Source organism: Schistocerca piceifrons, chromosome 4 (genome assembly GCF_021461385.2).
Source record: "Schistocerca piceifrons isolate TAMUIC-IGC-003096 chromosome 4, iqSchPice1.1, whole genome shotgun sequence".
Taxonomy (NCBI): Eukaryota; Metazoa; Arthropoda; class Insecta; order Orthoptera; family Acrididae; genus Schistocerca; species Schistocerca piceifrons.
This window is the reverse complement of record NC_060141.1, coordinates 240,578,151-240,866,508: the sequence shown is the minus strand read 5'-3', so window position 1 is coordinate 240,866,508 and position 288,358 is coordinate 240,578,151. Positions and strand designations below refer to the sequence as shown.

Below are 288,358 nucleotides of genomic sequence, written 5' to 3'. Positions count from 1 at the left end.
TTGTTAGGTTATTCAGATCTGAAATGTTCTGATGTGTGGTAAGTAGTGTTGTATCGTCAGCATAACACACAACGGGGTAAGCTATATTTTTAGGTAAATCATTAATAGCGATAATGAACAAGAAGGGTCCAAGGATAGACCCTTGTAGTACACCTGTGCTGATTTCCATGATGAAAGAATTTAAATTTCTGACTGAAACGAATTGTTTTCGGTTACTTAAATAAGAATTTATCACAGATAAAGTGCTCCCTCTCACCCCGTAAAACTCTAGTTTCTCCAGTAGTATGTCAACAGGAATGCAGTCGAAAGCTTTGCTTAGGTCACATAATACCAGTGATACCATGTTATTATTTTCAAAAGCTGTTAAGGTTTGGTCAATGATTTCCAAGATGGCCCCTGTTGTGTTCTTCCCCTTTCGAAAGCCAAACTGATTGTTGCATAGGATATTGTGATTTTCAAAGAAGTTGCTTATTTGTGTGTGTATCAGCACCTCAAATACCTTTGAGAATATTGGAACAATGGAGACTGGTCTGTAGCTTTGGGGGATATGTTTGTCTCCTTTTTTAAAAACTGGGACAACTTTTGATACCTTGAGTGCATCTGTAAAAACTCCAAATTCTACACATTTATTAAAAATATAAGCTAATGGTTTGGCGATTGAGTGTATTGTCTTTTTAATAATGTTATTTGATAACCAATAACAGTCCATACTTTTAGAACCTGAAAATTTGGATACAGCTTTTATAACATCAGCAGGTGTGACAGCCCTCCATTGAAATGACAGGTTAACAGGCAGTGGTGTTCCAACAAGGTTCATTGCAGATGAATTTGTTGCTTTGATACTGTTACTTATTTCTTTAACTGAGTTTAAAAAGTACTCATTTAATTCTTCAGGATCAAGCAGAGCTGTTTCTGTGTGTTTCGGTGTATTCTCTTGTTTTATTATTTGCCAGGCTGCCTTGCATTTATTGGGAGCTCTTTCTATATAGTTCTCCACTGCTTGCTTTTTTGCCAGAAGAAGTTTAGCTTTATAGTATTTTTTGCATTTCAGATATGACCTATGAATGTTCACACTCTGTTCTGCCCCTTGGTCAGAGGCTTGTTTATGCATCTGGTACAGCATATGCAAGTTTCCTCTAATTTCTACTAGCTCTTGTGTGAACCAGTTCAGACTTTTCTTTTTCATTTTATTTGGATATCTAATTTTTTTTTACTGGTGAGCAAGAATACCATAAATTTGTGTACTTTTTAAAGAAGTTACCAAAGCTAATTTCAGCTTCCCTTTTTCCAGATTGACAATTATATATAAAGACCCAATCAGCACTTCCTAATCTATCAACAAACATATTTATGTACTCTTCCTTCCGTCTTCGTACCACTACTACTTTAGATTCTTCAGTTTTAACTGGCTGCCTCTTACAGAGTGTAAGGAGTAGTGGCTCATGATCTGCAAGTCCACTTCCTGCAAGTCTAACTGTAAAATCCTCCCTATGGAAATTCACAATAATATTGTCTATACAGGCATTCGTACGTGTGGCACAGTTATTTGTACAATAGAGGTCTAATGATCTTAGCATATTCAAAAATGTCCTAGCAACTGGTCTCTGTGTGTTTACCATTTCTATGTTGAAATCACCACATATAGCAATTCTCGTTTTACTCTTCAATATTTTTTTAATTATTAATTCACATTTTTCAATAAACAAATTTACATCACCATCTGGCGACCTATATAGACTAACTACCACTATATTTTGATTCATTAGTTTTACACAACTAAACTCACCATCTGGCTCTGAGGAGTATGTAGATACATCAATTCTGGAAAACATTATTCCTTCTTTGACAAAAATTCCCACCCCACCATTCTTTCTCTGTTTTCTACATATCATGTCTCCCACAACATACCCTTGGGGAATGAACATATTTACTTGTTCTTGTGTTAACCAGTGCTCAGTTACACATATAACATCTACATGCTCAGTGTTACATAAATGTTCTAATTCTAAAATTTTATTTCTAATGCAACATATGTTAACTTGTAGAAAAGTAAATAGTTTGTCTCTGTCTGTATTCCTCTGAGAGCAATTTGACTTTATATTTGAAGTTGTAGGTTCCATTAATGTCTTTAATCTTGATGCACTGTGATCATATGTGTTATGATAGTCACATACCTGTTCATCCACTTGATGACTCACTTTGTTAACTGCTTTCGTCTGTGAAACCCCTGCTGATCCCACCAAAAATCCTGGTCCCTTGGTTGTGGTTTCTTTTTTCGGGTTGACTGCCATACTCCACGTGTTGGTATTCTCATCCCTTGAGCTTGATTTGCTGTTCTTCTTTTTGCAAGTAGGTCTCTCTTCTTATATGGTGCCTTCTTTCCTGCCACCTCATTTGCTGCTTCTTCAAACTTTTGCACTGTCCTCTTGGGTAAGTTTATTGCTTGAGTAATTGCCCTCTCCACACAAACAGAGTTCACTTTTAAGGATTCTGTTGTTATTTGTGCTGGAGTTGTGTCAGTAACAATTCTCACTGATTCTTTATCTGAGACTTCAGTATCCTTCCATTTAAGTTCTATTGCTGTTTTGTACACTTTCCTGTTTGTTTCCACTGATTCATAAATCCTTGCGGCAATTAGTTCTTTACCAGTTGTGTTAAGGTGTTGTCCATGTGCTGTATAAAGCTCCTTGTTACTAGGAGTATCAATAAAACAAGAGTTATGGAAGCCTTTCACTATTTTTTTTAGTTTTCTGTTTGCAGATTGAATTTCTTGGTTTACACAAGACCATTCAGGTAGGTCATGTCTATGTGGTACACCAACTACAATCACCTTTGTATTTGTATTTTGTAGTGCTGACAAGGCTTTATGTAGTGAACGAATTGCCAACTTGGTTTCATTCTTTGCTACATCATTAGCCCCTGCCCAGATAACTGCAAAATCTTCACTTGTCAACTTATGGAGGTCATTGCACTTTTTTAGTATTACACTAGTGGGGGCACCTGGTATCACCTTCCTTTCAACATCATATTTATTTGAAGCTAAGTTTAAAATGTTTCTTGCAGTCTCTGCCATGGCTATCTGAGGCACGAATATTTTGGGTCTCCTATTCACTGACTGACTCTCAGGAGCAAAGGTTTGCATTTTCATTGCTGCACCCATAGATTGATTTCCTTTTTGAACTGCGTTCTGTGTTGTAGTATGCACACTGTGTTGTGATTCGTGATTTATGTTGGGTGCATCAAATCTGTACTTTTTGCACATTTCTATCTTGCCTGATTCTCACTTCTGTAGTTCATTTGTTAGCAAACATATAATTGTTTTCGAATACTTAAGATCCTTTCTTACTATTCTGAGTTCATTCTGTAACTTTTCGCACACACACGTTTTTAACGGGTCTGTTTTGATTTCGTCCATACCGTCACCGTCAGTATGAAAACAATCACTGCATTTCCAGCTTTTCACTCTATTTGTTGAATTTACACACGAGTAATAGAATTTCCTGTTACACTTTACACGACACATGCCTTTTCTTGCTGTTTTGTTACAGGAACATAGTTTATTCCACACTTCCTCACTTATTTTGTAAATAGTATTCAAATTTTCCAAACTGGTCGTGGCCATTGTGCATTAGTTAGTTTCAAAGCACAATATGTCCCTATCCTTTCAACAGATCACCGTATTTTTAGTTACTCACCGAGAACAATTACTAATCCACATATACACACCATAATATGTTTAACTTAAGCTCATTAAATGATCAAAGTAACTTATTTTGTTCACACATTTATCAGCACACACTATACAGCCTTTCCAAAATTTTCATGTGTCATACCTAATGCAGCTATTGTCAGAAAGATTCTCCAGTTGTGAATAAATTTAGTGCAGTTGCAAGATCATCATCAATGTCTGTTTCTTCATACATTATTAAAAATAAGTCTTACCATCAGAATGGACAGTGGCATTACTACATCCACCACATACAAAAGGGAAGACAACAGATCCTAACAATTATAGAGGAATCTCCTCTTGTCAGTGATGTATAAGTTTTTGAAGAGAGCTGAAGGAATACTCGATCCACAGCTAGGAGAATATCAAAGATTATTTAGGAAGGGAAGTTCTTGTGCAGAACAAATACTAAAGGTAAAGAACAAATAGATGTGAGGAAAATCAGGAATTTGAAATACATGACAACTTTTGTAGATTTTAAAAAGGCCTAAGACTCAATTGATAGAAAATGCACCAATCTATATTTGAAAGGAATTTGGACTTTGTAATAAAACAACAGAAATAATTAGATACACTTTAACAACCATAACAGTGAAAGTAAACATTTTTGGAGCAACTGTCAAAACCTTTTGAAATAAAGTTAAAAGTAAAACAAGAAGATGGTTTGTCACTTCTACTTTTCAATTGTGCAACAGGGAGAATAGTAAGAGAAAGGAAGAAATCCATCAGTATTAAGGGTGGGCAACTAAGAACAAAACTCAAATTCAAATCACAATAGATTGTCTGGTTTATGAAGACAATATGGAGTTGAACAATGTAAAATGAACACCCTAACACACGTGTGATGACACCATGCGCCCAATGCTGTTTCTTGCCAAAAACTTGTAGATTTTGTAAAGGCCTAAGACTTAATTGATAGAAATGCACCAATCTATATTTGAAAGGAATTTGGACTTTGTAATAAAACAACAGAAATAATTAGACACACTTTAACAAACATAACAGATGGCTTCATCCTGCAACTGAAACTTTTTCTGACTTGGCAAAATGAATTGTTTTACTGGCAGCTGTAGAAGATGCAGCAGGGTACAGCAACGACAACTGTATAGTAATTCTGTCGGTGCCTTCCTGCCATGTGGCGAGATGCGCTAGGAGGAAAGAAAAATCTTTAAGGCCTGCTCCCATGTCTGGGAGGAATGGAGTTTTTCCATGTGACTTTTGAATGTTCAAACATAGTGTTTAGCTTCTCTGTTAGGCTGAGGGTGAAAAGGTGCAGTAGTTACAAGGTTTATACCATTGTTTATACAAAACTGTCAGAAATTGGTTGATGGGAATTATCATCTGTCATCCAAGACAAGGACCTCATTACAACCTTCCTTCAAGACAAAAATAGTAGACAAAGTCAATACCATAGTAGCAGTAGTGTTAGATATCATTAAGACTACAAAAGGAAATTTACTACATGCATCTACCACCAACAACCATCACATGTTCCAGAACGAACTCTTAAAATCAATATGGAGGCATTGCCACAATTTGGATGGATGTGACCACACAAGAAAGTATTGTGTAGGAGGGAATTGATGTTCTATACATACACTGCAACAAGAGCTCATCTGCTGAATCTAGGCATCCACACTCTATCAAATACAATGATGTCGGTCAAGTTGCTTCGTGTGAACTGTGCCACAGTGAGATTGGTTCTATAATGACAAAACTTCCCGCAGGAGAGAATAAGGAACAACAATCTGTGCATCATCATTCTCTGTATGCAACAGTAGAACACCTGACCATGCGAATAGCACTTGATGTTGCAAAAGGTAGCAACGTGCCACAGGGTAGAGAATTTCTTTCAAATTACCCACCCACCCATGGCAGACAAATTGTAAAACTATCTGAAGACCTGGGTCAGATACAGTTACTACAGCAATATGCCAAAAGTCAAGACACAAATATTGAAGAAGTTCAAAATCCTGAGTATCAATTTGACAGCAAAATTCTTCAGATGAATCAAATCCTGTGTTGATACTGACTGGTAACTGTGACAACAATTCATATCAATAGTTAGACAATAACAGAGCCCAATGTTGCAATTTTTGCACTGTCCAAGGTGGAACAGAATTGGAAGGATTGAATAAAGCTGTTCAAAGCTGATGATCTGTAATCAAACAGAACGCCTGACCATACAAACTTGGTAACACCATAGATAATGGTGAGAGTCTCTTTTTCAAGTTGACTGTAATTGCACTGTGCTTTGAGGAAAAAGCAATTGGTCGATCAGATGAATCAATTCTATGGGAGAGCACAGCTCCATTCCTGTAAGAAGATGTGTTCACCACTAACACAACAGGCTTAGCTGGATCAAAGTGAACCCTACAACGATGACTCAACAATGCATCCTTTAACTGCTGAAATGCGTCCTGAAATTCTTGGGATGACGCAAAGGGAACACCTTTCCAGTGCATATGGTTCAGCGGAGCAGCAGTGTTTGCAATAAACTAAATGTAATATGTAAGCATCCCCATGATATTGTGGAGCTCCTTAATATTATGGCAGATCTTTAGCCACAGACAAGTATGAATTAGCAGGATGAATACTCTGTGCCCTTTTAACATGTTCTAAATATTCAAGTTCTTAGTGGAAGAAGGAGCACTTTTCTTTGTTACACTTTAAGCCAGCCACTGAAAGAAGTTAAAGCAATCTTCTTAAATTTGTCAAACATTCAGCAGGCATTTGACATGTGACAACAACATTGTCCACGTAGTTTGTACACAAAGGGACTTCAGTTAATTGTTCCGGGAAGTATTGAAAAATAGCAGGAGCTGAAGCAGTTCCAAATGGTAGTCTTTGAAACTGGATTACGCACTAGGTGAGCGTTGATCATAAAATATTGCTTGGACTGCTCTTCTGGTGGCAAGCCTTGCACAAAACAATCTTGGAAAAGAATCTGCCCTGTCCCAATCTGTCCATTCATTTCTCCAGTCTTGGGCAAGAAAAGGAATCCATGACAGTTTGTGGGTTTACTGTGGCTTTGAAATCAGCACACAGATGTAAACAACCTGATGACTTTTTTAACATGACCAGGTGTGATGCTCACTGACTTGTAGACATGGGTTGTATCACCCCATTTGCCTGTTCATCATTGCAGTTCCTGAACAACCCACTTATATATTGCATGGGGATAGACCTTGCATGAAAATGTTGTCTTTAACAGTAATGTGCACTTCAAAATCCTTAGCCATTCCTAAACTCGGTTCTAATATTTCACAGTACTTATTACACAAGTCAGAAACACTGATGTGAGACACTGATTAGTAACACAATACTTGTATGCACAGACTGAACAAATGAAACAACCTAAACCAAAATTATTTGCATTGTTTCTAGAACACAGTAAGTGGAATGAAACACGTCTTGTAATGTCGTGAAAAGTTTCTGACAAACTGCACACACCAAGTACTGATATTTCATGTCTGTTATATGCAGACAAAACTGGAGTAGGTTCCTGTAGCCATGGACTATTGATCATTTCATATGTGTCATTACTGATTAGGAAAACAGATGCATCCATGTCTAATTGAAACTTTATTGTCTTTTGAGCCACCCATAACTGGACAAAAAGTTTGTTCTCCTGTCTTCAGACTACAGCAGAAGTCTTTTGCAAAGCAGAAAGGCCTGCCTGAGCCCATGCTGGCCTACTTTGTTGGAATTTGATAATATGTACTTGCTGAGAACCACACCGTAGCCTCAAATTAGACGATGGTGTGGATGTGTTGTTGTCGTGCACTTCAGTCCAAAGACTGGTTTGATGCAGCTCACTATGCTACTCTGCCCTGTGCTACATCCCCTAGTAACTATGACAACCTACATCCTTCTGAATCTGTGTACTGTATTCATCTTTTGGTCTCTCTCTATGATTCTCCGCCCCCCCCCCCCCCCACCCCCCCCCCCTCCACGCACACACACACTTTCCTCCAGTACTAAATTGGTGCCTCTCAGTGTCTCAGAATGTGTCCTACCAACCAACCAATCCTTTCTTTTAGTCACGCTATCCCACAAGTTTCTTTGCTCCCCAATTCTGTTTAGTACCTCCTCATTAGTTACACGAGCTACCCACTTCATCTTCAGCATTCTTCTGCAGCACCACATTTCATAACTATCTATTCTCTTCTTGGTTCTAACATTTCACAGTACTTATTACACAAGTCAGAAACACTGATGTGAGACACTGATTAGTAACACAATACTTGTATGCACAGACTGAACAAATGGTGCCTGGTGCCTCTCAGTGTCTCAGAATGTGTCCTACCAACCAACCAATCCTTTCTTTTAGTCAGGTTATCCCACAAGTTTCTTTGCTCCCCAATTCTGTTTAGTACCTCCTCATTAGTTACACGAGCTACCCACCTCATCTTCAGCATTCTTCTGTAGCACCACATTTCATAACTATCTATTCTCTTCTTGTCTAAACTGCTTATCATTCATGATTCTCTTCTATATATGGCTTCACTTCAGACAAATAATTTTAGAAAAACTTCCTGACACTTAAATCTATAACTGATGTTACGATATTTCTCATCTTCAGAAACGCTTTTCTTGCCACTGTTAGTCTACATTTTATATCTTCTGTACTTCAGCCACCATCATATATTTTTCTGCCTAAATATCAGAACTCATCTACTACTTTAAGTGCCTTGTTTCGTAATATAATTCCCTCAGCATCACCTGATTTAATGTCCGCCCCCAGTAGCTGAATGGTCAGTGCGACAGAATGTCAATCCTAAGAGCCCGGGTTTGATTCCTGGCTGGGTCGGAGATTTTCTCCGCTCAGGGACTGGGTGTTGTGTTGTCCTAATATCATCATTTCATCGCCATTGACGTGCAAGTCGCTGAAGTGGCGTCAAATTGAAAGACTTGCACCCGGCGAACGGTCTACCCAACGGGAGGCCCTAGTCACACGACATTTACCTGATTTAATTTGACTGCATTCCATTATCCTCATTTTGTATTTGTTGATGTTTGTAAGATTTCCTCCTTTCTATACACTGTCCATTCCATTTAGCTGCTCTTCCAAGTGCTTTATTGTCTCTGACAGAATTACGATGTCATTGGCAAACCTCCAAGTTTTTATTTCTTCTCCCTGGACTTTAATTCCCACTCAAAAATTTTCTTTTGTTTCATTTCTGCTTGCTCAGTGTACAGATAGAATAACATAGAGGATAGGCTACAACCTTGTCTCACTTCCTCCTCCACCACTGCCTCTCATCATGCCCTTGGTTCTTATAACTTCCATGTGGTTTCTGTACAAGTTGTCAATAACCTTTCACTCCCTATGTTTTACCTCTGCTACCCTCAGAATTTCAAAGAGAAAATCCAGTCAGCATTGTCAAATGCTTTCTCTAAGCATACAAATGCTATAAAAGTTGGTTTGTCTTTCCTTAATCTGTCTTCTAAGAGAAGTCAAAGGGTCAGTATTGCCTCATGTGTTTCTAAATTTCTCCGGAATCCAAACTGATCTTCCCTGAGGTTAGCTTCTATCAGTTTTTTCATTCTTCTGTAAGGATTTCATGTTAGTATTTTGCAGCCAAGACATCTTAAACTGATTATTCGATAATATTCATACTTGCTTTCTTTGGAATTGGAATTATTATATTCTTCATGAAGTGGGAGGGTATTTCACTGTCTCAAACATCTTGCTCATGAAATGGAATGGTTTTGTCATGTCTGGCTCTCCCAAGGCTATCAGTAGTTCCAACCGAATATTGTCTATTAACGGGGCATTGTTTCTACTTCAGGTTTTCAGTGCTCTGTCAAATTCTTCTTGCAGTGTCATATCTCCCATCTCATCTTCATCTATGTCTTCTTCCATTTCTATAACATTGCCCTGAAGTACATCTCTCTTGTATAGTCTCTCTATATACTCCTTCTACCTTTCAGCATTCCCTTCTTTGCTTAAAATTAGTTTTCCATATGAGCTCTTGATATTTATGCAGCTGGTTTTCTTTTCTCCAAATGACTCTTTAATTTTCCCCTAGTGATGTGTGCTTCTAAATCCATACGTTTGTCCTCTAGTCATTCCTGCTTATGCATTTTGCACTTCCTATCGATCTCATTTTTTAGAACTTTGTATTTGCTTTTGCCTGCTTCATTTGGTAAATTTTTATATTTTCTACTTTCATTACTGTTTTTAATACACTCCTGGAAATTGAAATAAGAACACCGTGAATTCATTGTCCCAGGAAGGGGAAACTTTATTGACACATTCCTGGGGTCAGATACATCACATGATCACACTGACAGAACCACAGGCACATAGACACAGGCAACAGAGCATGCACAATGTCAGCACTAGTACAGTGTGTATCCACCTTTCGCAGCAATGCAGGCTGCTATTCTCCCATGGAGACGATCGTAGAGATGCTGGATGTAGTCCTGTGGAACGGCTTGCCATGCCATTTCCACCTGGCGCCTCAGTTGGACCAGCATTTGTGCTGGACGTGCAGACCGCGTGAGACGACGCTTCATCCAGTCCCAAACATGCTCAATGGGGGACAGATCCGGAGATCTTGCTGGCCAGGGTAGTTGACTTACACCTTCTAGAGCACGTTGGGTGGCACGGGATACATGCGGACATGCATTGTCCTGTTGGAACAGCAAGTTCCCTTGCCGGTCTAGGAATGGTAGAACGATGGGTTCGATGACGGTTTGGATGTACCGTGCACTATTCAGTGTCCCCTCGACGATCACCAGTGGTGTACGGCCAGTGTAGGAGATCGCTCCCCACACCATGATGCCGGGTGTTGGCCCTGTGTGCCTCGGTCGTATGCAGTCCTGATTGTGGCGCTCACCTGCATGGCGCCAAACACGCATACGACCATCATTGGCACCAAGGCAGAAGTGACTCTCATCGCTGAAGAGGACACGTCTCCATTCGTCCCTCCATTCACGCCTGTCGCGACACCACTGGAGGCGGGCTGCACGATGTTGGGGCGTGAGCGGAAGACGGCCTAACGGTGTGCGGGACTGTAGCCCAGCTTCATGGAGACGGTTGCGAATGGTCCTCGCCGATACCCCAGGAGCAACAGTGTCCCTAATTTGCTGGGAAGTGGCGGTGCAGTCCCCTACGGCACTGCGTAGGATCCTACGGTCTTGGCGTGCATCCGTGCGTCGCTGCGGTCCGGTCCCAGGTCGACGGGCACGTGCACCTTCCGCCGACCACTGGCGACAACATCGATGTACTGTGGAGACCTCACGCCCCACGTGTTGAGCAATTCGGCGGTACGTCCACCCGGCCTCCCGCATGCCCACTATACGCCCTCGCTCAAAGTCCGTCAACTGCACATATGGTTCACGTCCACGCTGTCGCGGCATGCTACCAGTGTTAAAGACTGCGATGGAGCTCCGTATGCCACGGCAAACTGGCTGACACTGACGGCGGCGGTGCACAAATGTTGCGCAGCTAGCGCCATTTGACGGCCAACACCGCGGTTCCTGGTGTGTCCGCTGTGCCGTGCGTGTGATCATTGCTTGTACAGCCCTCTCGCAGTGTCCGGAGCAAGTATGGTGGGTCTGACACATCGGTGTCAATGTGTTCTTTTTTCCATTTCCAGGAGTGTATTTATCACTGACCTACCAAGTCAACTATCTGAAGCAGAGGCAGTACTGTTTGCTGACGATACAAGTTTGTTTGTTAAACCAAATAGTGAAGCTGACTTACAGGAAAAAGTCACATTAGCAACAAACGAAGCAGACAGATGGTTTAATGAAAACAGACTCATTGTGAATGCCAAAAAACAACGTGGATCAACTTCAGACATATTACAAATAAAATAAAAACTAACCTTACAGTAGAACTGGGTAAGTGTAAGATTGAACAAGCATCATACACTAAATTCTTTGGAGTATGGTTTGATGAACACTTAAGATGGGGAAAGCATGTAATATCATTGAACAAAAAATTAAGTCAAACATGTTATATACTTAGAATGCTTAAAAGCTCATGCAATATTAAAAAAGTGTTATGTGTTTATTTCTCATTCATGCACAGTTTATTAAGATACGGTGTACAGTTTTGGGGGAACAACAGTCTAACAAAACATTCATTTAGACTACAAAAGAAGGCAGTCAGAATAACAAAAGGTATAGGATATAGAGACTCTTGTAGGCATGCTTTCAAAGAATTAAAAATCATGACACTACCATCCTTATGCATATATGAAAGCATATGTTTCTTAAAAGAACACGAGGAATGTTCTACATTAAACAGAGAATTTCACAACTACAAAACAAGGAATAGTAATGATTTCCACAGAGAAATTCCTAAAACAGCTATGTATCACAAAAGTGTACTATACCAACCCAAAATCCTCTACAGTGCTCTCCCCAAAGAACTAAAAATAATACCAAAACTGCACATATTTAAAAGAGAATTAAAAAACATGTTATTGAGCAATAGTTTTTACAGTACTGAAGATTTTATGAAACATTAAGAATAAAAGCGCAGTTAATATTTCCCTGACATAATAAATATGTGTAATTGCTCACATTTAAATACTTGCTGTTTCTATGAAAGTGTGAAACAGTGTTAATGCAAGAATGGAAATAATCTTTGTTGTGAGAATCACTAGCTTTTTTTTGTATGTTGTTATCCTACTTGTATATTTTTATGTTAATGTTCTTATAGTTTTATTAAAATTGTAATGTCTAAGTGACAAGTAAATTCAATTATAAATTTTCATGTACATGTATTTTAAATTGTAATGTTTATTGACAAGTCCTATGTCATTTTGATGATGTACCACAAGGACACTAATAAATTGAATTGAATTGAATCAGTTAAATTCAGTATCTCTTTCTTACCCAAGGATTTCTACTAGGCCTAATCTCTTCACCTATTTGATCCTTGCTGCCTTCACTATTTCATCCCTCAAAGCTAGCCATTCTTCTTCTTCTGTATTGCTTTCCCCTGTTCTTGTCAATTGTTCCCTCATACTGCCTTTGAAACCCTCAACAGCCTCTTGTTCTTTCAGTTTATCCAGGTCTAGGCTCCTTAATTTCCCACCTTTATGCAATTTTTTCAGTGTTAATCTATGGTTCATAACCAGTAAATTGTGGTCTGAGTTCACATCTTCCCCTGGAAATGTAGTATGGTTTCAAACCTGGTTCTGAAATTTCCGTCTTACCTTCACGTAACCAATCTGAAACCTTTTCTTGTCTCCAGGTCTCTTCCATGTATTCAGCCTGTTTTCATGATTCACAAGCTAAGTGTTAGCAATGATTAAATTATGTTGTGTGCAAAATTCTACCAGGCAGCTTCCTGTTTCATTCCTTTCCCCCAGTCCATATTCACCTACTATTTTTCCTTTTTTTCCTTGTCCTACTATTGAATTCCAGTCCCCCATGACTATTAAATTTTCCTCTCCCTTAACCATCTGAATAATTCCTTTTATCTCATCATACATTTCTTCAATCTCTTTATCATCTGCAGAGTTAGTTGGCATATAAACTTGTACTGCTGAGGTGGTGTGGGTTTCATGTCTGTCTTGGCTACAGTGAAGCATTCACTATGCTGTTCATAGTAGCTTACTCGCATTCCTGTTTTCATATTCATTATTAAACCCACTCCTGCATTACTCCTATTTGGTTTTGTATTGATAACCATGTATTGACCTGATAAGAATTCTTGTTCCTCCTGCCACTGAACTTCGCCAATTCTGTCTATATCTAACTTAAACCTGTCCGTTTCCATTTTTACATTTTCTAACCTGCCTCTCCAATTCAGGGATCTGACATTCCACACTCAAATCTGTAGAATGTTAGTTTTGTTTCTCCTGACAACAACATCCTCCTGAGTAGGCCTTGCCTGAAGATCTGAATGGTGGACCATTTTACCTCCAGAATATTTTACCCAAGAGGATGCCATCATCATTTAACCATGCAGTAGAGCTACATGCCCTAAGGAAAAGTTGCAGCTGTAGTTTTCCCTTGCTTTCAGCCATACTGTAAATATATGGTCTGTATATGACTTTGTCTGCTACACTGGAAACCCTTTGAATTATGGTAAGCTTGCCTGTTATGCCTAGAAAGACAAGGACAGCTAGTCTATTATGCCTAGAAAAAAATGATGGTAAGATTTCTTCACATTATTCTGAAGTATGTCAGGTGCACTACAAGACTAAAAGGATTTACCTTCACTTGTACAGTTAGTCTGAGCCCTGCTTTTATTCACTTTTACATCCGTTATAGATTGAGTGCCTTGCATTCTCTGAACAACAGAAACAGACTGACACTCAAAACCAACTTCAGTTGTGTCCACAATGCTTTGAGACTGTACTATATTTATTTATTTATTTATTTAACCTGATCAGATTAGGGCCATCAGGCCTTCTCTTACATTGGACCAGTGTTCCACACATGCAGCATTTCACACATCAGAGTTACATCATGACAATAGTTTAAATAAGAAAATTAGATTACTCTAGTGACAATATGAATAAAGAGTAATGACTAAGACCTAATAAAGTAAATGCTGGCAGTATTTTTACAAGAGGTGCTATACATACAAATTATGATAAAAGCAATAATAATGACAGTAAAAAAAATCAAATAATAATGATAAACATGAGAAAAATTGGCAATAGTAATGAAGATTTGTGCAGATGTACATTAATATCTTGGTGTGTAAAGTATATGTTTACTAGTATAGTGAGTTTTGGGGAAGGGAGATTTAAGGAGGGGGAAAGAGGGAAGTAATGAGGTGAAGTGCATTCATGTACAGAGGAAGGCATTACTGTTGCTTAAGTAGATACATCATTAACTGTTTTTTGAAGCTGGACATGTTTTTAAGTTCTCTAACATAACGAGGGACGTTATTCCAGAGTCGGGTTCCTGCTACTGTAAAGGACTTGGAGAAGGTGACTGAGCGATGCAGTGGAACAGAGAGGATTTTATTATGATGGGAACATGTGTTTCTGTCATGTTGTCCTGACATAAGCGTTAAGGACGAGGAGAGGTATGAGGGCCAGTGTACATTTATAAGGCAGTAGATGAGACAGAGTGTATGGAAATCTCTGCATTGGTCTGCATGCAGCGAGGACAATTTTGCATATGCTGGTGAAATGTGATCAAAAAGTCAAACATCACAGATATATCAGTCACAGGCATTCATAACCACTTCCAAACGTCACGAATTTTCCTGAGAGAGGCCTTGTTGGATAATATCGCTGTAGTCAGTGATTGGGAGTATAAGCGTTTGTACTAATTTCTTTTTCAGATCGAAAGGGAAGAGTTTTTTATATTTTTGTAGGACATGAAGGGATGCTGATGCTTTTTTGTACACTGCAGTTATGTGCTCTGTCCAATTTAGATTTTCATCTATTATTAATTCCAAACTCTTTGCTGAGGGAGTGAAGTTAATATTTGTTCCATTTCGGATAAGAGATGGTACGGATTCCCAATGTTTTGAGCTAATGAGCTTAGAGTGACCAACAAGTACCGCTTGGGTTTTGGATGGGTATAGTTTTAGTCCTATGTCCTGTGCCCATTTTGATAGTGCATCAAGGTCAGTATTGAAACTTTCAATAGCTTTCTTAAAATTGCTTGGTTTCGCACTTAGATACAACTGAAGGTCATCAGCATACATATGATATTTGCAATAGGTCAGAACCAATGACACATCATTGACATACAGAGAGAAGGGTATAGGACCTAATACTGAGCTTTGGGGAACGCCTGACACTACCTGCCGCCATTGTGATTTTATATACCCGGACAGGACGCACTGCTGACAAGACATCATATATGAGCGAAACCATATTGGTGAGAAATTGAGACCGCTAAGTTTGGCTAGTAAGATGTCAAAGTCGACAGTATCAAATGCTTTGCTGAAATCTAGGAAGCAAATGATAGTCACTTCTTGTCTGTCCATGGCAAGTTTCAGGTCATCTGTCACCTTTATCAGTGCGGATGTTGTGCTTCGATGTCTACGGAAACCTGATTGATATTCGTGTAGTAGGTTGTTAGTAGTTAGGTAGTTGGTGAGCTGGCAATGGGACTGACTATGTTTCATTTCTACTTGTATACTGTATGATTTTCAGGTGTAGGGTGTAGCTTGTATGCTCAATGTGCAGTGTCTCTGAGATTCATGAGCTGTTTTAGTTCATCAGTCAGCCAAGGTGCAGGTTTCCTTTTTACTTTTCTGGCCTTTATTGGAGCATATTTGTCATATAGTTGAGTAATTTTGTTAGTAAAGTCCTGGTGTTTGTCATTTATGTCAATGAGGGGAGTAGAGGTCATCCCCCAAACTATTTCTTGTGCCTCAGTTTCGAGTTCAGGCAAATTTATGCGTTTGAAGTCTTGGTATGTAGACAGTTTTTGTTTCTTTCTAGGACATTCTAGTGAATATGTCATGAAAATGATGTCATGGGCAGACATGCCAGGTGCAGATATATGTGAGGTATGGATTATTCTGTTTGGAGATTTCGTTGCGAATATATCTATGAATGTGTGACTGGTAGTCATGTGATGAGTAGGTGCCAGCTGAAGTAGCGTCATATTTGAGGAAGAAAGCATCCTCTTAAATTTCCCAGTGGAAGGACTATTGTGCAGAAAATTGATGTTAGTGTCACCTGCTATAATTACATGCTCATATGACGATTCGAGACTAGAGAGGGCAGTTTCGAAGCAGGCAAACCCACCTACTTTTGGAGGTTTGTAAAGGACACATATTAAGCACTTTCTGTTAAGAGATTTGATCTCTATGAACATCTACATTGTTGTCAGATGTGTGTGTGGTGTCACAGCCAGACACCACACTTGCTAGGTGGTAGCTTAAATCGGCCGCGGTCCATTTAGTACATGTCGGACCCGCGTGTCGCCACTGTGTGATCGCAGACCGAGTGCCACCACAAGGCAGGTCTCGAGATACGATAGAGCACTCGACCCCAGTTGTACGGACGACATTGCTAGCGACTATACGGACGAAGCCTTTGCTCTCATTTGCCGAGAGACAGTTAGAATAGCCTTCAGTTGAGTCAATGGCTACGACCTAGCAAGGCGCCATTAGCCTTACATAGCTTGATAGTTATTGTATGAAATGTCTCATCCAGAATGCTGTATTCACATGAACTATATAAAGTTAAGTATTCGAGGAGCTGCATACTTTTCTTATTAGCATTCAATACTATTCCTGTTGCGGACATCACGCCAGTCGGCGTGTGTGTACGCGTGCCTTTCTTTCGGCTACCCGTCACTGTGGACTGGCTGCCTTAGCAGTCCACATCAGTATGTAGTACAGTAGGTGACAAATCAGAGCGTATGTATGCCCCGACTCCACCCCCTCGTCTGTTGCATCTGTTGTGCCTGAGAAAGATATAGCCATCTAGGTTTACGGAAGTTGTAGGAATACTTGGTTTGAGCCAAGTCTCTGACAAAAGTATTACATGTATATCAGTAGTCTTAAATATATATTTGAACTTGTTGAAGTGAGCTGGCAGAGATTGGACATTTGCATGTGCAATATGCAGCTTGGTGCGTTCAGGTGTTGATTGCCCGAGGAGACTGCCGACAGATGTTTGCGGGTCGTGGTTAGCGGTGACAAGAGGGTCTGGCATGAGGAATGCGGAAGGTGTGTGAAGGAGGGGGAGTGAGGGAGTGTCCTCCCAGTTCTGTGCAGTGAAAGCGGCTGAGAGGGGGAGGGCATGGGTCCCCGGGGAGGCAACGGGATCTGCGGCCAAGGTCAACGAGGTCTGCAACAGTTCTGGAAGTAGCCATGGGCTGGCAGGGGAAGGAATTTCGCTATACACAATGGGAGTAATGTGCACGTAATGGTAGAGTGTGATGTTAATTGCACTTATGAGGATAACAACTAAAGTATGATGGTGGGTTGCTAATTAAAGATTGAAGTGAGACTACCTTATGTAATAATTAACAAAATTACATGAGAAAAACAATTAGAGATGAAAACAGTTATGTGGAGAAACGAAAAGCTGATGATACAAATAATAACAAAATTACATGAGAAAACAATTAGAGATAAAAAACTGTTTTCAGATCTGGATATGACAGTTTTAGAAAAGCAGGGATAATACACGTGTGTGGCACATTTCGCATGATTACATCAAATAACTTAACTGTAACTTAGTCCCCAAGAACACTTGATTCTGCAATTTCCTGTTAGTCCTTTAGGTTCAGCAAGCCACTGTTTTAATGACTGTTGTGGCTGCTTCTTTAGACAGAAAAACTTAAATCTTACTGCAGCTATGTAGATCTGTGTTTCAAAATGCTCATCGGCTTACAAATGAGGTCCTCATAAGGAAGTTCTTCAGGATAAGAGTCTGGCCACCACTTAAGACAGAGTCTGTACATGTGAGTTTGAATTGTGAACAGGAAATAAGCAGTGTCCACCATATCTTTAATGTTGTAAGCTGTGAAGTGAGCTACCAGTTGCACATGATATTCCAGCCAGTCCTCATCTTTACTGTTAATGTGGCAAAACTTGGGAGCAGCAGTTGGTTGTGGTGCTGCTTGTTGAGACAACAACATGGTCTTATGTTGAAAAATAAGCAGCAGTTGTTCAATTTGCTTTGCCTGAAACTGAATAACTTGGTTTAGAGACATTTCTTGGGCAGGGGGCTCAGACTGAGTTAAACACTTTGTTGAATACAAAGATAAAGTTGCAATTGAATTCCACTGTAACAAGCATTTCCCAACAAGCCACAATGTAAGCATGGGAAGACTATTCACTGAATAAATATTCATCCTTCAGCATTGCCATTATGTGGTGGGCAAAAGACTGAAAAGGGCCACCTTCATCAGCATTGTGGCATATTGTAGCAAGTCAAGTTCAGGAGGAGGTCGAGTGTATACAGCACACACACATATTATTAGTAATAAAGTAATTAAAACTTGAAAATGCTAAATACTTAACTTTGAAAACCAGTGACACTCACACAGATGACATGCAATTGTTGCTGTTGCTGACTCTTATAACATTTAGCACTTCCTTACAGAATGATGGTTTCACATCAGAGTACAATAGCCTTTAACCAATAATAAGTTCAGAAAAACTGTTACATTGGCACACAGCCATATGTGCACTACGACAGTGCTGTCATCATAAGCAATGATTGCAGTGGATTGCTGATTACATGGAGAGTGGGGTGAGTGGCTCCACTCTTGGATATGAGTAACTTTTCAGTTGCAGCAGCATAAGGAAACACATGGGGGTGTTTCTATGCCAATGTTTCCGATTTGTTGCTGCATTTGGCAGCGACTGTCTTGACTTGTGGTGCCTTCTTGAGGTACCAACTTTTGCATGCTACCTTATTCTGTGGATGTCACCACACTTCCAGTTTCCTTTTTCCAAAGAATTTTCCACATATTGCTCATTTTCACATTATCATACTCCTCCCCATTGCCTACATCCATACCATGTTCATAGTATCTCTCATAGAGATGCCTTACACTGAAAATCAGATCCACTGTCAACCTTCCTGGCTAAAAACATATTGTACCTCTCTGTCCTCCTCCTGCTATCTCCTGTACTCTCTTTTCCAGAATCTTCTCAAATACCTTGGCACCATGAGACGTCAAAGTGACACCCCTGTAATTTTGACATACAACCCTTCTTTAAAAAAATTGGTACCATGACTTTCTTTTTCCAGTCTTCAGGCATACTTCTTTCTTTCCATACTATTTCCATGATGTGATAAAGCCATTACACTCCTGCAGTTCCAGCTAATATCACCATCTCCACACTTACTTCATCCAGTCCAGGCACTTTTCCTCCCTTCCAAGGTCTTCATCATTTCCCCTAGTTCTGTCCAGGTAAGGTCTATCTCAACATCCTCTACATTTCCTTGCTCCTCATTTTTCTCTTTCATATTTTCGCTGGAGTTAACTAATTCTTAAAAATATTCCGCCCACTTCTTCTTGATTTCCAGTGCATTTTCAACTTCCTTTCCTTCTTCATTGATCATCCTGACATTTTCCATCATGTCTTTTTTGTTAGTTGTATCCATTCCATAGAGTGCCTTCCCACTCCCCTAACTGTCCTCTTCCATCATTTTTGCCCACTCTTCCTTCCATTTCCTCTTCTCTCCTGGTACTACTCACTTAGCCACCTTCTCATTGTAATTCTTTCTTGCTTTCTCTGTCCTCTCCTGAAACCATATACAGAATGCTTTGTTTTTCTTTACATCTTACTGTATCATTACGCCATGGTGTTTCTTTCCACCTTCTTGCATCATTGGTTCTTTTGCAGACTTTTCTGCTGCTTCCACCACTCTTGTTTTGAACCTTCCCCATTCCTCCTCTACTGACTGCTATTCATCACTTGGTATGTTGCTCTTTATTAGTTCCTGAAATTCTTCTTTGCATTTCTCCCCTTTCAACTCCCACACTCTTATCCTCCTCTTCCACCTTTCTTTCCCCTTTTCTTCTTTAATCCCTCTGACTGTCACCACTAAAAGATGGCGGTCACTATATAGGTCTTCTGAAGGTATTATCTTGACATCTGCAACTGTTCACTTTGCTTTCTGGCCCACGTTATGTAGTCTACCATAGATTTACTCATCAAATCAAAGCTGTGCCATATTACCTTTATGATGTTCCTTCTTCTTAAACCAAGTGCTGCACACTGCTTGTTCATTCCCTTTACAAAAGTCTTAACAGTTTTCATCCTTTCTCATTTCGCCTTCCCCACATTTCCATTCCTGCTACTTCCTCATACCCAAACTTTCCTTGCTCATACATGTATTTAGGGAACCCATTTTCATGACCCTCTGTCCAGTTATTTGTCTCTGCATTTCCTCTTCAGAATCCTCCTTGTCTTTAGTGGAATATCCAAAATGGTGGTGCATATGTGGGGTGATTGTAATTATAGTTTCATATATTAAAAAAAGATGCTGTGACTTACCAAACGGGAAAGCACTGGTAGATAGACACAATAAAAAACACACAAACACATACACAAATATCAAGCTTTCGCAACCCACGGTTGCTTCATCAGGAAAGAGGGAAGGAGAGGGAAAGACAAAAGAATGTGGGTTTTAAGGGAGAGGGTAAGGAGTCATTCCAATCCCGGGAGTGGAAAGACTTACCTTATGGGGAAAAAGGGACAGGTATACACTCGCACACATAGACATATCCATCTGCACTGTCTCTTGTGTCTGTATATGTGCAGATGGATATGTGTGTGTGTGCGAGTGTGTACCTGTCCCATTTTTCCCCTAAGGTAAGTCTTTCCACTCCTGGGATTGGAATGAATCCTTACCCTCTCCCTTAAAAGCCACATCCTTTCGTCTTTCCCTCTCCTTCCCTCTTTACTGATGAAGCAACCGTGGGTTGTGAAAGCTTGATATTTGGTGTGTGTTTTTTTATTGTGTCTGTCTACCAGTGCTTTCCTGTTTGGTAAGTCACAGCATCTTTTTTAAATGTATTTTTCCCATGTGGAATGTTTCTTTCTATTATATTCATATCAATAAAGTGTCTTTCCGCCATCCACCTAACCTTCGTAACCTGTTAGTTCATCCCTATGAAATCCCCAAACCACCTTCCCTACCCTCTGGCTCCTATCCTTGTAACCGCCCCCGGTGTATAACCTGTCCCATGCACCCTCCCACCACCACCTACTCCAGTCCTGTAACCCAGAAGGTGTCCACAATCAAAGGCAGAGCCACGTGTGAAAGCACCCACGTGATTTACCAACTGACCTGCCTACACTGTGATGCATTCTATGTGGGAATGACCAGCAACAAACTGTCCATTCACATGAATGGACACAGGCAGACAGTGTTTGTTGGTAATGAGGATCACCCTGTGGCTAAACATGCCTTGGTGCACGGCCAGCACATCTTGGCACAGTGTTACACCATCTGGGTTATCTGGATACTTCCCACCAACACCAACCTATCCGAACTCCGGAGATGGGAACTTGCTCTTCAATATATCCTCTCTTCTCATCACCCACCAGGCCTCAATCTCCGCTAATTTCAAGTTGCCGCCACTCATACCTCACCTGTCATTCAACAACATCTTTGCCTCTGCACTTTCGCCTCGACTGACATCTCTGCTCAAACTATTTGTCTTTAAATATGTCTGCTTGTGTCTGTATATGTGTGGATGGATATGTGTGTGTGTGCGAGTGTATACCCGTCCTTTTTTCCCCCTAAGGTAAGTCTTTCCGCTCCCAGGATTGGAATGACTCCTTACCCTCTCCCTTAAAACCCACATCCTTTCGTCTTTCCCTCTCCTTCCCTCTTTCCTGATGAAGCAACAATTTGTTGCGAAAGCTTGAATTTTGTGTGTATGTTTGTGTTTGTTTGTGTGTCTATCGACCTGCCAGTGCTCTAATTATAGTTTCAGTTTGAAATGCTGAAAAAAAAAAAGAACCAATGCTCAGAATGATATCAAATTTGAATAGAAAATTATTGATGAAGGGGGAAATGTTATGGAAACAATAACATTTACGAAAATTTTACCACTGTATGGTGCTGTAAGTGACAGAATATGCAAAATAAAAGATTTCGAGTTCCTGCTGCTCCTCAATTTGGATCTGAGATGCTTGGCATTACTACTGCAACACAGGATTGTACACTACTGATAAAGCTCTTTTACAAGAATGGTGACTGTTCATCAGTAGTTCTGCAGAACTTCCAGACACTCAAGGGTATGAAAAAAGGTTTTGGTCCACTGTTTGCCAAGAGTCTGGGGAAAATGGTTATGAAGTTCAAAAAGACTAGTTCTTTTGAAGTGCCATATGGCATAGGGAGGAAAACAGTCTATCCAGCATCAGTAGATGATTGCAGGAGGGGTCAAGTGGTGCTGTGCAAAAATGTAGTGCACTGGGAACAGCCTGAACTTTAGATATGACTATGACCACAGCGCATAAAAATCTATGAAACATTCTGCACTTCTATCCATACAAAATTTCCCTTGTTAGGGAATTTCTTCATGCTGATGTCCCTGTAAGACCAATGTTTGCTGTAGAACGTCTTGCTCATGTGGAAATGGACAATGAATGGCCATGGAACACTCTGTGGATGGATGAATCCCATTTTCATCTCCAAGGAAAGAACTATACACAAAACCTCAGAATATGGGCAATGGAAAATCCACTTGCACATCAACAGTTACTGCTTCATTCTGCAGAGGTAACTGTGTGGTACAGGTTGACGAAATTGTTTATCGTAGTGCCAATTTTTTTTTTTTTTTAAGAAGATGAGTCTTGCAGGTCCTGTTACCTGTACAGTCATTGGTAAACACTTTGAGTCTCTTTGTGTACCTACATCATTCCAATAATGCCCTATAAGTTCCTTTAAGTCTAAATAATTTCTCTTATTTCCACTATTTTTCAGTTCATTATGACCTACCTGACCTATTCCTTTAAGAGCTGTGTACTGAAGTACATTGGCAATAATTTCTGTGTGTCCTCTGCTTTCTTGAACTTCTAGAGCATATCTTTTATCTAGCAGGGCAGCAACTGATGCATTTTCTCCAAACTTACTTTTTAAATTTTTGAAAGACTTTCCAGCAACTACTGAGTTTTTGTGTGTGCCGCTCTTCTCATGCTGCTTCTAGGCAGACTTAAGCTCTGTTACACATTTAGAATTAGTGAATCCCTCAATTATAAAGTTAAGCAATTCACTGTTTGTATGATGACTTTGGAGACAGAAAATTGAAAGACAAAAAAATGCAGTATCATTTATGGTACTATATTTCAGCCATGGATGAATTTTGTACCAAACTGGCTGGAAATTTCTCTCTCTGTATCCAAACAAGGAAAGAGGAGAATGCCTAAATAGAGGGTTTTTGTCTTATCAGTAGGTTTCATAGCTATATCACAAACTGAATCAGTTGGATTAGTGCTGCTGGTGCTAGTGTTAGAAATAGAAAATAATGCTTTACCTTAATTTTCTTTGAGTTTTTCATTTTACAATTATTTTAATTCTTTTCTACTTCCATTTCATCATCATCAAACACCATGTTTCACTTTCTGGATCATGAGAACTAACCTCTGCAGTTACAGATGGAGATGACCTAATTACCTCATTTAGTTTAGTAAATTTTTGTTGCTGACTGAAGAAGTTTGCACAAATGGTCTCAGGTTTATTTAATCCATGGGAGAGTGTCACGGAGATACTGAAGGAATGAATTGGAAGACTCTTGAAGATAGATGCAAACTATCCTGATAAAATGTATTAACAAAGTTTCAAGAACCGTCTTTAAATGATTACTCTATGAATATGCTACAACCCCCTCGATATTGGTCGCATAGGAATCATGAGGATAAGATTAGAAAAATTACAACAAGCACAGAGGTATTCAAACAATCATTTTTCCCACACTCCATACATGAATGGAACGGGAAGAAATCCTAATAGCTGGTACAGCGGGACATATGCTCTGCCATGCACCTCACGGTTGTTTGCAGATCATGGATGTAGATGTAGATGCAGATGTAGATATGCTAGGCCATTTTGCCATGTTGCTACTTTCACTTCCAGCAACACATACAATTCACTAAACAAAAATGAGACACAGACCATGATGATAGAACATCAGTGCCTTTAAAACTAAGTTAGCTGAGGAGAAACTAAAGGATCAGAAAACAAAAGGGAAAAATTTTTATAGGACAGTGGTGAAGCATTTCAACTGCTGCTGTCCTCTCAAAGAAATAACCAGGATACGAACCAACTCTCATCTTGAAAGTAATACTCTTGAAAGTAATACTAGGCTGAAACTTACACCTAGGCTGATTAAGATGAGGCAGAATATATATGATCTTGACTGTTTATATAAAGAAACAAAGCTACATATATTTAAGGAAAAGTACAATCAACCCAAAAAAAAAAAACTTTTAAGACAGACCTTTTACACTTGAGGAAACAGATAAACAATGATGCAATAGAGTGTTCAGCCAACATTGGTAAGGCATCCTGTAGACTAATCAATAAACATTGTAAAGCCAGCAGCAAGGGACAGAGTGAACCAGTTAGCATTTGACATGAGGGCCGTCTGATGAAAGATCCAAATGAAATATGTAATTTATTCCATAAGCATTTTATTTCTCTTTTTGATCGACCAGTCCCTATTATAGACCTACAGGCTGGCACACCAAGTGATTCATGGATGGTATAGAGCTCGAATTTATGGAGGTGAATCAGCAGGAAATATTTAACACAATACAGAAGCTAAAGAACAAGTGCTCATCTGGAGTGTGGTGCTAAAGAAATGAGCCAATGAAATAACTAAATCCCTTACCTATCTTATCAAATGCATTATTAATGAAAACATATACCCAAATGCCTTAAAAATAAGTGTAATTCAGCCAATCCATAAGAAGGAGTAAAGAAGGAGTTTCAAATTATTGACCGATATCACTAATCCCTACCTTCAGTAAAATATTTGAAACAGTTGTCCTATCACAAGTCACAACATTTTTCTCAAGACACAGAATGCTTACCGAGTCGCAGCCTGGGTTTAGGAAAGACCTAAGCACGGCCACTGCTGTTACCAGTTTCTTCCATGAAGTATATAGCAATATAGAACAGGGTATGCACACAGCCAGAATATTCCTTGACCTGAGCAAATCTTTTGACTCAGTAAACCATGAGCTTCTCTTAAAAAAACTGCGGGTGTACAATATTAGTGATGCATTAATGAAATTATTATCCACCTCTCTGGTGAATTGAAAACAGTGTACCAAACTTACACATCAGATTGACAATAATATCTTAATTTTTAAATCCACAAGTGAGACAGTGACACAGGGGGTCCCTCAGTGCTCAATTCTTGGGCCTTTCCTCTTTTTAGCATATATTAATCACTTTGTACACCCCATTAACTCGCACATTGTAAATTATGATGATGACACCTCAGTTTTATTTCATGGTAAAGATTGTGGGGAACTGAAATTTTCAGCAATTAATGGGATACTAGAATTAAGTTCATAATTTCATGCACAAGGATTAAAGGTCAATGTAAATACATCCCAGATTCTAATATTTACAACTGGCAGCACACACCACTCATGCATAAATGAGGTATATGGCATAGTGGCAGAGGAAACAAATGAGTGTAAATTTCTAGAGGCCCATCTAGACTCAAACCTCTGGCTGATTAACCACATTAATGCTGTATACAAAAAAGTCAGCAATGGGCTGTATCTTCTTAGCCAACTGTCAAAAATGGTGCCCACCCACATGCTTAAAACTGTGTGATATGGGACAATCTATCACCATCTTAGCTATTGTATAGAAATATGGGGTTGTGCTGCAGACATTCATGTTAACAGATTACTATTGCTACAAAATAAGAGGGTTAAGGATTATACACAGACTAGGCTATAAAGACTCTTGCCGTGATGTTTTCAGACCGCACTAGTACTTCACCATATACGCTTTGTATCTTTATAAATTAATTACTTTTTTGTCTCAAACTACCGACGAAGAACAAGATTAAAAATGACGGACTAGAGCCCATATACTAATGGACTGATATGGTATAATAAACTGCCAGAGTCCATGAAAAACAGTAATAAAAAGCAATTCAAATCAAAACTAAAAGAATTCTTAACTGAAAAGTGTCTCTATTAACTCAACAAATTTTAACTGGTTAAGTTTAAGAGCTGTAAAACAATGTATAAAAATAATTGGTTCTATTTATGTGTGTAAGATATAATTTATTTTGACAAGCATCAATTTACTGTTTAATTATTACCTATAAGGCTAAGATCTAAATGTATTTTATGTTTGTAACAGTACTTGATGTTTGAAAAAGCCATCATATTGATGACTCCACGCAAAAAAATCTAAGTAAATAAATAAATAAAAATATGCTTTTATTGTTTGCTGTTAATGGAACTTATAAAATACATGTGCAAACACAAAACAGAAACCAAGGAAGAACCACTCTTTCAGTAGATCAATCGACTAGTTCATTTGCTTGTTTTTCAACATGCACAGATCATAGGATAGACTGTCCACCTGCTTAGCTGGATGGTAATGTGTTTGCCTCCCATGCAAGCAGGCCCGGGTTTGACCCCCGGCCAGGTTGGAGATTTTCTCTGCTTGTGGGCAGTGTTGTGTTTGTCCTCATCATCATTTCATCCCCATCACCAGCTTGCAAGTCACACAATGTAGCTTCGACTGAAATAAGACTTAAACTTGGCAGCCAAACTTCCCCAGATGGAGCCTCCCGGCCACCAGTGCCATACACTCATTTCATTTCCATTGGCTAGATTAATGTTAATTTCATCATTATAAAATCCACTTCAGATATATTTATTTTATTTTATGGCTTCAATATGGGCCAATGCAAAATTGCTTATCAAATTAACAGAGTGGTTTGTCATATGTCTCTAACTGTATGCAAGTTATTTTAATTTTATAAAATGAAGTTTGATTTTAGACTTTGATTCTAAAATTTGTCTGCCTTATTTGGGTGGGCCAAGCAAAATTTGGGTGGGCCCAGGCCCACCCCTGATGCTACCACTGTAACTACTGCCACTCCACATCTCCTTCCTTCCTCATTGTCAGTCCAGTACAGACAATGTCCAGTCCTCAATTCCTTACTTCCTGTAGCCTTGCACCTGGTTTCTGACAATCCTAGAATATCTAGTCTCCTCCTATATGTCAAGCACACCGCTTCCTACACCTCCTCTATCAGTGTGTGTGTCTGTTCAATGTACCAAACCATATTATCCATTTAATACTAATTGACCCCTGACTTTGAGCTCATATTCTGGTTACATCACATGTCGCATATCATTGTGTTGTATCTTGCTAGAATCATAGAAATGTCTGCTTTTATTCTATTTATGAATACTACATTTTAGTTGAAAATGGGGTAATATTTGCAATAATATTTAAGAAAAAGTGTGCTTCTTTGAGCATTTCCTTGTGAGGGTCATCTTTGAGGAGGCATAGAAGCCGGACCATAATTAGGAGGAAAGTTCCCTTTGCACTGCTTAAAGATACAACCAGGTTCTGTATGTAGACGAACTTCCATTATTTTCTGAGTAGTTGTTTTATCACTGTAATGTCAAATGCCACATGCTGTGATTGAGCTTACATTGTAGCTTATGCGGTGCTGCTTCCATTGTATGTTATTACTACTGAATACTCCCTATATTTGTCAGTTAAGAGTTTGTAAAGTAATTGTGCTAGTAGTTACAATCTATGTGAGGCTGTGGTGAAGCGTAGTTGTCATAAAAGCATGCTGTTACTCTAGTAATGTGCCAAAAGTGCCCATTCACCAGCAATTAATTGCAACTTTTTACTTGCTTCTAGTACAGCTTTGCCACAGTTAACTGTTGCAAGTAGAGGGCAATAAAATGAGAAATTGCAAATGAACAAGCAACATACAAGCAGCTGTCATAAATGAACAATGAAATTTAGTGTACATTTTAACAGGAAATGAAAAATTGATTAGCTTGAATAAATTATGCAGGAAAGAATGATGAATGAAATAAAACCTACGTTCATCACCTTCACTGGTGGGTGATGTCCTGTTGCCACTATTGCAGTTGCCTACCTGGAACAGCAATGGTTCTGTTGCTGTGTCAAGATGATGGGCTCTTTGCGTGTACGTGTTTTCAGGTGTGTACACATGACTCACTGAATTGTTCAAGACACTCTGAAGAACACTTCCCAGTGTGAAGTGACACAACTGTGAAGTATCATTGATCTGAAGGGCAAGAATGCACTTACCTGCTACTCACCAAGGTGTGTGGGCACAATCAGTGGTTATAACACTCTGGCTCGCTGATTGCTGCAGTGTGCGGGGTTTGCGGTTCTGCAATTTTGACAGGTTACAGTACACTGGACTACTAAAATCCACAGTGTGTGGGCTTGGTCTGTAATCTGTACTGCAAGTCCCATGGCAGATCTTGCTCTTTTAGTCATTTTGATCATAATACAGTAGATGAACATAATTTGTTTATGTGGATTATTGGAAATAATAAACAAAAATGAAAGTGCCTGCAGAAGCTGCTGTGACCATTTGGTTCTTGGTATGCCATTTAAAGAAGGAAATATGAAGCAGATGTGGAAAACACATATGCTCAGTGCATCCTTCCCTGCACCAAAGAAATACAAATGGAGTTTTTGTCGCCTTGCGCAAGGAGTTAAGAAAATATGAGGCTAAGTTTTTTAACTATACCAAAATGTCAACATCTTCCTTTTATGAACTACTTTCAAAAATTAGAGAAACAGTAAATGGAATGACAACGCACTTGTGCTCATGTATAGACCCTGAAGAAAAGCTACTGGTAACGATCAGATAAGCATCTTAATATTCAATTTAAATATTTTAATGCCATCAGGTTTCATATAATTAAATACACAGATCAGTAATACAAGGAGCATACAACAAATAATGCAACACTTTTTTTTTCTCAGCCAATTTCAATTGCAAAAATGTAGAATTTGTTGTGGGACATTGTGGAATATTCCTGTTTCAGCCTCTGTAGTTTCATGAAATTCCACTAGGTGATGGCAGTATACATAACCTTCAAAATGGCATCTGTATTGGAGGTGCATTCCAAGCAGTGAGCTGTCAGTGAGTTTCTGTTGATGGAAAACCAGAGTGTTGCAGATATTTGTAGACACTTGCAGAATGTCTGTGGAGAGATCTGCTAGTAAACAAAAGCACGTGAGTTGTTGGTCAGTGCATCTGTCATAATCACAACAAGGTTGTACAGAATTGTCTGATCTCCCCTGTGCTGGTCAGCAACAAACAGCTGTGGCTCTTGCAGTGTGGGAATGTGCAGACACTCTCATTCGAGGTGATCAATGGATCACAATCAAACATCTCACAGCTTAATTAAGCCTGTCTGTTGGTAGTGCTGACACACTCATTCACCAGTTGGGGTACTCAAAGGTGCACACCTGTTGGGTTCCTCACTGCCTAGCATGAGACCATAAAGAGCAATGAAGAATCATTTCTGTGGAACTGCTTGCACATTACAAGGCTGATCGTGACAACATTTTGTCGAACTTCATTGCAGGTAGTGAAACATTGGTTCACCAAACTGAACCAGAAAAAAAACAACCACCCCAGAGTGGCACCACACTATCTCTCTTCTGAAGAAAAAGTTCAAAGCTGTGCCCTCAGCCTGTAAAGTCATGGTTATCTTCTGGGACTCTGAAAGGGTTAATCTGTTTGATCCCCTCCAACATGGTGCAATGATCAACTTTAAGTGTATTCTGCTACATTCAGAAAATTGAAGAAACGGCTTCAGTATGTTTCTTGCCACAAAAATGCAAACGAACTTCTCCTCCTCCTTGACAAAGTGAGGCCTCACACAAGTCTGCCCACCTGCGAGGAGCTCACAAAACTTCATTGGACTGTTCTTCCTCATCCACACTACAGCCTGGATCTCACTCCATCCGTTTGGGCCAATGAAGGATGCACTCTGCAGGAAGCAGTACATGGGTGATAAGGGGGTTATCGATGCAGCAAGATTTTTGCTCTGATGTTGACCAGTAGAGTGGGCATACAGGCCCTCTCAGTACAGTGGCGTAAGCCATTGCAGTGATTGGAAATTATGCTGAAAAATAGGGTTTTGTAGCCAAAATAGTGGGGAGTAATGCAGTGTATTGGAAGTCTGAGTAAAACCAACCCACTTTCAGAAGAAAAATGTTGCATTACTTATTGAATGTCCCCCATACACACTGTGTCATTGTAACTCAATACTAATTGTTTATGTTATTCTGTGTGTTAGCAGTTTGGGATCATTTGATATCTGAGAGGAAGTTTCTGGAGACGTCACATCAGCTACATTTACATATATGTTTGTGTAGCTAGCTGATGGCTGGATGGTACTAATTACAGTGGTGTTCCATGGATAGATCTGGGGTGGTCGGTTCAGTTGACAATGACTTTCATAGTATTAATTTTGGTTATTGTCTTCAGATGTTCAGGCAGTTGTCTGTGATCATTCAGCATTGATAACAATGAAGTGGGAACATTTAGGATTGCCACTTACAGGTTAATGGTGCAGTGGGCCAGTATCATTGCCACACATACAATAATACCTGACAAAGGTCATGTCTGTACGGTTATGCATTTATCTGTGGTGAAGGAATACACCTTCAATTAATAATATATTTTAATAATGAAAATCTGTGCTCTCATGATCGAATCGCCACAGTAACAGGTGTTGGACAATAGATCTGCTCAAATGCTGTTCCCAGAGGGTGTACACTCCTCAGTGATAGAGCACATTGTCCAGTCAAAAAACGCTAAGAAAATTATGGACATGTGAGTGGACAAAACTGGTAACTGTCTTCCCAAACCACAGGCCGCAGTGTGCTTTCAATCGGAATGAAACGAGACTGATGAATGGACAATGCTGACTAAATTATCCCATATGTGTTGTGGGGAGCTCACATTAAGCTGGAGCCACATGGCTTGCAGCAAACAGAATCAGGCGCCTGGGGAAGCATCTACAGCATTCCACTGCTCAGCTCTCAGTGATCTCTGCTTTGTCTCCTGCATACCCATGTACCTCAAGCTGTTGCCGAAATTTGGCCTGATGGTACATCTACGGGCACACTGATGAATGCTGGGCTCCCTAGCTTGTGTTGGCTGGAGCTACAGCTTTGGCATTCATGCATTTCTCAGTGTGGCTGCCACACAGATCTGCCCTTGGAGAAAGGAGCTCAGGAGCTGTGAGAAGGCACTGTGAGAAGGCACCAGTGATCAGCTTGTTGCTAGCATATTTGGAGCTTGTGCACTTTGTTCTGACATCAGCATGAGTGCGATGGTGGCAGGCTGGTCTGTGGTGATTAGGTGGCAGCCAATGGCAATTGACACTAGTTTGAGTCATAGGCTGTTGGAGGTATTGTGGTGGAGGCTGTCCAGTTATTTGTTACTCTGCTGTTCACAAACAAAGTCCTCAATGTTCACAGCAGGAATGGCACAAGTGTGGGACAAGCAGTTGATGGTGGTATTGTCTATGCCAGAAATATTCTGAATGTCTGTGGAAAACTGTAACATGTACTTCAACTGCGGGGACTGGCATGACAAACATGTGGTGTATTTGCATAAAGTGTCAGCGATGGGCTTGTGGTTAGTGTAAATAATGAAGGAATGGGCTTCTGCTGATGGGCAGAAGTATTTTACTGGCCCATATACTGCAAGCAACTCATGATCATAGCCACTCCAAGGACAATATGACGTTGATAGCTCCCATGAGAAGAAGTCGAGTGGCTACTAACTACCAGCAATTTGCTGCTGAAGCACTGCAGATATAGTGGTCTGGCTAGCATTCACAACCATGGCCAGGTCAGCACCATATACTGGGTAAGTTAGCAGTATCACTTCTGCAAGGTTTCATTTGGTTTCAGGAAAGCCTTTATCCAGAAAGTCCAGCCAGCATCCAGTGCATGGGTGTCCTTCCCTTCATGGTGGGACTGCGTAGAGCTACTGTCAGTGGTTCCTGCACATTGACAGCATTGGAGAGATGGCACCAATGAAAGTTCAGCATACTGAATTATAGTGGCATAATTCTTTATGCATCTGTGGGGGCAGCATTTTTAAGAACACCTGTATCTTGCCAGGTAGTGGTGTGGATCTGCTCAGAATTATTAAGTGCCCCAGAAACTCTATTTCCATGGCACTGAACATGCACTTCAAGTGGTGAATAACAATGTCAGCCTCAGACAGGCACTGAAAGATGGTTGTTAGATGTTGGCGTTGGAGCTTAGACAACTTTGAGGAGACCAAGATGTCATCATGATATGCGAATATGGTAATCCAAATAAGATGCCACCCAGGAAGTGCTGTCAGGTCTGAGCAGCTTTCCAAAGGCTGAACATCATATACACTATGTGATCAAAAGTATCCGGACACCCCCAAAACATACATTTTTCATGTTAGGCGCATTGTGCTACCACCTACTGCCAGGTACTCCATATCAGCGACCTATCAGTAGTCATCAGACATCATGAGAGAGCAGAATGGGGCACTCCACAGAACTCAATGGACTTTGAATGTGGTCAATAACTGGGTGTCACTTGCATCATACACCTGTACACAAGATTTCCACACTCCTAAACATCCCTAGGTCCACTGTTTCCAATGTGATAGGGAAGTGGAAACGTGAAGGGACATGTACAGCACAAAAGCATACAGGATGACCTCATGTGTTGACTGACAGAGACCGCCAACACTTGAAGAGGGTTGTAATGTGTGATAGGCAGACATCTATCCAGACCATCACAAAGGAATTCCAAACTGCATCAGGATCCACTGCAAGTACTACGACAGTTAGACGGAAGGTGGGAAAACTTGGATTTCATGGTCGAGCAGCTGCTCATAAGCCTCATGTCATGCTGGTAAATGCTAAACGACACCTCGCTTGGTGTAAGGAGCATAACCACTGGACAATTGAGCAATGGAAAACCATTGTGTGGAGTGACGAATCATGGTACACAATGTGGCAATCCAATGGCAGTGTGTGTGTATGGCGAATGCCCAGTGAACGTCACCTGCCAACGTGTGTAGTGCCAACGGTAAAATTCGGAGGTGGTGGTGTTATGGTGTGGTCGTGTTTTTCATGTAGGCAGCTTGCACCCCTTGTTGTTCTGTGTGACACTATCACAGCACAGGACTACACTGATTTTTTAAGCACCTTCTTGCTTTCCACTGTTGAAGAGCAATTTGGGGATGGCGATTGCGTCTTTCAATACAATCGAGCACCTGTTCATAATGCAGACTGGTTACATGACAGTAACATTCCTGTATTGCACTGACCTACATAGAGTTCTGACCTGAATCCTATAGAACAATTTTGGGATGTTTTGGAATGCTGACTTCATGCCAGCTCTCACTGACCAACATCAATACCTCTCCTCAGTACAGCACTCCATGAAGAATGGGCTACCAATCCCCAAGTATCCTTCCACCACCTGATTGAATGTATGCCTGTGAGAGTGGAAGCTGTTTTCAAAGCTAAGGGTGGGTCAACACCATACTGAATTCCAGCATTACCGATGGAGGGCGCCACGAACTTGTAAGTCATTTTCAATCAGGTGTCCGGATACTTTTGATCACATTATGTATGTGCTCTCGAAGAGTCCAGATGGTGTGCTGATTGCCATTTTTTGAATGTCCTCAGGTGCCATTAGAATTTGCATCATCCACTTTTTGCAGCTGGTTTTGCTGAAAATTGCTGAGGCCTGTCTAAACGCCTGAATGTGCAGTACTGGATATCGATCCAGAACTGCTCGTGAATTCAAAGCATGTTAGTCACCCACATTGCCGCCACAAATTGTCTCTTTTGAGGAGTAAGTGCAAGGCAAAAGACAATGGCTGCTTGATGGTCAGACAGTGATTTGTTACAGCATGGCCGTGAACTCAGCCTTTGCTGCAGTGAGCCCACCGGCTGTAAGTCGACATGTATGGCATAAGGCGGGGGGACCAAGTGTAGTTTTGGTGTGGTGGACCATCCAATGTTTCACGTCCCTTGGAGCACCAGGCAGGCAAGTAAGCTCTGGGAATTTGTCATGATGTTGGCGTAGGGTATGGGGCACTTGACTGGTTTTACATTGATGAAAGTGATCTGCCACCATTGTCCCACTATATTCAAACTTGTGGTTGCATCTATCAGCTGATGAGGGTTTCTTTGCCTCATATTTAGCCCACTGATCCTTTATGGGTCCCCAGTGAAGTGGGAATGTGTAGGATCACCACTTACAAGTTAGTGGTGTATTAGGTTGGTCTCATTGCCACTGCCAGGCATTGTGTTCAGGGCATAGGCCATGGTGACAATAACTGACAAAGAACATGTCTCCACAAGTATGCATTTATCTGTAGTAAAGGAATACACAACCAATTGACAATATTTTCTAATAGTGGATGTCTGTGCTCTCACAATCATGACTGCAATAGCAGGCATTGGACAATAGATTTACTCAAACGCTATTCCCAGAGGGTGTACACTCCTCAGTGATACAGCACATTGCCCAATCCCATAACAGTGAGAAAGAAATGGACACTTGAGTGGTCAGAACTGATAACCCTCTCCCTGACCCATAGGGTGCTGTACAGTTCACAGTCATGATGAAACGAGATTGACAAATGGACAGTGCTGAGTAAATTATCTCATACAAGTTGTGAGGACCTCACATTAAGCTCAACCCACATGACCCATGGCAAGCAGAATCAGACTCCTGCAGAAGTGACTACACCATTCTGTTCCTCAACTCTGACTGGTTTCTGCTTGGTCTCCTGCTTGTCTGTGCACATTGCACTGTTGCTAAGATTTATTCCGACAGTGAATCTGTTGGCATGCCGGCAAATGCCAGGTACTGCTAGCTCGTGCTGGCTGGAACTACAGTCCTGGCATTTCTGCATTTCTTGGTGTGGCTGCCACAATGGAAACGGATGGTCAGGGTTATCATCATTTCTTGCCAGACTTTCTGTCAATACTCCAACTAGCTATACTCCTTTGTTCTCAGTTTCTGTGTACTAGCCTTTGTCTTCTCCAGCCTTAAGGGCCTTAACGTGGAAGTCTCATATGGTTCTTCAGTAGCCTCAACTCTTTGTCCTGGTGTCCTATTTCAGTAGAACCGAAACTGTTATCCATATTATTTCTTACAACATTTACAAGAAACATAACCTCACTGAAGTAAACGTAAGTGGATTTCCTTGTAGCACTTGATCTTCTTTATAAACTGCTGACTTTCTTATACTACTTCCTGAAATTATCTCTCACATTTTCCCATTTCTTTTGCAGTGATTTTTCTGAAAAGAAATGTGTTTTATTTTTTATGTACTTGACTTCTGGATGTTCTTTCGCTGATATTCACTACACATATTGCTTGGAAAGAACTGCAGTCAGTGAAATTATGCAACAAGTTTGTGAAGTGATATGTATCAATATGAAAGCAAATGTCTAACCAAAGTGACAGAAGAATATTGATTGGATATAGCTGACAATTTTGAATCCAAAGCGGATTTTTCTCATATTACAGGGACTATAAATGAGAAATATATCTGTGGAATAAAACCAGGCAACATTATAAACATTTTTTTTCAGTAGTTTTAATGGCACTCTGTGATAGAAAATATAAATTCATGTACATTGATATAACCACATTTGGGGGTTGTTAGTCCCCCATTATGCACCTCCTCAGGTGGTGGACTGGGGAAGCCTCCCGGATATGGATGGCACTGGGGAAATGAAATACCTGAGGTGAAGCAAAACTAGCAGCATAGGCAGTGTTTGTACTCCAGAGGAGCAGTCAGCCAAAGATGTCTGTTCTCCACATTAGGAACAGTCTCAAAAATTGGATTTCGAATCAGTTCTGAACCAAGAATGGTGATTACACTTCAGACCATTGAGTCACAATCTGCCACAGGAAGGTAAAATATTCCAGAGTTAAATTAGCCCAATCTACAGATCTCTAGGTGGGAAGCTGTTTTGAGTCATGACCTGTGACACTAAGGTAAAATATTCCATAGTCAAATTAGTCCCATCTTCAGATCTCTGGGTGGGAGCTGCTCTAGTGTCACAAAATGCTAAGTCTTCAATATGAGAGAAGCAACATTTTCAAATGTACCCATACTATTATTCAGTTTCAGTTTCAGTTTATTGAGCACCCATTTTATCATGTACAATGATATGGGATTTGTCATATGTTACATACAGAAAAAATATGAATAACAACATATTATGTAAAAACTATCAGTGAATAATCTGAATTAAATATATGGGCAAAACAATTATAGCTTACATGATATAACTTTGTAACAATATAGGACACAAATAAGTTACATATATTCTGTGTATAATGGACAGCAACAAGAAACAATGATTATAACACTCTATATTGACAGATTAATTAATTTTTGTGTGTACATAAAAGAGTCTACCCCACGACACAAGTTTGTATATGAGTAACTTATAAGATAGGTGAAGGCACGATATCTTTCTGAAGAATTCATATATTCACTAACACTGTAAAAACTATTACTGATTAACATTCTTTTGAGTTCACTTTTAAAACTGCTCAGCTGCTGAATCCTTTTTATTTTTAAGGGAAGAGCACTATAGAGAATTTTTGGGTGGTATATTGCACTCTTGTTGTATTAGGCTTTCTTATGCACTTCTCTGTGAAATTCATTACTCTGTCTTGTTGTATAGTCATGGAACTCACTGTTTAAAGAAGAAAACTGGGGGTGAGACTTCAGAAAGCATATACTTTCATAGATGTAAATGGATGGAAGAGTCATGATTTTATATTCCTTGAAAATTTCCCTACATGGATCTCTAGGTGCAGCTCCTTTTATGATTCTTATCGCTCGTTTTTGAATAATAAAGGAGCGTTTTGCCTGACTTGAATTGCCCCAAAATATGACACCATATCGCAAAAGACTATGCATAAATGCATAATATGTACACAATACTGTTTGATCACCGCAGCAATTTTTGAGCAACATTTACTTAACTTTTTATTGAGCACATCTATATGCTTGTCCCATTTTAGATGCTCATCTAACCAAATTCCTAAGAATTTTGTATTTGGCGTTTGCAGTATATTCTGTTGGCCTAGCTTCACAGTTATATTGGGCTTCATATTATTTGAAACATGTCTGTAATTCATCCATAATGTTTCCCCCTCATTCACAAATAAACTGTTGTCCCTGAACCATTTACTTGCTTCAACTGCTGTTGTTTCAATTTTGCTGTTAAGGTCAGTCTCATTCTGAGCTTTAATAAAGAGACTTGTATCATCAGCAAAAAGTACACAATCAGCTTGTGTTAAATAGTTTGGCAAGTCATTTATGAAGATCAAGAACAACAGGGGTCCCAACACCGAACCTTGGGGCACCCCATAACTAACTTCCTTACAACCAGAAAAATATGACTTTCCATCATGAACTATTTCTACTTTCTGGGATCTGCCAGATAAATATGACTTAAACCATGCATGAGTCCATAGCAACTAAGTTTTTCGAGCAGTAGTTTATGATCAATAACGTCAAAGGCCTTTGATAAATCTAAAAAGACCCCACAATTTACTTCATTATTATCAATGGAATTTAGGACAAGTTTTAGAAAGTTGTTTATAGCTGTTTCAGTTGATCTATTCTTTCGAAAGCCATTTTGTTCATCGACCAATATTCCACTTTTTTTAAGGAAAGTAGAGAGTCTTCCATACATTACTCTTTCTATAATTTTTGAAAAACAAGATAACATTGATAAAGGCCTGTAGTTTTTTACATCATAATGATCCCCATTTTTGTATAATGGTTTTATAATTGATTGTTTCAGCTTTCTAGGGAAAGTGCCAGTACTGAAAGATGCATTAATTATATCTACAAGAAGAGCAGAAATATATCTGCTGTGTTTAATGATTTTGTCTGGAATGCCATCGGTGCCACAGGATAATTTATTTTTTAGTTTTCTGATGGCATTCTCTACCTCATGTACTGTTACAGGATACAAAAACATAGTTTCGGAATTCAATGTGATGTTATGACTGATGTCTGTACTACTTTGGGTTTGTATGAGGTTTTGAACTACACTTGTAAAATGACAGTTGAATATATTGGCAATTTGTAATGGATCATTTATAGTTTTGTCCTCAGTTTTAATAACAATGTTGTTTCTTACTTTGCTTCTTCCTAAGTTACTATTGATCACTTTCCAAACTGATTTAATTTTTTTGTTGCCATTATTTCTACTGATATATGAATCATTATTTAATTTTTTTGCTGCAGTGATTACTTTCTTGTATAATTTCCTATAACACATAACACGTTGTTTCAAAGCAGGATTTTGCCTTGCTGATTTACTTAACATTCTGAGTTGCTCTCCAGATTTTCTTATGCCCTGTGTTATCCATGTGTTAATTTTGCCTTTTACTTTCATTTTCTTAAGGGGAAAAGCAATTTCAAAGTTATGTTTGTAATCAGCTAGAAATGACTCAAACTTCATGTCTATACTATCATGTTTATCTAGATCCCAACTTGTATTTTTTAACAAGGAATTAAAAATCCTAATGTTGTCCTCATTAATACATCTTCTGTGGATGTGTTTCTCACTTAGCCTAGAGTTTTTACAGACTACATTATTTATACTAAGTTTTAGTGCTTTATGATCAGAGAATCCAGTGTCAATCACTTCTACAACATTGTCTAGTTTATGTAAGTCAAGAAATATTTGGTCTATTATTGTTTCAGAGTTCTTTCCATGTCTAGTGTATTCAAAGATAGTTGGTGCTAAATTATGCGAACAAAAGACATTGGTCAATTTTGTAACATTTAAACAGTTGATTTTGAAGTTGACATTGAAATCTCCAAGTACAATAATGCTTTCTGTAGAATGTCTTAACTCACTAAAAAGACTTTCAACACTGTCCAGAAATTCCATAAAATTACCTGATGGGGAACGGTATACACACACAATAATTATTTTAAGGTCTGTTAGTTTGCAAATGCAATATTCAAATACTTTTTCAATGTTTTTATCTTACTAAACTTGATTTCTTTTGTGGTGGTGTTCGTAGCGACAAACACTTGGCTGTAGAAATGGCTTACGAAGTCACCGCCACACTTTTAATAGCGGGCCGACCAGTCCGCTGGAACAGTGAACAGAAAGATGAAAGCCCAAACACTCATATTAAATAAAAGTCGGTACTTATCTTTAATCATGAAGATACAGAAACACAGTAGTGAACTCGGTGTCTACAGAAATCTGTCTAGTTCGAGTCGGAGCGGCTAGGTCAGCGTCGGCTGACGACAAACAACAACTCTGCTGCGATGAACACACAACTGACTAGCAAGTACACAATTCGGTGGCGAGTATACAACTGAGCGGCGAATACAGAACTGTCCTAGCGCTCGCGACTCCAGCGCTTAAGAAGCCAGAAGCCAGCGGTGGCACGCGCAGACTTGCAGCGCTTTGCTGTCTCGCTGGTGCTGCTTATGCGGACGGCGTCCGGACTTTGATGCTGCCAACCTTTTGGCAGCGGGCTCGGGTGGCATTACTGGCTAGGACATAACAATTTCTTTATATTCAATTCCTTGTCTGACATAAATGCATGTTCCTCCCCCTTTAATAGTTTCTCTACTGAAGCTACTAACCATTTCATATCCTGTTATTCTGGCAGCAAAAGCTTGATTTTCTTTTAACCAATGTTCACATACACATAAAACTGAAACATCCTTTAGTTCATCAAGCAATAGTACTTCTAATTCTGGAATCTTACTAATTATACCCTGTACATTTTGATACAAAACTACTAATTTTTTATGCTTGGCATCTGCTGCAGTGCTCACCGCATTGGCTGATTGGTGCCTGCCTCCAATAAAAAATCTTTGAGATGGCCTGGTGGTGACACTCTTCTTTTGCTTAAGGGGCGGGTGGTTTTTATTGCTTCTGTTCGGGTAGTTGGTACTGTTGTTGAACCTGTTAGTGATGTAAGTTGATCTGCTTCTACTGAAGATGGTGATTGTAGTACTGGAGAAGATGCTGTAGACTGGGCTACTGGAGGCAGAAGAATAGTGGGCTCACTTTCCTTAGTAGGTACTGTTGTTGAAGCTGCCAGCAGTGTAGGCTGATCTGCTTCTGTTGAAGATGTTGATTGTTGTCCTACACACGATGCTGTAGACTGGGTTACTGGAGGTGGAAGAATAATGTGCTCACTTTTCTTGCATCTGCCTAGTGAACAAAGGAAGTCTCGGATTTTTTGTCCTAATACAATCTTTCCCCTGTTGTTTAAATGCAGGCCATGTTGGGTATAATGTTCTCTCTCCAGTGAATCTATACTAATGAAATGTGAGTTCTGAAATGCTTTGCATATCTTCTTGAACTGTCTGTTAGCCTTAATAATTTCTTTATTTACAATAGAAGTAGTCATAAGATCGTGTCTATGGGGAATACCAACGACAATTACAGGTGTTCTAGCAAAGCTCAAAAGGCAACAGAATGACAGAAATAGAAGATTAATTAGAAAAAAATAGCTAGAAGAGTAATTAGAAAAAAAAATAGCTGGAGCTATAGTGAAATACATCATAAAGGTGAAAAATTCTTTTAATTGAATTCAGGAAATCTTTTCTGTTTCTGTGGTGAACCAAATGGAAACCTAAATGGAGCCAGATTTTAGTTAATAAAACCATAGTTAGTTAGTTAGTTAGTTAGTTAGTTCCATGTTCCATGGATCATTTTGTATGATGGATCATAATCTTATGGGATGAATCATTTTACATTCACATTGCAAATTAATTTGTACATGTGTTATCTTGAATACCTACACCATGGTGTTGACCACCATGTGACTGCAGGTCACATGTCACTCAGCCTATGGCCAGCCATTCTTAGTACAGGCACGGTGCTGGCAAATAGGGTAGTGCAGACTTGGCCCAGCACATGCCCCACCATTGTACTCACATTAAATAGCTACATGACGGTACCATGCCAATCATAGCATCTCACACTGTTGTAGACTCATACTCCTATGGTGCCCAGGGCTTTAGAAGTGCGTGGAGCTCTCCAATTCAGTAGTCTCATCTTGGATTTTGCTACTGCTGGTACTGTGACACTACACCGTTCAGATACTATCCTCAGGATATCAACCCCGCTCTGGAACTGGACTACCCTAGGGATTCTGCTTCATGGCACTCTGACCTCAGTGTCAGCCAAGGACTTTGCTGATAACTGCCCCAGTGGCTGCTCTAGATCATTCCATGCTCTATAGTATTATTCTCTTTTGGCTTTACCCTTGTTGCAGAGTAAACCTGTTGTCTACTCACAACTAGTGTTCCAAAAATGAGGGTGTTTAGCTTTAAGTTTTGGGGGAGCTTCTCTTTGCTCTTGTGCTTGTCTTACTTTTTACTTATACTTTTTTGCCATGGCAGCTGCCCAGCAAGAGAAACCTGCATCATTACGTGAACTTCTTAAGTTTCAGGCAATGCAGTTAGATCAACTGATGGACAAGATGTCATTACTGTTGGAGGACTGACAGCTTCTGCAACAAGCCCTCTTCAGTGTCACCCACACTGATGAGAACAACAGCAGACACCATTCAGTTCCACCATTCCATAAGTTTGATGCTGCCATAGAGGAATGGGACAAACTGCAACTGTTTCAACATTTCTTGGCCTTCAACATTTCGAAAGATGTTCAATGCACATATTTCTTTTCTTGGGTTAGCATGGATATCTTGCACATTTGCATTAAGTGTTTCCCCCTCACTCAGCCCGAATATGTTCCTTTCCTGGAAGTCACTACCACTCTCAATAAATATTTCACCTCCCAGGTGTTGGTTGCTGCTGCTCGATATAAGTTCTTTTGAATGAAGCGCCGACGCACACAGCCCTATCAGCTCAGGTTCATGGTTTTACATGATACGACCCACATCTGCAAATTGGTATGTCCTTGTGGTATGTCTTACGTGGGTGCCATGGTGTGGAACACTAATGTTCAAAATGTTACTGATTCCCAATTTTGGGCTGAGGTCCTCAAACTATCAGACCCTTTGCTTGAGGATGCCATTCATATAACCAAGGCACCCGGATTGTTTGACACATCAGAGCTGGAAATGTTGCCTTCTGTGCTGCCTGCTGGCAATATCCACCATTCTTCCCCACGTTGTATGTCTGCTTCTTCTGGACACCATAAACAATCTACGACAGTCTGCAGTGGTCTCACAATGGTGGCAAATTGCAATCCTGCCCTCAGTGTTACATCTCTCATGATAAGGATGCTTGTCATTTCCGCCGAGCCAAACATTTGGTTTTGCAAAAAGGTTGGGCACATCCAAGACATTTGCTGAAATAAACTGTGAAGCCTGTCTGTTCACATGGCAATCCACAGTTCTGAGGCAATGGATGTCCATCAGGTCAATGTCGATGATGCCACAATCCTGAACCACATGGCTGGGGGTGAACAAGGATGTTTAAACAGTTGCTCCCTGGCAACAAATTTGCGATGATGTTTTTGTGACGGTGTTCGTAGCGACAAACAATTCGCTGTAGAAACGGCTTACGAAGCCACCGCCACACTTTTAATAGCGGGCCGACCGGTCCGCTGGAACAGTGAACAGAAAGATGAAAACCCAAACACTCATATTAAATAAAAGTCGGTACTTATCTTTATTACGAAGATACAGAAACACGGTAGTGAACTCCGTGTCTACAGAAATCTGTCTAGTTCGAGTCGGAGCGGCTAGGTCAGCGTCGGCTGATTACAAACAACAACTCTGCTGCGATGAACAAACAACTGACTAGCAAGTACACAATTCGGTGGCGAGTATACAACTGAGCGGCGAATCCAGAACTGTCCTAGTGCTCGCGACTCCAGTGCTTAAGAAGCCAGAAGCCAGCGGTGGCGCGCGCAGACTTGCGGCGATTTCCTGTATCGCTGGCGCTGCTTATGCGGACGGCGTCCGGACTTTGATGCTGCCAACCTTTTGGCAGCGGGCTCAGTTGGCATTACTGCCTAGGATATAACAGATGTCATGGGGCCATTTTTGGATTCATGGTGCCTTATTGTAGTGGACACTTTTTCTAAATTTCCTTTTGCGGTTCCTTTGAATTCCATGATGCTGGCCAGCAAGATTCAAGCTTTAGTGACTATATTTTGCCAAGAGGGATTACTAATTACCATTATATCTGGTAATGGCCCACAGTTGACTTCAACAGAATTTGTATCATTCTGTAAAGCCAAAAGTCTGCTCAGCTACTTTCTCCCCACAATCCAATGAGGAAGTGGAAAGATTCATGTGTACATTCAGGGTGCAAATGTTTAAATTAAGGCAGTCCCATTTGAAGGAAAATGCTCTGCTCCTATTCTTATTGATCTGCTGTATTATGCTGCAGGGGAATAAGTCACCGGTTGAACTTCTGCATGGCAGTTGTCATGGGAATATGCTACATCACCTCCATCCTCCACCTTCCCCAGATGCCACCTCATCCTCCTTGAAATTTCAAGCCACTCATAAAGTATACTTCAGGGTTTTCAGCAGTGGTCATTCGTGGGAACCTGAGACTGTTGTCCAATCTGTGGGCAGAGCAACCTATGTTATTCAGGACAGGTCATGACACAATCATCTGAGACAGCAGAATCAGCTGTGCCCACAGACTATTTCTGATCCTGCTGTGGACCTTCCTGTTCCAGAACATGCTCCAGCAGATGATGTCTCCCCTAGCAGTTATCCATCGCAGGTTGCAAGCCAGCTGCCTGGCTCTTCCAGCAGGATTCCTCTGTTGCAACCACCATCACCGCAGCCGTTGGAGCCTGTGTCACCTCAGCCATGGGCTCCACTCCCTCCACCACAGCAGCCCAGCTATCACAGGCCCTGGTGTTACACCCGCCACCATCACAACATCCTTTGGTCCTACCACTGCCATCCCAAATGCCACTGCTTTCCTCTTCAGTGTCATCTACTGTAATGCCTACGGATCTGGACACACCTTTTCCATCACAGGAGTGCTCACACCCAGGGGGAGGAGGAGCATTCTGCCTCTGGTTTTTCTTCTAAATTTTCTGGGTTTCCAAGCAGTGGATGCTGGGATGTGGGTCGGCTATCTCTGGACCCAGCTCGTGGTCCGACCTCATCACCCTGCCTCCGTCCAAGATCTCGCCATCATCCCCATGGTCCTGCACAGTACATCACCATGGTGAGGCATTTTGGTGAAGTGTATGTGTGTGTGTGTGTGGGGGGGGGGGGGGGGGGGAAGGGGGAAGAGTGTGGTATCAGCAATACCTACACCATGGTGACAGCCACCTTGTGACTGCAGGTCACATGTCACACAGCCCATGGCCAGCCATTATTAGCACAGTCACATTGCAGGTGAGATGGACAGCAGAGCACAGCCCATGCACATTGCTGTCTTCATGGTAATTCAGCAATGCTCAGACACTGTACCCAGGTCAAATAGCTACAGGACGGTACTGCGCCAGTCACGCTATGCCACGCCACAGTAGCCTCATTGACGGTGGGCGTATTCCTATGCTGTCCAGAGCTTTATAAGGACGTACAGTCCCTCACTCGAGCAGTATCATCTTGAACTTCACTACCACTGATACTATGAGGCTACATGATTCGAATTCCCATCATCAGGATTTCAACTCCACTCTGGAACTGGAGTACCCTAAGGATTCTGCTTCACAGCACTTCGAACTCAGTGTCGTCCAGGGCTCTACTGATAGCCATCCCTATTGGCTTTACCCTTCTTGTGGAATAAACTTGTCTACTCATGCCTGCTGTTATTTGTTGTTCCCCCTTCATGAGCCTAAGAGTATGTGTGGTTACATTCTTAAAATTTCTAACCCTTTTTTGCGATATTAGAAGGAACTTCAAGAAGATCAGCACATATGATCTACAAAATATCGCAAGGTTATAAAATCCAAATACTCTAAGCGTGGTGCATCTACTTCTGTTCACTTGGATGAGGTGATAGAATCTTTCTGAGTTCCTGAAAGAAACCTGTGAAAAAGGGAGAGCTGGTTTTTATAAATTAATAATGAGTGATTTTAACGCCAAAGTTAGAATGTATGAAAAAGGTGATTCATTTAATAGCAGATATGGAACAGATGAAAAAATTGCAAAGGTGAGAGATTGGTTCAATTTGCTGAATGTAAGGCAACACCTATTATGAAAACATTCTTCAAGAAGCAGCCTAGTCACAAGTGAAAAATGAAATAGACTTATTTTTTGCTAACAGGTCTCAAAATGTTAAAGATACCTCTGCGCTGAACAGTTTCAATGGAGTGATGATGATCTTTAGTTTGTGGGGCGCTGAACTGCACCCGTACAAGTTCCCAATTTTTTCACAGTCCAGTTTTTTACACAGTCCAATCTAGCCATTGTCATGAATGATGATGATGATGATGATGATGATGATGATGACAACACTAATACCCAGTCCCCGGACAGAGAAAATCCCCAACCTGGCCGGGAATCAAACCCGGGTCCCTGTGACCCAGAGGCGGCAACACTAGCCACTAGGCCATGAGCTGCGAACTTCAATACAGTGATAATTGGTTAAAAGTAAGATTTTAATTGAATGCAAAAGATGATTAATGGAAAAAGAAAAATTCTAAATTTCTAAAATCTTGAGGAATAGAAAGAGGAATTTCAGGAATGAATTAAGAGAAAATTAAAAAGAATGTGAAGCAGAAGAAGTACCAACATTTACCAATCACAACAGCTGAAGAAGTGGGTGCACAAGGTGCAAATCTCAAAACCTAAGAAAGAAGCTTACAAATAAAATGATAAGTTTGTTGGACAAGAGAAGAAAAAATGAAAGTAGAAACAGACAAAGATAAGACAGAATATACAGAACTGTGCAAGGCTCTAAGAAAGAGCATGAAAGAAGACATGAAGAACTTTGAAGAAGATACACTAAAAGACAGTATCAAAAATAAATCTAGTTTAATGACGACCAAGTGGAAGCTTATGATTGGAAAGGATCAGCTAATAGCTTTAGACACAGATCAAGGCTGAATTATGGATAGGAAAGAGATAAAATGAACTGCTCCTTGCATAATGAAAACTTATGTTAACCTGGCCTGACACATTCCACATCATTACAAAATATCATAGTCGTGATCTATGAAACAAGTAACAATGTAATGTAATATATCGCACTGTCAGTACAGTCATACTGCACATCATTTTTAGTAAAATTTTGACTGCCAGATTGAGCAACACACTTGACATAGCTCAGCTCATTGAGCAAACTGGATCTGACACAGGATTTGTTACAACTGATCGTATCCTCACTCTATGCCAAACCTTTAGTAGAACAAACGAGTACCATCTACCTCTTTGCCTTCCATTCTTAGATTCTGAAAAGGTATTTTATTTGATCAGTCAACCATCTGTGTTTGAGGCTCTAACAGAACAAGGACTAGAACAGGAATATGTTACATTTTCAGATTTATTTGTTTTTCATTTATTTATTTAACCAGATCGGATTAGGGTTATCAGGCCCTCTCTTACATTGGAACAGGGCTTCACACACACAGTACCTTTTTTACATCATAGTGATCTAAGAAATAATAATTTTAATATGAGAAATAGTATTAAAATGATTTTAGTATCTAAAGTGGCAATGTGAGTAAATAATACTGACTATGAACTACTAAAGTTAATACCGGCAGTACTTGTACTGGCACTGCTACCAGTAATAATGGTAACAGTAACAACAATAATGATAGTGGCAGATATAAAAAGAATTTCTAGGTGTAAAAGATAGATTTTTTCTGATATGGCAAGTTCTGGTGAAAGAAAATGTAAGGAGACTACACTAGCTAAGAACACTGGGAGATGAGTACAATCTAGATGGAAGGCAGGATGTACAAGGATAATAAGTGTGTACAGGCACAATGGTAATCATTATTCTTATCTTAGTAGATATGTCATTAATTGTCTTTTGAAGCTGGAAATGTTATTCAGTTCTCTAATATAATGTGGGAGATTATTCCAGAGTTGGGTTCCTGCTATTGAAAGTGACTCAGAGAAAATGGCTGAACAATGGAGTGGGAAGTAAGGATTCTGTTCTGGTGGGAATGGGTGTTTCCACCATGTTGTTCTGACAAGAGTGTTAAGGTCGAGAAGAGAAATGGGGGACAATGTACATTCATAAAACAATAGAGAAGACAGAGGGTATGAAAATCTTTGTGCTTGTCTGTACACAGCCAGAATAGCTGTGAATATGAGGGTGAAATGTGATGATCTTCAAATATCAGAGATATAAGGAACACAGACATTCATAACCAGTGCCAGACACTGTGAGCTTTATTGAGAAAGGCCTTGCAGGATAACATTGCTGTAAATAGTAATTGGAAGTATAAGTGCTTGTACAAGTTTCTTTTTCAGGCCAAGAGAAAAGAGCCTTTAATATTTTTGTAGGGCATGGAGAGAAGCTGATGTATTCTTGCACATTGCAGTTAAATGCTCAGTCCAGTTTAAACTTTCATCTATTGTTACTCCTCTACTCTTTGCTCAAGGAGAAAAGTTGATATTTACTCCATTCAGGCCTAAAGAAACTAGGGATTCCCGATCATTTGGACCAATGAGCCTAGAATGACCAGCCAGTACCACTTGAATAGTGGATGGGTTGAGCTTTTAATGCTATGCCTTGCACCCATTTTGATAGAGCACACAGGGCAGTACTGAGATTCTTGATAGTTGTTGTCAGGTTTATTGGTTTTGCACTTAGATACAACTGGGGGTCTTCAACGTAGATGTGGTATCTGCAGTAGTATAAAACTGATGATACATCATTGACACACAATGAAAAGAGTATAGGACCTTATACAGAACCCTGGGATTCCTTGATACTACCTGCCTCCACTGTGACTTCATTGTGCCGAGCATACCACATTGCTGGTGAGATGTCAGGTCTGAGTGAAACCATTGCACTGCATCTGGCAAGAAATTTAGGCTGCTATGTTTGGCAAGTAAAATGTTGAAGTAGATGGTGTCAGAGGCCTTGCTGAAGTCTAAGAAGCACATTATAATTGCCTCTTTTGCATCCATGGCAAGCTTCATGTCATCTGTCACTTTTGTTAAGACAGAAGTTGTGCTGTGGTGTTTATGGAAACCGGATTGGCATTTGTCTAGTAGGTTGTTTGTAGTTCAGTAGTTTGTTAGCTGGTCATGGACTATATAGTCTAAGCCCCTGGACAGTGCAGGAAGAATGCAAATAGGTTAGTAAACAGAGGGTACTGTGCAACATCCTATTTAGGTAGTGGCTTAACTAGTTCCTGTTTTCAAGCTTCAGGCAAAACACTTTTGGATAAAGAGAACTGGAGATATCTGTTACAGTGGGTAGTAGTGAGTCAATACTAAGCTTCAGCATTTGGACTGTGATGCCAGAATGTCCAGTAGATACTGATCTGATATGCATGATAGCTTTTTTTATGATATTCCAACTCCTAATGTAACCAAATACTTTCAAGAAAATGTCAGTTCAGTTGTACATAAGCTACCCAATCATACTTTAATCATTGGCAGAAGCTTTAATCATCCAACAATTAATTGGGAAAATTACAGTTATGTTAGTGGTGGGTGTGATAAAATATCCTGTGAAACAGTACGAAGTGCCTGAACTCCACTCATGATGGAAAAATATTGGATGTAATTACACTGAACAGACCTGACCTCTTTGAGGATGTACACATTGAAACTGGTATCAGTGACCAAAGTGGTTGTGGCAACAATGATTACCGAAGTACAGAGGACAACAAAACCGAGCAGAAAGTTATGTGTGTTCAATAAAATAGATAAAAAATAAGTAGTGTCATATCTCAATGAGGAACTTGAAACCTTCAGCATAGGGCAGGAGCATGTAGAGGAACTATGGCTCAAGTTTAAAAGATAGATATGTATCCAGTAGAACAGTCCATAATGGGAAGGAACCTCCATGGCATAAAGTCACTGTAAAGAAACTTCTAAAGAAACAGAGATTGAAAATAGTTGTAAAACAAAGTGTAGGGCTATGGGTAGAGAGATGCTGAGTGAAATGCATTTGGCTGCCAAGAGAGCGATGTGTGATTCCTTCAATGAATATTATAGCAGAATATAGTCAAATGATCATTCACAGAACCCACAGAAATTCTGGTCTTATGTAAAGGTTGTTAGTGGCACCAAAGTTAGTATCCAGTCCATAGCGAATGAGAGAGAAACTGAAATTGAGGGTAGCAAAGCAAAACCTGAAATGCTTAACTCTTATTCTCTAATGGTGCTTTATGGAGGAAAATCCAGGAGAACTGTCCCAATTTAACCCTCGTATCTTCGAAAAGATGAAAGAAATATATATTAATGTCAGTACTGTTGAGAAACAGCTGAAATCATTAAAGTTTAACAAAGCTTCAGGGCCTGATGGAATCCCTGTTAGGTTCTATACTGAATTTATGGCTGAGTTAGGCCGTCCTCTAACCATAATCTGTCATAGATCCCTTGAACAAAAAACCCTACTCAGTTCTTGGGACCGAGCAAGGTGGTGCAGTGGTTAGCACACTGACTCGTATTTGGGAGGATGATGGTTCAATCCCACATCCGGCCATCCTGATTTAGGTTTTCCGTGATTTCTCTAAGTCACTCCAGGCAAATGCCGGGATGGTTCCTTTGTAAGGGCACGGCTGACTTCCTTCCCTAATCCGATGAGACCGATGACCTCACTGTTTGGTCTCTTCCCCGAAACAACCCAACCCTCAGTTCTTGGAAAAAGCAAAGATCACATCCATCTACAAGAAGGATAGTAAAAGTGATCCACAAAATTACCATCCAGTATCCTTGACATCAATTTGTTGTAGAATCTTAGAACATACTGTGACCTCAAACATAAGGAGTATCTTGAACAGAATGACCTCCTCAATGTCAACCAGCATGGATTCCAAAAACTTTGATCATGTGAAACCCAACTTACACTGTTTTCACAAGACATTATGAAAGCCTTGGATCAAGGCAATCAGGTAGATGCAGTATTTCTTGATTTCCAAAAAAGCATTTGTCTCAGTAGCACATCTACACTTATTGTCAAAAGTTTGAGCATATGGAGTATCAACTGAAATTTGTGACTGGATTGAGGACTTTTTGGTAAGGAGGATATAGCATGTTATCTCAGAAGGGGAGTCACTGTCAGGTGTAGAAGTAACTTTGGAGGTACCACAGGGAAGTGTGTTGGGATGACTTTGCAGACAATATGAATAGTAACATCAGGCTTTTTGGAGATGATGCAGTTATCTACAGTGAAGTACTATCTGAAAGAAGCTGTATAAATATTCAGTCAGGTCTTGATAATATTTCAAAGTGGTACAAAGATTGGAAACTTCCTTTAAATGTACAGAAATGTAAAACTGTATGCTTCACAAAATGAAAAAAACATAATATCCTATGACTATAATATCAATGAGTCACTGCTGGAATCAGCCAACTCATACAAATACCTGGGTGCAACACTCTGTAGGGACAAGGTGGAGAGTGGGTGTAGGGCAGCTATGTGCAGTCTGGAGATTAGACGGAGGGAAGGGGAGAGGTGGGGAAGGGTGAGGGTAATGGGAAAGGAGAGAAGTAAAAATACTTGGTGTGATGGTGGAATGAGGGCTGTGTAGTGCTGGAATGGGAGCAGGGAAGGGGTTGGATGGGTGATGACAATGACAAACTGTCCTGAGAAAGTCTATTAACAAAATTTCAAGGACCGACTTTAAATGGTGACTGTAGGAATGTACTACAATGTCTTACATGTCGTTCACATAGGGATCATGAGAATAAGATTAGAACAAATTTCTGCATACAAACAATCATTCTTCTCATGCTCCATAGGTGAATTGAACAGGAAGAAACCCTAATGACCGCTACAATGGGATGTACCATCTGCAATGCACCTCACGATGGTTTGCATAGCATAGATCTAGATGTAAATGTAGATGTAATGTGCTCTAGATAGAATTTTTCATGGCTACAGTTGTTTACCCCCATGAAGTAATCAATGAGTCTGTTTCATTTGTGGTTCAGTTGTGGTTGTAGGTAATGTGAAGTACCAGTTCAGTTCTTCAGATGGAGTAATTGGATCAGCTGTAACTTTACTTTGCCTGTAGCAATAACATGCAGGTTTTTCCATAGAGCAGCTAGTCTATTTCTGTTGTCAGTAAATGTATGGACACACCTGAGTTTTGTATTTGTCCCACGTTGATTGATTCTGTTCTGCTTCTGCTTTTAAGCAATATGATTTTCAGGCCTGGGGTGCAGTTTTTATGCTCATTATGCAGTGTGTCTGAAATTCATGATCTGTTTTAGTTTTTCATTTACCCAAGGTGCAGGTTTTCTTTTTACTTTCCTGGCCTTTATGGGGGCATTTTTGTCATAAGCTTGGTAAGTTTGTTAGTAAATATATGAGGTTTTTTGTTTATGACTGAGAATTGAATAGAAGATTTTCCCCAAACTATTTCTTGTGCCTCAGTTGCAGGTTCAGATGAATGAATGTGTTTGAAGTCTCGGCAAGTAGTCAGTTGTATTTCTTTCTGGAACATTCTAGCAAGTATGTCACGAAAATTATGTCATGGGTAGACATGCCAGGAGCAGATATTTGAGAGATATGAATTACTGTGTTTGGGAATTTTGTTGCAAATATATCTATGAGAGTGTGACTACTGTTTGTATGATGGGTAGGAGCAAGCTGAAGGAGTGACAAGTTTGAAAAACAAAGTATCTGGTTAAATTTCACACTGGAAGGACTATTGTACAGAAAATTTATGTTAGTGCCACCAGCTATGATCAAATGCATGCATGTCAATTTGGGACTTGAAAGAGCAGTTTTGAAACAGGCAAACTTGCTTATTTTAGGAAATTTGTGGAATACACATATTGGGCACTTTCTGTTAAAGAACTTGGTGAATGTATGTTCAACTTGTTTACTTCACTATTGTTAGATGTGTGTAGCACAGTAGGTGATAAATCAGATTGTGTTTATGCCCATATTCCACCCCCTCCCCTTCCACCTCCAGTCTGTTGCACCTGTTGTGTCTCAGAAAGATTTAGATTTAGCCATCTACATTTACTGAACATGTGAGAATACTTTGTTTGAACCAGGTCTCCAACAAAAGTATTACATAGATGTCTATGTCCTGAAATATGTGACAGAAATCTGCAATATGAACTGGCAGAGATTAGACATTTGCAAGTGTAATGTGGAACTTGGTACGTTCAGGTGCAGAGCTAGTGAGAACGCCACTGCTGGAATATTGGTGCCTCTGTGACAGGGCTAGCAAAGAAACAATGGATGGTGAAGCACACTGAGGTAGAAGAGTGCAGTTTTCCAGAAGTGAAAGCAGGAGATATCTCCAGGATGAGAGAGGTTTTGTGGCGAAGGCCGGGTGGCTTTGCATTGGTCATTAAACAACTGACTGGTGACAGGAAAAGAAATTTGCTAAACAGAGCTAGAATAATCTGTGCACAGCAGTATTGAAAGCAAGATAAACATAATAAAAACAGAGTGTACTATTAACAGTGCTAATGGTGTTTAGCAGCAATAATATGATAAAAAATTGCTAGATAAAAATGGAGTAAGACTAAGTTGATACAGTGACTGACACAAAAAAACTTGAATTAATAGTGAAGGAAATCAAAATGGTTAACACATTAGTTATGTTATGGTTAACTATAATCTACAATAACAATACACACAAACTGGCAGCAGCAAGCTCCTAAAGACAGGTTTTCAAGTTCATTTGCTTTGCAAACCGAACTTTTTCAGTTTCTGATCTTCAGCATTATCCTGCCGTCATCTGTCGATATGTTTTGTAGCCCAAATTTTGAAACTGTGTTGTTCAAAATGCTTAATTTTTCAGAGGTGAGATCCTCTCATATTGTCAAACCTGACTTAATGATTTTCTTCTTTGCTTTGAAGATTTCAGATCATTTTCTGTATGACACAAATTTCACTATTATTGATCTAGATTTTGTAGATCCTGGCATCCTACATTCATCTCTGAGACTTCTGTCAATATCATTCAGTGTCTCATGGGTAAGATTAATCACTTGTTCATCTGTGTTTGCTCTACTATTCTCTGGAATCCCAAGCAGTCTGAGATTATTGTGTCTCTGTTACAGTTTGTCAGACTTATTGACCAATCTCCATTCAAGCAGTCATGCCCTATCCTCAGTTTCTTTTAATGACTTGTTCAGAGTGTGGATCTTGTTCCCATTTGCCTCCACAGTTTGCTGTATTTTGTTTTTAACTGCTGTAGTGACAGTATCAGTGTTGGTCTGGGCAACATGCCCAAGTGTGTCCTGTGCTTGCAGAATGGCACTAACCTCAGCCTTGATAAGTGCAGTGAAGTCAGCAACGCTGGGTGAAGCAGCCACACTTCCTGGTGTTGACTCGACCCCAGCATTCTTGGTGGCTTGTCTGCTGGTGGTGCTGTATATGGTTCAGTGGTTTTCCATTTTGAGAGCATATTCATGTAATATATACTCAAAATGACACTATGCACTTGCCACATGACTCTTGAATATATGTTGTTGTTGTGGTCTTCAGTCCTGAGACTGGTTTGATGCAGCTCTCCATGCTACTCTATCCTGTGCAAGCTTCTTCATCTCCCAGTACCTACTGCAACCTACATCCTTCTGAATCTGTTTAGTGTATTCATCTCTTGGTCTCCCTCTATGATTTTTACCCTCCACATTGCCCTCCAATGCTAAATTTGTGATCCCTTGATGCCTCAAAACATGTCCTACCAACCGATCCCTTCTTCTAGTCAAGTTGTGCCACAAACTTCTCTTCTCCCCAATCCTATTCAATACCTCCTCATTAGTTACATGATCTACCCACCTTATCTTCAGCATTCTTCTGTAGCACCACATTTCGAAAGCTTCTATTCTCTTCTTGTCCAAACTGGTTATCGTCCATGTTTCACTTCCATACATGGCTACACTCCATACAAATACTTTCAGAAACGCCTTCCTGACACTTAAATCTACACTCGATGTTAACAAATTTCTCTTCTTCAGAAACGATTTCCTTGCCATTGCCAGTCTACATTTTATATCCTCTCTACTTCGACCATCATCAGTTATTTTACTTCCTAAATAGCAAAACTCCTATACTACTTTAAGTGTCTCATTTCCTAATCTAATACCCTCAGCATCTCCCGACTTAATTTGGCTACATTCCATTATCCTCGTTTTGCTTTTGTTGATGTTCATCTTATATCCTCCTTTCAAGACACTGTCCATTCCGTTCAACTGCTCTTCCAAGTCCTTTGCTGTCTCTGACAGAATTACAATGTCATCGGCGAACCTCAAAGTTTTTACTTCTTCTCTGTGAATTTTAATACCTACTCCAAATTTTTCTTTTGTTTCCTTTACTGCTTGCTCAATATACAGATTGAATAACATCGGGGAGAGACTACAACCCTGTCTCACTCCTTTCCAAACCACTGCTTCCCTTTCATGCCCCTCGACTCTTATAACTGCCATCTGGTTTCTGTACAAACTGTAAATAGCCTTTCGCTCCCTGTATTTTACCCCTGTCAACTTCAGAATTTGAAAGAGAGTATTCCAGTTAATGTTGTCAAAAGCTTTCTCTAAGTCTACAAATGCTAGAAACGTAGGTTTGCCTTTTCTTAGTCTTTCTTCTAAGATAAGTCGTAAGGTTAGTATTGCCTCATGTGTTCCAACATTTCTATGGAATCCAAACTGATCTTCCCCGAGGTCCGCTTCTACCAGTTTTTCCATTCGTCTGTAAAGAATTCGCGTTAGTATTTTGCAGCTGTGACTTATTAAACTGATAGTTCGGTAATTTTCACATCTGTCAACACCTGCTTTCTTTGGGATTGGAATTATTATATTCTTCTTGAAGTCTAAGGGTATTTCGCCTGTCTCATACATCTTGCTCACCAGATGGTAGAGTTTTGTCATGACTGGCTCTCCCAAGGCCATCAGTAGTTCTAATGGAATGTTGTCTACTCCCGGGGCCTTGTTTCGACTCAGGTCTTTCAGCGCTCTGTCAAATTCTTCACGCAGTATCTTATCTCCCATTTCATCTTCATCTACATCCTCTTCCAGTTCCATAATATTGTCTTCAAGTACATCGCCCTTGTATAAACCCTCTATATACTCCTTCCACCTTTCTGCCTTCCCTTCTTTGCTTAGAACTGGATTGCCATCCGAGCTCTTGATATTCATACAAGTGGTTCTCTTCTCTCCAATGGTCTCTTTAATTTTCCTGTAGGCAATATCTATCTTACCCCTAGTGAGACAAGCCTCTACATCCTTACATTTGTCCTCTAGCCATCCCTGCTTAGCCATTTTGCACTTCCTGTCGATCTCATTTTTGAGACGTTTGTATTCCTTTTTGCCTGCTTCATTTACTGCATTTTTGTATTTTCTCCTTTCATCAATTAAAATCAATATTTCTTCTGTTACCCATGGATTTCTATTAGCCCTCGTCTTTTTACCTACTTGATCCTCTGCTGCCTTCAGTACTTCATCCCTCAGAGCTACCCATTCTTCTTCTACTGTATTTCTTTCCCCCATTCCTGTCAATTGTTCCCTTATGCTCTCCCTGAAACTCTGTACAGCCTCTGGTTCTTTAAGTTTATCCAGGTCCCATCTCCTTAAATTCCCACCTTTTTGCAGTTTCTTCAGTTTCAATCTACAGTTCATAACCAATAGATTGTGGTCAGAATCCACATCTGCCCCTGGAAATGTCTTACAATTTAAAACCTGGTTCCTAAATCTCTGTCTTACCATTATATAATTTATCTGATACCTTTTAGTATCTCCAGGATTCTTCCAGGTATACAACCTTCTTTTATGATTCTTGAACCAAGTGTTAGCTATGATTAAGTTATGCTCTGTGCAAAATTCTACAAGGCGGCTTCCTCTTTCATTTCTTTCCCCCCAATCCATATTCACCTACTATGTTTCCTTCTCTCCCTTTTCCTACTGACGAATTCCAGTCACCAATGACTATTAAATTTTCGTCTCCCTTCACTACCTGAATAATTTCTTTTATCTCGTCATACATTTCATCAATTTCTTCATCATCTGCAGAGCTAGTTGGCATTTAAACTTGTACTACTGTAGTAGGCATGGGCTTTGTGTCTATCTTGGACACAATAATGCGTTCACTATGCTGTTTGTAGTAGCTAACCCGCACTCCTATTTTTTTATTCATTATTAAACCTACTCCTGCATTACCCCTATTTGATTTTGTATTTATAACCCTGTAATCACCTGACCAAAAGTCTTGTTCCTCCTGCCACCGGACTTCACTAATTCCCACTATATCTAACTTTAACCTATCCATTTCCATTTTTAAATTTTCTAACCTACCTGCCTGATTAAGGGATCTGACATTTCACGCTCTGATCCGTAGAACGCCGGTTTTCTTTCTCCTGATAACGACGTCCTCTTGAGTAATCCCCGCCCGGAGATCCGAATGGGGGACTATTTTACCTCCAGAATATTTTACCCAAGAGGACGCCATCATCATTTAATCATACAGTAAAGCTGCATGTCCTCGGGAAAAATTACGGCTGTAGTTTCCCCTTGCTTTCAGCCGTTCGCAGTACCAGCACAGCAAGGCCGTTTTGGTTAATGTTACAAGGCCAGATCAGTCAATCATCCAGACTGTTGCCCCTGCAACTACTGAAAAGGCTGCTGGCCCTCTTCAGGAACCACATGTTTGTCTGGCCTCTCAACAGATACCCCTCCGTTGTGGTTGCACCTACGGTACGGCCATCTGTATCGCTGAGGCACGCAAGCCTCCCCACCAACGGCAAGGTCCATGGTTCATGAGGGGGAAGCTTGAATATATAGAACAGCCTAATTGCTTAATAAAACCTTCAAATTTATGGTAAACTCATGAGCCAAACTAGCATTTGTCACTCACTCACTACCATCACACAACACAGAACATACAGGGTGAACATTAATAAAACTGACAAACTGCAGGGACGGATTTCTGACTGGAAATGGAGGGAAAAAGGCCCTATTAACACATGTCTGGAAATGTGTCATTGCCACTTTAGATGGCACTGATGAACGAAAGTTCCTCAGACCATACGCCGTGTGTTCCTTGTGTGTTGCAGGCTGTGTGATTGTGCAGCATACTGTAAGCAGCAGAAGGGTCTGGTATTCATATTGGGAACAGGCAGAGATGATGTTTGTGTATGGCCAAGCAGATGGAAATGGTCAAGAGGTAGCATGATTATATCAAAACAGGTATCCTCACAGACACCAACCACATCATACAACATTTCAAGCCCTTTTTGGGTGTTTGTGTGATCATGGGTCCTTTCAGACAGAAGAATATGCAGGGAGATGGTAGACAGTGTGTACACCAGATTTGAAGGACTGAATTATATAGGATATTGAGACAAAACCTAGTATAAGCTCCAGGCAAGTGGCCCACTATCATGGTGTAAGCCAAAGCATGATTATGTGTATGCTGCATGATGATGCTACTACACCTATCACCTGCAGTGGTGCACGGATCATTAGCAGCAGATTTCCTTCTACAGGACGTATTTTGTCAATGGTTTTGCACCAGACCACTGTAATTATGGGATTTCTGTCACCAGTCCTCTTTTACAACGAAACAACCTTTACCAGAACTGGGATCATCAGTTTCCATAATCATAGTCTGTGGGCTACAAACAATCCTCAGGGAATGGTTGAGGCATCTCATCAGCATCGGTTCAGCGTCAGTGTGTGGGCAGGGATTCATGGTGACCATGTATTTGGACCAGTTATTATTCCACAACACCTCAACAGAGGAACATACCTGGACTTCCTGCAGAATACTCTGCCTGGGATGCTTGAGAATGTACCTTTGGAAAAATGGCAGGTTATGTGGTTTCTGCATGACAGAGCACCACTCCACTTCTGCATTACAGTTTGCCAACACCTCAACAACATCTTCCTTGGATGCTCCATAGGACATGGAGGCCCTATAGCATGGCCTACTACATCACCAGACTTAAACCCCCTGGATTTTTACCTCTGGGCATCTGAAAAGCACTGCATATGCTGAAGCAGTTCCTGATGTGCAGACCCTTCAACAATGTGTTCACTAAGCGTAGCACCCCATGGAGGCCACTTTAAGACTGTGTTCTGGGACAGTTTGTTGTCATTGCACACACACTGTCCATTTCTGGACACATGTTCATAGGACCTTTTTTCCTCTATTTCCAGGTGGGATTCCATCGCTACAGTTTGTCGGTTTCATTAATGTATACTCTGCATACAGAACCTCCACAGCATTTGTGAAAATTGTTACAGAAACCAATGAATTTCTCATTGACAGGAGTGTAAAGCAAGAGACTATATCTCGAAAACTGTTTTAGCTGTCTTAGAAATAGCAATGTCTAAATTTTATTGGAGAATGGAGGGAATCCAGACATATGGATAAGAGATTAAATAATCTAAGGTTTGCTGATGATATTGTTCTGTTTGCAAATAATATAGAAGAACTTCAAATACTGGTTAGTGAACTTGTGTTAGTCCACTCTGAATTTGGTTTAAAAATGAACCATGATAAAACCAAGATCATGATGAATGAATACACACTGGAGGGAAATATATCTGTTGTAAGTTTCTATCTGTGAATGGTTACATAATATGTCTATATAGATTAACTTGTAAATATGAAAAGAGACCTAAAGCCAGAAATATTTTGACATATTAAATTATTCTGGCAAGCTTTTGGTGGAAACTCTTCAGTTTCGAATTGCAAGATGTCAGCTGCACTGAAGAAAACAGTTTTTCACCATTATATACTGCCAGTAATAACTTATAGGTGTAAGATATGGACATTAAATGAATTCATTGTTAGAAAACTAATAGTAACCCAAAGAGGAACGCAAAGATCAGTGCTGAGTTGCACAAAGAAAGATGAAAGATGGAAAGAAAGCATCTGATATCGTATGGACAACAAAGGTCAGTGACATAATGGAAATGGCAGTGAGCTGGTCATGTCACTAGAAGAAATGGTGGTGGCAGGTGGTCAAACCAAGTGCTAGATTGGAGCCTAGTTTACCAAAAAAGATAAAGGAGAGGATAACTGGGCAGATGGGACAGAGACTTAAGAAAGATAGGTGATGATAGCCACAGCTGTTGAAATTTATGGTAAACTGACTTGAATAAAACCAAAAACAGCTGTTAATTGATGATTTATTCACATGACTGGCTTTGCTGCATTAAAGCAGTATCATCAGGTGATACTACATATAGTTAAAAAATTAAGGATAGCGAATAGAAGTAAACCTAAATGAAAAGTAATTAAAGTAGTGCACATAGATTGACACACAGGGATTCCCCCAGTGTTCACCATCACAGAATCCAACCCCATGAAGAGGAGAAGTAGTCAACAAATAGCATTAGGGTGAATGGTGCGGAGGATGAGGGACTACGGCAATAAGAACCATAGTTAATGTAATAAATATGATTAAATTGTAATACAAGAAGCATAAAATAAGATACTAGCAGCAGAGTGTTTGTTTCAGAAACATAACCCATTAACCAGCCCCATTATTACAAAGATAAAAACCCCAGAACAAAAAAGTTACACAAGATTAAAAATCAGGAAATGAGAAGTTAGTTAAGCTATTGGGCCTACATGTGCAAACTGAATGCAGATAAGGACCAAAAGGTATTTAAAAAAACTTACTCGTGTTCCCACCCAGATCTTTGTCCATCCTTGTCATCCTGTAGGTGGTGTCTCTCATCCTCAGGTCTGAGTGGTCTGCCATTACTTTTTAACCTTCCACGGCCTGTCCTTCCTTCCTCCCTGACAAAGGAAACATAAGTTCTGAAAACTGCATAGTGTGTCCCTTTCACTGTTATGTGTTTCTATTAGCAGCATTATACATTTTGCCTCCTGAAGGTAAAATAATGGTCAGCAATTCTGTCTGATTTATCAGTTTTCTTGATTGAATTTTCCTTTGATAGGATTGAGTGACACATCTCATGGTTAAAACAAATTTTTGTAACTACACACAGATCACAATAACGCAGCATGGGAGCAGGTAACACATTAGTCTTTTAGATTATAGAGAGAGAGAGAGAGAAGAATTAAGGAACAGTACAAATACTGTAATTTGTTCTGAAGTGATACTGTGACTATCTTTTAGTTATATGGGGCTCCCAAAGGCAAGAGATATGCAGGTCACATGAGAACAGCCCCTGCTGTAGTACAGAAGCTTCCCACGAAAACACACACTATTGTATGTGCAGGTACCATTAAAAGTCCATTACAATTTTGTAAGTTGTTGAGGATTTATGATGTGGGGATATTTGACTGCTAAGCCACTCACATGAAAACAAATGAGATCTAAGTCAGCTTATGATATTGAGTTGCGCAAACAAGTTGTGATGTCTCTAATGCCTATCATGTGAAGGAGTCTGGGGAAGTTTCTGTGATGAACGTGTAACCTTATGATAGATGTTAAATATTGTCTGCTGCATATCCAGCCTATGATGAAAGCTCCTGTAATGAAAGGGTAACCTTATGATGGATGTTAAGTACTGTCTGCAGCATGTACAGCCTGCGAACCATGAACATTTATGGGAAGCAGGTTGTTCATTATACTACTGGCAATCTCTCTGCTATTGTGTTTCTGACCACTTCTCTTTACCAGGTGTTATGTTCTCTCACTTTTTAAGTTGAAGGATGTGGCAAGATGCATTGAAAACGGGGATACTTGACTTCCCATATTGCATCTGTTGTTTTTGAGAAGGTCAAAATACTTATTTTATTTAAGGTTTCACTGCAATGGAATTCAGAGAAAGTATGCCAGTGTTCCATACTGCTGAAGACTTTATATTGATTCCCACATCTAAAGAAATTTGTGACTAAAAAATATTTTGAATCTTATGATGATGTTAGCAGATCTCCCATAATTACGCTTCAGGAATGGAATATACTCATTGAGGAAACACTGGACAAAGCACATCGGCCTAAAATAGGACTATATCAAAAAATAAATCCTTCTTTGACTAAAAAAGCATAGTATTTCTCTGACAGGATAAGACATTTTTGCCTTATCCTTGCAAATCTGTTCATGTTCTATTTCTGAGGTAGTCTGGCTATCCTCTGCCTAGTCTAGGTAACATATTTAAGCGATTAACACTGCAAGATCGCAGGTTAATGTAAGTGTAACCACCAGAATGTTGAATGCAGGCCAAGAATGCAAATGTGCATTCATTGTGTTATACAGGAGCCAGATGTCACTTTGTGGGATGGATTTCCAAGCCTGTTGCACTTAGTCAGACAGTACAAGGACTGTTAATGCCACTTGTGGATGATGCTGGAGTTGTCATCTAATGATGTCCTGCGTGTGCTCAATTGGAGACAGATCTGATGATGGAGCAGGCCAAGACAATATGTCAATACTCTATAGAGCTTGTTGGGCTACAACAGCGATATGTGAGTGAGTGTTATCCCACAGGAAAATATCTGCTGAAATGCTGTTCATGAATAGCAGCCCAACAGGCCGAATCACTAGACTGATGTACAAATTTGCAGTTAGGATGTGTGGGATAACCACGAGAGTCTTCCTGCAGTCATATAAAACTGCACCCCAGGACATAACTCCAGCTGTAGGTCCAGTGTTCTAGCCATCACTGGCGCTGAGGAAGAACCAGCTTTCATCAGAAAACACAACAGACATCCACCCCAGTCTCCAATGAGCTGTCAATTGACATCACTGAAGTCACAAATGGCATCAATGGGATCAATGGCATGCACACTACTGGTCATCTGGTTCGGAACGACCTTGAAGTAACCAGTTTGTAACAGTTCATTGTGTCACTATGATGTCAACTGCTGCTCATATTGCTACTGCAGATGTAGTACAATATGTGAGAGCTACACACCGAACACAATGGTCTTTCCTCTTGGTAGTGCCAAGTTGCTGTTCAGAGCCTAGTCTTTGCAACCGTACACTCTCGTGACCACCACTGCTAGCAATCTTGTCCAATGACTACATTTCTGCCAAGTCTTCCTGTAATATCACAGAGGCAAAATCCAGCTTCTTGTAGCCTTATTACTTGACCTCATTCAAAATCAGTGAGGTTTTGATAGTGGCGTCTTTGTCACCTTAAAGGCGTTCTTGATTAACATCAACTCACCATATCCAATGTCAAAGGTAACTAATACTCATGACCATTACAGCATGTATTTAAAGCAAACTTGATTTGCATTCTTGTAGTGGCACTACTAGTGTGAAATGTGAATAGACATTATCTTTCAGATGTAGAAACACACCTGTCCACTTCTATTAATGTCACACAACACCTTAGTGTTGGGATTTTTTTTCTGTCAGTGTATTTGTGTTGTACTCTCTTATTAGAATTGTGAGCCAATCTAAAATGAAGAGAAAGATTGAAGTGCTGAGAATAAATCTGTATTATTAGACCATAGTGTATGAACTGTTAGATGTTTTATTTGGGTTTGTTTATGTGCCCAGTCTACACTGTTGGCCAGCTCTGCAACAGAAATACTTTGACAGTGGAACAATCACATATAGTTGATGATGAATGGCTGGCTATCACTTGCTTTCAGGAGTTTTTTTCTAGGGAAGAAATGGGAACTGGTTGGGAAAGTAAGGCATTTTTGGTGGGCGGCGGGGGTGGGGGAAGGGTGAGAATGTCCTAGACACTAGTTTGATAAGATCACAACAGTTGTGATGATGAGAGGAGGCAAATGTAGGACAAAAGTAACAACAGAGAGTAGAAGTACAAAGGGAATGCAGTGGTAAGTGTAGGGTAGTTTAAAAGCACACAAGTTTTGATATATCCCTTTATGAACTAAATTTTTTAAAACACATTAACAAAATACATAAACATGTTCATTATCTTCCCATTTGTGGTATGGGAATAAATGCCTGGCTTATGACCTCCTCTACTGTGCTGGCATGCAGGAAATCTGCCCTTGTAATTCACTATAACTACCTGATAGGACTCCACTTGTATTTCACCAATAACACATCAAATTTCCTCCTTTAACTTGTGGATGCTACAGGGTTTATCAACATATGTCAGTGGTTGAAGATAACTCCAAAGAAATAAATCACAAGGTGTTGAGCCACATGGCCATGGTTGTCACTGTTGGTCACCCTTACATGAGATGAGGTAGCCTGAAAACCATTTGTCGAGCAACTCAGTCATTTCACAGGAAGTGTGAGAGATGGCACCATCCAGCCAGTACCACCATTTTTGAACATCCATTCTGTTGGAATAAGTCCACAAAAAGATCTGTCACTTCACAAAATTGGTATCAATTAATAAAGCATGTCTTGCTTCATATTCATTAAAAAAGAGCTGATGGTGCCACCCACCGAAAAGCCACACCCAACCATTAACTGCTGTGGGTGCATTTCCTACTCTTGAACCATGCAAGGAATTTCTGACGTGTGGATATGGCAATTCTGTTTATTCATAAATTTATGTAAGTGGAAGTTAACCTCATCACTAAAGATGATGTTCCTCACAAAACTCCTGTCTTCTTGTTGTGTTCTCATAAACCAGTCAATAAAATGTTGCCTTTTCTCTTGATTGGCTTCTTTCAGATGGTGCATTAATTGAATTGTAAGGGTGATAATAGATAGAATTCAATGTACTGAAGAATACCCTATGCCCAATTCTTAGGAATGTCAACGAACTGCCTTCACTGGCCTAGCAGCCACACTGTTGCAAGTCACCCACATCAACCAGAATAAGAGCACCAAAATTAATATTTGCTGTTGAGTCCATGTCATTGAAACTGACAACAAGTCTGTGAAATGTGGGTTCATTTAGTGCTAGACTGCATGAAAGAGTCACACAGCTGCAGCACAACTTTCTACATTTTGATAAAATGTATTAGCACATGCTGTGTGAAAGTAAACTGCTTTTTAGTTTGACACACAGTAAGAAATGTGAAAAATTGAGACTGAAGCATCGACTGGAATGTTTATGGAAACTGAAATGATAGAAGACAATGTGATCATGTGATAAATAAAAATGTACTATGCAATTAAAAGTTGACAAGATTCTTGTGCCATGTTTCATTGGGAGATAATTGAAATGACACGATGAGAAGTAAAAATGTATTAAAAGAGGAAGAAAAATGAAAAATGGAAAGAATAATACAATTTGGAAATAGCAAGCAAGATGAAAAGTTAGGGGAAAATTTTAAATATTAGGGAAGACTCCTTTGATCCTTACACTTCTAAAAAGTCAAAAGCACTCCCCTTGTCTCTCAGCACCACCCAGGCCTTGAATTATTCATTAGATAACTCTGCCAGTGCTATGATTCTACCAAATTAAGCCCTGAAAGCAAATCATCTATTCTTGATATCCTCCCCACACCAGCCGTGGACACCTTCTGCTGCCCTACTTACTCTTGCAGTGTCTTCACTTGACTGTATTACATACCCAAACCATTACTGCTACCCTTGTAATTTTTCCTACTGCAAAATCTGCCCCATGCAATTGCTACTACATACTGAGCCCAATCACTGCTAAGTCCTACAACATTACAGGCAGAGCAACTTGTGAAATCATTTATGATGTTTACCAACTGACAAGTGATCACTGCATGGCCTTTTATACAGGAATGTCACCATTAAACTAGCTGTGCACATAAATGGACACAGGATTATCCACTTTCGTGGTACCCATGCTGGACACACTCTACAGCTTGATTCGTGGGATCTGAGTCTGCTAAATCACATAGGTCATGTCATTATCACATAGGCCATGTCATCATCACATTTGGATCCACTTATCCAGTTCTGGTTTCCCAAAACACTGTAGATGGGAGCTTTCTTTCCAGCAGACCCTCTCATCTACCACCCTCCTGGACTTAACGTTCATTAATAACTCCATTCCTTCCCCCTTCAACCCTTCCCCCCCCCCCCCCCTCCCCTCCTTTCCCAGTTTGGTAGAATTTTGTATATTAAACTTTCTTTATTTTCCAGTCTCGGTTACAATAAGGATCATAACTGTTCCTGATTTCTTACAAATTCATCATGATATGATGTTTTTAAAAAGAAAGGGAAAGGTGGTAATAATGAAGCACTGCAAAAGTAGATTGCAAACTCAAACTTGTGTATTGCCTACAGGTTCACACAATTGACTACATTACACATTCATCAAACTATGACTGAACAAGCCAGGAGACACACTCATAGTGTAAACTATCCTGATTGGTGGAACTGAAGCCAACAGTTAACTGCATAACACTATAAAGCCTGTAAGTCTTAAATAATAAAAAGAAGATTCACAACACAAAACTGAATGTGAGCTATACCCTCCTCAAAGTAAAAATCAGTAGAAACTACTTAACTACTGATACAACTGCCAGACATTGACTAGAAGCAAGTTAGATGACATTGCCTACATGTACAATCCACAAGAAGCCAAATACTGGGGAAAGAGGCATGTCATTCTCAATGGAGAGAAGTCTTCTGAAGTAAGAGTGATTTCAGGTGTGTAGGACCATTGATATTCACAATATATATAAATGACCTTGTGGATAACATCGGAAGTTCACTGAGGCTTTTTGTGGATAATGTTGTAGTGTTTCGAGAGGTTGTAACAATTGAAAATTGTACTGAAATGCAGGAGGATCTGCAATGAATTGACACATGGTGCAGGGAATGGCAATTGAATCTCGATGTAGACAAGTGTAATGTGCTGCGAATATATAGAAAGAAAGATCCATTATCATTTAGCTACAATATAGCAAGTCAGCAACTGGAAGCAGTTAATTCCATAAATTATCTGGGAGTAGGCATATACAATTAATCATTGGTAAAGCAGATACCAGACTGAGATTCATTGGAAAAATCCTAAGGAAATGCAGTCTGAAAACAAAGGAAGTAGGTTACAGTACACTTGTTTGCCCATTGCTTGAGTACTGCTCACCGGTGTGGGATCCATGCCAGATAGGGTTGACAGAAGAGATAGAGAAGATCCAATGGAGAGCAGCGTGCTTCGTTACAGGATCATTTAGTAATCATGAAAGTGTTACAGAGATGATAGATAAACTCCAGTGGAAGACTCTGCAAGAGAGAGTCTCAGTAGCTTGGTATGGGCTTTTGTTGAAATTTCGAGAACATACCTTCACCGAGGAGTCAAGCAGTATATTGCTGCCTCCTATGTATATCTCGTGAAGAGACCATGAGGATAAAATCAGATAGATTAGAGCCCACACAGAATCATACCAACAATCTTTCTTTCCATGAACAATACGAGACTGGAATAGAAGGGAGAACCAATAGAGGTACTCAAGGTACCCACCGCCACACACCGTCAGGTGGCTTGCGGAGTATGGATGTAGATGTAGATGTAGATGACAGATGTAAGGATTTCATTATTTACTCAATATCTGTTAATGTGCAAATATAATTTTATCTTCATTTTCCCCTCATTGTCTCTGTTCCACTCTCTCTCTCTATCTACAACTTTTTGAATTTTTCCATTTTCTCCTTTATCCTTTTTTCCAAGTGGGGTGCACTCAGTCCATGATGCCAATCGTGTAGTTACTTGAATGAGAAGTAGCAGCTAGAAAGCCAATAGCAGTTAGAAAAGCAACATGCTGATCCTGTGCTCCTCGGTAATGAATCCAAATGATGCCATTAGCACAGGGTGAAACAATTGTTGCTAAGTCCTGGTTAGCCCATCTGGGTCAAAACTTGGAGCTCTTCTTCTTCTTCTTCTTCTTCTTCTTCTTCTTTCTATTTCCAGACTGAATTATTGGTTTCACTTTTTAATTCTCTTCTTCTCTTAATCCATCTTTACTTCTCACTCTGCCCCATCTGTCATTGCTGAACTGAAACTGTTGTGGTGCTTAACAATATATTCTCTGTGACCTCCTACTCTGTCACTCTTTACGTCATCTTTGCAGCTCCAGGTCCTCACAACCTAGTGTGTAAGAGATCTAACCGCACCCCTCTCCCTCGACCCCACCCTCCCCTTTTCCAAACTTCCACAGGCAATCCCTCTGTCTTCTCTGGACAAGGGACATCTAGTTAAAAAACTAGAATTACTACTTTCTGCATTAAGTACCTCTGTCAGCAATACAATACATAATGTTTTGGTGGTTAGTGTTGGCCAGTCATTCTATTCCTGTATTTTTAAAAATTTCCTCAAACTATATTTTCTATTTGATGCCATAGATTATAGATGGTCAGATCATCCCTAAAGTTTAGTTTTCTTTGTATTTAAGTGAGGTGCTGGATTCATACCTGTTTTTTTTTTGAGATGATTTTGGTGTGGGGGCAGGGTAATGACACAGTTGTACTTGAAAAAATTATATAGGAGAAATGAAATGATAAGAGAATTCATTAAACTGCACCTTTGTCTTTATATGTCATTTTGGTTGCACATAGTCAGAACCTTACAATACATTACACACAAACTTCTCAAACACAGGGCACCTTTATGTTCAGCTAATTTGGGAGAATAACAAAGAAACCACAAATACAGTTATTATTTTGTTAAAAAATGAACTTGGTTGCTACTATTTGAATTCCACAAAATATCTAAAGGAGATCTCGTATTCAGCCAAAAAAATGCTGCACACTTTCACTTTATACAGAACAGTAAATATTGTAATCCTATACACTGAGTTCACTTAATTAAACAGTGCATGCCTCCACAGCTGGCCTAAAGAGGCCACCTCACATAGGCAGAGAAGCACAAAGTAGCTGTATACAAGCCAGCTCACTGGGCCCCTTGGCCACTCTGATGCTTATGGGACTTACAGATTACTTTGCTGTCAGACTGTGTTTCTATGTCGTGTGTTTATACTTTTAATTACATTGTTCAGTGTTTCAGTATATTACTGCGTGTGGAAGCAGATTAAAAATTGGTTGGTGGGAATTCTGATACTGTGTTTGTGCACCATTACAATACTTTTGGCAATGAGTGCAGTATTCTACTCAGCATATTTCATTTCGAAACTCACGATCACCAGTATGTCAGTAGAAGAAATTCTTCAGTCTCTTGTAGGTTGCTAGTGGGCTCTCACCAATCAGCAGCAGGCTCTTTCCATTGCACTAAACAATCCAATGTCATAGTTGATGCACCAGAGCTCCCCGCTGTTGATGTGACCCCCGCTGTTTCTTTCATCTCATGATACTGCAGTAGATTGGGATTCTTATGAAAAACACCTTCAGCAACATTTCCAAGCTTTTGGTGTCTCTGAGCCAGAAATGTGTAAGGCTCTCTTTCTGTCATGGATTTCTCTTCCTGTTTATCACTTTTTGTGTCAGCTTATCCCTCTTTAGGAACCTGCCAGTCTCTCTTTTGATGAAATGTGTCAGTTGTTCTCTAACTATCACTGTAAATGTACCCATGTTATAGTTGTCTCCATTGAGTTCTACCATTGTCAAAAAGACCACAACAGTCATACAGAGTGTGTGTAGCAGAACTTCATGGGCTTAGCCATTATTGTTAGCGCTCACAGGGACTCATATTCTGATTCAATGGTTTGTGAGGCTATAATACAGTTGATGCCTGTTAGAGAAATTCATGAATGTGCCTTACAATATGAAAATTCCTCTCTCACAGAAGTTTTGAACATTGCTCAATCTTTTGAAGTATCCAGGGAAGCACAAAATCAGATAGAAGCTTTGTATTAAGTAGGTGCCATTACTTCTCCCCCTCAGCTGCCATTGGTTAGCTCATGGGGGGAAGATGAGACAACACAACCATGCAACCATAGCCTCCGTGTCACACAGGACAGCATCATGCTACACAGCAACAGCAGTCAGTATCACAACAGTGACCGCATCTGCCTCTCCCATCATGCCCTTGTTGGTTTATTCATTATGAGCAGGCTGTGTACCCAATGCGTTGCGTGATGTGCAACCGTAGTAAAGAAAGGAGACGTATTGTGTCTGTATACAACTCTCAATCTCATTCATCAGACATGAACATGGTCATGAACAGTGTTTCCCAAGTGATTGAAGCTCCAACCAAAAGTTATGTTGAAATACACATTATGAACAAAGTGTTAAAAATTCAAGTGGACACTTGTGCGGCAGTGATAGCTTTGTTAAAGTCTCAACCTATGTGGATATCAGATCACTGGCATTGTCCCATCTCTTGTTATTTGGTAAGTTACAACCAACAAAAACTTCCTATATTGGGACAGTTTTCAACTCATATAGTGTGTAAAGCAGTGATTCAAATTATACCAATACCAGTGCCTTCCATTCAGCGTCGCTAGCACCCCTGCTCTTTTCCAATGATTTTTGGAGCAACTCATGGCTTCCACACCAGACCACATTAATTACCTGGATGATACTGTTGTCTCTGATTCCTCAACAGATGAACACTTGCAGAACCTTTGTGCCTTGTGAATGGTACTGCAGGCTGCTGGTTTGAAGTGTAACTTGGACAAATCACAATTCTTTCAACTATCTATCATCTATTTTGATTTTGAAGTCTTGCATGCTGGTGTCAAGCCTTTATGCCAGCAGGGTGATGCCATTATGCTTTGCTGCATCCTACTAATATCAAAGAGTTACGGGCCTTTCTAGGAAAGGTTGTGTGCTACCATAAATTTCTTCCTGATGCAGCCACAGTGACTGCAACTTTGTACTCTTTTATGCAAAGGTGTTCCTTTTCCCTTGTCACTGTCTGCAAACATACTTTTACTCTATGGAAGTAAAAATTGCACTTGGCTGGCAACTTCCTTGATTTCCTTCCAACTGAACCAACATCTTGTTTTGGCCACAGATGCCTTCCAGGATGGCCCTGGGGCCATTCTTGCACACAAGTACATGGACAATTCCACACACTTGTCTGCATATGCTTCTAAAACTCTTAATCAGATGCAACAGTGCTACTCACAGATAGCAAAAGAAGCCCTTACTATGGTGTATACATTCAAAAAAGTTCTTGTTTTCCTTTATGGTTCTAAATTTAATTTTATTACAAATCATAAACATTTGGTTTCTCTTTTTCACTCTTTGGCATCTTTACTGGACAAATTAGGTCCACCTCCTGCAATGCTGAGCTCGATTTTTGTCATGCTATGAGATTCATTTCTGACTCAAGCACAACACACTGTTGCAGATGCTCTTTTGCAACTGCCAATTGGCCCCAATCTGGCATTTGATCAGGATGAAATGTTGTGTTTTCATTTAGCTGTTGAAGCGCAAAACACTGTGGATGGATTTCCCATTACCAATTCTTGGACTTCAGCAGCTGTCATGGATGATCCTATTTTGTATCAGGTTGTTCACTTTGTCCAATGCAGCTGGTCAGATGAATTACTGGGCATCAGATCCCTTATGTAATTATTGTGCTCTTTGCCATGACCTCACTGCTCTTGGTGATGTATTACTGTTGGCCACTGAAGAGTCAACCCCAAGGGTTGTGTTCACATCAATATTGTGACGAGACATCAAGTGCCTTCTCCACCAGGACCATTGGAATGTTTCTCATACAATAGTGGCCAGCCACCTATGGTGTGTTTTGGCTGGGTATTGACAATGAGATCACACACATTGTGTCAGCCAGCCCACAGTGTGGCACCCATCAAGCAGCACCATGGGCCTCCCTTTCCACATGGCCCACCCTTAGTGCCTCTGGGAGCATATTTGTGCTGATTTTCTGGGTCCCTTCCTTAGCTCCTTTTGGGTTGTGGTAGCTAACGCTTTCCCAAAATTTCCTTATGTGATTTGTTGCCAATCTACATTCACAGGAGCTTTGGTCAAGGCCCTTGCAAAAATCTTTTCCTTGGAAAGATTACTGTATACACTTAGGATGGACAATAGTCCACAATTTTTCTAGTATGATTTTGAAAATTTTTGTACAAAGAGTGGCATCTGGCATGTTACAGTCCCTCCGTTTCATCCACAGTCAAATGGTGAAGTGGAGCAGCTGATCTGTACTTTAAAAACATGGATAAAAAAATACATCACATAGTCTTCTCCCTAGGAAGCCCTCGATAGGTTCTTGAGCTCAGGTAGGTTCCCTCCCATTGGTGACCAAAGCCTGGCAAAGCAGCTTCACAGCCGCCAGCCCTGTACAGTGCATCACCTGCTCTGGCTGACACCTGGCCACCCACCAGCACATGTCTCGCAGTGGTTCCATCTGGCTCTGCTGTTTGGGCCCATGGGCTAGGCCAGCACCCTAAGTGGATACCTGTTGCTATCCATCACTTTTGAGGCCACAATCACTGTTTTATGCACACCTCCAATGGCCTGGTGCCACAACAGTACAACCGGCTCCACCCTTGCATGACCAACCTTGTACCAGAGACTCTGCTGCCCCTGGTGTTGCCTCTGCCATCTGCACCAGCCCCTGCAGTGCAGTCTGTGGCCCTTTTGACTCCTGCACTCTCTTCATTCTGGATGCTGCCGCCTCCAGGTGGGGTGGTTAGTGCCAGGCCACCTCCATCTCTAGCCCCTGTTACTGCCACCACTGCCACTGCCACCACCATCCCCTTTGTTGTCTCTGCTGACCCTGTCGTCGAGTGACTGACCGCAATGTACACTCATGCTCATAAATTAAGGATAATGCTGATACATGGTGAAACAACGCTCTGGTGGGCAGTTTGTGGGTTTAAATCAACTTGGGGTATGACCATGCGGTGCATTTGACCTGCGGTCGTCGCACGGTGGTGCTGGCAGTGGTCCACATATGCAGAGGTGTGTTGGTGCATGTCAGAGTATGGTGCAGCAAGTAAGTGTGCAGACGTTTTCAGACATGCTAATGGTGACTGTTCATTGAACACGACTAAAAGAACACATATTGATGACGTTATGGAGGGTAGAATACTAGGACGACTGGAGGCTGGTCAAACACAGCAGGTCGTAGCACGGGCCCTCCGTGTTACACAAAGTGTGATCTCAAGATTATGGTAACAATTCCAGCAGACAGGAAACATGTCCAGGCTCTACAGTACGGTACGTCCACAGTGTAGAACACCACAAGAAGACCAATATCTCACCATCAGTGCCAGCAGACGGCCACAGATTACTGCAGGTACCCTTGCTTGGGACCTTACTGCAGCCACTGGAACAGTTGTATCCAGACACACAATCCACAGACAACTGAACAGACATGGTTTATTAGCCCGGAGACCAGCAAGATGCATTCCACTGACCCCTGGTCACAGGAGAACCCATAAAATCTGGTGCCAAGAACACAGTACATGATCATTGGAACAGTGGTCCCAGGTTATGTTCACAGATGAGTCCAGGTATAGTGATTCTCACCGGGTTTTCATCTGCCATGAACCAGGAACCTGATACCAACTCCTTAATGTCCTTGAAAGGGACCTGTATGGAGGTTGTGGTTTGATGGTGTGGGGTAGGATTATGATTGGTGCATGTACACCCCTGAATGTCTTTGTCAGAGGAACTGTAACAGGCCACGTGTATCTGGATGCCATTTTGCACCAGTATGTCTGCTTTTTTCAGGGGTGCAGTAGGTCCCACCTTCCTCCTGATGGATGATAATGCACGACCCCACCAAGCTGTCATTGTGGAGGAGTACCTTGAAACAGAAGATATCAGGCAAATGGAGTGGCCTGCCTGTTCTCCAGACCTAAACCTGATCAAGCACATCTGGAATGCTCTTGGTCAACATATCACTGCACATCTTCAAACCCTTATAACATTTCAGGAGCTCTGACAGGCACTGGTGCAAGAATGGGAGGCTATACCCCAGCAGCTGCTCAACCACCTGATCCAGAGTATGCCAACCCATTGTGCGGCCTGTGTATGTGTGCATGGTGATCAAATCCCATATTGATGTCAGTGTACATGCTCAGGAAACAGTGGCGTTTTGTAGCACATGTGTTTCGGGATGGTTATCTCAACTTATCACCAATACCGTGGTGTTCCCTATGTGCCTATGCTATTAGCACCAGCTTTGTGTAGTGCCAGGTTGTGTGGCACCACATTCTGCAGTTATCCTTAATTTATGAGAATGAGTGTTCATGGACATGACACCCCAATCAATGATGCTTGGTTACGATCTCTCATGAGGGAGTGGGTGCCATACCTATACACGCTTGCACCATTTCAGATTGTATTTTCTGGTAAAGGCATACCTGATCCAGCAGTTGTCCCCTTCTGATGATTACACAGACATCTCTGCAGTGAACAATTTTCCCCAATGGGGAAGGAGTGTAGTAAGCCTACACAGCGAGTGCACACAATTTATGGCTTATCATTTCCCATAAGGCCAAATGTCATGGTGAACCACCAGCTAAATATAAGATACAAACAATAAACTCCACCTTTGACAAAAAGAAAAAAAAAAAACAAAAAACAAAAAAAAAAAAAAAAAAAAAAAAAACCACGCACACTGGTCAATGCTGCCAGTATGCAAAAAAAGGTAAAGTTAAAATGTAACTTGTATTTTGCAAGTGGCTAAGTGGTTAAGTGTCTTACTATCAAGCTAAAGCTCTGGAGTTCAATTCCCAGTTGATTCAAGTATTTTTTGTTATTTTTCTTTCACATTTGGTAATGTGAAAAATACCAAATGCATCATGGTGCAGAGTTCACACTAAACTGTAGGTCCCCCTACAACTAGCATAGTAAGTTACTTCAAAGTTGATGAGAAGGCAAGGGTGGAACAGCTCCAATAGGACCACACCTAGTAAAGCAATGTGGTGTTCAAACCAACCTTGAATTCAAAGAAAGCTTTACCTCACTTTCCCACATCCTTCACATTTATATTGCATAATACTGAGAGTAAAACAATATTTTGATTGAAAGGCCAATTATTTTATTTTAATGAAATTAGTTACTGACAAATTAATGTCAGTTTGTAGTCCTTACACTTTTCTCCATGTTAGTTGATTATACACACATTCATTATACATACAACACAATACATAAATTGTTTGTCTTATATTTGTGCTTTTAACTTCAATTTATCAACTGTGTAATTACTGCAACCAGAAATATACAGAAGTTTAGCATTATTTACTTGTGCAGTTGCCTTTATTATTTTGAAAAACAAAAGTTTTGTTCAGAAAAGTAATATATAGTCCCTTTTAATAACAACACTATTTTCAGTCAGAAAATGGAAAGCATTGACTTGTTCAGCAATAAACTACATGTAACCTAAGTATTGTTTAATTTTTATATCACTGTGTCTCAATAAAAATACATCCCCAACATATTAAAGAGCAGCTTTACAATTTAGTACTGCTTAAATCTTGCTAATATCATCTAATATTTAAATATTATCAGAGTATACAAAACATGTCTAGCAGTTGTTTGAAAAATCCAAAGTTCTACCTTTGCAACAATAAGTAATCAAAAATCAGCAAAATTATAATTTTGAACATTTGTGACATGTTAAAACTGTGTCCCTGAGTGGGATTTGAACCTAGATCCACAACCTTCATGGGCTGTAAGTGACTGATTGTGCTATTTGAGCACTCCTTTTGGATTGGCTAAAAGTTTCAACTTGCCACTAGTTCCTGTCCTCCATAATTTTCATTCTCAAAGTGGAATGTTGCACTTTCAGATTGCATACCATTACTTTTGGATGTAGGGCGAGGGGGCTGGGAGATACACCATGTGTGCTGTGGTGTACTAACAGCAGAGTACAGATAACTATATAAAATTATGCCAAATTGTACTCTCTTTCAGGATCAACAACTGGCCATAAAATATATGCACAGAACATAGAAGAGATAGTTTAATCATGGTCCAAATTCTGCAAAGTGCTTGCACCAATATGCAGGTAGCCTCTAAGTAGTACATGGGGTTAAATAACCATAATTTCTAATAAAAGTGTGTTTTATGACAGAACATGTAGCAGAAGTGTCATATTGCAGTGCTCTGAAAAACCGTTTTCTCAAAAGCTACAGGTTGAAATCCTGACTATCCTGCATGTTACAAGTAAAACTTGCCAGAAAATGCTCTTTCACTAGACTTTATGATGATGAATCTGTGGTCTATGGTCTATTGCTCATGCCCCCCCCCCCTCCCCCAACTCCCCCTGTATTATATCTACTATCAAGTACACAGATGATCTTACTCCTGCAGAGAAAAAATACATACTGCTGCTTAATTTTGTTCACTGTGTTCCAGATATTTCATTTTTAGCTAGTGAGTCACTACATTAGTACCATAATAATACATTCATTTTACAATGTATATTCATGCCAAATGGGAGAAAAATGAAGGATTTTCTTTGGGTAGGGTAGCATGCATCTGGTATTGTGATTTATTTATGTATCAGAGACTGCCATCCTGTCAGCAGACCACTATACAACTGCAGTAAGAATACTATGCAAGCATTAATAGTTGTAGTAGAACTGTTTTTAAATATCAAATCTTCGGTATATATAATGCAGTTGGTATTCATAAACTTACTCCATTTGTGTTAAACATATCACATATATATGTGTAATGCATCACATAAAGTAGAAAAATGTTCTTTATTTTATTTACTTTCAAACATTAATGGCTCTGAACAGTGCAGTCCATTATGGATATAACAAAACCGAGGTTAATGTATCCACAGTGGATCATACAGTGCACGAGCTGAAAACATGTCACTAGACATAACATGTTTTGTACCTGTTCTTCATATTTAATGGACCATTCATAAAGAGGAAATTCATTTATTAATGATTATAAGTTAACATATCATTGTAAGAAACAGCTTTTATTTCATAAAAAACAGCAATTATGACTACCAATGCAATATTCAAGCAATCAATATGTAGTTTTATTGTAACATCATATAAAACTGTTTTGCTAAAATGCTTCAGTTGGGAAGCATGTAAATAAATGAATCAATTACAATTTATCCATCAATTAACTGGTTCTAATACTCTTTTAATGGCTGATGTATTTCAGCTAGCAAAAACAAATAGCAGATTCATAGGACAGTCTAAACACATGCCACATATAGGAATTCTCTAACATCACTTTTGCTAATTACTACAAATAAACACTGGCATAAAAATATGAAATAAATGGTAGTACAAAATGGCACTTTAATGTGTGCTATTTCAAGGGAAATTTCTGCATTATGAACTATCTATCAATAATCCAAAGGCAGCACATTTTAAAATTTAAATCAATTACCTACAGCTTGGGAACAATGCACAGATTGCAGTATTTTTAATTACTACAGTAATATTCCAAACATACATAAAACAAGTAAGTTCATGAATTATATGTAGGATGAATTGTGGAATCTATGTTTCATGGTATTTTCTTTTTTCATAAGTTTTCCTCAGTTTTGTTACAAACACACATTCCAGCAATACTGCACACACAGCTGCATGTGCAGGTGTGTAGACTTGCTTGCTCATTACTTCTCATATCTTACTGGCGGTTGCGTCGGCCTCCTGTGGAGAAACACATTTTAGTGAAACAGTTTCAGCTAATTTATTCGTCATGTGAAATTTGTCAACTGGTGTGTTAAATAAAAATAATAACAAAGACAAATACTTCATGCAAAATAACTCTTTTAATTTGCCTATGGTACCATATATTTTGACACTCCACCAACAAATATTGAATTGAATTGAATTTTGAATTGAATTTTATTTGATCCTGTAAGATTACATCATGTACAGTAAATGTACGTGTAATATAGGACATGTCAAAGTATTAAAATTCTTTATCAATTATTTTTCTACACCTTTAGCTTACATTTTTACATCACTGATAATGAGTAACAATATATACAAATTTAATGGCATAAGTATTCTGCAACACTGTAAAACTCTTTTTCAATGAGATAGTCTTTAATTTTCTTTGTAAATTCATTGTGAAGTACACTATCTTGCAAGGTTTTGGGCAGACTTCTTAGTAGTCTGATACCAGAGTACTGGGGTCCTTTTTCTAGCATTGCCAGTCGGTGGGGTATGCTCCGTACTTCATTCTTCTTTCTTGTATTGTGGGTGTGTACACTAGCATTTGTAATCCAGTCCTCACTACCTTTTGTGATGTACATTATTGTTTTGTATATATATAATGATGAAAAAGTTAAGATACCTAAATTCTTGAAACAGTTTCTGCATGTTTCAGAGGTCTTTCTTCTTAAAATGGTCCTAATTGCTTTTTTTTGTAATGTGAACACTCGTTTTGTCTCTTGTTTGTTTGAGTTTCCCCACACCGTCACTCCATACTGTAAGTATGGTTCGAAAAGTCCATGATACACTGTACACAGAAGGTTCTTGTCTGAATACTGTGATAGCTGCATCATTAAGAATATGACAGAGCTCAGTTTCTTACAGACATTATTAATATGTTTTTTCCATTTCAGTTCATTATCCACAAGAATACCTAAGAATCTAGCAGATTCTACTTCTTCCAGCCTTGTTCCGTCAACCTCTAAATCCATGTCTACAGCCTTTTCCTTGTTTTTAAACACTGCATACATAGTCTTTTTTAGATTTATAACCAGTTCATTTTCCAACAGCCATTGAGCTGTGACATTTGCAGATATGTATGCTCTTCTCTCAAGCTGTTCCATATTTTGGTCACTATTTAGTATTGTCATGTCATCAGCATACAATATTTTCTTTTCTTCCTCCTCAACACCTATATCATTAACAAATACATTAAATAACAATGGCCCCATTACCGAACCCTGCGGCACTCCATATTTGATGGATTGGGTTTCTGATTGGTATGAGTTTCCTAATGATACATACTGCTTGCGGTTGCACAAGTATGATTTTATCCATTCACCTGGTTGCCCCCGAATGCCATAGTTGCTTAATTTTTGTATCAGCATTTCATGGTCAATGGTGTCAAATGCCTTTGAAAGATCCAGAAACATTGCAGAGACAACCTTTTTCTCATCTAAGGACTGTAAAATGTATTCTGTTAGACTGACAATTGCTGATTCTGTAGATTTACCCTTTCTGAAACCATGTTGTGAGGTCATGAGAATGTTATGTTTGTCCAAATAGTTAACTAATCTGGTATACATAAGCATTTCTAGGATTTTTGAGAAACCTGATATCAGTGAAACTGGTCTGTAGTTGTTGGGATCATCCTTACACCCTTTCTTGTACACTGGCACTACCTTCGTTATCTTCAGTTTTTCTGGAAAAATTGCATCTCTGAAAGAACAGTTTGCTATGTTCAGCAGTGGTGTTATTATCTCCTCACATACCAGCTTTATTACATGATTTGATATTTCATCATCACCAGCTGATTTCTTGGACTTCAGTTTCTGTATAGTTTTCCGCAATTCATCTTCCGTGACTGGTCTTAAGAACATAGTACTGCATGATCTTCTTGGTACCTTAATACCCTTCTGTTTTTGACTATTTCTTTCCAATTTTAGGTTTTCTACTACACTGATATAGTTATTATTCAGTATGTTTGCTATTTCCATACCATCTGTGACCACTGTGTTGTCTACTTTAATTGACCTAATACCTTCTTCTTTGTTTGACCCATCTTTTTCCTTTCTTTCAGCATTGATTGCCTTCCAAGCTGCCTTTGCCTTGTTTTTTGAGTTTGCTATAGTGGTGTCAATTGCTCTTGCTTTCGCTTCTCTTATTGTTTTTCTATACTTCTTTTTTAACACTTTATAGTTTTCAGCTTCGCCCATCCGTCTCACATCCTGAAGCTTCCTTCGCTGTTCTAGTATTTCACTCGTAATCCACTGTGTTTGATCTTGATGCCTTTCTTGTCTCTTTACTTTGGGAAATGCTACGTTAAAATGGTACTTAATTGTTGAAATAAATGCATCATATTTTTCATTTACACTCTGGGCCTGTAGGATTTCATTCCAGGTTTCCTTACTTAACATTGTTCTAAAGATGTTGATATTTTGTTCACTGATGATCCTAATTTCTTTGGTTGGTTGTTTTGGTTCTGATACTGTGTCATTACTTCTGCAAAAGCTGATTAGTTGTCCATGATGATCAGATATTTCTGTCTGAACTACATGTGACTCATAGTTACACATATTAGTAATTATGTTGTCAATAATTGTCTCACTTTGTGAAGTCACTCTTGTTGGTGCAGTTATTGTCACTTTCATGTTATGCTGTATTAACAATTCTTCAAAATCCTGTCTTATTTTTGTGTCTTTTCCCATGTCAATGTTGAAGTCTCCACATATAATAAGATTTCTCTTCATATTCATTCTCAATAAGCTAGCAACTTTTTTTAGAAAGATGCTAATATTGCCACATGGTGACCTGTACACACAAAACACTCTAAAATCTTCTGCCACTATACCAGTAACTTCAAAGTCTTTTTCTCTAGCTATGGGAAATGTAGCAGCTTCACTGTTTACATTCTTTGAAAGAGTACCTGTTTTAATATATATACAAACGCCACCACCCTTATATTTAGATCTGCAGAAGTAACTAGCTAGTTTGTAGTCCTTTACTGCCACATTATGTATTTTACTTTCAGTTAGTCCATGTTCACTTATGCATAATATGTCTGGTCTTACTTCACTCAGGAGTACTTCTGCTTCTAATTTTTTGTTACCAAAGTATTGAATATTTTGATGAAGTACTTTTATGTAATTTTTATTTTGTTGGTTTACATGTTGTGAGCTGTATTCTGGGGCAAATTCTTTAGTATCGTCTTTTTTTGTATGGTGCTTATATTTTTCTTTTCCAGCTGGAGTGTATGATTTTTCATCCCCTTCAGGCCATATTAGTTTCCCTTGCATCTAATGATTTTGCAGACATCTGCAAACATTCTGCTGAACGTTACAGACCCCAGTCTATTTAAATGCAAGCCATCCTTCGCTAGTGAGTTTTTACATAGGAATTTGTTTGGGTCTATAAAAATTGCCCCAAGACGATCACATTGTTCTTTAAGAGCACAGTTTATTTTGGCGATATATTTTTCACTCACCGACCTTCTGTTTATGATTCCGCTAAGTATCAGACGAGATCCTGCATACATATTTCTTGCAGTACGGATCATGTTTCTTGTTTCGCTTGCCATTTCTTCCTCACTGTTGCTCCTTAACGAATTCGTCCCAACATGTATAAACACCCCATTATAGTTATGTCTGGTTTCAGAATCTGGTTCTGTAGTATCTTGTCTTGCATTTACCATATTTTTAAAATGTTTACCGAGTTGATGCGTTCTAATGCCAGGTCGTACATCGATCTTGCAATTGGGGACAGCGATATTCTTCAGCAGCGAATCGCCAATTATTAAAAAGTCATTTTCCTTTTGTTGCGTATCTGTCGCCTTGTTTTTCCTTTTGCTGTATGTCACCACCTTCCATTTATATTTATCTTCCGGTTTTTGGCTTACTGAGTTTACCGAGACATCAACGGGAACACTTGAAATGTTGTTTTTAAAGTACGATCGGTCATTCGTATTTTCGCGATCTTCTTGATTTTCCGTTTGATGGCTTTTACACACACAGGACTTCTTTTCTTGTATTAATGTATCGTTTTCTTTCTTGATGGTTGAAAGTTCGGTTTTTAATGCCTCAATGTCACTTCGTAGTAACTTTATAATTTCGTTTTTTGTATCAACTGCACTTACAAGATCGGCCGTTTCGTCACGTAAACAACCGTGACATGTCCACGGAAAATCATCGCTGACGAACTTTAGATTTACTTTCGCGCACTTTTCGTGCAACCAGAAGTTGCATTTGATACACAGAATACCCTTCATCACACGCTTTTTACATTCTCTACATGAAGAACTGTTCATTTTTTGCCTTTTTAACGAGAGAGAAGCATCACTACACTTTCCTATCGGCGCCATCTTAAACTATAGTCTATTGGAAGTGCTTTTTCTCCCAATATTTTATAGTGGAAATGATGTCTTTAACATTAGTAGATATTGTTCATATCTTTATTCTGTAAAGTGTGAGCATTTATCCTTGTCTCTTGCATATTTACATGTTAACAGAATGACTACTCATCCCTGTTTTAATAGTAGTCCACAAGTATGTTACCTGACTCCTCATATTTATGATAGCTTCCACTGGTGTTTCCTTATTCCTCATATTTATGATAGCTTCCACTGGTGTTTCTAACTACAATTTCAGCTGCTATTACAGGAGTTCTCCTTTTGCAGCTAATTCTGAATGATTGCCTATATCTTTCACTTAGCCACTTATTCCATTAAATGCGTTCCAGTCAGCCTGCCCCTCTGCAAGATCTTGCAGGTACCTAATACTGATTCACCTCTCTCCACAAAAAAATCTTATTCTCCAATTTACAGACAAAATTCATTACAAACTGTACCAAAGCTGAAATCATATTTCATTATTATATGTAACAGAGTGTATGTGTTTTTGATGTGAAAAATAACACCATATACATTTTGGTGTTACACATGCATGTAAAATTTAATGTTTTAATCAAAGCCAATGAAAATACTGTATAATCATACAATATTAATAGTGGATATATTATATACTAGCCTTTTAAACAATGGCTTTGCCTGCTGATGGAAACAGGACATATAGTCCATAACTCTCCTCCTCCTTCTCTCTATCCCTGACCTTCCCCCCCCCCCCCCCCCCCCCTCTGTCTGTGGATCGACTTCTCCCCTCACTCCATTCCATATTCTTTGTTCATATCCTCTTCTCCCTCTCTCTGACCATCTCCTTCCCCCACTCACCTCTATCTGTCCATCTCCTTTTCCCATCTCTCTGTATTCATCTCCTTCTCTCCCACTTCTCTCTAACTATCTCATCCTTCCCCTTGCTCTGTCCATCTCCTCCTCTCCCTCTTCCTTCTCCCCTTCTATGTCCTCATCCTCCTCACTGTCTGTTCACTTCCTCCTCCCCCCTCTCTCTATCCATCTCCTACTCCCACATCTACCTGTCCATCTCACCCTCCTCTCTTTCTCTCTCCTCCTCATCCTCATAACAAACTTGTAATGCAGGGCAGCCTAGATGTCATGGGGTTACCAGACCTTTTCACATCCACCCACATCTCTGTGGGAGGTAGATGGTTCTTATCAGGACAGTACTTCTTCCCACACAGTAATTACAGGATGTTCCTCTCAAAAGAGGCTCCACAAACATGTTTATCAATTTCACTGGAACTGCACCGTGTAATTTGTGATGTCTGATGTGGCAACACTGCACTCTTGGAACATCATTCGATGCAACAGTGTGTTTCCATGCATAGCTATAGCTGGAGCTCAGTGTTTAATGTTTAGTGGCAATTGCAATTGCTATTGTGTCGAAGAGCACATCTTTCTCATAAAACAATATTGAATTACTGGTTCCATTAAGACATGTCAGCAATGTTTGTTGAAGGGTTTGGTGATCAGCATATACTGTGTAAATGCTGCATGCAGAAGTTATTGAACAACATGGAGAGCACTAGAATGGTGCTGGGTCTTCACGGGTGGGGGACAGCTGCCATTATCAGAAGGAAAAGTGACTGACGTGAAATGATTACTGGTGTCTCCTGCATAGTCTGATTAGTGTTTATCTTAGGAATGTGGAATGTGATGGAGCACATGTCACAGAGCTGTGAAGAAAGCTAGCATGTATCCATACAGGTTTACAGTTGTTCACAAACTGAATGTCAATGACAAAGATAGAGACACATTACATTTTGCCATTGATTTCAGCAATTTATTGCTCATAGGCCAAGAATATTGCAGTACACATGGTTGAGTGATGAGATGTGGTTTCACTTCTCTGGCTATGTAAACTCTCAAATACACATTTGTAGTATAATGAAAATCCACATGCACTAGTCCACCAATCTCTGCATTCACAAAAGACTGACATGTTCTGTTCAGTATCACCGTGTGGCATCATTGTACCTGTTCTTTTTCTTTTTTTTTTTTTTAGTCTACAAATGCAGTTTACATCAGAATGTTTTGGGAATTTATGAACCAGTTGGATAATGAAGAACTTACCCTTGGCTGGTAACAACAGGATGGTGCCACATGCCACACGTCTCAAGTGGCTGAGATTGAATCATTTTTCCCCAGCAGAGTGTTTTTGAAAGGACTGTAGCTCCCCAAGGTCACCTTAATTAAAACCACCTGACTTTTTCCTCTGGAAAGGTATACAGGAACAACCCACACAACTTGGAAGATTACAAGAGATCCTCATCTGTGAAATCCAGGCAGTAGCTCAAAGGTCCTGGCAGTGACATTCGAGAAACTACAGCATTGTGTTCAACAGTGTTTACAAGTTGACAGTGGTCACTTCCAGAACTTTTTGTGATTCATTTCTATTTCCCCATGAACACAGTACAACATGTTAATTTCATTTCATTTCCTGTTTTTTTATGCAAAATCTTTAAGTGTAATTTAACCAAATTTTTGTTTGTGGGGCTTCTTTTGAGTGTGACACCCTGTAGTATGTGTACCACATTTGACTGAAATTGATCCAGTGGTTTATGAGGAGACATGGAACACACACAGCATTTAGTACTGACAGGTTTGTCAATATAAATAAATGTGCAGTTAACTGTACCTTCCAGCATGCATTACAGTGTTCCAGTTTATGAATCACAGGCTGTAAATACACAATTGTAGCCAATTATATTGTAACAGATAACGTTTCCTACAGCTGACTGATACTCTGGGTAACATGTTAGTATGAACAACTTTTCTGGGAGAACCTTCAACTAGCTAAACCTTCAGCAGATGCAGTTATGGAGGCATTACAGCCAAACTAGTTGAAATTTTACACAGAGTGCAATTTTGGCCTGTAGATAATCCAACCATCTATTAGAATTTTAGAGATTTGATAAGACTGTGTCAGGATAAACTGACATGTATTTATATAATTTATTATTTTTCAAATTAAAACATTATTCTAATGAATAATTGCCATATTAATGAGTAATGGTTCTTAATATGTGTCTAACTGCTATATAATTCCATCTTTCCACATTTCACAAAAGTGAGAAGAAGAGGAGCTGTGAAAGGGGGGGGGGGGGGGGGGGGGGGGAGCACTGGCGGCATAAGATCAAGTTATGGGTTTGAGCTCCAGTGGGACACATACTTTTAATCTACCAGATAGTTTTTATGTCATTCTGCTATTGGCATAATATTTTTATGCTTAGTATATAGTTTCTGCTTTGTCCACAGTATCTCACTCGGAATCAACAGATGTCACTATCATTCACTTCCACATGCGAATATAGTGTTCCTATGTCATATCATTAGAGCTATTCACTTACCATATTTTACTAGTGAATAGATCTGAATGTCTTCACTGAATTCATTCATTACTTACTCATGCTTCAGACAAAGGTTTTGGAATTATGGCTCTGATTCACAAACGAACATCTGAACTGAAAGTTATTGCCCTACTTAGAAGCATTCACAAGTTACTACTTGAACAACAACAATTGTTTGAAACTTTCAGGCAGATTGAAACAACCACACAGTTTTAATTTATCAAGAAGTTTCACCACAGTGCACACACTGCTGCAGAGTGAAATATTCACTCTGAAAATAATATGTTAGGCTGTGGTTAAGCCATTTCTCTGCAATATCCTTTAGTCTGGGAGTTCACGCTCCGTGAGATAACTATCGTGAAGTTTGTAAAGTAGGGGAGAGGTACTGCCAGGAGAAAAGCTCTGAAGATGGGTCATAGTCATGCCTAAATAGCTCAGCTAGTAAGAACACTGCCCACATAAGGTGGGTTGCAGGTTTGAGTCCCAGTCTGGCACACAGTTTCAATCTGGATGAAAATTTCATAAAATTGAATGCTCCACTACAGAATGAAAGATTCATTCTGGAAACAGTTATTTACTTTCAGATGAGCATTACTCTGAGATAAAACAACTTTGTTTTTAAAAACATCACAATTGTTTTCTTACATCGTGCACTGGCATCAAGAAAAGCAAAGCGTTCCAGGGTATGCTATTAAGATAAAAGGAAATATTTCAATTTTTATTCAAGCTATGTGCACATGCATTCCATGCAAAACATATATAAGTACTAAGTCTAAAATAACTAGATTATCTTTATTTTAATATTTTGAAGGGCATTAAATTGGGAAACAAATTCCTTCAGTCTTCAAAAATTCTCTCTCTCTCTCTCTCTCTCTCTCTCTCTCTCTCTCTCTCTCTCTCTCTCTCACACACACACACACACACACACAAAATGTGTGTGTGTGTGTGTGTGTGTGAGAGAGAGAGAGAGACAGAGAGAGAGAGAGAGTGAGAGAGAGAGAGAGAGAGAGAGAGAGAGAGAGAGAGAGAGAGAGAGCTGGCTGGAGTGCACTAGTAATTATAAAATACTATCATGCTATTTATCCCTATTTCCTATTTGTGTTTGTATAGGTACCTATTAATTCAACTATCACAATCACTGTTATTGGAGTTATTCGCAGTTATAGCAAACTGCCTTTTTTCCAATAATTTGACTCCAAGACTTCTAAAATCTGTATTTTCTTGTTGCATGTATTGTTGAGTAAAGATGTAGTGATTACTTGCACAGACTGTTGTTAAGATTAACTGTATTAATCTATGTTGATATTACTGCTATTTACATACAATATTCCTGTTGTATGAGTATGGCTTCATTAATGCAACAGTGCTGTAGGTTATCTTAAATAAAACTTTTAAAAATAGAAGCTTAATCTTCTCATAACATCCGATTTACCTCCGAAAATACTATCAATGAATGAAGACAAATGTAATCCCATTTGACAAGCTTTTGCAGAGATCAGACAACAGTCTGATAGTTTAAAATGTATGGCTATTCACTGGTATCAAAAGGATGTAAACGTAAATGTTTGCACAGTAATGGATTGATTGCTCTGCAAGATACATTGCAAACTTGTATATTATGATACCATCAGTTGAAATAATATTTCTCAGTGTTAATTTAGTAAGCCTCTAAGTTAACAGACCAAATGCTCACTGTATACAAGCTACACATTGTATAAAGAGCTGCAACTATGTTACTTATTTTTTCTTGCGCTGATATTCACGAATTAATGTGGCAAGAACATTGTATGCTGTCTTGTCTTTTAGAAATATTTAATTACTTCTCTTATCTGACACAGACACCTTAGATTAGATACAGATTATTTTCCTTATCTGTATGTTAGATCTGCAAGATACTTTGTGTGATTTACCTTTTCCAGCCTTAGCACCTTTGCTTTTACACTTCTTAGTTATTTGTCGGCTCTGTTCACATGAGGGGTCACTGTTGGCCTTAAGAGTGTCACTCCGTGACATTTGGTTTTGGGGGGAACACTCGCTCCATGTGCCTTTCTCATAACGGCAGGCTGCAGCAAGAATGGGCAACCATTAATATTGCCTTTTACTACAATTCTGTTATTGCACTCAACTACACAACATAACAAAACAACAAAACAGTAAATCAAAACCACAGCAGTTTTTAAGGCTGCTAAATTAAGAAGACACTGATTTACACCCATTTCACCAATAGTGAATCACTATATTTATACAACATCTTATTAATGTAATACCGCAGTCACATTTCAAACCCTATTATGAGCTTTCCCGTATTGAAATATGCAATGATACAACTGAACAAATAAACATGTGCTGTGTCTCATACTTCAATATATTTAAACATATAAGTTCAAAAATAGTGTTCCAGTCATGTATGTTTTGGTATGGAGGAGTATAGAATTTCATATGGCCCAACACGTGTGCAAACAGTGACAAATAAAGTGACAAGCCAACCTATAGGAATGGTGGGACATGATTAAATCTTTCCCATTCTCCTCCCGAGTTTTTTGCCAAGGATATTTTTCCAGCTGCTATTTATATTGTATGGGGAACAAGGTTAACTGATATTTGAAAAACTCAGAGAAGAGATGAAACATCATTGCAAAATGGAGTTCACATTACCTGATCATTATTAAAATAATCACCTAATTCTTCTTTCAAATTCAGAGTAATCTTCAGTATTACACCAAGAAATGTCTTCATTTATTCTGATGAAACATTTTTTTCCATGAATGCCACAATGAATTTTTTGTTAGTGGAGCCACCGTTTGTATTTTTCTGTTGCCAACACATTTGTTATGGTTACAATTTCAAAAATAAAGCAATCCATAAAATAGAGCTGGGAAGATTCAAGTTCAGTTGTTGTTTAGCCACCTGCAGGAATCATGAACCCCTGTTGTTGGAGTGACAATGGAAACTTTATACGACCAACATCAGGAAAAACCTGTCATTAAAATCTGGTAGACTACACATTATTGTGTCTTTCTTCTTCATTTCTAATTTCACATTACCAGGGATTTATGACTGCTTTGACAAAAAGATAGTTCTTGCTCACTCTCACATGTAAACTCTTCTTCATCCTCAGTACCTTCTGAAACCAACTTTGTAATATCATTGCCAATTATACCCCTTATGCCTGCCATCTCCATACAAGCAAAAACTGTACAAAAAGGACTGAATTACTTGCATGTGTCTAAGCACTTGACCTAAGCACTTGGCCTAAGGGGGCTTAGGGTGAGAACAACCTGTGACTATGTCCTGATGATGCTGCTGTATATGGGAAAGTGTCATCATTGGAAAACTGTCGGAGCATACAGGGTGACTTTGATAGAATTTCTATTTTGTGTGATGAATGGCAGCTTGTTCTAAATGTTGAAACATACAAGTTACTGCAGATGAGCAGGAAAAATAATCTTGTAATGTTCAAATACAGCATTTGTGGTGCACAGCTGGACACAGTCATGCTGATAAAATATCTAGGTGTAAATTTGCAAAGCAATATGAAATGGGACAAGCAATAAGATTTGTAGTAGGCAAATGGTCAACTTTAGCATAAATGTAGTCCAAAAGAGTGTTAGATGTCATTCAGCATTGGAACCAAATAAGAAAGTCTGTACTTTGGATGAGGTCTGATGATGGAGTGAAAAGTGTTGAAAGCCCATAATAAATCTGAGTTTTGTGAACTGAATATCACCTTCATAAAATCTAGTACTGGATCTTAAGGCTTAATAATGTAACTTGTACTTTTGTGCAATATTTCAATCTCAGATCATTTCAGCTGCCAAATTATAATTTTTAGCTAGGTTGTCTTCTGAGTAATTGTGTTCAGTGAGCAAATGCATGTACAGGGTTTTTTCACAATTCATGTTACACACATCTAGAGGCTGTAGAGGGGACTTAGTAGATCAAGTTTTACACAGGAACCCATGTCTGGAAGCGTCATCCAATGATACTATGGAGTGTCAGAGTTATAGAACCGCACCTGTAAATATATGAATATACAAGGTGAGTCCGTAATGAAGTTACAAACTTTTTAGAATGATGAAGGAGGATAACTGTATCGATTTGAGATAAGGATATTGGTACTGTTAACAAATGAGTTGAAAGTTATAAGTGAAAACCATTCTCATACCTCTGACAAAGGAACACTGTTGTTGCTGAGATTGTAGGATAGGCAGCTTTCAGAGTTGGTAGTATGGATCAAAACATGGAAAAAATGTCCAGTAAATGTGGGCTCTAAAATTCATAACTGAGGAGCTAGGAGCACATGTTCATCTTTGCTACTGTGAAACACATCTTCTTTACTGAACAAGTGCTCATAGTTCTTAAGGTGTGAATTTTAGAGCCCATGTTTACCAAACATTTTTTCTTGTTTTGATGCTTACTAACACCTCTGAAAGGTTTCTACCCTACAATCTTAGCAACAACAGTACCAGTATGTGCATTCCACTGTCGGAGGTACCAGAACAGTTTTCTTTTATAGTTTTCAATCCGTTTGTTTCTTGTACAGGGACCCTTGCTCAAATTGATATATTTATTTTTCTCCATCATCCTAGAAAGTTTATAACATTGTCACTGACTCAACTTGTTTATACATACATTTACAGGTACCCGGCACCTATAACTTTGTTGCTCTGTAGCATCACTGGGTGACGTTTCCAGACATGGGTTCCTGTGTAAAACATTATCTACCAAGTCCCTTCTACAATCTCTAGAAGTGTGTAATGTAAATTATGAAACACCCTGTATATAGTTTGCACTTTTGGCTTTTGTGATACTGCTCACTGGGATAGCTTTCAGCACCATTTTAATGACACCAAAGGCAATTCCTGTTATTATTATTCATATTTTGTGCTTATCATAGTTTTACCCGTGTATGTTTCCACTGCTTATGGTGCTAATTTGACTACTTGCTTAGTCTGCTTGTTGTTTTTTAGTTGCTTTCTGACTGCACTTGTTAGTAGATTTATCCTTTTAGCAAATGGATGGAAAGTGTGCTTGTTGTGTGCTGATACATGGTGAGTTGGTTGCTGTCTAGAAACAGTAGGAGCTGCATTTGCCACAGCTGACAGACTTCAGGCTGCTGCCATGCACTTCTGTGGCTGCTGGAATTCTCTGGAAAACACGATGACACTGTCTTTTCTGATGTGCAGCATCTTATCAGTTTATCCTCACTGATAGGTGAGTGGTGGACAGAGTTGGATTCATATACCTTTGGAAAGAACACAAAAATGGGAACTGGCCATGTGGATATCCCCCCCACATCTTAACAACAGGTTTCAAGAGCTGCCCAGTGTTGATTGCACATCAAAGCCAGCGTGGTGTGCATTGCCTGTTGATCCAATAACCAGTTTTCCTGTCACATGTTAGCAAGCACAGAGGGTTCATATGCTGGTCATTGGAAGCCCCAACATTATGTGGGTAATGGAATCTACCAGCAAAATAGCAAGCAGCTCATGAAAAAGGGCCAGTAAGCACTGGATGTGCTTGTCAGGAGGTCACATCTGAGATGTGAAAGAGACTCTGCTGTCAGCTATTGACTGCACTAGGAGCAACTAGCATTTCATGGCTCACTGTTTGCAGCAACATACCCAGAACAAATCAGGGTCCTCTGGTATGACATGAACTGGAAGCTTTAAATCAGAGGCTCTGATGATTTTGCAGTGATCACAGGAACAAAGTTCTTGAGCTTCACTAATAATCTGAGAATTGTAGGGCCCTCATCAATAGATCAGGTATGAGTGCTAATCAGGTAGAATAGCATATGTTACATCCACATGTAATTTCCCCCACCCCCACATTAAATGAAACCCACTCCCCCCTTCCCCATGGAGTTAATGATGCGTTATGTGCAATATTGGGAAAAATATGAGCCATGTTACGCTCAGAGAATAACTTTTTTCTCTGTTGATCAGTATGAGAAGATGTTAATTTGTTAACAGCAAATTGCAGGTGCACCCACAGAACATCATCACAGAATTCATCTCACTTGTTAAAGGTAAACAGTGCCAACACAATATTGGGAATAGAAAACTACTTGAAACTGGAAGTGAACAGCAGTATAATCCTAAATTAAGACTGGGATACATATCACATGGATAGATTATGCACCACAGTATCTAACTCTACAGTATCTAATGAAGTTCTTACAGATTTCAAATGTTAAATAAGCTGAGTGAATGAACGTAAGCATCACTGACAGATCACACATGGTAACTGGATGAAACTCCCTACAGATTAAATCTGTATGCCAGACCAAGACTCAGACTCAGGATCTTTGCATTTTGCAGGCAAGTGCTCTACCAACTGAACTACCCAAATATGTGTGAAAACTTCACAGAAGTTCTCCTGTAAAACTTACAGGACTAGCACACCTGGAAGAAAGGTTATTGGGGAAACATGGCTTAGCTGCAGCCTGGGGGATGTTTGCAGACTGAATTTTCCACTCTGCAGTGGACTGTGCACTGATATGAAACTCCCTGGCAGATTAAAACTGTATTTTGGACTGAGATTCAAATTTGGGATTCCTGTTCAAGTCTCAGACTGGCACACACTTTTAATCTCCCAGGAAGTTTCATATCAGTGTACATTCTGCTTCAGAGGAAAAAATTCCTTATGATAGTTGGATGTTTTTATAGACCACCAGGTATTAGAAACTGTAGTGTCAGAGCATTTCAGAGTAAATCTGGAGAACACTATTGCTTTTCTGTTCATGCTATTATAATAGAAGAGACTTCAATTTGCCAGCTACAGAATGGAAGAGTAATGTGGATAAAAGTGATGCCAGAGATGGGCTTGTGAGAGATTGTTCTAAATATTTTCTTTTTCTTCTTCTGAAAGAATAACCCAACTCATGAGAGCATGCTAGTAATTAACACACCTAAAATTTTAAATAAATTAACATGGATGTGAAATCACTAATTACATGTGTTACAGGGAACATTAATAAAGGTAGGAAAATATTTGTACTTAGCAAAAGTGGCAACAAACAAATGCAAAGTAAATGAGCAGTCAACATTAGGTATTCAGCTCCAGGAATGTAGATGTGAAGCACTAACAGATAAAATTCAGGAGCATTGTACAATACACCTTTGGTCAGTAGATCTGAGAAAGACTGTAATGGATTGGAAAGACCTGCAGTGGCTCAGTAACCTAGTTAGAAAGTTGCTATGAAAGCAAAGAGTGCTTCACCACACATTTCTATGCAGTGAAGACCTTGTTGACAAACGAAATCTGAACAAGTTCAAAAAGGGTGTAAGGAGACCAGTTCAAGACATTTTCAATGAATTTGAAACTGCAATTTAGCTAGTCAATCTGACTAAAAATCCTGACAGTTTAGTCTGTATCAAATCATTAAGCACACTGAAACATCTACTCAGATGTTCAGTGACCATATTGGCATTGAAATGGGAGAGGAAGAGGGATGGATGAAATAGTATATTTGGTTTAAGATCATAATATGGTTCCTCCTTTTAGTCACTTAACAGACACCTAAATAGCATATATTGGGATAGATGATCATGGAATAGAAAATCAACTAAAATTGTACAACTGTGGAAAGGCACCTTGACTGGACAAGATACCTGTGAGATTCTATGCAGATAACGCAAAAGAACTTGTCCGCTTGCACAAGCAGTTTATAAAAGGTTGCTAGAATCACAAAGGGTACCAAGGAACTAGAAAAAAGCACAGTAAGACCCTGTCACCAAAGGGTCATCTGGTGGAAGTGCATAATTATAGACCAGTCCCATTGACATCAGTTTATTGTTGAATTATGCAATATGTTTATATTCACACAGTATTACCTTTGTGGAGAGTGCAAAATCTGGTGTATAAAAACCAACAAGGATTCTGCAAACAGAGATCTTGTGAAACTCTGCTCATCCTGTCCATCCAAGAGATTAAAAATGCCATAGACTCTGGTGCTCTTGTTGATGGCATGTTGTTTGACATACAAAAAGCATTTGATACAGTTTTGTGTTGTCATTTAGAGAACAAAATATGAGCTTACCACATAGCTGACATTATCTGTGACTGGATTGAGGACTTCCTAGCAGATATAACTCAACAGGTCATTGTTAATCGGATGAAAGTATCAGGTGTAAAAGTAACAAGGGAATGTTATAGTTCTCCTACTGCTTACCTAAATGATCTAGTGGATAAAATAACAAGCTTTGTGAGATTGTCCTCAGAAAATGCCATTGTCTATAGGAAGCTAGAAAAACCTGCAGCAGATCGATGACTGGTGCAAGGTTCACAGTTCACTGAACATAAATAAATGTATTGTATTGCATGTAAACAAATGAAGAGCTACATTACTGTTTGATTACAGCACTGGCAGATGTCAGACTGAGATTCATTGAAAAAATCTCAAGTATGTGTAATTCATCACAAAAGAAGTATGTTACAAAACACTCATTCAGGCAATTCCTGAGTATTGTTCATCAGTCTGGGACCTTTAAAGGGTTGGATTAACAGAAAAGATGGAGAAGATCCAACAAAGAGTGGTGTGTCTCACATGGAATCATTAGGTAAATGCAAGAAATTTAGGGATATGCTCACCAAACTCCAGTGGCAAATGCCACAAAAGAGTATTGTTCATAATGGAGAGGTTTGCTCTGAGAGAATGTGTTAGCTGGGAAACATATCACTTCCTCCCACTTATGTCCCATGAAATGACTATGATGAGAAAATCAAATTTTTTAGAGCTCATGCAGAGAATTACCAGAAGTTGTTCTTCCCATGCAGCACTCATGAGCAGAACAGGGAAGAGAGGAAATGACAGTGGTACTGCACTTATCCTCTGCCACATACCATAAAGTGGCTAGCAGGGTACAGATATAGGTGTAGGTGTAAGGATGGGCAAACTATAGTCCATGGACCAGAGACAGCCCCAGTAAGATATATTCCAGCCTGTGGCAATTTTATTTATTTATTACCTCTATGATCATGATCATAGCCACAGTTTTTGTAATTTGAACATATGGTTCAAAATTTAATGTTATTTGCTCTTGAAGCTTTTCATTACTAAAAAAGTTGCAAATTGACCTCTTCTGATATTTTTGTCTTTTATTTAATCTGTAATCAGGAAAGTTTATTAATCACTCACTTAGAATATAATGTTATTAGAGTGTGACATATGCTGCTGCATGTCAATCACTTCTGGTGTTTTAAGAACTAATCCTCCAACAACCATTGTCTATAATCAAGGAAAGCATGAACTGCAATGCATGATTTCAGCATATTTGCTTACTTAATGATATATGGTTCCAGGGGCACAGACTTTGGCTTTGGCACAGGAATCAGAGAGTTTAGAGATGTTGGCTTTGGCCCATGATGTAATGCTGTTGTGGCATGTGACATAATATGCATGCAGACATCTAGAACAGAACATTGACAACACTTATTTTATTTATGTATTCTTTTTTGGAATGGAGGTAGTAGTGCCAGAATAATCTGTAATATAGCCATAGGTCTTGGTTAGATTGGAAGGTGACAGTTTGTTTGAGATTTGGCAAAACCAATGAATGCGAGTATGAAATCTTTATTGTGTGACATACTGCTCTTCAGTGTAGTCCAAAGTCTATACTAGTTTGAAAGGTGACAATCAGTGAAGCCATTGAATGTGATGTCATGAGAATAACTATAATACTCCTGTAATGGTGCATATTTTATCCTCGCTGGATATCAAAGAGCAGTTTATGCCTCCCATTTTAATTCTTTATAAATTACCTTCAAAGTAAATCATTAAACAAAACTAGAAAAGGCACAATAACTCATCAGCAGACAATATTTAGCCATTCTGTATAATTCCTCAATGGTACCTCCTTATGACAATACAGACAGATGTTATAATGTGGGTGCATTCACAATAAGACACACAGAAAGCAGTGAGGTTGCTAAGCTGCTGGCATTTATTGATGATATCCCTAGTACAAATACAAATACTCTCTTAAAGATACTGTAGACCAAAGGATGATGGGCAAAATGTCTTGTCTTGTATGATGGTCAAGCAGTCTGTTACCAATGAGGTCAAATGACTCTGCCATGTGCAGCACTCTTACCTTTCTCCTTAAATCCGTGAAAAAGAGCAAAACAGCTGAAAATTTACTGATGTTGACACAGAGACAAATGGAAATAAAATGAAATTGCTCTCAGATTACTTTTGTGCATCTTCATTTTGACATGTGGAATGTGTTCTCTTAGTGACAGTATTTATAACAGCTCTCACATCAGTTTATCTATTTTATTTGGGACATATGTAAATGGAATCAATATTCACCAACTCGCAAGCAGCATGGTATATAATTTAGTTATCTAATCTTACTAAGACTCAGTTTTTATTTCAAATGCTTATACATCAACCTTATATTACACATGAGCAATGATGTTCTTGTTCCAGGCATGCAGTGCTTGGTGGTCCACTTAAGAGGGAGTCAAGAACATATAAAATTCAAGGAATAACTGCTAGAACATAGACACTATTTTCTGTTACTGTTGATATATTTATTTGGCAAATAAGAAACCTAGAGGATGAACTTCAATGTTGTGAATGCAGTGATGAAATTGCTTGGTTTAAAGTCATAAGCTTGGCCATGACAGTTAAAAAATGCAGCATTCAAGAGAAGCCCGTGCTAGGTATCATTTAATGGAAAGGAAGATTCAGCAGCAGTACTCATTCAGACCACATAACAAGCTTAAATCCAGCACAGCACTATTTCAAAAGAAAATTTCATGCACACTTATACAGCTTTGGGCATGTCTAATTTCATTACTTTTTGGGCTCTTTAGGTACACTGTAAAACATAAATTAGTCTGTATTAAAATTACTTTTGTATTAGGATATACTCAGTAAAAATAATGAAGCAATGCAATGTATAAAAATTACATTTTGTAATGGTATTTGTTGCTTTTCCCAAAGACAAAGCACAAAACAACAGAGATGGATAAACTGTAGTAACACGGTGACAAACTGTGCTCCTTAACACAACCCACCTTTTTTGCACTTTTTCTGAATTGTCTTTGTCTGCTCACATGCTGCTTGGTCACCTTTCTTCAGTGTTAGAGTACGAGTTCTCATGTTAGTTTTTGGGTCACATTCTGACCATGCTCCCTTCAGGTAGCGACAGGGATCTGAAAGAATTAGGAGATGTCATTAGTTCTAATTCAGGCAATAAAATTTAAATAAAGATTATTAAATTTTCAAATTTATGACAAATTAACAGCTTCTACATTTATTGCAAGAAGCAAACGTATAATTTATTTTGCTCAGTCACCTTTCATTACAATATTAAATCATGTTGTCATGAAATGTGATTTGTTTACTTTTGCAGTACACTGATTTACATGATGAAAATACAGGGTGTCCCACGGGGAATGGTCAGTATTCAGGGATATGACCGGAAGTATAATCTGAAGCAAAAAAGTCTAGTAAACATCAGCGCTAAAATGTATAAATTATTAGTTATGAGCACTTGTTCAGTAGAATGACGTATTTTACAGCAGCGAAATCATCAAGTGCTCACTGCTCTTGAGGTATACACTTTAGAGCCCATATTAACTGAAAATTTTTTTCCTTGTTTTGATTCATGCTATCCTCTCAAAATATGGAGAGCTAGGAGCATGAGATTTGTTGCTCACAGCTCTTAAGGTATGCATTGTTGAGCCCATGTTTACTAGACTTTTTTATTTTGAATAATCGTTCCTGTATATCCATGATTATTGACCACTGCTCCCGGGACACGCTGCATGCATGATGTTTCTATCAGTTTTCTGGGGATTTATGCCTCCTGAAGGCAAGTAGTGGTCAGACTGTCTCTCACTTTGTGACTTTAACATGTTTCTGAATGTAATTTTTATATTTGCATGAATAGCAAAAAGATAACTTGGAAAACTGTTTGAGTAAACTCTTCAGTTTCAAGCCACATAATTTAAAATAAAATTCTTGAGCTTTCAAGTGTCTCCACCAATATCTTCGGGAGTAAACATGGCTAATTTCTGGCCTAGGCACTGCATTGTGCTTACTTAGGTGATGCAACACTAGAACCTTCCAGAAAAGAGCCAAATTGAAGCATGTGTGGGAAAGTGAGTTGTGCAGTTTTCAGCGGGCCATCCCCTGTGAGACTGAAACATGTTGTGTGGGAGAAGGGGAAACACTGTATTTGAAACTTCTGCTCCTGCCTCCCTGTAAGTGTCAGCTATCTTTGTTTTCATTTGGCGTCCAAAGTCTGTCACCATGCCCTAATATGTTTCTGAGTCAAGGTCTCCATCTATTCAAATTGTTTGCCAGTGTCCTAGATTGTGTAGAGCTAGGCTGACTTCTCCAGCTCCCTTTGTTTTATGTCACAAATGTTCTATGCAAAACACTTAGTGACAATGGGAATTATTTGGCCTATATATGATTTGTGATCAAAAAGTAATGGGAATTTTTGTTTTTCTTAAAGTATTTTTATTGATACATACATCAACATCAACTTTGTCCCCTTCAAAATAATGTCCTTCAGATGTAATACACTTATCATCATCATCATCATCATTGTCTTATTCCTTTCAAGGATGAGGCTGTTGCCTGTTCTGAACTCACAAACAAAATCATTCCCACCTTTTTATAGGTCTTCCAACATATCTTTTCCCATTCAGCTTGTAGTTCAGGATCTTCTGAGTAATTCTGTGACCTGTCATTCTCATGACCTGTTGTTTCACAATATTTTTGAATTTTTTCATTCATGCTGAAAACATTTAATTTTGTTCAAATATATTCATTTCTGATCATATCTCTTCACATGCAGCTCTTCATCTTTCTTAGAAACCTCATCTCTGCTGTTTGATTTGTTGTTGTTGTTGTTGTTGTGGTAACCCAGATTTTGCTTCCACAGGACAACAATGGAACCACCACTGCTTTATAGAATTTCATGATGGTTTCTTTTCGTACTTTATGGTCCAATGTCCTGCTAATGGTACATGGTACCACAGACAAGTTGGAATTTGTGTATTTTATTTTCAATATCAGGGTTCAAATCAAAACTTATAGCACAGCCTAAATAGGAGATTTGAGACACTTGTCCTAAAACTGAATTATCCAATCAATTTTTGGTCTGACTGGAAATTTTTCTCAGAATATCATTAGTTTTGTTTCGTTACTAAAAATTTTAAAGTTGTACTTCTTGCAATTTGTTTAGCTGGTATACTGATCTTGGGAGATCATCTTCATTCTTTTGAATAATAACAATGGCCTCAGCAAACAATAGTACATTCAGGTATTCCTCATTCATTACCTTAATTCCATTGTTTACTTTACATTTCCATTTGTGAAGAATGAAGTCAGTGTAGATATTAACAAGGGTAGGTGGTAGTCCACATCCTTGTCTGACTCTTTGGTCTATAATTATTTCTTCAAATTGATTCCTAACTGTGTTTATTAAAGTGTGTGTAGCTTTGTAAAGCCTTTTCATTACCTCTATTAGATGATAGGGATATCTGCATTCAGACATAACCTTCCATAGGCTATCACAGCTCACACGGTCAAAGGCCTTCTCAAGGGCAACAAAGGCCATATGGGTTTATATATTACATTCTCTGTGATGTTTTTAATTACAAACACATTGTCTGTGCATAAATGACCTGATCTAAATCCATTTTGTTCTTCAGAAATAATAGCTTCATAATATTCTTCTGTCATTATTGATGATCTTTGAATATAGTTTGTAGCCAGTGTTTAGAAGACTCATGCCATGACAGTTTTTACAGTCATTAGGTTTCCCGTTTTTGAAAAGAGAGATTACTTCTGCTGTATACTAAGGATGTGGATTTTGCATTTCAACCAACATTCATTTATTAATTGTAATACACATGTGCCATCACATTTTCCAATCTTGAAAGCACTACTGGAACTAATTTTCCATTATGGTTTTCAACTCTTTCAGCAATTTTGTATATGTCTCACCAATGGTGGCAAAATGACGTCTGTCCATGGTTCTCTTCAGCCTCAGGAATAGCAATAAGTTGCAGGGGCCATGTCTGGTGAATAAGGTGGCTAGGGCAAAATAACTGTTGGTTTTTTTGCCAAAAAAAATCAGGAACAAGAATTGAGATTTGAGTGAGAACATCATAGTGATACAATTTCCATGACTGATGGTGCCAAAATTTTGGTCATTTTTGTTGGATTGCTTCATGCAAATGGTGTATATCTTCCAGGTTGTTTTCCTTATTGACCATACAACCATAATGCAGGAACTCATGAGGTACTATCCTATTTAATAAAAAGACAGTGAGAAGAACCTTTATATGTGATCAAAATTGTTGAGATTTTTTTTCATTCTTGGCCTTTCAGGCAGTTTCCACAGGGATGATTCAGCCTTGGTTTCAATGTCATGCCCGTGTACCTATGTTTCACCACATGTTATAACTTTCTTTAGAAGTTCTGGATAATTGTCAACTTCATTCAGCAATTCCTGAGTGGTATCTATGCAATGCTTTTTGTACTAATTCAAGTATTTCGGAACAAATTTTGCTGCTATGCATTTCATGCCCAAAACATCCGAAAAAATTGCTTGGCTTGAGCCAAAGAATGTGCCAACAGCATCATCAAGCTCTCTAATGGTGATTGAGCAATTTTCCAGAACAATTTTCTTTACTTCTTCCACATTGTCATCAGTAATAGGGAGTCCACGGCAGTCATCATCTTCAATGTCTTCTCAAGTTTTTAGATTAGATTAGATTTACTTTCATTCCAATTGATCCATAGTGAGGAGGTCCTCCAGGATGTGGAACATGTCAGAAAAACAACAATACATGAGAAATATTTACAACTAAAACAAATAAGCTAATGTACTATTCCACAGGTCCCAAGTGGAATGATCGTCATTTTTTAATGAACACTATATGAAAGTCATTTTACAAATACTAATGCACTGAATTTAAAATAAAAAAGGTTTTTATTTATTTATAAGGTAATAAAAATGTAATACAACTACTATTATGCTTATTTACAATGAACTCATTACTGCACTGAAATGGTGCAGAAGTTAGATTGTACTTACTTACTTACACACACACACACACACACACACACACACACACACACACACACACACATTTACAATGAACACATTACTGCACTGAAATTGCACAGAAGTTATATTGTACTTACATATATATATATATATATATATATATATATATATATATATATATATATATATATATATATATATATATATATATACACACACACACAAATCAGTTGGTTTTACTGAGAAATTCATCAATGGAGTAGAAGGAGTTGGCCACCAATAAATCCTTTAGGCTTCTCTTAAACTGAATTTCATTGGTTGTTAAGCTTTTTATGGCTGCTGGCAAGTTATTGAAAATGTGTGTTCCTGAATAATGCACACCTTTTTGTACAAGACTAAGTGACTTTAAATCCTTGTGAAGATTATTCTTATTTCTAGTATTGATTCCATGAATTGAGCTGTTGGTTTGAAAAAGTGATATATTTTTAATGACAAATTTCATTAAGGAATAAATATATTGGGAAGTAGTAGTTAGTATCCCTAGTTCCCTAAACAGGCTTCTGCAGGATGTTCTTGAGTTCACACCACATATAACTCTTACTGCACGTTTTTGTGCCCGGAAAACTTTAGCTTGGCTTGATGAATTACCCCAAAAAATAATCCCATATGACATTATGGAATGAAAGTAAGCATAGTATGCCAGCTTTTTCATTTTTATATCCCCTATGTCTGACAAAATTCGCATTGCAAACAGAGATTTGTTAAGACGCTTCAGCAGTTCTGTGGTGTGCTCCTCCCAGTTGAATTTATTGTCAAGCTGTAATCCCAAGAATTTAACACTGTCCACTTCTTCTATCTTTTTGTCATCGTATGTTAGACATATACTCGTGGGACACCCCTTACAAGTTCTGAACTGCATGTAGTGTGTTTTTTCAAAGTTTAGTAACAAAGAATTGGCTAGGAACCAGTGATTAATGTCCACAAATATTTCATCTTTCTAAGACTACACTTGATTTGCTATTTATTGCAATGTTTGTATCATCAGCAAACAAAACGAACTTGGCATCTGGTAATGTTACTGATGAAAGGTCATTGATATACACAAGAAAAAGTAAGGGCCCCAAAATGGAACCTTGTGGGACCCCACATGTAATTAGTTCCCAGTTGGATGATGCCTGACAGCTTGATACATGTCTCTTTCCTAATAACACCCTTTGTTTCCTGCCAGAGATATAAGATTTGAACCATTTTGAGGCATTTCCTGTTACACTATAATACTCTAATTTACTTAAAAGCATATTGTGATTTACACAGTCAAATTCCTTTGACAGATCACAAAATATACCAGTTGCCTGCAATTTTTTGTCTAATGAATTAAGCACATTTTCACTGTAAGTGTAGACAGCCTTCTCAATATCAGAACCTTTTAGAAACCCAAACTGTGACTTTGACAGTATGTTATTTGAAATAAGATGGCTATAAAGCTGACTGTACATTACTTTTTCGAAAATTTTTCAGAATGCTGGCAACAGTGAAATTGGACGGAAATATGATGCTAATTATTTATCTCCCTTCTTAAACAGTGGCTTAACTTCAGCATATTTCAGCCATTCTGGAAATATTACACTGATAAATGACTGGTCACACAGATAGCTTAATATGTTACTTAGCTCAGAATCACATTCTTTAATTAACTTTGTTGATATTTCATCATACCCACTAGATGTTTTTGATTTTAAAGATTTTATGATGGACATTATTTCTGTAGGGGTAGTGAGGGTCAAATTCATATTATGGAAGTTGCTTGAAATTTCTGGTCTGAGGTATTCCATAGCAGCATCTACTGAACCTGACAACCCAATCTTTTTGGTAACAGTTATAAAATGTTTATTAAAAAGTTCTGCAACACTATACACATCTGTCACCAATGTATCATTTACTCTTAATGCTATTTGTTCCTCTTCATGTCTGGTTCTACCCGTCTCCTCCTTTACTATATCCCATATGTCTTTATTTTGTTATGTGATATGACTATCTTTTCCTTGTAATATATTTGCTTTGACATCCATATTACAGTCTTTAATATTTTGCAGTATTTCTTGTAATGTGCTATAGCATCAACATCGGAACTATTTCGGATTGATAGATACAGTTTTCTTTTTTTTTTACAAGATACCCCTATTCCTCGAGTAATCCATGGCTTTTTTGTAGGCTTCGCTCTAACCTTGGTAAGTTTTGGGGGAAAACAGTGTTCGAATAAGGTAAGGACTTTATTAGCAAAAGTGTTATATTTTTCATTCATGCCATGAGCACTGTAAACGTCAGTCCAGTGAATGTCTCTGAGGAGTGTCCTAAAATAATCAATTTTTGGCTTATTGATTACCCTCTTGAGCTCAGATTTAACAGATTTTATATCCTGTTCAGTATTAACATTTAACAGAAGGAACTGCATGTCATGGTCTGAGAGGCCATTGACTATTGGTTTTGTAATATAATTTTGTTCATTGGGCTTTTCTATAAAGATATTATCAATGGCTGTTTGTGAGCAAGTGGCTACCCTAGTGGGGAACTTTACAGTGGGAATTAAGTTGAATGATAGTGTTACTAACTCAAATATCAACATCTACATCTACATCCATACTCCGCAAGCCACCTGACGGTGTGTGGCAGAGGGTACCCTGAGTACCTCTGTCGGTTCTCCCTTCTATTCCAGTCTCGTATTGTTCGTGGAAAGAAGGATTGTCTGTATGCTTCTGTGTGGGCTCTAATCTCTCTGATTTTATCCTCATGGTCTCTTCGCGAGATATACATAGGAGGGGGCAATATACTGCTGGATCTTCGGTGAAGGTATGTTCTCGAAACTTTAACAAAAGCCCGTACCGAGCTACTGAGCATCTCTCCTGCAGAGTCTTCCACTGGAGTTTATCTATCATCTCCGTAACGCTTTCGTGATTACTAAATGATCCTGTAATGAAGCGCGCTGCTCTCCGTTGGATCTTCTCTATCTCTTCTATCAATCCTATCTGGTACGGATCCAACACCGCTGAGCAGTATTCAAGCAGTGGGCGAACAAGCGTACTGTAACCTACTTCCTTTGTTTTTGGATTGCATTTCCTTAGGATTCTTCCAATGAATCTCAGTCGGGCATCTGATTTACCGACGATCAACTTTATATGATCATTCAATTTTAAATCACTCCTAATGCATACTCCCATATAATTTATGGAATTAACTGCTTCCAGTTGCTGACCTGCTATTTTGTAGCTAAATGATAAGGGATCTATCTTTCTATGTATTCGCAGCACATTACACTTGTCTACATTGAGATTCAATTGCCATTCCCTGCACCATGCGTCAATTCGCTGCAGATCCTCCTGCATTTCAGTACAATTTTCCATTGTTACAACCTCTCGATACACCACAGCATCATCTGCAAAAAGCCTCAGTGAACTTCTGATGTCATCCACCAGGTCATTTATGTATATTGTGAACAGCAATGGTCCCATGACACTCCCCTGTGGCACACCTGAAATCACTCTTACTTCGGAAGACTTCTCTCCATTGAGAATGACATGCTGCGTTCTGTTATCTAGGAACTCCTCAATCCAATGACACAATTGGTCTGATAGTCCACATGCTCTTACTTTGTTCATTAAACGACTGTGGGGAACTGTATCGAACTCCTTGCGGAAGTCAAGAAACACGGCATCTACCTGTGAACCCGTGTCTATGGCCCTCTGAGTCTCGTGGACGAATAGCGCGAGCTGGGTTTCACACGACCGTCTTTTTTGAAACCCCTGCTGATTCCTACAGAGTAGATTTCTAGTCTCCAGGAAAGTCATTATACTCGAATATAATACATGTTCCAAAATTCTACAACTGATCGACGTTAGAGATACAGGTCTACAGTTCTGCACATCTGTTCGACGTCCCTTCTTGAAAATGGGGATGACCTGTGCCCTTTTCCAATCCTTTGAAACGCTATGCTCTTCTACAGACCTACGGTACACCGCTGCAAGAAGGGGGGCAAGTTCCTTCGCATACTCTGTGTAGAATCGAACTGGTATCCCATCAGGTCCAGCGGCCTTTCCTCTTCTGAGCGATTTTAATTGTTTCTCTATCCCTCTGTCACCTATTTCGATATCTACCATTTTGACATCTGTATGACAATCTAGAGAAGGAACTACAGTGCAGTCTTCCTCTGTGAAACAGCTTTGGAAAATGACATTTAGTATTTCGGCCTTTAGTCTGTCATCCTCTGTTTCAGTACCATTTTGGTCACAGAGTGTCTGGACATTTTGTTTTGATCCACCTACCGCTTTGACATAAGACCAGAATTTCTTAGGATTTTCTGCCAAGTCAGTACATAGAACTTTACTTTCGAATTCATTGAATGCCTCTCGCATAGCCCTCCTCACACTACATTTCGCTTCGCATAATTTTTGTTTGTCTGCAAGGCTTTGGCTATGTTTATGTTTGCTGTGAAGTTCCCTTTGCTTCCGCAGCAGTTTTCTAACTCGGTGGTTGTACCAATGTTGCTCTTTTCCATCTCTTACGATCTTGCTTGGCACATACTCATCTAACGCATATTGTACGATGGTTTTGAACTTTGTCCACTGATCCTCAACACTATATGTACTTGAGACAAAACTTTTGTGTTGAGCCATCAGGTACTCTGTAAACTGCTTTTTATCACTTTTGCTAAACAGAAAAATCTTCCTACCTTTTTAATATTTCTATTTACAGCTGAAATCATCAATGCTGTAACCGCTTTATGATCGCTGATTCCCTGTTCTGTGTTAACTGTTTCAAATAGTTCGGGTCTGTTTGTCACCAGAAGGTCTAATATGTTATCGCCACAAGTCGGTTCTCTGTTTAACTGCTCAAGGTAGTTTTCAGATAAAGCACTTAAAAAAATTTCAGTGGATTCTTTGTCCCTGCCACCCGTTATGAACGTCTGAGTCTCCCAGTCTATGTCCGGCAAATTAAAATCTCCACCCAGAACTATAACATGGTGGGGAAATCTACTCAAAATATTTTCCAAATTATCCTTCAGGTGCTCAGCCACAACAGCTGCTGAGCCAGGGGGCCTATAAAGACATCCAATTACCATGTCTGAGCCTGCTTTAACCGTGACGTTCACCCAGATCATTTCACATTTTGAATATTTCAGCTGTTTTGAATATTTAGCTTATAATTGACAGCTGAAAAGGTTGTTGTGTTTTCAAGAATTGGAGAATTTTTACTTTTGGGAAAATTGAGCAAAGAATTTTTATATTAAATTTTGATTGAAAAATGGAGTAAAGTGCAGCTCCACATTTGAAATGTTGACTGTGGCTTTTGGCAATTCTACCATAAGTAAGACAGAAGTTTACAAGTAGTATAAATGTTTCACAGAGGGCTGGGGAAATAGCAGGAAAGTTAAAGGGGGGAGTCTTTAAGAAAATCTACATTGAAATCACCAGCAACCACTATTTCTTTGTTTTTGGTTGTTAAATGGGCCAGTACAGCTTCAAGGTGGTTTACAAACAGATTAAAGTTACCTGCAGGTGCTCAATATACACTTAATATTATGAAGGATTTTTTGTGAAATTCTAATTCTGTTGCACATGCTTCCATATGCTGTTCTAGGCAAAATTTATGAACGTCTATGTTCTTAAATTTATGACAGTTCCTAATGAATGTGGCAACTCCTCCTTTCTCCATTTCTGATCTACAAAAGTGAGATGCTAACCTAAACCCTGTAACACTTAAAAGTTCTATACCAGTGGTCACATGATGTTCAGAGAGGCAGATTATGTCAGGTGGGTTTGAAGACTCTAATTCATCTATGCAGATAGTTAATTCAGTTATTTTATTTTTCAGTCCTCGAATATTTTGATGCAATGAAGATAGCTGACATTTCACATTGACTGGGTTAAAATTTGGTAGAGTTATAATATCTGCTGACTGTTGAAAATTCTTAACCGATAGCTGTTTATGCTGATGTAATAAGCTAGAATTATGTTTTTTGAGTTCTTTCTCAAACTTAAGGTTTGTCTCAGTTCTAACCTCTCTTAAAATTTGCTTTCTTTCTGTCCTCCCTACCCTAAAAAAGGATCTTTTCTGAACCCTACAACCACTGGTATTTTACCACTCACGACAGTGCCTCCCCCCTTTAACTTTCCTGCTATTTCCCCAGCCCTCTGTGAAACATTTATACTACTTGTAAACTCCTGTCTTACTTATGGTAGAATTGCCAAAAGCCACAGTCAACATTTCAAATGCGGAGCTGCACTTTACTCCATTTTTCAATCAAAATTTAATATAAAAATTCTTTGCTCAATTTTCCCAAAAGTAAAAATTCTCCAGTTCAGCTGTCAATTATAAGCTAAATATTCAAAACAGCTGAAATGCAAAAATATATCAGGAACATGATTACCATCAAGATAAAAAAGCTTTGAAAATTCATATGTATAAGGCCAGCAAAATTAAAAAATTTCCCATGTTTTTTGATCACATCTTGTAGATATTGCCAAATTCACATGGGACACTGTACATGTAGGGATATAAAGTGGAATGATCAGATAGGCTCAATCACAGTTAAAGGAGCTGGCACACTTTAGATCACTGGCAGGATACTGGGAAAATGCAGTTGGTCTTTGCAGTCTGTTTACAAATCACTTGTGTACCCCATCTCAGAATAATGCTCAGGTATGTGGGACCCATATGAAATAAGCCTAACAGGGAGACTGAAAGTGTACAAAGAAGGAGAATATGAATGGTAACAAATTTGTTTGACTCATGGGAAAGTAAAAGAACTTGAATTTACAAATTCCACACAAAGCCTACTTACAGAATTACAAGAACCAATATCTAGAGATATTCTTCATCCCTCCTATGTATCACTCCTGTAGGGACAGTGAAAATTATATGAGACTAATTACTTTATGCACAGAGGCATTTAAGCCATCATTCTTTTCATGTTCCTTATGTGATTAGAACAGGAAGAAACCACAATATTTGATACCATGCTAAGTATCCTCTGCTGTGCACTTCACAATAGTTTGCAGAGTTTGTTTGTAGATGTAGGTGTACAGATTCTGGATCTTGGAGGCAATCTAGAATATTGGTTTTAGTCCTCATCTCTGGAGCATGTTTGATATTTTGTTGGTCGTAGCCCCACTGCATGAAGAAATCACTGCCTTGTTCTCTTACACTGTGATGCAAGCATCTTTCATTTGCACCTGAAAAAGTTTGTAATATCTTCTTTTACCTGGAAATGAGCCTCAAATGCTGAAATTCTGACTGGAGATTGTCATAATAATGTGTCATCGTAGGTCTCTGCACTGAGATGCTAAAGACAGTTTCTTTGTGCATGACATAATGAAACCTACTGGCATTGTGGTGGCAGCCTGAGTGGTTTTGTCTGGTATATATTAAATGACAAACTGACCATCTGCCTTCTGGTCTGCTAACACACCCAGGAGAGGCAGCTTTCCATCCATGTCTATCTCACTATCTTTGGTCATGTGATCTACGAACTGCTGCAGAGTACTTACACTGTTCATCTAATAAAATGACATGGGACTTTGTACATGTCTTCATAATTGCACTGCATGATAAAAGAGGCAACCAATATGAGATTGTATCTAACAGTTTTAACTGAGATCAGTGATACATATTTAGTCAGGCAGGGTAACAGGCTTCGGACACTGAATGAAAATGGTGAGGGACGCTTGGGGCTTATAGGGATGCAGCAGCAGCAGTTTCAAATGTGGTACTGGTCCCTTGTGCCATGAAATACCATTTGATCATGTGACAGAAGTTGCTCAACTTGCCCTCCCATTCATGCATCACTTGGACAACATCCAGAAAGTTCTAGGTGCTGCTATCTATCCTATATAATCAGAACACAGTGCCTACCCCAGTAGTCAGTACTTTTACTCCTGAAAGCAATGTCAACAACAGCCATCAAAAGCTCAGTGATTTTATCTGAAATGATGTGACTCGAATACTGAGAAATGTATTGCCACTGCAAAAGACTGAGGATATAGAAAATTGTTAAAATCACAAACAGACAAATAGGGTTGTCGTTACTTATATTCAGGAATCAAAACTCCTAGGACAATCAATAGGATCACAAATAAATATGACACAGCAATCCTAGCTATCAGAACGATTTATTCTTTCACAACATAGCAAAGGTCTTCTCCTTCACCTTTGCCTCTCCCAAAGAAAAACTCTGTTTTTCTGGAAGCTAATATTACTGTGATATGTTGTTCTATATTCCCTTCACCAGTAGCTGCAGCAGTGACAGAAAAATGAAGAGACTCACACAGCATACATTAGTGTGAGACCTACATCAAACTAGTCTTTGGATTGAAGACAACAAGTCTTCTGTAGATCCCATAAAGATAAACCTACAGGCATGTTGAATGAGTCAAGATATAGGTTAACACAAGGGAAGCAACTCTTAGAGACTTAATCTGTATGTTGTATTAACAGTGAAATATCTTTGGATTATTTAATGCTATTTAAGTGTGTGTCAGCCAAATTTACCCTTTAATTAGAAATAAAGGTGTTATTTTTTAAGATTCTGTGGCTTCTTCACCTATGTTTGATAATTATTCTTCATCTTCTATTGGTAGATAAATATTTACTTAATTGCTTTGGTATTTTTAAGACAAATAGTTACATTCTGTTATAATATACAACTACCTGTCATGCATATCTGTGTTGCCACTTGCTATGGAGCTAACAGTAATTTTCAATCCAGGTAATAAGACATTTGTAGTAGATGCTAATGGGGTATTTTTTAAATTTTCCTTTGAGTTAGTAGAGAGACCCAATTTCTTACATTACGTTAAATGGAAGTTGATTGTATACTGTTTCATCAGAGTACATAACTTGACTACCAAGCAAGCCTTTTGTGTCTTTATTATTTTTTAGTGTGTGAAAGTCTTTAACAAGCTGTCTTACTTCATAAGCTAATGAACTGAGAATAAGGGTTAATATTCCTTCTACAGCAACAATTAAAAAATAAATTTATGAGCTGCAAAATAGAGAGTAAACAGTAGACAGAGTTTTAGACAGAGGACATTATGAAGTCATTTTCATACTGCTATAAACCTTTCACATGCATGAAGATTATATCAAACAGAAATAAATTATACAGTGCCTGACAAAAAAAGTGAAGCACCCCAAAGGGAAGGAGGAAATAAAATGAAATCCTTTGCCATATTTTCGATGCATCACTTAAGCAACAAATAGTTCCTGAAAGACTGAAGTGTGCAGTTGTCAAACTTCTGCTTAAGAAGGGAGATAAGGCAGATACTGCAAACTATTGGCCAGTCTCACTACTGACAAGTTTTTCCAAGGTTTTATAGAAGCTAATGCAGGCTAGTATTGCTTAGCATCTCAGTGAGAATAATATTATCAGCAAAAATCAGGTTGGATTTCAGAAGGGATTATCAACAGAACATGCAATATTTGCAGCTGCTGCCATGTTTTAGGTGTCCAACAACAAAAAGATGATAATGGTTGGAATATTTTGTGTCCTATCAAAAGCATTTGACTGTGCCAGTCACCAAACACTTTCACACAAAGCAACATATCTAGGTATACGTGATGCAGCAGGGCTCAGAGGTCTGTTCTGGGCCCTTTACTTTTTATTAATAATCTACCTCTTTGTACAGAATATTGTAAATTTACCGTTTTTGATGATGACTCTATGTGACTTATTGACAATTTAATACACAAACTTGAGGTATCAGCTAATAAGGATTGTACGGATATTTTAAACTTGTTTAGTTACATTAAAAAGATTATATTCAGTTTCACACAACCTCTAAAGATGAAAGAAAAACTGGGTGACCAGCAGATAACTAGGGTGGATGGTTCAAAATACCTGGCCTTACATACTGTTAGCAAACTAAATTGGTCAAACCACATCCTCAGTCTGCGTAAAGACTGAATTCTGCAACTTATGCCTTATGCATTGTTTGCTCCTATAAAAATATGGAAACCATTAGATCAGCTTATTATGATTATTTTCATGCCATTATGGCATATGAAATCATATTTTGGAGAAATCTTCAATTGTCTAGAAAAGCAGTATACGCACAGAAAAGGTCATAAGAATCATGAGTGGAGTCCATCCTAGAGTCAAGTGCAGAAATATTTTTAAGGAACTTGAATTCTTACATTGACTGCACAATATATATATTCTCCCTGATTTTTTTCATAAGGAAAAAAAAACCTTTTCAAACCTAATAGTGTGTATCATAGTCATGAAACTAGAAGGAAAGGCGATATCCATTATGAGCACCTGACTATGGTACAGAAGGCGGTCTACATTGGTGGCTGTGTGATTTATAATGGCCTCCTTTCACAAATTAAGCATCTAGTAGATGATGTGCTCTTGTTTTAAAAAACTTAAGGCGGTTCCTATTGTGACAGCATTTTCCACTACAGAAGAGTTCCTAAACACAGTGAATAGTACCCATGTACTCTTGGATACATTCCTAGAATTTTTATTTGGGTTTCCTGTCCCTTTATTATTGTAAATGTACTTATTTTTCTATAACAGATTTTCTGTAATATTTATTTTTCCTGTAACATTTATTTAACTGCAAAATTTATTTTTCTTTAATAGAACCAAGCTGTAGTATTTTGATGCAAAACTGATTAGCACTATTTATATACTACCACAACAAATTTGTAAAACTGACACTGATATATTTACAAGATGGATCACTGGAACATGAAATAAGTACACAAATAAACAAAATAACAAAATTCTGGACTGAGAATTTTTTTATCACTCAGAAATTTTGTAGTTTTTAGGTCTTCTGTGCAGGTATACATCAATTAAATATGTGAATTTACAGTATGCTAACAAAGTTTTTGTAATGTAAATCCCATCATTAAGTAGAGCTTTAAGGGGTCTGTAATGAGTCAAGTCCTCAATTAAGGGTAAAAGTTTACTGTAGGTACTGGATAAAGAATTTTTTTTCAATTTACAAAATAATGGGCTGTATCTATAATAAAACAGATACATACAGTTGCTATTATTTTAGATGATTTTCACTGATGCAAAGATGTTATGGAAGTGTGGAGCTGCAAAATTACATCACGAGTATGTCATCCAAGGTTACTATATAGACAGTTTCAAACGGTATCTAATTTACAAAGTTCACCATCTCTCTGTCCCTGTAGTATTGCTAATTCATTTATTATTGTTTCTATAGACAGTTTAAAATGGTATACAATTTATAAAATTCATATAATCTTGATGTATAGAAATTAGATTGGTGGAATACATATGAAAGTAACGAATAAGTGGTAGTTCAATTGGGATACAGTGATTTATGTTTTACCTAATCACATAAAACCACTGGCTCCATACAAGCAGTAGAATAGGTAATAAAATAAATTGAAGATCACAAAAGGTGTTCTGAGACTCAAGTTTTTGGAAGGCTGACAGAACCAGAGGACAGTAATGTTACTATCTTTAGTTCTATCTGTGAATAAGAACATCCCTCTGTTTGAAACAAATCATGTAATGCATACCATTAGTGGTGACATTTATCTAACAAGTCAGGAACAGAGCAAATGCCATGGTAGTTTGAGACACACTGACAGCATACTTTACGAAACTGACCTACTTAGTAAAAAATAGTAACTCATTTAGAAACAGTCACCAGTACACTGCTCCAACATTGTTTTTATTTGGTTGGTGACTGTATGGAGACCAATAAATGTCAAATTTATGTGCCAATATAAAATTTCCTGATGCGTTAGCTGATGATAGTCTTCTTGGATGTGCAGCCAGATCATACAATCATCTTGACACAATATTTCAGTGGACCATCTGGTTAGACGATTTATGATTTGGCTGCAAACATGACAAGAATTTGATGTCAAATTTCACTTAAATTTTGCTTATTGGGATAGTTAACTTCACATTAATTCTTATGTTGTTTTTATATGGTTGCAGAAATTATGGGGGTTAAATTTTATAATACGTATCTTTAATTTTGCTTATAATGCTATAATCATAAATCCAATAGTAGTCAACCTATAATTAAATCTTACAGTGATATGGTTAGCCTCATGTGCCCATTTCAGATCACATCTAAGTAAAACCAATTGCTATCAAGAGATATATACTTTATCAAAATTTGCATTAATGTGTAGCACATAAAATGAACATAATTTTTTGGATGAACAAATAACAAAGGAATAAAAGTTAATTTGGGACTTGGGAATAATTTCTGTAGCCTTTTTCTTTTGGTTCTTTTTTCTGTGGACATAAATAATATTACTTAAAGTGGAAACAATCTTGAGAACACCGACATAATGACTAAGTACTGTAATATGCAAGTAATAATATAATATAAAAATGACTTCTTGTAACTAGAGGAAAGGTTATGCAATTTTAAAGTATTGCTTAATCCTAAACAATGCCAGTATAGCAACTGGACCATTATTTTTAAATAACTGCCCAATCCTATTGTAACTTTGGTGGTATATTAATTGTGCTAATGTTTTACACAATACTCTAGCATAGTAACTTCTCTATTGTTTTCAGTGTAGATATGAACAATAATGTTTATGGTTTTTGTTGACTGAGTTTAGAAATACTTAAAATTATTGCATTACCATAACTCTATACATTTGTAACACATACCCCTATTCTTTGCACCCCTCTCGCTGCGGATGAGTACCTCGTGGTCATCTTCCTCCCATATTTCTCCCTCAGCCACAGCTACACTTACCAGGAGGAGGGCAGCAACGAGGATGGACACCCACTTCATCTTAAAATTGTGCTGTTGACATGAAAATGATTTCCTTACAGTCTCAGTTCAAAGAAACAAATGGTAATAATTATATAGATAGTTTAATAAATTGTGTCATGTTAAGGGTACTATGGCAATGTGGTACCAACCACTAAAATGCCTAGTACCATACATAATGAAAACACACATAAAAAACTGAACTTTAAATTTATTGCTTTGGTTTATAGCCTTTAAAAATGAAAATTGCATGAGTTTTATATCTCTCAATAAAATCATTATTTCTTGCTTAAGGTTTGTGTATGTACCATTCTGGATCCTTCACCATTTCCTATCAATGTTCTAAGAATTCTCAGGAAATACTTAACATATTACCAGCATTAGCAATGCCAAGAAGTGCTCCAAATTCCAAATAAAAATTCTATGATAGCACTCATCATTATTGCATCAGCATCACAATGGAAATTTCTCAGTTGGTGACCACTCATTCCATATCACTGATGATAAGCTACACTCCTGGAAATGGAAAAAAGAACACATTGACACCGGTGTGTCAGACCCACCATACTTGCTCCGGACACTGCGAGAGGGCTGTACAAGCAATGATCACACGCACGGCACAGCGGACACACCAGGAACCGTGGTGTTGGCCGTCGAATGGCGCTAGCTGCGCAGCATTTGTGCACCGCCGCCGTCAGTGTCAGCCAGTTTGCCGTGGCATACGGAGCTCCATCGCAGTCTTTAACACTGGTAGCATGCCGCGACAGCGTGGACGTGAACCGTATGTGCAGTTGACGGACTTTGAGCGAGGGCGTATAGTGGGCATGCGGGAGGCCGGGTGGACGTACCGCCGAATTGCTCAACACGTGGGGCGTGAGGTCTCCACAGTACATCGATGTTGTCGCCAGTGGTCGGCGGAAGGTGCACGTGCCCGTCGACCTGGGACCGGACCGCAGCGACGCACGGATGCACGCCAAGAACGTAGGATCCTACGCAGTGCCGTAGGGGACCGCACCGCCACTTCCCAGCAAATTAGGGACACTGTTGCTCCTGGGGTATCGGCGAGGACCATTCGCAACCGTCTCCATGAAGCTGGGCTACGGTCCCGCACACCGTTAGGCCGTCTTCCGCTCACGCCCCAACATCGTGCAGCCCGCCTCCAGTGGTGTCGCAACAGGCGTGAATGGTTGGACGAATGGAGACGTGTCGTCTTCAGCGATGAGAGTCGCTTCTGCCTTGGTGCCAATGATGGTCGTATGCGTGTTTGGCGCCGTGCAGGTGAGCGTCACAATCAGGACTGCATACGACCGAGGCACACAGGGCCAACACCCGGCATCATGGTGTGGGGAGCGATCTCCTACACTGGCCGTACACCACTGGTGATCGTCGAGGGGACACTGAATAGTGCACAGTACATCCAAACCGTCATCGAACCCATCGTTCTACCATTCCTAGACCGGCAAGGGAACTTGCTGTTCCAACAGGACAATGCACGTCCGCATGTATCCCGTGCCACCCAACGTGCTCTAGAAGGTGTAAGTCAACTACCCTGGCCAGCAAGATCTCCGGATCTGTCCCCCATTGAGCATGTTTGGGACTGGATGAAGCGTCGTCTCACGCGGTCTGCACGTCCAGCACGAACGCTGGTCCAACTGAGGCGCCAGGTGGAAATGGCATGGCAAGCCGTTCCACAGGACTACATCCAGCATCTCTACGATCGTCTCCATGGGAGAATAGCAGCCTGCATTGCTGCAAAAGGTGGATATACACTGTACTAGTGCCGACATTGTGCATGCTCTGTTGCCTGTGTCTATGTGCCTGTGGTTCTGTCAGTGTGATCATGTGATGTATCTGACCCCAGGAATGTGTCAATAAAGTTTCCCCTTCCTGGGACAATGAATTCACGGTGTTCTTATTTCAATTTCCAGGAGTGTATATGAGAAAATATAACAGGCAAAACTCATGTAGTGTGTTACATGACACATTGGACTAAGATACAATTCAATTCTGTTACATTTATATGTGTATTGTTGTATTTTTATCTTTTCAATCTACATAAGTTATTATTAATTACATTTGATGCTAGTATTTTACGTCAATGAATTATTTTTTATAAAACAATGTAAACTGCCATAAGAAATTACTACAATTGGAGACAAGTGAAATTTATAATGCTGTTCTGTTTAAAATTGGCATTTTGTGATATTAATTGTTAAAAATGCTAATGACATAATTTTTGGAATAGAAATCAGCTGTACTTGATAAAACTGACAATAAAAACTATATTTATGTTCTATGCTTTGCAAAATGACAGACTTAAATAATTACATATATGTCTTTCATAAATGTAGGTTAATTAAATATTATGTCCGAATATATAAAACTCTTGTTATAGTTGCTGCAGCCACACCCACACAGAACTAGTAGCAGTGACATTATGAGCATAGCTGTTATTATACCAAGGTGAATTATGTACTGAGTTTTCAGGAGATAGTTAGTGAGTTTAATATTTTGAAAGGGAATACAAGTTTTGTTAAACCACAGATGATAACTGGAGAGAGGCTTTGGAAAAATTCCATCTCCATGAAAATACGCTTACGCATAAAGAAGGTGCTCTGGAACTAAATTCTATCACTAACCGAAGTGTGGTGTCCCAATTGAAAGAACAGTTAGACAGTGATATGAGGAAAGGCCGTTTAGCTCTTGAGACAAGTTTACTGCCGTGCAATTTCTATGCCGACAAGAACTAGCAATTAGAGGGCACAAAGATGTAAACTCAATTTTTTTTCAATTGTTGGAACTCCTAAACAATGACATACATGAGTTTAAAGATTGGTTAGGGCGTTTGGGGTATAAGTGGATGTCCCACGATATTCAAAACGAGGTCATTGATCTACTCGGAAAGTCTGTGTTGAGAAAGGTATTGGCTTCAATCAAGAAGACTGAACATTTCTCTATTATGGTTGACAAAACAAGTGATTCTTTGATTCACGAATGAGTGTCATTTTGTACTCGTATTATCAATGATTCCTTAATCATCAACGAAGACTTTATTGTCTTGAATGGGACTCCCAACACTGAATACAATTTGAAAGTCTTCATCACTACTCTATCTTGGTAAGTTCAGATTGTCTGAATAACAAACACATTTTCTTCAGAGCCCTGCCCAGTATCTTTCCATTGTACAGAGTTGCATTGTAATGGAACCCACTTCCTTCAGGATGGTCCTTTCTGTGACACATCAGTTGCCACAAGGTGAAGGGCAGCGTGTCTGTTAAACTCCTTTCTCTTAATGTAATTATCAATTTTTGGTGCTTAGGACGAACAAAATAAAAACACAATGCAGAGTTTCAAATAATAGTATATTTCAAAGTGATAATGTATTTAGCTTGTATTATATTCTGAAGAATGAAAAAAATCTTGTTTACACTTCGTTCATTTGTTATTTAGTAATGCAGACACAATCAGTGAGGCCACTGAGACTGAGGAAAAAAGCTAATACGACTGCATGGATGAATGCACATTATTTACGTTATGTGCTACATACAGTATGTGATCAAAAGTATCCGGACACCTGGCTGAAAGTGACTTACAAGCTCGTGGCGCCCTCCATCGGAGGTTCGAGTCCTCCCTCGGGCATGGGTGTGTGTGTGTGTGTGTGTCGTCTTTAGCGTGAGTTAGTATAAGTTAGATTAAGTAGTGCGTAAGCTAAGGGACCGATGACCTCAGTAGTTTGGTCCCATAAGACCTTACCACAAATTTCCAAATTTCCCTCCATCGGTAATGCTGGGATTCCCACTCTCGCAGGCATACGTTCAGTCAGGTGCTGGAAGGTTTCTTGGGGAATGACAGCCCATTCTTCACGGAGTGCTGCACTGAGGAGGGGTATCGATGTCGGTCGGTGAGGCCTGGCACGAAGTCGGCGTTCCAAAACATCCCAAAGGTGTCCTATAGGATTCAGGTCAGGTCTCTGTGCAGGCCAGTCCATTACAGGGATATTACTGTCGTGTAACCACCCCGCCACAGGCCCTGTGGTATGAACAGGTGCTCGATCTAGTTGAAAGATGCGATCGCCTTCCCCGAATTGCTCTTCAACAGTGGGAAGCAAGAAGTTCCTTAAAACATGAATGTAGGCCTGTGCTGTGACAGTGCCATGCAAAACAACAAGGTGTGCAAGCCCCCTCCATGAAAAACACGATCCCACAATAACACAACCGCCTCCGAATTTTAACGTTGGCACTACACATGTTGGCAGATGACGTTCACCAGGCATTCGCCATACCCACACCCTGCCATCAGTTCGCCACATTGCGTACCGTGATTCATAACTCCACAAAACGTTTTTCCACAGTTCAATCGTCCAATGTTTACCCTCCTTACACCAAGCAAGTCGTCGTTTGGCATTTACCGGCGTAATGTGTGGCTTATGAGCAGCCGCTCGACCACGAAATCCAAGTTTTCCCACCTCCCGCCTAAGTGTCATAGTACTTGCAGTGGCTCCTGATGCAGTTTGGAATTCCCGTATGATTCCTATTATACATTACGACCCTCTTAAACTGTCGGCGGTATCTGTCAGTCAAATAATAACTGACGAGGTCGGCCTCTACGCTTTTGTGCTGTACGATTCCCTTCACGTTTCCACTTCACTTTCTCATCGGAAACAGTGGACCTAGGGAAGTTTAGGAGTGTGGTAATCTCGCATACAGACGTATGACACGAGTGACACCCAATCATCTGCCCACGTTCGAAGTCCGTGAGTTCCGCGGAGTTCTCCTGCTCTCTCGCGATGTCTAATGACTACTGAAATCTACCTGGCAGTAGGTGGTAGCGCAATGCACCTAATATAAAAAACGTATGTTTTTGGTGGTGTCCGGATATTTTTGATCACATAGTGTATAAACTACACAACCCAGTATGCAATGCATGACGGAGGGTATTTTGTACCAACTGCAATGTAACATTACCCTCTGACGACACATCTTTCAGTTTAGTTCTGCGATTTAGATATTCGCGCTTTTGGTTGTTCCTTACAGATTTCTTTTTACACAGTCAGAGAATTCACTTGAGACATTAATTCCGCTGTCAGCGTTAACCTTCGGATGTCACCGGAACACGAAGACAAGGGTAAGGTGAGAGGAAATTTACTCGTTTTGAAGGAACAGAGGTCACATATGGGCGTTTGACTGACTCCATGAAGTGTCCTCCGAAACGGCTATATCAGTTATGGACTGGAAAGGATTGGGAACGTCAAAACCAGAAGTGGAAAGAGTTGCGAAAAATAACGAAGTACGTAGACAGTACAGCAACCGGCGCTGGACAGTAGACACCGGTCTGTCGTAAAATGTTTCAAGCCTAATTTTCAAAGTTTTCGTTGCTTCAAAACTAATGCATAAACTTTTTCTTTTATTTCCAAGGATTGGTTGGACGTGCATTCATAGTTAATATTACAGACTTGCTTAGCAGCACTTACACTTAGTTTCTCCCCACTGCAGCAAAATTGCGCGCGCAACTTGAGTTGTGTGATTTATCATACTATGTGTTTGTTCACGTACAAGGAATGTCAAATTAAGACTTTGGGATTTTTTGATTGGTATCACAAAAATGACGGAGCAAATTACCGAAATTCCTGTATCAACAGAGCCAGAGCAATAACGTTAGCCAAGTTAACATGCTTACACGTGCTCTGACGGGTATAATTGAATCGCAGAAAAAACTGACCACGACAGTGTGAACACTGTCGGTAACGATCGGCAAAATATCTGCCAACCAAGATGCAAAATTGGAAGCAAAGTCAGACACAGTCGACAAAATGTCCATCAGATATTTTAACCGAACACGAGGACACACTTTCAGTTTATCCCAAAACCAGGTAAAAATATTGAAAAAAATTTAAAAAAGAACCAATTGAAACCATTAGCAACTATCTCGAAAAATGGTTAAGAAAAACAAGAAATTTGTTGAATTGTGTGATAGCAAATTCGACGATTATAAGAATAAACAACAAAGCCAAAAGTTGTTGTAATGTTGCGAAACACAAGCGAAGGAACGTGAAAGACAATCCCGATAACGTATATGAGTCGCACACGGGATTCGACGAAGTTGTGACCGAAAAGTTAAATGAAAACTGTCTCGAATAAACAGGGAGATTCGCGAAAATTAGAGTATAGGTGAAAGCAATCAGGACGTGACACGAAAAACTTACAAGCGCGCTCAAGTCTCGCACAGTCTAGAGAATATACGAAAGGCAGTGAGGTAATATAAAACCCAAACATCATAAGAGACGCGCCTTTAGTGCGAAACTTGGAATCAGAATTAAAGCAGTTGGGTACTGAGATCAGCTTCGGATGTGCGATATTGCGAACAGGGGCAAAAACTTAATAGTGGCCCCCCTCCCCGCCCCCCTTCGAGCGTTTGAGACAGGACGTCAAATATTAAAAAAAAAAAAAAGATTTTTCAAAAGTACGTTCATTTTGTAGTGCACAGCTTTCAGAGGAGTTTGATGTATAAAACATACGTGTTCGGGGAAGGTAAGACATGTTACTTGTTCTTAAGTGTGCAAAAGTCCAGTGCCACGCTCCTTCACACAGCATTATTCTATCGCACGCCATTACATTTCGCTCTGTGGAAATCAAACGTGTATATTTTGTAATGGACGTCAATTAAAATGTCTTCTGTCTCTCCTGCACCCCAGCCGGCCGGTTTGACATCCTACCCCCTTGAAAAAAAAAACAACTCACAATTAATAGTGGGTGGGAGTCTTTGTAACCAGGAGAATAAGAACTCTTCAGAAAACTTTCATTTTTTAATGCCTCTTTCTCTTTTGTGTGACGTAACATTAAACATAGGAAACATAAAACCGGTAAAGATAAGAGACAAGCACGACAGTACGTATTTCTTCAGTCCTTAGCTCTTAGCATTTTTTTCTCTCTAATCTTGTTATAGCTTTGCACGGGGTGCTTTCCTTTCTGCGAAAGAATCTATTACCTCATCAACGTTCGTCAGCGTTTTGCTACGTGAAAAATCAAAATGTTGTTGTCTGATACTGAAAATGGCTCTGAGCACTATGAGACTTAACTGCTAAGGTCTTCAGTCCCCTAGAACTTAGAACTACTTAAACCTAACTAACCTAAGGACATCACACACATCCATGCCCGAGGCAGGATTCAAACCTGCGACCGCAGCGGTCGCGCTGTTCCAGACTGTAGCACCTAGAACCGCTCGGCCATTCCGGCCGGCTGTCTGATACTGAAAAAGCTATTAATACGAATAGTACCCAAGACTAGCGTGGTTTCTCAATTTGATTACGTCTATTTTGTCACTGTCTGCTAGACAGAACGAAATTGGCCTTTCTAATTTTGGAACAATTGTAACACACGCCAAACAAGCGAGAGTGTTTTGGCACAAATGGTCATCTTTTCCACGTCATTTACATAAATAACGCGACAGAACATAAATCACGAAGTACCAATAGCAAATGCCTATTAGGCCAGTTAAAGCACAAAGTTTTATATTAGGAAATAGTTTCACATTTCATTGACACCCTCCAGTTTCTCAAGCTTGAGATCGAAAAGTAGTAGTACGAAATTTTTATATAAATTTGGGACCGTCATATTGTTTCATATAATTCGTGTGATGTCCCCGTTTCTTCTCCTTCCTCGTTCTAACAAACAATCTTGTCATCACTAATTCTGTAACTGTTACTGCCATTCTCAAAACTTATTCTCCAGTTAACTTCACTAACGCTGCCAGAATCATCAGTGTAGTTATCCCGCGTTTTTCTCCGGTTAGGCGTTGTTACGTGTTCGTACAACGCGTTTTCTGCGCTGTTCCGAGAATAGAACTAAGGCGACTGCTAACCGGGGACTGTACAACTGGCCCTTCCTTAGTGATGTAGCGATCTGGCAAAACTTTTCTGTCAAACTTTCATTTTCTTGGAGACACCAAGAAGATTAATATGTAATCTTCCTCACACGTTACTGCTGTTAGTCATTTATTTCTGCTCTGGTAGTCTGAATCTATGAATTTCGTTAATAATTATAACAACGCTGATCATTCGCACACTCAGTCAACCACATAAATATACAGCGATTGAAATTCACCCGCTCGGGCTTATTCGTCTTAGCTCGTATAGTCCTTTTGCCTGCGGGAAAACTTTTGTATTTCTAGGTGCGACAGGGATTCTCCTGGCAGAGACATTACATACCCTATGCACTTATTCAAAAATCAACTTACGATTCGTTCAGAAATCAGCTTAGAATGTTCAAAAATGTTTAAAAACCAACAGGGATTAATTTCAAAAAATGTTCAGATGTGTGTGAATTCTGCTTAGGTCATCGGTCTCTAGACTTACACACTACTTAAACTAACTTATGCTAAGAACAACACACACACACACATGCCCGAGGGAAGACTCGAACCTCCAGCGGGAGGGACCGCGGATGGATTTCAAAATCAAATGAATAATCGATAGACCAACGTGCACTGGATGCTAGGCGCTTTGTGAAACAAGCTTTTTTCGTCAAGAATATGAATCTGGCGCCCACTGAAATTGCCGCCCGGGGCAGATACCCGGGCTTGCCCCCCCTCCGCTTTTCCCCTCCAAGATCCGGCCCTGACTGAGATGCATGGCACGACCAACACGGTAAATATGTCATACTCGCAAATGCGTACCGGTATGATGTTATGACGACTGAACTAAGTTTTTCCTTGTACATAAAAGAGAAAAAAATATTGTACAAACATTCAGTAGTTTTTTATCTACCTAACGCCACTTTTTGTGAAGTCTTTCCACGGCGAGGTGCGACTTGAATAGAGTAGTGGCATGTAAAAGATAAAATAAGGGGAAATTTACACTACATTAGAGATTTTCTTCGCTTTTCCATTCACGATATTAGGCGAGGGGGAAAAGACCGTCTATATGCTTCCGTACCTATGTACAACAAATGTAAAATTGCAAACGTCATATTGATATGAGGTACTTTATATGTTGAACAATATCGAGATACGCTATTATAAACTTTTGTAATGTAGGGATAATTTCTGTGATTTTATGGCCACGTGTTTTATGAGACAAGTGCTACATGAATTTGCAGTTTAGTTTAAATTAGCTGCCTGTCAGTAGGCCTATGCACATATTGGTGCTATGTTCATAGGCAGATAAAATTTATACATGACAGTTACCGACAATTTATGCATGTTCTCAAACGCTTTCTGCATGAGACAGTTTCCTATACAGGATCGTTGCAATGTAGTTAATCACAAAAGATTCGACAGTATGAATCATTGCAACGGAAAACTAAAAAAAAAGTTGCTGGCCGGCAGTCTTTTATTGCTCCAAAATTCGAGAAACGATATTCTATGTTTTATTTATTTATTTTTGTACGTCGTGTATGGTTTTTACTTTTCTGATGAGACGATGAAAAAAGCTATTTTACTTGACTATAGAAAGCATAATGGTAAATAAAGAAAAATTGAAAATAATAATCCAGCTGGTGCAAATGGTTCAAAGCACTATGGGACTTAACAGCTATGGTCATCAGTCCCCTAGAACTTATAACTACTTAAACCTAACGACATCACACAACACCCAGTCATCACGAGGCAGAGAAAATCCCTGACCCCGCCAGGAATCGAACCCGGGAACCCGGGCGCGGGAAGCGAGAACGCTACCGCACGACCACGAGCTGCGGACAGGTGCAAATCGCTTGCGTTATTTTTCTGAGTGTCATTGTAACGTAATCAATTAAAACAGAGATTTGACTATATAAATAAGCACAATAAAAAACGTAAAAAATATTGCTGGCCATCACTTCTTATCCCGTTAAAGTAAATAAAGTGGAATCTAAGTTAAAATACTGTGGCGAAATAGCACAATAACATTGCTCTTCACCTCTACACATCTTTAAGCCAACTTCTGCTCGTGGTATCAGATTGTTAAGATGTCTGTAAAATGCTTATACAAAGGTTTAACTGTACGTCTGAAGGTGATCTATTTGTAACAGTGAACTAATAACACTCAAAATACGCTAAGCACTTTTTTGTGGTGCCATCAGTCACCTGACTGGTCTGATGCGGCCCACCATGAATTTCTCTTCTGTGCCAATCTCTTGATTTCAGAGTAGCACTTGCAACCTACGTTCTCAGTTATTTGCTGGATGTATACCAGTCTCTGCCTTCCTCTACAGTTTTTTCCCTCTGCAGCTCCTTCTAGTAGACCACGAAGTCATTTCCAGATGTCAGAACAAATGTCCTATCATCCTGTCCCTTCTTCTTGTCAGTGTTTTCCACTTATTCCTTTCCTCTCCGATTCTGCGCAGAACCTACTGATTCCTTACCTTATCAGTCCACCTAATTGTCAACATTCGTCTGTAGCACCACATCTCAAATGTTTCGATTCTCCACTGTTCCGATTTTCCCACAGTCCATGTTGCACTACCATACAATGTTGTGCTCCAAACATACATTCTCAGAAATTTCTTCCTCAAATTAAGGCATATGTTTGATACTAGTAGACTTCTCTTGGCCAGGAAAGCCCTTTTTGCCAGTACTAGTCTGCTTTTGATGCTGTCCTTGGTCCGTCCGTCATTGGTTATTTTGCTGCCTAGGTAGCAGCTGTTGTTGTGGTCTTCAGTCCTGAGACTGGTTTGATGCAGCTCTCCATGCTACTCTATCCTGTGCAAGTTCCTTCACCTCCCAGTACCTACTGCAACCTAAATCCTTCTGAATCTGCTTAGTGTATTCATCTCTTGGTCTCCCTCTACGATTTTTACCCTCCACGCTGCCCTCCAATGCTAAATTTGTGATCCCTTGAGGCCTCAGGACATGTCCTACCAACCGATCCCTTCTTCTAGTCAAGTAGTGCCACAAACTTCTCTTTTCCCCAATCCTATTCAATACCTCTTCATTAGTTACGTGATTTACCCACCTAATCTTCAACATTCTTCTGTAGCACCACATTTCGAAAGCTTCTATTCTCTTCTTGTCCAAATTATTTATTGTCCATGTTTCACTTCCATACACGGCTACATTCTATACAAATACTTTCAGAAACGACTTCCTGACACATAAATCTATACTCGATGTTAACAAATTTCTCTTCTTCAGAAACGATTTCCTTGCCATTGCCAGTCTACATTTCATATCCTCTCTACTTCGACTATCATCAGTTATTTTACTCCCTAAATAGCAAAACTCCTTTACTACTTTAAGTGTCTCATTTCCTAATCTAATTCCCTCAGCATCACCCGATTTAATTTGACTACATTCCATTATCCTCGTTTTGCTTTTGTTGATGTTCATCTTATATCCTCCTTTCAAGGCACTGTCCATTCCGTTCAACTGTTCTTCCAAGTCCTTTGCTGTCTCTGACAGAATTACAATGTCATCGGCGAACCTCAAAGTTTTTGTTTCTTCTCCATGAATTTTAATACCTACTCCGAATTTTTCTTTTGTTTCCTTTACTGCTTGCTCAATATACGGATTGAATAACATCGGGGAGAGACTACAACCCTGTCTCACTCTTTTCCCAACCACTGCTTCCCTTTCATGCCCCTCGACTCGTATAACTGCCATCTGCTTTCTGTACAAATTGTAAATAGCCTTTCGCTCCCTGTATTTTACCCCTGCCACCTTCAGAATTTGAAAGACAGTATTCCAGTTAACATTGTCAAAAGCCTTCTCTAAGTCTACAAATGCTAGAAACGTAGGTTTGCCTTTTCTTAATCTTTCTTCTAAGATAAGTCGTAAGGTTAGTATTGCCTCACGTGTTCCAACATTTCTACGGAATCCAAACTGATCTTCCCCGAGGTCCGCTTCTACTTTCCATTCGTCTGTAAAGAATTCGCGTTAGTGTTTTGCAACTGTGACTTATTAAACTGATAGTTCGGTAATTTTCACATCTGTCAACACCTGCTTTCTTTGGGATTGGAATTATTATATTCTTCTTGAAGTCTGAGGGTATTTCGCCTGTCTCATACATCTTGCTCACCAGATGGTAGAGTTTTGTCATGACTGGCTCTCCCAAGGCCACCAGTAGTTCTATTGGAATGTTGTCTACTCCCGGGGCCTTGTTTCGACTCAGGTCTTTCAGTGCTCTGTCAAACTCTTCACGCAGTATCGTATCTCCCATTTCATCTTCATCTACATCCTCTTCCATTTCCATAATATTGTCCTCAAGTACATCGCCCTTGTATAAACCCTCTATATACTCCTTCCACCTTTCTGCCTTCCCTTCTTTGCTTAGAACTGAGTTGCCATCTGAGCTCTTGATATTCATACAAGTGGTTCTCTTCTTTCCAAAGGTCTCTTTAATTTTCCTGTAGGCAGTATCTGTCTTACCCCTAGTGAGACAAGCCTCTACATCCTTACATTTGTCCTCTAGCCATCCCTGCTTAGCCATTTTGCACTTCCTGTCGATCTCATTTTTGAGACGTTTGTATTCCTTTTTGCCTGCTTCATTCACTGCATTTTTATATTTTCTCCTTTCATCAATTAAATTCACTATTTCTTCTGTTACCCAAGGATTTCTATTAGCCCTCGTCTTTTTACCTACTTGATCGTCTGCTGCCTTCACTACTTCATCCCTCAGAGCTACCCACTCTTCTTCTACTGTATTTCTTTCCCCCATTCCTGTCAATTGTTCCCTTACGCTCTCCCTGAAACTCTCTACAACCTCTGGTTCTTTCAGTTTATCCAGGTCCCATCTCATTAAATTCCCACCTTTTTGCAGTTTCTTCAGTTTCAATCTGCAGTTCATAACCAATAGATTGTGGTCAGAATCCACATCTGCCCCTGGAAGTGTCTTACAATTTAAAACCTGGTTCCTAAATCTCTGTCTGACCATTATATAATCTATCTGATACCTTTTAGTATCTCCAGGATTCTTCCAGGTATACAATCTTCTTCTACAGTTAGTGCGCAATAATGTCTTAGAAGACGGTATAATTATTTTTCAAACATTATAGTAGGACTGATACACGAATATCAGGAAAAATGAATAATTCATTCGAGTCAGCAGACAGCGGCTCGATGTATTCATTCAGCTGCTCTAAGCATCCCAAACACGTCACGTCGAAGCGCCTGCTGCCACCCGCCATGTTAGGGTGGCGCGCGAGATGAGTATTGATCAGGTCGGCAGGCGGACCGCGTCTTGGCTTCGATGTTACCGTGCGAGCTGGCTCGCTGCTGCGGGAGAATACGGCAGGTGCGTCGTGGGACCGCCACTGCAGGTGTGGTGAGATGCGTGGAAAATGTCCAGAACTACTGTCGTGGCTGAAGAACTAATTCAAGTACGTGTTGCAGTGGGGAATCTATTTACATACGATGTTAATCACGATATATATTCTGAAACATGTTCTCTTATCTCATAATTGCACATAGCTGAAAATGACAGTTTTAAAATAAATATACCAATGATTACATAATAAGCAAAATCTACTCTTTCTCTTTACAGGGCATACAACTATCTTCCTGCATGTTGTTGTTGTTGGCGTTGTCATTAGTCCGAAGACTGGTTTGATGCAGCTCTCCATGCTACTCTCTATCCTGTGGAAGACTCTTCATCCCTGAATAGCTACTGAAACCTGCATCCTTCTCGACTTGTTTACTGTATTTATCTCTTGGCCTCCCTCTACGATTCCCTCCCCCTCCCCCCACTCTTCCCTCTTGTGCTAAATTGGTGATCCCTTGATGTCTCAGAGTGTGTTCGTCCAACCGATCCCTTGTTCTAGTCGGGTTGTGCCACAAATTTCTTTTCTCCCAAATTCTGTTCAGTACCTCCTCACTAGGTACGTGATCTACCCATTTAATTTTCAGCATTCTTTGCAGAACCACATGTCCAAAGCTTCTATTCTCTTCTTGTTCAAACTGTTTGTCGTCCATGTTTCTTCCATACATGGCTACACTCCAGACAAATACTTTCAGAAAAAACAGTTAAATCTATACTTGGTGTTATCAAATTTCTTTTCTTCAGAAACGTATTTCTTGCCGTTGCCGGTCGACATTCTACATCTTCTCTACTGTCTCTAAGTCTGCAAATGCTGTAGACGTAGGTTTTCCTTTCCTTAATCTAACTTCTAAGATAAATCATAGGGTCAGTATTGCCTCGCATGTTCCTACAATTCTCCGGAATCCAGACTGATCTTCCGCGAGGTTGGCTTATACCAGTTTTTCATTCTACTACAAGGAATTCCTACCCATTATTATTGTAACTGATCTCAGCTAAATTTATTAACGATTTTGAGTTAGCGCATGTGTGTAACTGATATCGTTTGTAATATTTTCTCCGTGTCGGAGAAGCCATGCGAACGTTGTATGTATTCTTCGTTATTCAGTCTCACTGCAGCCCACGTGAGATCGTCGTATTTGTGTTTATTTGTTCCTGCACAGCGTTTACGATCATGGGTCTGGCCACCCTCTATGATAAAAAAAAATTGCGTAAAGTTTTCATCGAAAGAATCTGAGGGATATCTTGCGGCACACGACTAAGAAGAAAAAAGACGAAGAAACACATATAAAGGGCAATGAAAAAAAAGTGTTACCTGTAGTACACAATAGCTTCCTAACATCTGTTGAATATTTACAGCACATTCGAACAGGATTAAACAAATACTGTTCAGAAAATTCGAAATGGGCGGAAGTTTCCATTTCCCACTATTAACGAAGATTACGTGCAGGAAAAGAGAATGGAGCATGGACCGGGAGAATAGCTGTATTGGTAATGTTCCTAGTAACTACACAACACACACATACACACATATTCACATTGCGCCAATGTCTAGGTAACATTACACCCAAGTGTGTACTGATCAAGGGCAGGATTGGGCAGAGACCAATCCTCCCCCCCCCCCCCCCCTCCCTTAAGGAAAAAAAAAAAAAAAACTTCGTAAACCGAATCGCCTCTTATCCCATCAGTCAAAAGTATTCGGGCACCTATTAGTGGACATGGAATGTGTTCACTCGTCACCACCTATGTGACTGCTTGAACTCTGCTGGGGATGTTTTCAGTGAGTCGTCTTTGTCGTACCGGTACCCCCTCTCCTACTTCACTGTTCGGACTACGCAATATGGCAGGTTACGTTTTCCAGACGTTATTCACCAAATCCAAAGCCTTCCAACCGAGTGCCATAGGCTGTAGCGTTATTTATCACTTGTTTCCAGCCATTCACTGTTCAGCGACGTCACTGTTTACACCATCTCGAGCACTGCTTAACACTCACTACAGAAATGTGTGGAGCTGCTCGACATTGTACCCCATTCTTTTTAACTCCCTACAAACAGTCATTGTGCTAGCTGCACTTTGGAATTCAGGAGTATTTCCGCTGATTTCATGTGACTTTTTGCAACCACCCTCCGCAATGTTCGACGCTCCCTGTCTTTCATCATTGTGACATTGAATTGATTCTGGCCATTGTCGAAGGGAGGTAGTAGTTGTTCTAGGGTAGAACAGCCGGCAGAGAAAGAGACTTACTGAACAATAACAGTATAAACATCAGGATTTTAGATTTGTGTGTGAATTTCGAGTGAAGTGATGCCATGAACATGCTGAGTTTTGTATCTACGAAACAGCATTTGCAGGAAGTGCTACTCTTCTGCTTTCATCTTACGAAATCTGCGGAAAGTCATCTTTTCCTAGCGGTAGAGTGTACTCTGTCGGAAACGACGAGCAGAGATTATAAACAATTTTTGATGTTGCTGAGCAACAGTGAATAATTTTCTTAATTTATGGCCAGTTTCGAGCTTGATGTCCTGCAGTATATGATAATGGCATAAACTCAATCACTAGTGGCATAAAAGGCCGAAACCTGGGTCGTAATTAAATAGATAACATTAACGGTGGGTTCAATTATTTTTTTAAAAAAAAGAGCAGAGACTGGTTTCGACGATTCAATGACAGCGGTTTTAAGTGCATGGCGCCCTGGTCGGTGTGGTGTGCTGTGAGCTGATCCAACTGATCACGGGGCGAATGCTGAATGCAACGAAGCACTGTTACTCGTTTTGAATCGTGCGCTTAGATACAAACGCTCGAAATATGCTCACTGACATCAAAAATTCGTTCTGACTCATGACAATGTCAAACCACATGTTACAAAGTCGAGTGATGGTAACCTTGAATTGACTTCGATGGGATGTCTTTTCCCGTCCCCCCGCCTCTTCCATATTCACCAGTTACAGCCCCTTCCAACTGAAATTTCTTTCCGTACATGCAGCATGGCCTTTCTGAACAACACATCTTCAACCGATATCAAGAACAGTTTCGGTCACCTCAAAATAACCTGAATATTTTTATTGCGGAATATATTTGTTACATACTCGCTAAGTAGGAAGAGGACACTACTTTCAGTAAATTATAACCTATTTTAGTTAATGTAATTATGCATGTGAGACAAAAAATGTTTTTTTCTTACGTAAACAGTCAACGTCATTTTTTGTATCTTGTGTACAAATAACAGGGACTAGTGCAGCAGGGGATACAACCCGTCGGCTTTGAACAATGACGTCACAAGTCGCCAGAGAGCATGTATTACAGAGATGAAAGAGCTGAGGAGAATGTTGAGAAACAAAGGAATGCGAGAGAGATAAACATTGATCTTGTCAAAAGCATAAGTGTTTTTTGACTTTAAAAAAAAAAAATCTCACGAGATAGAATAAACTGATCCTACTTTATTAAGGAATATCTTGTCAAAAGCCGAGAAGCGATTGTTCTTAATGTTCTAGCTCCCTTCAGTACGTAATAAGTGTTTTTTGACTTAAAAAAGAATCTCACGAGATAGAATAAACTGATCCTACTTTATTAAGCAGCTCCCTTCAGTACCTAATAAGTGTTTTTTGGCTTTTTAAAAAAAAATCTCACGAGATAGAATAAACTGATTCTACTTTATAAAGCAATATCTTGTCAAAAACCGAGAAGCGATTCTTCTTAGTGTTGTAGCTCCCTTCAGTAGCTAATAAGTGTTTTTTTGGCTTTAAAAAAAAAATCTCACGAGATAGAATAACCTGATCCTACTTTATTAAGCAATAGTGTTTTTTTGGCTTTTTTAAAAAAAATCTCACGAGATAGAATACACTGATCCTACTTTATTAAGCAATATCTTGTCAAAAGCCGAGAAGCGATTCTTCGTAGTGTTGTAGCTGCCTTCAGTAGCTGATAAGTGTTTTTTGGCTTTTAAAAAAAATGTCACGAGATAGAATAAACTGATCCTACTTTATTAAGCAATAGTGTTTTTTTGGCTTTTTTAAAAAAAAATCTCACGAGATAGAATAAACTGATCCTACTTTATTAAGCAATCAGTAAAAAAAACGAAATTGAAACATAACAGCAAAAGCTTATTAGAACACAGAACTGCTTTATTATCTATGCCTCGAAGTGAAGACATTACGATCTATGACTAAGGAATGACGTCATTGTTCAAAGCCGACGGGTTGTATCCCCTGCTGCACTAGACCCAAATAACATCCGTGTATGCCGCACATCATTTTATCTGTGTTTGCGACATTCAGTTGTCACCTGAAGATGGCTTAAGAAAACGAAAGCCCCATCGTGACTAAATAAATGTAATTTAGCATAACATCAGGAAGTGTTCCTCTAATTAATATTATTGTCATTTTCTGCGGAAAATTCAGTTGATGTTATACCATTCCACTAAAATAAACTTACGTTTTCTGTCCAACAAACAGAATTAATTCAAGTATCCAGTACATGCGGTTTACCTAGTTTTTGGTTTAGCTGTCGTTGTTCCTTTGCTTTTTCACTTCACGGTCACATCACGAACAGTCGACTCGGGCAGTTTTAGAAAGGTTGAAATATCCCTGATGCATTTCTTACACAGGGGACATCCAATGAGCAGTCCACGTTGAAAGTCATTGAGCTCTCCTGATCGACCCATTCTGCTGTTATGCTTCTCTATTGACAACAAGGGTCTGTTGATGAAATATCGATATACTAGGGTCGTCCACAACGTAAGTTCCGTTTCTATTTCTGTCCGCGGCAGCGCTACGATCGCAGTTCCGAGCAGGTACGGCAGTTACTCTGTGTTAGTGATGCGCTCAACTGCGATTTTCCGATATCAGTGATTTCTGTGAATGCTACTTTTCAGTATCTGTTATTCTTAACTGTGATTTGTCGCAGTTAAGGAATCTAGGTCGTGTATCCCTCCGCCACTGCTATTTCTGCGATTTCTGCTACTTCCGCGATTTCTGCTACTTCTGCGACTTCTGTGATTTCTGCTACTTCTGCGATTTCTGCGACTTCTGCGATTTCTGCTACTTCTGCGATTTCTGTGACTCCTGCGATTTCTGCGACTTACCACCGTATGAAGAAGTTACATCTGTCCACACAGAAAATTGCATCTCAACAAACCTGTCATTGGTAAGTATGTTTTACGTTTGATCTCCCGTTGGCTTTAATTTTGTATTGAAGAAACAACTGTGAAAATATTAATAGTGTAATTAATATGTAAGCAGCCATACAGTAGCGTAATAGTTCGTGTTTATAAAATGAATTCTACCATATTGTTATGTTCACAGGTACGCGAACTACATTTTAGTCGCTCAGTAAAGTGATAACTCAAAATATCATTGTCAACAGATTTGGAGAAATTGCCACTGCACCTTTAGACCGTTTTCGTCAGACGAGAGGTTAGTTTCTAAGTGTTTCGATGGACTTAATTACTTCAGTGAGATCGTTCTTGCAAATGTGAAATATACCCCATTGAGTGGCTTTCATTAGAGCAAATTTTAGCAATCTACTCTGTCAATTATATTACTTGTAATTAGTGACAGCAAAAATTGTTTAATAACCCTTGTGATTTTGCAGACACAGTTCTGACTCTGATTACTGGTTGCTGTACGTATCTATTCACTTCAAGGCTGTTGAGAGAGACTCGTGAAGATTCAAGACAGCTCTTAGAAGATTTTGCAGTTTAAAAGTAACATAATTGTGAAATAAGTGTGCAGATGAGTGATTAAACTGTGTTTTATTGAAGTTGTTGTGCGATTTTAAAGGAATAATAAATGTTAAATACAGTGAGTGAATAATGAAAATCTCATTTTCCACATGTTTAAGCCGTCCTATACCCGTAATTTTCCGCCACTTATTTACTGGTAAACACTAGTTGGAGAGTGACATGCCGCACCCCCCCCCCCCCCTCCCCGTCTCCACAATCTTGGTGTGACACTGACCTGTAACATATCCCAAAGTCTACAATATGCATTTTGAGGCTGTTGATATGATAGTGGGAAGTACAGATCTTCCATTTAAATCAGGAATAGCTTAAGTGCATTACTTGAAAGTAACACAGGAAAAGCTTACTTATGTAGGTGGTAGTAGTGTCGGCAAAAAGTTCTTGTGTGTGAAGTTGCCATGTAGAACACCAGGTGTAAAACTTTTATCCCGAGTCGAACTGTGTCGGAACAAAAGTGAGGCATTCATATGACCCAATAATACTGTTTTCATTTCACTACACTTATACAGATGTCTGAGTTCCTCTGTGTTAACACTGCAAAGTCCTGTAGGCATGTGGAGTATTAAGCAAAGCTGTCATATTGGAAGCAGAATCAAACATTTGTTACGTTACTTGATATTTTCGGGAGAAAAAGGCAATGTTGCTTCTTATTAATATAATACTTTCAGAGTCACAGCTGTGTTTGACCAACCATAACTGATGCTGAATGTGCATGTCGTCATATAATGTGAAGGGCTTATTTCAATAGTGGTACAAGTCCATTACCTCCACTTTTCTGTCTATAATGCTTCTGAAATTAATGATCCAAACAAACATAAATAAAGGTTCATCTCTAGCAAGAAGCCATATGCTTGAATATTTCTGGAATCTCAACTGCAGATTTTTCAGCGCTCATTTAACTTTACGACTCTGTATCTCGAAATGAACAAAAATGGACTTGTACCACTAATGAAATAAGTCCTTCATATGCACACACAGCACACTGATCTCGTGAGGCACAAGGCTCTCATAACGAAGTACGTACGTCGGTCAACAGATGGCACTAGGCAAAGAATGTTAACTGCGCTTTTTAGTTGCTACTTGCGACTCTTAGTTGCGATTTGTCACAGAAATCGCAGTTTCTCGGTAGCGAATAGCGTAGTATGAACTTTGCTCAAAAGATGGCACTGCTAACTGCGCTTTTTAGTTGCTACTCGCGACTCATAGTTGCGACTTGTCACGGAAATCGCAGTTGGACTCGACTGCGAATCGCAGAGCCGAGCGTAGTACAAACTTTGGCCAACAGATGCCACTGTTAACCGCGCTTTTTAGTTGCTACTTGCGACTCTTAGTTGCGACTTGTCACTGAAATCGCAGAAAGCAGTGCTAAATTCGACCAATAGATGGCTCACGTATTTGAATGTGAAATACTACTTGCGACTGCTAACTGTGACTGAAATCGCAGTTAGATTCTGTAAAGTTGTTATTGTGATATTTGCGACTTCTCAGTCACTGTGATTTCTAACAGATACGCGATTTCCTGCCCACCACTACTCTGTGTCAAGGAAAAGACACGTACGCCATTTTCAGATTGCTGCTGCTGACGTGTGCTTTGTAATGATTCTTTATAATGTCAGCCGTAATTGAAAATGCCGCCGCGTGTAAAATCAGATCTGTGATTCGTTTTCTAAATGCAAGGAAAGTTAAACAAAAGGAAATTCAACGGCAAATCTGCGAGATTTACGGACAAAATGCTATGAGTGATTGAATGGTTAGAAGATGGGTCAGACTGTTCAATGAAGGACGTGATCAAGTGCACAATGAAGAACGAAATGGACGCCCGTCTGTGGTTACTGATGAACTGGTTCACGCAATTGAAGAGAAGATTAAGCACAACCATAAGTTTACACATACGTTAGTGCCCTTGCCTTGGAAGTTTCTCACGATCACTAATTCGTGAAATTGTTACTGAAATTTCGAAAACTTTGCTCACGTTGGTTGAATACACAGGCGGTAAACTTCTGTGAAGAAGGCATACAAGAACTTGTGCTACGCTATGACGAGTGCCTACAAAATTGGGGAAGCTATGTAGAAAAGTAGTTTAATAGTTGTAGATTTTTGTACAATAAATATTTTTCCTGTATCTGTACACGTTTGTTTTGTATAACCAAACGGAACTTACTTTGTGGGCATATCTCATATATCGGCAATATCTCTTACCTCGATATATCAATATTGAAATGGCAATATCGAGTGCCGAATTTTTATATAATATTTTTTCTTAATTTTGGTAAATATATGAAATTGCTTTTTTTAAATTGTAGAACGTAATTTTACTTTCGCTGTGTAAGGAGTCTAACTACTTTTTGAGCTCCCATCACGTCCAGTCTTTCTCTCTGACTGTGTGAAGCAAGCATAGGTAGCAGAAAGACGTTAGATTACACTGGACGGTGGCGGTGTGAATGAAATGTCAGGATGGAGAAATAGCCTTCCATCGGACAATTTTTAAAGCAGCTAGTGTGTTATTTCTTTACATCGGCATTCTTCAAAAACAGATGCTGAAAATGGTGAACAAAAATCTAAATGACAAGATTGGTCTTTATAGTGGACGGAAACATGTGAGGGGATATGCTGACGTACTCAGCACAACAAAAACTGCAACATTTAGCTTCACCACCCAATTTTGACATTACGCCTGCTATGTCGCTGGAGTTTGCAGAAATGAAAAAAAAAAACAACCAAAAAGACAGTGAGGTCGGGATGAAGTGTTCCAGATAAACCGATATGTGACAAAACCAAGCGGCGGACCCATTGGACACCTTTTATTGTGCCCCTTACATGCAGTGTTCGCAAAATGGTTATCGCCAAGCGTTAACATGCATAGTTTTCCCTTCAATTCTTGCTCGAAAGCGATAAGGAGTCAGCTAGCTTGTTGATATATGGGATATCTAATAATAAATCAATGATTAAATATACAGAACTAAAACCGGCAATATACATTTACAATGTGCACTGCGCAGCCAGTATTTTTATAAACCGTACGTCGATAGTTTTTTCGTCGATATGTCGATACTTTTATATATATATATATATCGATGACCGACCAAGTTATTTTTTAAATATCAGTATATCAGATTCCCAATATTTTTAAAAATATCTACAGTCCTACTGATAAAGCAATACTCCCGCCTCCTTTTATACTGCGGAAATGCTTCTCCTGAACTGCGATGGTCAGCTTCATAGTACGTAGGGGTGTCCAGAAACTTTCGTTCAGATAGCATAACACACACAACTTGCTGAGTTCTGTTTGATAGGAAGTCATCGATCCTGGATCCGATGCTGCGCAGAAGTTAAAATAAAGAGAGGAGAAAAAAGCAGTGTCCATTACCTTCCGATGTGAAGTTTAGAACCGACCGTCGGAAAGGGGGTCTGGGGTGCCGCAGAGAGCAGTGTGGCGGGTGGCGGTTTTTTTTCTTTGTGCCGCCTGTGGAGGGTTGGCTGTGACGTGCGCCTGATGGATGACCCCGACCCCTCGCCCCTCCAGAGCCCGTGTATCATCAAGCCCATCTGCTACACGGCCGCCGAAATACTGCAGGCAGCGACCATTACTCCCCTGTCCCATCCCTCTCCGCCCCTCCCTCACAGCTCACTAGTCTTTTGCTGCTCAGGTGCTTTTGCCTTTACTATTTATAATATCGATGGGACAGTAGTGAAGCGTAAAACAGGGGCTGCTCTAGTTAGATTAGATTAGATTAATACTAGTTCCAAGGATCATGAATATGATATTTCGTAATGATGTGGAACGAGTCAAATTTTCCAATACCTGACATAATTAAGTTAATTTAACAACATAATTAAGTTAACATAACAACTTTTTTATTTTTATGTTTTTTTTAAAATTTTTTGTAATTTTTTTTGTTTTTTTTTTCTTAATTTATATCTAAAAATTCCTCTGTGGAGTAGAAGGAGTTGTCATTCAGAAATTCTTTTAATTTCTTCTTAAATACTTGTTGGTTATCTGTCAGACTTTTGATACTATTTGGTAAGTGACCAAAGACTTTAGTGGCAGTATAATTCACCCCTTTCTGTGCCAAAGTTAGATTTAATCTTGAATAGTGAATATCATCCTTTCTCCTAGTATTGTAGTTATGCACACTGCTATTACTTTTGAATTGGGTTTGGTTGTTAATAGCAAATTTCATAAGAGAGTATATATACTGAGAAGCTACTGTGAATATCCCTAGATCCTTAAATAATTGTCTGCAGGATGATCTTGGGTGGACTCCAGCTATTATTCTGATTACACGCTTTTGTGCAATAAATACTTTATTCCTCAGTGATGAATTACCCCAAAATATGATGCCATATGCAAGCAATGAGTGAAAATAGGCGTAGTAAGCTAATTTACTAAGATGTTTATCACCAAAATTTGCAATGACCCTTATTGCGTTAGTAGCTGAACTCAAACGTTTCAGCAGATCATCAATGTGTTTCTTCCAATTTAATCTCTCATCAATGGACACACCTAAAAATTTTGAATATTCTACCTTAGCTATATGCTTCTGATTAAGGTCTATATTTATTACTGGCGTCATACCATTTACTGTACAGAAGTGTATGTACTGTGTCTTATCAAAATTCGGTGAGAGTTAGTGGTGGGCAGGAAATCGCGTATCTGTTAGAAATCACAGTGACTGAGAAGTCGCAAATATCACAATAACAACTTTACAGAATCTAACTGCGATTTCAGTCACAGTTAGCAGTCGCAAGTAGTATTTCACATTCAAATACGTGAGCCATCTATTGGTCGAATTTAGCACTGCTTTCTGCGATTTCAGTGACAAGTCGCAACTAAGAGTCGCAAGTAGCAACTAAAAAGCGCGGTTAACAGTGGCATCTGTTGGCCAAAGTTTGTACTACGCTCGTTTCTGCGATTCGCAGTCGAGTCCAACTGCGATTTCCGTGACAAGTCGCAACTATGAGTCGCGAGTAGCAACTAAAAAGCGCAGTTAGCAGTGCCATCTTTTGAGCAAAGTTCATACTACGCTATTCGCTACCGAGAAACTGCGATTTCTGTGACAAATCGCAACTAAGAGTCGCAAGTAGCAACTAAAAAGCGCAGTTAACATTCTTTGCCTAGTGCCATCTGTTGACCGACGTACGTACTTCGTTATGAGAGCCTTGTGCCTCACGAGATCAGTGTGCTGTGTGTGCATATGAAGGACTTATTTCATTAGTGGTACAAGTCCATTTTTGTTCATTTCGAGATACAGAGTCGTAAAGTTAAATGAGCGCTGAAAAATCTGCAGTTGAGATTCCAGAAATATTCAAGCATATGGCTTCTTGCTAGAGATGAACCTTTATTTATGTTTGTTTGGATCATTAATTTCAGAAGCATTATAGACAGAAAAGTGGAGGTAATGGACTTGTACCACTATTGAAATAAGCCCTTCACATTACATGACGACATGCACATTCAGCATCAGTTATGGTTGGTCAAACACAGCTGTGACTCTGAAAGTATTATATTAATAAGAAGCAACATTGCCTTTTTCTCCCGAAAATATCAAGTAACGTAACAAATGTTTGATTCTGCTTCCAATATGACAGCTTTGCTTAATACTCCACATGCCTACAGGACTTTGCAGTGTTAACACAGAGGAACTCAGACATCTGTATAAGTGTAGTGAAATGAAAACAGTATTATTGGGTCATATGAATGCCTCACTTTTGTTCCGACACAGTTCGACTCGGGATAAAAGTTTTACACCTGGTGTTCTACATGGCAACTTCACACACAAGAACTTTTTGCCGACACTACTACCACCTACATAAGTAAGCTTTTCCTGTGTTACTTTCAAGTAATGCACTTAAGCTATTCCTGATTTAAATGGAAGATCTGTACTTCCCACTTTCATATCAACAGCCTCAAAATGCATATTGTAGACTTTGGGATATGTTACAGGTCAGTGTCACACCAAGATTGTGGAGACGGGGAGAGGGGGGGGGGGGCGGCATGTCACTCTCCAACTAGTGTTTACCAGTAAATAAGTGGCGGAAAATTACGGGTATAGGACGGCTTAAACATGTGGAAAATGAGATTTTCATTATTCACTCACTGTATTTAACATTTATTATTCCTTTAAAATCGCACAACAACTTCAATAAAACACAGTTTAATCACTCATCTGCACACTTATTTCACAATTATGTTACTTTTAAACTGCAAAATCTTCTAAGAGCTGTCTTGAATCTTCACGAGTCTCTCTCAACAGCCTTGAAGTGAATAGATACGTACAGCAACCAGTAATCAGAGTCAGAACTGTGTCTGCAAAATCACAAGGGTTATTAAACAATTTTTGCTGTCACTAATTACAAGTAATATAATTGACAGAGTAGATTGCTAAAATTTGCTCTAATGAAAGCCACTCAATGGGGTATATTTCACATTTGCAAGAACGATCTCACTGAAGTAATTAAGTCCATCGAAACACTTAGAAACTAACCTCTCGTCTGACGAAAACGGTCTAAAGGCGCAGTGGCAATTTCTCCAAATCTGTTGACAATGATATTTTGAGTTATCACTTTACTGAGCGACTAAAATGTAGTTCGCGTACCTGTGAACATAACAATATGGTAGAATTCATTTTATAAACACGAACTATTACGCTACTGTATGGCTGCTTACATATTAATTACACTATTAATATTTTCACAGTTGTTTCTTCAATACAAAATTAAAGCCAACGGGAGATCAAACGTAAAACATACTTACCAATGACAGGTTTGTTGAGATGCAATTTTCTGTGTGGACAGATGTAACTTCTTCATACGGTGGTAAGTCGCAGAAATCGCAGGAGTCACAGAAATCGCAGAAGTAGCAGAAATCGCAGAAGTCGCAGAAATCGCAGAAGTAGCAGAAATCACAGAAGTCGCAGAAGTAGCAGAAATCGCGGAAGTAGCAGAAATCGCAGAAATAGCAGTGGCGGAGGGATACACGACCTAGATTCCTTAACTGCGACAAATCACAGTTAAGAATAACAGATACTGAAAAGTAGCATTCACAGAAATCACTGATATCGGAAAATCGCAGTTTAGCGCATCACTAGTGAGAGTCCGTTTACAAGGAACCACTTAGTAATTTTCTGAAGGCACGAAACTAAATTTAGTTGAATTAGTGCTTTCCCTCGAGATTACGACAGACCTCTATGGAATTGCCCCAATTCTCTTCCCTGACCTCGAGATGACTGGGTGTTTCTGTTGTCCTCATCATTTCATTATTATTCACGCACGTGGCAAGACTGGACTGAGAAAAGGTTGGGAATTTGTACTGGCGCTGATAACCGCGCAGTTGGGCGCCCCAGAATCCAATCATCATCATCATCTCTTCCCTGAAGAGTGTTTTTAATTAAACCTGTAGAAAAAAATACGGGGTTGACTTTGGCGATCAAAACACGAAAAAAATATCCAACAGACGTACTCTTTCGAGTGTGATTTGAAACTTTTGTATTGACAGTTTTTCCTGAAGATAAAGTCATTATCTCGATACATATTGCATTGCTGAAATAATTTAATCTAGATGACAAGTAATTGTGGGTGGTAGGGCTCTTTGTGGCGCCTGTTTGAGGATTTTAACTGACAATCACAGTTGGGTGCCAGCCGATGTGGCTGTAAATTGTTTCATACCAGTATGGAAGCACGTTATTGTCAAAAATTGACACTTCAGCCGGGTTCAAACACGCAGTAGTAGCAGTGTCGCCACAGCTAGTGGCAAACTGCAGTTGCAGTACAGATGCATGTGTGAACTGACAGTTTCCAGTGGCGCAACTTAAATAGACTCAACTTTTGCCACGCCACAAAAAGTTCAGATTGGTTGTATTTTGTTACGTCCTTTTTTTCCACCACTGCTCCCTGGTGGCTGTATTTCGAAACACGAGCATCCTGTCGCATTTATCGTCGAGTAATAGATGCTGTACGCCATTCGATTGCTACATGTTTTCATTTTATTACTGAAAAACGTCCAATCAGTGGACGGTAGTTAAACTTCTGCAGCTTCTAGAACAATAAGAACAACTTACTATTAATTTTCTGTAGCAATGTGTGTGTGTGTGTGTGTGTGTGTGTGTGTGTGTGTCATATTTGCAGTCGAAGGTTTACGCCTATCCCACAGTCCTGAAAGATTTTTAGATGAATGTATAAATAAAGAAACTTGATTTGCAACAAAAAATACAAGTCACTTGATTTCAGTTGAGCCGTGTTGAAGGCTATGCAACTACGTATAAATTGTGGCGTCCCGTGTGAACTGTGGAGCACGGTGCCACTACAGAAAACCATAAGCTGTGGCGATACATTAATTGCGTGTGTGAATCCGCTTTTACAGGCACTCGTACTGGCAGTTCGGAGAGTGCTGTGTTTTAGAAAGGAATAGCACTTTGCGCAACCTGCTATAATTATGGATGTACAAGGGAAGCAGCAGAATAACTGTGAAGCATTTTTGTTGCAACTGGGGGGCATTCTTCAGTGCAGAAGAGAGTTTACAACGGGGATTCCTCGCAGAATTACGTTGAACACAGAAGCTGTGTTATCGAGAGGCCAGTTAGGCCCCAGTGGCTTCAGATGCAAGGCCGCCCTCTAGGTTGTGAGGCGGACGACTTGTTTTCTTTTTATTTCTCCCTACCTCTTTGGTTGCCGTCTGAGGAGGGCGGAGCTGAGCCCCATTCTTCTTCCCGGAGGCTCGGGCCAGAGGGTGCGGACAAAGGCGACGCAAAAACTGGCAGCAGATAGTGCCGGAAGCACAAAGCAGGCTGGGCTTAACGAACGGCACGAGACGGTGGGGCAGGCGCTTTTCATAGCCAGGGCCTACCCCCAGCGGCGCTGCCTGAAGCTAGTGCGTGCCGACTACTGATCACTTTGTTTAGGCTTATCTCGTCAGAGGCCACCGGATATGATTTCAATATTGTTGGATGTGAGGTCCGCCAGTTATGCAAAACACCGTTTTTCTCAGTACCCAAACATGTTTCGGCACCATTGTGCCATCGTCAGTAGGTTTTCATTTTTATTTATTCTGCAATGTGAACCTCTTTTGTTAAATGATTATAAAATTATGTGCATTTTTAGTTCAAACAACAGATCGTTCCTTTTTGTAAATACCTTTACATTTGGTGTGCATGAATTTTCTGAATCACTTGTGTGTTAATTACTACAGGTAGCTTGTCATCTGCAACCAAACGATGTTGATAAGTGTTTTTTTTATGGGAGTTAACCTATCTTCTAGAATGTAATTCAGTTTTTCGCGATGTTTTCGCGCCTATATTCGCTTTTACTTACGTTTTCGTGCGGCAAGTACTTCCATTCCCCGCATAATGCTGAGGTGTTGTGATACACACGTAACTACAGGGCTATTACAAATGATTGAAGCGATTTCATAAATTCACTGTAGCTCCATTCACTGACATATGGTCACGACACACTACAGATACGTAGAAAAACTCATAAAGTTTTGTTCGGCTGAAGCCGCACTTCAGGTTTCTGCCGCCAGAGCGCTCGAGAGCGCAGTGAGACAAAATGGCGACAGGAGCCGAGAAAGCGTATGTCATGCTTGAAATGCACTCACATCAGTCAGTCATAACAGTGCAACGACACTTCAGGACGAAGTTCAACAAAGATCCACCAACTGCTAACTCCATTCGGCGATGGCATGCGCAGTTTAAAGCTTCTGGATGCCTCTGTAAGGGGGAATCAACGGGTCGGCCTGCAGTGAGCGAAGAAACGGTTGAACGCGTGCGGGCAAGTTTCACGCGTAGCCGCGGAAGTCGACGAATAAAGCAAGCAGGGAGCTAAACGTACCACAGCCGACGGTTTGGAAAATCTTACGGAAAAGGCTAAAGCAAAAGCATTTCTTAAACAGGAGATTGGAAAACCGATGGATCGGTCGTGGTGGAGATCATGATCAACAATTCATGTTTCCTGACTTAACCCCATGCGATTTCTTTCTGTGGGGTTATGTGAAAGATTCAGTGTTTAAACCTCTTCTACCAAGAAACGTGCCAGAACTGCGAGCTCGCATCAACGATGCTTTCGAACTCATTGATGGGGACATGCTGCGCCGAGTGTGGGAGGAACTTGATTATCGGCTTGATGTTTGCCGAATCACTAAAGGGGCACAACTTTTTGAGTTTTTGTATGTGTGTGCAAAGCATTGTGAAAATATCTCAAATAATAAAGTTATTGTATAGCTGTGAAATCGCTTCAATCATTTGTAATAACCCTGTATAACAAGTATTTTTCACAAATAATGTAGTAAAACACTTTTCACTTCACTAACATGTTGTCAATTAGTTCCGTCACGTGCAGACGGACCACAAACTATCCCCCCCCCCCCCTCCTCCCCAAAAAACGATCCACTACAGTAGCTATAAGCATATTACACGCCATCCTTCAGACCGTAAATACCACAGAACCATATCCCCATTGTGGTATTTTTCATCTTCAGAACGCCGCAAACTCGCTCTTTCTTAGACTAAACTTAAAGTCTCACAGTCCGTATTCACGTGTCAGAGCGTCGGTTGGCTTGACCAAAGAAAACGAACCGATTTTTATTTCACCAGTTATCGCCCTAAGTCTGTGCGTTCGGACGATGAGATCCGCTACGGTGTGACCGCTTTAGTGCCGTACTGATCTGAAAAGATCGGCTGTCTTCGGCCCATGTCAAGAAGGCGGTGGAATCCACCGACATCGGTGCCACCGTGACCGCTGCCTTATCCGACTTCACGCACTTCCTTATTTGGGTACGAAACCACGAACCTGCGCGTGAGACAGCAATCAGTTTTATGTTCAAAACAGATAAAGCCTAAGTTCGAAATGTCGTAATTTATTCGAAATTACTAATCGGATTCCGAAGAGTGGAACACTGTTAAAGTTATCTCTTTTAGAACTACCGTACCAGCAGCAGAAATTACTATATAATTTGAGAAACATAAGTTGACACCGATATCTTTTTGATTAGTATGGCGATGAAACGAGATTATACGACATTTAGTGAGAATTTTCTAATAATTAATCTGGGTGAAAGTAGAATTACGATGCATCGTAAGGTTACGAAAGTAACAAGGTGGTCAGGTTAGCTGTGGTACAATGGGAAGTATTCTCTGCCATGCATTTCAAAGTGGTTGCAGATTATGGATTTTTAAGTACTATGTAAGACGATACGTTAAAGTATATGCTATCTTACTGATCTGATGGAATTAAATTTTCCTAACGCCATATGAGTCTCAACGAGAGTGGTCTGTGCGGGTGTGATAGTCACAATGCCGCGGCGATGAAGTGGTTAGCACATATGTCTAGTAACAGCTAGGGCCTTCAAGTCGTGGCCTTGGCACAAATTTTAATTCATTACTTCAGCTTCTATCCTTGTCGAAAAAAATGCTATCTTATTGTTTTAATAAAACAACCTGTAATGTCCAAAATGGCTCAAATTACTCTGAGCACTATGGGACTTAACTTATGAGGTCATCAGTCCCCTAGAACTTAGAACTACTGAAACCTAACTAACCTAAGGACATCACACACATCCGGGGTTGCGACACTTGTGAGGAGCGACAGCTGTGAGGAGCGACATTTGTGAGGAGACCCGACCGAACAGGTAGCGGGCGGTCTACAGGGACACCAAACAGGTAGCACACCGCAGTTCGGTACTGCATCGTCACATCACTGGCGTCACACAGAAGTGCAAAACGATAGCTGCAAATCATCAGGCAAGAAGCAAGGGATCTACACAAGATCCGACCGATGCTGCAGGAATATTTCTGCAAGAACATCATTTGCTAATGAATGATAGGGGCAAATTTTTACTTGCAGATGACGACAGAGGACCAAATGATAGGATATTGGTGTTCGCCAGCGAAAGGGGAAAATCCTGTTTAACAGACTGCAATTTGTTCTTTGTCGATGGAATGTTCAAAAGCCCCAGCAAGCAGTTTGGACAGTTATTTATTGTTCATGCCGATATTTCTAGTTCTGAGGAGGAAACAAACACAGTTCCAACCGTGTACGCCTTGCTACCGAATAAAAAGAGAGAAGCGTACGATCGCTTTTTCACAGCTCTTGAGAGCAACGTACCTGGATGGAATCCTACAGCTATCATGATCATGATGGATTTTGAAGCTGCAATTATCCAATCAGTAACACATTTGTTTCCTGATGCAAAGATTAATGGCTGCAACTGCCATTTCAATCAGTGGTTGTGGAGGCAAGTGCAGAATTGCGGCCTTGTTGCTGCCTACAAGGAAAACGAAGAAATTCGTTTTCACATAAGATGGTGTTCCGCTTTGGCTCACATTCCCCTGGACATGTTAGATGATGGGTGGCTATGCATTCAGGACAGTACGCCAGATAATGAAGAACTGCAGGATTTTTACGACTATTTTGTTGAACAATGACTGGATAGTGAAGACATGCCAAGAGGTATATGGAACTGCGCAGGAAGGCGTCACCGCACCAACAATGTTTCATAAGGATGGAATCGGAGGATAAATACATCAATTTCGAAGGTTCATCCACATTTTTACTCCTTAGTAAAAATTCTCAGAGAAGACAGAATATCATGGGCACCGAGTAGTTTTAAATCTAGGTGGGAAAAGAAGAAAGAAGTCCGCAATTAAGACAGATGAGATAGTTTCTAAGACTCTTACAAGACTCCAAGTTGACGGCAATATAAAATCATTTCTTACCTGCGTGGCTAATGCACAGAAATTACGATGAAAAGGAAATGGCTGAAGCTACAACAACACTTGAAAATATTGAAAAGGGGTTCAGTTCACGCCGATAGCCCTATTGTAAGAATTGTAAATAAATAATCATCCTGTAAATAAATATAATGCGGGACGAAGAGAGACTACCTCCTCGTGGTGTTCCCTGGAAACGACACAAAGTCAGCTAAATGTCTCTTGCAAATTGCAAAAGATTCACTAGTGAAGTCTGAAAAGTCATAGCTTTTCTAACAATCACAATCAGCATTTTCGTGTAGAGAATTTGAGAAACAATGCCTGTTTGAGTGGACGATGAATACACCTTGTTTCAATACATAAATTGCATTCCTTAACGCTAATTGTTTGCAGGACTCACATTAGACCTCAGTACACTTCCCTGCGTGGTACGGAAAAATTGAGGTTTATTTCGAAATAATTAAAGAAAAAGTTTCTACCGAGAACCAAATTCTTTAGTTGGCTCCTCTTAATATATGGAAAAAAAGGTTTCCACTCCTATGATATCAAATTTTGGGTGAGGGGTTGAAAGATAGAAAACATTTTCGGTATCTATAGTTTCTGTAAAATATATCGTTAATTATGAGGTTGAGCGAAAATTATGCCCTATGTAGGATTAATCAGAACAAAAATTCCAATGAAAAAGGTGTTACGCATAACTGTGCTGCAACTAATGGTTGACATGATATCGTGGAGGCAAAATCAGCTCCGATTTCTAATTTGACTATGGCTACTCTTCCTTGCCCAAAAAAAATTCTGAAATAATGTAACCTGGCTGCACTGGAGGAGTGTGAATGTCCCTCGGCAGCTGCCCGGGCCGGCACAAGACGAGCGCTCAGAGACACTAAGCGGCAGCAGGTAGTGGCGCAGCATTTGCTACACACCCTGTGGCGGTCCCTTAGCATCCCGGATTTCTCACAAGTGTCGCCACATTCCAGCTTCTCACAAGTGTCAACAACTCCACACATCCATGCCTGAGGCAGGATTCGAACCTGCGGCCGTAGCGGTGACTCGGTTCCAGACTGAAGCTCCTACAACCGCTCGGCCACCCCGGCCGGCTATAATGTCCAGCTTCATGCTGTAATTACGTGGTTATACAAAGTTCTGCAAGTCCCATCTCTCATGATAAGCCTGAAATGACTCGTAAATGAGTTAGTGAAAATGAAGTAGTAAAATGGAGTGAGTGGTCGCAGCTACCTGCATTTATGTTTCACGGAACATACGACAATGGCGCCGGACCATTCACCAGTCATTAGTACTGCAGAGTACCCCGGCAAGAGAAGAGCGGTGTGTTGTTGTTGGTAGCGGAGGTAGAGCGACAGCGGCTATACCTGCGCGCTGCCCATTATACCTGAACGGCTGTCGCCGGCTGTACCACGGGCCAGTACCAGAACCGGTTGCGCTCGCTCGCTTTGTCCGAGCCAGGACGCCACTGTGCAGGCGGAAGGAAACGCAGGGCAAGCCGGACGAGGGCTCGCCTGCTAGAATTAATGACACGGCGCTCGACGGCCCGCCGGCAGCCCCACCGCGTCTACAAATGGTCGCGGCCGCGAGTAAATCTCCGAGCTGTCTGATAAACAGAAACACATTACGAGACCGCAACAGCCCTGGTCGGAATTCTGTTCACAAAAAGTGTAGGAGATCTGAGGCACAGAATTACGGACGAAAGTCTGTTACGGCATCCTAGAGCAATTTCTGGACTGGAACGTTATGATGTCCTTGGAGGGAAAGAAACAGCGTGGATCCAGGAAAAACGACAAGTGTGAAACACAGCTTGACTTTATTCATACACAATATCTTGCAAACCATAGATCAATAGGTGGATTCGGTCTTCTTCGATTCCGGAAAAAGTAGGTATTTGACTTTGTACCACATTCTTGACTAATAACTAAAATACGACTCAACGGGGTATTTTTAGACGTATACGATTGTCTCTATGAAATTTTGCTAATATAATGAATAATCCCGCACATCACACTGGATGACGGATGTTCGACACAGACGAAAGTAACATCGGGTATGCTTCAAGGAAGCGTTACTTATGGGGCCTCTCATCTTCTCAAAACACAAACGGTTTATCTGATTGGGTCACTATCACTATGTGATCATTCGCTGACGGTGATGTAACCTGCAGAAAAAATATCGTCGGTGTACGGTCGTAAGGAAATACAGAAAAACTGGGTAATATTTTCCAATCGGTGTGGGGAAAGGCAGCTCTCTGTAAATATAGCTACACGGAAAATGACACCAAGAAAAGAAAAAGAGCCCGACAGTATCCGATTTCATCATCAAGAGTTAACATCAGGAACAATTCCCATAGTACAAATATTTCGAGGTAATACTAACAGCCGGCCGCGGTGGCCGAGCGGTTCTAGGCGCTACAGTCCGGAACCGCGCGACCGCTACGGTTGCAGGTTAGAATCCTGCCTCGGGCATGGATGTGTGTGATGTCCTTAGGTTAGTTAGGTTTAAGTAATTCTAAGTTCTAGGGGACTGATGACCTCAGAAGTTAAGTCCCATAGTGCTCAGAGCTATTTGAACCATCCTTTCAGAGTCGACTTACAGCAGAAGAAGAGAAACACATTCATTATGTAACTACCTTCTGGCACTGCATACATTTTTTATACGTACGTCTCTACACCACTACATACAAAGACATACTGTAAAATTACTAGCTTCCTTACTCACCATCATTCATCATAACAAAATTACTGATAAGCTAGCGAAGCAGCGGGTAGTGGCTAGTGTGTCATATGGACATGGGTCCGAAAATCCTTTTTTCCATTTTCTAATTCTCTTCTTAGTCTCATTTTGGAAACACGCAGAACGTACCAGCTTCACATGAAACGTTTTCTTACATGAAATGTTCAACATATCCTCTTTGTTACAGTATGAAACACTTTCCTAAACGAAATGCTCAAAATGCCCTCCGTCACCATGCCGACAAAAAAATTAGGCTAAAAAAATTCTACCCTAGGTCTGCTGTCTCAGTCGACTGCTCGAGGCAACTGTGCCTATTAAAGCACAGCTGGCGTCTTGTTCCCGTACTGAGCCCCGCTTGTGTGTGTTTAAACGTGACGGCTCTGAAACCTGTTACAGACACAGTTGACTCGAGCAGTCGACTGAGACAAGAACGTCGCTCGTGTAGCAGGAGACTTACGCAGCATGGGGGTACAGGGTTAGCTGCTAGCTGCGGTACATAGAGCAAGCATACTGACGTCCGAATTTTTAAAACACATCACACGTGACGTTGTAGCAACGAAGTCTTCCGCAGCCGCCTGATAGCGAAGAGACAGAGGGAGGGAGTTGCTTCTCGGCGACCGGAAATGCGAATAACCGGAGGGCGGACAAGTAGTCGGCGCGCTTGCGCAGGACTGTCTGATAGCGTCTCTCCACCTCCTTTCTTATCAGCCTTTTCTTCATCTCTAATTCTTTAGGACGTGTGGTAGTGGTTTGCTGCTATGACTTCTCCTCTTTTTGTTCCATCATTTCTCTCTTTCCTGTTCTGTTCGCGCGAATGGTTCGCCACAAGGTAGACAGCGCGAATGGTTCATCACAAGGCCGAGAACCGGCAAGCCTCCGTATGAATTCTTAGTTTCTATGAATTTCCGCCCATGGTCACTCTGTCGGGCATATGATGGTGTATATAATGGAATGTATGCTCTCAGACTTTTAACAGCAAATCCTTCGGTAATGCACAACGCCTCTCTTGTAACGTCTGCGACAGGAAGTTGATGAACATATCCGTAGCGCTTATTACACGAACCAGTGACGAACCGCGTCGCTCTTTTCTGTATCTTCTGGATCTTGTCTACTAATCCTAGCTCGTGAAGGTGCTAGACTAATGAGAAAAACCCAAATATCGGTCGAAAAAGTGTGTTGCGGGCCACTTCTTTCGTCAGTTAGCAGCATTTCCTCAGGATTGTTCCAATGAATCGCATCCTGGTATCTGATTTGGAAATTGGAAATTTGTGGTTCAAATGGCTCTGAGCACTATGGGACTCGACTGCTGTGGTCATCAGTCCCCTAGAACTTAGAACTACTTAAACCTAACTAACCTAAGGACATCACACACATCCATGCCCGAGGCAGGATTCGAACCTGCGACCGTAGCAGTCGCACGGTTCCCGACTGCGCGCCCAGAACCGCGAGACCACCGCGGCCGGCTGGAAATTTGTGGTAAGGACTATGGGACCAAACTGCTGAGGTCATCGGCCCTTAGGCTTACACACTACTTAATCTAACTTAAACTAACTTACGCTAAGGACAACACACACACACACACCCATGTCCGAGGGAGAACTCGAACCTCCGATGGGGAGAGCCGCATGAACCGTGGCACGGCGCTCTAGACCGCACGGCTACCCCGCACGGCGTGTATGATTTTCCTAGAACTCGTTTTATGTAGCTGTTCTTTTTTGGTCGCTCCGTACAAATAATCTTGTGAGCATTTGAGACACTCTAAGACAAAAAAAAAAGGTCGAAACACGACGAAGGAATTACCCGCATGTGACGCAAATCGGTAGATGTGATGTGCATGGATAGACAAACACATGATAACAATTTCATAAAAATTGCCAGATTTATTCAAGAGAAACATCTTCACAAATTGAGCAAGTCAATAGCACGCTGGTCCACCTCTGGCCCTTATACAAGCAGTTACTCGGCTTGGCGTTGATTGTTAAGAGTAATGTTGTTAGATGTCCTCCTGAGAGATATTGGCCTGGAATCTTAATGACTGGAACAGAATTGTCTTCAGTGATGAGTTCTGCTTCCAACTCAGTCCCCATGACCAACGAAGACGTGTCTGGACATGCCCTGCGCAGCGGTGGGATACCAATCTGACTGCCCCCCGCCATGCGACCCGACACACAGGAGTGATGGCCTGGGATGGCATCTCTTTTCATTGTAGGTCTCCTTTGGCTCATCCACTGCACTCTTATAGAACAGCGGTATGTCGACGATATCCTACGCCTCGTTTTGTTACCCTCCATGGCAAGCCTTCATGAGCTTATATTTCAGCAAGATAATGTCCGCCCACGCATGGTGAGAGTTTCTACTGCTTGTGTTCGTGCTTGTCAAACGCTACCTTGGCCAGCATTGTCGCCGGATCTCACCCTAACTGAAAACGTTTGGAGCATTATGGGCGCGGCCCTCCAACCATCACGGAATTTTGACGATCTAACGCGCCAATTGGACAGTACTTGGGACGGTACCTCTCAGGAGGGCATCCAGCACCTCTCTCAAACAATGTCAAGCTGAACAACCGCTTGAGTAAGGGCGAGAGGTGGACCAACGTAATACTGACTTCCTCAGTTTGTAAAGCTCGTACTCTTGAATAAATCATCCAATTTTTGTGAAACTGTAATAATATTTTTGTACATGTATGTCACATCTACTCGATTTGCGTCTCATTTGGATAATTTCTTCGAGGTGCGTCATCTTTTCGTCTTAGAAATTAGTTGTTACTATATACAGTGGTTTATTGTCGGTAGTGTAATCTAACCAGTAACAGGTTCATACGCCTATTGATGAACGATGTACAACTGCAAGTCTCTGCACCAGCCGTCGATCCTCTGCAGGTCTTCCCCCATTTCACTACCGTCATCTAGACTTACAAACTACCTACGGACAACAGCATCGTCCGCAAGTAGCCTGACATAGCCTCCAGTTTTGACCACTACTACATGAATATCAATTGTATAGAGTAGTGCTTCCATAAAGCTTGACTGAGAGGTTGTCTTTACATTTTTGGATTTTGCTACGTTAAGAATGTGTTGAGTTCTATCTGCACGGGTATTCAGTCACAAATCAAGGCCTGCATTTGGAAAGCTCACATTAAACGTGGGAACAATGAAAGCTTAAATGTGTCTCTTTTTTTCTTTATTGCTGTTTCATCCCCCTCGCCCCGTGTGCGTTTTCAACATTCCACTCTTCAGCCAAGAGCTTTTTTTGTAAAAAAATAAGACGAAAAACAAATATTATTAAAAGTGAAACTTTACAGATGGTTTTTTAGAAATGCTAAAAGGCTGAGTTTTGTTGACGTCTGCATAAAAAATTAACACCGTTGACTTCTTTTTTTTTACATTGAACTCTCAGGACTATAAGCTAAAAAAATCCACAAGTGATTTCAAAAACATATAATGGAAAGATGTATTCGACATTCCACTAAGATAAAGCACCCCACTTTCACTTAAAATCTGAAGGACCTGCACTGGAGGAAAATGATTTGGGGAGCAGAGAATATTCTTTACGGTATAAGGGTGCGGATAGAAAAAAATAAGTATATAGTGCTTCGTTAGGTAGGAAACTATGGAGATGAAGGTAGGTGTCGGAGTGAAAAATGGGAACATAGATGAAGAGAAGTTTGGTGAGTGGGTAAGGTAGTGGTATAAAAGATGGGGAGCGACGGAGAGGGGAAAGGGGGAGGAGGCCCTGATGAGACTGGGTTAAGTGGAGAGGAGCTAAAGTTGGTAGGACGGGTAAATATCGGGGCAAATATTTTGTCTGGAAGAGTGAGTCGGTTAAAGTTGAATATCTTCTTTTGCTCTGTATTTATCTACTCTTGTCTTCAAGGTACCTATGAGATCGGCACTATAGGCTCTAAGCACTATAGGACTTAACATCTGAGGCCATTAGTCCCCTAGATTTAGTACTAATTAAACCTAACTAACCTAAGGACATCACACACATCCATGCCCGAGGCTGGATTCGAACCTGCGACCGTAGGAGGCGCGCGATTCCGGACTGAAGCGCCTAGAACCGCTCGGCCACAGTGGCCGGCGAAATTTGGTATTCTCGACACATTCTTGACTAACGATTTCCGAAATGGAATGCCCCGTGCGTCTAGCTCCAACTACCATTCCACGATCAAAGTTTGTTCTTTCCCGTCGTGCGACCATAATCACGTAGGAAATCTTTTCACGTGAATTAACTGAGTTCAAATAACAGCTCCACCAATCACTGTCGTTTTTTACCTTGTGTATGCGATGCTACCGCCATCTGTGTATGTGCATATCACTATCCCATGCCCCACAAACCAAACATCATATATATAGTATCTTGTACTTCTTTTTTAATAAACGATTTTTAATTATTTGTTATCGAGTTGCCTGTCGTATGTGTCACAGTAGTATTCGCTCAGTAACGACAGTTCAGTTGCAGCCTTGCAAGCACGCCACCAGAACAGGTCAGCTGCTTTTATGTGACTTCCTGCTAGCTTTAATATTCGGCTCCAGAACTATTTGGTATATACAACAAGTATAATGATGATGACGACCTCTGTTGGTTTGGTGATCATTTATGCCTTTGAAGTTTGGGCTCCTGTGAGCTTCAGTTGTACACTGTTTCAATGGGAGCTACATTCACCGAGCGCCTGCGTGTAGCCGTGGTAACAAGTGGTGTCGCGACCTCGCACTGGAACGCTAACGCGAGGCCTGCCCAGGCGTGAAATGCAGCCCGCACGACACGCCTTTGTGCCGCCCAGACGCCAACCAGCCGAGTCTGACAGAAGCCATGGGATGGCGATATGCACATATGCAGATGGCCGTAGTATCGTCTAAACGAAGTATAATTGGGAAGTGCATTGGTGGAGCTGTCATTTTTACTGAGGTGATTCGTTCGAAAAGGTTTCCGATGTAATTATGGCCGTACGACGGGAACTAACAGACTTTGAACGTGGAATGATTGTTGACGATAGATGGATGCAAATCCTTACGGAATTCAATAGTCCAAGATCCACAGGGTCAACAGTGTGCGGAGAATAAAAAATTTCAGCCATTACCTCTCACCACGGGCAACACCGTGGCCAACGGCCTTCACTGAACGACCGAGAGCAGCAGCATTTGCGTACCGTTGCCAGTGCTAACAGACAAACAACACTGCCAAGCAACACTGCATGAAATAACTATAGAAGTCATGGGGAACGTACGACGAACGTCTCCGTTCGGACAGTGCGGGGAAATTTTTGCGTTAATGGGCTATGGCCGCAGACGTCTGAGCGAATGCCTTTGCCAAGAGCATGACATCACCTGCTGCACCTCTTTGGGCTCGTGAGCGTATAGGCTGGACCTAGACGACTGAAAAACCGTGCCCTGGTCAGATGAGTTCAGATTTCAGTTGGTAAGAGCTGAGGTAGAGATCGAGTGTGCCATAGACCTCACGAAGCAATGGGCCCAGGCTGTCAACGTAGCAAGCTGGAAGTGGCTCCGTAATGGTATAGGCTGTGTTTACATGGAATGGACTGGGTTCTTTGGTCCAGCGGCAGGGATCACTGACTGGAAATGGATATGTTCGGATACTTCATTTTCAGCCAGTCATCGAGTTTATGTTCCCAAACAACGATACATTTTTATAGATGGCAATGGGCTTGCAGTACTACGACGGGCGAAGGGAGGTCCGATACGACAGATGGTAACACCTTCCTAGGGGGGAGGGGCGGGGGAGCGGTGTTCCCAGCGGTGTGCAGGATGCACTGGTAAAAGAATCCCATCATTTGCTATCTTGAATATTCGTGCGACATTACACCACATCTAGAACCACATCAAAAGCCCCCATTCAACCTTATGGAGTGTGGTGAAGAGTACTTCTGCCATCTTCCCCTTCCTTGTTCTTTATTGTTTGACTCTTCCGGGATCGTACGCTCCCGGAATTTTAACAGTAAACCACATCGTAATGCAGAACACCTCTTTTTCAGCATCTGCCACTGGACGTGGCTGACTGTCTTCTTACGCTTTCGCTCTTACTAAATGGACCTGTAACGAAACGCGCTGCTGTTATTTGGATCTTCCCTGTTTCCTCTATCAGTTCCATTGGGTATGGATCCTTGACTGACGAGCAATATTTACATATTGGGTGAACGAGTGTCTTATAAGCCGAACTAGTGTCTTGTAAACTACTTGGTTTGTGTGTGAACTACACTTCCTGAGGAACGAATCTCAGTTTGGTCTCTACGGTACCTGTGATTAATTATAAATGGTCGTTACACTCAAACCACTCAACGCACAGTCCCAGATATTTCATGGATGTGACTGCTTCTAGCGAATGTTCCACAGTTGTGTAATCGGACGCTAATGATTCTTTCTGCCTATTTATGTAAATATACACTACTGGCCATTAAAATTGCTACACCACGAAGGTGACGTGCTACAGACGAGAAATTTAACCGACAGCAAGAAGATGCTGTGACATGCAAATGATTACGTTTTCAGAGCATTCACACAAGGTTGGCGCCGGTGGCGACACCTACAACGTGCTGACGTGAGGAAAGTTTCCAACCGATTTCTCATACACAAACAGCAGTTGACCGGCATTGCCTGGTGAAACGTTGTTGTGATGCCTCGTGTAAGGAGGAGAAATGCGTACCATCACGTTTCCGACTTTGATAAAGGTAGCCTAACGCGATTGCGGTATATCGTATCGCGACATTGCTGCTCGTGTTGGTCGAGATCCAATGACTGTTAGCAGAATATGGAATCGGTGGGTTCAGGAGGGTAATACGGAACGACGTGTTGGATCCCAAGGGCCTCGTATCACTAGCAGTCGAGATGACAGGCATCTTATCCGCATGGCTGTAACGGATCGTGCAGCCACGTCTCGATCCCTGAGCCAACAGATGGGGACGTTTGCAAGACAACAACCATCCGCACGAACAGTTCGACGACGTTTGCAGCAGCATGGACTATCAACTCGGAGACCATGGCTGCGGTTGCCCTTGACGCTGCATCACAGACAGGAGCGCCTGCGATGGTGTACTCAACGACGAACCTGGGTGCACGAATGGCAAAACGTCATTTTTTCGGATGAACCCAGGTTCTGTTTACAGCATCATGATGGTCGCATCCGTGTTTGGCGACATCGCGGTGAACGCACATTGGAAGCGTGTATTCGTCATCGCCATACTGGCGTATCACCCGGCTGGTGGTATGGGGTGCCATTGGTTACACGTCTTGGTCATCTCTTGTTCGCATTGACGGAACTTTGAACAGTGGACGTTACATTTCTGATGTGTTACGACCTGTGGCCCTACCCTTCATTCGATCCCTGCGAAACCCTACATTTCAGCAGGAAAATACACGACCGCATGTTGCAGGTCCTGTACGGGCCTTTCTGGATACAGAAAATGTTCGACTGCTGCCCTGGCCAGCACATTCTCCAGGTCTCTGACCAACTGAAAACGTCTGGTCAATGGTGGCCGAGCAACTGGCTCGTCACAATACGCCAGCCACTACTGTTGATGAACTGTGGTATCGTGTTGAAGCTGCATGGGCAGCTGTACCTGTACTCGCCATCCAAGCTCTGTTTGACTCAATGCTCAGGCGTATCAAGGTCGTTATTACGGCCAGAGGTGGTTGTTCTGGGTACTGATTTCTCAGGATCTATGCACCCAAATTTCGTGAAAATGTAATCACATGTCAGTTCTAGTAAAATATATTTGTCCAATGAATAGCCGTTTATCACCTGCGTTTCTTCTTGGTGTAGCAATTTTAATGGCGAGTAGTGTATTATATCTGTTTATGTTGAGGGTCAGGTCTTCCTGCATTTCGCTGCAATTTTCTAGCGTCATTATTTCTCTTTAAACAACTTTATCAAGTAGGTGATTTATACAGAGTGGTCAGAAACAGACTGAAATGCTTGTCGCCGGCCGGTGTGGCCGTGCGGTTCTAGGCACTCCAGTCTGAAAACCCGTGACCGCTACGGTCGCAGGTTCGAATCCTGCCTCGGGCATGGATGTGTGTGATGTCCTTAGGGTAGTTAGTTTTAAGTAGTTCTAAGTTCTAGGGGACTGATGACCACAGATGTTAAGTCCCATAGTGCTCAGAGCCATTTTTGAAATGTTTGTCAAGGTGTTGCAGGCTAGGCTGTGCTGAGAAATGGTTGTTAAAAGTTCAGAGTTAATTAGCACTGAAGTTAGCCAATCAGGCCGTCATGCGCGCAAATTTAAGCAGCCTACCAGATACAATTAGTGTCAGTTGCTCCCACTGCGTAGATGATAGAGCACGGGACTGCTCAGCCTTTGAATCAGATTCAGTTCTTATTATCGTCCCATGTCCAATTTGTGTATCGGTCTCTTGGTCGGTTTTGGGAAACAAAACGAAGATTTTCGGTTTTAGTAAACCAAACGAAGAACACTGGTGGGCCGCTTGAAACTGCGCTAGCAACCGCCTGAAATGTTTCCTGAGTGCGTAGTAAACGTGTCTACGAATGATTTCGCCACCACGGCTTACTAAAACAGATTGTGCTGAGTAACTGGACCTAGAGATATTGGATCTAGAAATAGTATATCTCTTTCATCAATTGTAAAGTTGAGTGAGCTGTTTCATGACGTCCTGAGTGCATATGAAAAAACGCATTAGAACGGGAGTTTCGAAGATACCTTGTAGTATCATATGATTAGCGAAATGTAAACAGTATTTCTTCCCATATTTTAACATAAAATCGTAAAATGTCTATTTCCGTATTTTTAGTAACTTCTCGTAACTGCGTTATAAAGGTGGCAAATCCTTACCAATTACGGACACACTGCTGCAGTTGGCAGCCATGTTGTAGTACGGGAAGAAGACCGATACCACTACGGTCCAAGGATCAAGTGAGGTTATTTTAATCTGATAGTAGAGAAGGCGGTAACAGGCAGAACACAATGCTTTCACAATCTCTGCGTAGTTAAGTCCACAAAGGTAGCAGTTTCAACGTATTTCTTCCCACGAAGCTTTTCCCACATTTTCCCAGGAACGCGAGAGATGTGTTTTTTTTAATTTTTTATTTTAGTTCTCTTTTCAGTCAAACGCGGTGCCACGTGCACTGCTGCGGGACAGCTTCAAGTTCTGACGTCGCGAAGCGTCGGAAGAAATGGCGCTCGCGACTGGTAATGGATTCAATTTCGTGAGGCAATTTTGTCATTGGCCCGTATCAGCGCCGGGTTCCAGGAGGTGGTGGGAGGGGGAGGACAGAGATGGATGGGAGAGGTAACAGGGAAGGGGGTTGGGAGGGGAGGGAGGCGGCATCACAGATTGGGGCGGCGCGTGGCGTAATAGCACGCATAGCAGCTCCTCTGGCGGCAGCTGCTGGCGTGTCGAGGCGCGAGGTGCGAACACCAGGCGGAGGGAAACTCGGAAGCCAAAGGCAACCGGCAGGGCCAGACAATGGCTCCGGCAGTAACGGCTGAGCTGTCAGAGGTGGCTGACGGGTAACGCGGTCGCGTACAAGATGGCAACGTCACGAGATATTGCGAAGTGAAACTTTCAGTAACTTGTTTAGAGTCACTTCGCCCTCACATCGAAAAAGAAGACACAAGTACGCCGAAAATATGTTCTCTTCTACTTGTCTCTCTAAAATATCACGACGTAGAAACATATAGCCCACATCGTCCGTGGAAGATCCGGAGAACTTCGATATTTTTTTATTTCATTGCGAACAATAGAGATTTTTTCATAACCTCTTCTTGGGTAATATATGACTGGGAAAGGTGTGACACCTCTACCATTTTGGTAACTGCCAGTGCTGTTTCGTTTTTATCCTTGATCGTAGTTTCCACAGCTGTTGAAACTCACGATACAGTGAGATCAATTGTAAGAAAACTATTTTTCACTTTACGTATGAGGCGAAACATCGACACAAACAACGTCCGCCATCTTGTCAGACTTTCCGTCAATCAAAATTTCTCGCAAATACTTCAAACTCGATGTGTATTTGATAAACACGTCAAACAACACCGTACAGGGTCAAATGTGTGACAAGCACAGTAAAGTTTGACACGTTTACTAAAATATCACGACGTGGAAACATATAGCCCACATCATCCGTGGAAGATCTGGAGAACTTCGATATTTTTTTATTTCATTGCGAACAATAGAGATTTTTTCATAACCTCTTCTTGGGTAATATATGACTGGGAAAGGTGTGACACCTCTAATATTTTGGTAGCTGCCAGTGCTGTTTCGTTTTTATCCTTGATCGTAGTTTCCACAGCTGTTGAAACTCACGATACAATGAGATCAATTGTAAGAAAACTATTTTTCACTTTACGTATGAGGCGAAACATCGACACAAACAACGTCCGCCATCTTGTCAGACTTTGCGTCAATCAAAATTTCTCGCAAATACTTCAAACTCGATCTGTGTTTGACAAACACGTCAAATAGCACTGTACACGGTCAAATGTGTGACAAGCACAGTAAAGTTTAACAAAACGTTTGACCGTGAATGGGAACCTTTAGTTCCTTCGTCAGGGTGGAAAGACGGTTGTATTCTGTACCGCCTCCTTCAATGATCAGTTAGCTTTGTGACTTACGAGGCATCACAGATGCACAAACAAAATCGAAATAAAATAATTATATCCGTGAGACTTTTTAAAAATATAAACACTTCTGTTTTGGCATTTCGTACAGCGTTATTAAGCTAAATACGCCGGTCATTCTTTCGGACAAGATTAGTACGTTCAAATTAAAAAAAAAGCTCTCGATAACTAATCACACTTTAATGCATTTGTTAATTATCGGAAGTGATACAGATTGAAATGGGTTTAAAATGAATTTTTTCCAGTAGCATGTTATCACATTACGATTGTAACGCCATAATGTTAATGCACTGGGTAATAAGTTCTGATTATACACTTAGTGCTCCAGCGTACCAATCATAATTTATCACCTAATTTACAGCGTCAGAAAACGCTTTTATGTTCTCGCTGCAGAAGCATTAGGTAAACGGCTCAGTGAAATTTTATTGCTTAAGCATGATACACAAAAAACAATACACTGAACTGTAAACGATTTTGATCCCAAAGGCATGACGTACAGCTGTGTATTAAAAAAGGGAAAGCAAATACTGAGACAGGGAATTCTGGGTTAAGAAACTATGTTTCTTAATTTATAATTGACGATATCCGTCCCTATCCATGAAACGCCCCTAATAATATTAGCATCTCCTCCTCTCCCTGTCTCTGTTCATCTCCTCCTTTCCCTTTCTCTCTCCTTCTCCCCTTCTCGCTGTCCATTTCCTACTCTCTCCTCTCTCTGTCGATCTACTCCTCTTTCCTTCTTCTGTCCACCACCTCCTCCACCTCCTCTCCTCCTTCTGTCCATCTCTTACTCCCCCCTCTATCTTCTTCTCCCCCATCTTTGTACCTCTCCTCCTCTCCCATCACACTTTCTTCCCTTTCTGTCCATTTTCCATTCCTGCTTTATCTGTCCAGCTCCTCCTCCTCTTCATCTCGTCCTTCCCCCTATCTCCTTCTGCCCTCTTCTCTCTGTGTTATCACTCCCACCCTAGTAGTGGATTACCGACTCTTACCCTAACAATATGTATTTCCAGATAGAAAGTAATATGTGTTCCCAGTGGTTCAGGAGATATGTAACATACATACTGTACATACATCCACTTTTACACGGTCCAGTCACATTGTGACCGTCGCCTATGTTCGACGTTAACACGCAATAACAATCACAGGCGACATGTGGCAGCGTGTCGGGAGGATGAGGAAAACAGTGTAGTTGTTGTCGAAATGTGGAAACAAGCGATTTATCTGACTGATATCAGCATTATCATTGGTTGTCAAGGGCCAAAGGTTGAATCATTTCCGAAACAAATAAGTTTGTAAACTGTTTGCGTGCCGCCATGTTTAAAGTATACCGAGCATGGCAATATGGCGGTGTCCAAACCGGCGCCGAAGCAACCGTCGTGCACCACGGGCCGTATATGACAGGGATGAGCTGCGGAGATGCGTAAGGGCGAATAGACGTGTCACTGTTGAGCAACTGACCACCCAGATGAACCGAAGGGTTACCAACAGTGTGTCGTCAACGGCCGTTCAGCGAACGTTGCTGCGTATGGGCTTCCGCAGCAGGCGCCTGTTTCATGCACCCGTGCCGACTGCTGTTCGTCGGCGGTGAAGGCTGGAATTTGCACGCCAATACCGCAACTGCACGTCCACTGAGTATGCACCATCAGACACATAGCCGTTGGCGTTTACTGTGTGAAACGTCGAAAAGAAAACACGCTGCAAAAAAGTTATTGTCCGGGGAATGTTTTCATGGCGTTACCTGTGTGATCTCGTCATTCCGGAAGGTGTAATGGATCAACACAAGGATGCACCTATCCTCGGGGACCATGTCCACACCTACATGCAGTTTGTTTTTCCGCGGTGCTAGGACATTGCAACGTGTCACACAGCTCACAGTGTACGCGCACGGTTCGAAGAGCTCTAGGGTGAGTTTACCGTTACTTCCCTGGCCACCAGACTCCCCGGATTTAATTGGGAAACTGTGGGACCACCTCGATCGTGCTGTTCACGCCATGGATCTTCAACCGAGATACCTAGCGCAGCTGGGCTCACATCCCAAAAAATGGCTCTGAGCACTATGGGACTTAACTGCTGTTGTCATCAGTCCCCTAGAACTTAGAACTACTTAAACATAACTAACCTAAGGACATCACACATATCCATGCCCGAGGCAGGATTCGAACCTGCGACCGTAGCGGTCACGCGGCTCCAGACTGTAGCGCCTAGAACCGCACGGCCACATCGGCCGGCGGCTCACATCCATGTTTGTGCCTTCCCAGAGTAGCAACTGTCCGCGCTGTCGGGCATCTGACAGGTGACTGGGCAGTGTATAATTATGTATGGATAATGAGACTAGCGACTCCTACGAAGAGGTAGATTACGTTGGTAGCTCCACTTGTGTAATTCTTACAAAATATGCTTTCAGGTACGGAGTTTACGTGATTAGCTGCATCGTGTTTTTGCCTGTTAGGACATCGTCTTACGCATGATTTTCTGTCCGACATTTCGTCCCCAGTTGTGCAAGAGATACCCAGAGTCTAACTTGAAACATGTCTAACTTACCTGGTTCGAAAATCGAGTAGTCGACCCTTTTACAAATTACCATAGAAAGTACAATTATGATCTTATTTACATGTATTTCGGTTGGGTCAGCAAACACTACCTCTGAAGTAGTTCGATGTTTTCTATTTTCGAAGCAATTTAGATATTCCCTATTATGTAAGTGTAGACCAGATATGGCTCAAATTCAAACATACAGTATCGACAGCAATAGATAGATTCATATCGCTTAAGTTAATAAGAGACGGGACTGATCCACCATGGTACACAAAACACGTCAGAACACTGTTGCAGAAGCAACGAAAAAAGCATGCCAAATTCAGAAGAACACAAAATCCCCAAGACTGACTTAAGTTTCACGGAAGCTCGAAATTTAGTGCGGACGTCAATGCGAGACGCTTTTAATAGTTTCCACAATGAACTACTGTCTCAAAACTGAAAGAGATTCTGGTCGTATGTAAAGTACACCAGTGGCAAAAAACAGTCAATACCGTCTTTGCGCGAAAGCGATGGAAATGTTACCGATGACGGTGCCACTAAAGCGGAGCTACTAAATACAGTTTTTCGTAATTCCTTCACAAAAGAAGACGAAGTGAATATTCCAGCATACGAAACCAGAACAGCTGTCAGCATGAGTGACATAAAAGTAGATATCTTAGGTGTTGCGAAACAACTCAAATCACTTAAGAAAGGAAAGTCTTCCGGTCCAGATGGTATACCAGTCAGGTTCCTCTCAGAGTATCCAGACACAATAGCGCCTTTCTTAGCAGTCATATAAAACAGCTCACTTGTCGAAAGGTCTGTTCCAAAAGACGGGAAAGTAGCACAGGTCACACCAATATTCAAGAAGGGAAATAGGAGTAAACTATTGAATTACAGACCCATATCACTGACCTCAATTTGCAATAGGATTTCGGAGCATATACTGTACTCGAACATTATGAATCACCTTGAAGAAAATGACTTATTGATACATAACCAACACCGATTCAGAAAATGTCGTTCTTGTGCATTACAATGAAGTAATGAGTGCTGTCGACAAGGGATCTCAGATCGATTCCGTATTCCTAGATATCCAGAAGGCTTTTGATACCGTTCCTCACAAGCGACTATTAATCAAATAGCGTGCATATGGAGTATCGTTTCAGTTGTGTGACTGGACTTGTGATTTCCTCTCAGAGAGGTCACAGTTCGTAGTGACAGACGGTAAATCATCGAGTAGAATAGAAGTGATATCTGGAGTTCCGCAAGGTAGTGTCATAGGTCCTCTGCTGTTTCTGGTTTACATAAATGATCTAGGTGATAATCTGAGCAGCCCCCTTAGATTGTTTGCAGGTGACGCTGTAATTTACCGTCTAGTAAAATCATCAGACGATCAATTCCAATTACAAAATGATCTAGAGAGAATTTCTGTATGGTGCGAAAAGTGGCAATTAGCAATAAACAAAGAAAAGTGCGAGGTCATCCAAATGGATACTAAAAGAAATCCGATAAATTTTGGGTATACGATAAATCGCACAAAAATAAGGGCTGTCAATTCGACTAAATACCTAGGAATTACAATTACGAGCAACTTAAATTGGAAAGACCACATAGATAATATTGTGGGGAAGGCGGAACAAAGACTGCGCTTTGTTGACAGAACACTTAGAAGATGCGACAAACCCACTAAAGAGACAGCCTACATTACACTTGTCCGTCCTCTGCTGGAATATTGCTGCGCAGTAAGGGATCCTTACCAGGTAGGATTGACGGAGGACATCGAAAAAGTGCAAAGAAGGGTAGCTCGTTTCGTGTTATCGCGCAATAGGGGTGAGAGTGTCACTGATATGATACGCGAGTTGGGGTGGCAGTCACTGAAACAAAGGTGGTTTTCCTTGCAGCGAGATCTATTTACGAAATTTAAAGCACCAACTTTCTCTTCCGAATGCGTAAATATTTTGTTGACACCCACCTACGTAGGGAGAAATAATCATCATTATAAAATAAGAGAAATCAGAGCTCGAACGGAAAGATTTAGGTGTTCCTTTTTCCCACGCGCCATTCGAGAGTGGAATGGTAGAGAAGTAGTATGAAAATGGTTCATGAACCCTCTGCCAGGCACTTAAGTGTGAATTGCGGAGTAACCATGTAGATGTAGATTTTTTCGCAGGAGCATCCGTGTGACGTCGTATCAGCTAAGACTAGCGCTTTGGAAGACGAGACACGCATCGTCATCATCAGGAACTAACTGACTGCAGATCTTGTATGGTACACTCCGATTAAAATAACCCTTTGATTGACGGAGCAGTAAGTTGAGTGGCAGGAGATAGCTGCCAATCAATCGTAGACCTTTGTCGAGCACCACGTGCTCGCTATGTTACCTGTTCTGTAGAGCTTTTCAGGCAAGGCTGGTTACAAGAGTCGGAGGCGGGAGAGCGAAACACAGAGTGAAACTGTTAGCTAGGTCAGGACTCGAGCCTAGGACCTTCTCTTTTGGCTGAAACAATCCTCCAGCCTGAGACTCTGGAAGGCTCAATGGATCAATATAAGTATGCATTTTATAACACTTGTTCCATGAGTTCCAGTCCTGCAAGGTATGCCGGAGAAGGTCAGGTAAGTTCGGAAGGTGGGAGATGAGGTAATGGTGGAAGCGCTGTGAGAGCTTCAAAAATGGTTCAAATGTCCCTGAGCATTATGGGACTTAACATCTGAGGTCATCAGTCCCCTGGACTTAGAACTACTTAAACCTAACTAACCTAATTACACATACACATCCATGCCCGAGGCAGGATTCGAACCTGCGACCGTAGCAGCAGCGCGGTTCCGGACCGAAGCGCCTAGAACCGCTCGGCCACAGGGGCCGGCGCTGTGAGAGCGGGTCATTATTTGTGCCTGTATAGCTGAGTCAGCAGAGCACTAGGCCATGAACAGGGAAGGGTCTCAGCATCTAGTTCCGATCTGACATAGAGTTTAAATCTGGCAGAAACTTTGAAATCGGCGCACATTCCACTCCAGAGTGAAAATTCATTCTGGAAAAAACATGAGTGCTTTAAGAGGGTGGTTTGATAAGTTCGGTAAAAAAGCAAGAATAAAGGTTCGTCTCTTAAACATCTCACCTTACTTCTCGGTATAATCTCCTTTGTGGGATACACACCAGTATCCTTCAGTTTTTTTTTTGTTTTTTTAAAGGTTATGAAAAAACTGCTAAATACTCGTTGACCGCAACTATCATTTCCTAATTTGATGAAAATTTATTTCCAGCAAGCCAAAGTTTCAAGTTAGGGAACAGGATGAAGTCACTTCGGTACTAAGTCTAGTGAATACGGTGGCTGAGGAACCAGCTCAAAGCCCAGTTGATGCACTTTCGCGATTGTTATGGCTGACGTATGGATGGTGCATTATCCTGGTGAAAGAGCACTTTCTTGCGTGCCAAACTTAGTCTTTTTTCAGACAACACAAGTTTCAGACGATCCAACAACGAAGCATGATAGGATCCAGTTATGGTTCCATCTTTTTCCAAGTAGTCTGTTTGGGAGTCCCAAAACATAGTGGCCATTACCTTACCAGCTGGTAAAATGGTCTTTGCCTTCTTCAGTGCACTTTCAAAAGCCATTGTCCATTGCTTTACCTGCCATTTTGACTCTGGTGTGTAGTGATGACGCCATATTTCATCAACAGTGGCAAATCGGAGCAAAAAGTCTTGCTGATTGCGATTAAACATCGCCAGAGATTTTGTTGAAATGTTGTGCCGTATGTGCTTTTGGTGGACTGTGAGCAATAGCGGCACCAACCACTCACAATCATTCTTTATAATCAATTCTCCGTGCAGGATATTATGCACTCGCTCAGTTGAGATGCCTACAGTGCCAGCAATCTCAAGAATTCGGCGGTCTGATTACCATATCACGGATTTTGTCAGTTGTTTTCTTTGTGGTGTCCTCATTTGGACGGCCGGAACATACTTCGTCTTCGGTGCTTGTCCGACCACTTTAAATTCATTAATCCAAAAGCAAATGGTCTTCAATTATGTGCAGAGTCCGAATGAACTTCCTCCAATTCTGTTTTGATTTGGAGGTAGTCCAACCCTTCAAATGCAAATGTTTAATAACAGCACGAAACTCAATTTTCTCCACTTTCAAAAGCAGCCAACACATTTCTCAATTAAGATCACTGTCAGCAATGAAAAATGTGCATCGTTGAAATTCTGTATACCACCCCTGGAATAATCAAGTTAACCACCAAGAAGAACCAACAAAAATGTTGCATTTTTCATGGAAATTTACCAGACATATCAAACCACCCTAGTATATCAGTCACATGAGCACGTGACATGGCGGAAATTTGGTGAGTTATCTGATTCACACTGACATCACCTGAGGCGAGAAGTGACTTCGTCGGTGCACTGGCATCAACTAACATGCCTCAATGCAGTGCGTCAGCTGGGGACGTAAGTGGGCTAGAAGATTAATGACTCTCAGGAGTCATCAAGCTAATACCGAGCAGCATCGCCTCTAGCGTTGAGAATCGTCTAAATCCGGCGAGAGGAAGACCACAAGTTGCTGCAGGAATGCTTTAATCAGATGAAGCTGCTCTGTAATAATTAGACACCATAGAGCTGCCAAATTGCGGGGATATTTATTCTACATCTACATCCATACTCCGCAAGCCACCTGACGGTGTGTGGCGGAGGGTACCCTGAGTAACTCTATTGGTTCTCCCTTCTATTCCAGTCTCGTATTGTTCGTGGAAAGAAGGATTGTCGGTATGCTTCTGTGTGGGCTCTAATCGCTCTGATTTTATCCTCATGGTCTCTTCGCAAGATATACGTAGGAGGGAGCAATATACTGCTTGACTCTTCGGTGAAGGTATGTTTTCGAAACTTTAACAAAAGCCCGTACCGAGCTACTGAGCGTCTCTCCTGCAGAGTCTTCCACTGGAGTTTATCTATCATCTTCAAATGGCTCTGAGCACTATGGGACTTAACCTCTGTGGTCATCAGTCCCCTAGAACTTAGAACTACTTAAACCTAACTAACCTAAGGACATCACACACATCCATGCCCGAGGCAGCGCCAGACTGTAGCGCCTAGAACCGCTCGGCCACTCCGGCCGGCATCTATCATCTCCGTAACGCTTTCGCGATTACTAAATGATCCTGTAACGAAGCGCGCTGCTCTCCGTTGGATCTTCTCTATCTCTTCTATCAACCCTATCTGGTACGGATCCCACACTGCTGAGCAGTATTCAAGCAGTGGGCGAACAAGCGTACTGTAACCTACTTCCTTTGTTTTCGGATTGCATTTCCTTAAGATTTTTCCAATGAATCTCAGTCTGGCATCTGCTTTACCGACGATCAACTTTATATGATCATTCCATTTTAAATCACTCCTAATGCGTACTCCCAGATAATTTATGGAATTAACTGCTTCCAGTTGCTGACCTGCTATTTTGTAGCTAAATGATAAGGGATCAATCTTTCTATGTATTCGCAGCACATTACACTTGTCTACATTGAGATTCAATTGCCATTCCCTGCATCATGCGTCAATTCGCTGCAGATCCTCCTGCATTTCAGTACAATTTTCCATTGTTACAACCTCTCGATACACCACAGCATCATCCGCAAAAAGCCTCAGTGAACTTCCGATGTCATCCACAAGGTCATTTATGTATATTGTGAATAGCAACGGTCCTATGACACTCCCCTGCGGCACACCTGAAATCACTCTTACTTCGGAAGACTTCTCTCCATTGAGAATGACATGCTGCGTTCTGTTATCTAGGAACTCCTCAATCCAATCACACAATTGGTCTGATAGCCCATATGCTCTTACTTTGGTCATTAAACGACTGTGGGGATCTGTATCGAACGCCTTGCGGAAGTCAAGAAACACGGCATCTACCTGTGAACCCGTGTCAATGGCCCTCTGAGTCTCGTGTACGAATAGCGCGAGCTGGGTTTCACACGACCGTCTTTTTCGAAACCCATGCTGATTCCTACAGAGTAGATTTCTAGTCTCCAGAAAAGTCATTATACTCGAACATAATACGTGTTCCAAAATTCTACAACTGATCGACGTTAGAGATATAGGTCTATAGTTCTGCACATCTGTTCGACGTCCCTTCTTGAAAACGGGGATGACCTGTGCCCTTTTCCAATCCTTTGGAACGCTACGCTCTTCTAGAGACCTACGGTACACCGCTGCAAGAAGGGGGCAAGTTCCTTCGCGTACTCTGTGTAAAATCGTTACGTTTCACCCCTGTTTCAAATAGTCCCATACATTTTCTATGGAGTTAAAGTTGAATGATTTAGAGGGTCCGTCGAGATGCGATAGGATACGTAAATGTTCGTCTAACCAGGAACGGTATGTGAATATGGCTGTTGCCATTTTGGTAAGCCTGGAGAGTCCACAGCTTGAGGATGTAGAAGAAAGGGCAGCATTCATCGATAATGTTGAAATGAAGAACCTTGTTCATGTCTATGGTAACATGAATAAGTGGGCACACTTCATGGTGCAAACAACCCTCCCAAAACATCAAAGAACCACCACTGGCCTGATCTACTTTCCCTCAAATATTATGGATAAAACACTTCAGTGGGCGGTCGTATAACTTGTAGACAGGCAAACTTACGACTCGCTGGATCGCGTTAGACGCTTCTAGTCATCTGCTGCCCATTTTCTTTGGTGTTTGGCCCATTGAAGGTGTGCAGCTATGGTCTTTTGTGAGGTACCCAACTCAAAATGGCATGCAGTTGCCTTCAAAATGTTAGCTCGGAAATTGATTGAGATGGGCTTGCGATCACTTCCAGCAGGAATTCCTGTCGGTTTTGAAACCGACACTCGTCTCTGATTCCTGACTGTTAGAATACTTTTACGACCTCTGCTCTTACGCGGTGTAAATTGCCTACGAGTCGTCCCATTTCTTCTAGACACTTCCATGCGATACACCAACAAATCGGTCAAGCAGCCTCTCAGCTGCCTTTACAAGCATGAGTAGACCCGCTCCAGTTTTTCCTTCAATGAAAAAAAAACTCGGCACGTCTGGGAACCGAACCAGGGGCCTCTCATGGCAGCCAGCTAAGAAGGCGGACAGATTTGCACGAATGCAAGCCTCTATTTAATCAAACGTGGGTACGTGATGACGAAGAATACTGTATTTGCGATTAATACTTCAGTAAATACTGGTGTAGGTTAAGTTAATATTTTTCTCTCACAGGAAGCAGAATGTTGTACACCCTCAACGAAAATGTCTGAATGAGCAGTATACGTGATACTTCGTAGCCTTTTAGTGGAAGACAACGCAAACATCGCTCCCACTACGACTTATCCCAGAATAGGAAATAGAACTCCTACATTGTTCCCAGCACTCTGAGTACGGCACTGACTTTGACAACAGCGAAATACAGGATACGAAGAAATGGGAGAGGATGAAATGTACACTACTGGCCATTAAAATTGCTACACCAAGAAGAAATGCAGATGATAAACGAGTATTCATTGGACAAATATATTATACTAGAACTGACATGTGATTACATTTTCACACAATTTGTATGCATAGATCCTGAGAAATCAGTACCCAGAACAACCACCTCTGGCCGTAATAATGGCCTTGATACGGCTGGGCATTGAGTCAAACAGAGCCTGAATGGCGTGTACAGGTACAGCTGCCCATGCAGCGTCAACACGATACCACAGTTCATCAAGAGTAGTGACTGGCGTATTGTGACGAGCCAGTTGCTCGGACACCGTTGACCAGACGTTTTCAATTGGTGAGAGATCTGGAGAATGTGCTGGCCAGGGCAGCAGTCGAACATTTTCTGTATCCAGAAAGGCCCGCAAGGGACCCGCAATATGAGGTCGTGTATTATCCTGTTGAAATGTAGGGTTTCGCAGGGATCGAATGAAGGGTAAAGCCACGGGTCGTAACACATCTGAAATGCAACGTCCACTCTTCAAAGTGCCGTCAATGCGAACAAGAGGTGACCGAGACGTGTAACCAATGGCATCCCATACCATCACGCCGGGTGATACGTCAGTATGGCGATGACGAATACACGCTTCCAATGCGCGTTCACCGCGATGTCGCCAAACACGGATGCGACCATCACGATGCCGTAAACACAGAACCTGCGATTCGTGCACCCAGGTTCGTCTTTGAGTACACCATCGCAGGCGCTCCTGTCTGTGGTGCAGCGTCAAGGGTAACCGCAGCCATGGTCTCCGAGCTGATAGTCCATGCTGCTGCAAACGTCGTCGAACTGTTCGTGCAGATGGTTGTTGTCTTGCAAACGTCCCCATCTGTTGACTCAGGGATCGAGACGTGGCTGCACGATCCGTTACAACCATGCGGATAAGAAGCCTGTCATCTCGACTGCTAATGATACAAGGCCGTTGGGATCCAGCACGAAGTTCCGTATTACCCTCCTGAACCCACTGATTCCATATTCTGCTAACAGTCATCGGATCTCGACCAACGCGAGTAGCAATGTCGCGATACGATAAACCGAAATCGCGATAGGCTACAATCCGACCTTTTTAGGTGTCGGAAACGTGATGGTACGCATTTCTCCTCCTTACACGAGGCATCACAACAACGTTTCACCAGGCAACGCCGGTCAACTGCTGTTTGTGTATGAGTAATCGGTTGGAAACTTTCCTCGCGTGAGCACGTTGTAGGTGTCGCCACCGGCGCCAACCTTGTCTGAATGCTCTGAAAAGCTAATCATCTGAAAAGCTAATCATTTGCATATCACAGCATCTTCTTCCTGCCGGTTAAGTTTCGTGTCTGTAGCACGTTATCTTCGTGGTGTAGCAATTTTAATGGTCAGTAGTGTATAAAATATGCCATGGGGAATCATATGCGATGTAATGGGGAAACTGCGACCCCTCCTTATAGTAACCGTCACCTATGAAATCCAAGTGCGGCAAGTAACGTTGGGGACACCAGCGCGATCTCAGGACGCCTGGAGCTGCCTGTGGGGGATGGAGGCTTTTCGCGCCGATGCTGACGCCCGCGGTCGGCTCCCAGATTGGATCAGCTCGCTCGCCAATGACTTCTAAATTAGTTTATCCTGAGAAGGTTAGGGGTCGCTCGAGGTCCGCCGATAGCCGGCCAAGGCTGTCCTCTGTGCCGGAGGTCAGATGAAGCGACCTCCTCCCCTGCGGGGAGTCTTCCAACACTGGCAAACAGTTTCTCACTAGCGAAAAGCCTCCGGGTCGGCAAGGCATTGTTAGCTGCCTCTTCCCCAGCTGGTTCCACACAAACATTATGACCTAACTGGAACAAAATAATCTTCTGCATGGAGAACAGCACGGATTCAAGAAACAGTGACCATGCAAAACTCAAGACACACTCTTCAAACATCCATGGTGCAGTGAACAGAGGAAACAAAGTTGATTATGTGTTTCTATACTATCAAACGTCATTGATTCAGCACCACATTGACACTTTCTCAAGAAATAAGTTCGTATGGGACAATTAATCAGGTTTGCGCCTGTATCTAGTCTACATTTTTCTGACAGTCAGAATGTATCACGGTATCCTGGACTGAGAGTTATTAAAGAAACCGAAGCAACATCTGGTGGTCCACAGCAGAGTAATTAGACCGCTGCTGTTCGTTTTTTATTGGGTACTAGATTTTATTCTCGCTGTTTGTTGGGGACAAGATACATTTATTACCAAATTGTTTACTGAAAGAAGTGTTCTTCGTTAGCTACAAACTTTTCCCACTTTTTGGGTAACAAATAATTCCGCGATAAAAAAGAAAAATGAGGTTCGTTTGAGGTAATCCACTCATGAAGGCAATCATGGAGACTGTTGAAAGAATTTGAGGTGTTGTTTAGAAAAGCCATGCTGCATGGACCGAAACGAACAATAATCGGAATTGGCGATGTCTGATGAATATGACATATGGCGCGGTGGGGGGCATAATGAGTTTCTTTTTGGGGAGGGGGGGGGGGAGGCGTACCCCATCGAGGTCCGTTCAAGATTTTCTTTTCTCGGTTTGCATGCGGTTTGTCACTGTCGTGAAGCACTATCAGTTCGTCCTGTCTCTGAGCATATTGCGGGCATTTGTCTTTTAGTGCACGATTCAAATTGGGTAACTGTGCAGAATGAAGTTTACGCTCTCCAACGGACTGTGCGCTGATATGAAACTTCCTAGCAGATTAAAACTTTTTGCCAGACCGAGACTTGAGCTCGGTACCTTCATCTTTGGCGGGCATGCGCTCTACCAACTGAGCTACCCAAAGAGGACCCACGAGCCGTCCTCACAGCTTTACTTCCGCCAGTACCTAGTCTCCTACCTTCCAGACTTCACAGAATTTGGCCTGCGAAACTTGCGGGGCTAGTACGCCTGGAATAAAATCATTGTCGCCCAATCGTGGAAACCAATCGCGTTTTTTCCGACAGAGCACGTTCTCCACAAGCTGCCACTACCAAACAACGACTTCCCGCGCCAGATTTGTTGAGATGAAAGAAGAATAGTAACATTTTACCTCAAATGTTGTTTTGTAGGTACAAAACCCGACATATTCAAGGCTCTAAATAGGTACGTTCTTTCCAACCCACTCGAAAGTCATACACACAGTTGAAAGTCTGAAGTTTTTGCTGTTAAATGGGTTTTGTGTCGCACTACTTCCCTCTCTTCCTCAACGTGGAGAATTAATTCAAGCTCCTAATACAGTAATGACTCAATGGAGAGTATTAGTCGCAATGGCAAACTTTTCACAAATGACGTAGTGTCCATGAGAAAACTTTGCGCCGTACATATTGTTGCGCTATGCAGTTACTTCTCCACAAAATATCAGCCTCATGCAACAACTGGTAACTAACTCATTAATGCAGAGAAATGCAAAGTTGAAATTTTAACGAAACGGAAAACAGTTGTATCCTCTGATTTCAGGCTTAATGATTCACAATAAGTCATGTCATAAAAGTATTTGGAAGTTGCGGTGTGTAGAGATAATAAAAGGAACGAATTCACAGACTCAATTATAGGTAATGGAAATGGCAGGCTACGATTAACTGATAGGGTAAACCTGCATTTTTCGAAAATTAATCTAAAAAAAAATTGGAGGAGCCATATGCCAATAATGGCTACGCATGTGGTACCCAAATCAAGTCAAACTCCTCTAACGGTAGGTACATGTCTATGGTCTATCGAGAAGATTTTAGAAGTCTACGGAAATCAATTGCGTGTAGTGGTCCCCATAGCAGCACAAACGACTGGATGAATTACCTGGTTTCGCGTATAGAGGTCTTAAGAGGTGCCAGTGAGGCACCGAAACTGGTAGTTAAATAAAGTTTTTAAATAAAATTACGGCTCTTGGTTTCTATCTTCTTCAAGAAATGTTTTCGCAGTTGCGAATATGAACAACCATCAGTTGTATAATGGAATGACTACAATGAAAATTAGTGTGTAATTCGTAATAACACAGGTACTGCAATGTATTTTCTTCAAGTCTTCGACCAGCTGCAGTCCGACTCCATTTGCACAGGACGAAGTTAACACAGAATTCTGTATATCCAAAGTGGAGATCTGAACCGCCGTCTTCCCAAATGCGAGCCCAGTGTCTACATTACCACCCACACTCCGCAAGCCACCTTGCGGTTTGTGCCTTACAGCTGCGCAAACTAGCTTGGTTAGCACTTGACTTGAGGAAGGGAAGTGTGGAACGAAGACGGCCGGGCTAACAGCTGACGCCGGGTGCGTCCGCGTTTCCTACACAGCCGTCCGTCCCTGCTCTCGTGTGGCCATTATGGAGACAGTTCTATAAGCGGTGACTCACACGCAGCACAGAAGAGCCAGGCTCCAGGGCTGTCCAGTGGCAGGCACGCCCACGCGCCAGCCGCCTTGCCGCGCTCTACCTGCGGATACAGTTCTGCTGAGGGAGAACTGTGCGAGACAGGGGATGACCACAGGTCGCGTAAATGTAGACTCGCTGCGCATGCCAGTCTTGTTTACAAAACGGGTAATACAATGCATGCAAGAAAATCAGAAGCCAGCAGCGCTGACGTCCGTCTGCTGCTGGTGGAAGCCAATCTCCTCGCCATCTGCACGGCTTCACGTAAAACAACTTGGTACATCCATAGTTGAAATGTAGGACAGTGGGACGTCAGCTGGTATAAATTTATATTAAAATGGAGAAATTCCTCTAGCTGTATTTAAGGTGACGATTTTATTTTGGCAATTAGTTTGCCGCATCGCAAATGCACATCGAACCAAGTAAAACTTGTGATTCTTTGCCACAAAATGACCCATGCACCGATTCTGTAAGTCATCTCAATAAATCTCTATATCATTCCAAAGCTGCAAAGTTCTTTTTGACTCATGCTGTATTACTTTGTACGTAGTGAGGTATAACGACAATCATATAAGTGACTCAACTTATTTCAGACGACTGAAAATCAGAAAAGAGTTACTAAAAAAAACGGGACACGCTTCCTCTGTGAAACTCATTGACAACAATGATGGGGTGTAATAGAACAGACTTGTGTCATCGCTTCTTGGCAGGCAGTAGCGTAGTTCAGAACAAAAAAAAATAAAAAAAAAATGCAGTGGACATTTTTCGCACCCTGGACACTTTACCTCACTTTCCCCTACCATTTTAAGATAAGGAGTGACCATCTTGACCACGTCACGTCATATAAATATTTAGGGGTAATAATAAAGAACGTTATGGAGTACGCCGAACACGTAAAATCTATGATGGGGAAAGTAAATCTCGCACGAGACTCCATTGCTACACTGGGGCAGTGCTTGCGCATTTGGAGTCATCATCAAGTAGATATTACATCAAACATCGAAAGAATTCGCAGTCGTGCAGCTAACAGCACTTAATGCTACCGTGTCATGACTACTTATCCTTTTCAACTTATGTGAGAAACAATACCATTATTTTATGAATTTTTGCTCTATTGTGTGTTCTAATTTCGTTATTCAGCCTTATTCTGATGGTCCCACGTATACGTTCGAAGTGTTGCACCTTTATTTCTACATCTCTGTCCTTTTATAACTTATGTCAACCCACGCATTAGCGAAGTACGACACCTGTTCAGTAGTTTTGACAGAGATAGCTATATTTTTTTCGGTACAAATGTCGCCACTTTAGATCTTGGGATTGATATTTTCAGGACGTACTTTTTTGTAATCTGTTTTAATTTGTACATAGACCTTGTTTTTTGTATAATAGTAATAACGTCAGTGTACAAAATAATAATTTTTTACACTGCGAGAGTTGAAAGAAGCACTGATATGAATTAATATAAGCAAATTACTAATAAGCAAATGCCATGCTAATTTATTTGATTTTATAAATCACTCGATGTGCGAGGAAATGAAGATGTACCGGCTATGTCGTATTGGTAGGAACCGTCATGTCCTACAGCAACGATGATCGGCGAAACCATGGATTGCATATGTGATTCCATTAATCCCGTGATCTGCCAACACTTCTGCGCTGTTGTGTTTCGCCAGAGTGATTTCAGGTGTGCCGCAGGGGAGTGTCATGGGACCGTTGCTGTTCACAATATACATAAATGACCTGGTGGATGACATCGGAAGTTCACTGAGGCTTTTTGCAGATGATGCTGTGGTGCATCGAGAGGTTGTAACAATGGAAAATTGTACTGAAATGCAGGAGGATCTGCAGCGAATTGACGCATGGTGCAGGGAATGGCAATTGAATCTCAATGTAGACAAGTGTAATGTGCTGCGAATACATAGAAAGATAGATCCCTTATCATTTAGCTACAAAATAGCAGGTCAGCAACGGGAAGCAGTTAATTCCATAAATTATCTGGGAGTACGCATTAGGAGTGATTTAAAATGGAATGATCATATAAAGTTGATCGTCGGTAAAGCAGATGCCAGACTGAGATTCATTGGAAGAATCCTAAGGAAATGCAATCCGAAAACGAAGGAAGTAGGTTACAGTACGCTTGTTCGCCCACTGCTTGAATACTGCGCATCAGTGTGGGATCCGTACCAGATAGGGTTGATAGAAGAGATAGAGAAGATCCAACGGAGAGCAGTGCGCTTCGTTACAGGATCATTTAGTAATCGCGAAAGCGTTACGGAGATGATAGATAAACTCCAGTGGAAGACTCTGCAGGAGAGACACTCAGTAGCTCGGTACGGGCTTTTGTTAAAGTTTCGAGAACATACCTTCACCGAAGAGTCAAGCATTATATTGCTCCCTCCTACGTATATCTCGCGAGGAGACCATGAGGATAAAATCAGAGAGATTAGAGCCCACACAGAAGCATACAGACAGTCCTTCTTTCCACGAACAATACGAGACTGGAATAGAAGGGAGAACCGATAGAGGTACTCAGGGTACCCTCCGCCATACACCGTCAGGTGGCTTGCGGAGTATGGATGTAGATGTAGATTTTACATCATCCTTCATAGAAATTTAATTGCCCGCCTCTGCGCGGGACCGATATCCCGTTAACCTCATTTCCCGAATTGGTCTTCCGGAAGCATGTTGAATGGAACACGCTTGCATGTGGAGACATCGTGACAATGACAGTGTCGGAAGTTACAAATCACTGTGAAGTGCACGGCGAAATATTCATTGTACAAAGTAGCAAAGGTTTCTTCCAGTTGCATTCTCCGATGGAGTGAGAGAGGAATAGGTGCTGAGCGAGCTAGTGCTATGATCTGATTTGATCTGCACGCTTTCTGCGCAACAGATGCGATGGGGCTGAATAATATACGCAGTTTCCGCCGAGAAAGAACAGTTCAAAAAATGGTTCAAATGGCTGTGAGCACTATCGGACTTAACATCTGAGGTGATCATCTGTCCCCTAGAACTTAGAACTACTTAAACCTAACTAACCTAAGGACATCACACACATCCATGCCCGAGACAGGATTCGAACCTGCGACCGTAGCGGTCTCGCGGTTCCAGACTGTAGCGCGTAGAACCGCTCGGGAACTGCGGCCGGCAAAGAACAGTTCTTACAGTTTTCTAAGCAGTGTCCCGTGAGATGTACGGCGTCTGTCGTCGACTGTGGAGTAATTAGGATTTTCCAGTGTTTCTATAAAGTCTCTCGCCTGGCCGGGCACTTTTTTGTATACGCTCGATCTCCCTTGTTAGTCTGACGTCACGAGAGTTCGATACACTTTAACAACATTCAAGTATGGGCCCTACAGGCGTTTTTTATGAAACTCTTATAGAGATATACTGCAATTTCCGAGTATCATATCCTTACTTTTAATAGTTTCCTTTCGGGATCCATTCTTTGTAAAAAACTGAACTAGATTCTCACATTTTCTTCTGTCTTTTACGCTTCATATGTCTAATCCGCTTATGCTACCAACATTTTCGTTTCTGTTTGTTATTTTACATCCCTTGACACTTCTCTGAAATCTCATCTGCGCGCTCGAAATCTGCATTTCTTGATTCTTGTTTACCGTTCATTATTCACTTCCGTATAATAGTGTTAGCCGAGCAACAATCAAGTAAGACTTTTAATCGCGTAAGTTTTTATTTCATTTTTCAGATATTTCCTCATTGTTCAACAAATATTACTAATCTTGTTCACTTTATTCCTTACTGTTAGCATTTTAAGCTGCTTTTCAACACAAATAGTGTTTATGACAGTGCAGTACATTTCATATCATACATGGCTATAATTAAACTTTCGCTATTTGAGCGGGCCCTAAGAAATATGAGTTGTTATAGGTCCTTGGAACTTTCTGGAATCATTTATAAGGACAAATAGAAGAGAAATAACAGATTAACCATTGAAAGAAACACATTTTAGGTTCCACATGACATGGTACCATTTGTTAATTTGTACCAGGTTTATGTTTCGTGTTGTAAATGTTGCTCAATGTGATGGCCGTCGGCATCCAAGACAGCCTGGAACCGCACGAGAGATACCATTTCACAATTGTTCACAGTACTTTTCGAACGGTGGACCATGGAATGTTCAGCTGTCATGGCACAGCTCGTGCACTGCTTGAAGATCGCAAATTCCGTCAAGCATTCACAGCCATGGCAACAGTAACTTCTTCAACAACTTGTGGCGCAACTGGTCGCCGGCCACTCCCAAGAACAACTCCCGAATTACTAGTGAATTCGAACTTCCGAATTATGTTCTTCAACGCCAGTGCGTAAAGAGAGGATCTTTCCGTATTGCTTTAATGCGTCTATATTCGCGAAGAACAGCTGCACAATGCTCTCCTTTTGATAAGCTTTAAAAGGAAAGCTCTGCTCACCCGTGTTGACTGATACTTGCGGTTGAACCCTACGTCGCCGTTACAGTACAGGCGTCAAACTGCAAGTCATGACAGTAACTTTTCTAACAACTCAAATCCTGTAGCACACAGTCATAACATCATTCCTATAAAGTTGGTTACCCATGCGGTAAATAATTTTCGTGGCGAAGATTTAATATTGTAGCCGACCTGTGCATACCTTAGAACGTATTAAGAATTTCCTGGGAAACGCTTCCAGCGTTGTAATTCGTATTCCACACTTCCTAGTTCGTCACCGGCCATTCAGTCTCGCAAAGAATATGCCAAAGCAGCGGAAATTATAGGTGTATTGCAGGAAGTTTGGCAAGTCGCGTAAGGTAACAAAATCCAGACTGAACTCAGTCTGCAGGGCAGACGTTATGGCCGGACGCGCCCTTTTATCACGTGTCAATAACGGGAAAGTGCTCATAAAACGGGACTGCTCTGATAAGGGCGCAGGTAGCGGAAGGGCGGCCATAAAACGGCACAGAGGGGGGACGTAGATGGCACAGAAGGTGGCGACGCACGCGGGCTTGGGCCGAACTAACCTGGCTGTCGCATTCCGGCAGGTGGCCGCCACAGCATGGTCATCGGTATCAAGTCGAGGGTAATTAGTTTTGGAAATAGTCTTTATATAATTTTATTCGCATCTGATCTGCATTTTTTGCAGCCAGCTTTGAATTTAAACAATAGTACATCTTATGAATACCATAAAAAATGTAAATTCATATGGCATTCCTTCGAATCGTCAGAGTGGGCTGTTAGCATCTGTTTGCAAATTCTTGTTCTTAACCCACTTGCACTAGGGAAAGGACACCTACAGTTTAACGTAAAGTCCGAAACACGTGTCATCCCTGGCATCACATCATTAACAGGTGATGGCTAGCGTAAAAGCAGACTGAAAATTCCGGTGTCTGACTGGTTGCGACCTTCTGGTCTACAGGCTGTAAGAGGTACATGATTAAGGAATTTGTTGCTAGCGCACTCGAGCAGATGTAATTTCGATGGATTGCTCACGCGCTGCCTGCGATATGTAAGCTATAAGAGAGTCTCAGACCAGAGAGCAGTGTTGTATGCAGCAGGAACTGTGTAGTAGTAGTAGCTAGCAGTCGTGTGTATGGAGTTGGCTGGGCTGGTCGTGGGGAGCGATGGCGGAGCCTGAGCGTTGTAGTCTAAGGTAAAAGCAGCCTCGCGCACATGTACTATTGTTATATCAAGTTCCATGTAAATGTTTTAAAAAAATCTCTTAATAATAATCTTTCTCATAAAAGTAACCTTTTACAATCATTCATTTCAATTTAAAGAATTTACTAATTTCTCCAATCCTTGGTCATCCCGATTATTGAAAAGAAAAATCAGTTGTTTCTTTTTATACATGACAAATCTATCGGCCAGCATTGCACTCGGCTGTGCCAGAAAAATTTCTTATAGGAGCAGATGTATTTGCTTTATCCGGCGACCTTATTGAGGTAAGAATTTTCAATTTATATTCAGATTGATCTTTCAGGGCCATGACGCAGCACTGCTGACGTCCAAAATTTGTAACCTCCCAACAGTAAAAATTTGTATTTCATTCACATTTAGCGTTATTTCCCAATAAATAAATTCAGTAACCTATCAATAATAAAATGTGACTAATCTCTCAATAAAAAATTGTGGCTCAGTTATAACCTTTCAATAATTGACTGTGAATCTAAACTGGTAAATTCTAAATTGAAAATTCTTACCTCAATAAGGTCGCCGGATAACGCATATACATCTGCTCCTATAAGAAATTTTTATGGCACAGCCGAGTGCAATGCTGGCCGATAGATTTGTCATGTATAAAAAGAAACAACTGATTTTTCTTTTCAATAATCGGGATGACCTAGGATTGGAGTAATTAGTAAATTCTTTAAATTGAAATGAATGATTGTAAAAGGTTACTTTTATGAGAAAGATTATTATTAAGAGATTTTTTTAAAACATTTACATGGGACTTGATATAACAAAAGTACATATGCGCGAGGCTGCTTTTACCTTAGACTACAACGCTCAGGCTCCGCCATCGCTCCCCACGACCGGCCCAGCCAACTCCATACACACGACTGCTAGCTATTACTACTACACAGTTCCTGCTGCATACAACACTGCTCTCTGGTCTGAGACTCTCTTATAGCTTACATATCGCAGGCAGCGCGTGAGCAATCCATCGAAATTACATCTGCTCGAGTGCGCTAGCAACAAATTCCTTAATCATCGACCTCTTAGAAGGCTAGCACTTTACCACTAGGCCACCAAGTCCGGCCATGAGTACAATAGATTTATGTTCGTAGATACACTGTCCCGTCACATTAATGTGACCATCTGTCAATCTTCTGCAGCGCGAACCACTACGAGACGTGCAGGAAGACAGTCAGTGACGGTTTGGAAGATACCGACCAGGTTGTGGGGCCATGTTGACTGGTAAGCTGCGATAGGTTTCTCGGTTGAGTGTCCGTGGTGTTAGCAGCCCGATCTAGGTGGTCCCACAGATTCTCGACTGGCTTTAAATCTGGGGAGTCTGGTGGCCTAGTGCTCTTCGTAACCGCGCATGCAGACTGTGAGCTGTGTGTATTGTCCTGCTGGTAGATGTTATCGTATCCAGGTAAAACAAACTGCTTGTAGGAGCGGGCATGGTCCCAAAAGATAGATGCATACTTGCGTTGATCCAGTGTGCCTTCCAGAATGACGAGATCACTCAGGGAAGGCCACGAAAACATTTCCCAGACCTTAACTCTCCCTCCTCCGGCCTCGACGATTGTTGCAGGTTGTATGATTTCAGACGTTTCACGCCGTACACGCTAAAGGCCATCTGTCCGATGGAGCAGAAAACGTGATTCGTCTGAAAAGGCCAAGTGTCGCATCACAGCTGACATGAAGTTGCGGTACTGGCGTGCAAATTCCACGCTTCGTCGCCGTGAACAGCTGAACATGGCTGCATAAACCAGGCGTCTGCTGCGGAATCCCACACATAGAAACGTTCGCTGAACGCTCGCCAACGATACATTCTTGGTAGCACCTTGGTTCATCTGGGTGGTTAGTTGCCCAACAATTACACTTCTACACCTCATTCAGCTCTGCAGCCATCCTGTCATCTATGGCTCGAGGGGCACCACAATTGCCTCGGCGTCAGCTTTGGAAAGCGCCACTTTGACATGCCTGGTTCAGGTTAACCACATCAGCACGCGAACAGTTTACAAACGTAGCCGTTTCGGAAATCCTTCCACTCTTGACTCGAAAGTTAATGATCATATCATTTTTGGACGTCAGATAAATCGCTCCGCGATCGGCTATCTTTGGTAGTGTTGTTGGTCCGTCTGCTTGAGGGCGCTCACACAGAGCGAATTACACTGAAGAGCCAAAGAAACTGGTACACTTGTTTAGTATCGTGTAGTGCCCCCGCGAGCACACAGAGGCGCCGCAATACGACAGGACATGGACTCGATTAATGTCTGAAGTAGTTCTGGAGAGAATTGATACCTTGAATCCTGCAGGGATGTCCATAAATCCATAAGAGTACGAGGGGGTGGAGATCTCTTCTGAACAGCACGTTGCAAGGCATCCCAGCTATGCTCAATAATGTTCATGTCTGGGGAGTTTGGTGACCAGTGGAAGTGTTTAAACTCAGAAGAGTGTTCCTGGAGCCAACCTGCAGCAATTCAGGACATCTTGGGTGTCGTATTGTCCTGCTGGAATTGGCCAAGTCCGTCGGAACGCACAATGGACACGGATGGATGCAGGTGATCAGACAGGATGCTTAAGTACGTGTCGACTGTCAGAGTCGTATTTAGACGTACCAAGTGTCCCATATCACTCCAACTACACACGCCCCACACCGTTACAGAGCCTCCACCAGCTTGAACAGTACCCTGCTGACGTACGGGGTCTATGAATTCACGAGGTTGGTCTCCATACCCGTACATGTTCGCCCGCTCCATGCAATTTGAAACGAGACTCGTTCGACCAGGCAACATATTTCCAATCATCAAAAGTCCATTGTCGGTGTTGACGGGCCCAAGTGAGGTGTAAAGCTTTATGTCGTGCAGTCATCAAGGGTACACGAGTGGGCCTTCGGCTCCGAAAGCCCATATCGATGATGTTTCGTTGAATGGTTCGCACGCTGACACTTGTTGATGGCCCAGCATTGAAATCGGCAGCAATTTGCATAAGGGGTTGTACTTCTGTCACGTTGAACGATTCTCTTCAGTCGTCGTTGGTCCCGTTCTTGCGGGATCTTCTTCCAGCCTCAGAGATGTCGGAGATTTGATGTCTTACCGGATTCCTGATATTCTCGGTACACTCGTGAAATGCTCGTACGGGAATATCCCTTCGTCGCTGCCTCGGAGATGCTGTGTCCCATCGCTCTTGCGCCAACTATAACACCACGTTCAAACTCTCTTAAACCTTGATAACCTGCCATTTTAGCAGCAGTAATCGATCTAACAACTGCGCCAGGCACTTGTTGTCTAATAAAGGCATTGCCGACCGCAGTATTGTATTCTTCCTGTTTGCAATACGCATACCTATACCAGTTTCTTTGGCGCTTCATTGTATTAATAGTCGACGTATGATGGGAAGCAGACGCGTAACTGAATGGTCAAGGAATTTTTTCTGAAATTCAGCTGCTAAATACTGAATATAGATTTGCTGGAAATGATTGAACAAGATGACGATGAGAGTATTAATGGATTTTGAAAAGAGTTTCGTGAAGAATTGTGATTCAAGGTAAATCCACTGTTTTACGTCCTTGGGCCTGGTTAAAACTGAGTTGTAAAAGTAATTTTCGTACCGAAATATGGTTGAAACTTATCTCATGGATTGCTCACAGCTAGGGAAGTTAATTCCCTCCCCCTCCCCCCCCCCCTCCCCCGCCATATACGTTTTATGAAAGAATAGAGGTTGTTCTGGGTAGGTTAATCTTTGTGGAAAGTAAAATTTTTGAATAACCAACCTGTCAAAATAACCAGTCATTCTTGTATAAAGTTAGTATTGTTCACGATCTTGAAGTCAAGCAACAAAATACTTCTTTCTTACAAATTTGTTCCAGAAAAATCATTTGTAAAACTTTAGCATCCAAAATTATTCCCATGCAAGAAATAATTTGTTTCTTGTGTCCGCCTTGCACTTGGCGGTATATACGCTTTTGAATGTCATTTGTAGCATACCATTTTAACTTAGCTTTACTGCGGCGCTGCTTGCTGTGCTCAATTTTTGTGAAAACTTTTACCGCCCAGTGTTAAGTGCGAGAATATTTCAGGGCCATAGTCATACTATTACATTATATATACAGAACAGTATCAGTACACAATTAATCAGTGTTTAGGTCATACAGCTTACATTACGTTTGGAAGTTGTTTTCTTGTTATACAAAGTACATTCCGGTGAACAGTGTGTCAGATCTGTGTGTGAAACAATTTACGTATTCTGAGTTTTGTTTCACAACTTATGTACGTAATTCTGCAGCAATTTGGATAATTTATTCAGACAAACGTCAGTAGCTCATTTGATGTATAATTTTTGTTAGTTTTTTGTTGGCATATTTTTGAGATGTTTAAAACTGTCCACTGTGACGTCTGGTAACACACCACTGTTCATTCGACAGGGATTAAGTGATCACATTTTCACTAATTAATTTCCTGTACTTCACTCTATACCCCCCCCCCCCACACACACACAGAGAGAGAGAGAGAGAGAGTTTGGGGGGGGAGGGGGGGGCGGGTGAAGAAGAAGTTACAGAATGTATCACTGTTGTCCTTTGCTGTATCTGCTGACATCCGTTTCCGGGCCTAATAAACCACTGAAAACTACCAAAAATAGTCCGAGATATTCACGCCAGTCTCGTTTACCTTGCAGCGGCTATTCTCGGATGGCTTCTCATTATCAGTTATGATAGTGAGTTGGCAGCACGGCGAACACTGAAACTTGAACAGTCCTACCTCCTGGTTCCGAGCGATACTACTGCATTGTCTACAGAGCCTCGCGGGGAGGCAGTACTGGTTTGCCTCCTTATTCGGCCGTGTTGTCTGAAACCTTGAGGAGTCGCCAATCCTTTTTATTCCGGCGTCTCCTGGCGGAAGGGCGTTGATGCCTCGGATGAAACGGGGCAGTGGCTGCACCTCTAGAATTACTGTGAAAGCAGACACAGTTCCCCGTCTTTAGACTTACAAAAAGATTCTGATTCAGTTCCACATCGAATCCTTTTGAAGAAAATATACTGCTAAGGGATGTCTTACCAAGTTTGCCTATGGGATATCTTAACAGGTTTGCGGCTAAAACGAAAATTCCGCGACAGTCAGGACGCAACACGTTGTGAAAGATCGAGGGAATTGTTTATTTACATGACACAGTCGCAGACCAAGGGCAGTGTAGGTTATTTTGCGTCTTTTGCTAATGATAAGAACTGTTGATTTAGAAAAGGCAGTTTAGAAGTTAAAAGCGATAAATTTCTGACAGTGAATTGTACTTACAGGGATGGCAGAGTTGTAAACGGTCTGCATACTGTTGCCTGATGTACGAGGGCTATTCACAAAGCACATTACGTTTTCGTTTGTGTCCGTTAGGGGTGGGGCTAGCGCGGCCATCTTGGTGTCATGGCATTCCGCCGCTCAGTCGGCATCCTGCTGTACTCCGTTGAGTTACTGTGACAGTTTGAAATGTCAGCGTTAATTGAAAATGCCGCGAAGTGTGAAGTGCGTGCTGTAATAAGGTTTCTGACTGCAAAGAACTGTACACCGATAGAAATCTATCGGCAGCTTTGTGAAGTGTATGGGGACAACATAATCACTGAAGGTGGAGTGCGTCAATGGGTCATAAAATTTAAAAATGGCCGAACTAACGTTCACGAAGAAGAGCGAAGTGGAAGACCCAGCACAGTGACTGCCGAACTTGTCGAAAAAGTCGATGCCGCGGTCCGTGAAAACCGTAATTTCACAATAACGGAACTCTCTATTAGTTTTCCACAAATTTCACGAAGTTTGTTGCACGAAATCATTACCGAAAAGCTTGGTTACCACAAGTTTTGTGCAAGATAGATACCAAAAATCTTGACAGAGATTCACAAAAATCAGCGAATGGCTGCAGCGTTAACGTTTCTGGACGCTTACGAGAAAGATGGCGACTCATTACTCGATCGCATCGTTACTGGTGACGAAACATGGGTTAAGCATGTGAACTGCGAGACAAAATTGCAGTCAATGCAGCGGGGGCACACAAATTCCCCCCCAAAACCCAAGAAATGCATGGAGACAATGTCGGCAAGGAAGGTGATGGCGACTGTCTTTTGGGACAGAAAAATTGTGATTTTTGTGGAAAGAGGCACTATAATAAACTCTCAAAGGTATTGCCAAACTCTGCACAACCTCAGAAGAGCAATACAAAACAAGCGCAGGTGAAAGTTGGGCTCAAAGATCTTGCTGATTCACGACAACGCCCGGGCCCACACGGCAAATGCCACTCGTGAAGTTCTCGAATATTTTAAGTGGGAGTTGTTTCCTCATCCGCCGTACAGTCCCGACCTAGCACCGAGCGACTTCCACTTATTCCCAGCAATGAAGAAGTGGTTGGCTATGCAGCGTTTTGATGACGACGCACAGCTTCAAGAAGAGGCAACCACGTGGTTGAAGGCGCAGGCGGCCGAATTTTACGATGAAGGAATTTCCAAGCTCGTCCATCGCTACGATAAGTGCCTTAATTTAAATGGCAACTATGTAGAAAAATAGTATTTAAGTGTGGCTTTCATCTGTATATAATAAAAAAAAATTCCAATACTTTATTTATTTTTAATTCCAAAACGTAATGTACTTTGTGGATAGCCCTCGTATATCCTCTCCACTGCACATTACATTTACACTGTCGTTTCAAAGAAGCTGTCCATGATATAGATAGTTCTTTTTTATTTTTTACATTGCATACAGAGATACAGTATTAAGTGGTTTCTGCAAAAATGTTTTTCTCTTTTAAATGATTATAAATATGTTTCAACTTCATAAGCAATTTGACTACAGATGATTAACCGGTACATTAGGTGTACTAGTTTTATGTGGGACACCCTGTATCAAAACAGACAAAAAGATTTATAAAGAGCGTGCAATATTTTGTCGATGCACTTCGGGTTTCCTTTATGTATTTCGTCCCCGTATTTGGAGTACCGGAGTAGCTTCAAGGGGCATTGGTGCCTTTTACTCGCAGCCGCTCGCTGAAGTGAAGGGGAACTGGAGTTACATTTACGGCCTAATCGTCGTGCGGTGCGGAGTGACGGTGGCGTCCATTATGCAGGCAACAAGCCCGGTGGTCGACTGGTTTACGCGCGGCTTGAATACTGGAGGATGCGGCCGTGCGGCTCCCGTCCTCGTGGTCCCTCTAATTGATGAACAGTGTTACCTCTTCCCACTGGACACGCCGCGGCACTCTTGACAGCCAGAGTCGTGAGTAATGTGGGGGATATTTAGCGACCAGCACTCATAGATGCAGCCGCGCACTAACGCCCGGCGGCAGGGCTTTTGTCGGCCTCCTAAAGATCTATTAGACGGTCGGACAGCTCTATAAATTGCAATCGCCCATTTCAGCGAAACGCATGCTGATGTTTCACGCACATTTGTTAACCAGTCACCCCACCCCCGCCCCCCTCTCCCACACCTCTTTACACGGGACGATCTCGTTGGCCTTGGTGCAGTTCTCCTTTCCGGAACATTCTCGAACATGAAACACAGAATAATTCTGCACAACGTGCCACAAGCCAGAACCACAGTGACGAAAGTCATGGGATAGCGATTTGCGTATATACAGGATCGCGTACACAACGTGTAAAAGGGCAGAACATTAGCAGGACTGTCGTTTGTACTAAGGTGATGCGTGTGAAGAGGTTTCCAACATGATTATGGCCACAAGTTGGGAATTAACAGGCTTTGAACGCTGAGCGGTAGCTAGAGCTAGACGCGTGGGACATCCTATTTCGGAAATCTTTTGGGAAGTCAATATTCCTAGATCCGCAGAGTCACGAACGTGCTGAGGATACCAAATTTCAGGCATTACCTCTCACCGAGGACAACACAGTAGAATTGTCAATGCTAATAGACAAGCAACACTGTTTGAAATAACTGCAGAAATCAATGTGGGATGTATGACAAACGTATCCGTTGGTGTTAATGGGCTACGGCAGCAGACGAGTGCCTTTGCTGACAACACGACATCGCCTGCAGCGCCTCTCCTGGGCTCGTGACCATAGCGGTTGGACCCTAGACGACTGGAAAACTGTGGCCTGATCAGACGAGTCCCGATTTCAGTTGGGCCGTGAGGTAATGACATTGTGGTGCAAACCCCACGAAGCCAAGGACCCCATGACAACAAGGCATTGTGCAAGTTGGTGGTTTCACCCTAGTGGTGTCGCTGTGTTTATATGGAATAGTCTGGGTTCTCTGTTTCATCTGAACCGATCATTGGAAGTGATCATTTTCGGATACTCTGAGGCTACTTGCAGCTTTTCATGAACATTGTGTTCCCTAACAACGATGGAATTTTTATAGATGACAGTATGCCATGCCGCGGGCCACAGCTTTTCGCGATTGGTCTGAAGAACATTCTAGCCAATTCCTCCGAACGATTTGGCCACGCATCGAACATTTATGGGACATAATCGAGAGGACAGTTCGTGATCAACATACTGCACCGGCTACACTTTCGCAATGGAAATGGAAATGCCGTGTGGCCAGGGCCTTCCGTCGGGTAGATCGGTCATCTAGCGCAAGTCTTTCGAGTTGACGCCACTTTGGCGACTTGCGTGTCGATGGGGATGAAATGATGGTGATGAGGACAACACAACACCTAGTCCCTGAGCGGGGAAAATCTCCGACCCAGCCGGGAATCGAACCTGGGCCGTGAGGTATGACATTCCGTCGCGCTGACCACTTGGCTACCAGGGGCGGAGACTTTCGCAATTATGGACGGCTATAGAGGTAGCATTGCTGAACATTACTGCAGGGGACTTCCAACGACTTGTTGAATCCATGCCAAGTCGAAATGCTGCACCAAGCCGGACAAAAGGAACACGATAATAGGAGGTGCCCCATGACTTTTGTCACCTCAGTAGACTGTGATATGTGATCGTTGTAACGTCAAGCTTGGTTTACACCGTTTCGAACACAACCTAACGAGAATTCTCTTTCGTGTAATCCGTAGGCTAGCGCGAACAGCATTCGGTCGTGTTCGGTTCGCATTCGATGGCGTTCGCTCGTATTCCACTGGCTGTCGGTCTTTTGGCGAACCATCAAAGGAAGTTCGCGTCCCTTTCGGCACTAGCAGTACAGAGAGAATTCATCTGCTGTTTTTCGTGCTAATTGTTTTCATTGTTGACACGAGTTGCGTGAGTGATGGAGTGCTCGGAAGAGAATGTATTGTCGGTGTTAGAGCAACGTAGATATCATAAATGCCCCTGGGATTCAAGAGATTGACAGCAAAAATGCCGAAGAAAAAGAAATATGAGGGGTAGTAAACTGCCAAAGCACCCAAAAGTCCAACGGAGACACGATAAAAACGATAAATTAATCAGATACTTCCATCAGGCTGGAACGGAGTGAATAATAACTAGCTTTTTATTTCTTTTTACAGAATGTCCCACATACAAACGGTACGTCTCACGTACTGGTTAATCATCTCTAGTCGAATTTCTTGTGAAGTGGCAACACCGTCTCGAAAGTTGGCTACTAACTGAAAAAAATAACGTTAAAAACATGCACCTGTGTGTTCGTGCGTCGGTTGTTGTGAGAAGCTCTTATTGTTGAGATGTTACAGAAATGAGGCAGTTTGCATTAGAATGGCAAATTGATATTATGAAGTGTTACATAAAGACGGGTTTCATCAAAGAATGTAAGTAAAAGTCGGTAAGGAGACTATCGTAGCAGGTTGGTGTATCTCGTACATCGTGTACTAAAATATATGAAATTAAAAGCCTAACGTCTGAGTGTGGTACAAGACTTGAAACTGGAGGATTAGGAAAAAGTGTTCATTATTGTAACTGGCTGTTGACATCAATTGCTAATGGTTTGTTGGACCTCTTGCTTTGTTTCACGCCAGATGAGACCTGGTGTCATTAGTCAGGTTATGTAAACTCCCAGGATTACAGGTACTGGTCACAGGATAACCCACATATTCTCCATGAAGAACCTCTCCACTCGTAGAAAGTAGGTGTTTGATGTGCTTGTCTGGCATGCGCATTATTGGCCCCACATTTTTTAACTACACCTTAAACAGTCTCAGATATCTAGAGACGTTTCACTCTTTCTATGCACAGTTAATAGACGCAGAGAAGGTGTATGCATATTCCAATAAGGCGAAACAAACGCTCACACGTCGAACCAAAGTATGGCCCACATCACCGAAGTCAGACTTGTCAGTAGAGGTCTTCTGACCCACAAGGTCCCCGAACTTAACATCGTGTGATTTTTATTTATGGGACACACTGAAAAGCAAAGTGTATGCTGACGACAATCCTCGCACGATAGACGATCTTATATGGAAATTACTAGAGAAATTAACAACGTCACGTCTGCAGAATTACGGCGCGTTGCTGGTAACGTCATCACATGAAGTCAGCGATGCCTGGATTCCGATGGTCACCACTTCCAGTGTCTCCTATAAACAGGTAACTACATGTTTTTAACGTTATTTTTTTCAGTTAGTTCATTGTTACCTGAATGTCAGCCGTGAGGCGTACCGATTTTCTGTAGGACAGTCTGTATTAAAAAGAACAGCACAATAAATTTAATTGAATGTAAAGACTTACAAATATGTACGGTGCTTACGTTCATGGTAGCTGCAATTACATGGGTGATGTGTCACTGTTATTTTAGTGGTTTTTGATGTAACAACCCCTGAATCAACTGTACAGCAGATTTTATGAAGTACGCGTGTGACAGGCTGTGTATGTTTTTCACATTTCATTAATCATACTTTACTGTTATTATCGTTATTAAATCTTTGAATACAACGCCACTGTGTACATTACTCATTGAAGCAAAGTGAACTGAAGACATCAGGAACTACATGTGATGCAGCAGGTAAGGAAATGCAAAACTGTTGCCAACGTAAGTGTCTCTAGTTTTTAATAAGTAAAAATGCTCGCCTGTCTTCTGACTATGTTCTCCGTTCTAACAGGCCTCAGAAGGTCCAACGATACCGACCGATCGCCGTGTCATCCTCAGATGATGCGCGTCGCTGGATGTGGATATGCAGGGACACGTGGTCAGCACGTCGCCCTCCCGCCCGTTGTAGCTTTTGTGATCGGAGCTGCCACTTCTCAATCAAGTAGCTCCTCATTTGGCCCTCTATGAGGGCTGAGTGCACCGCAATTGCCAACAGCGCTCGACAAACCCGGATAGTCATCCATCCAAGTGCTACAAGAACAACAGCGCTTAACTGTTACCAATGCGGCAAGGACGTTATATTGCTCGTCGGTAATTAGTGTTCTGCGTTTAAATTTCCTCTCGTTGTAATGAGAAACCAGCGAAAAGCGACGACTTATATTATGTGCAAAATGTTTCGCCGGAGCTGCAATTCAGTATTATGTGCATTACTTCCACGCGTTTCACGCTTACCTGACGTACATATTCAAATAAATTCTTCTTTTCCTACCCTATTTTGCTTGCTTCTTCAAAAATAATGCGCTCGAGATGCAAAATAGTCCTACCTGAACACCTAAGACTTGGATTCTGCCTGCAAATATCATTGTACTGAATAAAACCATATGACAACTAATAATGCAGCTTGGTAGGTCGACAAGCTCTACTCGTTCCCTCAAATGCATACACTTCTTCACGGGTAAATGGTAGTGAAAACTGACAAACTGTCTGCGAGTGATTGGTCATAGCTAACAGTTGGTTTAAGAATCATGAAAGAAGGTTGTATACATGGAAGAACCCCGGAGATACTAAAAGGTATCAGATAGATTATATAATGGTAAGACAGAGATTTAGGAACCAGGTTTTAAATTGTAAGACATTTCCAGGGGCAGATGTGGACTCTGACCACAATCTATTGGTTATGACCTGTAGATTAAAACTGAAGAAACTGCAAAAAGCCCGCAGCTCGTGGTCGTGCGGTAGCGTTCTCGCTTCCCACGCCCGGGTACCGGGTTCGATTCCCGGCGGGGTCAGGGATTTCCTCTGCCTCTTGATGGCTGGGTGTTGTGTGGTGTCCTTAGGTTAGTTAGGTTTAAGTAGTTCAAAGTTCTAGGGGACTGATGACCATAGATGTTAAGTCCCATAGTGCTCAGAGCCATTTGAACCATTTGAATTGCAAAAAGGTGGGAATTTAAGGAGATGGGACCTGGACAAACTGAAAGAACCAGAACAAACTGAAAGAACCAGAGGTTGTACAGAGTTTCAGGGAGAGCATAAGGGAACAATTGACAGAAATGGGGGAAAGAAATACAGTAGAAGGCGAATGGGTAGCTTTGAGGGATGAGGTAGTGAAGGCAGCAGAGGATCAAGTAGGTAAAAAGACGAGGGCTAGTAGAAATCCTTGGATAACAGAAGAAATATTGAATTTAATTGATGAAAGGAGAAAATATAAAAATGCAGTAAATGAAGCAGGCAAAAAGGAATACAAACGTCTCAAAAATGAGATCGACAGGAAGTGCAAAATGGCTAAGCAGGGATAGCTAGAGAACAAATGTAAGGATGTAGAGGCTTATCTCACTAGGGGTAAGATAGATACTGCCTACAGTCCAAAAGGTTGCTATCACATTCAATGGGGTTGCAGCCCTGCAGTGTCATAGAGTAGGCTTTAAATACCATGGAGAGGGGGGGGGGGGAGGAGATTGTAGCAGTGGCCAGACTTGTCGGAACGTGGACCTGTTGCTCATCGGACGCCTAAGGTGAGGGATGGCTTCACTGACACCCTTCATGGCAACCCCAGAGGTCTTTTCGTATCGATTCTGAGCGGTGGTATGTCTGAAATGCTTTTCTCGGCCACCCATAACAAAACTGCGAGATTTCAGCAGGGTGTGTCTCGGTTCTGACCTGCATCGCAGGGGCGTCAAAAGAAGGGGTGAAAAGTGGATAAGGGGGTGGGTATGACAATTGGAAACGTGGTGTGACACGTCCACTGTGGCGCTGAGCAGAATTGCAGTTAAATCTGATGCCAATGTAACATCATTTACCCACCTTACAGCTCACATGAACTTCTGAGCTGTGGCCTTTCCTTCGCACGGGTCGAGACCTTTCTTGTTCGAAGCGTAGCGGAACCGGAGGTTGAAGACGCTAAGCGCCACTCTTTTGTACCATTACAGAGAAAGGTTATTGGCACGCTCGAGCCAAATTTCATACTTATGCGTCCCAGTGGGGGACAATTACGGTGTTTCGAAAAACGACACTTTCACCATTCAATACTGGGCTAAGTGAAGAGCCGTTCTACATCTACGTATATACTCCGCTAGCCACCAAGCGGTGTGTGCCGGAGGGCACAATTCGCGCCAAAGTCACATTTCCTCCCCTCTGTTCCACTCGCGGATCGTGCGAGGGAAAAACGACTGTCTGAACGCCTCAGTACGAGCTCTTATTTCCAATATCTTTGAAAGATGATTATTACGCGATTTGAAAGTTGGTGGTAATAATATATGCTCTACATCCTCAGCGAAGATTGGATTTCGGAATTTAGTGAGCGGCCCCTTCTGTTTGGCGCGTCGTCTATCTGCAAGTGTATCCCACTTCAAACTTTCTGTGAGATTTGTAACGCTCTCGCGATGGCTAAATGTACCAGTCACGAATCTTACCGCTCTTCTTTGGACCTTCCCAATCTCTTGAATCAGACCCAACTGGTAAGGGTCCCATACAGACGAACAGTACTCTAAGACTGGACGAACTAACGTATTGTAAGCTATTTCCTTTGTTGAAGGACTGCATCGCTTCAGGATTCTACCGATAAACCGCAATCTAGAGTTCGCCTTACCCGTTACTTGTGTAATCTCATCATTCCATTTGAGATCATTTCGAATAGTCACACCCAGCCAAAGACTGATCATTTATTTTGTACATATACATTAATGCCCCCCCCCCCCCCCATGAACCATGGACCTTGCCGTTGGTGGGGAGGCTTGCGTGCCTCAGCGATACAGATAGCCGTACCGTAGGCACAACCACAACGGAGGGGTATCTGTTGAGATGCCAGACAAACATGTGGTTCCTGAAGAGGGGCAGCAGCCTTTTCAGTAGTTGCAAGGGCAACAGTCTGGATGATTGACTGATCTGGCCTTTTAACAATAACCAAAACGGCCTTGCTGCGCTGGTACTACGAACGGCTGAAAGCAAGGGGAAACTACAGCCGTAATTTTTCCCAAGGGCATGCAGCTTTACTGTATGATTAAACGATGATGGCGTCCTCTTGGGTAAAATATTCCGGAGGTAAAATAGTCCCCCATTCGGATCTCCGGGCGGGGACTACTCAAGAGGACGTCGTTATCAGGAGAAAGAAAACTGGCGTTCTACGGATCGGAGCGTGGAATGTCAGATCCCTTAATCGGGTAGGTAGGTACAAAATTTAAAAAGGGAAATGGATAGGTTAAAGTTAGATATAGTGGAATTAGTGAAGTTCGGTGGCAGGAGGATCAAGACTTCTGGTCAGGTGACTACAGGGTTATAAACACAAAATCAAATAGGGGTAATGTAGGAGTAGGTTTAATAATGAATAGGAAAATAGGAATGCGGGTAAACTACTACAAACAGCATAGTGAACGCATTATTGTGGCCAAGGTAGATACGAAGCCCACACCCTCTACAGTAATACACGTTTATATGCCAACTAGCTCTGCAGATGACGAAGAAACTGAAGAAATGTATGATGAAATAAAAGTAATTATTCAGATAGTGAAGGGAGACGAAAATTTAATAGTCATGGGTGATTGGAATTCGAGAGTAGGAATAGGGAGAAAAGGAAACGTAGTAGGTGAATATGGATTGGGGCTAAGAAATGAAAGATGAAGTCGCCTGGTAGAATTTTGCACAGAGCATAACATAATCATAGCTAATACTTGGTTCAAGAATCATAAAAGAAGGTTGTATACATGGAAGAAGCCTGGACATACTAAAAGGTATCAGATAGATTATATAATGGTAAGACAGAGATTTAGGAACCAGGTTCTAAATTGTAAGACATTTCCAGGGGCAGATGTGGACTCTGACCACAATCTATTGGTTATGACCTGTAGATTAAAACTGAAGAAACTGCAAAAAGCCCGCAGCTCGTGGTCGTGCGGTAGCGTTCTCGCTTCCCACGCCCGGGTTCCCGGGTTCGATTTCCGGCGGGGTCAGGAATTTTCTCTGCCTCGTGATGGCTGGGTGTTGTGCGGTGTCCTTAGGTTAGTTAGGTTTAAGTAGTTCTAAGTTCTAGGGGACTGATGACCATAGATGTTAAGTCCCATAGTGCTCAGAGCCATTTGAACCATTTGAACTGCAAAAAGGTGGGAATTTAAGGAGATGGGACCTGGATAAACTGAAAGAACCAGAGGTTGTACAGAGTTTCAGGGAGAGCATAAGGGAACAATTGACAGGAATGGGGGAAAGAAATACAGTAGAAGGCGAATGGGTAGCTTTGAGGGATGAAGTAGTGAAGGCAGCAGAGGATCAAATAGATAAAAAGACGAGGGCTAGTAGAAATCCTTGGGTAACAGAAGAAATATTGAATTTAATTGATGAAAGGAGAAAATATAAAAATGCAGTAAATGAAGCAGGCAAAAAGGAATACAAACGTCTCAAAAATGAGATCGACAGGAAGTGCAAAATGGCTAAGCAGGGATGACTAGAGAACAAATGTAAGGATGTAGAGGCTTATCTCATGAGGGGTAAGATAAATACTGCCTACAGGAAAATTAAAGAGACCTTTGGAGATAAGAGAACCACTTATATGAACATCAAGAGTTCAGATGGAAACCCAGATCTAAGCAAAGAAGGGAAAGAAGAAAGGTGGAAGGAGTACATAGAGGGTCTATACAAGGCCCATGTACTTGAGGACAATATCATGGAAATGGAAGAGGATGTAGATGAAGATGAAATAGGAGATATGATACTGCGTGAAAAGTTTGACAGAGCACTGAAAGACCTGAGTCGAAACAAGGCCCCCGAAGTAGACAACATTCCATTGGAACTACTGACAAAACACTACCGTCTGGTGAGCAAGATGTATGAAACAGGCGAAATACCCTCAGACTTCAAGAATAATATAATAATTCCAATCCCAAAGAAAGCAGGTGTTGACAGATGTGAAAATTACCGAACTATCAGTTTAATGTCACAGCTGCAAAATAATAACACGAATTCCTTACAGACGAATGGAAAAACTAGTAGAAGCCGACCTCGGGGAAGATCAGTTTGGATTCGGTAGAAATACTGGAACACGTGAGGCAATTCTGACCTTACGACTTATCTTAGAAGAAAGACTAAGGAAAGGCAAACCTACGTTTCTAGCATTTGTAGACTTAGAGAAAGCTTTTGACAATGTTGATTGGAATACTCTCTTTCAAATTCTGAAGGTGGCAGGGGTAAAATACAGGGAGCGAAAGGCTATTTACAATTTGTACAGAAACCAGATGGCAGTCATACGAGTCGAGGGGTATGAAAGGGAAGCAGTGGTTGGGAAGGGAGTGAGACAGGGTTGTAGCCTCTCCCCGATGTTATTCAATCTGTATATTGAGCAAGCAGTAAAGGAAACAAAAGACAAGTTCGGAGCAGGTATTAAAATCCATGGAGAAGAAATAAAAACTTTGAGGTTCGCCGATGACATTGTAATTCTGTCAGAGACAGCAAAGAACTTGGAAGAGCAGTTGAATGGAATGGATAGTGTCTTGAAAGGAGGATATAAGATGAACATCAACAAAAGCAAAACGAGGATAGTGGAATGTAGTCGCATTAAGTCAGGTGATGCTGAGGGAATTAGATTAGGAAATGAGACACTTAAAGTAGTAAAGGAGTTTTGCTATTTGGGGAGCAAATTAACTGATGATGGTCGAAGTAGAGAGGATATAAAATGTAGACTGGCAATGGCAAGGAAAGCGTTTCTGAAGAAGAGAAATTTGTTAACATCGAGTATAGATTTAAGTGTCAGGAAGTCATTTCTGAAAGCATTTGTATGGAGTGTAGCCATGTATGGAAGTGAAACATGGACAATAAATAGTTTGGACAAGAAGAGAATAGAAGCTTTCGAAATGTGGTGCTAAAGAAGAATGCTGAAGATTAGATCGGTAGATCACACAACTAATGAGGAAGTAATGAACAGGATTGGAGAGAAGAGAAGTTTGTGGCACAATTTGACCAGAAGAAGGGATCGGTTGGTAGGACATGTTCTGAGGCATCAAGGGATCACCAATTTAGTATTGGAGGGCAGCGTGGAGGGTAAAAATCGTAGAGGGAGACCAAGAAATGAATACACTAAGCAGATTCAGAAGGATGTAGGTTGCAGTAGGTACTGGGAGATGAAGAAACTTGCTCAGGATAGAGTAGCATGGGGAGCTGCATCAAATCAGTCTCAGGACTGAAGACCACAACAACAACAGACTTTAATGGGGATTTTCGCTTTGTTATACGCAGTAGGTTACACTTACTAATATTGAGAGATAACTGCCAGTCATTACACCACGCATTTATTTTCTGCAAATCTTCATTGATTTGTTCACAACTTTCGTGTGATACTACTTTCCTGTAGACTACAGCATCATCGGCAAACAGTCTAAGGCCGCTGTCAATACCATCAACCAGATCGTTTATGTAAATCGTAAAAAGCAGAATAACTATTACACTGCCCTGGGGCACACATGAAGTTACTCTTGTTTCTGTTGAAGTCAGCCCGTTCAGGACGACATACTGCTCCCTGTGTGTTAGAAAACTTTCTATCCAGCCGCATATGTCATCGGATAGACCGTAAGCGCGCACTTTTTGTAGCAAGCGACAGTGCGAAACTGATTCGAACGCCTTTCGAAAGTCGAGAAATATTGCATCAACCTGGGAGCCGGTATCTAGAGCCTGTTGTATATCTGCACAAAGAGGGTCGGTTGTGTCTCGCATGACCGCTGTTTCCTAAAACCGTGCCGGTTTCTGCAGATGAGCTTCTCAGAGTCTAGAAAGGTCATTATGTCTGAACGCAAAATATGTTCCACGATTCTACAACAAATCGATGTCAGTAAAATTGGCCGATAATTATGTGCATCCGATTTTCTACTCTTTTTCTAGATTGCTATGACCTGGGCCTTCTTCCAGTCCCGTGGAACTTTCCACCGTTCCAATGATCTCTGACAGATGATGGATAAGAATGGTGCTATTTTTGTAGCATGTTGTTGTTGTGGTCTTCAGTCCTGAGACTGGTTTGATGCAGCTCTCCATGCTACTCTATCCTGTGCAAGCTTCTTCGTCTCCCAGTACCTACTGCAGCCTACATCCTTCTGAATCTGCTTAGTGTATTCATCTCTTGGTCTCCCTCTACGATTTCTACCCTCCACGCTGCCCTCCAATATTAAATTGGTTGTCCCTCGATGTCTCAGAACATGTCCTACCAACTGATCCCTTCTTCTAGTCAAGTTGTGCCACAAACCCCTCTTCTCCCCAATTCTATTCAATAACTTCTCATTAGTTATGTGATCTACCCATCTAATCTTCAGCATTCTTCTGTAGCACCACATTTCGAAAGCTTCTATTCTCTTCTTGTCTAAACTATATATCGTCTACGTTTCACTTCCATATAAGGCTACACTCGATACAAATATTTTCAGAAACGACTTCCTGACATTTAAATCTATTCTCGATGTTAACAAATTTTTCTTCTTCAGAATCGCTTTCCTTGCCATTGCCAGTCTACATGTTATATCCTCTCTACTTCGACCATCATCAGTTATTTTGCTCCCCAAATAGCAAAACTTCACTACTTTAAGTGTCTCATTTCCTAATCTAATTCCCTCAGCGTCACCCGACTTAATTCAACTACATTCCATTATCCTCGTTTTGCTTTTGTTGATGTTCATCTTGTACCCTCCTTTCAAAACACTGTCCATTCCGTTCAACTGCTCATCCAAGTCCTTCGCTGTCTCTGACAGAATTACAATGTCATCGGCGAACCTCAAAGTTTTTATTTCTTCTCCATGGATTTTAATACCTACTCCGAACTTTTCTTTTGTTTCCTTTATTGCTCGCTCAATATACAGATTGAGTATCATCGGGGATAGGCTACAACCCTGTCTCACTCCCTTCCCAACCACTGCTTCCCTTTCATACCCCTCGACTCGTATGACTGCCATCTGGTTTCTGTACAAATTGTAAGTAGCCTTTCGCTCCCTGTATTTTACCCCTGTCACCTTCTGAATTTGAAAGAGAGTATTCCAATCAACATTGTCAAAAGCTTTCTCTAAGTCTACAAATGCTAGAAACGTAGGTTTGCCTTTCCTTAATCTTTCTTCTAAGATAAGTTGTAGGGTCAGTGCTGCCTCACGTGTTCCAACATTTCTACAGAATTCAAACTGATCTTCCCCGAGGTCCGCTTCTATCAGTTTTTCGATTCATCTGTAAATAATTCGTGTTACTATTTTGCAGCTGTGACTTATTAAACTGATAGTTCGGTAATTTTCACATCTGTCAACACCTGCTTTCTTTGGGATTGGAATTATTATATTCTTCTTGAAGTCTGAGGATATTTCGCCTGTCTCATACATCTTGCTCACCAGATGGTAGAGTTTTGTCATAGTCAACATAAAATCTTACAGGGATACCGTCTGGGCCAGATGCCTCTCTGGCGTCTGAGGATCAGTCTAATGTGAACACAGCACCATTTGATGTCGCCTATCTCGGGAGCAGAGTGGGTGGTGCTGTGCCCGCCTCGGGAGCCGGCACGTGCGACCTTAGCCCCTGGCCGGCACACAAGTCGGACGGCGGTCACCGGAGCCGCCTCTTCCTTCGCCCCCACCGCCCCCAGGCCGTAATCTCGTGGCCGCGGCTCTCATTTCCTGCTCTCAGGGGGGCGGCAACCAGACGCCGGGGTGCCGCCGCCGACGTCATCAGCGGTCCTACCGCCCTCCCCCTCACCGGGACACAAATATGCGATAACGACGCGGTCCACAAGGGGACGCAACTTTTTACACCTTCATTCCTCTCTGTGCTCTCGACGAAGAAAAAACGCTCCTGCTTTTTTTTCACATACGACTTCTTTCAGGCTGTAGATCCACATTAACAGGTAGTATCGTCTCGCGCGGGGACAACACGAGAGTCAGATTTTCGTATTATTTTACATTTATACTACGTGAAGTTCAGAACTCAAATGTCGGTCCGGAAAGGCAGCTCGATGCAACTGTTACAGATTCTCGAGAAAATCGAGTTTGATGTTTTCGGACCGTCTCTAATACGCTAAATCGTGATCAGTTTTTGTCGACTTATCATGTGCCTATGTGGTAGAATGCTCGCCTTCAACAGTGCACCACGGCTTCGGTTCCCAGCCCTGCCAGAATTTTAAACAAAGAGGCATGTTCCATGACTACTGCCTTGAAGCGTACAATACATCACAACGAAAAAGGTTTCAATTTGATATGTTTTTTACTCTAAACATTTTTTTGTAAAATATCAGTAATTAAGGATTTATACGAAGTGTGATCAAAAAGTTTCGGGAATTTTTGTTTCTCTTAAAGAATCTTTATGTATTCATCAATGTCAAAGTAATCCCCCTCAGATATAATACAATTGTGCGAGATCTTTTTCCAATCTTGGAAACAATTCTGGAACTCACTTTTCGTTATGGTATTCAGACCCTTCAGCTGCTCTGTTTTTATCTCACCAGTGGTGGCAAAACGACGTCCTTTCATGGTTCTCTTCAGCCTTGATAATAGAAAGAAGTCACTGGGGGTCAAGTCCGGCGAATACGGTGTCTGAGGCAACATAACGGGTCCAAAAAATCACGAATAAGCATTGAGACGTGAGCGGGAACATTATCGTAATGCAATTTCTACGAATAGTTTTGCCACGTTTCCGGTCGTTTTCTCCGGACGGCTTAACGCAAACGGTGCATAACTTCCAGGTAGTATTCCTAATTGACCGTACGACCGTATGGCAGGAACTCATGATGCACTGTCCCATTATAATCGAAGGAAACTGTGAGAAGAACCTTCACATGTGATCTAACTTACCGAATTTTTTTCGGTCTTGGCCCTTCAGGTTGTTTCCATTGGGACTATGGGGTCTTCGTTTCGACGTCGCACCGTATACCCATGTTTCGTCACGTGTTATGATCTTCTTTACAAGTTCTGGATCGTTGTCAACGTCATCCAGCAGTTCCTGAGTGATGTCTACGCGACGTCGTTCTTGGACGAAATTCGACAATTTTGGAACAAACTTTGCTGTTACACGTTTCGTACCCGCCGACATCATCAACAGCTTCTCTGATTGTGATTCGGCGATTTTCCAGAACCGTTTTTTTTCGCTTCTTTCACGTTGTCGTTAGTAATTGATGTGCTAGGATGCGAAGGGCGATCGTCGTCTTCAACGACTTCCCGTGCCTTTTCGAAATGTTTATACCACTCGTAAACTCTTGTCTTACTCACAGTAGATTCGCCAAAAACCAATGTCAGCAATTCGAATGCAGTGCTGCACTCCATTCCATTTTTCAAACAAAATTTGCTGCAAATTCTTTGATCTTTTTTTTGTAAGAGTACAAATTTGTCGAGCATTCGAAAACATGAATAACATTTTCGAGTGTCAACAATGAACAAAATATCCAAAACAGCTGAAAACGCAAACATGCATCAGGAACATGTGTACCAACAAGATTCAAAAATTTTGAATATCGTATGTATAAAGCCCGTGAAATTAAACAGTTTCCATTACTTTTTGATCACGCTTCGTATTTGCTATGAAAACACGATTTTTTGTGAATTATGTAATTAGAAATTAGAAGACGAGTATTTTTCATAAAGGTAACAATTAGATACGTGTTAAGTAGCATATATTTGTTGAATATTACATTTAAATGACGTAGATATTCGAACTGAACAAAAAAAAAAAAAAAAAAAAAAAAAAAAAAAAAAAAAAAAAAAGAGAAGACCGAAACGAGATTTGATCCAGCCATTATCAGTTTTCAGGGCTACTGATTTTTTTCGTCTTTATGTGTTTTAAAATTCACGGAATTGCTAGTAGAACATGCACCTCTGTTTTGACATTTGCTTCATGGGGGGACAGAAGCTAAAACCCCTAAGCGGGAGGAGAGCATTCAACCACACAACCAGACGGCGTGTCGAGCTGTGGCCTGTTGTGGGGTTGTGAACCATTGAGGGCTACGGCGGGACGAAGCCTTTCCGTCGTTTCTAGGTCCCCGGTTTAATACATACGTACAAGGTAGTTCTATGTTTTTTTTTGCATGTTTTGTCAGACCTAATGCACTGCGCTGTATGTAATGTTAGGAGGGTGTAATTTAGTTTCTTTTACTAATTTCAATAATTATCTCATTCTGTTGATTAAATTAATTGTAATGTGACTGAAATTGGTACCTAATGTTTAATCTCCAAGTAGTTATGAACTGTCCTTATTTTTGTGAAAAATCCCGTATTTTTAGGTGGATGTCCTTTACTTCTTTTAGCAAAAAATGGCAACCCTGCTGATGATGCTTATACGCCAGGAATAAAATCTGTCTCGGAACATTTTGGGCGAACAGTGTATATCAGTCTCTTACATCCTATGAGAACCACGAGTAAATTTCAGGGAGATAAAGGCAGTCTACAACTGTTACGGAAACCAGCCTGTAGTTGTAAGACTGGAAGTGTATGAAATGGAAGCAGTAGCACTGAAGAGAGTGAGACATCGTTTATAGGCAGGGACAGCAACGGAAAGGATAGTGTCTCCGAAAGAAGTTGTAAAATGAACACCAAGGAAAGTAAAACAAGATTATTGGCATATAGTCGAAAGAAATCAAGTGATACTGAGGTAACTATATTAATATATGAGGCACTAAAAATGTAGACAAGTTTTGCTATTTGGGGAGCAAAGTAACTGAAATTGGTTGAAGGCGAGAGGATATAAAATGTAGATTAGAAATAGCTAGAAAATAATTCGTGAATAAGGAAAATTTGTTGATATCTAATATAAATTTAGGTGTTAGGAATTATTTTCTGACAGTATTTGTCTACAGTGAAACGTGGGCGATAGGAAGTGCAGACAAGAAAAAGACAGAAGCTTCTGAAATGTTATGCTATAGAAGAACGCTGAAGATTACATGGACAGTTCGAATAACAAATGATGATGTACTGAATTGTACGTCGTAGAGGGAAACCAAGGCTTGACTATAGCAAGCAGGATCAAATGCATGTATTGTGTTGGTGCATAAGTTCGTAGAGTTTTTTTATAAGTCGGATACATATGACAGAGATTTTAGTCGTCAACAGCACATTCTTCTTCACTGTTCACAATAGTCTGCCAACGCTGGGGTAACTTTTCGATTCCGCGACTGCAGAAATCACGTGGTTTTGTGGCGAAGAACTCTTAGAGTCATATTCGGAACGCATTTTCATCCGGAAAGGAAGGTCCTTGAATATTGTCCGACAGAGACCGGAAAACGTGAAAGTCTGTGGGCGCAAGATCAGCTGAATACGATGGGTGGAGAATGACTACCCAATTCAGCTCCTGTATAGCGTTTTTTGCCAGGCTAGCAGAATGCGGTGGAGGGGGGGGGGGAGGGGGGGCATTATCGTGGAGTAGCATCACTCCAACACTCATACTGCTGGTTGTTCTTGGATTGCGACTGCAAGACGTCTCAGTTATTGACAGTAAATATCAGCAGTGATGGTTACACCACGGGGAAGCTATTCGCAGTATCTTTTGTGAATGCGCGCAGGTGTTTGTACGGGGAGCTGCTATTTTGCTTGGGGTCAAACATTCCTGTCTCTTCCTTATGTTAGGATAAAGACACCATTTCTCGTCACCAGTGGAGATACAGGATAGGTATGGTCGGTATTGCTCACAAGCCAGTTGATGACTAGCAAGCAGAGATGCATATATGGCCACCCTCTGATTTTTGTGATTCTGGTTTAGAGCATGCGGCACCCATACACCATGTTTTTTAGCCTTCCCCATTGCATGCAAATATCGCTCGATGATGGAATGATCGCAGTTCATAACATTTGTCAGTTCACGAGTACACTGGCGTGGATCATAGTGGGTTAATCATTTAACCGATCTCCATCAAACCCTGAAGGTCTTTCTGAACGTGGAGAGTCACTATCGACAAAATGATCCTCCTTGAAATGAGGAAACCATTGTTTCGCGGTGCTCTATCCAAAGGCATTATCCTCATGACGGCGCAAATGTTTCTGGTTGCTTCCACTGCTGTTAGCCCGCTACTGAACTGAAACGGAAGAAATGTTCCGATTTCTCCACATGTCACTCCAGTTTCTAGCGTCCACAGCCCCACTATCTCCAAATGACAAAATGACAACCGAGCGGTCCTAGGCGCTTCAGTCCGGAACCGCACTGCTGCTATGGTTGCAGGTTCGAATCCTGCCTCGGGCATGGATGTGTGTGATGTCCTTAGGTTTAAGTAGTTCTAAGTCTAGGGGACTGATGACCTCCGATGTTAAGTGCTTAGAACCATTTGAACAAAATGACAACTTAAACAGCAGCAGTGTACTACAAATAAAAAATGATAATCAGTAAATAAACTCATAGGAACCGGAATACCAATATGCAAATGAAAACTCCACGAAGTTACGCACCAAACTGATAGATTGCATTAGTTGTGCAGGGATGAAGAGAATTGCACAGGATAGGCTAGAATGGAGAGCTGAATCAAACCAGGCTTCCGGACGGAAAACGACAAGATCTACGGGCGTGCAATTGAAAAGGGACAAACACCTAATCAGTAGAAGGGATGACGAACGGTGACACCAGTTCTAGGCTACTGCTCCGCCGTGTGGAGTCGTTATCAAGTGCTCATTACATCAGACATCGAACAAATTCAGAAAAAAATTTTGGTAGAATTGGCGTAAAAATGGTTCAAATGGCTCTGAACACTATGGTACTTAACATCTGAGGTCATTAGTCCCTTAGAACTACTTAACCTAGCTAACTTAAGGACATCACACACATTCATGCAAGAGGCAGGATTCGAACCTCCGACCGTGGCGGTTGCGCGGTTCCAGACTGAAGCACTTAGAACCGCTCGGCCACTTCGACCAGCAGGTTGACGTAGGCTTCATGTTGTCCCTTGCTTTCAACAGTGCTTTGGGACTGCTCCATTAGGCCAAAAGTTGTAGGCACTAAGCGTAACCTATCCATTTCTTGCGTATATCCTTGATATGCCAAAGACTTCATGATAATCAGTTATGCAGATTACCTAGCATTAGTGTTCCAGAGTAAAGACTTGTTGCATTGTGAGAGTGTGCTGACACGTGATCTGACGAAACTGAATGATTACTTCTAACCTAAATGAAACTGAGGTTACAGCAGTCCACCTAAATAATAAAAAAGCCCAAAGGAGGCCACAAATGACTTTCAGTGGGCTTGAAATACCACATAACTACAATCCAGGATATCTAGAAATCACTCTGGATCGGTCCTTGACATTAAAACAACACCTAAGAGCTCTCCCTTATTGATGCCCTACAAGATCCACAAACAACTCGTCTGAAATCAAGCAAACTACCCTGGGCTGATTTAGAAAGTATCGGTTCTTCTGACATGACCCCCAAATGGCGACAACGCTGGAACGAACATTCACCCAACAACGCTGACCTGTTTCAAGATCCAACAAAGAAGGTCGAGGGATTCGAAGTACCACGCCAAATCTGGTTGAGGCTGAGCCGCATTATGACTGGCGAAAGAAGATGTAGTTGCACCTATAGTTTCCGTCCATCTGGTGACTGCGACTGTGGAGTGGAAGTGCGTTAAGGAGTACCCACTTCGAGCATTTGACGATGATATGAGGACTTTACATTAAGTGCCTCAAAGTGCTCTTGATTGGTTTCACAATTGGAAATTTTCATTTCACTGTACTTTCGTGTACTTGAAACACCATACGATAAATAAATAGGTAAGTAAATAAACCAGATAGAAAAAAAACCATTTTGGAGACCGAGAGGCAAGCGACCGAAACAGGCTTCCCAACACTGACGAACCCCGTACTGAACTTTTCGTTGACTGTTTCATTAGCCTGGTGGGTCGACCCTCCACGAACAGCGTGATGTCTCCCGTTATCATTCGCGGACTCTCGGTCCTTAATGAGCCCGCCGTCGACGGGCCGTTAACCCCGCGACGCGCCTCGTGTATGACGCACGCTGGCCCGCTATCGCGGCCAGACAGCCAATTTGCCGGCACCAACCGAGCGTCGCAGGAGCGGCGCCATGTCTCCTCCTCGTTATCTGTAATTGGCGCAGTCGGCGAGCGGCGGCCCCTCTGCGCGTGCGCCTTGCCGGCTCCCGTGTCGCGCACTGCAGCTAGCGTGAGGGCAACGCGACAGTTGAAGGACGCGCGCACGCGCTCGCGAAATTGTGACAAACGAATAATAGCCTGTCCCTGTGCCCCATACATTATACAGGGTGATTCGGGTGCCCCTACCACTAGGTTTTATGCAGCCCGCAATGCCTTTAAATACCGGGCGCAAGATATTCATATTCTCTCGCTCGCTTCGTTCAAACTCTTAGTCCCACAGAAAAAATGAACAGGACATGTTTGAAGAAAAATTAACATAGTTAAATTTTTGTACTGGGATGCGTTTTCAAATTATTCAAGCAAAACATATAAAAATGATTGTCAAATGCGGTGTTCTTGAATAAACTCGAAAATCATGGACTTCAGCGTAATATAACTACATTAAATTTCCTAAAAAAAAGGCCCTGTTCGTTTTTCCTGAAGGAATAATACACTACTTGCCATTAAAATTGCTACACAAAGAAGAAATACAGATGATAAACGAGTATTCATTGGACAAATATGTTATTCTAGAACTGACATATGATTACATTTTCACCCAATTTCGGTACATAGATCCTGAGAAACCAGTACCCAGAACAACCACCTCTGGCCGTAATAACGGCCTTGATACGCCTGGGCATTGAGTCAAACAGAGCTTGGATGGTGTGTACAGGTACAGCTGCCCTTGCAGCTTCAACACGATACCACAGTTCATCAAGAGTAGTGACTGGCGTATTGTGACGAGTCAGTTGCTCGGCCACCATTGTCCAGACGGTCTCAGTGGGTGAGAGATCTGGAGAATGTGCTGGCCAGGGCAGCAGTCGAACATTTTCTGTATCCAGAAAGGCCCGTACAGGACCTGCAACAAGCAGTCGTGTATTGTCCTGCTGAAATGTAGGGTTTCGCAGGGATCGAATGAAGGGTAGAGCCACGGGTCGTAACACATCAGAAATGTAACGTCAACTGTTCAAAGTGCCGTCAATGCGAACAAGAGGTGACCGAGACGTGTAACCAATGGCACCCCATACCATCAGCCGGGTGATACGCCAGTATGGCGATGACGAATACACGCTACCAATGTGAGTTCACCGCGATGTCGCCAAACACGGATGCGACCATCGTGATGCTGTAAACAGAACCTGGATTCATCCGAAAAAATGACGTTTTGCCATTCGTGCACCCAGCTTCGTCGTTGAGTACACCATTGCAGGCGCTCCTGTCTGTGATGCAGCGTCAAGGGTAACCGGAGCCATGGTCTCCGAGCTGATAGTTCATGCTGCTGCAAACGTCGTCGAACTGTTCGTGCCGATGGTTGTTGTCTTGCAAACGTCCGCATCTATTGACTCAGGGATCGAGACGTGGCTGCACGATCCGTTACAGTCATGCGGATAAGATGACTGTCATCTCGGCTTCTAGTGATACAAGGCCGTTGGGATCCAGTACGGCGTTCCGTATTACCCTCCTGAACCCACCGATTCCATATTTTGCTGTCATTGAATCTCGACCAACGCGAGCAGCAATGTCGCGATACGATAAACCGCAACCGCGATAGGCTACAATCCGACCTTTATCAAAGTCGGAAACGTGATGGTACGCATTTCTCCTCCTTACACGACGCATCACAACAACGTTTCACCAGGCAACGCCGGTCAACTGCTGTTTGTGTATGAGAAATCGGTTGGAAACTTTCCTCATAACAGCACGTTGTAGGTGTCGCCCCCGGGCCAACCTTGTGTGAATGCTCTGAAAAGCTAATCATTTGGATATCACAGCATCTTCTTCCTGTCGGTTAAATTTCACTTCTGTAGCATCTTCGTGGTGTAGCAATTTTATTGGCCAGTAGTGTAGTTTGCACTTCACGAGCGAGGTATTTGATAGCATTGCGGGATGCATAACACCCAGTGGTAGGTGCAGCTGAGTCACACTGTATACCCATAATAACCGACTGCTCTTTGTAGCCCAGTTGTATATCTACCCCTTACCCAGGTCTCTTGGACCATCGACGTAAATGTTCGTGTTTGGTTTAATGTGTACAAGATGTACGAGTAGAATGATTTCTCAGAACACCGATGTGTCGGATAGCGGCCTTGTGCATTTTGATGTCTTCCAGAAAGTTCCACAGAGTTAAATTCGTTCTGTTCGACTTAAACATCAAAGTGACTGTCTCCATTCAGCCTAATGACACCAAAGAGTATGTCCTGAACACTAACATCGGTCATTTCTTATTATTTCTTCATGTCACATTGCTCATACCCCTATACCAAAATCTTGAGGTGCATAGGTTGCCGTATCTACACAGTACTTTTGTCTATATAGTATGCAATATATGTACTACATATTGACGCAACTTTAGGAGATTTAGAAACAGCAATAAGAAAACAGAAACTCCTTCTTCATCTATTATGTAGTACTTCTTGTACTTGGCTAACGTTGGAAACATAAACAAACTAACAGTGCAGTTACATTTTCAGATTTTACTTTTTCCCACCGTTTACGTTATTTTCTCTTCGTTCCATCCTAAACCCTATTCTCCTAATTAACCGTTTCTCTGACATTAAAAATTTCGTTTCTTGTGTGGATAATATTTCTCAAAGTTGGTACTTTTGAACTACTACCACAACTTTAACAACGATCGTCAAATCAACTTACGTGGGAACTTCAGTGCATCACGATTCCTGTCACGTACAACCAGTAGGATAATACTTAATATAAAACAACATAATCTGTTTCAAAATCCAAATCGTTTTGGGTACTGCGTGAAATGTTGGTGGCATTTTTAGGGTCACTTTCAAATGTTTTCACAATGTTTCACCACCTGATTGCGCTCTAAATTGCAACAAATCATCAAAAACAGAATCTGAATTTGCTTTTCCATTTAAAGGCAAGTCATGTATTGCACAAAAACAATATGCAAGAAACAACTGATTTCAATTTAGCGCAGTTAGTCTGTACTATTCCGCAAAGTTTTTATCGAAGAGTTGTTCTACACTCCTGGTTCTGTTTGTTATAACAACCACAAAATTGCTTGACTTTTCAAGTGCATCTCTATGCCATTCAAAATTCACGAGTGTTGCTGCAGATTCGTAAAACTTTCTGAAACTGGTGAAGGACGGCTTATGAAAACACCATGATGAGTGTCATGTGTTACATGTGGCCAAAAATGCACTCACTAATTACAAAGCTGCTTTACAATAAACAAATCACGGATATAATGGCAGCCAGTCCAGTCGAATTGTTGTCTTTATGCTATTTACGTCATTCTTGAAATTATAATTTTTGTGGGTTTACTATGGATTGAATAAAATCTTGCTTTTTTCGGATCGTGTATGCATTATACACTTAACACTGTTCGAACAGGCCTCGAATGGCCCAACGGTACCTACCGACCGCCAAGTCATCCTCAGCCGATAGGCGTCAGTAGATGCGGGTATGGAGCGGCATGTGGCCAGCACACTGCTGTCTCAGCAGCTTTCAGTTTTCATGACTGGATCCGCTTCTTCTCAGCCAAGTACCTCCACAATTGGACTCACAAGGGCTGAGTCCATTCCGCTTGCCTATAGCACTCGGTAGACCGCAACAGTCACCCGTCCACTTGCTAGCCAAGCCCGACAGCACTTAACTTCGGTGTCGTGCCTGGAACCGGTGTTACCACTGTGGCAAAGCCCTTGGTACATTATACACTGCACTTGACAGTAAATGTTGTAAGAGTAGATTGCATACAAGGAGGTAATAAGTGTAAAAAACTGGTAAGTTGCTACCAACAGTGGCGAATTGTATGCAGAATCTTATTTGCTTGATTTTTGTTGTCTCATATAGCGTGAGAGGTTGAGAGAGTGCGAGAGGGACAGGCAGATCGTCTTTCTTTTTGGTTCATGGTATGTCTCAATTTTGAGTAAGGTTTGGTGCAAAGTTTCCTGTTCATACCCTTCACTCAAATAGGTATCCCCAACCCTACATACCAAGCGAGTTGGAACAGCGGGTAAGACTCAGGATTCACATTCTAGAATACGACGGTTCGATCCCCATCCTGCTCTTCCGATGAAGGTTTTCTGTGGCTTCTCTGAGCCGCTTACGGCAAGTGGCAAGATCTGAGGAAAGACACTAGCGAATTATACTCTAGAAAGGAAAAAAAACCTATGCATCACGAAGGAATTATACGAGTGGGACGGAAATCGGTAGATGTGATGTGCATGTACAGACAAACAGGTGCATACTCAGGTTCAAATGGTTCAAATGGCTCTAAGCACTGTGGGGTTTAACATCTGAGGTCATCAGTCCCCTAGACTTAGAACTACTTGAACCTAACTAAGGACATCACACGCATCCATGCCCGAGGCAGGATTCGAACCTGCGACCGTAGCAGTAGCGCGGCTCCGGACTGAAGGGCCCAGAACCGGATTACGCAGGCTTGGTATTGATTGCTAGAGTTGTCGGGTGTCCTTCTGAGGGATATCGTGCCAAATTCTGTCCAATCGGCGCGTTATATCGTCAAAATCGTAAGCTGGCTGGAGGCCCCTGCATATAAAAGTCCAAACGTTCCCAGTTAGAAAGAGATACGGCGAGCTTGGTAAGAGAGAGAGTTAGACAAGCAGTAGGAATTCTCGTCGCGTGCAAGCGAGCATTATCTTGCTGAAATGTATCACTTCTGGTTGTCTGGCGGGCAACACTCTGATAAGTATCTCTCCGCTGTCAACATGGCTGTCGCCCGCTATGCGGCCCGGCAACCACGAGTGATGGACGGTCTGGGATGCCATTTCATTTCATTGCAGGACCCCTTTGATTGTCATTCGCGGCGCCGCTAAAGCACAGCAGTACGTCAACGATATTCTACGCCTCATTTTGTTTCCTTTCGTGGCGTGCCATCCTGGATTTTCAGCGAGATAATTCCCGCCCACACACGGCGAGAGTTTCTACTACTTGCCTGCGTGCTTGTCAAATAATACCTTGGCCAGCAAGGTCGCTCGATATCTCTCCACTTGAGAACGTTTGGAGTTTTCTGGGCAGGTCCCTCCAACCAACTCGGGTTTTGCACGATCTGACCGACCAATTGGACAGAAATTGGCACGATATGCTGCAGGAGCGTGTCCAACAAATATGTCGATCAATGCCAAGCCGAATAATAATTGCTTAAGTAAGGGCCAGAGGCGGACCAACGCGTTATTGACTTGTGAAATTTGTTAATCTCTTTCTTCTGAATAATCGTCCATTTTTTTCTGAAATTGTAACCATCTGTTTGTCTAAATGTACGTCGCATCTACCGGTTCCCCCCCCCCCCTCCCCCCCTCCAGCCTTTCGGATAATTCCTTCGTGGTGCGGCATTTTTTGTCTTAGAATGTACTTCCCCAATATTAGCTTGTGCCCATTATGTAATGAGATCAAACCTTTTTTTGCCCAGGTAAACACTCACATAGTTAATACCGGCTCATACAGTCCAGTAGCTGATTAAAATTCTTCTGGGTATTATGTCGCGTCATTGCTAAAAACTAACAACAATAATAAACTAAAACCGAACCTTTCGGCCGAATTGCAACGGCCTTCCTCAGGGCACGACTGGTTTTGCATGGGGATAGGTGCTTCTATTTATTACAGACTATCGACGTCTGACGTCACTGTTGTAAAACAGACATCGATAGTCTGTAATAAATAGAAGCACCTATCCCCATGCAAAACCAGTCGTGCCCTGAGGAAGGCCGTTGCAATTCGGCCGAAACGTCGGTTTTAGTTTATTATTGTTGTTGGTTTTTAGCAATGACGCGGCATAATACCCAAAAGAATTTTAATCACTATGACACCGGCCGCGGAAGATTACGTTCTTGGCCGGCCGAAGTGGCCGAGCGGTTCTAGGCGCTACAGTCTGGAACCGCGAGACCGCTACGGTAGGAGGTTCGAATCCTGCCTCGGGCATGGATGTGTGTGAAGTCCTTAGGTTAGTTAGGTTTAAGTAGTTCTAAGTTCTAGGAGACTGATGACCTCAGAAGTTAAGTCCCATAGTGCTAAGAGCCATTTCAACCATTTAATTACGTTCTTATAGTCCAGTAGCTTTTATAAACTCGAAGCTCTGCCTAGCGGTGGGATGAGCAATAAAGACTGTCTCTGCTTTGTGGTCATTCCTGTGTACACACGCTTAGCAGCAGCTATGGAGATTTCTTGTGTCTAGATCAAACGAATTACATGTAGCTGCTAATGGGCACTGATTTACGTCAGTGGAAAAAGCTGAAAATTTGTGCCGGACTGGGATTCAAACACGGGTCTCCTGCTTACTTGTCGGATGCTCTGACCACTGAGCCTACCGCATACAGTGATCATTCGAACTGCAGGGACTACCCTAGCACGCCTCTCATCAGACACAAATTCCCAGATTATCCGCACACTACTGACGTATTACCCCTGCCCGTTATCCTCAATACTCGCGGCGTTTCGCCGATACAGTTCGAGCATGGTGTGCATCTGCACTGAAGGGATAATTGGCCACAGTCGCCTTAACTGTATATGTGGTGTCTGTTCATTCGGACATGTCCGAAACAACAGACACCATATGATTTCTTCAGTGCCTACGTTATCAAGGGCGTGCAGCAGGATAATAGATGGCAGTTTCAGTTACAGGCAGCTATTAATCAAAATGAAAGGGCCGCGCAGTTACAGTACGGGCCGCTGTTCCAGCTCGCACCCGATGTATCTAGTTCCCATTCCATACGCAGGCGACCCGGCACGACATTATCACGGAAATATCTGACCCACGGGCGGCTATCAGCACGCACCAGTGGTCGAGCTACAAGCAATTACTCCATCACTGCGACGGACGTCTCATTAGTTAGTGGCGTTTCGTCACGAGGAGGCATTATCAGGCGCTCTCATGGCCTCGTGCTTATCGTCGTTCACGCTGCGGCATTGAAATACACAGTTTAATGAAATGTAGTGTTCCCAAAATATTTTAAGCAAAACCAGTCATTTTTCAAAATATTGTACAAAAATTTAGGACTAATGGTAAACAGGCAGGATCGAATTTTCAGCCATACAGATGTACTACTCACATATTTATTTTTTCAAAATAGGGTATCAGTAAGCATTACTGGGTATACGACTCAATTATCAACGCAAATGTTACATGTTTTGATTTGAAGTTGATAGAATAGGCTCTTGGTAAGAACTAAGATACCTTTCTTTCGATAAACCATCAATACAGGTTCCAGATTGAAGTCTGCGCAGCTGGTTCAAAAGGTTCAAATGGCTGTGAGCACTATGGGACTTAACTTCTGAGGTCATCAGTCCCCTCGAAGCCTTGCCGTTTAAACGACCCTTCAGTAGGTTGTACGGGAACAAACGCACCAACGCTGACACTTTAGACCAACTTTGCAATATACTATTTATCTGCAATATAATGCATTTTCTCTTATCGTGTATTTTAACGATGTTTAAACTATGAGTTGGTTATTACAACGTACTAATTGTGCATTGTAATATATGGGCAATAAATAAGGATTGCATTGTAGTATCGTCATCATACGCTAGTACAACGTACATTGCATAATTTCATATTTATGAATGCTAACAGGCATGTCAACTCCCTGTTACAATGCCTTTCGAACAACACTCTATATTCAAGACAAAAGGACACTACAGGAATTTCACCGAAACCAATTTCAAATAAAGTTATCGTTCATTTATTGCTTTATTTACTTAAATTCATTCACCACACATACAATTAACCGACGAATAACGACAACTTTGTTTCAGTATACTTTTGTACAACATTCGTGTAGGAATCTTCTACGGACCTGGGTAGCTAAATGAAAAACAAAATTAAAAATAATAATCTGGCTTCGAACACGAAGTGCAAAAGTGTGCCACCCCTCCGGTTGAACTGCTTACTCGCTAAAAGGCATATAAAGTACGTCAAAACTTTGCCCGTCGTTTTTAGAGAAACGGTCCACTGTCTACGGATGGGCCGCGACAAGTGTTCGGTCATTTTGACTTCTTTTCCACTGAGCGAAGTTTCTGGGAAACAGAGTTCCGTGTTCTCCTCGTAAGTGCTGGACTGCAGTCTTTACTTCTTTTGATAGGTGTTTATTTTGCTAGATGTTGTCAAGTATTCATATGAACTTAAAGACAATTCCTCCACTTGTCCACGGGGCGAATCACGCAATTCTAGCTCTTGCCTGAGAGATGAACTAACTTCCTCCTTACTCATTGTATTGAACATGTGGACTACTGAACTTGCTTGAGAGTTAGTCTACGGCCTGCTCGTGCAATAACCGGGCCATTGGCGACCGGGCAGACAGTTGGCTTGGTTTTTCAGCAGCACTGCCTGGCTCCCAGCCGTGAGCGGACGCACCCTGCCTGTATTTTTGAGACTTCCTGTTTACATCCTGCCCGCGTGTCATCGCCCCTCCCCTCTCCTCCCCTCCCACACCCCCTGTCAACAAGATATTATAAATAGCACTCCGTGTTGAATCTCTCGGTTTATAGAATGATATCCTTGTTTGAATAACGGATGCGCGGGACATAATACGTGCCACGGGAATGGGCCGTGAAGAGAGTGGGCTAAAACTAGACTTCACTCCGGAACAAGTTCGCTTCCATCTCCATCCCCCCGTCTGTAACCCAGTCCCCAATCTCTTGTCTACCCAATATCACTACACCTCCATCCTACAGATAATTTCACACATTTGAATACCGATTTCAGTGAGTGTCCTGGAAAGAATGTCCCGTATCTTATTAATAACTTAGGCAGTGGAGTCTTGAACATAGAGTGTCGTTTGAAAGACACTGTAACAGGGAGTTGATATGCTTGTTGACATTCATAAATAAGAAATTATACAATGTAAGTTGTACTGGCGTATGATGACGATACTGCAATGCAATCCTTATTTATTGTCCATATATTACAAAGCACAATTATCACGTTGTAATAACTAACTCATAGTTTAAACATCCTTAAAATACATGGTAAGAGCAAATGCATTATATTTGCAGATAAATAGAATATTGCAAAGTTGGTTTAAAGTGTCAGGGCTGGTGCGTTTGTTCCCGTACAACCTACTGAAGGGTCGTTTAAACGACAAGTCGCTGGACATTATGTCGCTTTTAACTGTTTTTTTCTTTTATTTGCATGTTCTTGAAACACCATTTGCCGTCACATATTTGACACTTTGAAGTATATGTTGTGCAATTTGTTTGAGCCATACAAAGCACACGCAATCGAGCAGACAGCACCATGTTCCAATTTCAATACATGTTGAGCTTACTCTGACGCGCTTGGCGCCAACAATATATATATATATATATATATATATATATATATATATATATATATATATATATATATATATATATATATATATGTGTATGTATATATATATATATATTACCAGCTTCCAGTGCCTCCTAAAACAGGATATGGTCCAAAATAGTATTAACATGACTGTCTTAACTGAAATTATTTTTCAGATTTAATTTATATATTGTTTCCTGAAAATCATTATTTACGTGAAGATTCATAGGTCTAATGGTTAACAAAAAAGACTGCAAATTTTGACAATCTGAAAAACAGAAATTTCCTGTTCTTTTATAAAATCGATTTCGTTATCGATGGTAAAATTAGAAAAATTATAAATAAAGACAAAAATTTCGTTTACATGAAAACTGAAGCATAACAATATTACATTTAGATCATTTGAGCTGACAACTGGGATTACTAATTGTCATTGAACAAGATCGATATTACGATATGGATCGAAATGAATAATAAAAACGTATTAACAGAAAAACAGTTTTATGGCAATCAAATAGGTTCGGAAAAATCTACAGATCAGAAATATAATTTAAGTAAGAAAATTAACCAAACTCTGGCCAAACTATATACGGAATCCAACATTTACCTTACCAAGTAGAGGTTCTGAGGAGGCTGGGTTCATTACTCTTCTAAGTAGTAAACAGTATAGGCGAAGGTAGAAATCTGTGGAAGACCCTTTTCAGAAGAAGAGAAGGGTTCGCAGGATATGTACTAAGGCTGATCAGAACTGCAGACGCTGTTTCGAGGAGGTTTAAGATGCATGGAGAACTGCATCTGTGCATACCACAGTTCAACATGACAACGCTCGAACTGTATGGCGAGGTATGTGCGAGCCTTCTTCGAAGAACTGCTACACTACACAGTCATACGACAAGGCGCTTATCGAACATGTCCGAGATATCTTTTGTCGGTGGCATGTTCTCGAGAAAAGTTAATGAACGTAAAATTAGTCAGGTTGCATGCTTTTTGCGGACGAGTCCGGCCAAATGTACACAGCTCAGGCCTGTTGGGCTTTTATTAGGCTTTTTAGCGTTGACGTACAGAACACACAACTAAGGTTCGTTCCAAACTAATAAAGTAAGCGTGACGAAGAAGTATAAGGGTAACAAGGAGGTAAATCATCAGGATATACAGATACATCAATTATTAAAATTGGCAGGATATTACTTTGCTGTTTCAGCCCATTAGCCCACCGTCGAATGGGACACAGTCACAAAGGTGATTTAGTATTTATCCACTTTCAGCAACTGCAATCGTATTCACCAAAATGATCAGCAACCAACTGCACAAAAGGAGTTTTATTATTTTAACTGGTTTCCTACACTTAGGCCCTGAGGTCATGTGGTTCGTAGTGAATGTATAAAAATGGTATAAAGATGCCAACCATTTTTGTACAGGCTCTATGAAACACATGACCACAGCAATACGCTGCATGCGTCTTATTGTTCACACTCGCAAATAATGCGATAGTTACAGTCTTCTTTACAACCTTCTGAAGAAGGTCACTAAGTGGCAGAAACCGGTTAAAATAATAAAATTTCTTTTGTGCAGTTGGTTTCTGATTGTTTGGATAAATACAAGGATGATGTTGTTGTGTAATTTAAAAATCATTCTGTCAATAGTGTTCTTGATAACATTGATTCAAATACATTAACACTAAACTGCAGATTATTGTTATTCCTTTATAAGTTTTGTTGGAATGACCAAGGTACTTTTCCGACTCAGAAGAATAAATAATTGTTTATATTCGTTTAGTGTAGAACTTTTAGTTTATTTTGACATAAGATTATCTTAGAAAGAAGACTGGGGAATTAAGAAGACTGAGCACATAGTTGCTTTCATAATTGCCAAATTATGACGCTATTTATTGATTGTTTTTTAGTTTAAGGGCTTTAATGTTGATCCAAAACTAACTAATTATTAATGAACGACTGAACATAGCCAAGTGACTATTTCTGATTAAAATAGTAGTCCGGCTTTTAGGGTAAAATGTCGAGAAAAGTATAACGCTGAGTCCAGGTTCTCTGTTTCTGGGCGTTAAATTCTGCATGGAGGCTCACCAACAATCGTAAAAAAGTAAATAAACACCACCCACCATGAAGGAATTATCCGAATCGGCAGGTATACGTGATGTACATGTTTAAACAAACAAATGATTACAAACTGAGAAAAACTGGATAATTTATTTAAAAGAAAGAGCTTCAGAAACTGACTAGTCAATAACGCATTGGCCCGCCTCTGGCACATATACAACCAGTTATTCGGCTTGGCATTGACTGATAGAGTTGTTGGTTGACCTCCTGAGGGGATATCGTGCCAAATTCTGTCCAACTGGTGTGTAAAATCTTCAAAATACCGAGATTGTTGGATGGCCGTGTCCACAACGCTCCAAACGTTTTCAATTAGAGAGAAATTTGTCGGCCTTGATGTCCGTGGTAGGGTTTGACAAGCACGAAGACAAGTAGCAGAAACTCTCACCGTGTGTGGACGGACGTTATCTTGCCGAAATTAAGCCCAGGATGGCTTACATGAAGGGCAACAAAACGAAGCGTAAAATATCGTCCACGTACCGCTGTGCTGTAAAGATGCCGGGGATGACAACCAAATGGGTCCTGCTGTCAAAAGAAGTGGCACTCCGGACGATCATTCCTGGATATCGAGCCGGATGGTGGGCGACAGTTAGGTTGGTATCACACCGCAGACCGGGGTGTCTCCCGACACCTCTTCGGCCTGGAATCTGATCGACTGGAGTAGAACTGCCTTCATTGATAAGTAACTCTTCGAATTAAGCCCTGGGCAGTGGTGGGATACCACAGCCTGAGTGTCGCTCGCCATGACGCCCGACAACCAGGAGTTATGGTCTGGGATGCCAAGTCTTTTCATAGCAGGACCCCTTTGGTTGTCATCCGCGGCACAGTTTCAGCACAGCGGTACATCGACAATATTCTACGCCCCATTTGGTTTCCTCGTGGAAATCTATCCTGGGCTTACATTTCAGCAAGAAAACGCCGGTCTGCACACGGCGAGAGTTTCTGCAGCTTCTCTTCGTGTTTCTCAAATCCTACCCTGGCCAGCCCGGTCGCTCGAGCTCTCCCCAACTGGGAACGTTTGGTGCATTGTGGGCAAGGCCCTCCAACTGGCTAAGGATTTCTACATTCTAATCCTCGAACTGGACAGACTTTGGCGCAATATCCCTCAGGAGGCCATCCGCCAAGTCGATCAATCAATGCCAAGAAAAATAACGCTTGCATAAGGGCCAGAGGTGGATCGATACGTTACTGACTTGTCAATTTGTGAAGTTCTTTCTGTTGAATAAATCATCAACTTTTTCTGAAAATGAAATCAGTTACTTGTCTGCACATGTACATCACATTTACCGATTTTCATCCCATTCAGATAATTCCTCCGTGTTGCGTCGTTTTTTTGTCTTGGGGTGCAGATGCAGATGTATGTCGATTAATGTCTTTGGCTATACTGAAGCAGAATGGTGTGTTTGCCACTTACCTTGAGAAATAAGCGGAGACCATTTCACTTTTTAAGTTGTTCACACTGCACAGAGCCTCCAATATTCTTTTCATGGCCTCAAAACCTTAAAACGAACCATATCGGGCTGCTGATGTTGGAGACAGTTGTTAACGTCTGACAACAGCATAACAGCCAGAGAGCTAACTACAGAGATAAAAAGGTCACGCCAAAATGTCCAATGAACGGCAACAGGAAAACTGCCCTCATTACAGAATACAGACACTACTCGACTTAAATAAAACAGCATACATCTAAGGAAGTATTTGTTTGCGGGTGTATGCTTACAGGCTAAGTTTCGACAAGTACTACCACCACCTGCAAGAATGTGGGGCACTTTTCTCTTTAAACACCCTACACATCTGCCCAAAGAAGTACGCGAGCGGGTATGTCTTGATTATATTGTATTTATTTGTTTGCTGCCCATGACACAAACTCCTCAATCTCCTTTAACGTGGTTACTGTTATCCCACTGATGACGTACAGAACTTCCGTGCAATACGAGAGCTCGTGGCTACAATGTGTTGATCTTCAGTTCCAAAACTTGGTGAATGACGGAGATTTTGAGGCGGCAAGTTTTTAATTTTACATCAATAAAACGTCCTTAATAATCATTCCACTATATATTCCGCTTCTTGTCTCAATATTATTTCAGAATCTTCCTTCTTTTCTGGTACGTTTGCCCAGCATCGACGCAGGGGTTGGCGTGTTTATTTTCGGACTTAGCGTGGTTAATTTAAGGAGTGGCGGATGCCCTTCCTGTTACCACCCCGTCTCTCCCCAGCTGTCTGCCTCGAGTGTTATTCATGTGGAATTGTACTGAGTTTTCTACACGTTTGCAAATCGTGTAACTGAGGTGGGACTTGTAAACCAGCTCGGTATTCTCCTGATGGGACTTGGGAAACCTCCTAAAAACCACATCCATACTGGTCGGCACACAGACCTTGGTCGTTAATTCGTCGGCCGGATTCGATCTGGGGCCAGAGCACCTTCCCGTCCCGGACACGGTGCTGTAATACGCACGGCTGTTCAGACGGGTTCAGTATTGTTTCAGAATCTATACCACATTTAGCAAAAATCGTAAAACACACCCGCCTATTTTGTTCAAATATCGAACTTGACGGATGTCATTTCTGATTATGATGTTGTTGTTGTTGTGGTCTTCAACCCTGAGACTACTTTGATGCAGCTCTCCATGCTACTCCATCCTGTGCAAGCTTATTCATCTCCCAGTACCTACTGCAACCTACATCGTTCTGAATCTGCTTAGTATATTCACCTCTAGGTCTCCGTCTACGATTTTTACCCTCCACACTGCCCTCCAATACTAAATTGGTGACCCCTTGATGCCTCAGAACATTTCCTACCAACCGATCCCTTCTTCTAGTCAAGTTGTGCCACAAACTCCTCTTCTCCCCTATTCTATTCAATACCTCCTCATTAGTTATGTTATCTACCCATCTAATCTTCAGCATTCTTCTGTAGCACCACATTTCGATAGCTTCTATTCTCTTCTTGTCCAAACTACTTACCGTCCATGTTTCACTTCCATACATGGCTACACTCCATACAAATAATTTCAGAAACGACTTCCTGACACTTAAATCTATACTCGATGTTAACAAATTTCTCTTCTTCAGAAACGCTTTCCTTGCCATTGCCAGTCTACATTTTATATCCTCTCTACTTCGACCATCATCAGTTATTTTGCTCCCCAAATAGCAAAACTCCTTTACTACTTTAAGTGTCTCATTTCCTAATCTAATTCCCTCAGCATCACCCGATTTAATTCGAGTACATTCCATTATCCTCGTTTTGCTTTTGTTGATGTTCATCTTATACCCTCCTTTCATGACACTGTCCATTCCATTCAACTGCTCATCCAAGTCCTTTGCTGTCTCTGACAGAATTACAATGTCATCGGCGAACCTCAAAGTTTTTATTTCTTCTCCATGGATTTTAATACCTACTCCGAATTTTTCTTTTGTTTCCTTTACTGCTTGCTCAATATACAGGTTGAATAACGTCGGGGAGGGGCTACAACCCTGTCTCACTCCCATCCCAACCACTGCTTCCTTCGACCCTTGTAACTGCCATCTGGTTTCTGTACAAGGTGTAAACAGCTTTTCACCCCCTGTATTTTACCCCTGCCACCTTCAGAATTAGAAAGAGAGTATTCCAATCAACACTGTCAAAAGCTTTCTCTAAGTCTACAGATGCTAGAAACGTAGGTTTGCCGTAGGTTTGCCCTTTCTTATTCTAGCTTCTAAGATAAGTCGTAGGATCAGTATTGCCTCACGTGTTCCAATATTTCTACGGTATCCAAACTGATATGAAACACATTTTCATACTTTTTTTTCGAGGAATCGTCTGAAACCGGACGTATTGCTACTCAACTGACACCATCTCGTCCAGCTCTGCATAAATGGAGAGCCACAAGACCCACATCACAGCAACAAAAAGGTAAATTCACTGAAGAAAAGATAATTCTGGTGTTTCTGAAAAGTATACACGGACAGAACTATGAATACACTGCTCTGCAGTCCGCAGCTTGTGTTCTAGTGGCGCCGCACGGTAGCTCAGCGTGTGCGGTCATACGGCTGCGTGCTCTCTGTAATAAAAAAACTGAGTCATGGATTCAACGATCAACTTGAACAGATGTCTTGTGACGTCCGCCCAAACCAAACGCAACGAACTATATCGAACAAAATGAAAAAAAAGAAAAAAAAGTGGAAAACAACAATAAAAAAGGTTTCTAGCGTTGCTGCCTCTGGATCACGGCGTCCCGGTTTCGATTCCCGGCCGGGTTGCGGATTTTCTCCGCCCGGGGATTGGGTTTTTGTGTTGTCCGCATCATTTCATCGTCATTCGGGAAAGTGGCGGGATTGGACAGTGAAAAGACTGGAAATTTATTCGAGCGCCGATAACCACGCAGTTGAGCGCCCCACAAACGAAGTCTCATCAACACTGCTCCGCAAAACTTAAGGGCGAGGTAGATAAAGCAGCATAATATATTAAATACTCGGTGGAAATGAATGAAAGTGCGGGGGCTTCCAGTCCCACACAGATAGCTGGACGTCACAGCGAGGTCAGCGCGAAACGGGCCTGGCCTTGCAACGCCAGTTGGTTGAAGGAACGGGAGAAAGCTGTGTGTCAACCAGCGAGCAGTGCAGTGCTCTGTGGTCCTGTTCTTCATGGCCCGGAGACATTTAGATGACTTCAGACAGGGAAGTATCATAGGGAAACTGGAAGAAAGTCAAAGTGTGACGAGTATTGCCCCGGAGCTTGGTATTACTCACAGCATTGTTTCACGTGCTTGGGGAGTGTTCCGAACCACAGACTCTGTTGCCGAAAGGAGAGGAAGCGGTCGACACCGGTCAAGTGCAGGAGCAGATGACCGCTACATTGTGCGACAGGCATGAAGGTATCCATGTCAAACACTAGGTTCAATTGCAAAACATTTAACAGAATTTTAAGATACACAATCTCGGGCTTCACAGTGGCGTCGGAGAGGTCTCTTTGCCCGACGACCGGTGCGTTGTGTTCCGTTTGCACCCGCGCACTGGCGCATCGTTTGCAATGTCGCTCATAGCATAATTTGCTGTCAAAAGTACAGTTTGGTTTTAGAAATGGTTTAACAACTGAAAATGCTATATTCTCTTTTCTCTGTGAGGTTTTGGACGGATTAAATAAAAGGTTGCAAACGCTAGTTGTTTTCTTTGATTTAACGAAGGCTTTTGACTGTGTTGACCACAAAATATTACTACAGAAGTTGGACCATTATGGAGTACGGGGAGTAGCTTACAACTGGTTCGCCTCTTACTTTAAGAACAGAAATCAGAAGGTAATTCTCCGCAATATTGAGAGTGGTAGTGATGTTCAGTCCCAATGGGGCACTGTTAAGTGGGGCGTTCCCCAAGGGTCGGTGCTGGGGCCACTGCTGTTTCTTATTTATATAAATGATATGCCTTCTAGTATAACAGGTGATTCAAAAATATTTCTGTTTGCTGATGACACCAGCTTGGTAGTGAAGGATCTTGTGTGTAATATTGAAACAGTATCAAATAATGTAGTTCATGAAATAAGTTCGTGGCTTGTGAAAAATAATTTGATGCTAAATCACAGTAAGACTCATTTTTTACAGTTTCTATCTCACAGTTCAACAAGAACCGATATTAAAGCGAGACGGAACAGTTCAAGTTCCTAGGCGTTCGGATAGATAGTAAGCAGTTGTGGAAAGCTCATGTTCAGGATCTCGTTCCGAAAATAAATGCTGCTTTATTTATCATTAGAACAGTATCTGAAATAAGTGTCAGTTCAACACGAAAAGTAGTCTACTTTGCATATTTTCATACGTTTATGTCGTATGGTATTATTTTTTGGGGTAATTCTTCTGATTCAAAAAGTGTATTTTTTGCTCAAAAACGGTCTGTTCGAGTTATATGTGGTGTAAGTTCGAGAACTTCTTGTCGACCCCTATTCAATAGTCTGGGAATTCTGACATTGCCCTCACAGTACATATTTTCTTTAATGTCGTTTGTTGTTAGCAATATTAGCTTATTCCCAAGAGTTAGCAGCTTTCACTCAGTTAATACTAAGCAGAAATCAAATCTGCACGTGGAATGCACTCCCTTGACTCTTGTGCAGAAAGGAGTGCAGTATTCTGCTGCATCCATTTTCAATACATCTACATCTACATCTATACTCCGCGAGCCACCTTACGGTGTGTGGCGGAGGGTACTTATTGTACCACTATCTGATCCCCCCTTCCCTGTTCCATTCACGAATTGTGCGTGGGAAGAACGACTGCTTGTAAGTCTCCGTATTTGCTCTAATTTCTCGGATCTTTTCGTTGTGATCATTACGCGAGATATATGTGGGCGGTAGTAATATGTTGCCCATCTCTTCCCGGAATGTGCTCTCTCGTAATTTCGATAATAAACCTCTCCGTATTGCGTAACGCCTTTCTTGAAGTGTCCGCCACTGGAGCTTGTTCAGCATCTCCGTAACGCTCTCGCGCTGACTAAATGTCCCCATGACGAATCGCGCTGCTTTTCGCAAGAACCAAAAATCTTAGCAGTAGCCTAAACACTTTTAAGTCTTAACTGAAGAGTTTCCTCATGGCTCACTCCTTCTATTCTGTCTGGAAGAGCTGAAAAATTAAGCAAATTCCAGTGTTACATCGTTGATTTTCTTTATTTAAACTTACGACTTGTCGCCTGAATATGTTTCTTATATTTCATTTTATCTGTTTCTATTATCGTGTTATAATTTCATGTATTGACTCGTTCCATGACCATGGAGACTTCTCCTTAATTTGGTCCCACAGAACAATAAATAAATAAAAAAATATGGATTGGATCAACAAGGACTAGGGTCGCTTTCTCTTCTCGGATGAGAGCAGGTTCAGTCTGAATAGTGATTCTGTGTGTAGCTTCATATGGTGAGAAGTGGGAACACGTAATGCAGCCGAGGACACTGTCGAAGGAGCTCATTTTGGCGGTCCAGGTATTACGGTATGGGGATGCGTAACGTTGAATTGGCCTACTGACCTCTAAATCTTTCAACATGGCAAAGTCACTGGTCAGCGTTGTTATACTCCGTACCCACGTTCGTCTTTTCAGGGGTGCTGTCGGGTCTGACTTCATTTTTATAGATGATAATGCGCGACAGAATCCAACGACACAGTTGGTGGAGCACTTGGAACGAGAGGATATTCGGCGAATGGACTTGCCCGCCTGTTCCCCCGACTTAAATCCCATCGAGCACGTGTGGGATGCGTTGGGGAGAGACGTCTTGCAGCAATTGTCAACCGCGTTGGTGGAGGAACGGAACATCCAACCACAAGAACTCGACACTAACCTTGTGACCAGAATAGGAGCACGTTGCAGTAATTATTGTCATTCAATAAAAGTCTACTCCTCTTCGTTTCATTGCGTATTTATTTCAGTTAGCTTCTTCAAGGGGGAGACCCAAAAATAACCGGAATTTCTTTCTAGAAAGCACATACTTTATTGTTTTCAAATACAACCCTAATCTCCTTCGAAGTACTCTCCATTAATATTAATACCCTTGTCCAAACGTTCATTCCAGTGTTCGAAGCACCTTTTAAATTCGTCCTCTTTGATACCTGCTATCACTTTCATGACACTGCGTTTTACGTCTTCCGCATCCTCAAAACGCTTCCCTCTCAAGTCTCTTTTCATCCTTGGGAATAGGAAGAAGTCCGAGGGTGCTAAATCCGACGAATAGGGAGCGTAGGTCAAGGTAGTCGTCTTCGTTGAGGCGAAAAACTGGCGAACGCTGAGAGCCGTGTGCGCGGGTGCATTGTCGTGATGCAGGAACCACACGTCAGAATACCACAAAGCCGGACGTTTTCGTGACAAACTTCAGCGAAGCCCTTTCATAACCTCCAAATAGAATTGTTGGTTTACTGTCTGGTTTCCAGGGATAAATTCAACAAATTCAGAGTGTACGATACCTTTGATGTCAGAAAAAGAAAAAAAAACAAACAGATCAACATCGTTTTCACATTCGATTTCGCTTGTCAAGCTTTTTTTGGCCGAGTGAGTCAGGTGACTTCCATTGTGATGACTGTTGTTTACTTCCTGGATCGTACCCATAGCACCATGACTCATCACCTGTAATGATTTTGTTGAAAAAATGTGGATCATCTTTGAACGCGTCCTTCATTTCGAGACAGGCTTGAACGCGACGATCCCTTTGATCTCCGGTAAGAAGCTTCGGCACGAATTTTGCTGCCACTCTTCGCATCCCCAAATCGATGGTCAAGATGCGCTGAATTGAGCTCCAGGACAACCCGGACAAGTTCTCGAGTTGGTTGATTGTCCTGCGTCGATCTTCACCGATGAGAACACGGATTTTGTCGAAGTTGTCTTCGCTTCTAGCAGTTGAAGGCCTACCGGAACGGGGCTGATCTTCAACCACCATTTCTCCCTTTTGAAACCGAGAAAACCATTCATACACTTGCGTTTTACTAAGAGCATTGTCTTTGTAGGCTGAATCATCGCAACAGTTTCTGCTGCGTTCTTACCGAGCAAGAAACAAAACTTCACTGCCGCACGTTGTTCATAAGAACTAGCCATTTCCTCATGTCACGTCTGCACTGTACGCACACTCAAAGAACTGCCAAGGAAACCACACTTCTCACTGTTGGGTGACGCCTCGTGGCAGAATGACTCAGCACAGTTCCTACTACAACCCTCCGGCGGCGCAACGTACTACTACAAGTACACGATGTGCAGCATTACGATTCCGGTTACTTTTGGGTCCCCCTTCGTATGCTGTACTGTAGCAGCTCTTTCTATGTACGGTCCAAATTTCATCTTAAGTTTTGTAAACGATGTTTTTATCTTTGTTGTGTTTTTATCTGTTCGAATATAAAACCAAGAGCCGTCACATTAATACTCCAAATTTCGCGAGATTAATTGTGTTGCTACATGAGTAGTACTAGTACAATAGGTTTCAGTTCTTAACAACCATGCTTGAAATCATCTGTAAATGATAACTACGTGTTTCTGTCAGCTCCTCGTATACACAACATGTATTCATAGTCGGATTGCCTTATTCCACCCGTCACGAGATACCGATATCGGTTTCGGAGATCAGCACAGCAGACTTGGGGGCAATCGCGGTCTATTTTTATATATATTGTCTGAGCGGAGGTGGGTGACGGGAACTTATGGAACGAAGTGACTTGTAAGTCTTCGGTTCAGTTTCTCTCCCTTCTTGTTTAGCTTGGAGCTAACCTGCGGCCAAGTTTTCCCGAACTCAGGACGGAAAGATATTGCCCCACATCGGTTAACTTCTTCTGTTTCTTTTACGTTCAGCGTTAGTCCAGTTCTATCGAAAATAGTGAACGATTCAGAAAAACAGGCGACTTACCACTCTTTCTCGAACAAAGTGTTCTCTCGATTAAAGTAGCGTGGATCTTTGTTCTTCCTTTCTTATTCTCGCGGCACGACGGGTGGCGTTCAGTAGCCTCACATCTTATGCGTGTAAACGTAAATTTGTCATCATCGTCGTCTTTCGTATATTATGCATGGTTGTCTCTTATGTCTCCTTCGTCTGCTGTGTGACGAACTAACTGAGCTCGCTATTCAGTTTGAAATTTTTTATGGTAGCTTGAAAATTCCCTTTTATCCAAGACGCTGAATTCAATTTTGCCCTTATCCTTGAAAGTATTTTACTATCGACGTGAAGGCGATGTATTCTCGGGAAGGGAGTTTCAACGATGATCTTGGTGGAGTGATCTTCTTCTGTCAGCGGAAGTAAACCTATTATCATCGCGTTTACTCACGCTGTAGTAAGCAGTGCGTTTTGTGCTCTGCTGGGTGCTTACTTTTTATTTCATTGCTTTGTTTGTTTTTGTCACATACTGCGAGAGAAGATTGACGACAATTTCCAGCTAGAGGTTTCCGATAATAGATTAAATGTCAGAACACGAAACATGATTTAGTTTTCACAATACCTCGACAACAAAATACCATTCTGCATAAATAAAAACATAAAGAGAGGAAGATTTTTCAATCAAAATTTTTTCAACAGTGAGAATGTCAGGAGTGCTGGGGGCACAAAATACAGATTTTTTGATGTTATTTTACAGTTAGACGCTAACGAGGAGAACACGGCAAGTGCCATCCCGATTTCCCATAAACTTCGATCAGTGGAAGAGGGGTCAAAATAAGGGAACACGCATCTCGGGTTATTCGTAGGTACTCGACCGTTTGTGAAGAAACGACGATCAGTTTCTTAGAGGAATTTTCCAGGTACTGCATGTGCCTTTTACCGCGCTATGTATTGAGACGAGGTGGTGGTGGAATAATGATTAGAGCCGCAGGTTCTGAATATTGCACCCCGTGTTCGAAACTCGGTTATTACTTTTATTTTGTTTTTATTTATATATCCATGTCCGTAGAAGATTACTACACTAACGTTTTCAAGTGTATATTGCTGTAACGCTGTCCTCGTTCGTCTACAAATTGTATGTCAGATGAATGAATTAGGAAAAAAAATGAGAAAATTATTTGAAATTGTTTTCGATTAAATTCCTGTAGTATATCTTGATTCATAATAAATTGCAAGCGCCAGTTTTCGAAAAAGTGATCGAAAATTATTGCCAACGCGCGAAATCTTCACCAACGTTTCTTTATCGAGTGACAGTCATACGAAGAAATGTCACGTGGCAAATCACTTCCGCATAGTGCTCGTGGTATTCGGTATATTTGTGTTTCGAATGTTTCGAAAATCGATATCATCCAAGGGAAAGCAGCAAATCATCCTGAAGAATAAACATATGAACAAAATGTAAGATTTGACATGAGAATGAAATATCGTAATACTAGAATTTAATAATACTGTAACCCTTCAATATACCATACAGACAAATATATAACGTATGTGTGACACTTATTGTGGAATACATTCGTAGTTTCTCCATAACTATAACACATTTGTATGCCCTAACTTTATAAGAAAAATTCATGTAGTAACCTTCTACAGTCATGGGTAGATAAATGAAAACAATAAAAATAAAGCTCGACCGCTACGGTCGCAGGTTCGAATCCTGCCTCGGGCATGGATGTGTGTGATGTCTTTAGGTTGGTTAGGTTTAAGTAGTTCTAAGTTCTAGGGGACTGATGACCAAAGATGTTAAGTCCCATAGTGCTCAGAGCCAATAAAAATAAAAAAATACAATAATCGTGTTTCGAACACGGGGTGGAAAATTAAAAAGCAACGGCGCTGATCACCGAGTAGTTTGACGATATCGCAGCGTAAACGGCACATAAAGCACCTCGAAAACTTTGACCGTCGTTTTTTCGAGAATCGACTGATAAGCCGAGACACGTGTTCGGGTATTTTGACTCCTCTTCAACTGAGCGAAGTTATCGGAACACTTGCCGTGTTCTCCTCGTACGGATGAAGTAAAAAGGAGCCGTGTAGTCCTTTCAGAATTATTTTAACTGTAGATATTTTCTAGAGCAAATAAATGTTGAAGTTCTGAAGTGCTTGGAACACAGTTTGAATATTCGTTGAGCTCCATATGACCCAAGTGAAGAACTCTTCCTATGCAGTTTGCTTCTGTCATTCATTTCCGAGAAAGTACGCTCCTAGAAGAAAGAGCCTATGTATTGCATCCTTGAACACACACCTCGCGGAGAGACAGCTAGGGAGGGTCGAACTCACACGGAGGCTTACCAATAGTTATTCTTCTCACACGCCGTTCTTCAAAATAGGAACTGGAAAGGGAGAAAATGAGAGTGGTGTACAAATTACCTTCCGCCACGCAATGTATAGCGAACTACAGAAATGAAATCTACTACTATTGCTAGTGCCTTAATGCTGACACCACATCTGATAAGACAATAAGTCGGACGCTCGCTCATGACTTCACTTTCACCTTTCGGTGCTATGCTAAAGCCGTCCTCTCGAGGGACGTGAAAACGCACGTGGACGAGGAGATGGTGACGTCACAGCGTAGGATTCCACGTTCCACTACGACGCGGAGAGTCAAATACAGAATACGGTATATCAGATTTTTACGTCGTGGAGAGAAACGTGGCCAATGAATTGCAACATCTTTTTACGTTACAAGCAGAAGATAGAAGGTGCCGCACTGATGGCGGTAAATAACGTATTTGGTGGGTTTTCTTTCACATAGGCCGGCCGTTGTGGTCGAGAGGTTCTAGGCGCTTCAGTCTGGAACCGCGCGACCGCTACGGTCGCAGGTTCGAATCCCGCCTCGGGCATGGATGTGTGTGATGTCCTTAGGTTAGCTAGGTTTAAGTAGTTCTAAGTTCTGGGGGACTGATGACCTCAGGTGTTAAGTCCCATAGTGCTCAGAGCCATTTGAACCGTTCACATAGAGTACACGGTATGAATATAAGCTGTTTCAAAGCATCAGCAAATTGAGGACCTTTCGAAAACGCGTCGTTTTAGCTACTATTTGTTATAATTAAATGTCAGAAAAATAAATGTCTGTACTTGCTGCAGTTGTTTTAATGTTGTAACTTGAGCGCTACGATAAATATACCGTTTCATTGCTACGGTGCAATGATGATCTACCGAAAACGTGTCTCTCTCGTAAAATTTGCGTATTAAATATGAAATAATCACATTTGTAGATACCGTCTTTATAGACTGTGTACGATATACGGGGGAACGACTGAAATGTCGAAGCTGTAGCGCAGTTGATACCGTCGTGAGCTGTGAGTTGGGTAGTAAAAGCTCGCAGGTTAGCTGCCGCCACCTTTCATAATTTTTTTATCTTTTCTTTTCTAACAGATTTACAGATTCTAGGTCTTCCTTTTTCATTTAATAGAAGTATTATCTCAAAAGTCGGTGTTATTTACTGTAAATAAAGTATTTTCTGCTATTCTTATTGCAAAGGCTAACGACTGGGGTGTTTCCCCAGTGGCTGAAAATCTTAGCGTGACTGATACTTAATGTCAAAGAAAAGGCAAGTTACACACTTGAAGTTTCTTCTGTTATGAAACTTCCTTTAAAATACTTATAGCCGGCCGGAGTGGCCGTGCGGTTCTAGGCGCTACAGTGTGGAGCCGAGCGACCGCTACGGTCTCAGGTTCGAATCCTGCCTCGGGCATGGATGTGTGGGATGTCCTTAGGTTAGTTAGGTTTAATTAGTTCTAAGTTCTAGGCGACTGATGACCTTTGAAGTTATGTCGCATAGTACTCAGAGCCATTTGAACCATTTAAAATACTTATAGACCTATCTGTGAGTTAATGGACTAGTTTATGTTTGGTTTCTTGCCGGTAAATATCTTTTTCAATGACGGTGAGAAGCTTCGAAAAAATCTCCTCTTCCATACAAATGAAATTACGAAACGAATCTCGATCTTGAAGCCTATGTGATGAAGCACGTTATTTCAGAGAGTAATAAATGCAACATCGAGAACATATGGATTATGCACGCGCCAACTGACATTAGACGCTATACCTTAACTGTGTTGTATTTAAAACCGAAGATAGGATGAAAACTCAACTGAGTTACCAAATAACTTCTACTAGTATGTAAGATTGTTGTACAGCATTATATAGTGTTCCTCTACCAGGTTCAAAATGGCTCTGAGCACTATGGGACTCAACTTCTGAGGTCATCAGTCCCCTAGGACTTAGAACTACTTAAACCTAACTAACCTAACGACATCACCCACATCCATGCCCGAGGCAGGATTCAAACTTGCGACCGTTGGGGTCGCGCGGTTCCTGACTGTAGCGCCTAGAACCGCTCGGCCACCCCAGCTGGCCGTTCCTCTCCCAGGAATCCGCTGTTCAAGCCATAGATGAGTCAAGAATCTTCTTCGCGATTTTATTCACTCTTCTTTGACAATCGCAATTTTACGCGTATCCATTTTCGTAAAGAGACTGTGTGGTCTGCGAGCCAAATAAAGCCGACAACGGCGCTGGAGAGAGCGCAGATTACTTTAAGCAGCTCGTCCCGTGTGCCGACGGTGCTTTGCCGCATGTCCTGTCCATGTCAACGTTAGCTGCCTCGTCCCATGTGAGAACGGCTTAAGCGAGTTATCTTGATGAACGTTCCGTTTCCTGCGATCACACTTGCATCTAACAGTGTTGTTCCGCTGACGTCCAGCACAGCAGCGAGAGGGGAGGGGGGGAAGAAGGGAGGGTAGTTTTTTTACGGCGCCATTGTTTCAGACAGGTCCTCCCCCCACCCCTTGTGGCGTTCACTTCACTTCTTTTGCTTTCCGCCGCCGCCGCCGCCATCCTCTTGCTCTCGTGTGCCTGAGTCACTCATTAGCGGCAGACCCTGTGCACTCGCCTATCGCCGGCACTAACTAACCAGCCTCTGTCCTCACCACCCTCTGCCACGCTCCACTGTCTCCCGCTTCTTCCCCCCTCCCCCTCCCCATGCCCATCGTCAGTGCTTCTTCACTACACAGGCTCCACTAGGGTGATGCCTCGACTCGTAGAAGCGTCGATACCTGCCAGCACGAATCTTTAGCGGAGTGTATAGACTGTTGTGAAAGAACTCGAATTCGTTCCACCATGGAGCCAGCAACAGTTAATTTTTAGCATATTTTCGTATCATTGCGCAATTTCTGCCTTAGGTCGTTTTCAAGTGCCATTGATTACCTGTTGGTCATCAACAATCTCGCTGTCCGAACAGGCCTCGGAGGGCCCAACGGTTCATTAGATGCGAGTATGGATGAGCAATGTGGTCAGCACGTCGCTCTCCCGCCAGCTGTCAGCTTTCGTGACTAGAGCCGTTGATTCTCAATAAAGTAGCCCCTCAGTCGGTTTCACAATGGCTGAGTGCACCCCACTTGCCAAAAGCGCTCGGCACCCTCGGACGTCACTCATCCATGTGCTAGCCAACCCAACAGCGCTTAACTTCGGTGATCTGACGGAAGCTGATGTTATTACTTCATCAACAATCTGCATTGTTAAATATTACAATACTGGTATTGTGTACGTTTTGTATATGAAATATGCCCTTAACCTAGTACTTACTAGTGTCATACATTGTGTTATCAAAAGTATCCGGAAACCTGGCTGAAAATGACTTACAAAGTTCGTGGCGCCCTCCATCGGTAATGCTGGAATTCGATATGGTGTTAGCTCACCCTTAGCCTTGATGACAGCTTCCTCTCTCGCAGGCATCAATAAGGTGCTGGAAGGCTTCTTGGAGAATGGCAGCCCATTTTTCACGGAGTGGTGCACTGAGGAGATGGTATCTATGTCGGTCGATGAGGCCTGGCACGAAGCCGGCATTCCAAAACATCCCAAAGGTGCGTCAGGTCAGGACTCTGTGCAGGCCAGTCCATTACAGGGATGTCGTGTAACCACTCCGCCGCAGGTCGAGCATTATGAAAAGATGCTCGATCGTGTTGACAGATGCAATCGACATCCCCGAACTGCTCTTCAACAGTGGGAAGCAAGAGGGTGCTTAAAACATCACTGAAGGGCTGTGCTGTGATAGTACCACGCAAAACAACGAAGGGTGCAAGCCTCCTACATGAAAACACGACCACACCGTAACACCACCGCCTCCGAATTTTACTGTTGGCACTACACACGCTGGCAGATGACGTTCACGGGGCATTTGCCATACCCACACCCTGCCCACATTGTGTACCGTGATTCGTCATTCCACACGACGTTTTTCCACTGTTCAATCGTTCAATGTTTACACTCCTTACACTAAACGAGGCGTCGTTTGGCATTTACCGGCGTGATGTGTGGCTTATGAGCAGCCGCTCGACCATGAAATCCAAGTTTTCTCACCTCCCGCCTAACTGTCACAGTACTTGCAGTGGATCCTGACGCAGTTTGGAATTCCTGTGTGATAGTCTGGATAGATGTCTGCCTATTACACATTACGACCCTCTTCAACTGTCGGCCTGTGGAGCCTGGTACCAAAGGCAAATCCATTTTTTTTTTCGATTTTCTGATATCGACTAGTGTTTGCCTCTTTGAATCGGATAGTAGCCTCACTGTCAAAAACCGACAAAAATGCCTGAAAAAGCCGTTTAGAACAGTGGCTTTGCTTCAAAAACGGCCAAGTCCTAGCACGTGTTGTTTCACAAGTGTCCAACTCCAACACTAGGTATTCATAAGACCGGACATCGTATAGGGCATCTATCTTGTTCTGTTTACCTGCGTGCTGTGTGGGTATTAGCACTGTTTATTAATGCGTTTTTGTTAACTTTCGAATTGGCTGTTTCTTGTGAAAATGGAAGTGATTATGTCAGAAATTCCTCGTAAGGATCTACGCAAAAGAAAAATTAATGTTTGAAACATGTTAAGTATTTCTCTTTTTATTCAAGAGCAACCAGTGCTAAAATTCATGTTAATGCAACTTTTTTTTTTTTTTTTTTTTTGGTGACTCCGTTAATAAATGTTTCGATCTGCTCGTTCACGAATTTTCTTTTGTTCAAATCCTTCCATTCTTTATTCTTTCTATAGTGCATGTTTATTCTATATTAAGTACCAATAGTGTCATTCGTAAAACAAAAGTGCATGAGGCATGGACTGTTAACTATTTTTTAAAAACTTTAGCAATAACTAATCTAAGAATTTTACGCCTTAGCTATTGATTTTTGCCACGTTCTCGTTGATAAATGTCATTTACTTGACATAAAAGAGAGCAGACAAAAAAATTTCACAGACGTAGGTATTCTGCTAAAGTGGCTTTCAGTTTTCTGTCTTTCCTGAAAAAAAAAAAAATGAAATGTAGACTGGCCATCTTTGAATTTATGTTCCTTATTTTCTTAAACATAAAGTTTATTTTCCATACTTTTGGTATCTTTACAGCATGTTGATACCTTATTGACAGACAAAATTCCCTATCTGCACATCATATCCGTCTCTTCCAACTGCCTCTCGCCACTGGGGAACTAAGGCCTGTATTCGCGCACGGTAGAAGTTAGGACCAGAACGTCTGAGCCACTGTCTAGCAGCCTTCAGACGGGAGTCCTCATCTTAAAACCTCGCCCCGCAAAGGGGCTACTTTAGTATACCGAAGACGTGGTAACGACACGCTGCCTGATCGTGGATCTATGATGGATTTTTCAGTGTTGTTCCCCAAGCTTTGTGATCTCGGAACCCACACGAAGCAAACCGTTTTCAGCTTCAGCTGTCTCAGTATTCTGTGCATACTGCCGTCTGGCTGACAGTTGGTTCACTGTTACGTGTTTGTCAGCCAAAACCAGATTATGAACACCTTGAACATGGCCAGTAGTCTGTTCAGTGCTCGATCTGCCCTGGCGCTTGAAGGAAGCAAGAGAGATTTGTGGCAATGTCATCATTAGAGACAGAGCAGAAGCTCGGATTAAGGAAGGTGGGGAAGGAAATAGATCGTACCCTTTCAAAGGAACCTACCCAACATTTGCCTTAAGCGATTTAGGCAAATCATAGAAAATCTAAACAGGAATTTGAACCGTCGTCCTCCCGAATGGGAGTCCAGTGTGCTAACAACTGTAACAACATAACCTGCTTGCCGAATGATTGATTGTACTGCGATCAACAGCGTCCTCCCCATACACCTTCTTTAATCTCTTGTGAATTTTTGTCACTGGTGTAATAACACGCTGCTTCAGACGAACATCAAGTGCCGCGACCATCTTGATGGAGAGTTATGGCAGAGCGACATGTTTTACTGCTATGTGTAACGTGACGTGCTACCATCGTAGTAGGACTACTTGCAAGTCATTTAAGAGGCCCTTTGGCAACTGTGGACAGGGCTTCAAAGAAAACCACACACCCTTGTCTTTCGTGGGGAATTGTGTTACACACTGAGCTACCCATGCACGGCACAAAACGCGCCATGACAGCTCCAGGACCGTTCCCCTTTTCAATCTCAGAACCTCTTGTACGTACCTTTCTGATTAGGATATTACGGAGATATTGCTTAGCCATTAGCTGTTTAGGGAGTTGTTCCCAAGTTGACCTTTCGCACTGCAGCAGAGTACTGGATTTCTGTAAACTTACGGACAGATTAAAACTGTGTGTAGGCCGGGACTCGAACCCAGTACCTTGACATGCTGGCACGAATTCAGGCAATTCCTTCTCGATGCTTCAAAATGCCGTAGGTAATGTGCTGGAATTTAAAAACAAAGAAGGAAAAACAAAATGAAGAAGTTTTAAAATTTGTACATGGCTGGAGCAGCAACCGTAGAATAAAATCTTCTTGTAGAAATAGCAAACAGCCAATCAGTTGCAAATTGGAAGGTTTCTTAAAATCCCGTTACCATGGTTTTAACGTTTATACAAATGTCTTATTCAGAACGAAATGTAGACAACGAGACTACATGTTGAGGCAGAGGTACGTTAAAATATAGCCGAAAGGCGTCAGCCAAATATAAAATTATTATGGACGTGAAATTTTATATTTCACTGGCGCCTTTCGGCTATATTTTAACGTATCTCTCTCATAACATGTAATCCAGTTGTCTGTATTTCCTTCTGAAGAAGATGTTTTTATAAACTTTGAAATCATCGTAAAGGGGTTTTAATAAACCTTACAATTTGCAACAGACTGGCTGTTTGCTATTTCTACAAGAAAATTGAAGAAGGTTCTGCCAGCCAATTCATTACGTTGTATCAGTGATCTCTATACTAATTGGGCGTGGAGTGATTAATGCATCACGCTATACTGTTATGGGCCGGCCGTTGTGGCCGAGCGGTTCTAGGCGCTTCTGTCTGGAACCGTGCGACCGCTACGGTCGCAAGTTTGAATCCTGCCTCGGGCGTGGATGTGTGTGATGTCCTTAGGTTAGTTAGGTTTAAGAAGTTCTAAGTTCTAGGGGACTGATGACCTCGGATGTTAAGTCCCATAGTGCTCAGAGCCATTTGAGCCATTTATACTGTTGTGGCAATCCGATGGAAGGGTTTGGTTTGACAGATGCCTGGAGAATGTTTCCTGTACTATGTGTGGAGCCAACGGAGTAGGTGCTGTTGTGGTATGGAAGTGTTTTTCGCGATTAGGGTGTGGTCCGCTAGTTGCACTTAAGAAAACACGAAACGCTACGACAACATTTTACAGCATAGTATACTGCATACGGTAGAGGGACAGTTCGGAGACGATATTAATTCACCCTGTCATGTAGCAGCGTCGGTGAGGCAATGGTTTGTGGATGATAACGTTCTTGGAATGGACTGGTATGCCCAGAGATCCGAGCTCAACCTAGTGGCACACGTTTGGTATGAGTCAGAAAGCCGATTTCGCTCCAAACCACCACAGCGTCAAACATCACTGCGTTCTCCGATTTTGGCTCTTGAGGAAGAACGAACTGTCATTCCTTCACAGACATTCAGACACCTCACTGAAAATGTCCCCAGCAGAGCTCTAGACCGATAAAGGCGAAACGTGGACGCGCCTCTGTATTGATGTCCACTACTGAGTTTCCAGATACTTTTAATTATATAATGTACTTGTAGATATATTATGTTTGTCACTGTTTCGAGTGATTTAACACTAGTAGTGTAATCGAAAAGTAATGTTTCTTTCCACCTATTTGTGCTCAGAACCTTATATTTAATTACGTTTAGAATTAATTGCCAACTCATGAACCTAACGTCGATCCTCCTCTCGTCTTCCTACATTTCGTTGCTCTCTTGCGGCACTGCAACCAAACTGTAAGCAGCCTCACGAAGTTTCCTACTTTTCCACCAGTTCCACCGTCTCTCCATGCAAAGAATAGGGAATTGCCGAGTGAAATACTGATTTTGGAAGCAATTCCCTAGGCTGCGTCTAAGCCGTTTCTACGTGATTTCCAGTCTTCCGTGAGTTCTAGTCCAGAAAGATGTTCTGGAAAAGTATTAAATGAGGAAGCAGACGAGACAGGCGGAACTGAAGCTCTGAAGGTGGGAAAGGGGGGGGGGGGGGGATGAATTGTGAGTCGTGCCTGGGTAACGAAGTCGGTAACAAGGTTGTTTACTTGCAGCTTTGGCAAGTCATCTGTCACATCCGATCACTAAATCACCGAAATTACCTAGCGCTTTATTTTATCTTGCTCTATCCATTTCAACCTGTCTCTCCATATACTTTGGACGATGTATGACGCAAGGTATTTATTTACACAACAACAAGATCTCGTTCAACGGCGTGGTCATTAGGAGCGCGGCGCAATTTCGGCAGGAAACACGGACCTCGGAATTCGCCGGAAGCAATTTAACGAACCGAGAGATATCTAGATCAGAATGACCGAACGGTGATCTGAACCGGCGTCCTCCTAAGTGCGAATCATGTGTCTCACCACAACTCTAACAGGGGAATATGTCGGAAATATTCCGAACTCTCGACTTTCCACTCCAGTTTCTAGCGTCTACAGCTCCTCTCACCATCCCTAAATGACAATATGTTAACTCAAGCCGGCCGAAGTGGCGGAGCGGTTCTAGACGCTACAGTTCGGAACCGCGCGACCGCTACGGTCGCAGGTTCGAATCCTGCCTCAGGAATGGATGTGTGTGATGTCCTTAGGTTAGTTAGGTTTAAGTAGTTCTAAGTTCTAGGGGACTGGTGACCTCAGAAGTTAAGTCCCATAGTGGTCAGAGCCATTTTTTTTGTAAACTCAAATAGTAATTGTGAACTACAACTGACAATCGATATATCGATAAATAAACCCAAACCGCAATACCAACATTAAAAACAAACACGATACTAGCTTATGCACTAACTTAATACTAAGAACTGGAGTACAGTAGCTGAAAGGGGATCCGATAACGTACGTAAGAAGAAGTAAGGATTACTATAGCGATCGATTGCAAGATTGATGGTGGAGATCTGAAGCATGCCACTTGTTTTAAATATGGAGGGTTGATACCAACAAGCGATTTGAAATGAGGCGAAATTATTAACTCGGTAGCAGGAACGGCGAAGGAAGGCTTAGATTTATTGGAAATGTCATAAGAAAGTGTACCTCATCAGTAAAGGAAATCACATACATAACGCTACTGTGATAAAATCGAGGGTACAGCTCCACCATTTGGCGATCTTGTCAAGCAGACATGACAGCAGACACGCGACTAGTTCTGCGACACGCTCCTAGGATCGTAACAGGTCTGTAGAACCCATCCCACGCGAAAGGACGACAGAGATGGTCAGGAATTTAAGTGGTAGAATGACGACGTTTTTCTGGCGAAACCCTATTGAGCAAATTTAGAGAACTGGTATTCCAGGAAGAGTGTACTGCAACTCAGCTGCAAGTATCCTAAATTCTGCGTAGGGGTAATAACGTATGAGAGTTTAGTGCGCCTACAGAGGCGCATAGTGAATGCACTATGCAGGTAAGGGACAGAATGGTTTTTAGACAATACTGATGCGAAGTATCCTTCGCCACGCACTGTATGTGCGGTCGCGTGTGTGGACTAAAAAGCAGAATGGAAACGCAACTGGTCACAACTTCTCGTCCCCGTTAAAACATAGCTCATAGAAAGTCTAAATTGGTTTCTACATAACCCATTACTGTGTAGTTATAAAAGAATAATGCGTACACTATGTACCCTGCCCCACACACCGTCAGGTTGCGAACGAGGTATAATTATAGAGGTATAAGGGTGGCTTGATTGGTAAATTTCCATGAAAGAATGGAACATTTTGTTGCGCTTTCATGGTTGGTAAGCTCGAGTGTTTCAACGATCGTATAAACGATTTCAACAATGTACAGTAATCAGTTGGTTGTTGACAGCCGTCTGAATTGGACATTGTGTCAACTGCGACTGAAAATGGAGAAAAATGAGTTTTGTGCTGTTATTAAACATTTTCACTTGAAGTGTTTGAATGCCACACAAATCAAAACAGAACTGGATGAAGTTCTCGCGGACTCTGCACCCTCATTGAAGAGCATTTACTTCTGGATTAATGAATTTAAATGTCGTCAGACAAGCACCCAAGACGAAGCGCTTTCCGGCTGTCCAACTGAGGTCACCACAAAGGAAAAATGACAAAATCCATGATATGGTAATGCAAGACCGCCGAACAAAAATTCATGAGATTTCTGAGACTGTAGGGATGAGTGCATAATATGGTTCACAGTGAATTGGATATAAAGAAGCTGTGTGCGATATGGATACCGGCCGGCCGGCGTGGCCGAGCGGTTCTAGGCGCTTCAGTCTGATCCGCGCGACCGCTACGGCCGCAGGTTCGAATCCTGCCTCGGACATGGATGTGTGTGATGTCCTTAGGTTAGTTAGGTTTAAGAAGTTCTAAGTTCTAGGGGACTGATGACTTCAGATGTTAAGTCCCATACTGCTCAGAGCCATTTTTTTGTGGATACCGCGATTGCTCACAGTCGGCCGAAAGCGTATCCGGTACAGCACTTCAGCACAATGTCTGGCGATGTTTAATCACAATCCACAAGACTTTTTGTTCCAATTTGTGAGCTGGATTTATCATTACACATCAGAATCAGAAGGGCAGTCAAAACAGTGAACAAAGGCTGGTGAAGGTGTACCGAAGAAGACATAGACCATTTTGTCAGTTTGTAAGGTGATGGCCACTATTTTTTGAGGTTCCCAGGGCATAAATCGCGTACATTACTTGGGAAAAGGCAGAACCGCAATCGGACCCTATTATGCTTCATTGCTGGATCGTTTGAATCCTGAGCTGAGTGAAAGAAAGACGAAGGTTGGCACGCAAAGAAATGCCCTTTCACCAGGATAATGCACCATGCCACACATCAGCGATAATGACAAAAGTGCATCAAATGGGCTTCGAATTGGTTCCTCATTCATCCTATTCTCCAGACTTAGCCCCAAATTACTTCTTTTTGTTCCCTAACTTGGAATTTTGGCTTGCTGAGAAGAAATTTTCATCAAGTGAGGAACTGATAGTTGCAGTCAATGAGTATTTTGCAGTTTTTGACATATCATATTTCTTCAATGGAATGAAAAAACTGGCTGATCACTGGACCAAGCGTGCATCCCTCAAAGGAGACTATGGCAAAAAGTAAGGTGAATTGTTTATGAAACAACCATTTTCCTTGCTTTTTTACCAGGCTTGTCAAACGACTTTTGTAAAGCCAGGTGATGAAAAGAGGTACAGCAGTCCCAAAAACCACTGAGCTAGTTTCGGTGCCCAAAATCTATCTTCGTTTGGAATTACACACACCAACATACAAAGGCACACGCACACACACACACACACACACACACACACACACACAGTAATTTAATTCTTCTGGAAGAGGAGCACCGTACGTGAAATGTGCATCGCTGAAAAACCAGTGAAAAAATGACTGTTCGCATTTTATTTTTGCTTCAGCATCAAGAATTAATTTCACTTACGTTTGCTTCCGGATGTCCTTCTACGTGCTCCTGAAAACACGCTAAAGTTTAACTTAAAGAAGGGTGCATATCAGCGATTACAACTTTGAGGCTGACCAAGACTCGAACCTGGGCGCTTGCCTTCGAGTCCTTGTCAGGTACTCGGTTTTAATCAGCCAGAATGTTTCAAAACAGCGCACATTCCGCTGCAGAGTAAAAGGTTCAGTCTAGTACAAATCGCAACTGATTACTGTTTGATAACCAGTTTCGGTAATATACCCATCCTCAGACCAATTTCATACCAACGGCGACATGGCACCTGTTATCAACCCAAAGATTGGTTTGAACACCACAATGCTCTCCTAAGTATGGTTGTTCCTTCCTCCAGCCTTTGAGTTGATTTACGCAGCCAGTGCAACTCGACGTTTTTCACATTACGAAATAACTACCAAAGATAAAAAAAGAGGTGTAGTTGACAGTACCGACTGTGGATAAAAGTTAGTACATTGGAATCTGTAGTCTGGCAGTTACAAACTAATTTGACGCTGTGTTGTATTTTCTAGATGGATTTACTTCCTCGATGTTGCCGCCTCACCATTCAAATTGAAATGGCCTGCAGAAGGTTGTACAACAGAAAACCGTTAATGAGATACAGTAAACTGCGATTCTGATAGTCAACAGCTGCTGTTCCTTAGATACTAGGTATAAAAATCGCTAGATCTTCCTCGGTGGGACAATCTCATATTTTGTTACAGGTGTACGTTGGTGGTTAAAGGACGCCTGCTCTGTTTGTGGAGCGCGTTTTTCTTCCGTTCCCAGCTGCAGTGGACGCGTCTGCATATTGATGAAGCACTCGGCGATTGTCGAATCGTTTATCAGTGCACCAGAAATGAAAAACCGAAGTTGAAAACTTGGATACCGTCTTACCAGATTTCCGAAAGGCGTTCCACACTGTATCACATCGCCAACTACCACGTAAGATAGGATCGTGCCGAGATGCGTGAATGGCGATATGTGAATGGCTGAATTTTTTTTTTCACTAATAGGACCCAGTAAGTTGTACTGAACTACGAATGTTCAACAGGAACGGAAGTAATAGCGGGTGTGGCCCGTGGAAAGCAGTAGGACATCTTTTGTTCTGAATGTACTGCACATCAGCGATTTATCAGAAGTGTCGGCAGCACCAACAATTTGTTCGCTGACGTTGCTGTTGCCGTAGGCATATCCAGAGGGGCATATCCAGAGGGGCTACAGTTTAACCTCCCCCAGAACCACACCTGTTCCTTCTTAATTTAAAGAGGGAGAGAGAGAGAGCTACATTCTTTGTAACACAGCTTTCACACTTAACAATCTCTAAAATATTCTCGCTATATTGTAGTTGGTATTATAATAGATTACAGAAATACCTTCGTTTGCTGCGATGTGGTGCATCTGGAAAAGAAATCTCATACAAGACGCTAGTACGTCCAGTCTTAGAGCATTTCTCATGTATTTACAGTGCTTACCAAGTAGGCGTGCAAGCCAGTTGTCCTACGAAAGTCTACTTACAAAGTATAAAGAACCAATAAGTGAAGAATATAGAGGTGTTATTGAGTCCCCTGAGTATCGCTCCCGTAGGAGCCGTGACAAGGTTAAACTTATAACAAAGGCATTCCTGCTCTCCATTCGCGATTGTAACGGGAAGGAACCCTAACATGTGGTACCACGCTAAGTACCCTAGACCATGAACTTCTTAGTGCTTTGCAGCATATGTATTCAGGGCGTGCTGGAGGAATCGTCAGTATTCAGGGACACGACATGAACGACCATTCAAGAAAAAATGTCGAGTCAACATGGGCTCCAAAATGCATCCCTTAAGTACAACGAGCATTTATTCGTCTTCGAGACTGTGAAACAAATCTCTTCTATCGCCAAGTTCTTTGCCTTCCACACTTTGAGAGATTGTTCTATGACCAAAAACAAGAAAAAGTCGAGTAAACATGTGCTCTAAAACGCATACCTTAAGAGCTGTTGTGAGCACTTGTTCATCATCGCTACTGTGAAAAACATCTCTTCTAAAGAACAAGTGCTCATGGCTCTTATGATAAGCATCTTAGAGTCCATGTTTACGAGGCTTTTCTGTTTCGAATGATCGTTCCTATCATACTGACCATTCTCCCCGCGACACTACATGTAGATGTACAGCAGAAATCGAAAGAATTCGGATTTTGGTGCTAGGACCATAGCAGATCGGTGTGGCCCATAGGGAAGTGTAGGAGAGATGCTACAAGAACTTGGACGGGAATGTTTCAAAGAAATGCGACGGTGCTCTCGATAAATGCTACCCAGTTTATTCAGAAACCGGTATTCTATGAAGTCTGAGGCAGCTCTGATGCCTCGGTAATATATATGTAAGGTAATATGTAAGGTAAGAGGGAGATTACAGCGGATACAGAGACATAAAGCCATTTTCCCTCGCTCAGTATGCAAATGCAATGGGACTGAATTAGCTCTAATATTGGTACGATTTATCTTCGACCACGAAAAGTACAGTGGATCGCGCTGTACATGTAATGCGGGTAGCTGCACGGTGTGTTGCAGGAGCTGTAACGCGGGCTTACCTGAGTAAGGCGAGATGTGTAGGTAGCTATGAGCTGCTGTGTGTGTCGTGTGGCTCGACCGCTGCTGCTGCTGTCGTCTCGCCGCTTCGCTGCTCAGAGTCCGTCTCCAGTGGGCTAGGCGGGTGCAGCCGGCACAGTGGAGAGCGTCGTATTGATCGGCGCAGCCGCCAGACTGCGCACGAGGCGCCGCCCCAGCGCCCTACCTACTTGGGGGTGGTATGGGGAGGGGTGGGGTGGGGGCCCGGCAGCGGCGGCCGCTGGACCGCAGCATCAGCTGTAGCTGCTGCCATCTGCCGCCGGCGGCGCCAACTCTTCCAGGTCACGTACACAAAGCCAGAGCGAGCAGCACACAATACAACACTGCGCAACACAACACTCCAGCGCCCGTGGCGGCGCCGGCAGCTGGAGCTGGAACACACGGGCGTGCCTGTCTGTGCATAGACTGGAAACGAGCGCCGAGTTACCCTCCAGCGGCACCATCATTATGCCGCCGCAATGATTTTATTGTTCTCTCTGCTGGCTGCTCTACGTAATGAGTGAACACTTTCAACGGCCTCCGTCACTATGTTAGCCAAGTTTTTTTTTTTTCCTTTCCTGATCGGCATTCTACAAGTTTCGAGGGCGCTTCCTCTCGCCAAGAATTTTTTACACGTGCTACAATGCATGCGAACAATTTTCCAAAAGTAATAGCTGAACAGCCCTACAGTTGGTTCACAGCAAAGAGATGCAGTCTAAATCTCACAAAGGCTTGCATGTTACAATTCCATTCAAACAAAAATTACCGCCGGCCGGGGAGGCCGTGCGGTTCTAGGCGCTACAGTCTGGAACCGAGCGACCGCTACGGTCGCAGGTTCGAATCCTGCCTCGGGCATGGATGTGTGTGATGTCCTTAGGTTAGTTAGGTTTAAGTAGTTCTAAGCCTAGGGGACTGATGACCTCAGATGTTAAATCCCATAGTGCTCAGAGCCATTTGAACCATCACAGTTCATCGCATTTGCTAGTTCTCGCATAGAATGAGGTGATTCATTGTGGATTAAGGCTCGTATCTAGTGAGGCGGGGTAGGGGTGGGGGGAGGCAAACTGAGGCATCTTCCCCGGGCGGCAATTTTAGGGGGCGGCAAATTCATATTCTTGAAGAAAAAAAAAAACCTTGTGTCACAAAGAGCCTAGCATCCAGCGCACATTGGTCTATCGATTTTTTATCTGATACTGTGTGACATTGAAACACATCCCAGTTGGTTTTAGATATTTTTGAACACATTTTAAGTTGATTTCTGAAGGAATCATAAGTTGATTTTTGAATTTGTGCATAGTGTAAGTGATGCCTCTGCCAGGGGAATCCCCATCGCATCTAGAAATAAAAAAAAAAAAATTCCCGTAGACAAAAGGGGGTGGGGCTATACCAAGTGAACCGAGTAAACTCGAACGGGCGAATGCCAATTGCTGTTTGTTTATGTGGTTGATTGGGTGTGCGAATGATCAGCATTGTTATAATTACTAACGAAATCCATAGATTCAGACTACCAGAGTGGAAATAAACGACTAATAGGAATAACAGGTAAGAAAGTTTACATATTATCTTCTCAGTGTATCTTTTTTTTTTTTTTTTTTTTTTTTTAAAATTTCTAAGGGCCCAACTGCTTAAATCATCGGTCCCTAGACTTACACACTACTTAAATTAACTTATCCTAAGAACAACACAAACACCCATTCCCGAGGGAGGACTCGAACCTCCGGCAGGAGGGGCTGCGCAGTCCGTGACATGACGCCTCAAACCGCGTGGTCACTACGCACGGCCCAGTGTATCCAAGAAAATGAAATTTTGACACAAAATTTTTGCCAGATTCCCGGTTAGCAGCCACTTTAAGTTCTGTTCTCGGGATACCGCGGAAAACACCGCCTTGTTCGAACACGTAATAACACATAACCGGAGAATAAACGCGGGATAACTGAACCTGTGATTCTGGCAGCGTTAACGAAGCTAAGCGGAGAAAAAGTTTTCACAGTGGCAGCAATAGTTACAGAATTAATGATGACAAGATTGTTTGTTAGAACGAGGAAGGAGAAGAAACGGGGACATCACACAAATTATGTGGAAGAATATGACGATTCCAAATTTATATAAACATTTCGTACCACTACTTTTCGATCTAGTGCTTGAGAAACTGGAGCGTATGGATGAAATACGAAACTATTTCCTAACATAAAACTTTTCGCTTGTAGTAGGCCTAATAGGCATTTGATATTGGTACTTCATGAATTATTTTCTGTATTGTTATTTGTGTAAATGAGGTAGACAAAAATGACCATTTGTGCCAAAACAGTCTCAGTTATTTGGCATGTTACAATTGCTGCAAAATTAGAAAGGCCTATTTCGTTTTATTTAGAAGACAGTGGCAAAATATACGTAATCAAATTGTATTAACAGATTTTTCAGTATGAGACAACAACATTTTGATTTGTCAAGTGGCAAAACGTTTGACGAACTTTGATGTAGTAATACATTCTTTCACAGAAAGGAAAGCACGTCGTGTAAAGTTGTAGCAAGATTAGAGAGAAAAAAAATTGCTGGGACCTAAGGGTTGAAGAAATGTGTACTATCTTGCTTATCTCTTGGCTTTATTGGTTTTATGTTTCCTGTACTTAATTTTATGTAACACACAAGGGAAAGTTATTAGCTAATAGGCAAAAAAGAGTGCAGATTTTCAGAGGAATTTATATTCCCCCGATCACAAATAATTCCACCCAGTATCAATTGTGAGCTTTTTTTTAAGGGGGATAGGATATCAAAATGGTCGACTGGGAGCATGATAGGGTCCACAGGACATTTTAATTTCCACTGTCCTGAATATAGGTTTGATGAATTCCATTACAAAATATAGATATTTCAATTCCACAGAGCGAAATACAGTGAAGTGCGATTGAAGAATGTTGTGTGGAGAGGCATGGCTCTGAACTTTGGCACACTTACATTTCCTCGAACATATATGTTTTATATATCAAACTCTTCAAAAAGACGTGCACTACAAAATAAACGTACCTTTTAAAAATCAATTTTTTAAAAAAAATTTGACGTCTTCTTTCAAACGTCGGGTGGGGGGGGGGGGGGGGGGGAGGGGGGAAAGGGGCGCCTCTTTCAAGTTTTTGCCCTGTTTCGGAAATAGCGTAGATCCGGGGCTGGATTAATGCGTTTAAACGATCTTCATCAAACCCCGAAGGTCTTCCTGAACGTGGAGAGTCACTAATGTCAAGACGATCGTCCTTAAAAGAGAAAACCATTTTCTTTCCGTGCTCTGTCCAATAGCACTATCCCCATAAACAGCCAAAAGTTTTTTTGGTTTCCTCCGCTTCAGTCACTCCTCTATTCAACTCAAACTGAAGAATATGTCTCGGAAATGTTCCGAATTCTCTACTTAGCACTCAATTTTCTATCTATAGCTCGACTCCTTGCCTCCAAATGACAAAATGACAATATGTAATCTTAAAGAGCAACAGTGAACAACAAAAAAAAAGGCAATCGACAGATAAACCCATAGTAATCAGAATGCCAACACTCAAAACAGAAACGCTACAAAATCATGCAACAGCCTAATAGGTGCAGATAAACTAAACTAGAAGATCAGTTAAAACTGTTTTGCTCTATAAAATGTCTTTCATTGTGTCGACCTGGGGACATGGGTGTTCGTTTGTTGCAGCCTCCAGTCCGAAGAGTGGTTTAACGCAGCTCTCCATGCTATTCCATCCTATGCAAGCCTCTTCTTTGCATGATTACTGCAACCTACATCCATTCGAACCTCGTTACTGTACTTGTGCCATAGTCTTCAGCTACAAATATAGGCGTCTACACATCAACACATTACCAAATTGGTGATTCCTTGATTCCTCATGATGTTTGCTGTTAACTAACCTCTTCTTTTAATCAAATTTGGCCATCTAATTCTCAGCATTTTTCTGTAGTGTCGCTACATTTGACACTCTTTTATTATCTTCTTGTCACTTCTGTAAAGAACTATTTTCCAGAGATACAGATTGAGAAGGAACTTCCACATTAAAAGTTTAAATATACCTTTTTTTCAATTATTTTTACTCCCCCAAACCCAAAACTCTTCTCTCAGTACCTCATTTCCTAATTCAATTGCCTCGGCATCTCCAGATTTATTCGACTACACACCTTTACCCTGATTTTGTTTCTGTTTATGTTCGTTTTATAACCTCTTTCCGAGACACTATCCGCTCCTTCCAAGTGGCCTTCCAAGTCCTTTACAGTCTCTGATAGACTTACAGTGCCATCGACAAACCTTAAAGATTTAATTTCTTCTGCCTGAACTTCCCAAATTTCTCCTTGTTTTACTTTACTGCCGAATAACATGAATAAGCTGCAAGCTTGTGACTCTCTATTCTTTACCGCTGCTTACTTTTCATGTCTAGGAAAAAAAATTAGGTATGGCTTTCAAAGCGAGGGATTAACTAATATTATTAAAGAAATAATCCCCTGTGAGATTTGTCAGCTGCCATCTGGCTCGTCCCCAGGATGGGTAGGGAAATGCCCGGCAGATATGCAAGGTAGGTGTGAAACAAAATACCACACGCGGACGAAAATCGTTGCTACGTCTAATTTGGAGCAAGCGGTGTGTGCTGAGCGTCTGTTCACCAAGAGGTGCATCTGTAAACATGCTCCAGGAACTCACAGTCCCTGATTCTACACCTAGAAAATTGATGACAAGCAAACGTGACTCGTGCAAATAACACATAATTACCCAAGGTGGACCATTCACCCATTCTACAGTGGGATTCTAGGGAGCTTGGACTTACGAGAGGGCAAGTCGGAGTGCTCTCTAAACTTCCATGAAGAGCACACACATTCATTGGCACTTTCAACTTTCAGACACTCATTTGAGCAGGAAAGCAACACAATCTCACAACAGAACTCATTAAGCAGAAAATCCAAATTCTCGCCCTGCAAGAAACACGCTTCATAGATTCAGAAACGATAGACTACAATAATTATAGAATCTTAAAAAGTGGAACAAACAAGAAAATGGGCAAAGGAGCAGCTCTATTTGGGATGACCTTCGTTGTAGACAAAGTTTTGGATTCTGTAAAAGATACGAAGCTCAACAACAACCGACTTATGACCTTAAGAATCAAACACACAAACAAAAACTACACCTATATTAACGTACATGCACCAAAGAATGGTGACACTGAAAAAGAGCCCGAAGAAACAGAAAGGTTCTGGGAAGTTGAAACAGTGATGGCGTAAAGTCCAAAAGATGATGAGAGAATTCTATTCGATGATTTTAATGCCCAAATTGTCAGGGAACGCATGGAAGACTATTCGGCTCAGAAGGTCGCCAATAAAAATGGTACATGACTCGTTGAGTTATGCCAACAAAACAATCTGAACATTACCTCAAGTTCGCTTTGGGAAAAGCCCAATGGCGATGGCGACCACCTATCCATCATTAAGAAGAATTTCAGATTGATCACATGGCAATATCGTACGATTAGGAAAAATAAATTCACGATGTGCAATTACGAAGACATGCAAACACTTATTTGGACCATTATTTAACCAGAATCAAAATTAAATTCACACCCAAAAGAAAATTCAACGGGAAAATGTAGTAATCTCAAAATTTGATCTACAGAAAATCAAGGACTCTAAAATAACAGAAAAATGGAATGAACAGCCAGCAGAAGACTGGGAGAAATTTCAAACTAAAATCAACGAAGTAGTGAAAGATTTGCTTCGTCATCACAAAAATCCTTAACACCCATGGCACAATCAAGACTGTGAAAATGCACTGGAAGATAGAAAAAAGGCATTTCAAAATTACAATTGCAACAAATCAGAAAAAAAACCATAGAAGAAATTTCTCGAAGTCTGAAAACAGTTATCAAGATTTTAAGACAAAACAAACGGATGTATGTCAATAAACAACTGGAGTCAGTTGAAGACAACTTCAAAAAATTACAACACACACGATTTCTACGAGACCTTTGGGAACCAAATCAAAGGTTACTCGCCACAGAACCGATGCTTTCGAAAACAAGTTGGTAAAATTAGTCTTTACAAATAAAGAAAATTTCTAACAACCAGTCACATATTTTTCACAGCTTTCAAATTGTCCGGAACCCCAACGAGAGATTCCCGAAAACATATCCAGAAATCACAACAGAAAGTTCGTCACCACCAACACGAGGTGAAATTTATTCACACATCAAGAAACTTAAAAACAACAAAGCATCAGGGGTAGGACGAAATTGTGGCTGAACACTTGAAACATTTAGGCACAAATTCACTCAAAGAAATTACACAAATAATCCGAAACATTTGGCAAACCGAAAAGACCTGGATGACTGGAAATTTGCTCTAATGCCTCCAACAAGAGGCAAATCAGATGTAAACAGTTGTAGAGAGATCTCCCTTTACCGCTCATCTACAAAATTCTATTAGCTTGTCTCTTGAATAGTGTACGAAAACTATTAGAATCCAAATTAGCAGAATGTTAGTCAGGATTCAGACCGAACGGGTCATGCTCGGAACAAATTTTTAACCTCAAAACCGTACTCAAAATGGGAGCGCTCAGACAGAAACCTCTAGTATGCACAATCGTAAGTTCCAAAAAGACATAAGACTCGGTAGATAGGCCCTCAGTATTCCAAATTTTAGAGGAGAGGGGATTAGATCTCAAAACTCGTAAAATAACCATTAACAGGCACAAAATCTAAAGTAAAATGTATGGGGGAAATCTGAGAGCCCTTTGACATTCAAACAGGTGTGAGACAAGGAGTTGGTCTCTCTCGTTTTCTGTTCAAGATCATTCCTGGACAAGGTTATCGAAGGATGGGAGAAATAACTCAAGAAAAGCCAGTCCTACTGGAGTTTCCGAAAAACAACCCCAACACATCATATCTCGCATTTGCGGGCGACCTGGTGATACTTGCAGAGAACGAAGAGACGGCTGTCGCAGACAGCTCGAGACACTTAAACGATGTGCGGAAAAAGTAGGGTTATAAATCTCAACTGAGAAAACTGAATTCTTATGTTCAAAGACAGAATCACAAGCCTGAAAAATATGGTAAAATCAGTAGCGTCCCTTACTTTAAATATCTCGGAGAATTGCTCTAACCGTCAGGGTTTAAAAAAAATCTCACAGCAAAACCACCTCCAGAAAGTCAAAAAAGAATAATGGTTAGTGCAAAACCTCTACAATGAAAAAATCCGTGTCCAAACAGACAAAAAATCGGCACTACAGCACAGTCATAAAAACAACAGCCCTATATATAAGCGAAACGCTGACTTAACAGGAAACACGAACTTTAAGAAATCAAAAAAGGTGAGGGAAAGATCATTAGGAAACTTTTGGGAGCAAGACATACCTAAGATGGTTACAGGCTATAATCAGTCAAAACAACAGAAAGTTTCCAAACATCGAAATTGACATTAAGAAAAGGCGAATGAAATTGTTTGGATATCACAACAGAGTACCAGGAAAGCGACTGACAAAAAGGATAACAAACCATGTTAACTTGAGAACTCAACACGTTGGCTGAATGAAGTCCGAAAGGACTTCAACAGTGCAAACATAAAAGACCAACTGACATTTTAGAAAGAGACATCTTCAGACGCAAAGAAGACAAATGGGAAGTTACATCAGAGCCACCAAAACAAGAACAGTACAGACTAAAGTGGTCGGAATAACATAAACAAACCTTTTCGGAACAATAAGAAGAACCTAAAGAAAAGTCGATCGAGTTATTGCTTACTGTCTTCCATTTATTGGGAGAACTCGCTAATAATAATAATAATAAATTATTTAATTATAGTAACAAACTACCACAAATGAAAATAAAAGAACATGAAATGGAACTGAAAATTCTAAAAAACGTGATTTTGTGATTGGGTATAATTAGTGCTCGTGAGGCCGTTGTATTTCTTTCTGTTGCGTGGTGGCATCAGCGCTAGGTGCAAGTCATTTTAGTTGACGCCACTTGCTTGTCGGTGACAATGAGGTGATGATGAGGACAACATAACAACGAATTCCCGCCCGAGCGGAAAAACTCCTCTAGCCAGCCGGGAGTCGAACTCTGGTCTCTTAGGTAGGTGTCCAGCCAAGCTGACTCCCCAGCTACCGTGACGGAGAGCTGTTGTACTCTTCATCTGCAGTCCGCTGATTGTGGTATAGTGGCTAACATTTCTGCCTCTGGATCACGGGGTCACAGGTTCGATTCCCGGCCGGGTCGGGGGTCTTCTCCGTCCAGGACTGGGTGTTTGTCTTGTCCTCATCATTTCATCATCATGCGGGAAAAGTGGCGAGACTGGACCGTGACACGATTGGGAACTTGTATGGCCGCTCATAACCACGCAGTTGTGTGCCCCACCAACCAAATATCATCATCATCATCATCATCATCTACACATGCACTTGAGGGAAGGCAAACCAATAATGGAAGTTTACGATTAGGTGCTCAGAACGCTGCAGCACCTCTGGAACTAGGAATGATGTCAGATCTGGTAAACCTGTTCCATGTAGGATGCCGTGCACTTGGCGTGACTTCGGTCCTATCCGTTGTCTGACACTGCAGACACTGTTGGTGTGTTGTCTTTCCTTGCTTTACTACTGCCATACATTGTACAAGTTCATGTCTTGGAAATGGCATCAAAATTGGCATCAAGCAAGAAGGAAAGAAACATGGAGCCTTGTGGCATGGTTGGCTGGGAGATCCCGAGGGTAGGCTCAGCCGCTTATTCGGAAAGCGTTTTCCCCTCCACACACACATCTCGCCCTGTGTGAAAGTTCTGGGTGTATCTGTTGACTGCAAGATATTATAAAGACTGTATGTTTAGTGTGGTGTCATACATGTTTCGTATGGTGACAAGAAAAGGGACAAGCCAAAATCAGCTACCAGCACGTAGCCCACTACTCTCAAAAAACGCTGAGGCCGCCAGGAGTTCGATGTGGGATGGCTCAAAAGCCTTCAACTTAACACACTGTTGGAAAAAGACGCAAAACCAATAAGAAGTTGTACAGCATAGTTTAGTATGTTGTGAGCGTGGGGTTGATCTGAGATTCTGTTATTCTACGCAATGGATTAATCTAAGATGTACCCTTTACCCTGTGGCTCCTGCAAGATGCAATTTCCACCCCCACACTGCTACAGAAGTCAGACAGACGCTCCTAACGTTCTAAGGAGAAACGCCTAAAAACTTTCAGCAATAAATATCTTCTGGAGTCGTCCGCTGTAAGGAAATGACACAAAAATTCACAAAATTTCTTACGTAAGTAGTGGGATACTTGGGTACTGGAGTAGTGCTAGTTAGTGTAAGAAAAACATGAAACTTACGAAAGTTATTATTTATTTTGCAAAAATTCTGAGAAATCACAATGACACTTTTAGTTATGAATTGAACAAGTTATATCCTGGTTCTTTTCGGAATGTGAAGTTACCTCTCAAGGATAGGATTCGCTAATGAAATTTCTATACAAAGTTTAAGATGGTTGTTGACTTGGCAAAATGGCTGACAGGTGCACCTATTCAACTTGAGTAATTATCCTTTAGAATGTTGCTAGGTGTGGTCGAGGCTGTTGTGTGTGAAATGCAGTGAAGTGTACTCTCCCTGGGGCTCGCAATAGCTGTAGCACACAATACCGTAAGCTGCAATGACTGATGTTTGCGCCGCTCGCTGCTGACAAATAAGATAACTCTCGTTCTATCTGGATTGACCTTCGGCAATCAAACTCTCCCCTACGCCTTGATGAAGTCAAGGATTCCTATTCGCCCCCAGTCTAACTATTGGCGTGGTACACCAGTCAGATAACCAGTCCACCGCGATGCCACTCAAAAATTCGCTCGCAGGCGTTTAATTATAACTCTGTTCATAAGTGTGTTGGTCAACACAGTGAACAACGCATAATCGCAAGGACTCAATATAGAGAGTCTCCACTTCGATTCGCTCTCGACAGAGGTGCTCTCCCAGTGGAGTACTGAGGAGAGACTTGTTCCTCGCTCCAAGAGCGACAACGGAACGACCCCTCTGCATGCCAGATGTGAAGGGGCGTATCTTTCGTCTCTTCCATTACTTCTTCAGCTCAAGGCATCAGAAATATCGTCTGCCAATCAGCACTGCTCTTCTAAAACGGGAGAATGACGTTTCGTTTAAGGTGACCAATCAGGAAATCCGTAGCATTGGCGTTTGAGGTTTGCTGTCTCCCTGCGAAAATCTCTGAAACTGCGTGCTATGTGTAAAGAATGCATAGGCTGGCCGCTCTCACACAATGTAGTGGAATTTGCTTTTAAGCCGAACACGGGGTCGTTCCTCCTTTCCCTCGGGCACACGCTGTCCGCTGCACGGGCGGTCACCGGCCAACATAGATAGGCTGGGTCGTCCTCTGAAGGGACCAGCATCCTCTTGTGTGGTTTCTCTCCCGAACTAAAAGCTCCTGTAACCGTCGTGTCTCGAATGTATGTGTGTACGCCAGCCTCGAGTATTTCAACCCCGGTGCGCTTACTTGTTATTTGCATATGGTTTACATGAATTCATACAACATTGACTTTATCTTATGGAGTTTGATTTCGAATGAAGCGTCTTGATGCGCGGAATATGATTGTGAGGGCGGAATACGTAAGCAATGAAGGTCAGGAGACCACGACGTCTTACAATGTCTGTACATCTGACAGACGATGTCTATTTAAATTTCGTGCTAGTAGCTCCACTATGAGGATACAAATCAGATTTGTTTAAATACAAGCTGTGACGTGTGTACGTGGGTATTGACTAACTTTGAAAATAGAGGTGGTTAGTTGATGTTAGTCAAGAATGCCTTTAAGGCGACAAAGACGCCATTATCAATATCTCACTGAGTTTGAACTTGGTCATATAATGGGATTAGAGAAGCTGGATGTTCCTTCCGTGATACTGCAGAAAGACTTGGCAGTAATGTAGCCACTGTACATGATTGCTGGCAGCTGTGGCCACGAGAATGTTCGGTCGCAAGAGCTCCGGTCGGTCACGCGGCACTGCCGAGAGGGAAGATCATTGTGTTGGGCGTGGGGCTCTGCCGCATCGTACCGCATCTGCAGCTGCAATGTGAGCAGCAGTTGGCACTACAGTGACGCAACGAACTATTACAAATCGGTTACTTCAAGGACAACTCCGAACTAGAGCCCTGTAGCGTGCATTCCACTGATCCCACAACACCACCATTTGCGACTCCAGTGGCGTCAAGCGAGAGCTCATTGGTGGGCAGGGAGGAGGTCTGTTTTGTTTCTGATGAAAGCTGGTACTGCCTCGTTGCCAGTGATGGCCGTGTGTTGGTTAGAAGGAGGCCAATTGAGCGCCTGCAGCCAAACTATCTGCGTGCTAGACACACTGGACCTACACATGGAGTTATGGTCTGGTGTGCGATTTTGTATGACAGCAGATGTGCTCTCGTGGCTATCCCACCCACCCTGACTGGAAAACTATACGTGAGCCTGGTCATTTGACCTGTTAGGCTGACATTCAAGAACAGCATTCCAGAGTTTTTCTTTCCCCCGATAGGATAATGCTCGCCCACATAGCGCTGTTGTTCTACACAGTTTCGATGTCGCCTCGTCCTGCTCTGTCATGAGATTCCTTGCCAGTCGAGCACATATGGGACATCAGATGACGACTCCAGCGTCATTCACAAACACCATTAGCGTCCATGTATTGACCGAGCAAATGCAACAGGCATGGAACTCCATTCCACAAACTGACGTCCGGTACCTGTACAATCCAATGCATAAACGCTTGCATATTTGCATTCAATATTCTGGCGGTTACACCAGTTACTAATGTACCAGCACTTCACATTTTCAGTGGCTTATCTCGCGATTACATTAACCTGGGATCTTGCAGTGTTAATCACTTAAATATGATACCTAGAGAAATTTATTCCCGAAATTTCATTACTCTACACTAATTATTTTTCGCCGTTGCGATTTTTTCCGTCAGTGAACTGTTACAGTAATGGAAGTAGTTGTACTGTGGACTACAAAGTAAAAGAAATTTCTCTAACAAATTGCATTGCAAAACGATTAAATAACGATTAAATATCTACATTTTGGGTACCTCACAGAAATTCTCAATTTGTGTAAAAATGGTATATATCAATATTTTAAGAACTTTACCTGAAATCGGCACCCAAAAATACATTGCAAAGGACCTTTACATTTAAGAAAAAAATTATCGTCAACCAGTGCAGTCTATCTGAAACCTTCCTTTGTCTCCAGGACTCTTCGACGTACACAACATTCTATCATGACTCTTAAACGAGGTGTTAGAAATAGGTACGTTAAATTTCATTGAAACGATCTGGTAACCCTACTTGGAAGCTAACGAAGGTGCGGCAAACTAGTGAAGGAAATTCTCAATCTTTTATGTGGGAAAGTTCCGTAAGTTAAACGTAATGAAAAATGGCGGCTAAGTCGAGCAGTGAAAGAAATTAATGGCGTTGTTACCCGAGAAGGCGAACTGGTAGTGCTACAACAGCTGGGAGTCGCTTGAGCTCTAACCGAAAGGGCCTGGGTTCGATTCCCGGTTGAGTCGGAGATTTTTCTCCGCTCGGAGACTGGGTGTTGTGTTGGCCTTACATTTGTATCGTCATTACTGATACGAAAATCTCATCAAACACAGCCTAGTATCGTCTTTCCCCTACTGGGTGGGGGGGGTGGGTCTACAAGGACACGAACCGAAAGCCAATAAACCGAAATAAAAAAAAAGCTTGAGCACGTGACTAGGTACAGTCACACTGCGAGTGGAGTAGCGTGCATTGTTATACCTCTATGCAAACTTGAAAGGTGAGAGCGAAAAATGTCTACCCGGTCACGCGTGACAGCTTGCAGTTAACGTGATTAAATTTTGGTGGCTGTGAGAAAGAGGAGGGATTTATCATGCCGGTGAAGAAGGCGATGGAACGTGCTGCCAAGATCTTAAAGCTGAGCAAGAGTATGATTTGCAGATTACGAAAAAGAGGGACACGAAACTGAGCAGAAAGAAATTTAATTTCTACGCCAAAGAAGGAGAAAAAAGATGTTCACAATAAGTATTCCACTGACGATATGGATAAATGTATTATCAGGCAGAATTTCTCCGCTATTACGAACAATAAAAAGAAATACCAATACCAACTTTGGGAAAAGTACACAGCTTTTGTCGCACAGGACTCAACTTCAAGTCTGGCGAGGAAATTTTTTTAGAAAAACTGGCTATGGAATTTAATTGAAGAACGAGCCCAAATAAACCTGTTATTTGTGAACGAGAGGACATGGTTGTAAAAAGAGATACTGCATTAGGTTTTCTACGTAAGAATGAAGCATCAGAATTAAAGCAGCCAGTGGTTCACTTAGATGAAACTGGATTTACACACTTCACGCCGTAAATAAATGTTGGCATATTGATACTGTGAGACGAGTATTGACGCATGAAAGTGCAAATTGGCCTTTCATTGTGGTGCGTGAAGGCTGTGGCACGGGTTGATCATAAAGTGTTCACTTGTCATATGTGACTCAAAAACCAAAACGTCGGACTATCACTCAGAAATGGACCATGAAATCTTTTCTTTATTTATTTGAAGTGAATCACATTTTCTCTTTCTTTGACGAAACAAGATTTACAAATGCAGAAATATTTTCCAAATTAACAAAACAAAACTAATTGGCGACAACCGTTTAATTCTTCGTAGCAGGCTAGTTTGTTAATTATTATATCTACTTTGTCTTACTGGCAAACGTCCTCGTCCGCAATCAGACGCTGGTGATAAGACATTCGGTAACTCACAAAGGGAGGGATGGGAACGATTTTTTGAAACGCCCTATAAGGTGTTTAACGGTAATATGATGATTACAATGACGTGGCAAATGATTAGAAATTAAAAATAGGATTAATTGAATACAAAAAATGAAAAAAGTCATTTTGATAAATATTTAATAATAAAAATTTCAGTGCACCTGAACGGATATGAACTCACAACCTCCTGCTTAGATACATATTTTATGTCCTGATGCGACGCCACTATTCAGGACAACACTATTAGTTTCAATGCTCTAGACTTGTTGTAGTCAACCTGGTCCCTAAGGCATACTAGTAGGTGTTCCAGCTTTCATGATGGGTGGCAGGCGGTATGGATTCTAAATACATTTTCATTAGGTTTTCATAAAATTTTGATAAGGTATTTGGTGAATAATTATTATTATATATTTTAACTTGCTGTAGCTCTGCTTTGTAACTTTAAAGTGGGTAGTAGGTAAAATGGTTGACTGCCCTTGCTCTAGACTCTAGAGTCCAGAGCATCACGCAGATTCTTTTTGTTGATTACTCGCAATGTCTTTATCCATTCAGTATATTTCTAGCCGTGCCAAATGTCCAAAATGTTTGATTACAATAATTTCAACTAGTGATCACTGCACAATAATTTTCCATATTACGCGTTGTAATGATACTTGAATTACGTAACCATTACGGCACCTCATCTCAACCTCTCGATACCAACAATATTCTACTGTGTTTCTGTAGAATAGTTAACATATTTTTGTGACAACATTCAGGTCTGATTTCATTAATGTAAATGTACTTTGATACATCGATATGTTTATATTGCAATGATATTATTCTTATGTGAATTCTTTATTTTTGTCACTATGATCTTTGACGTACTTGTAACTCTGATTTTTGGGCTCGTAAGCGGTTATTAGAGAGTCAAGTCTTGGTCGTCAAGACGCAAATTGTAGTCAGTTTATAAAATGTGAACTTTAACAGTGAGGAAGATATTTTCAAGTATGTTTTATATCGTAAAGTGATATTTTGTGAGTTACGTGATATTGCAACAAAAGTAATAAAAAAGAAGTGTAGCTTAAATTCGGAGTGCTGATTACTATTTTACATCACCATTGTCCTAACTTGCAGAAGTTTAATATTCAAGAATGGTTTGTGAAGCGCATCTATAAAACTTCTGAATATCGCAGAATAACACTTAGGCCTCTTTACGTCCGAGCTTGGAATCATCACTATCTAGATTTTCGACGATTGAGCTATGAGTTCACAACGACACCAGCGTGGGAAACAGGAAAAAAAGTGTGCCTAGTATATCCATTATTTCATGAATGACTTTATTAACTGTGCTCTAACGTCACCTGCCACATAATGTAACTTTGTTGTTGCCCGAAAATGCAATATTTAGCAGCGTGAGCAACACTACAATCATAATTAAATTTTACCTTTGTTGTGGTAGGGTTGTTAGAGCGTGATCCGTCGGGAGTAACAAAATAGTCTGGCACGGGTAAGATTTTTAAATCTTACTTCGTGAGTAGCCTCCTCCTATATTAAATAAAAAAAAACTACGAAGGCGTTGATAATCTCATTTCACAGAGTTGGAAACCGGTATTTGAAGGGTTTATCAAAATAGATACAAGCCTAACACGACAGTGAACGTCGGATTCGTATTTCGAAATTAAATTCTCGTATTCCGCAAATTATGTCGCTTGCAAACATTGTGATAAAGGAGCGGAGTGTGACACCGCTCCACGTGTAAGAATACTAGAGTGTTGCCAGTACTACTTCCCCCTCCCTGCTTCGCGGGCGTAAGCACGAAGATGCTGCCACCGGACGAGGTTACAACTTCGCTCTGCTGGTAATACTTATGAACGAACGAGCGACTGTTGGAATAATAACATGGCGACATGTGTGCCATCTAACCGCCTCAAGCTGTAAGTTCGGCCACCCTCAACCGACGTAAAGCTCTCTTCCACTATTTGTAGATGGTAATGACTGTTACAGCCATATGGAAGGTAAGGGATTTAGAGACCGAACCCACTCTTTGTGAAACACGCATTGTATTCTCGATGGACTAGCGTACTACAAAATGAATATATTGCCTCGTCAATATGACAGTCAGTTTTAAAAATTTTACCATTTATTAGCTTTCTTAGTGCTCGCTGCTTCGCTCACGTAGGCTACATGGTCTGTACAGCATTTTTTTTTTAAATTTATCTTTAATCGAATTTTTATGTTGTTCACAAATTGAAACGCCTTCTAAACTTTTTGCGCTAATTTGGCCATAGGAGCATGATCTTTTCCAAATGCACTTCTGATCAAAAAGCGATTCTGGTGGCTGGAGTCCAAGATTTTTGTTAATCATGCCTTTTGCGTTCTTGTGGTGATATTTCCATAAACACTTTCATCCTCAAACATATTACTTTCTATCTTGCCAAGAAGTGAAATACCAACTTTAACAGATCAAGCTTTAGAAATTTCTTAATTCAACGAAATGGTTCCTTAACAATTTTCGTTTTCTATTTCACCTCATTTGGGGCTGAATTTCCAAAAACAGTGGAACACGTATTTTTTTATATCTGACAGAGAACACAAATACAAATTTTCATAGACTCAGCTTTGAAAATTCTTTCATAATTTGTAAGATGGCAAGAACTATGCCCCTTACATGAAGTCATTAAAGATCACCTAACTCACGTTGAGCGAACAGTAGGGCTGAACAAAAATGACTGACAAGGCACAATGCATCTTGTAGACGGCATAGTATGGACGTATTAAAATAATTAATGTAGGGTGATGGTTTTAAAGTAATTAACATGACATGAAAATTTTGTGGAAACGCGTCGATTTACTGGAGGCTAGTTTATCTCAGGGAAGTACTCAGAATTGACCGTGGCCACCAAGGGAGCGGTTAAGGGAAGTGACAATAGGCAGCTTAGGGAGGCTCAAGCTCTGAGAAAGCTGTAACGGGGCGCGACCTCCAGTCGCCTTGAGATGAGTGACAGTGAGTGGGTGGTTGACCCCGACCCCATGCTGGTGTACCGGGAAGCTGACGGAGAACTTGTATGCCTGTTGATAAATGTCCGTTGTCCCGTTTTCAGTGAAACATGCGTGAAAGCCGCGCAAAGCTATGGTGGAGCGGTCAACAGAGGTCAAAATATGCGTGTTCGTGACTATAGCAACTTCACACTGAATTCACAGTCCCCAGAGTCTGAAGTAAATCAGGTGAAGAGCGACAGAATGAAATATGCCGGCTTCCGATTGGGAACGTGGGACCAAGGAATTTGAAGTACTCATCTGGGAGTCAGAATTCCAGAAAAATTGGTGTTTGTGCAGACGCTAACCTTGATGGGAGGCCTGGGAGGAGCTAAATAGCAGAAGTTGAGAGGAAGGGAAATTTTGTGGGAATTTGTTCACTTCCCAGAGCAGGCATTGGTCGGTGCTGGGAAGCGACGCATAATTAACGCGACTTGTGCTGCAATTGGCGTAAGTGATTTTGCTGGAGGGGAAACCGAGGTGAAGAGCAGACTGGGAGAAGTCAACGTAGAGGTCCTCCATTCCCAGCTCGCCTAGAGTGCGGACGTGGCGTTCTTTACTCAGCTTGCCTGAGAAAGAGTGAGCATCTCTGCAGTTTAGGACTTAGCAAATGGAAGGATTGAGCTTGGAGACAGAAAGTTTTGGTTAGTTATGTACTGAGCAAGGTAGCTAGGAGCGAATAGACGAGCGCAGCCTTTCAGTACCACGAGGTCGGTCGACGTCCACACAACGACGCTGCTTCGCCATGCTGTATTTGGTGATATTGCGCCCGCTCCGGCCACTGATTAATTTGTTGGATCACGTCGGCAAAGTTTCCACGAGGGTTTCATGGACAATGTATTGTAGAATTCTTCTCACACTTCCCATTACGCCTGGGTCAGTCGATAGGAATTACTTTTGAGTTATCATGCTTGACTCCACGCAAACGCAATTTATTACCACTGCCTGGTAGGAGAGTCATGTAATGTGATGATTGAAGGTCATGAGTTAAAATAAATTTGTGCTAATCGACTGCATCTGTTTTCAATGATAGCGTTCTAGCTTCCCGCGCCCAGGTTCCCGGGTTCGATTCCCGGCGGGGTCAGGAATTTTCTCTGCCTCGTGATGACTGGGTGTTGTGTGATGTCCTTAGGTTAGTTAGGTTTAAGTAGTTCTAAGTTCTAGGGGACTGATGACCATAGATGTTAAGTCCCATAGTGCTCAGGGCCATTTTAACCTTTTTTTTGTTTTCAATCAAGTAGTTGAAATTCCAAGTAATTTTCTTAGTTAATTTTATGTTCAACATTTGCATCTGGTGTTCAATAGCTGAATATAACATCAATGTGCACCCGTTTTTAATTAAAAGTGAACAATTCTGAATCAATTAATGTCAGCACTGCTACCGCAGTTCAGTCAGGAGTCACAGGGCCTTAATACTTTCCTTGCGTTATCCGATATTGCGGCGGTTTTGCGCTCTCTGTTGATCTGTTAGCCAATTAGCTGGGCTGAACACACGCCAAAACCAGATAAGTGACGGGTGGGGTGTTGCAAATTAAATAATTATATAAAACTTTTCATTCCCTGTTTCACTCCCTTAGGGGATAGATTTTTCCAAAACCACTGACTCACTTATTTTTTAATTTCTAACTGAAAAGTCAAATACTAGTTGCCATAGATGTAGCTTTAAAAGTGCTTTGGTAGCTCTTTAATAGTGATTTATTTTCAAAAAACTTTCACCCACTGTTTTACCCCCTTAGTGGTTGTATTTTCAAAAATGCTGAAACACGTATTTTTTGATTTCTGACTGGGACATCAGATACCAATTTTCGTATTTCTAGTTTCAAAATTGCCTTAATAGTGACGTAGTTTTCAAATAGCCTTTCGTCCCCTATTTCACCGTATTCGGAGTTGAAATTCTAACATCCTTTCTTAAATGCTGCCTACAGTCTACTCCAAACTTCAAGTTTCTATCCTTAGCGGTTTGGGCTGGGCGACGATGAGTCTGTCCCTATTTCAGCCCCTCAGTGGGATGAATTTCCAAAAACACTGAAACACATATTTTTATTTCTCCCGAGGAGTCAAATACCAATTTTCATAGATGCACCTTTAAAAATTCTCAAGTAGTTCTTTCATAACGATTTATTTTTAAAAAATCATTCACCCACTATTTCACCATCGTAGGGGTTAAATTACCGAAAATGCTGAAACATGTATTTCTTTATTTCTGACCGAGACACCGAAAACCAATTTTCGTAGATCTAGCTTCAAAATTACCTTACTAGTGACATATTATTAAAAAAACTTTTGATCCCAGATTTCACTCCCTTAGGGGCTGGATGTCGAAAAATCCCTTCTTAAAAGTATAAGATCAATAACCTCTGCAGATTTCAAATTTCTGTCCTTAGCGTTTTGGACTGAACAATGATGAGTCAGTGTGTCAGTTAGTCGGGACAAGGCCTTCTATATATAGAGATTAATTTTTATAACATTTGCATTCGTTCGAAACAAGTGCGATTATTAATTGTTGACATTGATCTGTTTTTGGAACCAGTAGTGTTAATAATTAAAATGCTGCAAGGTCAGAAAAAGTTTCAATGTGAGAGGGCCCAAGGCCTGGGTTTGCGGGAATGGGAGGTCACCCTTTCTAAGTCATTCCTGGCTGGCTGGGAGTTGTGGCGCTGTCGTGTAAACCGAGCTACTGGGAGGCCGCTGTGTGGTGGAGACCTGTAGATAAACTAGAGTGTTCAACTGCTTCATGAGCTCGAAAGCGTCCGCGCAGCTTCCATCGTACTCTCGAATAATCCAGCTCACAGTGCGGAGAATTTCGACAGTGGCTCTCTGAAAGTTAAAGAAGCCAGACGTACAAAACTAACCTCCGGAATCTGAAGCGCAAGCCAAACCGTGGCGTGATGGAACCACGAAAACAAATATGTGATTGAAAATGCAACTTCGAGAAGTCGAACTTTGAAGCCGTTATTGAGCTGAGGTTCCACATATCGAAGGCAATCTGTTCAAGACAGCTCGACCACAAAACGATTTTCTTTACCAGTTTCTGTTACTCTTTGTAATGTGACATATTAATCACCTTTAGTTACCTCCTTGTCACACCATCAGATTCCCACATAAGAATGTTATTATTGCACTACATCAGAAGGTACGAACTAAGTGTGAATGTCTTACTACAGCAGTACACAGATGGATGGAAGGAAAATAGATGAGACAGTGCATGACCTCTGATCGGTTTTAGTTAAAAGTTACATTAAAACTACAAACTTATGACTTTTAAACATGTCCATATTTTGTCTCTTTTTTTTCTTGTTTAGGTGTGAAGAACAGCCCTTTGCACTCAAAAAAAGTAAATTATGCCAAAATACCCTGCAGATAGGTTATTTCCTGATTGTGCATTTTTGAGGCGTATTAGTCAAAGGCACATTGTAAATGACTAGTTTAGCGTCCGCTGCTTTGTCCTGGTAGACTGTACGGTCTGCACAGATTTTTGTTGTTTTTTTCTATACTCTGATTTTTATGTTGTTCACAAATTGCAACACTTACTAAACTCCTCACGCTTGATAAGGTCATTGAAGCATGGTCTCTTCCGTATTTACTTCAGTCCAAAATAGGATTCTGTTACCTGCAGTCCAAAGGTTTTGTTAAACACGCATTTTGCGTTCTTGCGGAGGTATGTCCATAGAAACTTCATCGTCTAACACTTATTTCCTTATATCTAACAGAGAAGTAAAATACCAATTTTCATAAATATACCTTTAAATTTTTTAAACTGACGAGATATTTTCTTAAAAATTTTCATCCCCTATTTTAACCTCTCTTTGGATGAATCTCCAAAAATGCTGAATTTAAATACCGATTTTTATAAATCTAGCTTTAAAAATACTTTAGTAGTTCTTTAATAATGTTTTATTTTCACAAAAACTTTCTTCCATTATTTTACCCTCACAGGGGTTAATTTCAAAACATGCTGAATCACTTATTTTCTTAATTCTGATCGAGAAAACGAATAACGATTTTCATAGGTGTACCTTCAAAATTACCTTAATAGCGACATGTTTTCAAAAAACCTTCTATTTCCTATTTCATTCGCTTAGCAATGGAATTTCGAAAAAAACCTTCTTAAACGATTCCTACAATATAAGATCAACACCCTCTCCAAATTTTAAATTTCTTTCATTAGTGGTTTGGGCTGGGCGATGATGAGTCACTGAGTGAGACAGTCAGTCAGGACATTGTCTATTATATATAGAGATTACAATAATGCACATCCATCAGGATTGTTGATTTAACGATCTCGTTCTATTTCAGATTTTTAATTTTCAGTAACAATAACAGTTTTGTGTGGATCAATGGCTGGTACAAATCTATCAGCTGGACGCCATTTCAGCACCTGCAGTTTAACGTGGAATCCGAATTATGTGTCGACTCTGGCGACTCCTTATATCATGGAGGTGTGAAGCCTAGCCGAAAAACCAGACTGAAAAGTCCGTCGTCCAAAAGGGGTTCAATCCTGCGACCATTCGCTTTCCAGGGACACAGTTTACACCTGCAGCACCAAACCAGACAGTTTTCAGTGTCAACCTAATACACTCCTGGAAATGGAAAAAAGAACACATTGACACCGGTGTGTCAGACCCATCATACTTGCTCCGGACACTGCGAGAGGGCTGTACAAGCAATGATCACACGCACGGCACAGCGGACACACCAGGAACCGCGGTGTTGGCCGTCGAATGGCGCTAGCTGCGCAGCATTTGTGCACCGCCGCCGTCAGTGTCAGCCAGTTTGCCGTGGCATACGGAGCTCCATCGCAGTCTTTAACACTGGTAGCATGCCGCGACAGCGTGGACGTGAACCGTATGTGCAGTTGACGGACTTTGAGCGAGGGCGTATAGTGGGCATGCGGGAGGCCGGGTGGACGTACCGCCGAATTGCTCAACACGTGGGGCGTGAGGTCTCCACAGTACATCGATGTTGTCGCCAGTGGTCGGCGGAAGGTGCACGTGCCCGTCGACCTGGGACCGGACCGCAGCGACGCACGGATGCACGCCAAGACCGTAGGATCCTACGCAGTGCCGTAGGGGACCGCACCGCCACTTCCCAGCAAATTAGGGACACTGTTGCTCCTGGGGTATCGGCGAGGACCATTCGCAACCGTCTCCATGAAGCTGGGCTACGGTCCCGCACACCGTTAGGCCGTCTTCCGCTCACGCCCCAACATCGTGCAGCCCGCCTCCAGTGGTGTCGCGACAGGCGTGAATGGAGGGACGAATGGAGACGTGTCGTCTTCAGCGATGAGAGTCGCTTCTGCCTTGGTGCCAATGATGGTCGAATGCGTGTTTGGCGCCGTGCAGGTGAGCGCCACAATCAGGACTGCATACGACCGAGGCACACAGGGCCAACACCCGGCATCATGGTGTGGGGAGCGATCTCCTACACTGGCCGTACACCACTGGTGATCGTCGAGGGGACACTGAATAGTGCACGGTACATCCAAACCGTCATCGAACCCATCGTTCTACCATTCCTAGACCGGCAAGGGAACTTGCTGTTCCAACAGGACAATGCACGTCCGCATGTATCCCGTGCCACCCAACGTGCTCTAGAAGGTGTAAGTCAACTACCCTGGCCAGCAAGATCTCCGGATCTGTCCCCCATTGAGGATGTTTGGGACTGGATGAAGCGTCGTCTCACGCGGTCTGCACGTCCAGCACGAACGCTGGTCAAACTGAGGCGCCAGGTGGAAATGGCATGGCAAGCCGTTCCACAGGACTACATCCAGCATCTCTACGATCGTCTCCATGGGAGAATAGCAGCCTGCATTGCTGCGAAAGGTGGATATACACTGTACTAGTGCCGACATTGTGCATGCTCTGTTGCCTGTGTCTATGTGCCTGTGGTTCTGTCAGTGTGATCATGTGATGTATCTGACCCCAGGAATGTGTCAATAAAGTTTCCCCTTCCTGGGACAATGAATTCACGGTGTTCTTATTTCAATTTCCAGTAGTGTATTATCGATATAATTATGAACAAATTATCTTTTGCGAATAGTTTATATTTTTCCTAAATCGTTGATCGTTTTGTTTGATACTTCCTGGATTTAATAATGCAAAAAATGGTAGGATAACATAATTTGAAATTATTAAATTAAATACGTTTCATCAACAGTCATATTAATATTATTTTGTTTGTTTGCATGGCTATCTTCTGCACCAGCTGTTAAAATCAAAGCCGGTCGCTGTGGCCGAGCGGTTCTAGGCGCTTCAGTGTGGAACCGCGCGACCGCTACGGTCGCAGGTTCGAATCCTGCCTTGGGCATGGATGTGTGTGCTGTCCTTAGGTTAGTTAGGTTTAAGAAGTTCAAGGGGACTGATGACCTCAGATGTTGAGTCCCATAGTGCTCAGAGCCATTTGAACCATTTGTTAAAATCAAATATTATTGGTTTCGTTGTCTTAAGTGTACTGCATTTAACTAAGGAAAATTTTACACTAGACACTTTTCGCTTGTACTTACAAACAAAAGTGTCGTCCTAACCGCCATCTGCTTCACGTCTGCTGTGCAGCGAGCTACCTTAATTTAAGTATTAACTGTATTTTTCTTACTTGTCACTTCTTCTTCCATGTGTTTTTGCTTTTAGGAAGCTTTAATTGTCGAGTGCTATTAATAGTGTTCCATAGATTTCGTGTTTGTTTTGAATACAGTCAGAGAGAATACCTTTAGTCAACCATAGTGCCAGTAGTGCTAGTGTTTGTTTTCAATACAGTCCAGAGACAGGTAGTGCTAATTTCATTGTTTTCTACAAGAAGTGGCTAGCAATCACAGTTTAGTCAATAATCAGCCGCCTTTAGTGAATTAGCAGTCTAGTTAAAATTTGATTAACTCTCTTCAGTAAATTGATTCCTTAGGATGGATTGGATGTGTGACTGCTGTGTACGGACGCAGGAGGAGCTGGGTACAGCTGAACGTGTTGATGGCCGCGGTCAGCCGTCTTCAGGCTGCTGCCTCGGAGTGTAGCGGCAGTGGGGAGTCTGGTGCGTCGCAAGGTACACCCCAGGTGTTACATGCTTCACCCACTGTCCCTGCTGTCGAGACATCTTCGCGGGCACCGGGCGCGGTTGGGCCACCCTATCCCCAAGGAGAGTGGCGGGTTCAGCGGCGTTCACGGCGCACGAGGCGGAGGGTCAATGTGGAGGCTGGCCGTGTGGCATCGCCCGCTCTGCCTGTGAGTGGACATGTGGCCGCTCCTTCAGCAAGGTCCGAGCAGGCACACGGGGGGAGGGGTTTATTAGTTACTGGGAGCTCCAACGTTAGGCGGGTGATGGAGCCCCTTAGGGAAATAGCGGAAAGGTCGGGGAAGAAGGCCAGTGTTCACTCTGTCTGCTTGCCGGGGGGGTCTCATCCGAGATGTGGAGGAGGCCCTACCGGCGGCGATAGAGAGCACTGGGTGCACCCGACTGCAAATTTTTGCTCATGTCGGCACCAATGACTCCTGCCGTCTGGGTTCAGAGGTCATCCTCAGTTCGTACAGGCGGTTGGCGGAATTGGTGAAGGCGGAAAGCCTCGCTCGCGGGGTGGAATCAGAGCTAACTATTTGTAGTATCGTTCCCAGAACCGATCGCGGTCCTCTGGTTTGGAGCCGAGTGTAAGGCTTAAACCAGAGGCTCAGACGATTCTGCGGAGATCTGGGGTGCAAATTTCTCGACCTCCGCTATCGGGTGGAGAAATGTAGGGTCCCCCTGAATAGGTCAGGCGTGCACTACAAGCCGGAAGCGGCTACAAGGGTAGCGGAGTACGTGTGGAGTGCACATGGGGGTTTTTTAGGTTAGAGAATTCCCTCCCTACGCCCGACAAGACGCCTCCTGAGACGCGGCAGGGTAGGAGTAGGCAAAATGCAACAGGGAATAGCAATATTAATGTGCTAATAGTAAACTGCAGGAGCGTCTATAGAAAGGTCCCAGAACTGCTCTCATTAATAAACGGTCACAACGCCCATATAGTACTAGGGACAGAAAGTTGGCTGAAACCAGACGTAAACACTAATGAAATCCTAAACTCAGATTGGAATGTATACCGCAGAGACAAGCTGGACAGTGAAGGGGGAGGCGTGTTTACAGCTATAAGAAGTGCAATAGTATCAAAGAAAATTGACGGAGATCCGAAATGTGAAATGATTTGGGTGAAGGTCACGGTTAAAGCAGGCTCAGACATGGTAATTGGATGTCTCTATAGGCCCCCGGGCTCAGCAGCAGGTGTGGCTGAGCACCTGAAGGATAATTTGGAAAATATTTCGAGTAGATTTCCCCACCATGTTATAGTTCTGGGTGGAGATTTTAATTTGCCGGATATAGACTGGGAGACTCAAACGTTCATAACGGGTGGCAGGGACAAAGAATCCAGTTAAATTTTTTTAAGTGCTTTATCTGAAAACTACCTTCAGCAGTTAAACAGAGAACCGACTCGTGGCGATAACATATTAGACCTTCTGGTGACAAACAGACCCGAGCTATTTGAAACAGTTAACGCAGAACAGGGAATCAGCGATCATAAAGCGGTTACGGCATCGATGATTTCAGCCGTAAATAGAAATATTAAAAAAGGTAGGAAGATTTTTCTGTTTAGCAAAAGTGACAAAAAGCAGATTACAGAGTACCTGACGGCTCAACACAAAAGTTTTGTTTTAAGTACAGATAGTGTTGAGGATCAGTGGACAAAGTTCAAAACCATCGTACAATATGCGTTAGATGAGTATGTGCCAAGCAAGATCGTAAGAGATGGAAAAGAGCCAAACAAAAATTACGCGAAGCGAAATGTAGTGTGAGGAGGGGTATGCGAGAGGCGTTCAATGAATTCGAAAGTAAAGTTCTATGTACTGACTTGGCAGAAAAGCCTAAGAAATTTTGGTCTTATGTCAAAGCGGTAGGTGGATCAAAACAAAATGTCCAGACATTCTGTGACCAAAATGGTACTGAAACAGAGGATGACAGACTAATGACCGAAATACTAAATGACTTTTTCCAAAGCTGTTTCACAGAGGAAGACTGCGCTGTAGTTCCTTCTCTACATTGTCGCACAGATGACAAAATGGTAGATATCGAAATAGACGACAGAGGGATAGAGAAACAATTAAAATCGCTCAAAAGAGGAAAGGCCGCTGGACCTGATGGGATACCAGTTCGATTTTACACAGAGTACGCGAAGGAACTTGCCCCCCTTCTTGCAGCGGTGTACCGTAGGTCTCTAGAAGAGCGTAGCGTTCCAAAGGATTGGAAAAGGGCACAGGTCATCCCCGTTTTCAAGAAGGGACGTCGAACAGATGTGCAGAACTATAGACCTATATCTCTAACGTCGATCAGTTGTAGAATTTTGGAACACGTATTATGTTCGAGTATAATGACTTTTCTGGAGACTAGAAATCTACTCTGTAGGAATCAGCATGGGTTTCGAAAAAGACGGTCGTGTGAAACCCAGCTCGCGCTATTCGTCCACGAGACTCAGAGGGCCATAGACACGGGTTCACAGGTAGATGCCGTGTTTCTTGACTTCCGCAAGGCGTTCGATACAGTTCCCCACAGTCGTTTAATGAACAAAGTAAGAGCATATAGACTATCAGACCAATTGTGTGATTGGATTGAAGAGTTCCTAGATAACAGAACGCAGCATGTCATTCTCAATGGAGAGACGTCTTCCGAAGTAAGAGTGATTTCAGGTGTGCCCCAGGAGAGTGTCATAGGACCGTTGCTATTCACAATATACATAAATGACCTTGTGGATGACATCGGAAGTTCACTGAGGCTTTTTTCAGATGATGCTGTGGTGTATCGAGAGGTTGTAACAATGGAAAATTGTACTGAAATGCAAGAGGATCTGCAGCGAATTGACGCATGGTGCAGGGAATGGCAATTGAATCTCAATGTAGACAAGTGTAATGTGCTACGAATACATAGAAAGATAGATCCCTTATCATTTAGCTACAAAATAGCAGGCCAGCAACTGGAAGCAGTTAATTCCATAAATTATCTGGGAGTATGCATTAGGAGTGATTTAAAATGGAATGATCATATAAAGTTGATCGTCGGTAAAGCAGATGCCAGACTGAGATTCATTGGAAGAATCCTAAGGAAATGCAATCCGAACACAAACGAAGTAAGTTACAGTACGCTTGTTCGCCCACTGCTTGAATACTGCTCAGCAGTGTGGGATCCGTACCAAATAGGGTTGATAGAAGAGATAGAGAAGATCCAACGGAGAGCAGCGCGCTTCGTTACAGGATCATTTAGTAATCGCGAAAGCGTTACGGAGATGATAGATGAACTCCAGTGGAAGACTCTGCAGGAGAGACGCTCAGTAGCTCGGTACGTGCTTTTGTTAAAGTTTCGAGAACATACCTTCACCGAAGAGTCAAGCAGTATATTGCTCCCTCCTACGTATATCTCGCGAAGAGACCATGAGGATAAAATCAGAGTGATTAGAGCCCACACAGAAGCATACCGACAATCCTTCTTTCGACGAACAATACGAGACTGGAATAGAAGGGAGAACAGATAGAGGTACTCAGGGTACCCTCCGCCACACACCGTCAGGTGGCTTGCGGAGTATGCATGTAGATGTAGATGTAGATGTACTGTGGTCATTCTGTGGATTCATATGCTTACATGTTTGTACATTTTGGTCGATGTAAATGAAAAACAGTATTTCTTTATTTCGCTGGCTCTCTTTGTTTTGTTTTATTATTACTCGCGTAACAACTAATATATGAGATAAAATATGTTGCTACGAAAAGAGCCCCGAAATACCTTTAAGTGTTGCTGTGCTGTGACTTTCTTTGGATCATTAATTTTCAAGAAAAACAAATATATTATGTTCTTATTATTCTGGATCTGACTTTCTATTAAAGGAACATTTTTTCGTTACTGTAAATCGCCATTAAGTTCAACAAATCTTCCTTACTTTACAGTTATTGAAAAGGTTAATGAAAATTATTTCGTTACCAATCAATACCGATGTTACAGTACGAAATGATTGTTCAACATCAAAATTTTGCAGTGGATTTTTGTTAACAGTAAGACACCAATAAGTACCACGACTAACACGAGAACATGAGACTATTATCATAGAGAAAGATGTTTTTACTATAAGGTTTGCCAGACCAGAACTACGCACAGCAATATTTCTTTTATGTTATGAAGGTAAATTATCTTTTTGCACTGTTAAGAACATATTATCAGCAGCCCGCGTCAACCTGTAAAACACACCATAAAATCTGCTCTGCAATTCCGAAAGCTGAAAGAAATAATTTTAGTTCACTATTACCTGCCCGCTTCTTTGCGGTGTGATTGGTTTCGTTTAACGCAGTTTGAATGCGCCGCGGCAGCGGCTCTTTCGTTCGTAGCGCAGCTCTGCACCACGAGTAATGTTTAAATAAATAAAAATTCTTAAAGGGATGGGATAAAATACCAGGCAAGCTTATTACAAATCATAATGCAAGTTTTCACTAAGTAACTCTATTCAAAACATTTAAACAGATTAAATTATTACACACCTTTACAAATCAATGTCTAATGGCGTCCTTCTCTCAATCTTGACAAAAGAATGCTACGCAAGCGTACAATATAACGTCACAGGTTCTTCCTACTCACGTAACTCCAAGAAGACGACAGAGGAATTAATGTTCGGTCATTGCTATTTATACTAGTCTCATATTCTCATCTTTGTTTGATATTTAATAAGTATCGTCTGTGGCGGTTTCAGTACTCGCAAACACAGATATTATTTTTAAAAAAATCAGTACATAATTCTATACAATAACAAAACATGACACATAATGCTTTCTCTTTACTTCATAAAGCTCACACAATCGTTGTCCACGCAATTACAATCATCCAGTTCAATTATTCTTTTCTCTTTTTGTTTTTTTTTTACCACATATAATATGTCTTTTGCTAAGAGACGTTACATTTATAAAGTTGGCGAACTCTTGTTCAGATATTTTGCAAGCCATTGCCTTTTATTTTTTTGTTAGTTGAGTTTTGTGCAGTCCTAAAGCATTGACTGCACACCGACCAGCACAGGGCTGTCAATGCATCAAGAAGGCGCTGACCCGCACGCCAATTGAAAGAGCGGACAGCGCCACACCTCCAGGAAGACCGAGTTCAGTGCGTCCTGTGAACACAGATTTAACCGACCGCCCAAAGCTGGTCGGTCCAGTTTGGTCGCACACTTCGAGAGTATCAGTACTAGGTAATAGAAAGCTGATACTTAGTCTGCGTTGTGCAAGTAGTAACAGCGAAAAGTATTGCATGTGTTAGCAACTGGAAGCAAGTTAAGTTGTGTTTCTTGTCTTTTTATAAATTAAGTGTTCAATTAATCTTACAGATCATTTTGGATTCCTGCCATCGCCCGCCGCAGATTCTCTCCTTGCTAGTTTGTGTCCATGCTCACTCGCACAGTAGCCGACACAACGAGGTTGAAGTCGAAAGAAACTTTGTTGTGCATTTGCACTTGCATTACTGTTACTTGCACTTCACCTCACTTTTGGAAATAGAGCTGCAGTTATATGTGTTCACACTCTGGTGTGTTTATGGTTGTCCATTTGCTTTTCGTATCAGAGTGGTCCATTGATAGTGACCGGGTCAAATATCACACGAAATAAGCATCGAACGAAAAAAACTACAAAGAACGAAACTCGTCTAGCTTGAAGGGGGAAACCAGATAACGCTGTGGTTGGCCCGCTAGATGGCGCTGCCATAGGTCAAACGGATATCAACTGCGTTTTTTTAAAATAGGAACCCCCATTTTTATTACATATTCGTGTAGTACATAAAGAAATATGAATGTTTTAGTTGGATCACATTTTTCGCTTTGTGATAGATGGCGCTGTAACAGTCATAAACATATGGCTCACAATTTTAGACGAACAGTTGGTAACAGGTAGGTTTATTAAATTAAAATACACAACGTAGGTACGTTTGAACATTTTATTTCGGGTTGTTCCAATGTGATACATGTACCTTTCTGAACGTATCATTTCTGAGAACGCATGCTGTTACAGCGTGATTACCTGTTAATACCACATTAATGCAATAAATGCTCAAAATGACTCCAATGCAGCCTCAATGTATTTGTCAATACGTGTAACGACATTCCTCTCAACAGCGAGTAGTTCGCCTTCCGTAATGTTCGCACATGCATTGATAATGCCCTGACGCATGTTGTCAGCCGTTGTCGGTGGATCACGATAGCAAATATCCCTTAACTTTCCCCAAGAAAGAAATCCGGGGACGTCAGATCCGGTGAACGTGTGGGCCATGGTATGGTGCTTCGACGACCAATCCACCTATCATGAAATATGCTATTCAATACCGCTTCAACCGCACTCGAGTTATGTGCCGGACGTCCATCATGTTGGAAGTACATCGCCATTCTGTCATGCACTAAAACATTTTGTGTAACATAGGTAGAACATTACGTAGGAAATCAGCATATATTGCACCATTTAGATTGCCATCCTTCCTCCCATAATGCCGCACCATACATTAACCGCCAAGGTCGCTGATGTTTCACTTGTCGAAGTCATCGTGGATTTTCCGTTGCCCAATAGTGCATATTATGCCGGTTTACGTTACCGCTGCTGCTGAATGACGCTTCGTCACTAAATAGAACGCGTGCAAAAAATCTGTCATCGTCCCGTAATTTCTCTTGTGCCCAGTGGCAGAACTGTACACGACGTTCAAAGTCGTCGCAATGCCATTGCTGGTGCATAGAAATATGGCACGGTTGATGTAGCATTCCCTACATCGACGTTTTTGGGATTCCCGATTCTCGCACAATTTGACTGCTACTGATGTTCGGATTAGCCGCGACAGCAGCTAAAACACCTGCTTGGGCATCATCATTTGTTGCAGGTCGTGGTTGACGTTTCACATGTGGCTGAGCACGTCCTGTTTCCTTAAATAACGTAAATATCCGACGAACGGTCCGGACACTTGGATGATGAAACTTCCTGGCAGATTAAAACTGTGTGCCGGACCGAGACTCGAACTCGGGACCTTTGCCTTTCGCGGGAAAATGCTCTACCAACTGAGCTACCCAAGCACGACTCACGCCCCGTCCTCACAGCCTTAATTCCGCCAGTACCTCTTCCAGGATACCGAGCAGCATACATAGCACACGCCCGTTCGGCATTTTGATCACAATAGCCATACATCAACACGATACTGACCGCATTGTCAACTATAAAATTCCAACGTTTCGGCGACTATTGCAAGACGGCTTCCTCAGGGTGTATGGCTAACTGCTGATGGTGTATTGCTAACTCTGATGGTCAGTTTCGACGTGAAGTTTTTATTCACGAATGTACCAGTAATGGCCACCATGAACATCTTTGAGAAACGCATGGCACCTGATATCAGCGAGCTAGTGCGCCACTGTTTGACGACCACCTATTTCAGGTGGAAAAGGGATTTCTGTTAGCAGACGGACAGTGTAGTTACGGGTTCCTCTCTATCGTCTGTTGCAGCAGACATTTTTATGCAAGCGTTCAAAGAAAGAGCACTTCAGTTCGCACCACTACGCCCAGATATGTTGACGATACCTTTGTCATCTGGCCACACGGAGAAGAAGACCTTCAGAACTTCCACCATTTCATCAGCAGCACAGCAAAATTCGCTTCACCATGGAGATAGAAAAGAACGGGGTATTGCCTTTTCTCGACGTGGAAGTTTACCGAAGCCTGATGGGAAGCATGGACACAGAGTTTATAGAAAGCCCATCAACAGGGGCAGGTACCTGCATGCATCCTCCCACCACCATCCTACGCAAAAGAAATCGGCCCTTCAAACTTGAACTAAGAGAACCTACAGGGTCAACGATGAACACAATCTCAAAGCTGAACTACAGAACCCCCAGGTCCATTTCTTGTAGCTAATGGCTACATGAGGATGATACATAAATCTATGGCGCCAAAGGAGGAGGGTAATAGCGAAATGCAGAACGAACAGGGAACACCATCCTTCTACCATACGTGCAAGGGTTCACTGAACGTCTGGGCAAAATTCTCCGTGGGACAGGTATTAAGCCGATTTTTCATAGCAGCAACAAAATTAAAGGCGTTCGGGGTTCGACGAAAGATACAATTGTCAAGTTTCATACCGCCGGAGTTTATGAAATCGGCTCCGAATGTGGATTGGTGTATGTATGCGAGACTGGGCGTCCAATAAGCACTCGTTTAGCTGAACACGAGAGATATACCCGTCTCAAACAATACAACTAATCGGCGGTGGCAGAACACGGGGAACAGTGCAGGATGAAGATTGAATTTCGAGAGGCCCGCGTACCGGCGAAACAGCCGTTTAGCTTGAGGAGGAAGATCAGAGAGGCTATAGAAGTAGCGAAGTGACCCCACAACATGAGTAGAAAAGACTGGTACCGACTCCCAGCGTCTTGGCTGCCAGCAGTGACAGCTCTGCGAGGGGACAGCTCTCGCAAAGCAACAGGCGCGCAGCAGGCCACAGCGGCGGAGGGTACACAGAGCGCTGACGCGCCCTAGCCGATACCAGGCAGATAGTAAACAACGCTACGCTGCAGTCGCCGCTCAATTTCCTATTCGTCGATTTCCATCAATGATAAGCAGTAAACGTAACAGCAATGGAAAACATTTCCACCAATGACAACGCGAAATGCAAAGACCAATAAAAGAACACCTAACATCCTTCCTCCTCACCCTCATATCCGACGATAGTCCTCCTCCATAATATATAAGTAAACAAACCAGCGCCCATTCAGTAGTTAGCAAGACACCCTGAGGAAGGTGTCTTGCAATAGTCGCCGAAACATCGCAATTTTGCAGTCGACAATGAAGTCCCAAACGCAGAAGAATTTTATTGACTGAAAATATTTCTTAACTCTTCCCATGTAGAGGATAATTCATGCATGAGCATTTAATCTGTACAGGACTCTGAAAACCGGCTTTACAAATTTTAATAGTATGGGTTGATCTGCTTCATGAAATAGTGAGAGGTGCGATGAGCCCCCTCTCATATTTCTATCTTACGCTGAGTAATTCGATTTTCCTCACTAATTGCATACGGTGAAAAGTTGCTATTCCTTCACACGCAGACTTCCCACACAGCGTCTCTCGTCACCCGGGTGGTCCAGTGACAGGTGGGTTCTGCTGAGCTTGAAAGGGTTAAGCCGACGGGTATGAGGGAGTCGAGTGGATGCTTTCCAGACGCCGACATTGTCATAAGAGCGGGAGCGACACACCCACAGGGGCCTGAAGGAGCGGCTGGGCTAGAGATTCCGTTACTTCGCAGAAACTTAGTGAAAACACTTTCTGGCGGGCTGCCAGCGAGGCGTGTGAATGACTTGTGTTCCCAGGCAGTCATAGCGGGCAAATTCCCGCGTTTTCTGCAAAATCGTAACTGTGATTTGCTTGCTCAGGGCATAGCTCCGTGACGTAGCAAAATCGGAGCAGAAATTGGCGCCAAGAATCCCCATTGGTGGAATGGTAGTGCTTCGGCAATAGAGTGGAATTTTCCGCCGGTTTTTCGGGTTGCTGATTGGAACGTTTTAACCACGACCACTGTCGTGGGGGCGCGAATGTTCTGTGTTCGGTTTGTACGGGTGCTCTTGAGGTAGTCGTCTCTCGCCTTTTAGTCGAGGTAGGTTACAAGACTGAGCTCTCGCTGCTCTGGACACTCTGCCTTCCGTTGGCTGTCTAATATACTTTCATTTAATTGTAACTGTTTGACGAAGTTGCTGAAGTTTCGACTTCAATGTAACTTTCCGAGTACAGTTGGCAATTGAGCGTTCTGCGTACAAGCGGCCTATGTTGTCCGTCTTGAGCAGTTTTGGCTAAAGTTTACTGTATCTGAGTTACTGTGTGACTTCACTTGTTAAAATCAATCACTGCACCGTCAGTGATTGTGTGGCGAGCCTTCTTCGTCTCCCTCAGAGGCGCATTTGTATTGATAGGAAGTCCTTAGAGTAGAACAACCAGACCAGGACAATTTGTTTCGGGCTATATTCGCGACATTATCATCAGCACGATGGGACGTCGAAGCAACCAGCCATCGCTTCCGGTACGCCAGATCGTGTCCTTTCAGTTAAGAAGACAGCTTGGTAATGTATGTCCGCAGCACCGGCAGATTAGGGAATTTGCTCTGTGATAATCAGAGCTCAGCAGAGTGCACCTGTTCCCGTCTTTTCTTACGAGGTTCTGTCTTGGATGTTCATTGCCTGAGTTCTCACTACTGTAGCAGCAATTAATGTTGGGTTGGCCGGGTGTTCGTCTTAAGATTTGAGTTGCAAGGAATTGGCTCCACATACCACTTGGTCATAAATGTCACAATCTAGTTTATGGACAACCTCACCTTCACAGCATTTATTTGAGTATCCAATTTTGATGTATTGTAAATGTTTCATGTGTTTTGTTTACTATTTTGAGTTTAGTCATAATAAATCAAATTGTTATTTTGGACAGAATTTTCATTCTGTTAATCGGTAGAGCAACCCTTTCATTTCTCACTACGTTAATGAAACTTTCCTTTATCTAATTAATTTCTATCAAATTAAATTATTGTAGGTGACAAACTTTTTTCTACTCCACTTGCAGGGTCGATTACAGTCAGTTCGCGTTTCTTCTTAATCTATGTGCTACAGCAAAAGTCGGAGTTAGAAAAGGGGGGGGGGCTTAGAGCATCATTTCCATATGAAGATTCTAGAAGAATTTAGTGTTAAATACACTGCTAGCCCCGGCACCTCGCAATAGTTCAAAAACGGTCCTCTTTATTTATACATTCATTTAATGCAGATTTCGTACCATCGAAAGCCTGGGGAATGAGTTTAATGGCATCATTAATGGTAATGTTAGATACTGCTCCACCATCGGCAACTGTGTTGTTAGGTGAGAACATGACTTACTTTGTTTACTGGAAAGTTATTCAGAGGTAAGGTGAGATAACACCGTCGCTGAATGAGCTGTGCTGGGCTGTGCTGAGCTAGGCATGGCACGACTGTGTGACGCATACCGTGTCACGTTTCTTTCAGTGTGTTGGGCCGTTGCCCACTGCTTGCTGCCTACCTGGCCACTGTTAAAGCCTTCGCTTCTGGACCGCGCTGATGCTGCTGGTTGTTGCCCTGATGGTCCTCTCAGGACCACCATTTCTGCTCCGTTCGGCCTTTTCTGCGATCCCCTGCATTATCGTCGGTCTCGAAGGCAGGCTAACCTGGCCACGTCTTCTGTCGTCCGATGCCAATCTCCGGATGTCTACTTGTTTCTTCTTCTCTTCTCACTCCATATGTTCTCACTGGAGTGTAAGTGCTGCTTCTTATAAAAGTCTCAAAGCTGTCAGCCAAGTCAGGACGAGGGCCTGATAGGTGCAAAGTGCCTATTTGTCTAAAAAATAATTAAGGAACCCTATACCTAGTACCAGAAATTATTTACTTATGTCGAGTCCTAGCATATGTAAAGGGAAAATGGGGGTTACAGGTAAGTGTGCATTCGCGAGTGCCTAGGAGCAAATGCAAAAAGACAGACCTCTAGTAATAGCAGGTTGACTGCTTCGATCAGCGCCAAATACTGTCGCAGGGCACCTAAGAGAAGTGTGGATTTTCGGACGCCATAGGATGCTTGCAGGAGACTCAGGAGATTCAAGGGTCTGAATAAACTTATTTACTTCCTTCAGTCTAACTAATACATTGGAGGCTAATTCTAAGCACTACAAAAGCAAAGGATGCCACTGGCTGCACAACAGAAGTCAGTGTTTGAAGTAGCAGTCACTAGTAGCAATGTAAAGTAGAAACACTGAGAGCAGCATTGCAAGTGAGAAAAATAGACTTGTCTGAGCTTACCCGGGACTAGCGACGAGCGACCCCACGTTCAGTTCCTTTCCCTCTGTGCAAATATATAATAAAGGGTACATAAATTAATAAAGAGATTAATAGAAATCAATTATTTTCAATTAATGCTCAAATTTTGGATTTTTATAGTTTCTCTTCTTTGAGTCCGTTTTAACTTACTTCCAAGTAGCAGGGATGTACACTCTCCTGTTAGGTGCTTCTTTGTCCGACACCACAAAACTTATTCTTCTTGACCGTGTAGGTAATGTAATTTTCGTTTATCGGACTTATTCCATATATATATACAGGCTGCACTCGTGACATGACATTTACGTATTACGTGGAAGATAACTGAATAGCTTCTTCGTTTTCTTCCAGTAATAATTATTATTCAGAAACACAAATGGCTACTACACACATCTTACAAAAAATACGTCTTTTCCGCTCAAGAACTAAAGGCAGTATCACTCTAATAATTGACAAAAAAATTGAAAGCAGTTTTTCTTATCATTTGTTATTCGCCTTCCGGCGTAGCAAAATATATCTTTATCGACGCTTACAGCGGCCGCGCTAATAATTATTATCATTGGTTTTAAATTTTTGTCATAGCTTGTTGGCGATTTTCCTTATGTACCTATACACCTCCTCCTGCTACGTAGATAGTGATTCTCCTGGCTTTTACACTCACGAACTCCGAGTTTCTTAGCAATACCATTTAGCTGAAAGCTAAACGTCACTGCCCATCTTATTATGGCTAGCAACAACACTGTTCTACATCATTTTGCCCCACTGTGAGGACTCCCGTGAGTGGGGACCGCTATCCGAGCACCTCTACTCATTTTCCAGCTCACTCTAATCTGTATGAATCCAGGAATGTTGCTGTTCTCAGAAGCAAGTATCAAGATTGTTGCCTACGCTAAGATGTGTCTGTTTGAGACCATCTTCTGATGCGACACCTTTCAACAGTTTCTGGCCGGCGTATGAAGTTAACAGTTATTTCTCTGAAGTGAAGCTCCTACACTGGAACAGCTGACGTTGACAGGCTTGCACCGCTACTGTTTACCTCTGGCAATCTAAACATTAACACTTTTGCGTTCTCTCTGAATTGTGTCTCTGATTTCCTATCTTGGAATGCCTCTTTGGCCTCCAATAGCCTTAACCTTAACAATGTACAAGTCAGTAAGTGGATAATACGTGACACTGTGACGCAGCCGCATCAATATAAATGATCTACTCAATAGTGTTGGAAGATCTATGAAGCTGGTATACTCCATTCGAAAAAATGTAACAGGAAAGCTCGGAGAGAGGACGACATATTTCTCCCGAAACGCTGTTGGGTAAATTTAAAGAAACTGCTATCTAAATCGACAATACTGTGTACAAAGATCTGAAGAGGATCGCCAATTGGTGCAGGGACTGGACGTGAATAAATAAAACATACTGGACATACGTACGAGAAGAAATCCTGTACTGTACAATTACGCTATCGGTGGCAACAACAACAGTAACATAAAGGAAATGTAACACATTCACAAAAGAAGCGGTTTACAGAACACTTATACGACCGATTTTTCGAATATTGCTCATCAGTCTGACACACTTTTCAGATTGGATTAATAGAAGATCCAATGTAAAGCAGTTGTTTAGTCAGTGCAACTCCTGTGGTAGATGCTACAAAGGGGGCGGTTTATTTTTTCCCCTTTGTGATACTGATGCACAGGTGCTGGGGTTCGAGATAGCTTTCTATTTAACGGAATGGTAATGCTGCAATGTGATCAGGTTCCGAGAGAATATTATGCTACATGAAATCCTTAAACTGCATAGAATGTCATTTATAATGCATAGATGGGAAACCAGCCGAAGAGTTTCATATGCTGATGTTCAACTTGGGTTTGTACCAGGTTAATCCCATCCACATACCACCTAGAAGTTCTGAACTACAATTCGATTCCGTCTTCAGGAAGAAGTGTTTTGTTTCTAAAATAACTACCTCTAAGCATATGCTTACTGCCAATGTGGCAGAAGATATATACTACTCTAACCTAAATCTGATACTAAAGTCATTCTGCTCTGGAAAACTTAAGAATGCGTGTATTAAACCCCTTAGCATTGTGTGTTACCATTTCACGGGAAAATACTCTTCTACGAAATAATGTTGGTCTGTCGATGTTATACTAAGCAATGTACAATTAAAGATGCAGCAACAAGGCTCACTGCTTCGGAGAACTATTAGTCTGCCTTTCCCTACTTTCTCGCCATTAAGGTTATTGTCTTCAAGAAATACAACATGTGCTAATTTCGTCTTCTCAGTTTTGAAATGTTCGTTGCTTATGGTCGTCAAGACTTTTCTTTCTGCAATGGTTAGATCACAGTTTGGTGACTGTCCAATTCTGAATCCATTCTGTACATGGTGGTAGGCCCTCTACGGATTTTAGGGGCTTTTCTGCCCTTTCTTCCATGGAATACTATTGACTACAGAGGCGAGAAACCAGTAACGTTGTTACGCACATGCGATTCCAGTGCTTGAATTTTTTGTTTGCTAAAATCAACCAGAGAATAGCAAAAACTATGTTGAAAGATAAAGTGATCTGCTAACTCATTCATCATATTTTGTTGCCCGGCCGGAACCCAACCAGCGGCGGTGCTGGCGCGGAGTATATTTCCCCTCTGCTACGAGGCAGCCTGTCAGAAGACTGAACGTGCTAGGGAAACTAGAAAATCTAAAAAGAGAAATGCGAAGGCTCAATCTAGATAAAGCGGTAATCAGTGAAATGAAATGGAAAGAAGACAAGGATTTCTGGTCAGACGAGTATGGGGTAATATCAACAGCAGCAGAAAATGGTATAGCGGGAGTAGGATTCGTTATGAATAGGAAGGTAGGGCAGAGAATGTGTTACTGTGAACTTTTCAGTTAGAAGTCACCCTCATTCTGCTAACGGCCTTGTCAAAGAGGGCACTCTCTTGTCCCAGTGGTGGGAAACTGCCCCTAAAGGCGGAAGAATCAGCAATGATCAACGGTATGAGGATGCAGAAGGCAATGGAAACCACTGCATTAAAGACACGTAATTGGTATCCACAGATCATGTGGCATGTAATTGAAGAAGTGTCAAGATGATCTCTATATTGGCAAAAGTTTCCGGAATAGTCCCCCATTCGGATCTCCGGGAGGGGAATGCCAAGGGGGAGGTTACCATGAGAAAAAGGTTGAATAATCAACGGAAGGCTAACGTTCTACGAGTCGGGGCGTGGAATGTCAGAAGCTTGAACGTGGTAGGGAAACTAGAAAATTTGAAAAGGAAAATGAAAAGGCTCAATTTAGATATAGTAGGGGTCAGTGAATTGAATTGGAAAGAAGACAAGGGTTTCTGGTCAGATGAGTATAGGGTAATATCAACAGCAGCAGAAAACGGTGTAACAGGAGTAGGATTCGTTATGCCCTACCTTCCTATTCATAACGAATCCTACTCCTGTTACACCATTTTCTGCTGCTCTGCTGTTCTGTGAACAGTTTAGTGACAAGGTCGTTCTTATCAGAATCGACTGCAAACCAACACCGACAACGATAGTTCATGTATACGTGCCGACGTCGCAAGGTGAAGATGAAGAGATAGAGAATGTATATGAGGATATTGAAAGGGTAATACAGTACGAACAGGCAGACGAAAATCTAATAGTCATGGGGGACTGGAATGCGGTTGTAGGGGGAGGAGTAGAAGAAATGGTTACGGGAAAATATGGGCTAGGGGCAAGGAAGGAGAGAGGAGAAAGACTAATTGAGTTCTGTAATAAATGTCAGCCAGCAATAGGAAGTACTCTGTTCAAGAATCACAAGAGGGAAGATATACTTAGAAAAGGCCGGTTGATATGGGAGGATTTCAGTTAGATTAAATCATGGTCAGACAGAGATTCAGAAATCAGATACTGGATTGTAAGGCGTACGCAGGAGCAGACACAGACTCAGATCACAATGTAGTGGTGATGAAGAGTAGGCTGAAGTTCAAGAGATTAGTACGAAAGAATCAATACGCAGAGAAGTGGGATACAGCAGTACTAAGGAATGAAGAGATACGATTGATGTTCTCTAAGGCTCTAGGTACTACAATAGGAATAGCTCAGTAGGCAGTACAGTTGAAGAGGAATGGACATCTCTAGAAAGGGCAATCACAGGAGTTGGAAAGAAAAACATTGGTACACAGAAGGTAACTGAGAAGAAACCGTGAGTAATAGAAGAAATACTTCAATTGATTGATGAAAGAAGGAAGTACAAAAAAGTTTAGGGAAATTCTGGAATACAGAAATACAAGTCGCTGAGGCATGAAATAAATAGAAAGTGCAGGGAAACTAAGACGAAATGGCTGTATGAAAAATGCGAAGAAAAAGAAAAAGAAATGATTGTCGGAAGGACTGACAGCAAATAGGAAAGTCAAAACAATTTTCGGTGAAATTAAAATCAAGGGTGGTAACATTAAGAATGCAACGGGAACTCCAGTATCAGATGCAGAGGAGAGAGCGGATAGGTGGGTGGAGTAAATTGAAGGCCTTTATGAGGGGGAAGTTTTGTCTGATGTGACAGCAGAAGAAACAGAAGTCGATTTAGGAGAGATAGGGGATCAGAATTTAAACGAGCTTTGGAAGACTTAGTATAAAATAAGGTAAAAGGGACAGATAACATTCTATCAGTATTTCAGAATCATTGGTAGAAGTGGCAACAAAAGGACTATTCACGTTTGTGTGTAGAATGTATGAGTCTGGCGATATAGCATTTGACTTTCTGAAAAATATCATACACACAATTCCAAAGACTGCAAGAACTGACAACTGAGAGAATTATCGCACAACCAGTTTAACGGCTCATGCATCCAAGTTGCTGACAAGAATAATATAATGAAGAATGGATAAGAAAATTGAGGATGTGTTAGGTGACGATCAGTTTGGCTTTAGGAAAAGTAAAGGCACCAGAGAGGCAATTGTGACGTTACGGTTGATAATGAAAGCAAGAATAAAGAAAAATCAAGACACGTTCATAGAATTTGTCGACCTGTAAAAAGCATTCGACAATGTCAAGTGGTGCAAGATGTTCGAAATTCTGAGGAAAAAGGGGTAAGCTGCAGGGAGAGACGTGTAATATACAAGATGTACAAAAGCCAAGAGGAAATACCAAGAGTGGAAGACCAAGAACGAAGTACTCGAATTGAAAAGGATATAAGACAAGGATATAGTCTTTTGACCCTCTATTCAGTGTATACATCGAAGACGCAGTGATGGAAATAAAAGTTTCAGAAGTGGAATTAAATTACAAGGTGAAAGGATATCAGTGATACGATTCACTGATGGCATTGCTATCCTGAGTGAAAGTGAAGAAGAATTACATGACCTCCTGAATGGAATGAAGAGTCTAACGAGTACAGAATATGGATTGGGAGTAAATCGAAGAAAGGCGAACGTAATGAGAAGTAGCAGAAATGAGAACAACGAGAAACTTAATATCAGGATTGATGGTCACGAATTAGATGAAGTTAAGGAATTCTGCCACCTAGGCAGCAAAATACCAATGACGGACGGAACAAGGAGAACATCAAAAGCAAACTAGCACTGGTAAAAAGGGCATTTCTGACCAAGAGAAGTCTTCTAGTATCGAACGCAGGTCTTAATTTGAAGAGTAAATTTCTGAGAATGTACTTTTGGAACACTACGTTGTATGGCAGTAAAACATAGATTGTAGGAAAACGGGAACGGAAGAGAATCGAAGCGTTTGAGATGTGGCGCAATATACGAGTATTGAAAATTAGGTGAACTGATAAGGTAAGGAATGTGGAGGTTTGGCGCAGAATCGGAGAGGAAAGGAATATGCAGAAAACACTGACAAGAAGTGACAGCATGGTAGGACATCTGTTAATACGTCACGGAATTATACTGGAATACATCCAGCAAACAGGTAGGCTGCAAGTGCTGCTCCGAGATGAAGGGGTTGGCACAGGAGAGGAATTCGTGGCGGACCGCATCAAACCAGTCAGAAGACTGGTGAAATATAAATCCAATAGCGGCGGTAATTCATCAGGTTAAAATCAGTGGAGCGTAGCACCTGTTAATCTGTTTAGTAAAGTGTATTGGCGCTACGAGTCTCACCGACATCTGCCGCTCATAATTTGCAGTGATCCTGATGTCACACATCCATCATTGCTCGACTGTTTATATCATGCCACGACATGCGCAGTGAGCCACTACAGTGCGATGGCCTACACCATCAAATACGGCACTTAACTTGTCACAAGTTAAATGGCTCATATCTCTACAGGTTTTGGAAAACTGGAAATTTGTGGTAAGGTCTTATGGGACCAAACTACTGATGTCATCGGTCCGTAAGCTTACACACTACTTAATCTAACTTACGCTAAGGACAACATACACATCCATGCCCGGGGAAGGACTCGAACCTCCGTCGGGGGGAGACAGGTTTTGGTTTTCGGACAAACAGTTACGTGAACTTTCCTGCTAGTTTTGACATATACTACCTCTTGTAACAATAACTGAAACTTTTTTAAACACCCTGCATATATATACTTATCATCTGATGGTGAGGACTATAGCAATCCTTAGAGCTTCTCGCCGTCAGATGCTGTGATTTTACATCTAGGTCAGTTCCTGGTTTTTCATCTGCTTGCATTTGCTCTCCTCTGTTTCTACATTTGCCTTACAATCTAATTTTACTGTCTAACGTATACTTATTTTCGTGACACTCCGGTGACTATAAATTTAGTTCTTTTTCTATGTTGGTCCGCCTTACTCCCGCCTGATCTGCTACCTCTATTAGTCTGGAACCGCGCGACCGCTACAGTCGCAGGTTCGAATCCTGGATTTGTGTGATGTCCTTAAGTTAGTTAGGTTTAAGTAGTTCTAAGTTCTAGGGGACAGATGACCTCAGATTTTAAGTCCCATAGTGCTCAGAGCCATTTGAACCTTTTTTTTTTTGCTACCTCTATTACTGTGCTCCTTGCAACCTGTGCTGTCAGCGCTGTATGTATTCTTTATGTAGCGCTCCAGATATTCTACCGATACAGTCTTTGGGATCTGTCCATAGTGTCTAGTTTCCAAGCTATTGTGTTATATCGCTGAGTGAGTGCTTAAGTCGTCCTAGCTGTGAGCAACAGTAACAGTACAGAACCAAGTGTTCTGGTGCTCCTCACTTCTATGGGTGCACTGAGCCTTTTGAGCGAGGTTTACATACAGCAAATGCTTGCGATAGGCCCATAGCCAGGTAATAAATGAATCATGCCCCAACTGGGATTGACATGTTTTATCGTCAAGCGCTCCTTGATGCTGGGGAAGAATGCGTATACCCTTCAGTCCTTTTTGCAGTTGTCTCACTACCTTTGCCAAGAGATCGCTTTCCAATTTTTGAGCTCTCTCACTCTGTTCCCGCCCCCACCTCCCCCTCAGATGTCTCTCACTATGACTGGTCTGCCCGTATCCAGCCAATACGTTGATGTATGATACTTAACTATATTACTTCTGTCAGGTATATCCCGAGCACCACACATGATGCCTTCTGTACCGTGGTGACGAATGCCCCGACAGCAGTAGGAACACATTCTTCGCCCATTAACAACTATTAAACCCAACTAAGTAGTTTTATTGACAAGTAGTACATTCTTATCGATAAAAAGTTTGTCCGCTATTTCTGAAAGTGTATCCGGTCTCGCTGCGTCGCCAGAGAAGAAACATGGCTGGAAAGATCGTCTATTTTCGTCTACGAACGCTACACCCTGTTCAACAATTTTAACAGGAATATTTCCTGTAACGGACATTCTAGCAAACAATACCTGACGAAGACTTTTCTTCATGAGCTACGTAAATGTCATTTATTTATTTGTTTGGTTCGTTTCTACAGCACAGGTTCACGAGTGACTTGTGGAGCACATTCTCTACCTTATCCTACTTCTGTGTTTTTCATTCTGATCCGAGTATCAGTCTATCTGTATGGAGCGACCGAAAATCACGTCAAAGACTTCAACTGAGGATGGCCTTTATTAAGACCGTTCTGACCTCTAGCCGCAACATGAAAGTCGTTTCTGGTGAATTCCCTGTTTCTACATCCCGAATACTCTTCTCTGTTGCACAAAGCTGCTAGGAAATTTTGTTAATCCTGCCACTCTGAATACACCTGAGGTGGTTTGTAAACAGCGGGATTCCCCTGTGGTAGGCTGTGCTATACTACCGTGCGCAAACGGATAGGAACGATTTTTTTTGTGATTTTTTTTTTGTGATTTTAAACACCTTATACAAAGGCGGGCTGTCAGCAGCATAGTACGCCGGTCTTCAGTCTTGAGTTTGACAATAAGTATTACATACAGGTGGCACAGAGAAGACAATGAAAACGGCGGGCAAAAAATGTAGACACTAAAATACAAAAAAACAGGCGGGGGTGGGAGAAGATGAGTGAGACAAGCGGGTGAGGAGGATCGAGTTTACGGGAAGTGTACAGGATCCGTATCCTTTCAAGGAAATGGAGGAGGTGGGGGAAGGGGATGAGATCGTACAGGATCCGCGTGGGGGAGGGGAGACGGATGCGATAGGCAAGGCAGAGAGCATGGCGTTCAAGGATTTGGAGGGATTTATAAAAGGTAGGGGGGCAGAGATCCAGGCCGGATGGGTGTAACAAAGGATAGGGCGGATGAGGGATTTATAGGTGTGGAGGATGGTCGAGGGGTTCAGACCCCACGTACGGCCGGAAAGAAGCTTGAGGAGACGGAGTTGGGAGCATGCCTTGGCTTGGATTGTCCGGAGATGGGGAGTCCAGGAGAGGCGACGCTCGAGGGTTACGCCATGGTACTTAAGGGTGGGAGTGAGGGCGATAGGACGGCCATAGATGGTGAGATAGAAATCAAGGAAGCAGAAGGAAGGGGTGGTTTTGCCTACAATGATCGCCTGGGTTTTGGAGGGATTGACCTTGAGCAACCACAGGTTGCACCAAGCAGTGAACCGGTCAGGATGGGAGTGGAGAAGGTGTTGGGAGCGCTGCAGGGTTGGGGCAAGGGCAAGGAAGGTGGTGTCATTAGCAAACTGGAGAAGGTGGACGGGGGGTGACGACGGCGGCATGTCCGCCATGTACAAAAGGTACAGAAGGGGGGAGAGGACGGAGCTTTGGGGCACACCGGCGGAGGGAAAAAGGTGTAGGAATCTGTGTTATGGATGGTGACGTAGGAAGGATGGTGGGAGAGAAAGGAGCCGATCAGACGGACGTAGTTAATGGGAAGGGCGAAGGTTTGGAGCTTGAAGAGGAGACCGGAATGCCATACGCGGTCATAAGCTCGTTCGAAGTCCAGGGAGAGGAAGATTGCAGAGCGACGGGAATTAAGCTGGTCGGAAAGGAGATGAGTGAGGTGAAGGAGAAGGTCGTCGGAAGAGAAGGACGGCCGAGAGCCACACTGGGTAACGGGAAGGAGGCGGTGCTGGCGGAGATGCTGGTGGATGCATCGGGTGAGGATAGATTCCACAACCTTGCTGAAGACCGAGGTAAGGCTGATGGGACGGTAGGAGGATACGGCGGACGACAGTTTGCCAGATTTATGGAACATTAGGATACGGGAGGTTTTCGACAGGTTGGGGTAGTAACCGGTGGACAGGACTACATTGTAGAGCCTGCCAGGGTGGAGAGGAAAGAGACAGGAGCTTCACGAAGGTGGCGGTAGGTGACACAATTGTGACCAGGAGCGGTGTTGCATTTTGTGCGGAGTGTAGCAATGAGATCCTGTGTAGTGATAGGGGCATTGAGTTCCGTGTGTGCAATGTTGTCCAAGTACTGGAAACCAGGTGCTAGGGGAGGGACAGAGGTGTCAGTTCGATCGCGGACATCGGGGAAGAGGGAGTAATCGAACTGGGGATCATCGGGGATGGAAAATACATCGGAGAGGTAGGAGGCAAAGTGATTGACCTTACTGAGGGTGTCAGGGAAGGGGTGATCATCATGGAGAAGAGGATAGTAGGGGGAGGGTTTAGTTCCGGTAAGGTGACGGAATGCTGACCAGAACTTGGACGAGTTGATAGGTAGGGTAGCATTTAAACAGGTGCATGTCTGTCAGCAGTCTCGGCGTTTCTTAGCCACGAGCAAATTACGAATGTGTCACTGGAGTTGCTGGTGGCGTCGTAGTGTGTCCGGGTCATGTGTGCGGAGGAAGGCACGGTAGAGACGGCGGGATTCACGGAGGAGGACGGCCTGTGGGGGTAAGGTAGGACGGTGGGGGTGGATGGCGACAGTAGGGACGTGGGCCTTGATGGCCTCAGACAAGGTCTGCTGGGGAAAGGAGGTGGCATGGGTGACATCGTCAGGGTGGTGGTAGGTGAAGGGGTGGCTATCGACCTGGGTGGAGAGGGTATCCTGGTAGGCATTCCAGTTGGCACAGGAATAGTCATGGACGTACTTAGGGGGAGCGTCATTATGAGGGTCGGGGTGGGGGCGACGGCCGTCTGAAACGGTGAGGAGGACAGGGAGATGGTCGCTACCAATAGGCTCCAGGACATCCACTGTTATGCGGCCAAGGAGGTTGGGGAGGAGAGGATAACATCGGGAGTGGAGTTGGATTCGGGACGGGTGTGCTGGGGGATGGGGATGAGGTCGCCTTGTAGGGAGGAGAGGAACTGATGCCACCGCCATAACTGGGCAGCGGAACGACTGTGGATGTTGAGGTCAGAGGCGATCACGTAGGAGGAGAAGGTACGGTCAATGTGGGAGAGGAATTCGAAGGGAATAGGGGCGTTAGGGCGTACATAGATGGTGGCGCAGGTAATGGTAAGGCCGGGGAAGAAGAGACTGAGGATCAGGTGTTCGGTGGGGTCAGGAAGGAGAGGTTGGAGCCGAACTGGGATCTGGCGGTGGTGACCAATGGCAACTCCGCCACACGCAATCGGGAGGGGATTATCGGAGCGGTGAAGGAGGTAGGGCGAAGTGTGGACGGTGTGGTGGGGTTGGAGGAAGGTTTCATTGAGGAGAAAGGCATCCACGCGGTGGGTGGCAAGGGTGTGCAGGAAGAGGTTCTTGTTGGCGGGAAGGGAGCGGATGTTGTTGAAAAGGATACGGTGCTGTCGCGCCATGATGGGGATTTAAACGAGGGTGTCAAGACGGGAGAAGGTGAAGTGGTTCTGGTTGTTGTAGTAGGTGGCGTACATTTTTAGGTGGAAAACGGAATGGGTGGCGAGGGAGATCTGTTGGAGGGTGTGGGGGTGCTGAAAAGGATGATCATTCTGAAGGACGATGGTGAGGAATCTGATGATGTCCTCAGCGGTAGGGGGTGGGCGAAAGGAATTGCCGGGAGGGGTGGGGGAGTCCAGAGGGTGGACGAACGTTGCTGTAGCTATTTGATATTTTGAGTTTTGAAGCTTGACGTTCAGAATGCGTGAGCTTCCCTTCGGTAAAATCTTCGCTTCAAACTACCGGAGTCGAGACAAAACTACATCTGCATATACAGGGTGGTCCATTGATCGTGACTGGGCCAAATATCTCACGAAATAAGCGTCAAACGAAAAAACTACAAAGAACGAAACCTGTCTAGCTTGAAGAGGGAAACCAGATGGCGCTATGGTTGGCCCGCTAGATGGCCCTGGCATGGGTCAAACGGATATCAACTGCGTTTTTTTAAAATAGGATCCCCCATTTTTTATTACATTTTCTTGTAGTACGTAAAGAAATATGAACGTTTTTGTTGGACCACTTTTTTCCCTTTGTGATAGATGGCACTGTAATAGTCACAAACACATGGCTCACAATTTTAGACGAACAGTTGGTAACAGGTAGGTTTTTTAAATTAAAATACAGAACGTAGGTACGTTTGAACATTTTATTTCGGTTGTTCCAATGTGATACATGTACCTTTGTGAACTTATCATTTCTGAGAACGCATGCTGTTACAGCGTGATTACCTGTAAATACCACATTAATGCAATAAATGCTCAAAATGATGTCCGTCAACCTCCATGCATTTGGCAGTACATGTAACGACATTCCTCTCAACAGTGAGTAGTTCGCCTTCCGTAATGTTCGCACATATATTGACAATGCGCTGACGCATGTTATCAGGCGTTGTCGGTGGATCACGATAGCAAATATCCTTCAACTTTCCCCACAGAAAGAAGTCCGGGGACGTCAGAATCGGTGAACATGCGGGTCATGGTATGGTGCTTCGACGACCAATCCACCTGTCATGAAA

General features: G+C 41.6%; 1 protein-coding gene across 1 annotated transcript; it reads right to left on the bottom strand.

The window, feature by feature from the left end:
* Positions 1-75,591: 75,591 nt before the first annotated feature.
* Positions 75,592-240,672, bottom strand: LOC124794806. Its single transcript, XM_047258462.1, has 5 exons — positions 240,499-240,672; positions 112,016-112,154; positions 95,327-95,464; positions 86,209-86,361; positions 75,592-76,531 (listed from the first exon to the last, which is right to left on the bottom strand). The coding sequence occupies exons 2-5, from the start codon at positions 112,140-112,142 to the stop codon at positions 76,509-76,511; spliced, it is 441 nt and encodes a 146-aa protein (XP_047114418.1). The 5' UTR covers positions 112,143-112,154; positions 240,499-240,672; the 3' UTR covers positions 75,592-76,508.
* Positions 240,673-288,358: the final 47,686 nt, after the last annotated feature.

Bases quoted from the DNA above. Each gene is read 5' to 3' on its own strand.
- LOC124794806 (XM_047258462.1), bottom strand. From the start codon at position 112,142: ATGAAGTGGGTGTCCATCCTCGTTGCTGCCCTCCTCCTGGTAAGTGTA. The intron at 86,362-95,326 runs GTGGGTTGTGTT...TTCTTGCTGCAG, and splicing joins TCAGAAAAAGTGCAAAAAAG to CCTGCCGTTATGAGAAAGGC. The intron at 76,532-86,208 runs GTAAATCACACA...GTTTCTCCACAG, and splicing joins AGGTGCTAAGGCTGGAAAAG to GAGGCCGACGCAACCGCCAG.